Source organism: Bactrocera neohumeralis, chromosome 2 (genome assembly GCF_024586455.1).
Source record: "Bactrocera neohumeralis isolate Rockhampton chromosome 2, APGP_CSIRO_Bneo_wtdbg2-racon-allhic-juicebox.fasta_v2, whole genome shotgun sequence".
NCBI classification, from domain to species: Eukaryota; Metazoa; Arthropoda; class Insecta; order Diptera; family Tephritidae; genus Bactrocera; species Bactrocera neohumeralis.
In genome coordinates, this window is record NC_065919.1 from 36,384,118 (window position 1) to 36,663,170 (window position 279,053).

General features: G+C 36.5%; 2 protein-coding genes and 1 pseudogene across 7 annotated transcripts in view; 1 reads left to right on the forward strand and 2 right to left on the reverse strand.

Moving 5' to 3' along the window:
• LOC126757543 (eclosion hormone) overlaps positions 1 to 7,422 on the reverse strand; it is a 76,677-nt gene extending 69,255 nt beyond the window's left edge. Inside the window, exon 1 of the mRNA XM_050471531.1 lies at positions 7,135 to 7,422. The gene's annotated coding sequence lies outside the window, so the exon portion shown is untranslated. The remainder of the gene's footprint in view (positions 1 to 7,134) is intronic.
• A 68,651-nt stretch (positions 7,423 to 76,073) lies between these two features.
• LOC126757388 (cell adhesion molecule Dscam2) lies at positions 76,074 to 243,456 on the reverse strand. Of its 6 annotated transcripts, none has more exons than XM_050471273.1 (34): positions 242,561 to 243,456; positions 219,735 to 219,915; positions 208,865 to 209,114; positions 180,973 to 181,115; positions 173,148 to 173,309; positions 162,978 to 163,127; positions 162,595 to 162,715; positions 149,936 to 150,053; positions 149,333 to 149,556; positions 131,473 to 131,600; positions 131,280 to 131,380; positions 130,392 to 130,596; positions 117,464 to 117,595; positions 116,844 to 116,993; positions 114,475 to 114,620; positions 113,995 to 114,130; positions 109,534 to 109,653; positions 108,749 to 108,901; positions 108,149 to 108,671; positions 107,790 to 108,000; positions 105,637 to 105,892; positions 104,855 to 104,998; positions 103,141 to 103,449; positions 98,888 to 99,043; positions 97,553 to 97,732; positions 96,531 to 96,905; positions 96,130 to 96,255; positions 86,805 to 87,120; positions 85,315 to 85,478; positions 84,911 to 85,171; positions 84,569 to 84,835; positions 84,277 to 84,505; positions 80,772 to 81,011; positions 76,074 to 78,536 (listed from the first exon to the last, which is right to left on the reverse strand). In XM_050471273.1, the coding sequence occupies exons 2-34, from the start codon at positions 219,769 to 219,771 to the stop codon at positions 78,485 to 78,487; spliced, it is 6,285 nt and encodes a 2,094-aa protein (XP_050327230.1). In that variant the 5' UTR covers positions 219,772 to 219,915; positions 242,561 to 243,456; the 3' UTR covers positions 76,074 to 78,484. The 6 variants fall into 6 exon arrangements, with proteins under 6 accessions (XP_050327230.1, XP_050327240.1, XP_050327220.1 ...); XM_050471283.1 differs by having other exon boundaries at positions 84,608 to 84,835; positions 242,097 to 243,456; XM_050471263.1 differs by having other exon boundaries at positions 242,097 to 243,456.
• On the forward strand, positions 189,015 to 189,176 carry LOC126751841 (small nucleolar RNA U3; annotated as a pseudogene).
• Positions 243,457 to 279,053: the final 35,597 nt, after the last annotated feature.

Genomic DNA, 279,053 nt, shown 5'->3' on the forward strand with positions numbered 1-279,053 from the left:
AGTAAAACGTTACTTGGTCAATAGGTTGGACATACAGCTAGAACACCCGCTCATTTGTCGGAACGACCGATATCGGATTACTATAGCATATTGCTGTCATATCATCTGAATTGGAATCAAGTGCTTGTATGGAAATTTTTTTTATTTGTCCAATTCAACGGTGAAATCTACGAAGAAATTGTTCAGATCGAGTTAGTACAGCGTATAGCAGGGTATTATAGCTTCAGTAGAAACGAAGTTAACGTTTTTTCGTGTTTAATGCGTTATTTACTACCCTACAATATGGTATGAGTTTCTATGTATTTGAGTTTAGCTTGAGCGTGGAATGATGTCTCACGGATGCAGTGAAACACAAGGGGAAATGCGATATTGATTTCATTTATATTTGCCGCAGTTTAGGCATTTTTCTTTTAACTCAACTTTTTGCCACTTTGTATGACTTTCCTTCGTTCTTCATTATTTATCTAAATATGTACGTGCATTTTTGCTTGCTTGCTGATTTTATACCCAATACATTATGTATACTCAGCTGGTTGTGAGCCAGCCAACGCCAAAACGTAATAAGGCTAATGTAAATCGTGCAGGCTTGCAGATGCCTGTGCTTTAGCATTTTTATATCCACAACTAAAGCGCTACCAGCAAAGTTGTCGTTTGTATGTACCTGGCGCTCACCCGGTAGGAGTTTGCGAAATATGATTTTCAGAGAGAACGTATTTCTGTTAAATAAAATAATTCAATCCCCTGAGATCTTCGTACTGCAGCAAATGTGACAGAAATTTCTTGATTCCTTGTGAATAAAATGCTCAGGAAGTTACTATTTTACAGCTAATCTAGAGTGCGAAGATTGCGGAGAAATACATCCACGTGCTAGCTGCTGAGCTATGCAGTGCTTCATGCCTGTTGGATACGTACTACCGTTACCGAGGTTGAGCGTTGTTGTTGTGCTTGACTAAAATCGGTAAACTAGCATGAGCCATACAGGCCCTCTATGATATATGTTTCCGTGTTTTTTTATGCAAGCTTGTTTTCCGCTCCGAATGTCTGTCGTGTGCCGTTGACATTGCAATATCTGCTGCTAAACCAAGCACAACGACATCAATAAATCACCCAATAATGCGATGCCAATGCTACTCGCCCAGCGCCATCGTAATGTTCACTGGATTACCCGCATCTATCTGCACTATGTTGGTATATAATAAACATACATATGTGTATGTTCGTAGAACTGTAGACATCCCAGACTAGTTTTTAGTGCGCTGATAAATGGTGTTAAAGTGGGTACATATGTTGGGTACATATACATGTATGTATATGTGTACATGTGGATGTAAGTAACTAAGTATATGTCAGACTTTAAACACTCTGCTTCATAAAACTGTCACATACTTGTATTTAAGGACAAAGTTGGCCTTAATATTGCACTGCCAAGTTTTTACTCATTGCAGTAATCGCATAAACCAATAATCATATTCAGCTTAGTAGTTCATTTTGCTTTTATTACGAAATATATTCATAAGTATATGAATATTTAGAAATTACTTTCTCGTTCGAATAAGGCTACTTTACATTTATTGATAATGTAATAATGAAGGGGACTAAATTATCTCGCATCTATTCAGCCTTTCCTGATAAATAATCGAAGGTCAACATTTTTTTCTTCCAATGAAAACTAGACTACATTTTTTTTTTGTTTTTTTACCTTTTCCGCTAAAAGTTTCTTTTACCATATACTTGTAAAATATCGTATAAATATATATACATAGTAAGGTCGCAACTAAGGTCATACTAAACTCATGAATGGCACATATTTTAAATTTTAACAATATTAAGTCGATGTGTCTGGATTCCAAATATGTGCTACTCGGAGTTCCAAGGCTCACATATATTACTTCAATTTGAACGCGAATACTTCGCAGACCCACGGAACTAGAACAATAACTTTTTACATGGACTATAATTAAGTTACAAAGGATACTCTACAAGAAAATAACAGTCGGTAAAAAAATAACCGTGCTTCTGCAACACAATTAATCTTTTCATTGCCATCATTCAGACTAACATAAGTCAGGAATTAGCCAACTTGTAGCTGACTAATTTTTATTGACTTTCCTGTTGCTATAGTCCGAAACGAAAGAGCCACAAAGAACGGGTTTTGCTGGAGTGTTAAATTGGACGAAAATAACGAAAAGGTTGTAGGTTTTTACTTATAGGTCGAATAATGATAATCATTGTTTGGCGAAAAGGTTGACAGTAAAACCTATTGAGAACATGCTGTGAAAAATTCAGACCGAAATTCATAGTATTTGATAAGTTGCAGCTCATAGTCGCGACGTGTCGTAAGCGACTGTCTACCAGGCACCATGACACTTAAAACTTTAAACGCATTTTTCTCGAATCATCATTTTCTGAAACTGTCATGGCCCTAAAAAAAAAGTATTCAACCGATTGCTTTAAAATTTACATATGTTCTTCTACTCATTTATAGTTATCGTCCCTACCAGAATTGCTTATTTTCGAAAATATTTTCATATTTTTTTTTAAACGATTTTTAACGAAAAAAAAAGATTTTCGTGACTTTTTTTTGAAGTTCGACATTTTTTTTTTAAGAAATTTATTATATTTGGTAGGAACGATAGCCGCAGAACTACTGAATAATAATCCATTAGATTTTTTTATTTCAGACAACATGAACAGCCGCTATCACCATGACCAGTGAACTACTTTTTTGTTGGGGACTACTTTGATTTAAAAAATAAAAATATTAAAAATGTAAAAAATGAAATTTTTTTTTTTGTACATTTCAAAATACAAATAAAAATATATTAAAAAATTAAAATGATTGAATTTTGTTGTCGCATAAAAAAAAATTTCCTAAAAAGTGGTAAAATGTATGCGTTCACATGAGAGTACCCCCTTAAGAAATCGTAAAATGAGAAACTGTTTGTTTTGTTTTTCTTTTCATTGAACTCCTTTGAGGCTTCGCTCAAAGTGCTCTTTTTGATTTTGCAGGGGTACAGTCAGGCTTTATATGTATATTCAGTTATTGAGTTATGAAAACAAGTGAGGAAAAGCTAAGTTAGGGTGTATCCGAAAAAAGAGGCCTTAGGTGATAACTGTTTGTCGAGAGCAAGTCTTTTTGATTGGTAAAAATTATTCAAGGAATTGGTGCTTTCGAATCGACGATTAATCAGAGATCTTACTGGAATTTTTGGAATATCAGAAGGAACTGACGATAAGTTTTTGATTTATGCTTACGACTTGGAAACAGATGATGAGTCGGCCGAATATCGTGGCAAAAATGAGCCGAGCCGAAAAAAACCACGTCCAAAAATCTATGTTATGTTGACAGTTTTCTTCGATTATCGAAATGTGGTGCACTCCGAATTCCTTCCTACCGGCCAAACAACTCAACAAGGAATGCTATTTTAGTGTTACGCGTCGTTTGCGCGAAGCTACTCGTAAAAAGACGACGGAAATATGGGCCGATTCTTATTTAGCAAACGATGAGTCGATTGAAGACATTAAACGTGAATCGCTAGGAATACTGAGGGTTATTCCGTTATTGACTTTAACAACTGTTGCGAGGAAAAAATACGTTGGAAAAAGTGTATTAGGCCAAGGAGCATTACGTTAATGGGGAGGATATATATTTTAAAGAATAAATTAAGAACTTGAAATTGTGAACAAAGTGCTACAATTTTTTGCTACATATTACTAATATACAATATACAAATAAAATATTCCCTGAGATTCCCCATTATATGGAGGATAGGTCAAGGTTTCGCCCATTTTTTTTATCCATTTTAGGCACAAAGACACACACTTTTATGAGTAATATACGCTCTCTCTTTTTCATTGAGATAACTCACACGTTGGCCGATATATGCGGTATAAGGTCGCTTGGAAGTAGTCTCGTAAATCGTTGCATTAGGTACATGGGAGCTACAGGAAGTACTGAACTGCTTTGACCCATTTTTGACACATAGACATACCATTGTCAGAAAAGGATTAGCGCTAAGTTTTAATTATCTCACACATTAATCGATATTTGTGGGAAAAAGCCAAATGTATTGGGGTCCACATATTCGGTATCTAGGCGCTTGAGCAATTTTTCGTCATAAGATGGCAAACTTTAAATTATACGTGCAAAGTTTTATCCCGTTATATTAATTTTATCTTGATTTATACACTGGAGAGTGGAACACTTAGATGGAAATTAAATTTCGAGCTGTGACATGTGAGCGGAATGTTATATACCAAATTTGGTGTGATTTTGTCTAAAAGTGGGCAAGACCACACCCATCGGCCATTTTTACTCCGGCTTCTGTAAAGCTCTCTCTTATTATCACTGAGGTATCAGTTATTGATTAAGCGGACTTTAAGTTGTTTTTAACAGTAGAGTTATAAAGGGAGTGCACGAGTCTGTCTTCCAACTTCATCTATTTGTATAGTGTCAGTGTGGAGTGCTTAAAGGATTTGTTCTGAATGAATTTGGTTATTGTAGCGTAAGTGGTTTAGGACATGTGTATATTAAACCAATGAGGGGACGGGGACAATTCCACTTTTTTTTAGCCTACAGGTGCCTTTAATTACTGTGATCTTCTGTGCCAATCACATTAATTTAATTTAGGGCTTAGTTAAGGTCGATAAGTTTTCGATTATAGGCATTAGTGGTCCGATAAAGTCCATCTACTTACGATCTCGTACTTACTTTTTGTCAAGGAACATGTGTACCAAGTTTCATTGGGAATCGCAATTTTTACTCAAGTTACAGCTTGCACGGAAGGACAAGTTGAAAGAGTATAAAAAGAACGTGCTGTTTCACCAAGGTAATGCTTCGTGTTACAATTCAGTGAAAATGACGGCAAAAATCTATAAATTGAGTTTCGAATTTTTTTCGTATCCACCATATTCTCTAGATCTGCCCCCGGCGACTATTTCCTGTTATCTTGAATGATGTCGTGATCGCCGAAACTGAGGCTTACAAGGTGCGTTCCAAAGTAAACAGGACTTTAAAAAAAATAGAACATTGTTTTTTCGGCAAAATCAATCTATTTTATTCAAAATAGTCTCCTTCTGCTTCAATACAGCTTTTTTCACAGTCCAAAAGCAAGTCGAACGAGTGTTTTAGCTCGTTGGCCGGTATACCGCCAATATGCCGGTGCAAGCCTTTTGAATGGCCTCTACGTCTGCATAACGTTTTCCTTTCATGGGCAAATGCATTTTTCCGAAAAGGAAGAAGTCGCACGGTGCCATATCAGGTGAATACGGGGAGTGGTTAATGGTTAAAATGTGATTTTTGGTCAAATAATCGGTCTCAATCGATGTCCTTCGAAACTTGGATTCTCAGCAATTTTTGGTCGTCAGTCAATTTGTGCGGAACAAACAGCACCTACCTTACCAAAATGTTTAGTCAAAATGCGATAAATCAATGTTTTGGAAATGTTCAATTCCATTTCCATTCAATGATAATTTTGGCTGATTTTTGATTAATCCACGCACAGTTTCGATGAAATTTCCGGTGATCTCTAATTTTGATTAGCCCACATGTTGATCGCCATTTATGTCCTCACGACCACTTTGAAAACGTTGAAACCACTCGTGCACTCTGCTACGGGATAGGCAATCATCGCCATAAACTTGTTTAATCAATTGAAACGTTTCGGAAAAAGTTTTATCAATTTTAAAACAAAACTTAATGTTGGCTCTTTGATCGAAGCTCATTTTCGCATCGGTAACACAAACATACTGACACTTAAAACGCAATAACTTCACTTCGAATCAATGAAATGTCATGAGCTTCTCACTGCACAATCGATAAAGATAACAGATTCTAACGCACTAGTCGACAAATAGATGGAGCCACCAGGGGGCGCTAGATTCAAAAAGTCCTGTTTACTTTGGAACACACCTTGTATTTCGAAGAAAACGACAAACCGTACTGCAAAAGTGGTATCTAAAAATTGGAGTTGTAATCAGTGTATCAGTGTATGTTGCATAAAAAAACGAATATTGGCAAAAAGTTGAAATATAAACAAATATGCGGAGTAAAGTCAGCTGGACGTTTCAAAATTGTGAATATCAGTTATATGGGGGCCAAGACAAGTTTTCCTCGTTTTTATCAATAACTAGCATTTTGGCCGACATATGTGATATAAAATCAATTGGAAGTTCGAAAATCTTTATATTAGGACTAAGGGAAATATTGAGCAGATTCAACACATTTTGGACATAAGACTATGTTATTATCAAAGTAACATTTTCCCCGAATTTCATTAATAAATCTCACAAATTGACTGACATTTTCAGCAACACGCACTGAAACACACAGTTATAGTCGGATTTCGGAAATTTTTGGACGAGAGATGAAATAACTTAGGAGTACTATTTGTGTAAAGGTTTATTCAGATACATTGATTTTTAAACTGAAAAGTATTGGAACCAGTTAAGATTTTATGAGAAAAAAATACTTTGCGGTGTTCATCACAACTCGGCTGGAATACCCGATTAACTAAAGTTTTAAATAAGTCTTGCGCTTAGTCTTTTCCGACCAACTGGCGTTTACTTTTCCCAGCGAACCTTTGGCTGTTCGAGTTTATTAAATGAGGTATGTGAGGTTTTGAGTACATTCACATGTATACCTATATTTATTTATGTCATGGAAATCAGCCGAAAATGCATTCGAGTATTGATTTCAATACGGATTTGGTTTTAGAGGCGCTTCATGCTGGTTCTGGATGCAACATACAAATCGCGACCGCGTTAGCAATATTCAACTCGTTTGTAGCACCCTAAATACATACTACACCCTAAATGTATACTATACATATATACGGCAGCCTCGTTTGGCGAAATGAAGCATATGCACGCCACAATGTCAGTTACTTAAAACGGTTTTTATATAAAGTGGTAACATTTGTGATTTTCCTCCTTACGTTTTTTCTCTCTCTTTTTTTACAGTTCGCTAGAAGAGCGAGCGAAAGCAAAAAAGTGCCAGAGTAAAAACGAAAATTTAAAATAAAAATATAAAAAATGTAAAAATAAATGCATAAAAATAAATGCTTTTCATACAGATGAGCCTTTGCACGTAAATATGTATATATGCATATGCAAACATACTTTATATAAACATACTTATCTATACTATGACCATCTGTGCTTGCGAATATTTTTACGCAATTTGCTGCAGCGCATTTTTCATAAAATCCTCACTTCCGTTCGCTACAATTCACTGCTGCGATGCGGTTGCTTGCTTTATCGTGTGTGTTGCACGCTCTGCTTGTGGACTTGGCGCTCTAAATACTTTTCAATTGCATATTATTTATTGTGACTTTTTTGTAGAGCGATTTTTATTTAAAACGTTTCATTTTTTTTTTAACACTCACACCAATTTTCCTGAGTCACCATTTTTATATCTTTGCGTTTTTGCGTAATCTTTTTATTTTCCTATTAGGTTAATGCATATCGAGCTAGATTAAATGAAAAAGCTTGCAATACTGTTGCTCTAGGTTGTTGCCGTTGTAGTGCATCAATTCATCAGCGCAAACGGAAGCTAATCATTTCGCGGTAACGCGCTTGGCTACGGAAAATGCACAGACAACATCGAACTTTTCGTAACTTTTCACTCGCTCAGCAAACTGCAAACGTCGTTGTGTGCGTGGTTGCCATTCGTGTGTTCGTCAAGAGATTTTAGTCTTCGTTTAATTCATACATATGATAAAATGGCATGATATACTATACATGTATATCCGTTTTCTCAATTTGTATTTATTGAATTGAAGATTTGCTGCTACCAAATAAAATGTTACTACTAAATAAATATAAAGTAAAATATTTGTGAAAAAATATGTGTGAGTGGTAACCCTGAATCTATGTAGAAGTATTTATGTTTGAATTAGTGACTTTTGCTGCAGTCGTCTGGGACAACCTGTTGTGAGACGTCGGAGGAAGCTTTGCTCCCGACGACTCATAGGTTGCGAACATTGTCGACGTTTAAACACGCTCACAACCTGAAAAAAAAATTTTCTAAATGCGATTTTAATGTAATCATTGACGTTAGTATCCGTCTGACGCCTGCCGACATTGGCGGGGATCTGTTGGCGTTTTGTTGCGTTTGCTATTAGCGCATAAGTTGTTCTGTGGTAAAGTGCAACGCATTTTCGTTCGGTGATAAGCGCGTGCAAAAATCATTTTAAAATCTTTTAGCATTCTTCTTTTTGAGAGTTTTTCTGCATATACATACATATGTAGATTTCAGCTAATATTTCCATTACCGTTGATTTGATTTATTGAGCAAATCCGCATCAAAGCAAAGTTTTTCAACATATCGCTGATTTGCGCCCACGCCCCGACGGAAGAGAAGGCAAAGTGACCAAAGATGCCCCTGCCACGATGTCAAAATCGTGCTTGGCGACTTCAACTACAGGGTGGGCAAGGAAGGTATCCTAGGTACAACAGTCGGTAAATTTAGCTTCCACGAGGAAACATCACTAAATGGGTTGAGGCTGATCGACTTCGCCAGGGCTCGAAATATGGTAATCTGTGGTACTAGATTCCAGCATAGAAAAATTCACCAAGCTATCTGGCTGTCTCCGGATCGAAAAGCCACCAACCAGACCGATCATGTTTTGATAGACGGAAGGCACGTCTCCAGTGTTTTAGAATTGCGTACGCTCCGAGACTCTAACATCTACTTGGACTACCTCTGTGCAGTAAGCGCACGTCAACAAACACAAGGACGATTCGGCATCGGAAAGCTGCAATGACAACAGACAGCCGAACGATCGGTATAAAGGAACTGTGGGACGGAATTTCAAGATCCTTACATACAGCTGCAAACGAAACCATTCGTTTTTGGGAAATGAAAAAGAACAATTGGTACAATGAGGAGTGCCGTGTCGCAGCGTAGAGAAAGCAGATTGTTACAATCGACCACAAAGCGTGCGGGATGGGATAGATACCGAGAGTTAAAGAGGGAAGCGAGATGCATTTGCGTGCGTGAGAACGAAGAACTTGACATGCTGGCCGACAGGGGTAATGGTCGAAAATTCTACGAAAAGATGCGGCGACTAGCAAAAGGTTTCAAGACCGGGGCATACTATAGTAGAACCACCAGAGGTGATCTAGTGACTGATGCCCAGAAAATACTAGCTTTTTTGTAAAATATGGTCAGACGAAAGCATTCCCAACGATTGGAATTTAAGTGTGCTCTGCTCAATCCACAAACCGTGGGATAAGTCTCCTCAACATCGCATATAAGATCCTATCGAACGTATTGTGTGAAAGATTAAAGCCCACCGTTAACAAACTGATTGGACCTTATAAGTGTAGCTTTAGGCCTGGAAAATCAACACCTGACCAGATATTCACCATGCGGCAAATCTTGGAAAAGATCCGTAAAAAGAGAATCGACACGCACCACCTCTTCGTCGAACTCAAAGCTCCTTTTGATAGCACGAAAAGGAGCTGCCTTTATGCCGCGATGTCTGAGTTTGGTATCCCCGCAATTTCTGCTTTCTCTAGAATGGATAAGGCAGTGAAGCAAATGGTGAGGTGGTGAACGAGGGCAAGACGAAATATCTCCTGTCATCAAACAAACAGTCATCGCACTCGCGACTGGACACCCACGTCACTATTGACAGTCATAACTTTGAACTCGTAGATAATCTTTATCTATAAAAATCACGTGTCACGTTGTTTGTCCGCGATGGATGCCTAAACTACTGAACCGATTTCTAATTTGATTGCACACCATTGGCAATTTAATCCAACTTGAGAGACAGGATAGCTTACTTCTCAATTTATAATCGCAATATTATATTATTGCAAATTATTTGTATATTATTTGTTTATTAATTTATAGTCATCATTATTTGTTAGCTCCAAAAGATTCTAACAGATGGCGGTAATTATTGATTGGATCCAGTAAGTATTCAACAGATGGCGCTTTTATTTCGATTACTTTGACGGAGGGGTAAAAAAACGAATTTCCGTATAAATGGGATATGTGCGGATAGGGAAGCTTCTCCGGAGGTGGAATATGCAAAAATAGTGTAAAAATAACTTGTATTTGTTTTAAATATTCCCTATTAAAAATTCAAAAATGTTTCACTAAATTTTTTTACATTTTTCATTGGTATATTTAAATATACACTCTAAACATCGAAATAAGTTCACATTTCACCTTTATTTTGTAATATTTTACCTAAATTTATTAATTTAAAAATCACTTAATTATGAGGAAAACGAGCATTGCCACATCTTAAACACCAAATATGTAGGATTCTTAACGATTTTTCTTTATTTGTTTTTTGTGTGATTCTTTTTTCTATATTAACTATAATAAAAATTACTTTCCAACATTTTTCATGGTATAATTGAGTTGTGAATACTTTTTCAATATACATATGTATGTACATGTATAATATGTGATTTATATTTAATAAACACAAATAAGTAAAAATCTGTGATAATATTGTAAAATTTATATCATATCGGGTTGACCGAAGTACTTTCGCGTAGTACTCCTTTTTGAGTTCTCGTTAATAAAATGGTTAAATATTGGTATATCTGACAGCGATTTCCATTTTTTTTGACTATACGTTGTTTTGTGTTTTAGGTGGCAATATATATAATATTTTATAATATTATTATATTTATATTTAGTATTACTTAATATTATATAATGTCATTGTATCAGTATATAATATTACTTATTTGTTTATTAAATTTAAATATTGTAAATACTACTAGTCTTAAATTTCTCGGTTTAATATTTGATAAGAGACTTACGTTTAAGGAACATTGTACAAATCTTCGTAAGCAACTAGTTTCTAGGCTTAATACAATTAAGTGTCTATCATCAAAACACTGTTTAATTCACATTTCTTCTCTCATCAATATTACAAGAGTTTAATTTTATCTAAGATTGATTATGGTCTCCCTATCTACGGCAATGGTGCCAAAAGCAACACAAAGCAAATCTTTGCACCATATCATGCAGCTGTTAGAAGAAGTATTCGGGCATTCCCAACATCCCCAATAAAGTTCACATTAACGGAAGCCGGACTCCCATCCATCGAGGAAAGAGTTATACATACATACTTCGCAGAAGCTTATTCCAAAACTTCTATTATGCATTAACAAGCTCTTATATGGTATAGTAAAAGCCAAATTGACCGACGATATAAACTCCAATACTTCTTCCACTATTTCTAAATGCATTAAATTAGCTAAGGATCTAGGTATTACAACTACACCAGAGGAAAAATTTATTTCTTTTGCCCCATCATCGCTACTCAAAGAATCTTCGTTCGAGTTACATCTTCAAAAACATTAAAGCTGGACACCTGCCCAATTACAGCTCAGTATACACCGCAGAGGCAGCAGCCATCTATAATGCGCTATCCCTGGTACAAAACTCTAACTTAAAAACATTAATATACATATGTATACTGATAGCAAATCTACAATCTCAGCTCTCCTAAATGCATCCAATAAATCCTTCCTCATTGCTCAAATTAGAAACATACTAATTGGGAACACAAACATATAAATTATGTGGATCCCTGGACACGCCGGTATTACCGGAAATGAATGAGCCGATCAAAACGTCAAACTGGCGGCAAAACAACCATTGATTGATATCGACTACATCGAAAAAAATAATATAATTCATTTAATTACTTCAAAACAAAAAGCCGTAAAAGTTAATGCCTGGAAGAATGTGCAACACCACTACGCCATCTGCAACCAAGAGGTGAAAAACCTGCTTATCCACCATCAGGCCGTTGCCAAGATATAAAAGCCTTTGTTCGCCTTCGTCTTGGTCATACGTCATTAAAGCATTCCCATTTATTAAATGGAAACCGTATTTCAACCTGCCTATATTGTAACTCGTCGTCCGTGACCATAACACATCTACTAGATGAATGCCCCTTCTTCAACTCAGCAAGAACCAGTATCTTTCAGAATAATAAAGATCTTGATTTATTAAAAATAACATCTATTGTAAACATCACTAAAATATCTGAATTCCTTGTACAAAATTAAAGAAATATATTTAAGCTATCCTTCCTTTTTATATTTATTTTTAACATATAATTTTAGTTCATAAAAACATATTGCTTGTAAATAATTTTTAAATGGAAGGTTTCATCTTTATTATTTAAGTCGTTTATAATTTAAACCGTGAGCTGAAGGCCTCTGTAGCTAGTGCTCCTTATGTATAATGTATAATAATAATTGTATTATTATTTTACAAATAATAAATAAATAAAATAAATTTGAAAAAAATATCCATAAGCATGCATAGAGGAATTTTAGCGAAAAAGAGGAATTTCGGCGAATTGCCTTGTTATCATATGGCATCGCTCCATTTCGTCGTAATTCTTAGCATATAAGTGTTGTTTATTACGAGTGTAAAATGTAATTTTTAAAATAAAGATTTCTAGGTAAAAAACGTGAAAAGTGCAAAATATGGATTTATTTAAATGATTATGGTTTAATTTAATTAATTTGAAGTGAAAAATGTGCGTAGAGTGTGTATAACGTGGTGAAATAGCTTGTTGAAATTTTCGAATTTTGGGAATTTTTGAACTTAAAAGTCGAATATCTCGTGAACTAAGCGTTTGCGGTACCTATAACCCTGTCATCAGGAGGACACAGTTATATTATTAAATTTGCTATGCATCAAATCACAATGTTACAAACTAAATTTGGTTATCGAGCTATTTATTTCCTGCTTGCTTTTCATGTTATTGATTTATTTATTAATGATAGTTAATCGATTTACAAAAATTTATTTACCAATTTGCAGATAATTTAAAGGTGATTAATAATTCTATTTTCAAAAATTAATTAATATACCACTGTGATCAAATTAAAAGGGGAATTTTGTCCATTTCATTTCCTTCAAAGTACTCCCCTCTCGCTGCAATACACTTATGCCAACGAATTTTCGAGTCATCCATGCACTTGGAAAAATCCTCCGTCGTGATGGTCATCAGAGGCTTCTTCGATTCAGCTTTTATATCCTCAATTGAGTCAAAACGGTGTCCTCGGAGTGGTCAAGTGAATTTGCTGAGTAGCCAGAAGTTACGCGAAGGTAAATCAGGCGGATGCGGTGATTGCGGCGTGATATTAGTTGAAAATGTAGCGAAATGATCACGAATAACATACATAATACAGTATGAGATGGTGCATTATCGCACTTCTTTGTTCAATAAATTCAGACATAGTAAAAATCGAAGAATTCAAGACGCATATCTATTTTAACGTGAAATTTAGCATAGATGTCACTAACAGTAGTACCAACTTACCGATTCGAAAAACACGCGAAGTATAAATTAAAAATTCCCCTTTCAATTTGATCACAGTAGTAGGTATATATGTATGAAAAAAATTATAAAAGCTTCCCAAAATTTTTAATAATTGTGCAAATATTTTTATTTTCATTATTTTTATTCAACTTTTTTTAAAAATTATTTTGTACTGCTCATTTCAATGTGTTATAATAGCATATTTTTGAGTTTTTTTTAAATATTTAAACGTTGAAATTATTATTCTAAGTCGAATGCCAGCGAAAAAATGTAACCTCAACAACGCGCGAAGCAAAGAGGCTCAACGCAAGAGCATTAAACTGCCAGATAATTTATGCACTGTTCTTGAGGAAAAAAATGAATTGATTCAGAGTATTTTTCCGAATATACAGAGTAATTACTTGAATCATAATTGGCTCAGTGGTTTAGATTTGGAAAATCGATGTTTTTCCCATGGGTAACTATATGTTGCATGTTCACGTGTAGGAAAACCGTCGAATCTATGTATTTGTGTTAGCTAAATACGGATTAACCAAAAATATTGTGCCCCAATTAGCGCTAAATTAAATTGAGATTAAAAGTATTAATAATTAAAAATATTGAGTATTATTCTTAAAGATTTAAAACTACTTGTTAGAAATTTAAATAAACAAAATATTTTTAGATTAATTCTTTTGTATTAACTCTTGCCAAATTCAATAGTATGGAAATTTTGTTCAATCATATTAAAAGTACTTCCCTTTCAAATTCCAATACAGTGGATCCTTATACTACCTTTAACGTTTCCGTCTTCGTTCCTACATAGTAATTACATTGTATTAAGGGTTAACTGTTCCCCGTGAAGAGTTTACTACAATGTAATATAACAAAAGATTTAGCCACAGCAACGCGTGACCGGGTCTGCTAGTATATGTATTAGAGTGATTGAAAAAAAATTATTTTTTTTCGTTTGGTACTCGGAAAAATAAGTTCTTGCCACCTCTAAGAAAGCCTCTCCAAACATGAGTTTTTAATTGTAACGGAAAAGTCCTTCTACATACAGTTTTCTATTTTTTCTTATTATCAGATAGAAAAATTTATATCTCGCTTCCAACTACTTGAAAAAATATCTTGTTCCTGAGATTTTGTAGGAAATTGAATGCACTACAAAAAAGTCTATTATGATTTTTTCGTAAGCCCAAACGTTTAAAAGATATTAACAGTTAAAGTTTGATTATTTTTGGGAAAATTTTTATTTCTTATGAATTTTATAACTCAATGAAGAACAAGTAAGGAAGGGCTAAGTTCGGGTGTCACCGAACATTTTATACTCTGGCATGATAAAGTGATAATCGAGATTTCATTATCCGTCATTTACATATTTTTTTATTTTGCTGTAAAATTAAATAGATTAGTAGTTCCTGACATATGGTTTTTGGTCCATGAGTGGGCGACGCCACGCCCATTTTAAATTTTTTAAAAAAGCCTAGGTGCAGCTTCCTTCTGCCATTTCTTCCGTAAAATTTAGTGTTTCTGATGTTTTTTGTTAGTCGGTTAACGCACTTTTAGTGATTTTCAACATAACCTTTGTATGGGAGGTGGGCGTGGTTATTATCCGATTTCTTCCATTTTTGAACTGTATGTGGAAATGCCTGAAGGAAACGACTCTATAGAGTTTGGTTGACATAGCAATAGTAGTTTCCGAGATATGTACAAAAAACTTAGTAGGGGCGGGGCCACCCCACTTTTCCAAAAAAATTACGTCCAAATATGCCCCTCCCTAATGCGATCCTTTGTGCCAAATTTCACTTTAATTCGTGATTTATGGCTTAGTTATGACACTTTATAGGTTTTCGGTTTTCGCCATTTTGTGGGCGTGGCAGTGGGCCGATTTTGCCCATCTTCGAACTTAACCTTCTTATGGAGAGAGAGAAGAAATACGTGTACCAAGTTTCATAATGATATCTCAATTTTTACTCAAGTTACAGCTTTCACAGACGGACGGACAGACAGACATCCGGATTTCAACTCTACTCGTCACCCTGATCACTTTGGTATATATAACCCTATATCTGACTCTTTTAGGACTTACAAACAACCGTTATGTGAACAAAACTATAATACTCTCCTTAGCAACTTTGTTGCGAGAGTATAAAAACAGCGGCTGGGGAGTTTTGCTTTGGCTTGACTCATTCTTGACTGAATGATGTCCACAAACTGCCAGAAAGATAAGAAAATGTTTTAGCTTTAGAGGGGCAATACTTAGAATTACATATATTAAGTACAAGCTTTTCTTAAATGGCAAGTTGTGATTAAAAAAGAAATACCAAATAGTATAATATATGTATATAGTAGACGTAATATATTAGGCAATCTGTAAAGTTTAATAATAAAACTCAAATATAGAGCAGATCTGGTAAGAATATGCTTTAATGCCAAAAATGGATTAAATCAAGTCAAATATAACCCTAGTCCCAATATACCCAATACAAGCATTTCGAATGCTCGTTTCACTTTATACTTTTTATCACTTTTGATTAAGTTTGTGTCAAACATGTAAATTTCATTTGATGGTGATTTTAATTTCAAAAACCTAGTACACAAAGCAAAGTGTAGTAATGAAATTTAGTTATTTAATAACATATACAGGGGTGTTGTGGAATCCAAGACAGAATTGCTTAGCTGTCAGAATTGCAAACCAATTCTGATTTTCAAAGGTGTCACAGAATCTGATTGGATTTTCGTCTTTTCGAACATACGCAAAACCAATATTCGAAACAGCTGTTTACTAATGTGACAAAACTTGCAAATGAATACTTTTGGAAGCAATCCTATTAAACTTTTTAATGAGTTCCGAATTAAAGAAAGATTTTAAAAGACAACATTTATAGAATGAATATAGACGCATTTGGGTGTTAAAATACGTTTAATACGTTTTGTAAATCTTCTTTAAGGGGGGAATTTTGTTTTGCTTAAATCTCTTTAAAAATTACCTAAGAATATGCCCCCAATGTTACAGATGGGAATTTGAAATATTGTCGAAGCTAGAAGGGAAATAGTGACCGAGCACTGGTAGATATGTATGTATATACATACATACATATATGAGCGCTTGAGCAGAAAGCGAAAACTTTGACGCGCAATTTCTCGGTTTTCATTCTTACGATTTTTTGAATTGGCGGTCAAGATAGAAAAAACTAAACGTATGGAATTGGGGCAAAGTTTATTATCTTTGGAATTAAATTATCTTCTATTTAAACAAAAAAAGCTAAGAAAAGTTAAGTTTTAACATACATACATATGTAAATTTTTTGTGGTCAAAACCCTCTTGTTTCTTCAAATTTTAAAATTTTTTAGAATTTTACACTTATTTTTTGAAAATTTCCTAGTTTAACTTGAACAAAGTTATTAACAAATATGAATCTCTTTGAATTTTTTGTTTCCGATAGAAATTGCGACCTGCATACTGCCCGCCGTCCGATAAATGCACATGCGAGATGCATTGGACAATTGCTTCCCTAAGGCAGAATATCAAAGAATTCGTTTCCCAAAAATTTTCGGAAATTTCGCTTTAATCAATTATCTCTTTCCCTCCCAAAAAAAATCGATTTTTAAGCCTCTAAAGCAGGCTCCGCCTTAAATATCCGCATTTTTTTTAAAAACTCAATAATTAAGACATTTTGTTTTTTATTCTTATGTTTTCTCCTATAGAAATAAAGATAAATTAATTCGTAACAATAAAATAACATCAAGTTAAGAAACTTACATTTCAAATCTGTGTGCGATTATCTTCTTGCTTTGTTTCTGACAGCAAAACCGATAAAATTGGTTTCCGTGACACCCAAAACCGATACGAATTCTGTTTCGAATATCAAACCAATAATGTCTGAATTCATGGCACCTACTGCTTTTTTTGATCGGTTTCAATTCTGATTCTGACAACTATAAGATTCCACAACACGCCTGATAATATAAGTTAATAAGACTGCATTTACGATTTTAAGCAGTTCATAAGCATCATAAGTGACCGAATAGATTACATAAATTCTGTACAATGTCATAATTTTATAAGTAATTCAAAACATTATTATAACCAGAATCTGATCGGTGATCTTATATTATGACTTTAATTTATACTTGTACTGAGAACTGTAATTGGTACTTATATATGTCGCAACCGATATTAGCACTTAAGGCCGATTACAAAGGAACCTATTCAGCATTTCGGCAATGTGTCATCGTTCAAAGCCATTGTCAACCACTGACACCCAATTTGAAATCGTCGGGTAGCCAGTGGATATTATTTGTTTTATTGTCGGTTAATTCAAAATTCATGTCATCGGCACAACTGTGACCACTGGTATGCATTCAGGCTGCAGCCCTCAGTCTTCAAGTATAGCTGCGCTTGTATGCTTCCAATGTACATAAGTATATGGAGTATTCAAACATTTCCAAGCTAAATTGCTCATTGATATCCCTTACACATACATATTTCAATGAGGTTAATTGTGCCTTTATGCACTTGTGGGCATATATTATACGTACTATATACGCATACATGCGTGTTATTTGTATGTGCTTATTTGCACAACAAATGAATGCCAACTGCAGCTTTCAAATTTATTGCCGTATGCCACAACAGCATTGTTCTACAAGTAATCCTACAAATGTATGCATTTCAAATTACTTCAATAGATTTCGTAAGAATTATTAGATACATATGGTTATGTACATATACGTGGCTTCTTAATACCATCTTGGAATTTTAATTGCCATTACATAAATAAATTAGTGCATTATATGTGAGTGTGTAAGCATCATTCGACAGGCATTTACTTCGGAATTAGAGAACAAAAACAAATTTTAATCATCGAAAATCGCTTAATTGTTTTTCAAAATATTCTCCATTAAGATTTATATACCTTTGTATGCGTTTTCGAAACACTTTTGCCACTTTGATTGAGGAATCTCCAAAACATGCGTTCTGAACGCACAAACCGCCTCTTCAGTTGTCGAAAAACGTTTATCTCTTAGTTTACTTTTTACGAAAGGGAATACAAAGAAGTCAGAATTCATAATATTTCACGATGCCATAGATGTGTTTCGAAGCTTTGACAAATTGCGCGAACAATTGTGCGCGATCAAATTTTTTACAGCCAATGGTTTACACTAGAGAACTGCAACGAGTAATAAAATTTTGTTGATAATCGGGTATTGATCCGTTACTCTGTCTGATTCTGTCAATTCGATTAATGTACACGAATCGAACCGTTTGTCTTCAAATCAGCGACAGAGAACAACTTTGAATTTCTAGCGATTAGCTTATAAGTACCTGATTTGTTTATGAACTTAAGCAGCAAATACCCGAAATGATGCATACTCTTGCTTCAATGATTGAAATGATCGACAGCGGACGGGTTGTATATCATCCCCTAAACACTTATTTACTCGTGCACTTCTGTTCTATTTCAAATGCATATGTATGTATGTAAATCGAAAATTTGTAACATGCCCACATTTTCATTATGTCACATATTGTTGTTGTTTGCTGTACTCGTAGATTCACTCGTAGTTTATCCGCAGTTTCACATCGATTCAAATAATCGTCGCAACGCTATGAACTGACATGATACGATTTGAACCCAAGCCAGCCGAAGAACAGATTGTTCGTGTTGCATTAAATCAGTTGACGCTGGCGGGTACTCGAATTGATCAACAATGTTGTCTATGATGAATTGAATTGATATGATTGTGTTTTTGGCACGAATGTTAGTTCTGATTTAATCGTACTTGTTGCAGCTCTCTGGTTCACACGCAATGTACGCTAGTCCCACTAATGCTTATAGTTGCCTCTGCCTCACGATAAGTCACATGAAGATCTGGCAATATCAGGTGGAGCACAGCATTAATAGTTTCAGGATCCAAAAATGATTGTGAACAACCTTCACGAAATTCGTCTTGGGTGAGCTACGACCTCTATTGAATTCACTATACCATCAATAAACACTAGTCCTGGATGGAGCTTCATCGCCAAAAGCCGAATTAAGTTCAACGATGCACTTTTGCTGAATGATTTCACGACAAAAGTTGTAAAAAAATGTTTCTTTCTTTGCCGTATGCATATTTCAAGTTATTATAAACAACATAGATCTTCCTCTTCCTCTGTTTCCCCCGGCGGGTACAGCGTCAAATACTTTCAGAGCTGGAGTGTTTTCGTCCATTCGGACAACATGACCTAGCCAGCGTAGCGGCTGTCTTCTAATTCGCTGAAATATGTCAATGCCGTCATATATCTTATACAGCTCATCGTTCCATCGAATGCGATATTCGCCGTGGCCAACGCGCAAACGGCTCGGAGAGGTCCTTCCCGATTCTGACGGAGCTTTTCGTGTTGCTCAACGTCAGTTTACACAGCCGTATTAGTTTTGCGGGGATACCAAATTCAGACATCGCGGCATAAAGGCAGCTCCTTTTCGTGCTGTCGAAAGCAGCTTTGAAATCGACGAAGAGGTGGTGTGTGTCGATTCTTCTTTCACGGGTCTTTTCCAAGATTTGGCGCATGGTGAATATCTGGTCGGTTGCTGATTTTCCAGGTCTAAAGCCACACTGATAAGGTCCAATCAGTTTGATGACGGTGGGCTTTCATCTTTCACACAATACGCTCGATAGAACCTTATATGCGATGTTGAGGAGGCTAATCCCACGGTAGTTGGCGCAGATTGTGGGGTCACCTTTTTTATGGATTGGGAATAGCACACTTAAATTCCAATCGTTGGGCATGCTTTCGTCCGACCACATTTTGCAAAGAAACTGATGCATGCTTCTTATCAGTTCTTCGCCGCCCTGTTTGAATAGCTCTGCCGGCAATCCGTCGGCCCCTGCCGCTTTGTTGTTCTTCAGGCGGGCAATTGCTATTCGAACTTCTTCATGGTCGGGTAATGGAACGTTTGCTCTATCGTCATCGATTGGGGAATCGGGTTCGACTTCTCCTGGTGTTGTGCGTTCACTGCCATTCAGCAGGCTGGAGAAGTGTTCCCTCCATAATCTAAGTATGCTCTGGGCATCGGTGACTAGATCACCTTTGGGGGTTCTACAAGAGTATGCTCCGGTCTTGAAACCTTCTGCAAGCCGCCGCATTTTTTCGTAGAATTTTCAAGCATTACCCCTGTCGGCCAGCGTATCAAGCTCTTCGTACTCACGCATTTCGGCCTCCTTCTTTTTCTGTCTGCAAATGCGTCTCGCTTCCCTCTTCAACTCTTGGTATCTATCCCATCCCGCACGTGATGTGGTCGATCGTAACGTTGCGAGGTAGGCAGCCTGTCTTCTCTCCGCTGCGAGACGGCACTCCTCGTCGTACCAGCTGTTCTTTTGCACTTTTCGAAAACCAATGGTTTCGGATGCAGCTGTACGTAAGGAGTTTGAAATGCCGTCCCACAGTTCCCTTATACCGAGTTGTTGACGAGTGCTCTCAGAGAGCAGGAGTGCAAGCCGAGTAGAAAATCGTTCGGCTGTCTGTTGTGATTGCAGCTTCTTGAAGTCGAAGCTTCCTTGTGTTTGTTGGCGTGCGTTTTTTGCTGCACCGAGGCGGGTGCGAATCTTAGCTGCAAAAAGATAGTGGTCCGAGTCGATGTTAGGACCTCGGAGCGCACGCACATCTAAAACACGTTGAGTCGTGTCTTCCGTCTATCACAACATGATCGATCTGGTTGTTAGTTTTTCGATCCGGAGACTGCCACAGACAAATTTACCACCAATATTATGGCGGAAAGCTAAACTTGAGTTGATTGCTGAAATCGAATTTTGCTTTTCAAACATTGGTACTCTATTGTCTCTATCCGTAGAAGAAGTGCTGGTTTAAAAAACATGGTGCAAAATTTCTATCGACAGGATAATCCTCATAGGCCCAGTTGTTGTGGCGATGGTGATGACTTTGCCAACTTAAACATCTAACGGCAGGTCATAGCAAGCTTTAAAAATATTTTCTGCGGGCACAAAATCAATGAGTAGTTTCGAATTGTCATGTAGGCTTCTCCATTTGGTCAAACCGTATAACGGTACACACTGTAATTGGCGGAAGAAGCTCCGCTTTTACATTCCCTTATGCATTTACTTACTAAATACATACACACATATGGCAAATATGAAAACGTAGCAAACGTGAATGTGTATTTTAAAATATCATTACGTGTTGCATAAGCAAATTGTTGAGTATACCACATTTTTTTAAGTTTTTTCGTAGCCTTTAATTATAGTACTTCGCCTTTCTTATGAGTCATATCTGTTTTACATATATACATATGTACATACATATTACTCGTAAAATCGCCTTGTAAACATATACAAGTATTATGCAAATTAGTTGAACTAATTGCTAACTTTGTGGTTTATCTTTGTAATTCAACGCGTGACAGGTAAACTCACACACACTTACAAAACTACACGAATTGCTTTGAGAGGCTTTACAAATCCGCAATGACTGTCACTCGCAAAGGAAACCGCACTTTCTAATTATAAACGATCAATTATATATACCATACATATCGTCAGCTATCATGCAAAATAACATATCATCATTTTTCATAAGTTGAGAGTCGAAGGGAAAATCTTTATAAATTAGAAACTACTCATATGGAAATGAAATTTGAAATTTGGTTAGAACTTGGCTATATGTGATAGCAGGAACTTAAGATTTTTTTGCTATATATAGTAAGTATCTAATATTATGAAGAGTACTGTAATCAACAAAAAACTTTATTTCGAAATTTTGATGATACTTTGTTTTGCGTTTTAGGTGACGATATCTGCTTTAAGCTTACACAATGTGATTAATTAGAAAATGGAAAATTTAAATATTTCTATATTTAGTTGCTACATAGTTGGTGCTGTTATTGATTGTAAGCCTATTCGTGATTCAAATTACTGAGTGTATTTTAAAGAGTACGAGGGGATTAGAGAACAAAAACAAATATTTGTCATCGAAAATTGCTTTACTGTTTTTTTTATTAAGATCTTTTGTTTGAACCAGTTGTCGAGGACTTTTGCCACTTAGACTGAGGAATCTTCAAAACATGCGTCCTGAACGCATTAACCGCCTTCTTCAGGTGTCGAAAAACGTTTTCCTTTTAGTTTAGTTTTTTCGTACGGGAATAAAAGTTCAAGTCAAGATCGGAGAAAGAACTAATTTTGAACGGCCTTCAGGAAATTCGTCTTGGAGGGATCTACGACTTTGGTCCTTGATGGAACTGAAACGCAAAAAATTTAATTAAGTTGGTCGATGCACTGTACTGAGTTAATCCAGGTCGAAAATGTTCGTGATTTAATTTCATTTCTTTGATAATTTTTAAAGTTACTGTAATCAAAGCACATTGCGCTTGTATGCCAGAATGTTCTGACTATATTACGATGAAGTTGTCAGTTGCCAAATTGCAATACCAGGATATTAAACATTAGAAAGCGTTTCGAATGTAAGGCCGGAGAACCTATTGAAATTTGTGTGAAGCGCTAATATCCTGAACAATGACTACTTCTCAAGAACTACATAACAACGCTCTATCTGGCATCGAAACGGACTAAAAATTATCTATGCGCGTCTCACGAACCTACCAGACTAACCGCTCATTTTTAGGCTCTGGTATAAGTAATTTTGCACCATAAATAGTACTGAAAGGGTAAGATAATCTTTCTTCTTTTAATAAATCCCATATGCAAAAAAATAGTAAGTCCACTATCTGCGCGAAGAAGTTGAATAAAGCACCTTCTAAACCTTTTTTTTGTCTTAAATATGCGAATACCAAATGTAAGTGCAAATGCGTGTACAATTGCCGCGAACCTGAATGCAACCCTAACATAATTATACCAAAACTAAAAGCACCAAACTAGAGCAGGCACCTAAAGGAATTAGCGGGCACTGATGCATCATTAATGTGGAATTACAAAGAGAAATCCTGGTCTGCAGCACAATCGAGAATTATAATAAGCCATCGCTTTAGGCGCTCAAGATTCTAGTTATATAATTATATACATTAGGGCAAACCTAAATGAAATATTATAGTATAAGGTTTTCTAAGTTCTACAATTAATTCTGAAGGAAATATCTTCAACGTCAGTGTATCAGTTATATAAAAAAGAAGTTAATTATTAATTTTACTGAAGTTATTTTTAATTTCTTACGTATTTATTGAAATGAAATTTAAAATTTAACATAAGAACTTTACTTTACTTGAAAATATTTCTTTACTTTGCTATCTTATATGTTACAACAAAACTGTGCTACAGGATTAGCAAGCGGTGCTCCTTAAGTAACTCCAACATTTTAAGCGGTAACCGTGTTTTTTTCTGCTGAGAATTAATATGTTTTCATATAAATTACATTATTTAGAGGAGAGACATGGTGCATTATCGTGGTACAGGAACCAATAGTGGACGAATAGCTTGACGCAATTGAGGCATAACATTGAAATGATGCAATGAACTTAAGTGTATTTATATAATATACTTGTATATGTTCTTACGGGTAACAAAAGTTTGGTACCAAAACTAATGAAATTGGGTTTGTTATGGTTCATTTCTAACCAGAATTTAGCGTAGAGTTCGAATATAAACTTTACTATGCTGTCACTATGCGGTACCATTTTCGCAAATTTCGTTGCGATCAAATTTTTCCGCCTTAAGACAGATGCGTTCTCAGGGATTTTAAACATACATATTAAATTATGAATAATATTAATAATTACTTGTACTGAGAACAACTGCACTGAAAATTGACAATGTTCTCCGATATGCAAACGCAGATGCCTTCACTGTTGTTTTTGTCATTGCCACAATCGGTAATAAGCAGCTTTGCGACCAGAATTGTACGTGACTTCGGAGCAAGAAGAGTTTTCTAGTTGGCTGCTCGCGAACAATCCGAACGCAATTAAATTACTCAGCATTGCCGCTGAGCTGCGCTCGATTAAATAGACTTGATTGTCGTTTGGGTCACAGCCTTCACTTATGTATGTACATATGTACACTGAACATACAATATTTACAATATGTAAAGAAGTTTATGAGAAAATACTCCTTTTCGATACTAATTAAATAATGATAGACGTTTGTTTTCATTTTGTTGATGGCAGCACATTGAAGAGTTTTCGCTATTGTTGGCTAACTGATTAACCCGTGCTAATCGCATGTGTTAATGAGTTTATTTCTTTTCAAGTGTTTATCAGCAGCACCTTTGTAGACGGGTACTCACCATGGAATCCATTCACTCGAACTGTGTTGATTTCGCCCGTTAGTCTCTAAGTCTGCAAGTAGTCATCAATCATCGATGATGAAGGTTGTTGACACGTTTGCACACTAACGAACAAACTGATTCATGTGGCTGAAAGTATCCGTGTAACTGGAAATCTCCATGAAGCTACTGTGAGTTCAAAGTTAACTCGCTTGTCGGAACAGTGTCACTCAACGCTCACATGCTGCTCTCTTCTCATCTGTGTATAAGTGACAAAGCTAAAGTGATTTTCTGCTGGTGTTTACCAGTTCGCAGCATGTCATCTTTCGCTTTATTAGCAATGAAATGCAGCCACAACAAAAGCAAGAACAACTTTCTTGTGTGGCAAAGTGATTTAAACATTTCACTTCCTATGGCATTTTGAATGAAGTTAGCGAAACGTTATCGCGTTCTTCCATCTCGCTTCATCCCCGTTTGCGCACGATTCCGGTGAAAGCGTCAGAAACAATATGTAATTTTAAAGTTAGGAGAAGAAAGTGGCTCAGAGCGTTAATGTCAGTTTTCGATTGATCATTGGCATATTTGAAGTGCAGACGGGCTGCATATGTTACATATGTATATACAGGGAAGGACATCGTTTATATCGGCATGCATTCATTAAAAGCATTTAACAAATAATTCTAAGTGTGTGTTTTCCAAATTGTTTATAAAATCTGTGATATAAATTTTTTATACATACATATGTATATGGATGTGTGCATACATAAAACTAGGATAGCTGATCTACGTTTTAAACTAACTAATGTTCATATGGCAACCAAAAAAAACTTGTACGAGAGATATTTTGACCGTAAAGAATGTGATCTATTACGCTATTTCAGATTTTAAGCTGCAACCAAGATTAACCTTTTGAAAATCTCATCTATTTGTCGTTTGTTTTATAAAAATTATAAACATAAACTCATTTTGATGTTAACAATTACGAAGAATTATAATACATACTATATCATCTTTGAACAGCAAATAAATTATACTTTACGTTGGCAACACCTTCAGCCATGGCACATAAATAGCACACTTGGTCATCAAATAAATAGCATTTATTTGTTCCATAAGTTTATCACTTACGGATTCAAAGAGGCATGGGTTTTATTTTAAAAACGATTCACTTTCTAATTACTAAAACATTAAAATAATAAAGATTATATTATCGTTAAAAAAAGACGTAAACATCGGTATCCTATATGACAGCTGGGACACATAAATAGCACAATCTGAAAAGGGTTAAAAAAAAGACACAAATTTATAAAAATTATTGAAAAATTACACAATATTGCTTACTTCGTTAGTATATTATACTATATCCACTATTTTTATTCACCCATTCACATCTTCGTTGCACGCTCTCCACCAACTTTTGAATACCAAGCCACCTCAATTCCAGCCCATAAATTTTCAAAATTTTTGAATTTTTTGCTTGCTATTTTGGTCTTGATCATTCCATAAATTTTGTATTGGATTCAGCTCCGGGCTTTTTGCCGGCCAATCCAATACTCATTGTCGCGCCAATGCGTTACTACCTTTGCGGTGTGCTTTGGATCATTGCCTTGCATAAATGTCCACTTTACGGGCATATATTCAAAAACAAATAGCTCCATTTTATTTTTCAGTATATCCAAATACTTTGCTTTAAGGTTTTTTTTATACCTAGGGTTAAGGGCCTATTTATCTTGATTTCGTCGTTCCAAAGCACGTTCCTCCAAAATTGTGCTGGTTTGATTCTGTGGGCCTTTGCAAATGTCGTTCGAATTTTGATGTGGCGTTTTGACAATAGTGGTTCCTTCATGCTAACTCGTCCAAAAAGTTGAGCTTCGTTGAGACGTCTTCCTAAAAGCTTTCTAGACACGTCCACACCATATTCATAATTAATTTCGATCATAAAATCTCCGGGTGACTTAAAATGATCGGCTTTGCTCTTCCGTACGATGGTTTTGTCAACACTAATATCGGTTTTACATGGTCTTGGTTTTCTTGGTATCTTTTTGTTGACACATGATGGGTCTTTTTTTGTTGCATAAAGAGCATTATATACCAGTTTTTGAGAATATGGGATTATTTCAGCAATTTCGGCAGGACCTTTCCCTTTTTTGCTCATATCGCACATAAGCGCTCTGTTGTACAATGTGATAAAAGTAAAGCTGCATCGTTCCCTAAGTCCAGACTTCAATCCCATTCAACACTCGTGAATCCATTCAAAAACGAAGTTATGAGCGAGTTAATTTTTACCAGAAGTAAAAATGAGTCAAAAGAATATACATATTTTGAGCTGCGAAATGTGTACTCTTTATTTATGCTCTTAAGACTAACTTATTACATGGTTCTTACTTCTATTTATACTAACTATGTTTACTTATTACTAGTTGATAGTTTGTTAAGATACAGATTATTGTTTACATTTGTTTAGGTTTGTTAATATGCATATATATTGTGTGTTTCGATACATTTGCCTTCTTTTAAGATAAGGTTGTTGTGGTATTCACACTCAATGTTGTTTTGATACTTGTTTGTTTTGGGTTGTTTGTTGTAGTGATAGTGATTTCAATTGTTCCAACTCAAGGTTGTTTTGATGCATTCTCTTTACTGAAACAAAAGGTTGTTTCGTTGTTTGTTACTATTATAAGGAATACGTTCCTTAACTAGCGCACAAAGCGAATAGCAAACAAGTAAGGAAGGACGAAATAAGGGAGTAACCAAATATTTTATACTCCTGCAACTTACAAGAATGAAAGTCAGGTAAGTACCTTCATGTGCAAAATGTCACCAGAGGATTGGAATCCATAACATACTGTATAACAACTTTATATATACTATTAACATGCCACATACTAAAAGGATGTTTCCTAGATTTCACTAAGGTACCTGACATACCATCACCAATGGAGGAAAGCCACTAGGATGTTTGTGTTAGGGGGCTAGGTCAAGTTTTCGCCCAATTTTATTCTTTTAGATACAAAAATACACTGCTATATTTTTATAATGTTATGCTTCCGCCACTTGCAAACTCTGCAACAAAGTTTTATTAAAGCAAACCCATTTTTAATTTACACATTTTTATAAAGGATGCCAAGAATGGCGCTGGTACGTCAGAATCTTCGGATGACTGTGAAACAGAACATTCGCTTGATATTTGGAGCCACCATAAACATTTAGACCACCAAAATATGATATGATCAGGGAAATCCACCGTTGAAAAGATATTTGCTAAGCTGGAAACAGGCAAAATGAGCAATGTAGGTGCCTTGAAAGTTCATAATCCAACAAAAAGAACGAATAACTGATTCTGAGAAGTGTTTAAGTGCTCTCTAATCGGAATAAAGCCGAAATTTTTCGTCAGTGATAGAAATATAGCTCCATCATTTCCCACTGGAGTCCAATCGACAGTCATTCTAGTGGACTGCACATGATGAACCGGTTCTCAGGCGTAGAAAAACGAAAAAGGCGGCTGGAAAGGTTACCACATCAGTCTTTTGGGATGCACGTGGTATAATAAATACTCAGCGACTTATTACTGAGCCAGTTATATTCTATTTCACTGCGTATTTTTGCAGTTCTTTTCTTCTATTTCAAATATTTAGCAATTGTATTATTTTTGACAATACTCTGTTTAAAATTGTACGCATATATTCAAATGATTCCTACAAACATGAATTTTGAACAAATGCTTATGATTTGAAATATAATTTTTGTATTTATGAGTTGTATTAAACTTTGACAGAAAGAGATAAAAGGTATCCTATGTCCTTACCCTGGCTCTAAGCTACTTCCCCACCAATTTTCAGCCAAATCGGTTCAGCCGTTCTTGAGTTATAAATGGTGTAAACAACAACTTTCTTTTATATACTATATATAGATTAGAGCAACGGAAGTTCAAGTGAAAATGTATCTTAGATCAGCTGTTGAAAAGTGTTTTTCCGGAGTTGTGTAAACAGGTTCTAAATATTTACCCATTGTGGCCACTTCAGTTCCGAGTAAACGATTGTTTTCTAATGCCGGAGCAACTATCACAGAGCAGAGAAACCGCTTGACAGGGAAAAGTCCTTCCAAGTTGTTGTTATACTCTCGCAACAAAGTTGCTAAGGAGAGTATTATATGTAGTTTTGTTCACATAACGGTTGTTTGTAAGTCCTAAAACTAAAAGAGTCAGATATAGGGTCATATATACCAAAGTGATCAGGGTGACGAGTAGAGTTGAAATCCGGATGTCTGTCTGTCCGTCCGTCTGTCCGTCCGTCTGTCCGTCCGTCCGTCTGTCTGTCCGTCCGCCTGTCCGTCCGTCCGTTCGTCCGTGCAAGCTGTAACTTGAGTAAAAAATGAGATATCATGATGAAACTTGGTACACGTATTCCTTGGCTCCATAAGAAGGTTAAGTTGGAAGATGGGCAAAATCGGCCCACTGCCACGCCCACAAAATGGCGGAAAACGAAAACCTATAAAGTGTCATAACTAAGTCATAAATAAAGGTATTAAAGTGAAATTTGGCACAAAGGATCGCATTAGGGAGGGGCATATTTAGACGTAATTTTTTTGGAAAAGTGGGCATGGCCCCGCCCCCTACTAAGTTTTTTGTACATATCTCAGAAACTACTATAGCTATGTCAACCAAACTCTACAGAGTCGTTTCCTTCAGGCATTTCCATATATATTTCCACGCCCACCTCCCATACAAAGGTTATGTTGAAAATCACTAAAAGTGCGTTAACCGACTAACAAAAAACGTCAGAAACACTAAATTTTACGGAAGAAATGGCAGAAGGAAGCTGCACCCAGGCTTTTTTAAAAATTGAAAATGGGCGTGGCGTCGCCCACTTATGGACCAAAAACCATATCTCAGGAACTACTAGACCGATTTCAATGAAATTCGGTATATAATATTTTCTTAACACCCTGATGACATGTACGAAATATGGGTGAAATCGGTTTACAACCACGCCTTCTTCCAATATAACGCTATTTTGAATTCCATCTGATGCCTTCTCTGTATAATATATACATTATGAACCAATGATGATAACGGAATAAAACTTTACATAAATACGGTATTTGAAAAATATGTAAATGACGTATAATGAAATCTCGATTATCACTTTATCATGCGAGAGTATAAAATGTTCGGTGACACCCAAACTTAGCCCTTCCTTACTTGTTTTTAAAATCGTTTTTAAATAAATAATGTTTTGTGTGTTCAAAAACCATTTATACCTATTATTTATTTAGAAAAGGTTTTAACAGATAGCTAATAAAATATATCAATAGAGGCGTACTAACTGTTGCAATTCATTTATTTATGCTTTTCAAACTAGTTTCTTATGCTCATTATTAATGTATAAAGTTTAAAAATATATCGATGTTGCGATACATCGAAGTTTCAATGGTCTTTTGATGCTTTGATTTTGAAAAAACATCGAAATATCGAACCATCGATGTTTCACTTTACGATATTTGCATCCCCAAATGTCACACACCAAATTTGTTTGAAATCGGTCAGGCGGGTCACGATATATGCGTTTCACCTAAAAGTGGGCGGTGCCACGCCCATCGTCCAATTGTCCGCACATTGGAGCATTTACCCTCAAAAACCGGACAAAATTGAAAATTACAAACTTCAGCGATGCTACTCAAAATTGATTGTTTTGGTACCAAATAACCGTTCTACAATGAACCGATTAAATGAATGACCTTCAGCGCCCTATATTGTCACACAATTAGTCGGAACCTAGCCTTCGTTAAGTACGCACATCCTTATTCACGATACTCTCAGTGCTCTCGATATCGCAAGTGCTTTTTGTGTTGCTTGAAGTGAATTCTGGAAAATATTTTTTTTTATGGATTCTGGACAACATGGTATGTATCTAATATTAATAATGTAAATATCAATTTTGTTTTTTCGGGAAAATAATTAACCATCAAAAAAATTAAAAAAAAGAAATTTGTGTTTTTGTTATAGTGTAGGGAGAGGTCGACCTATAAATTATTTGTTTTACTAAACTACAAGGTTTCTGCTTAATAATGGGTTGTCAAAAAAGTCTTGCGGTATTTTTATTGAATTTTTTTTTTTATTGAAATTGAAATAAATTTTTGATGACTCATGCCCAGCTCTTGACCGATGCTACGGTTGCTACTATACCGGTCTCTTTCGACCAATTCAGCGATTTTATCGCAATTTTCGACGACCGGCCTTCCTGAGCGTGGCGCATCTTCGACCACCTCTACAGCAGAACGAAAACGTTGAAACCATCGTTGTGCGGTGGAAATGGAAACTGTATCGGGTCCATAAGCTGCACAAATTTTATTGGCGGCTTGAGATGCATTTTTGCCTTTATCGTAGTAATACTGTAATGCCGTATTTTCTCTTTATTTTGCTCCATGTTTGCGACGCTATAACTCACGAACGACTTAAAAGAAACGACAATCAATCAAACACGTGTTAGCGCGTGAAATGAGCTTTCCAAAAAGGTATGGCATGACCCGATGCGACGAATAAAACTAGAACTACGCGCTTTCAGCGCCAACTAGCGAAAATACAGCAAGACTTTTTTGTCAACCTAATATATAAGCTTAAACATTTACTCCATCTTTCCCCCCCTTTAAAAATGCGCGTTGAATTAGGTTGGTCACTTGCATAAAATGAGTACTGCTTTATTTATTTTTTTTTAATTAAATACTGAAATCCTGCTAAATTATTCTAGACGGGTGGTATACGTATATAGATAGTATTAGGGGGCTCTATCGGAGCCGGTGTGAAAATTAGAAAATGGGCGTGGCACCGCCCACTTTTTGGTGAAATCCCTTATCTCGGGACGCGACAGACCGATTTCGACTAAATTTAGTCTGTAATATTCTTTTAATATTGAATGTGAAAATGAGAGAAATCGGACTACAATCACAACTACTTCCAATGTTACACAATTTAAAATTCCTTTTGATTCTTCCACTTTCCAGTACACAAATTAAGAAGTAATTGATAAAACGGAATAAAATTTTGCGGTCATAATTCCCTTTTGATCAAAAATTGTTCAAATCCAACCAAAAATGTTCAAGTCCATGGGTAGGTATCGAATATCTGGACCCATGTACGTATAGTTGACTTTTGATCGAAAATATCGGTCATTATGTGGGATATGCAATAGAAATTCAGACAGAATCTGAATATCGAAATGGGTTGAATCGGGCCAATATTTCCCTCAGCCCCCATAAACATAATATAAAAATTTTCGAACTTATAGGTGACTTTATGCTGGATATATCCGCCAATATTTGGGCCAACTCAATGAAAATTGCAGTGTATTTTCGCGCCTAAAATAAATACAATGGGCGAAAACTTGACCCTTCCCCCATATAACTATTACCAAGATTTTCGAACATCCACTTGACCATGCTCCATATGATTGGTGATGTACATGAGGTACCTTAATGAAACCCAGGAACATATTTTGAGTATGTGGCATGTTAGTAGAATATGGGATGAGCAAAAATATATTATATAAAATCTGGTCGAACTACCCCCTACACAAATATGTATATTCAATATAAAATGTTCGGTTTCACCCGAAATTAGCCCTTCCTTACTCGTTTTATTTTAATATATTGCCTTACTATATTCAATCATGCATTTTTATTTATTTTCATTCATAAAATCACTTTAAATAATTTTGTCCGGTTTTTGAGACCAAATGCTCCTATGTGCACCGACTCGATTAAACCTTCTCGTACCATCTCGGAAGTAAAAGTTAATATCTCTGGCATATTTAGTTATTGATTTATTGCGCTTTCAGTGTTTTACATTAAACATGTTAAAGGGCGACCCACTTTTCCAAAGTTTTCCCACGTGACCCTTGTTATTGCGATCGCCTGTGCCAAATTTCAGTTTTATAAAATTTATTTAGTGCTTAGTTATGGCATTTTTTAGGTTTTCGGTTAACGACGTTTTGTGGGTGTGACAGTGGTTCGATTACGCCCATCCACGAACCCGTAATTTAATTTGTACTAGGAAACCGGCATACTAAGTTTAATCAAGATATCTAAATTTTTACTCAAGTTATAGCTTGCACAGACAAACAGACGGTAATCCGGACTTCCACTTTTCTCGCTTTAGGTGATACGTACAATCGTTAGGTCGAATAAAACCATTATACTTTGTAGCAGCAGGCTGTACTCGTAGAAGTATAAAAATCATAAGAATATCATATAAATAATTTATTTGGAAATAAATCATTTTCGTAAAAGAAGAATTAATTATGAATTGTATTAATAAGAATTTATGAAGCAAACCAAAGGAAATTCTTTGTAATTTTTTTTTATTTCTTACGTCCGACGTCCGTTCATGGAGACAATCTTATTAATTTTATGTGGTATTTTTGGCTCTGTGCATTAGCTTGTAAGAATGAAACTATTATTTGTGTATATTATATATATATATATGAAATAAATAAAGTAATTTTACAAACTTGTTTTGTATTTTATTGAAATAAAAAAATGTAAAGAAAGCAAGCCAAACTGCTGCCCTAAAATTTTTGCACTCTAGGCAATTGCCTAACTTTTCCCATATGGACGGACTCCCTTTATAACAAATAGAATGACAACTCGCGACTAAATGATTGTTTCGGTTCAGTGAATTTTTTTCTTGATTATTCCGATACTTGAGAATTTTTTTTGTATTCACTTACATTTTTTACCTTTTCCCTTCAAGTAGAAGTGGCTAAAAGCGAAACTGGATGAAGTAAAAGAAGGCTACATTTGGCAAAAACCTCAGCAAAACAACGAGGGAATAGTAAATACCATACATTACAGGATATTGACTACTTACAGGTATAGGCATTCGTTTTATATTTCATTGTTCTGTGGGAAATTAGGAGAGATTTCACAGTTGAAAATTCAAATTACCAAATCGATAAATGAAATGGTTTTATAATAATATAAGAAACGCGATCAGAACCAGACAACAAAGGATTTATTCCTAAGCCATTGATTTAACAATGAAAATTCTTAAAATGCTCGAAACTACTATTAGGTCTACAACTTTGCTTCCGCCGTTTTCCAATATATGTATGTATGTCTTTAGGGTCAAACACTGGTCGATTAAATCGTTTTATATCGATCTTGAACATTTGTGTCAACACTAACTCAACAAAATATTTGTGGAGATCTGTTTGCATCCAAAACTTATTCTCAACTGAAAATGTCACTTTTTGAGCGAACTCTCGACATTTGCGGGAAATTTTGCTTTTCTTTTTTAATTCCAAGAAAAGTGCGGCTGTGGCTCATGGAATGTTTTCGGATTCGTACGGTGAGGCTGTCCTAAGTGAAAGGACATATCGCGAATGGTTTTAACGTTTTAAGAATGGTGATTATGAAGTCGAAGACCGGCAGGGTGGCGGAAGGGAGAAGATTTTCGAAGATGCTGAATTGGAAGCATTACTCGACCAAGATGTGTTTCAAGCCCAAGAGGAATTGGCCGAATCGTTGCAAGAGACACAGCAAGCCGTATCAAAATGCCTCAAAGCCATGGGGATGATACAGAAACATGGAAACTGGGTTCCTTACGACTTGAAACCAAGAGATGTCGAACGTCGCTTCTTTGCATGTGAACAGCTGCTTCAAAGGCACAACCGAAAGGGATTTTTAAATCGCATTGTAACTGGCGGCGAAAAATGGATCCACTACGATAATCCTAAGGGAAGAAAGTCATGGGGAAAGCCTGGACATGCCTCCACGTCGACGGCAAAACCGAACATTCACGGCGCCAAGGTCATGCTCTGCATTTGGTGGAAGCCAAGTGAAACCATCACAGGAGATTGATACCGAACGCAATTGATGTGTTTGAGCCGAGCACTAAAAGAAAAACGGCCACAGTACGAGGAAAGACAGGGTAAAGTCATTCTCCAGCATGACAATGCTCGGCCTCACGTCGCAAAGGTGATCAAAAAATATTTGGAGACGCTGAAATGGGAGATCTTACCCCACCCGCTGTATTCTCCAGACGTTGCGCCATCTGACTACGACTTGTTCCGATCAATGGAAATGACTCGAAAGATGAGGAGTTCTTTCTTCATGGAATACGCATGCTGCCAGAAACATGGTCAAAAGTAGCAGCTAGTGACGGCCAATATTTTTAATAATATTTTTGTAACCGTTTATATACAATAAAGCCTTAAATTTAAAAAAAAGCGGAAGCAAGTAGGAGACCTAATAGTTAGATGAAAATTCTTTTACGCTCAATATCCGATTAGATACAAAATCTTATATCAGAAATATCAACAAGAAAATATCTTATCAATAAGCTTATTCACCTAACGGGTGTTTGTAACATTTGAAAGTAATCAAAATAGATATAGCGTTGCATACATATACTAAGTAATCAGGATAACGAGACGAGTTGAATTTCGAATGTATGTCGTTCCTCTGTCTTTACTTGAGTACAAACTGAGAAATCTTGTTGAAGCCTTTATTGCATATGGGCGGAATCGGATAACTGCCATGCCAACAAAATGCTTTTAAGCGAAAACCTTTAAAATGCTCTTGAATTTGGTGCGTAACATTATTCAAATATTTGTATGTGACACTGAAAAAATAGTCGAAATTGGACTACAACGTCGCTTTTTAATTATATATGATTTTTTAACTTTAAATTATACATATATAGATAAGCTTTGGCCAAATTGTCTTTAAAGTATACCATGTTCTAGCTAAGAACGATTGCAATCGGACCATACATTTTCAAGCCCCAAGTACCGAATATGTGGACTTAATAAATGGATAAGATCAGTTCCATAGCCACCATACGAGTTTCCATACTATACAGATTTCAGGCTTTTCAGTTGACTTTAAACAGTTCAGCCGCTTGCTGAATAAGAATGAAACGGTCTAGGTCACAACACTTAATGATCACTCGAATGGAAACTGCGCATCCAGTTACTTTTCCTTCTTTTGCCAATATTTCAAATTTCGTGCGATTGATTTATGTTTATGTAAGATATGTATGTTATATCTATTTGAATTAGTTAGTTTGATTTTAATATAAGTATCTATGTCATGAACAAAAATGTAATAATGAAACTAATTGAGTCTGCGACCTGTAATAGAAGAGAATAAGATACCAAACATGGTTGAAATCCAAGCGGTTTTGTAATGTAAAGTTCTGCAACACTTGAAAGTATTTCATCGCCTTTGATCCTTGCGCAAGTATAAAATGTTCCATTACACCCGAACTTAGCCCATTTATATTATTATTTACGTATCCATTGGCTTTTTAATTCAAAACGCCTCACTGTGAAGTCTTATTGCTTTTTGCGAGTCGACAAAAAAATAAATTTTCCCTTTAAAATAGAAAATAATTTTCATATTTCGTCGTTATTAGTCTGAGCCATCGCCACAATCGACTTAAACGAGTATTTCACCTGCAAAAAATATGACAAGTCTAGAATGTGTCTGCGATTATTCGCTAAGAAACGCATGACTAATGGCTCTTTTGCCCCTCTTATTTGGAACGAACTCTTCCCTTTTGTTCAATTAGGACATAATATGAGACTAATTGTAGCTTTTTGTACCCGAAATACTCAAAAAAGTCTTAACTCTATTTGTCACGAAATCATATACATACATACATTATGTTATTGCGGCTAGTTTAGATTAAATATTAATGTTACATTTTCAGTTGATGTGGTACACCAAATTAAATATTTAAAAAACTAATCAAAGTATATTTCTAAACTTACAATATTTGTTTGTTAGTGATACCTGATTTTATTCTAAAAATAATCCATTCCCACCCAATAGTGAACCATAGAGAGTGCTTCCTGTGTATTCTCTTTAGAGAGTACTCTCACATTATTTCTAGATCTATATGCCTTTCAGCCGTATATAGTACATATGTAGATCTGTGCATTTGAATGTGCATACGAGTAAGTATACTTACGTATACAAATAAGAAGGGTATAGATCCGGGACGAAAAAGCTGACCCCTAGAAAATACACACAGTTTATTCACATTGCGCAAGGATATGAATTTCCGTTTTCTGCTTAAGTGCTTTTATTGTTTATTGCCTGGCAGAATTTCGGTGAATTGCGGCAATTTATCCGAAGGGGCCTGCCCACAAAAGCACAAACTAATAAATAGATATTTGTATATATTTATTTATGTGAATGTATCTAACTGCATCTTTCAGATAGTACCCAGCTCTGAAAGTTCTTTATTTCGGTTTAGTAAAATAGGATATTCACTGTTATTGCCGTTTTGTTTTAGACTAAAGCACCCGTATTTGTATATATGTATGCAGAGGTTTAGGTTTAGTTATTCATTTGCCATTCGTAGGAATACCTTGTTGACATAGGGGCTTATAAGTGAATGCTTTCATTCCACTTATGTTAGTTGTTATTGTTTTCTCAAATGGATTGTTAAAAAACCATGGCGTAGCTATCTGAATCTTTTATGCCGATTCTGACGGTGACCCATGGAGAATATTTGTTTGTAGTTTTCAAATGTGTACATACATATGTATATGTTGAGTGAAATACATTCGTATGGTTGTGTTACATTTCCTCTGTTTTATTGCTTGCCTTTCTCATTTCCGGTTTGCAATTCGATGCTGTTGGGAGTGCGACTCTGCCCCTTTGACGTTGAACTAGATATTGGTTTGAAGCGTTTTGTCACTCAACAATTTTTGACTTCCTCTGAAATTTGGCAAATGGAAAGCGACTGACAAGTGCTAAAAATTAAATTTGTTCTCTTGATGGTGTCGTCACGGTTGTTGCACTTTACATCTGCAGTGCAGCTAACAAATTGTCATATTATTATAAAGTTGAGCTACTTTTAAACCGCTGATAGTTTTGCAAATTATGTTTTGCCATGTGATTTTGTAAGTTTATTGCATCATTCTAATATGTCATGATACCATATATAAACAATCTTCAAGTTAAATAATTGGTTGAATTAAGTAACCTGAAAAATGAGAAAATATCTTTAGCTGAAATTTTGACCGCTCAGTTTGAATGGCAGCAATATATTAAATAATACGGCTGTGTAACCTGATGCTGAGCCTAACCAAAAGCTCGGTCAGGATCGGAAAGGACCCCTCCGAGCCGTTCGATACCAAACGAAGTTTCAGACAAGGCGACTCCTTTTCGTGTGACTTCTTCAATTTGCTCTTGGAGAAAATAATTCGAGCTGCATAACTAAATAGGGAAGGTACAATCTTCTATAAGAGTGTACAACTGCTGGCGTACGTCGATGACATATCATTGGCCTCAACATCCGCGGCGTTAGTTCTGCTTTCATGCTGGATAAGGCAGCAAAGCAAATGGGTTCTTCTGTCATCAAACAAACAGTGATTGCACTCGCGACTAGGCTCCCACGTCACTGCTGATAGTCATACCCTCGAAGTCATATATAATTTCGTCTATCTTGGAACACTATCAATAATGTCAGCCTCGAAATCCAACGTAGAATAACTGTTGTCAACAGGTGGCAATTCAGAAGTAAAGTCCTCTTTCGACGAACAAAAACTAAACTCTATGTGTCACTCATTATTCACGTCCTGCTATATGGTGCAGAGGCATGGACGATGACAACATCTGATGAGTCCACCTTTCGAGTTTTTCGAAGTAAAGGTTCTGCTAAAGATTTATGGTCTTTGCGCATTGCCCACAGCGAATACCGCATTCAATGGAGCTAGGAGCTGTATGAGATATACGACGACATTGACATAGTTCAGCGAATTAAAAGACAACGGCTACGCTGGCTAGGTCATTTCGTCCGAATGGACGAAAACACTTCAGCTCTGAAAGTTTTCGACGCAGTACCCGTCGGGGGAAGCAGAGGAAAAGGAAGATCTCCACTCCGTTGGAAAGACCAGGTAGAGAAGGACCTGGCTTCGCTTGGAATATCCAATTGGCGCCACATAGCAAAAAGGAGAAACGACTGGCTCGCTGTTGGCGGCTGTAATCGCGTAAGCGGTTTCTACGCCAGTAAACAAGAATTGATCAAAACTCCAGGTATCGAATATACTTATGGACCTTAGTTTATTTTGCGAGCTTTTTCAATTCTAATCTGATAATAATTTGTTCGTGTGCCAAAATTTGGTTGAATCGGATCAATAAGTTTCTTAGTCCCCGTGTACCCGCTGCTTTGTGTTCTTCAGGCGAGTAATTGCTATTCGAATTTCTTCATGATCGGGCAATGGAACGTCTGCTCCATCGTCATCAATTAGGGAATCGGGTTCGTCTTCTCCTAGCGTTATATTTTCACTGCCATTCAGCAGACTCGAGAAGTGTTCCCTCTACAAGAGTATGCTCCGGTCTCGAAACCTTTTGTTAGTCGCCGCATCTTTTCGTAGAATTTTCGACCATTAGCCCTGTCGGCAAGCTTGTCAAGCTCTTCATACTCAACCATCATCTCGCTTCCCTCTTCAACTCTCGGTATCTATCCTATCACGTAACTGTTGTGGTCGATTGTAACGTTGCGATGTAGTCAGTCTATTTGCTTTTGCAGTTATATGTAGATTAATTTTGGTCATAAGTTAGCACACTTCAAGGGCAATATTCGCGCAAAGTTAGACCCGATACATTTATTGGTGCTTCATTTCAATACTGGAAAGTGAAAAAAACTTATTGGATTTAAAATTTTTCAATATGTAGTAATGAACTAGGCATATTAGCTCAAATGGACATTTTAAGGCGGAAAATATTGGACTCTGCCAGGAATACATACAAAGCTACGTGAGAAAGATGTAATATCTGATTGATTGATCAATTCTCAACCGAAGAAGTAATAAAAGAAATGTTATAATAAGTTAATAATTTTTCTTTATAAAGTGTAAATCATACTGGCAGGAAATTTGCAAAAGTTGGGTTAGTAAATATTAAACACTTGCATATCAATATCATATAAAATGCAATAATTTCCTCTTTGAAATAAAATAAATACTTTCCATCGTCTATTCACATATCTATAATTTTTCCAATAAAAAAAACATTAATAACGTAAATTAAGATTATATCGTATGTATATAAGATCGGGTATTGTTGGCTGCTCCGTACATCTGTCTGTCGGTGCAAGCTTTAAGTTGAGTAAAAATTAAGGTATCTTGATGTAACTTTGTCCAGATATTCCTTGTCCCCATAAAAAAATGGGCGTAATCATACGACTGTCACGTCTACAAAGCGTCAATAATCGAAAATCCGTCAATTGCTACATCTAAGCCGCAAATTATGCTCTAAGATACAAAATTGTAATTTGGTACAACGAATAGTATTAAGGAGATGCAGCTGTGGTTTTGATAATCTTTAAAACGTGTGCGAGGCACCTCCCTCTAATAGGTTTAATGTACATATATCCCAAACCATTCAAGCTACATCCCAAAATATTCACAGGACAAATTCGTCGGACACCTCTTACGGCAGTGTGAAAATTGGTGAAATCGGTTGATAATCTCTCCCACTCCCCATATAATGGTTATGTTAAGAAACACTAAAAGTTTAAGAAACCAATTATCAATTATATTTAACGCCCAGCCTATATAAATTTGACAGTTGTTGAAACATTAGTTTGTGAATTACATACATATATCATTTTGAGTGAAGCATTTGTTATTATGAAAAAATGGAGTAATTTTAAGTAATGATGATGTTAGCTTGACGACGAGTTTTTGAACAATAGTGGAATAAGCACCGAATACGATAACCGCAGTAGACTTTCTATTGAGGCTGTTAGTGGACTACACACGATGAAACCGGTCCAAAACGTTGAAAACGCAACAGTTGGCTGGTAAGGTTATGGTGTCTGTATTTTGGGAAGCGCATGGAATAATTTTATTGACTACCTTGAATATGCGGTATAAAGCCACCCGCAAGTTCGAAAATCTTTATATTATGTACCAGGGGGCTATGGAAAGTATTGACCCGTTTCAAGTCATTTGAATACCACAGACATTCTACTATCAGAAAAGAATTCTCGCCAAATTTCAATTACATATCTCACATTTTTGCCCCTATTTTCTGTTAAAAGTCAACGATAGCTACAGGGGTAAGCATAATCGATACCCAGGGGCACAGTTTTTATTGGATTTGGATAATTTTTATACTCTCGCAACAATGTTGCTAACGAGAGTATTATAGTTTTGTTCTCATAACGGTTGTTTGTAAGTCCTAAAACTAAAAGAGTCAGATATAGGGTTATATATACCAAAGTGATCAGGGCGGCGAGTAGAGTCGAAATCCGGATGTCTGTCTGTCCGTCCGTCCGTCTGTCCGTCCGTCTTTCCGTCTTTCCGTGCAAGCTGTAACTTGAGTAAAAATTGAGATATCATGATGAAACTTGGTACACGTATTCCTTGGCTCCATAAGAAGGTTAAGTTCGAAGATGGGCAAAATCGGCACACTGCCACGCCCACAAAATGGCGGAAACCGAAAACCTATAAAGTGTCATAACTAAGCCATAAATAAAGATATTAAAGTGAAATTTGGCACAAAGGATCGCATTAGGGAGGGTCATATTTGGACGCAATTGTTTTGGAAAATCGGATTATAACCACGCCCACCTCCCATACAAAGGTTATGTTGAAAATCACTAAAAGTGCGTTAACCGACTCATAAAAAACGTCAGAAACACTAAATTTTACGGAAGAAGTGGCAGAAGGAAGCTGCACCCAGGCTTTTTTTAAAAATTGAAAATGGGCGTGGCGCCGCCCACTTATGGACCAAGAATCATATCTCAGGAACTACTAGACCGATTTCAATGAAATTTGGTATATAATATTTTCTTAACACCCTGATGACATGTACGAAATATGGGTGAAATCGGTTCACAACCACGCCTTCTTCCAATATAAAGCTATTTTGAATTCCATCTGTTGCCTTCTCTGTATAATACGAGTATAAACATTAGGAACCAATGATGATAGCGGAATAAAACTTTACAAAAATACGGTATTTGAAAAATATTTAAATGACGGATAATGAAATCTCGATTATCACTTTATCATGCGAGAGTATAAAATATTCGGTGACACCCGAACTTAGCCCTTCCTTACTTGTTAGTTATAAGATGGCACACTTCTAAGGCATTATCCATGCAAAGTTTTATCCTGTTATATTATAACGAGTGGCGCAAAAGTCAGTAGAAGATCTGAAGATGCTATAAATTTTGCAATTGACCTCTAATGTCAGTTCTGTTTTGACTTTTTTGTAATAAACACGTGCGAAATACACGTAAATTAACAATGATACGCTACACTGCGTGTCACAACCGATATGCTGAATGTTGCATTTCCCGAGCGCCTAATCTCCCGTTTTGGCGACTTGCACTGGGCAGCAAGATCGCCTGATTTGACCGCTCCAGACTTCTTTTTGTGGGGCTTTTTGAAGTTGCGGGTTTATGCCACCAAGCCTCAGACTCTTGCAGCTCTTAAAGACAATATCCGTCAAGGTGATGGAAAATGCCATAAAAAGGGCTCAAATGACAATCAACTGCGGCGGCGGCCATTTACATGATATCATATTCTCGACCTGATGTAAAAAAATTTAAAAGACCAAATAAAAGTAATCCAAAAGCAGAATCAAAGTTTTCCATTTTTTAAAAAAGTTTTTCATTTTCCAAAAAACATCGGAAGATAATTTTTGCGCCACCTGTTATTAACTGCTTCTTGATTTGTAGACTGGAAAATGAAAGAATCAAATAGATCTTAAAATTGAGTTATACGGAAAATAGGTGTGATTGTAGTTTGGTTTCGCCAACTTGTACACTGTGACGTAGGAATATTAAAATAATGTCGTGTTCTTTAAACAATTTTATTATATTGGACGCTCTTTAAATGATTACGCACTCGTTTTACTTTGTCCACATATTGGCCGCATATATTGCTGCCACTCTATTTTATTTATAATGTTGCCAGAATATAAAATTTACATATTTATAAAGCTGCCACAGTTCGACCATCCAGCCTTGTAATCGTCACGATTACGCTTTCATTAGACAGACTATTGTTTAACCAAGGTTTCATATTTGCTACTTCCCATATTCCTTCATATGGAATTCGGCTAAGTTGAACCTAAGTAAATACCTGTCATTAGGAAGTATGCTGCAAACTCTAGAGGGACCTTTGAACATGGGGGCAATCTTTTTACATACACCTGGAGTACTTATATAATTTTTTACCAAAACATAATCTCTTTCCATATACTTTCTTCGCGTCCGGTGTTTATCTTTCAATTTATTATAATTTTGAGACTGTGAAATATTTTCTTCTGCCTTATCCCTAATTTCTGCTAAGTTACGTTAATTTTTGTTCAAAACATTTTCTCTTAGTCTTTCTCTAAGAAAGTCAACGACAATTCCCCTTTGTGAAACTCCGAAAAGTAGTTCGCTTGGAGTTGTACCTATGAGTATACTACGTTGCATCTTATTGTTTATAGCATACTACATATAAGTATGTCCGGTAAAATATTGTCTAAGCTAAAATTAGAGCCAGCGCTGGTTAGTTTTGCTACCATTGGTGCAAGACTACGATTAAATTAAATTTTCTAAAAAATTTTCACTTCAACACTTCAGGCAGTTTGAAATATATTGTTTAATTTTTTCCTTCATTTTGGAAACCAATATTTTATTATAACACTGAAAACTTTGTCACTTCCCATATGACCCATTTCATCGTGATACTTTCACAATAAATGTTCTTCCATTTCAATTGGTATATATTAGGTCTACAACTTTGCTTCCGCCGTTTTCCAATAGATGTCGATTGTAGGTCGATTAAATCGATTAAACCGTTTTGTATCGATCTTGGAGATTTGTGTCAACATTAACTCAATATAAAATATTTGTAGAGATCTGTTTTCATCCCAAACTTATTGTCAACTGAAAATGTCACTTTTTGAGCCGAATTCTCGATATTTGCGGGAAATTTTGCTTTTCTTTTTTAATTTCAAGAAAAGTGCGGCTGAGGCTCATCGAATGCTTTTGGATACCTACGGTGAGGCTGTCCTAAGTGAAAGAACATGTCGCGAATGGTTTCAATGTTTTAAGAATGGTGATTATGAAGTCGAAGACCGGCATGGTGGTGGAAGGGAGAAGATTTTCGAAGATGCTGAATTTGAAGCATTACTCGACTAAGATGCGTTTCAAACCCAAGAAGAATTGGCTGAATCGTTGCAAGTGACACAGCAAGCCGTATCAAAATGCCTCAAAGCAATGGGGACGATTCAGAAACATGGAAACTGGGTTCCTTACGACTTGAAACCAAGAGATGTCGAACGTCGCTTCTTTGCATGTGAACAGCTGCTTCAAAGGCACAACCGAAAGGGATTTTTACATCGCATTGTAACTGGTGGCGAAAAATGGGTCCACTACGATAATCCTAAGCGAAGAAAGTCATGGGGAAAGCCTGGACATGCCTCCACGTCGACGGCAAAACCGAACATTCACGGCGCCAAGGTCATGCTCTGCATTTGGTGGGACCAGCTGGGGCGATATATTATTCTCCAGACGTTGCGCCATCTGACTACCACTTGTTCCGATCGATGGCATACGGTCTAGCTATCGAGCACTTCAGTTCTTATGAAGAAGTCAAAAATTGGATTGATACTTGGATCGACTCGAAAGATGAGGAGTTCTTTCGTCACGGAATACGCGTGCTGCCAGAAAGATGGAATAGTAGCTAGCGACGGCCAATATTTTAAAAAACATTTTTGTAACCGTTTTTATATGTACAATAAAGCCTTAAATTTACAAAAAAAAACAGCGGAAGCAAAGTTGTAGACCAATAAAGTGGTATATTTTGCCCGTTTTTTCTATAAAAAAATCCATTACGCATTTCAAAATCACCACTTTCCCTATTTTCCAACTCTCCCCGGATTCCAATAATTTTCCTATCCCGTTTTTCACAAATTTACAGATTTTGCTCAAACGAGTTTTCTTCAAGAACTAGGATGTGATTAAGTGCGTCTGTTTCTATTACGATGTTCGAGAACATATTGAAAATTTTGCAATTCTTCTTATTTAAAGTTAGTGTGGGTCCATAAATAATTGCAACTGTTTCCAGCTCAAAGCTGTGGTATTTAGATTAGGGCTTGTCGTCGCTCTTTTTATACCCTGGACAGGGTATATTAGGTTTGTCACGAAGTTTGTAACACCCAGAAGGAATCGTCGGAGACCCTATTAAGTATATATATAAATGATCAGTATGTCGAGCTGAGTCGATTTAGCCATGTCCGTCTGTCTGTCCGTCTTTCTGTCTGTCTGTATATATACGAACTAGTCCCTCGTTTTTTATACTCTCGCAACAAAGTTGCTATGGAGAGTATTATAGTTTTGTTCACATAACGGTTGTTTGTAAGTCCTAAAACTAAAAGAGTCAGATATAGGGTTATATATACCAAAGTGATCAGGGTGACAAGTAGAGTTGAAATCCGGATGTCTGTCTGTCCGTCCGCCCGTGCAAGCTGTAACTTGAGTGTAAAAATTGAGATATCATGATGAAACTTGGTACACCTATTTCTTGGCTCCATAAGAAGGTTAAGTTCGAAGATGGGCAAAATCGGCCCACTGCCACGCCCACAAAATGGCGGAAACCGAAAACCTATAAAGGTCATAACTAAGCCATAAATAAAGATATTAAAGGTGAAATTTGGCACAAAGGATCGCATTAGGGAGGGGCATATTCGGACGTAATTTTTTTGGAAAAGTGGGCGTGGCCCCGCCCCCTACTAAGTTTTTTGTAGATATCTCGGAAACTACTATAGCTATGTCAACCAAATTTATAGAGCCATTTCCTTCAGGCATTTCCACGTAAAGTTCAAAAATGGAAGAAATCGGATAATAACCTCGCCCACCTCTCATACAATACATACAAAGGTTATGTTGAAAATCACTAAAAGTGCGTTAACCGACTAACAAAAAACGTCAGAAACATTAAATTTTACGGAAGAAATGGCAGAAGGAAGCTGCACCCAGGCTTTTTTTTAAAAATTGAAAATGGGCGTGGCGTCGCCCACTTATGGACCAAAAACCATATCTCGGGAACTACTACACCGATTTCAATGAAATTCTGTATATAATATTTTCTTAACACCCTGATGATATGTACAAAATATGGGTGAAATCGGTTCACAACCACGCCTTCTTCCAATATAACGCTATTTCGAATTCCATCTGATGCCTTCTCTGTATAATATATGTATACATTAGGAACCAATGATGATAGCGGAATAAAACTTTGCACAAATACGGTATTTGAAAAATATGTAAATGACGGATAACGAAATCTCGATTATCACTTTATCATGCGAGAGTATAAAATTTTCGGTGACACCCGAACTTAGCCATTCCTTACTTGTTAAGATATCGTTTTGAAATTTTGCAAACGTCATTTTCTCTTCAAGAAGCTGCTCATTTGTCGGAACGGCCGATATCGGACCACTATAAGATATAGCTGCCATACAAACCGAACGATCGGAATCAAATGCTTGTATGGATAACTTTCACATTTGACAAGATATATTCACGAAATTTGGTATAGATTATTTTCTAAGGCAGCAATGTAATCTCCGAAGAAATTGTTCAGAGCGATTAACTATAGCATATAGCTGCCATACAAACTGAACGATCGGAACCAAGTTCTTGTATGGACAACTTTCACATTTGACAAGATATATTCACGAAATTTGGTATATATTATTTTCTAAGGCAACAATGTAATCTCTAAAAAGCTATAGCACATAGCTTCCATACAAACTGAACACATAGTTACTAACAGAAATGCACCTGTGAAGGGTATTTAACTTCGGTGCAACCGAAGTTAACGTTTTTTCTTGATTTGCAATAATATTACACCAAATCCCTGAGAGCTGGCATCTCAATGCAGCTCCGTATCATCCTTTTGGTCGTAAATCGCTAAGATAGGAGACCCAATTAATTTATTTTTAAGTTTTTCAAAACGCTATAACTCGTCTTCTCCAAATGTAAATTTAAAGTTTTTTTATAAGTTTGTATAGATGCTGAGCTTCTCGTGAAAAATCCTTAACGAATCTTCTTTAGTTTGAGCACAAGCCCAAAAAACTATGTACAGCTTTTGTGGTGCTGAGTATAGGAAAGTTCACCATTGATTCTATATTCTTTTCATCCGGTCGAATACCTTTACTCGAAATGTTTTATCCTAAATATCGTATTTCTGACTCAATACAATGGCATTTATCTAATCTCAATTCTAATTTGTTTTGTACTAATTTATCAAAAACTTCCTGCAAAATGTCTAAATGCTGTCTTTCATTATTTGTAGCTATCAAGATAGTATCATTTAACAAATAGCAATTTTCTCTGCTCGAATCAGATCATCGAAAACATTGCTAACAAACCGTTGAAAGGGCATTTTTTCAGACCGAAAGGCATTTTCAAAAACTCGTACTGCCCCATTCGTGTTACAAAAGAAGTGTATTAGTCGATTCTTCAACCATGTCTACATGATAGAACGCACTCTTTAGATCCAATAACGAAAAAATACGTTTTTTTTTGCTAGTCTATCTAGCAGAATTTGCTAAATGCCCGACGGAGTTACAATTGTAGCATCTCATGACTCCCGCTGCCTGTTGTCCATTACTCGACTGCACATGTTGATTATCTGTCATTTTCTTTAGAATATACCGTGGCAATTGAATATTTCGAAATGCTTCTAACAATTCATATTTGTTATGAAATCTTTGCATTTTAGCTTGCCAACGTAAAGTGTTATCCGGAATACCTCCAATTTGATATTCAACCAGTTCATCTTCTCCAATTAGAATTTAATTTGCCAGAATCAACTTTTCATGGAAATATTCTCGAAACGATTCGGTAGTCAACCACTGCTTGGTTTCAAACTTTTTCTTTAGCATCTAATTCCTTGTTTTTTCTTCAAAGCGCATTCCCATTGACAACTTATCAATAGGCATTGAAATAAAATCACCTCGAGAATGCAACCACAATTTAGCGCATTGCCTCTTAATTTATTTGCAATTAGTGCTCTTATGTTGTTATCATCAAGTTGGTAAACACTTTGAATATTTTATAGTTGTGCTGGCCATAGTTTAAAGCATTCACCACTATTAGAAAAGTTCATGTTCATTGTCCCATTTAGTCTCTGGCGTATTTAGTTACTGACTTTTAGAAGTTTTTAAGAGTACAGTGAAACGTGAACGAGGTTATCACCCGATTGTTTGATTGTTACACTGTCGGTAGTGGTTCTTATAGCATTATTATTCTTGGGCGAGTTTGCGAATTGCAGTAGCTCAAAAAATGAAAAAAAAAATGGCTGTGTCACCACCCTCTAGTAGGTTTAGTGTATATACATACATATATGTATTCTAAGCCTTTATTGCTGCAATTCGCTTAGGATAAATCTCTACCGACAGTGTGAAAATGGATGACATCGAATGATAATCCCACCCGCTACCCATGTAACGTTACTGTTAAAACCATTTAATTTATTTCCAAGATGGTAAGAGTGAGCTTAAACTTGGATGATGGACATAGCACCGTTCTCATTTAGTTGAAGTCCCATACCTCAGGAATTAATCAATCAATTTCAACTAAATTTAAAACATAAGGCGCAATTGGACTACAACCACGTCTGCTTCTCATATAACACAATTTTAAATTAAGCATCTGTGAATATACTACATTCTGAAGAAACTTTTCATAAATACTGCGATTAAGCTATGCCAACTCGGGTCTGAAAAGTATCATATCGACTCATGACGGGGACTCATGTGCGCATTTTGCAAAAAATGTTGGTCAGTCTATAAGGTATGTTATCGAAATATGGAAAAAATTTATCTTTGATAAGAGTATATTCTTATGTATATCAAAAATAGGTCGAATCGAATACTTCCATTAGCCCTCATAAATCTAATATAAAGATTTTCGCACTTTCAGTGTATCTCTGTCTATAGTATTTGTCTATGTATAACTAACAAATTGTATGTATTACAGTGTAGGTAGGGGTGTTTATAGAATTTGTTCTGAACGATCTTGGTACATTAAACTTATCAGAGGGCAGGACCACTTTTGCCTTCAGGTGCCCATTACTGCCAAATTGAAATTTTATAACTTAATTTAGTGGTTAGTTAAGGCACTTTATAAGTTTTGGAGGCGTGGCAGTTGTCCGATTACATCATCTACGAACTCGTCCTATCGTGTATCATTACGATATCTCAATTTAAAACCACAACTTGTATAGACTGATATATGGACGGAAGGTGAACAAAACTATTACACTTTGTAGCAACATGGTACAAGAGTATAACAAAAGAAAATATTGTTTCAATCAACATTTACAAACCTTTTCAGCTGCCACTGAAATAAGTATTTTGCTCATCGATTATCATTTTGCGTTTCGTTAAACTATATGAAAAGCTAAATTGAGCAGAAATAAATCGAAACGTGCGTTAAAGCGACCTCATCAGCAAGTAGTTTTTTATGTGAGGTACATAGTACATCTGCAAGTTTATATTTAGAAATTAAAATATCAACAAAATAATATCCTACTATCAGATGGTGGATGTGAGTGTGTAGACAAGGGACAACAAAAGGGATGAAAGGAAAATATCCATCACAATTCGTTTAACAAACTTCAGAACACTTCAAATAAGTAATGCTTCACCCACGACTGAATAACAAATTGTGGCTGGAGTGGGTCTGACTGCTTGGTTATTTTGGCTTAAATTCCGCTATGTACGAAGCAAAGTGGTCGTGTATCGTTGCTGCCTGCGCTTAGTTCACGTTTCACCAAATATTACTGCTAATGAAGCATATAATGCAGTTCCACGCAACTCATGGAACATCTAGACTATGATGTGAAAGAGAGCACAGTCTATACACACCTCCGTTGTATACTATACTATACAAATATTAGGTAAGCACACTTAAGTTTGGTGCTAATCCACGAACTAATTTCATTTTATTGCTGCCACACTTAGTGGGCTTCCCCTTTCAAAAGCTGTTTGCTTTGTTCGACCCCAAATTGTCATGACTACTTCTGATACATTTCTTTTATGTTCCGTGGATTTGTGTGTTTATGTTTGTATGGATATTGTATTTGTATTGTTTTAGTATAGTGTAAAGTGAGTGTGCTTGCGCATTATTGTTGTTGTGTTAATGGTTTTCGGTTACCATTGGGTTGTTCGACAGTCGATATCCTTCAGGTCGATTAGACGTAAAAGTTTATTTTGCATTTTTAATTAACCAAACGACACTTCGAGGGTAAGATTAAATCGCATTGCAATCGTTATTTTTTAGGGTTCAAGACTTAACACTAAGAGTCGGAAAGGTAACACAAAACAATTACTAAAGTAAAAGTAATTAAGAGTATTTGGGGTAACGCAAATAAATCTAAATTAAAATAAAGGGAAAAAGATTAAATATATTTACTAAAGTATCTAAAGATTTATTTTATGAAAAATTCTGAAGTATTGAAGGGTTAAACCATCGTTACAACATATACAGCTAAATATTTCATACTTTCACCGAAGACAAAATTTCAGGTGTTTGTAAAATTATGTATTAAATTAGGAAAAATATTAACTTCGGCTGCAACTATAATACCACACAGTTACCTTTTTAGCAACAATAGCGGGTTTTCCATAGGGACGCTACAAAAGTATACCGATGTGGATAGCAATCGACGCTATATTTTTTCCGCTCTTTTGACATTTCTCTTCAGTGAGGTTTGCCATTTCATCACGGAAAGATATACCAATTAATCACGAGTCGAAATTGTTAAAATTTTCTACCAAAATTCGGAGTGAGAGGCCTCAACTTTAAGAGCGCTACGTCCAATTAATGGTCGCCATAATCGTCGTGTAAGATCAACAATTGAGCGTCTAGTCAAAAAATTTTAATACAAAGACAAAAAATGGTTTCCGTGACAGTAAGACAAAGAAGTGCCGTAGTGTCGAGAATACGCTGCCGCTAACGCATCGAGAATCGAGTTTTCTCGTAAAATAATCGAGTTTTCGCAATCGATCTTCACTAGTCAAAGTTGATTAAGAATCGATTCCTGACATTCGACTTTACTATTAATTAACTTAATTGGTATATAAAATTTATGCCACAATTATTATAGAGTAGTCCAAAAATATGTATTCTTATTTTCCCAGAATTACATTTTTAAAGAAAGGATCTTTCTAATTTGTAAAAAAAATTAGTATGTTATGATAACAAATGCCCACATACAGATTTGGTAATGGCAATAACAATACGTTTGACAGTTAGTATTCTATAAATTCTATCCTGTCGAGATGCCCCGTAAGTGACTAGTTTCAAGTTATACATACTACATACGAACACAAGAAAACTCGCGATTCTTAACTCTTAACGATAAATTTATTGAAATGGCGCCTAGCGCTGTATGGATTTACTTTAAAAAAATAAACAACGGGTCGAATGTCCAGTGTCACCAATGTGGAAATCAATTAAAATATAATAATAGTACGTCTGGCTTAATCAAACATTTCGAAAAATCACATAAACGGAAAATGTAAGGTTTTCTTAAACTGACAATTAGCTTATTGTTCTTTTACTTATTTTAAATTTATTTAAAAACTTATTTTATTAAAATTGTTTAAACAACTTGAATTATTAAAAAAAAAAATTTAAATGAAATGTAATGTTCTTATTTATAAACAAAACAATATAATTGTTTTTAACTATTTTTCTGTTTTATTTAATCGATTTGAATTATTCATTCAATTTATGCCTTGTGATTTAATAAATATATTTTTGGCCTGTTAATTTAAAATAGTTTAGAATCGAAAGAATCGATTCTTGCCCCCGAATAATCGATTCTTAGAATCGAAAAATATAGAAAAATAGTCAGAATCGAGAATCGATTCTGTAACGAATCTTGCCATTACTAATCAAGCGTTGGTCATCTCAGTGACGTCGTTAACTATTTCCCTTTGACGTCAAGTCCATAGTTCATATTATGAACAAGCCAGCGAACAGATGATGAATTCGTACGAGAATCGAACATGAAATTGCAGCAGTATTGGCCGATTTATGCTTGAAAACCGTCGAAAATTGGATTGAGAGTCTGGACTTCTGTAAGCGTGCCCATGGTGGCCATGTAAGAGAAATCGAGTCCCATTCATATTAGCATCGAATATACTTTCACAGGAATAAAGAACTTCATCGATATCCCAAACTTTTGATATTCCAATATTTGTATATTAGGTATATATGTACATAGTATATGTAGGGGCTGCTATTCATTTAATTTTGTTTAAATATTCTACATGTTTGCCGATATTAATGTGTTTCATGTACAAAGTTTTAATGCGAAGTCTTCGTTGATGGTCTATTTATCTTTTGTACAACATGTAAAATGAAATAATCGGAATAAATTAAATATTGGGTTACATAAGATTTAGATGTGTTGTCCGATTGTGTAGATGTGGCTGTAGCCCGATTTCGATTTAAATAGATCGAAAAGTTTTTGCGATAAACAAGTTTTCTTACAAGGTGCCACGCCCATTGTGAAATTTTTATAGTGGTTCATATGCACACCTTCTGATATTTATTTTTAAACGGTTTTTATACCTTTAGTAGTTTGGAAGATATTGTTTGTGTTTAGGCTTTCTTCCATTTTCACACTGCATCAAGGAATATCGGATATAAATGTTTTATTAAGCAAATATATTAAATGTATTAGTGAACGGACTACACCAAACCCCCGTATAACAGTCATGTGAACAAATTTTGGTAATACTTTTGTTGATTTTGATTCAGACACAAAATGTCAGTCAGTAGAAATGATCCGGTTTTTCCGTTGCTTGCACGGACAGACGAATAGATGTACGGATACACAGTTCAACTCCTTTTGTCATCCTGTCGGTTTTAATTCGAATAACTGTAGGTTTATTTCGATTAGTTTTAGGTGTTACGCGTAACTGTTAGGCGAATAAAACTTTTATACTCCGTGCAATACATATATTAGAAGAGTGGAAGAATCAGATATCTAATCAAATGTAATAAAATCAATTGTAATCAATAATCAATCTGTATTTGATAAACATTTTTCAGTTACAATGCATCTTAACAATTACATTTAATATTTGCAATGTATTTTAAAACTTAAAACTTTATATATTAAATTATTTTTATTTTCATTTGTATCCATACTTAATGAAAGTGTGCGTACTTGTTGGTGAATAGGTTTGACTCCGACCAAAGAGCAAGTAAACGACATATGCTTTTAACGCTTTCAACTTTAAATTGCACATTTAAGCATTTCCTCATTTTAAGTTGGAAATAATTTCATTAGCCATCAAAAGAAAGAGTTTTCGAGGACAACTCCCTACTTTATAGTGAGCACTTTAGGAAAGTAGCCTACGAGTGCAGGAGTCAGTAGTAAAGTTGAATATTCGTGAGAGAGCCTTTGCTAAATAAATGCAAATGGAAAACTGGGAAACTGCACTCAGACACTCAGCGCTTTGTAACAGTCAACAATTGCCTTTTGAGTTGTTGAAAATTTGAATTGTTGAATTGCTCGAATTGAAACCACTTGACTGCATTTTCAGAGCTTTGCCACGGAACCGCCTTCGGCAGCATGCCGCATATAGCCTATCCCATGACTGTACTTGTAATATTATGGAACGTGCGGCGGCAACTCCAACAGGACGCTAGCTGCAACATTGTCTACCGTCACGAAGTCCTTTTGTTTATTTGCACTTCAAAACCAACACACCGCCACTCCACAAACGGGTTTGTTAACGCACCCGCAAAGGCAGATGAGGGAAGGCATTGCGAATAAAGCAAATAATAATTAAAATAAACGAGATAATTAAAAGCTCCCCTGTGGTTAAGTTGTGCGAAAGAAAGATTGCTGGTGACGGGCGTCGGGCGTCGGGCGTTGGCGTCGACTCCAATGTGTCTACGGAGTTTGATTGTGGTGTGGTTTTCCCAGATTCTGATGATTCTCTGGTAAGCTATACAATACGGTTAAGGAAAAGATGTATTCAATATAAATATTTAGTTGCACGATATTATATATTAACATAGGTAATATTTTAAATTATTTCAGTTTCAAACACACGGTTTGAATACTCTTAAAGGGTGAAAATAAATTAACGAAATGTGTGTCTTTAGTTCAGCAATGCTCCCCATTCATTCATTTTTTCACTTAGCACTAAGTTCCCAATGTACATTATGTTAGGTTATACAAGCCAGCTGTTACTGGTCCATAGTAATGCCAGATGAAGGTTCAGTTTAGTTTGAGGTGAAGTATTCGTTATATAGGAAGTCAACGCTTTTTGCGAACTTTAAGAGCGACTTGGTATCTACGTTTCGTCTAGTTTCTTGAACTCCGAAAGTAGTGCTGGACCAGGCATAGGACGTGCTCCAGCGTCTTCCTCATGTCAACTTCTCTAAACTTTATATTTCGCTCGCATGTGATGCTAGTAGGTTGCTGAGTTTGTGAGGCCAACAGCCTGTCAGCCCTTTCGGAAACTTCGTTGTATTTCCTTTTTAATGACTTTCGTATTTGCTGTACTTGATCGGTATCCAGACGGGTAGCACTTTTAGCAATCCCATTAGCAGTTTGGATTCCTGGAACTCTCTTGTGGTCTGGAACCCAGTATAAATGCAGCCGCTTTCCGGCAGGCGCTACATTTATTGCTTCATTGCTTCTAAGGACATTCTCTTAGAAATGCCATGTGAGATTATTGCCTTAATTGCTGCCTGGCTATCGACATACATATTTTGCCTGGAAGATACTACAGTTGAAGGATCACCAAGTGTGTCGCAGGCTTCTGCGCCATCTACCCACTTTTAGTATGACTTGGAACCTTATCTCTCAAATAAAGCGTAGGCTTATAGACCTTTGCCCGATGGTCCTTGTAGAGAGTTCATCTAATGCAGCCAATCGTACAGCTGATTTTGCCGCAGAGCTTTCCACTGTAATGACAATTGGTGATATGTTTAATAACTTTTCTAGTGCCGCCGTTGGAGTGGTTCTTAGCCCTTCCATCTTGCAAAGAACCGCGAGTCGCAAGTTCATACGTTTCGTTAAGATATATGTAGGGACGTACTCTACGCAATCTCTTACATGTTGGAGATCTTTACCGTCTTTATACCCTGGAAAATGTGTGTTGGCCAGGTCTACCAGCGATTTTTTACTGCATCCAATAGATTCTCTACATTTCTTTGTAGTAGCCTAGGGGTTGTCGAGTGCGTAGATAGAAATTTCCTAAACTTAACTATAGTTGCCTTTTCCAACTTACCGCAATAGCTCTTCCACGACTCTCTCTTGGCTTTACTAATTTCTTTTTGTAATCTTTAAGTACATCTTTATATTCCTCCCAGCAGAACTCTTCATCGTCTAGCCTGGCTTGTGTGAAGAGTTCCTTGACACTATCCCTAAGTGATCCGAGCTCAAATGTGGCCTTGATCCACACTTTGCACGTATTGGAGGGCACGCGATGTTATACGATTTTTTGAGAACGTTAGTGAGTGTGACTGTCCAGTCCTCTATTTCAGAGATTGAGTCATATTTTTCTTGTCCACTTAAATTTCCTATCACTATCTTTCTATATAGATCCCAGATATTCGTAGGATTGAGAATTCTACTATATGGTCAGAAAACGAAGCAAATCCCAATCCTCGACCGTGATTATTTTTCTAATATGCATTGTTATATCAATAACTTTCTTCAAGGTAGGGCAAATATGTTTTGATTCCTCCCTTGGTTAGGTATTAGGTTATCTTATTTGTCATTATAAAGTTAAGTAAGAGTCATCTCTTGCTTTGTTATCTTCGCTATTCCTTACTGTATGGTGCGCATTTGCGGAGTCTTACTGTTGGCGCTTCACCATCATGAGGCATGCAACAGGATGCAAGAAGTATCATTCATGCCATCTTTTATAGCTGTTACAGTCAGGTCATCTGAAGAGAAGTCGGCGACTTGAGTCTAAATACCATATTTCCCGAGTTTATCCATAGTTCCTGAACTAAAGCCGCATCGTAGCCGATTTTCTCTAAGTCGAGGTGCAGCTTTGCGTTTATGCAGATTTAGTTGAAGAACCATCATTGGTTTGTTCGGGCTTCATGGTGTCGGATTGAGGTTCCGGTTTCGGTGAGCTTTAATGTGGCTTCTAGGATCTCTTCTAGATCCCTTTCCACATCTCACTCCTCAAGCGTGTTTTCGCTTTTGTCGGCTGGGTTGCACTTCTTAAGACGAAAGTACACGCTACCTACGCTAAGCGTTCGTAAAGTATATGTTCGCACGACTTGTTTATTAGGGAAATGTAGTTTTGGCAGCCGGGTTTCCATCTAGTCGTCAAGCAGTTTTATCTCTACCGTTTTCCATTTTTTCTCTGTGCTCTGTCTGGGCTCTTTAACGCCGACAAAGCACCTCTACGTTGAAAAGCGGCTTTCGCAGTAGCACTACTGTGAATTAATTCCTTCACAGCAATCACTGTGCCCGCTGGTGGAAGCAGACACTTCTCCCACTGGGGTTTCGGCTGATATACCTTATCTTCCTTTAAAGTATATTAATATAAAATATTTTTTATGAAAATTGGAATGCGGAAAGGTTTTCCAAAAGTAATTAGCAAAGTATTGACCATATACATTATGGTTCGATGAATTTTATTCAATTTTAAGAATATTAGCACATCTGTCATGACGAACTTCAACAATTTTTGCAGGCTACGTAGCCTGACGACACTTTGCTACAAAACTAAAAAATAGTTTTTAAAGTAGTTATGTATCCCGTTAATATACTTATAATTTGAATCTGTGTTCGTACATACATAAATCATATGACACTTGGCACTCGGACCATACCTTTGCTATTTGTTGTGCTCTATACTTTTACACGTATGTATGTACATAACGCTATATAAAGTCGGAATATTTTTTGACCTTTGGAGATTGATATTTTTTCTTGCTAAACACATTAAACGAGCACAAGCAAAGTAGCCGCAATTCTCAACAGCCGCTGCGTAGTTATATGTATGCACGACACTTCGTTTGTGGCTATTAGGAAGTTTTTTGTTGTTTGTTCACAGACAATTGCTTCTGTTTCCACTTGAATCAATTTTCATTGTCGCCATTGTGCGAACGAGAAACTACTTCCATACAAAGTGCGCATCCAGCATCCGCTATGAAGGTGTGACATACGAGTCTATGTATATGTGTGCGAAGGCGATGAGCTTTTATGTTGATGAGCAAACAAAATGAAACTAGAAATACGCACGAGAACTAAAAAAATGAAATTAAAACAGACGGTAGGCCAGAAGACGGAAAGAAATTCCGAGGCAAACGCATAAAAGTCCGCATCAATAACGAAAGTAGAATATCGGGCAGGCAATCAAATCAACCCACTAGTACAAGGCAATAAAACAGAAAGAAACCTGATGCTTTGCAGTTTTCTTTACTCGGGGTTTACAATCGTGGCCGATGGTAGGCGAAATGAAAAAAGAATGGAAGTGATAAACAGAAAGTGATTGGTGGCAGAGGGCTGCACACTACTAAATGGCCGACAGTAATGTAAATGCAACGCAAAGAATTAATAGGAGACAATTTACTTAGAGTGGCAAGAAGTATTGCAGAGACAACAGTCGAAGCCGCGCAGAATGCACAATAAATTGCCTTATGCTTGCTGAAGTAAAGTGCCGGTCTGAACGATGACCGGCAGGTGGAGGCAACTGACTCCCGAGTACCTACAGTGTAAAATGAGGTTAGCACAATTCTATTCCACACCAATCGATTCAATTCGTTTCGAAGCCATTCAATTGAATTAATTTCGATAAAAGAAATTTGATGCGCTGAAACGTCATTAAATGCGTTGAAATAAAAAAATGGAAGACATTGTTAAATGTGAATTCTCGATAAAAATAAATGCAATAAATAGGGGTAAGTGTTTGCCGAGTGGGGTCATCAAAGTATTTGATTTACAGTTAAAAACGTTTGACTGGTGCGATGTTATATATCGTCCTGCTTTATATCAAAGAGGAATAAACAAAAAAGAGCGTATACGTCTACATAAAGACGGCGTTTAAAATCGAACAACGAGTACTTTCTAGTCTAAAACTCCAATATCAAGCATAAATTCTGGTCCCATTGAAGACCGTTAAGACGTATCACACAAAGTCAAAAATGTCAAAATTGAAAGGGCTTGAAAAACACTAATGCTATTCTCTCTAGTCAAAAATTAGGTGTGTGTTCAGGTGAACGACTCGAGTGCAGGAGACTTTCCATCGAGTCTCAGTTTCAATTTCTTGCCCGTACACGAAGGTTTCAATACTATTTTTTTTGCAACATATTAATATACCCTGTTCATGGTATAAGAAGCCCTATAACCCTTGGTTTCCGTATCTTAATTCTTTTGAGATGTTTCAAAAATTTGTAGTTAAACTTGCCGTTACACTAGTTACAAGATGGTTGTATATAAAATCAATTAATTTTATTAAGATAAGCTGAAATGGACTTGTAAGATGTAATAATTGCTTGTAACATCTAAAACTATTCGATACACAATTATATATATATATATATATTCTATATATACAAATTATCAGGATGACAAGACGAGTTCAATTCCTGGTGATTTTCTGTTTATCCGTCTGTCTATGAAAGCGATAACTTGAGCAAAATTGATATATTTTGATGAAACTGGATCCATGTGTTCCTTGGCACCCAAGGTTATGTTGAAAACTAACTTAAAACTGCCATAACTGACTTAATGCATCAATCATATCAATTGCACTCCCCCCATAGTACAAAAAGATTTCATTTGACTGATTGCTAAAATTGGACTTTCAGATAATCATATCTCAAGATCTGCTCAACAAATGCTTACCAAATTTGGTTGATAATATTATCCCATGAGCGAAAACGGACCACCTCCTTTAACACAGAGTTTTGAATTCCATCTCGTTCTCTCAATTTACAGTACATAAGTATTGTTATTATAATTGACAAGTTAAATTTAAATTATCCCCGAAAATATTGAAGAAAATATATAAATTAGCTCATATGTATGTTTGCCATTAATACACTAGAAATGATGGCAGTTTTTTTTATTCTTGAAATCATTTATATTGAAATCATATATTCTTATACATAGGTCTGTGATAGTGTGTGACTCGAACAAGAAGACTTTCCAGTAGTCACGGTTAGGTCTGTCAATTCGCAATTGGATTCCTTGGTACTATTATACAACCGTACCTAAAATTTTAATGAATGAATGTACATACATATGTATTACTGATTGTTGCAACATATGGTTGCATTTCCTACAATTTTGACGCTTACTCGCCCACAACATTTCAGCATCCGATATCCTTTTCGCCATTCTTAGCTACGCAAAAGCACTTAATTTGAGTGAGTCGCATGTGAATTGCACTTTTAGTCTCCGCTGTTACTTACCCATCCTTGCAGTGGCCCATAACCATATATTTGATGCACTCCTGTAATATACATATGTATGTATACTCATGCTACGAGCCCACACATGTACATGTACATATGCTGGGAATATAAAATGAACTTCTAGATATTTTCATTGCCACCCTGCTGCTTCGCAGCTACTTCGCTGATGGCATCCAAAGACAGTACGTTTCGTGGTGCCTGCCACAAAGTAGCAAGTATTAACTCTATACAGCTGTTTGATAGATATGTTAAACAGTTAACCCTCCATTTACTTGTCGGAACATCATTATTCTAAGGCATTGAAAATTCACGATATGATATTGATATTGATTAGTGTCCCTTTAATATCGATATTTTCAGCGTATTAATGATATGTATGTATACCGCACACTAAATAAAAAAGAGTCACAACTCGGAAAATGGAAAGTGTTCAGAAGGAACAAAAATCAGTTTCTTTAAAATTCGTGAAGTTTTACAGAGAAATTAAGAGAAATTTTTGAGATAAGGCATCAAATTATATTGTAATAATCTTATTTATTTTATCACAAGTAACATATTGCCTTTTCGAGGCAAACGACGCAATTAACACAAAAGTAGTCCTAACGTTGATTTTCCAGTTACAGATATTCATGGCTGTGATATTTTTTGGCAGGCAGACACATTTTTAAAATGTTTGAGTTGTGACTCATTTGTATTTAGTATGCTTGTGGTATAGTGATGTGCGAAGCCACACGTTAGCTAATACTAGATACTAACTCAAAAATTTCTCCTAGACTGAAGCGGGTCATAACTGTAGTATAATATAATAATTATACCCTGAACAGGGTATATTAAGTTTGTCACGAAGTTTGAAACACCCAGAAGGAATCGTCAGAGACCCTATAAAGTATATATATAAATGATCAGTATGTTGAGCTGAGTCGTTTTAGCCATGTCCGTCTGTCTGTCTGTCCGTCTGTCCGTCCGTCTGTCTGTATATATACGAACTAGTCCTTCAGTTTTTAAGATATCGTTTTGAAATTTTGCAAACATCATTTTCTCTTCAAGAAGCTGCTCATTTGTCGGAACGGCCGATATCGGACCACTATAGCATATAGCTGCCATACAAACTGAACGATCGGAATCAAATGCTTGTAAGGAAAACATTCACATTTTACAAGATATATTCACGAAATTTGGTATATGTTATTTTCTAAGGCAACAATGTAATCTCCGAAGAAATTGTTCAGATCGGATTACTATAGCATATAGCTTCCATACAAACTGAACACATAGTTACTAAAAGAAATGCACCTGTGAAGGGTATATTAGCTTCGGTGCAGCCGATGTTAACGTTTTTTCTTGTTGTGATTAAGTTAGTTATATTTTAAGGTAATCTTTTCATAAATCAATAAAAGTATTTTATTGCTGTGAAAAATATGTGTGTTCAATTCGTACACGATTTGTTTTTTAAAACATATGATATGATATTGTATTCTATATAATATTATAAAAAAAAGAGAAGCTAACTTCAGTTGCACTGAAGCAATAATACCCTCCACAAGTACAAAAGATTCCTTACAAGAACTTTGTTCGGCCAGTTTGTATGGCAGCTATATGCTATAGTGATTCGAACAGAACAACTTATGAGGATATTGCACCATTTCCTTTGGAAAAAAACACACATAACAAATTTTGTGAAGATATCTCGTCAAATGAAAAGCTTTCCATACAAGCACTCGACTCCGATCGTTCCCTTTATATACCACTATGTTTAGTGGTCGTAATCCGTTCTGAAAAACGAGCAGCTTTTGGTATACAAAAGTATGGTGCAATATTTCTGACGATACCTAAATAACTGAGGGACTTGTTCTCATATATGCAGATAGTCGGACAGGCGGATCACATAAACATTTACTTGATAAAAATTAAATTTAATTTATCGCTTCAATATTGAGGTTATAAGAAAGAATTGTATAGATCTTTTCGTTACCTACAAGATTGCCAAATAACTTTTTTCTTTATGACACTTAACATCTTTGCAGATGATATAGATCGTTATATACATACGTCCGTCCACGCAAGCTGTAACTTGAGTAAAAATTGAGATATCTTGGTAAACTTGGTAAACGCGTTCCCTGTCAAAAAAGAAATACATTCATATGTAATAAATGAGTACTAAATTATGATATAAAGCTCTAACTTGGCGCAGGGGATCATAGTAGCAAGGATCACCGCCTCTGCCCTCTAATAAGTTTGATGTTCACATCTCTTAATCCAGTAAAACTACAACAACCACTACGGCCACGTCTACTCCTCATACAAAAAATTTTAAATTCCATTTCAATCTTTCACTTTCCAGGAGACAAATCAAGAATTAATTATTATATCAGGATAAAACTTTGCACGAAGAGTCACGAATTGTGACTAAAAATTGCTGAAATCGAACCACAACTGTTCGAATAAGTGAACTCCAGTTCCTAAAGTTGATTTTTTACCGAAAATATTAGTCACTGTGTGAGCTATATAATTGAAATTCAGGGCTAATCCTTTGGCTAATCTGACGATGGGATGTCTGGGTGTCAAAAATGGGTTGAATGGGATTAATTCTTCTCTTCGCTCCCATATACCAAATACAACGATTTCCGAACTTCCGGGTTACTTAATTCCGCACATATCGGCCAACATGAGAGTTGTCTTAATAAATGTGAGAGAGTGTGGTTTTCTTATAACGGTGGATATTTGTGCTTAGAACGAATAACACTGGGTAAAAGCTCGCCCTAAACCAAATATAACTAACAATACTTCCCTGGCTTTGATTTTTGCAAGTTGCAAGAATATAAAATGTTCATTTACATCCGAACTTAGCCCTACCTTACTTGTTTTAATAATTTTCAAGGGCTTCTGGACTAGTCAATTAGGTTTAGCACTTCGAGTTTTAATTTAATTAAAAGAAAACAAGTACGGAAGGGCTAACCGAATATTTTATACTCTTGCAACTTGCAAAAATCAAAGCCAGGGAAATACTTTAAGGTACATATATAGTAAAGTTGGCGGGATGTTCGAAAATCCTGATATTAGTTATACAGGGGCTAGGCCAAGTTTTCGCTCAAATTTATCCATTTTAGGCATAAAGATACACTGTTATGAGTAAAATGCGATCTTTTATTTTTATTGGGATAACTCACATATTTGCCGATATATCCAGCATAAAGTCACGTGGGAGTTGGAAAATCTTATCGGAATTTTAGGTCAAAAAAGTGGAAATAATTACTGAAATTATTCCGTTATATTAATTACTTCTTGATTTGAGAATTGTGATTTTGTGGACGGACGGACAGACAGACAGTTAACCGGATTTAAACTTTTCTCGTCACCCTTATCATTTATATATAATATATGTAACCTCATATATGTATATCTCGATTAGTTTTATGTGATATGAACAACCGTTAGGTGAACAAAACTATAAACTCTGTAGCAACTGGTTGCAAGAGTATAGCATTTGATGCTCCATTTAGATGAAAATCAGTGTAAATAAATTAAGAAATAAATTATTTTTATAATGATTAATAATTTTAACCACCACCCTGTAGCCAATTTTTCAATGAGGATAGAACTTTGAAAATAACTTATAAAATTTTCTCAAAAAACCATGTTTGATAAGCAATAATAGATGAATCAGGGTTAAGCATTGGAATAGTGAGTTTAGCACATATGCATTACAATTATGGGTTTGCTCAGTTCTCTTGGTTGTGCAATGTAAGCTTTCTCCACGCCCGTGAACGTATGAACATACTTATGTATGTACGTTTCATGTGTGTGTGTGTGTAATTACTTATGAGCGCGAGCGCTTCAAATACGTTTGAATTGCTGGCAAGTTTATATGCATCCTATTAAAGTACACACAAACACAGTTACAAAAGTTGAGACATACATATGTACATGCATACATGGATGCAAAGCGTGCGTGCGCTCCGCTATTGTTCCTGCGGATGATGCCGATCTTGGGCATTCTGCTTGCCACAGCGTCTGACTCGCATTGTGGTGGTTGAAGCTTCATGACAAAAGTGTTTTACGGCGGTTGCGGTTTGTCTTTCATACGCTCTCCACCTCCAGGATCTGTGTGTGGGTGTGTATATTTCGTTATCATTAATACGATTTTTTGTTTTGCGGCAACTGCGGTTGAGTGATGAACAACAGAAGCGAACCAACTAAGCTGGTGCAGCGCAGATGACACAGCCCCTAATGTGCACTGGGCGTTCGCCTGCAATTTAGATAATAATTTTAATATTTTAATGAAGTGTTTATGATGCAATTTCAAAGTTAAGTGTTGCTGTCGTCGCAACGGAACGAGATGTTGTGCGTGTGTGTACGTATGTATATCTACAGTCGTCGGATCTGATCATAATTTCATTTCAATTTGCTAAATGAGCTAAAGCTCTTATAAGAATGAATATATGTAGGTATAGGTATTCATAATTTACAGATTTAAGTATACCCTGCAGTCAATTCAACCAGTTTTACCAAACGACTTTACAACTTGTCAGCGGATTGTCTTTTTCTCATATAACGGTATTTTGTGTGTTGATGTCATACGGATAGTCAACTGTCAGATTTCAGTCAAATATACAACCAGACAAAACTCTGTATCTATGGTCTTGTGCAATTAAATCTTAAAGTCTAATTATAATAACTATTTTGTTCAGGTGTTCGGTGTTCGGCATACCAAGCTCACTTTTTATACAAGATTTCCAAAAAGTTCCATAAGTCGGTTCTCCATAATTCAGGAAACTGCTATTACCGTTTCTTACATAACAGTCCCTTCACTACAGGGTTTGACAAACATTTGTTGCTTTCATAACGGTATGGGAATAAGTTGCGCATTCTTTTCAACGAAATTAATTTAAAATTTCAATTTGCAACGTTTCGTCGTGATAACGGATTGCTTTAATGGTTGTCACTTTTCCAATTAAATGCTGTCATTGATTCTTTTGAATGGATAATGGGCGAAAATGCGCTGGATAATCAGAGTAATGGAGTTCATTATCATCTAAAGCACTTTTGTATGTATTTATAAATAAATACAAATATATTTAATTTCGTTGTTGGTAATGTGAATGAGAATAATTTCACTTGTAAATAATTATGTTTCATAAAAAAATATTCATTGTGGCATTTGTCGGCTACATTCAAGAGATTTATAAACATAATTATTTACAAGTGCCATCAGTGAATAAACTTTGTCGCAACAATCTCAGCACTCAGCTCTTTTAAGTGGATTCTAATTTTTAATGAGTAATGATGCCGATGTGGAAAGCTTTTCTGTAGCTTCATTAAAAGTTTAGAAATTTTTTTTTATTAGTAATAGGTGTAAATTCGGCTGACTGTCTGTCCGCACGCTTGCGCAAGCTTTAACTTGAGCGAAAAATAAGATATCTTACTGGAACTATGAACCGCTGTTTTTTAGGCACCATTGAACATGCCCACAAAACTCCATTAATCGCCCACCTATTAAGTGCCATAACCAAGCCGCAATTTAGGATACAGTATTGTATCTGGTATACATATATATCTGGTACAACAAATCGCATTAATGAGGGACACCTCAGTATATATATCTCAAGGCATTCAAGCTATATCACCCGAACTTGCGCAAAACAAAACCGTTTGACACCGCTTACTACAGTGTAATTAGGTGAATTCGGAGAATAATCCCGCCCACTTTCCATAAAACGGTTTTGTTAAAAACTCCTCCCATTAAACGCAAATTCTGAGATAACTTTTTCCTGATATCGATATGCTCGTATGACGAAAATGGGGTCAATACTTCCCCCATATACTTAACAGAAAAATTGTCGAACTTCCGGTGCACTTTATGCCACATAAAAGTATATCGGCCAACTTGCTAGTTCTTATAATGAATTCGGGAGAGCTTATTTATATAAAAACAGTGTATTATATAAAATCAGGCCCTCTTATAACTGGTATTCACGATTTTTACCTAACTACATATATATTATGTACATATTTAAAAAATTGCTTGAAAAAAACTGAGCAATACCAAAAGTTAATACACTCAGGAATTTTTTTTTCCCAACACCTTAAGGTATTTCTCCGGCTGTGATTCTTGCACAAGAATTCAAGAGTATAAAGTGTTCGATTACACCAGAACTTAGCCTTTCCTTGTTTCTATATAATATTGAATTAATTTGGGACTTTTATTTAACAATCCAACGCGCTTACTCAGAGTAGTTTATAGTAGTAGTAGCAGACGATTTATGATACAGCTTGCTCCTGAATCTAAATGAAACTGTTCCAGAATTTTTCTAAACTTTATATATGAAATATATTGATTTCCGATTATTTCGTTGAATTTCTTCTTATATTCCCAATATACTTTAAGCTGCCATTAGTTTTGTAAGTTCAGGCCGTTATAAAATGAACTGTAATAGGGTATATTCTCAAGCAAAGTTAATTTAATAATAAAATTTATTATAAAAAAATTAATAATGCACTTATTGGAGAAGTGATGTACAAAATTTTATTCGAAATGAGCCACGGCTTGATTCAACATTTTTAGAGACACTAATATTTGTGGGGTATTCGCCAGACCATGTTCTCCAACTAACTCTGACAAAATACTGTAGCGCAATGGATAGAAATCTGGCCATACGATGGTCAATCATCTGCATCGATGAAACTGTCGCATAATCCTACAATGCTCTCCGTCGAAGAGACTATTATTCAACTGCTTCCCACGCCTTTTAAAACATCTCGCTGGCAACTTTTGCAAAGTTTTAAGTGATTACAGGAAACTTCCAACCTAATAATTACAGAATCTGCATAGTGGCGACGTTGAATTCTTGGAATAACATTTTTTCCGTTTTTGGAAGTTTGTGTGTGAATTCTATTGTTTCGCTAATTAAATACTTTTATGGCCGTTGAGGGTGTGCCAGTGAAGAAGCCGCTTCCATCTCTTGAGCGTAACTTGATTTTTTTTATAAAATTTGATTTTATTACTCAACTATGGAATCCGGCCACGCGTTGCTGTGGTATACATTTTAACCTATTATTCATATAATAACTATTCTTTACAGTGAAAATATTATTTACGAATAAAGGCAAAAACATTTCTGTCGATATAAGAATCCATGTTTGTACTTGAGGTTTAATTTTGAATATGTTCACACAAATAAATTTCATTGGAAAAATAATTAATTTAAGGCTGCTTTTTCAATGTCCGGTTACCAGCGTTTCTGTCCAGTTAATAGAGTTGTCCGCGTAATAGGGCATCCATTTAAAAGAGCTTTCACTGTATTCTTTATTCAAGAATTGTTTTAACTATCCTATCTTTAAATTGGTTCGAACTGGACACAGTGTGCTAAATTTTACTAAAATCGGTTCAGAAGTTTAGGAGTCCATCATGGACAAACAACGTGGCACGTACTTTTTATATATAAAGATTATAGTTGAGGGCGTCACAACGATTGAAGCTATCGAACAAATTTTCAAAACTATTTTTATAACCTTAAGCTTCCAAATAAGCCTTAGTTTCTGCGATTACTTGTTCATTGTTAATAATGCATCGAGAATTCTCTAGAGGTCTGAGAACAAGAAGTAGTCACTGGGGGCCAGATCTGGTGCATAAGGTGGACGGGGAAGCAATTCGAAGCACAATTCATGAAATGTTAACATCGTATTCATTGATTTGTGAGATGGTGCGTTGTCTTGATGATACAGTACTTTTTTCTTCTTCAAGTAGGGCCGTTTCTTTCTTTAAATGCTTCGATAACGCAATGTGATAATCGCTGTTAATAGTTTTCCCCTTTTGTAGATAGTTGATGACTATTTTAGCATGTGCATCCCAAAATAGTACTGATGCCACAACCTTGCCAGCTTTGGGGTCGATTCATCAGTCCACTAGGCTGACTGCCAATATCTTTTGGTATCTTTACAGTCTCAGCTTTCTCAAACAACTACATTTTACTGGATTCCGAAATATTATTTTGGGGACTTTTTTATGTTTTCGACGCTAACAGTCTCTTTAGGTCATTGCCTTCGTCCTCAGTGCCCATTTTGCATCGTCCAAACTCAGCAAACCAATTTTTTGATTAATAATTTCCCTGGCGCAGAGCCCAAAAAATTATTTTCGATGCAAACATTAACTGCAACAGTATTTTTCTTCCCAAAATGCATGGCTTAATTAACACACCAAATTCCTGTTGATCCATTTTTTTTACAATAACTCAAGTTGCTTCACCAAAAATACTTACAGTGAAAGACTAAAAATCATGCAGATTTAATATAATTAATAACAATACTAAATACCATCTATACATCAGCCTACGAACTTTTCAGCCCACCTGTTATTTTATAAAGGTTTCCAACACCCAAAAATATTTCCCAGTAGTTGATCTTTGAAAATTGTGAGAGTACAAAGTGTTGGTAAGACCCGATTTTATCACTTCCTTATTTTATCTTAAATTAGATATTTTTACCCCAATGTTGCAGATCACTTAAAGTCCATTCAAACCTATGCTTTTATTGTTTTAAGGGGTCGATAGGGTAATCTGGCCCGTTTTTTTGACATTTTTTTCATAGAAATTTTTATTCTACAATAGGACTTTTTCACATATCATGAGGTATATCGTGGAGTGTATAAATAATTTTTTTTTGGAATTTTTTGATGACATCTGTCGGAGAAATGGCTGTGTGAATGAAATGCGTTTTTTCACTGGCTGACACGATTTCTCATGCTTGGATCATCTGAAACACAAAAACCCAATTTATTCTTAAAAAGTATGTGAATGGATATCGTCCCTACTAAATAGAATCTTGAAAAAATTTTGATCAATAAAAAAGTAATTAACGTTTTTTTTTAATTTTTCCCCATGTTTTTTTACATAAATTTTGTCATAACATTCTCAATAACATATAAAAATTATAGGCGCGATAGCGGGGCGTTTTGAGTACATTAAAAAAACTAAGCAAATCGGTTGAGTAGTTCGACCGGAAACATGTCCGCCATTTTAAAAAAGTATGTTTTGAGAAAAACGCGTTTAAAGTTTGAGGTGTGCACTCCGAGCGCTCCGAACGTCGAGCGGTATTATTATTTTTGGGCCTTTTTCGAAACCTTCCAATGGTAAAGTGGGTTTCTACATTAATTCTAAGGGTATAAGGGAAGAGAAAATGCAAAAAGATAAAACAATTTTTGAAAAAAGATTACCCTATCTCATAAATTTCTGTTCGTTAGTTTGCACGGTGTCTTGAAATGTTTCAGTGTAAATATTATCTCACCTACCCGATCTAGCCAAGTGTCAAAGTAAGATAGAGGTTTATGTTCTCAACATCCAATAGAATTAGTGTTGTACATATATTTATTTCTATGGGAAAGAAGAATTGAATAATGATAGTAAATTATGAAAGCAATTACTTGACACTAACTAAACTGAATGTAATTTGTACTGTTTTATTTCTCATTTATTGTGTATTACTTAGGATGTAAACTCTGATGACTATACAAATTACGATTTGCAGAGCTGCTTTCAGAAAATCCATCGATAACTCCGTTACTGTCCAGCTCTTAAATCTACTACTGATATTGCTAGTGTATCTACAAACACGAATACACCATATACATATGTACACATTGGGTTCTTGAGGATATAAATGTGGTACTTAAGTAGACACGAGTACATACATATTTGCATTATGACCTCAATAAAATCGAAATTATTGAGTGCATATTCAACCGTTAGCTCCCGCCGCCTGGCCTTTGGTAATTCAATCAGTTCTTCAGTGAACTCAAACGTTTACACAATTGCATTGTTGACAGTCTCTAGCCATAGGCTGATTGAAATGCCGATGCCTATAGCATAAGCAAACATTGCATATCTGTATCCCCTGTTATCAGCACTTGAATTTAGATTGCGGGTGTATGCAACCCGTCAACCACTACAGCTGACCTCGTTAATGGTATATACATACATATGTACGTATGTACAAGAGAGTATATTATCAAATGTAGCCGGTGTATGAGTGGTTTCGCTTATGTTTGTGTTTGCTTATGAATTGAGTAAGCATTGCCGAATAAGCGCAATTGTACCCGAAGTCCTTTCATCTCACAAGCCGCTCGTCAGCGCGACAAGTAAAAGTCAACATAAATTCCAAAGAACACACCGACACACTGACGCACCGACATACCGCCAACGTCATCATCATTGTAATCGGTGCAGTCATTATCATCTTCATTGCTATCATTATTTACCTATCATCCGCTAGGTCAGCGTAACTTTGCGGACATTTATCACTCGCTCGAAATCGCGTCATTCGTATCATGCGAAATACATACTTGCGCTTGCCGAACAATTTCAGAGTTAGAGTTTGCTGATTCTGCTAAATTTTGTTAAGAAAGTGGGCCACCTTTTCACCCACTTACATGGAACATAGTAAGAATCGTTTAAGGCTGCAAAGGGCGGAGTAACTTCTTTTGATCTACTTTATAGTCCATGAATAAAACTAATCAGGTAAATCGTTTATATTTTGTCCCTGCCCTGATCTCCAACCCTTTAGTTCGACGGACGACAAAACTAAGCAAAAAGCAACAACTTTTCACAAAGCCACACAATATTAGCCAAATTTAATAACCCACTGGATGTTTTATACTTTCGCAACATGTTGCTACATTATACAAAAGTTTTGTTCACTTAACGGTTGTTTGTATCACCTAAAACTAATCCAGATAGATATAAGGTTATATATATATGTACATGAAGTTAAACCAAGTAAACATGCTACGAAGAAGTCCTTGGCACTGAAAATGGGCCACTCTCATATAACGCTTATGTTGAAAAAGTTTATTGATCTTAATGAAAAATAATTTGTAATACAATAAAGCGATTTTCGATCATTAGTATTTCTGTTTGTTCTTTAATCCCGAAATATAAAATGCAACCCTCGTATTATATGTACACACAAGTATATTAGTTTTTGCGGTTGGTATAAAACTTGTGACTGAGGCTTCGGCCATCCCATTCCATTTCTAGAGGGACAATCAATTTAAGCTTTGGTAAATTATTTTCTGACCTTTAAATTTTGTACTAAGGGAATCATCTGGTGAACAACAGTTCCACAACAAGCACGCAAACCTAAATTTGTTTTTATTGCCTTGTTTGGTTGGTAGAAATTACGTGATATTTGTCGTCTTTTCTTTAAGCATGGTTCACTTGAAATATTTTGCACCATTTGATATATATCACTTTTCCTAATACTTATTATTGTTTCATTAAAAATTATCTGATTATTATAATTTTAAATATTTATTACGACTAACAATGTGACACTTGGACTAACTAAATATTACAAAAAATATTCCAAATTTAAAATTGTTAAAAGTAGAAGAGAAAACAATTTGTTGATTTATCATAAGAAAGTATAATATAACCCAATAAAATGTATGTGTAAAAATTTTTTATACTCTCGCAACAATGTTGCTAACGAGAGTATTATAGTTTTGTTCACATAACGGTTGTTTGTAAGTCCTAAAACTAAAAGAGTCAGATATAGGGTTATATATACGAAAGTGATCAGGGTGACGAGTAGAGTTTAAATCCGGATGTCTGTCTGCCCGTCCGTCTGTCCGTCCGCCCGTGCAAGCTGTAACTTGAGTAAAAATTGAGATATCATGATGAAACTTGGTACACGTATTCCTTGGCTCCATAAGAAGGTTAAGTTCGAAGATGGGCCAAATCGACCCACTGCCACGCCCACAAAATGGCGGAAACCGAAAACCTATAAAGTGTCATAACTAAGCCATAAATAAAGATATTAAAGTGAAATTTGGCACAAAGGATCGCATTAGGAAGGGGCATATTTGGACCCAATTGTTTTGGAAAAGTGGGCGTGGCCCCGCCCCCTACTAAGTTTTTTGTACATATCTCGGAAACTACTATAGCTATGTCAACCAAACTCTACAGAGCCGTTTTTTAAGGCATTTCCATATACAGTTCAAAAATGGAAGAAATCGGATAATAACCACGCCCACCTCCCATACAAAGGTTATGTTGAAATTCACTAAAAGTGCGTTAACCGACTCATAAAAAACGTCAGAAACACTAAATTTTACGGAAGAAGTGGCAGAAGGAAGCTGCATCCAGGCTTTTTTTAAAAATTGAAAATGGGCGTGGCGCCGCCCACTTATGGACCAAGAACCATATCTCAGGAACTACTAGACCGATTTCAATGAAATTCGGTATATAATGTTTTCTTAACACCCTGATGACATGTACGAAATATGGGTGAAATCGGTTCACAACCACGCCTTCTTCCAATATAACGCTATTTTGAATTCCATCTGATGCCTTCTCTGTATAATACGAGTATAAACATTAGGAACCAATGATGATAGCGGAATAAAACTTTACAAAAATACGGTATTTGAAAAATATTTAAATGACGAATAATGAAATCTCGATTATCACTTTACCATGCGAGAGTATAAAATGTTCGGTGACACCCGAACTTAGCCCTTCCTTACTTGTTTATTGCTGAATTCTTTGCTTTAGGAAAAACGAACTACGGAGTTACTTATTTGAAGCTCTTTTTGTCATTCTTTTTTCCATCTCTAATGATTTAACTTCAAAAGTCATCAGCAAACCTTTCAATCATACACCAGCTTCACTTTGCATCTAGGCAAATGGAGCAGTTCACTCGATTTCCATCGATCCAACTGTTTATACAAGCAGAAAGCAGGGGTGTTGTTAGTAACCCACTCCTCCTCACCGAAGCCATTAACGTGCTGTTACCGAATGATTTAAAAGCACAGCGTACATTTGTTTCCGCAGCGTAGCAAATCGCCGCAACTCCTATTCGCTTGTGACCAATTTGTTCGATTTCTGCTAGAGTTGGAGGGAATTTTGCGTACATAATTCACACATCTACTAGTAGGTACGTGTGTTCCCTTGCAGCATTAAGCCTGAAATATGTGCTCAATTCAATTTTCTCTCTTACCTGTAGCTCCTTAAAAACTACTGCTCATTGATTCTACTGCCGGTGTGCATCGACAGGTTGGCCGCAGATATGTAAAATTTTTGGGCCAAAATCCAAAATCGATAGTTTCAACTGTAATGATGATAACCGCGTTGTCAAGAGCGGGAAAAACAATATGACATCAAGTGAAATCACAACCGATGAAAATAGTTTCAAAAGCAGGGTACCGTAAGAAAGTTATGGGTTGTGCTAAACGTTCAAGACCTCGGCTTCACTCATTATTAACTCTTAAAAGATAGTATTCCTCTTACCTGTGTACCAAATTTTATTTTGAGATCTAATACATCGAAAGATCATAGTTAGGCACTAGAACCACGGCATTTGACTAAGCATGAAAAGCATTTGTGAAAGAAACTGGAAGGAAAGGCGAAAACAGCAACCACAGACGAATCAATTAAGTTTACATCCAAAGTCGTTTCAAATATCGGTGAGCGCTCTAAAGTAAAAGTAAAAGTTTTGCATATAGGGAGCAACGCCATAAATCGAACTATTGTACAGTTACAAGAAAAGAGGCGCATGAAAAGCATGCAAAGACTTGAATTTGCTATAATTGCTAAGGTCTGCCTAAAATGGCATTATACTACATCAATACAACAACAAATTTTGCACAAATGAGCGAATGAACAAAGCATGTGAACGTGCATAATTGCAGGCTATGCTGCCTGACATTATATTCATATACTATACATACTTACTGTACATATTTACGATGTACAAATGCGCAGTTGCCTTCTTACATGTGATCTCGTGCGTATTCGCCTGAATGTATGCTTCATTATTATCGCTTCGAATGCATTGACCACAAACGCCTCTGGTCATTTCACATGGTCTACGCTACGTTCAAAATGGGTCGAATGCACTATTTACTCACTTCCTGCTGTCTGCCTCAGCTGCCCATGTTGTTCACGTGACACTGGCCTGTTGGTTTTGTGTTCGATCGCCTAAAATGCGGCAAATGCTTGCGTCCCAGGAAAATGAATGCAAATGTGCTCTGATGCATGCGGATGCAACGCCCCTGATGCACACACTCACATGATATGTTAATGTACACCCGTGTGCTGTTGGCATCCCCATTTGCCGGGGCTTAGGCGCAGTGCTGCATTACGCAAATCTGCCAAATGGAAATGCAGAAATAAGAAACATATTTCAAAACTACAATTCCCTTCGACATTTTGCTGAAAATCATAAAACGGCAAATGTGTACTTATATTTACTCGTACATATTTATAGCGAGTCATGCCAAGCGAGAAGAGAGCGTTGCTAATCTATGGAAATTTCGGCATTAAAGCACATAGTGCAGGCTACTTTTCTCTGTAAATATATGTATGTTTGTCACTGTTGTTTGCATTTGCAATATCTAAAATGTCGAATTCGCTACATTTGAAAATACAAGTATGTATTATACACCCTGATGTACTCAGATATATTCAACTCAAAGTACAATCACGGAGCAATGGTCTTCTATAATTAATTTCGAAATAATGGTCAGAGAGATAATTGAGCGAATTCTAAGAACACAAAGAAGAATATGTTTATATAATGGATACACCATCCATAGAAGAGCATGAAAGGCAATTTCGAATTGCTTATAACTGAATACAGGGGTACGGAATAGGAATACAATTTTTTATAATTTAGGGGATATACTACACTTATCGACCATTTGTTGAAAATAATAATGCTGCCCTAGATATGAGTTTGGTTGATATACATATATAGGTTATAAATCTCACGGAGAAAACGGAAGCATTATTTATTCCATTCCAGTCCACTGAACTTCAATTAATCATAAGGTGTTGCATCCTTTTCCAAGTTGTCAGCTATATCGTGATAGGTATACATATGTGGTGGTGAAGATAATTAGGAAGGCGAGTTCACCGCTGGAGAACAGTCCACCGCCTTAGAATTATTAACGAAGTAAGAAAACTGTTTTACTGTCTTTACTTTAGTTTGATAGCAAGTTTCCTGTTCTTTTAAAAAAATTTTTAATCACGTCAAGTATATTTTGGACTTGGCGACATCACTGCGCATGCATTATTATATTTTGCTCTGGTTCTAGCATCACAACCCTTGTAGCCAATTAGTATTCAGAGAAAGGACTTACAATTTGTTCCTTTATGTTCTTGTAGAACCGATTCGTTTACCTCGATTTAACGATCCAATGGTTACGGTTTCATGGCGTTAATAACCTTGAATTTGTAGCGATAGACGATTTTTCAATATGCGAAGGCCATTCCCAAACATTGGAGATCTAAGCAACACAATTGACAATTTTCTTTAGTAGTCCAAGTGAAATTATTCGTGGATTCACTATAAATCACCCTAACACAACCTACCCTAACGTATGATTGTTTACGGCAGTAGACTTTTAGTGAGAAGTGAATACAGATATCACATATTTAGCTAGCTTGCCTTACTTTACATTCTTAGTTTGAAACATAGTATGATCTCCTATCCTATCCTCTCCTTGACGACATTTCTTAACAAACGAAATATTTTCCATATGTTCTCAATAGCCATATATTTATTGTTATGTATTGTTAAAGAAATTACTTAATAACTCAGGCTTCTGAGGGTCTTCGGTGTAATAATATGTATATTTATGATCTTGTCCAATGGCTTGTCAATAAAATAATATAATAGCTATAAGAATTGGGAAGCGAATTCATAAAATTATGGCTTCCTTAGTAAGGAAATATTTATGCCACACCCTTTTAGCACATACGTGTATACATACAAAGCGTTTGATAGATAGTAAATACCTGATTTTCATGCATGGTATTGTACAGTTTACCTGTATAAACACACAAAAATTTGTGAATTCTCGCAATATTATTGACATTTGCTTTCCTCATTCCTTCCGTTTGCTATTTTCGACCGAGAGAATCGATGCAATGATAAAACGGTTTTTACAATTTTTCTTACGGAAATTGTTAATTAAACTTTGTTTGCTTTGCAGAAAAATAATTATATGTTAGAATGTCGTATGCTTGCGCAGTGAGACATTTTATTGAGTAGTAAACAGTTTACTTTAATATAAACCTATTGAAAGAAGGTGCAGTTACTAACTGTTACTCATATTTTTTTTTTAATATAAAATCCGAATCGCTTATAGATTTACTTTCTTTTTATAACAAAACCAACCTGATAAACTCAATTAAAATATATTTGATACAAACCCAACTAAATAGTATACGAAATATTTGGAAGCTAGGGCAATTATCGGACCTATTTCAAACAATATAGGCAGTATACTATAGTGCAATCAATTTCCGTTCACCTAATTTTGCTAAGATAGCTTACATATTATTCAGGTTCAAGCCAACCGGAATTTTGGAATTCCTATATATGATACACACATTTTCTGTAAAAAGTCAGTCATAGGCACACAGCTCTACAAATTCGATCTCTTGGGGGCTTGATGAGCCATTTGTAGACGAAAAAGCAATTGATGCTTAGAGTGCATACATCAAGCTAAAGAACCTAAAGGAAATGAAAATTAAGAAGTTGGCGTGGTTGCATTTCAATTTTGGCCATTTTCACACTGTAACATAACGTAAAGAAGTCAATGTTGTGTGTAGTTGTAATTGTCGAGTCGTTCCTGAAATATAAAATTTCATCTAAAAGTGGGCTATGCAACACCCAATATCAAATTTTACATCGACTTCCATTCTGGTTGTGAAATTTAATGCTTATAACGTATTAATTTAATGATTTATCGTGCATTTAGCAATTTGGGCGGAGGAAGCGGTCATCATCAGATTTCATCTAGTTTCATACCATCTGGTGAGGTATCGAAAATTTAGTGAGCAAAATTCTTATACTTTGTTACGAGAATATAATAGACCTTGGTAACTATTAAACGGGAAGAATATTTCTTGGCTTTTTTGTTACAAACACCTTTACAATAGCTTACAGAATATCTTTCGCTGTTTTAATATTTATGGACCAGATATCTTGTGTATATACATATTTGCAGGGAAATCCTCTGTGTTGTACTTAACTAAACTTACCTCTTTCATCCTGACTTCTAATCAGAGATTCGATCTCCATTTCCTTGTTTTAAAATTATTAGGCAACATTAGTTATTAGAAATTCAATAAATTGTTAGTTTATATATCTGAAATAGTTTGGAGTTACTCATAGTTACAGTTAAATACGTTTCATTAATATTATAACTTCATATTTATTATTATTGCCTATGATATCATACAATTTTGCTTGTGATTATCTAATATGTATTGAAATGTAATAATATTTTTTGTCATTCTATACTATAATTAAATTATATTTGTAAATTCAGTTTATCATTTTTTATTTGTAATACTTATTTTGCTACACTTATATATTTGTAATTACGTACATAAATGCATATCGATATAGAATTACTTAGCTGAAACTTATTACAGTTTGCACCGAATTGTTTAAGCTCTAACTAATTCAAAGTAAATAGCATTATTTAAGGAAATAGTAAGTTAAAGATTCAGTCATTTAAAGGGCGCTCAAGATATATATACATAGTATTGACTGCCTCTAGAGATCTATTTACCCGAAACTAAAAATATTAATCAAAAGCAAGGATCATTCAATAAAATTGATAATGCTTAGTATGTTACAAAACAAATTTTCATCTGAGAAAGTTTCCCGTTCTATGTTTCTTTCGAAGTAGAAAACAATACCTACTGGTGAGTATGTACTCTGTAAGAGTAATTGAGTAAGAAAATATCCCAAACGAATATTTTTAGGATATAATTGAAGATTTTGAATGGAAGGCTTGGAAACAATTAGTCTACTTTTGTAGCCTCGCGTATAATATAAGCTTCTTTGTAAGACAGACCATCGTCACATTTTCCTTAGCTTGGAATTTTTTTGTAGTGATCGGACCGAATAAAATAAAGATGTAAACGTTTTTAAACCATTTTATGTTATAAGAAATACACCTGTGAAGGGTATTAATGCTTCGGTGCATCCGAAGTCAACAGTTTTACTTGTTTTATTAAATGTTAATCATCAGTATAAGGAAATTTGAGATATCATTACGTTTAATTAATTCCAACATGCAACCGGGCGTAAGCCCCTTTCAACTAACTTTGATTTAATGTGCAGTTGAAAAGCTCGAACCCCGCACTTATGTAACTAATGTGCACAGGTATAAATGCACGCTTGACCTGCAACAACAGTGTAATCGTACAAGTCCATAAAAGTGTAAATCAGAAACACATTTCGTAAATACTCGTATAAAACTTATATTATATTCGGAGCAAAATTAGTGCATTCGTATAAATTAATTAATTTTGCATTTTTCTTGTAAAGTGTTGCTATGCGTGTGTGTTCATATTGTTTTTATTTGTTTTGCCCAATTCAATGAGTACACCACGCAATGCAGACCTACACATGTATGTATGCATATACATCCTATACCTTGCAGGCCCACGCACCTTGTCAATGAATAGATTTTCACCACTTCACACTATCAAAAATTTAGCAGCATAAACCCGGAAGCCAACACAACAGCGTTTGTTCAACATATTGGGCTTTAAATTTGATAACAATATTTTATCCTGGAAAAGGTAGCATTTTCGAAACTCTTTCCACTTTCTAACCATTTGTATAAAAGAGATAATGAACGCGAATACTCGTACCTTGAATAGTCCTAACTATTGACCATCTCGCACCACATTCATTCTTAGCCCCGAGTAACGATAGGCATGTGTCTGTTGAGTGGCGACATCTATACTTAATCAGTAACAGAACTAAATTCTGCGACTGCTTTTAAAATGTGTAATTTAAGGCAATCTACGCTAATATAATTAATTTATTCAGAAGAAAATTGTGTTAATTTGTGTGTGTGAAAAAAAGCCTGGAATAATTAACTCCAGTTTTTAGAGCCCATTTTAAAAGTTCCGCAAAGTTTTTCCCTACATCTGGCAGCAATAGGAAAGTTATAAAGCTTTAATTTTCTACCATAGAAAAGAATATTATATTGCTATTCCCAACGAAAATTTCTGGAGTAACAATAATAACTTCCTATCGAACGGAGTCTTTACTGTGTAAGTAAATTTAATAAGTGGGCTTCAAGTTTCTCTAAGTCCATCCGCGTGCATTAAAATATTACCGGTTAAAGGGAGCTATTGTGTTGTCCTGCAGGGATGATTGAATGCAATTCATTTACATACTTAACTACTTATCTGTGAGTGGAAATATGTAGCGCTCTGCGAGCTCATGATGGTAAATAAAATCAATTTGCCACATTTAGTTTAGTTGCAATTGTTACTTGGTATGAGTCCTTGTTTGTGAGGGTTTATAAATGCATTTGTTGCCTTTGAGAGTTGATCGTTTGTTGATTTGTTGTAGTCAGTTCGCTTTATTTCCCAGCGTGTGATTATGTAAAATGCAATAGTTACTTTGTTTAGGCGCTCACTAGCTCGGCAGTGTACTTATATAAATGCGTTTGCATATGTGTATGTGCATGTGAATACCTTCCAATAAACATTAAACATGTATGGTATATTCCTGGCGCTCCTGCTCCTTTTTCTCGTGATATCTGTAATGGACCAATAATTTGTTTTCAATATTTCTTTGTTCATTGGATCTGCTTTTTGTTTTAAGCATAACGACAAGTTATAAAATCTTAAATCTATTTAAAAATTTGACAAAGTCAAGCAAGTAATTGAGCTATTTTGGTTACTTTTTAGTAGGCAGGCATATCTTTTCTTTTTAAGTGTGTTTGAACGCAGGAATTTATTAAAGCATTAGACAATAGGTTCGAGTTTAGATATATGTATATATGTCATTCAGCTGTCTTCTACTTCCTTCTTTAGGAATATCAAAATCTTTATGGATGTTTTCATTACGTATGTGCCATGAAGAACACGTGATTGCTCTAGGCATTTTCGATTGGAACCTTTGTATTATATAAATTTTAGTTGCACCGGCGCCACAGTTGGAAGCCATGCATTCAAATCGGCTTAATGACCGCATTGTATAAAAGCACTTTGTTGTCTAGGCTAAGTTAAGAGTTTTTATTTAAAATTCAATTTAAATTTGCACCTCTTATCTTCATGCAAGTTTGTTTTACTAGATTTATGTTTTCTCCACGTAATCGTTTGCTTGGGTTACTAAAGTCTTGTTCATTTTTACTCGGGACCATTTTTGGTCTCAGCACACATGTAACATTCTTACACTTTTGTTCATTTACATTTATACATATGTACGTCAGGTGGCTAGCCAATCTTCGTCAGAACTTAAGTGCTCCGCTCAGATTCTTGATGCTATAATGTTGCATTTGTTACGGTTCACTAAAGATGTGTCATCCACAAAAGTTGAAGTCAATACATGATTAGCTGTTGAGTGAGCCATTTATCTGACTTTCTCGTCTTGCACGCCTTTTTCAATTTACAAGCCTTTGCTGTTAAGACAGCCGCGTTATTTATCAAATCATTGAGACCATTGACCTATAAAAGACCTGATTTCATTAATGCTTTGATTTATGTGGACCTGGAAGCACTTAAACACGAGTGTAAACATGCTTTATGGCAGGTGGTAGTTTTGGGTTAAAACCTTCATCTTTACGTTGCTAACATTCATTTTCCACAAGGACTGCAATAGCGAATTTTTAACAGTATTATTTTGAGGAATGCCACATATTCCGTGAAATAGTAACGATTATTGGAGAGCCGTTATAGCCTAAAGACACATGCATTTTAATGTATTTAACTTATACCTTGGTACATATTTCTAGGCGACGATGTTTAGAAAGAAAGTATTATATGGTCAGGAAGATTTTAATGCTTAACGGGGCATCTCGACAGGATAAAATCTATGTCTTGCTAACTGTATTGCCGTGCCTATTGCCTGTGGACACTCCACATTGCTTATAGCTTACAATATATCGCAAACTAATTCGTATGCCATATATCGTAGGCTATAAGCTGTCACTTCAGCAGTTTGACAGCGCAGTTTTCATTTCTATGAAAATTTCGAAGAGGCAACATATCTCATTTGCACATATGCCGACGGCATTTTCATTTCGCTAATATGAAAATTAGAAGAGCGAGTATCGAGACGGTTGTGTTATATTATAAAAATACAGTACTTTTTCAAAATAACATTTTTTCAAAAAATTAATATTTAGTATAATAATGTTAATTTACAGAAAAATTATGCAAATTGGGTTGGGAATAAGTGAAATGTTAAATTTAATAAACTTATACTAGCAAAAATCAAAATATCATTGCTCATTTTAAATTTATTATTTTAATTGGTATATAAAATGTATGCCACAATTATTACATAGTAGTCCAGAAATATGAATTCTTATTTTTCCCAGAAATATACATTTGTAAAAAAAGGATCTTTATCCTTTTTTTATTTTCCACATAAAAGATTTAAACAGTTCAAGGGCTCAAAACATGCGCTACATCAGCTACCTACCCAAATGCTACATTGGCAAATGATAAAATAAATTTTTCAAGAGCTCAAAGCATGCGCTACATCAGCTCGAACCTACCTACCCTACGCTTTTGCGCAAATGATTATCTTATGATAACAAATGCCCACATACAGATTTGGCAATGGCAATAGCAATAGATTTGACAGTTAGCAAGACATAGATTTTATCCTGTCGAGATGCCCCGTAATGGTGTATTATGGCTTAAAATTCCTCTTAACACACATATTCCTCTCACGTACAGACGAAAATTGCGGAATAGCGCACATACATACATACATATCAATTTATGAACAGGCATTTAAAGTGAATTGCATAATTCATTCTTACCTTGCTAGCAGTGAAGTCAATTCCTCTCGATCCATCTTGGCCAATTGTCCGTCGGTGTTTTCCATAACACGTTGCACTTCCAAGTCCAATGCACGTTGCTCACGGTCGCACTCAGCTTCGCTGAATTCACGCGAATCAGTAAAACCCGACGGTGGACGAAAACCCAGATCGCCCGCAGCCACAGCGGCTATGGTGGCCGCCAAGGAGGTACCCATATCCGAGTTAACCTCACTGTCTACACTATGGAAAGCGGTGGAAAAACACGAAACGTATAAACAAACATTTTAAAATCAAATACAGCAATATTATAAAAACTTTGATTACCGTACTACATAAGTATTTCTAAATAATGTGTGATACGTAGGTTGCCTTTTATATTTCGAGAAAATTTAATCATCGAAAACGCTTTATTGTTTTTTAAATATTCTCCATTAACCTTTTCATATATACTTTTCTTACTCTGATTGAGGTATCAGTTCAGTTGTCGAAAAGCGTTGACCTCTTAGTTTATTTTTTACGAACGGGAATACAAAGAAATCACGATTCACCATATTTCAAAATGCCATAAACGTGTTTCGGAGCACCGTTATCGTATTTTGTTACCATTTCCCTCGACTAATCGACACGACCCTTTTAATAGTGATTGACTAATTGTTTGGGATCCAGCGCGAACAATTTTTTTTTTTTTCTGTCAAATGTTAATGCAATACTGAATATATGCTAGTCCCACTAATGTCTATAGTTATCTCTATCTCACGATGGGTTACATGACGACCTTGTTCTATTCGCTTGCCACACATCAATGGATTTTGGAACAACAACAGATTTTGGAAATTCTTCCCGAAATTCGTCTTGGAATGATAACGATATGCAATGTTCCTTGATGGAGCTTCATCGGAAGACATAATTGAAATTAAGTTTATCTATGAACTCTTGAAAAGTTATCAAGCATCGAAAGTTGTAAAAAATAATAGCACGAAAACCCTACCATTTTAATTCCATTTTTTTGATCGAGAATAATATTTTAAGTTACTCTAAACAATACAAATAGCGCTGGCATACCAAAACATTCTGAGTATGCATATCATCAAAAATGTCAAACTATACGATAAAATCTAGTGTCGCCAAATCCCGAGATACTATATAAAAATCAACCTATGTATAAAATAAGATTCAAGGAGCGGCTAGTTGTCATTCTCATTGTTGAGCAGCAGTTTATTTAAAATACAATAGGTAAATAGTAACTTGAAGAAAGATGTGAAATAAAAACAAATAAGGAAGGTCTAAGATAGGAAAAAATTGAAAGAGTATGAAATGTTCGAACATTTCTTTGCGAAATCCGGTATATTTTCGGTTATTCACGTTCCATATATTTATTTTAGAGTGAACATAACAAATGGTATAATTAAGCCGAAGAAATTAAATTTCATGTATTATTGTGCTCATGAAGAAATCATCAACCGGAGGAGCGGAAACCAATTTACTAGGAATATGAGATTTAATATAAGGTCTAGATCAATTCCGTTTATATTCACACATTTTCGGCCTTAACTTAAATAGCTAGTTTCGTTTTTGTTAAAAAAATTACGTCTAAAATCAATACTAAAGTTATCGAGATGAATTCGTACAAAACAATATGCGGATAAAGACTTTAAATCAATTATACAAAAGTAATTTATAGAAAACAAATATAAAGGATTACAACAAATTTTTTTAAAGCGATAAAAGTAATTTCTTGGAGGGATTGCACCACAAGTGCTACCCGTCTGTTTCAGCATCTACTGTGCCCAAAAACTAAGGTGACATTTGAATTTAAACTGCACCCTCTCCTTCTCCTTCGACGCGATTTGGAGAATTATTTTTTTTTTAGGTTGGTAGTACTGTCAGTCACACTTATGTCAAATTTCATGTCAAAATATTCATTAGTGTTTGAGATACGTGTCGTTTTGTGAGCTGCTAAAAGTGAGTTTTTCGTTTTTTGCGATGTCGAAATTTGTTGAGCAAAGAATTTGCATTAAATTTTGTTTACAGAATCAATTTTCTGCTGCGGATACGTTGAGGATGGTGCAGAAAGCCTTTGGTGATGAGGCTATGTCTAAAAAAAATGTTTACAAGTGGTATAGTGAGTTCCCAGCCGGCCGTGAACGTGTCGAAGACGAAGAGCGTCCAGGGCGACCATCAACCTCAACCGACGAAGCTCACGTTCAACAAATCAAAGATTTGGTGTTGAAAAACCGTCGATTAACAATTAGAGACCTTGCTGATGAAGTTGGCATATCGAAAGGCTCAGACAATACCATTTTGAAGGATATTTTGGGCCGCAAGCGCGTCAAATCTCGACTGGTACCGAAAACATTGAATTTTTTGGAAAAAAGGGGTCGCGTTAAAGTGTGTGAAACGATGCTTTCCGATTACCAGGGTGTCATGAAACGCATTATAACTGGTGATGAGACTTGGATCTATGGTCAAGGTCATGTTGACTGTTTTCTTCGATTATCGTGGTGTTGTGCATTATGAATTCCTTCCAACCGGTCAAACAGTCAACAAGGAATATTATTTGAACGTTATGCGTCGTTTGCGTAACGCTATCCACCTAAAAAGGCCGGAATTGTGGAAAGACAATTCTTGGTTTTTACACCACCATAATGCACCATCCCATACTGCCCTCGCAATTCGTGATCATTTCGCCAAAAACTCAACCCATATCGTTCCGCAACCACCGTATTCACCTGATCTGGCGCCGTGCGGGCGCCGTGCGACTTCTGGCTGTTCACCAAGCTCAAAAGACCGCTCCGGGGACACCGTTTTTATACGATAGAGGAGATTCAAGCCGCAGCGAAGACGGAACTGAAGGCCACCCCGGAAAGTGACTCCAACCAGTGTTTCGAAGATTGGAAAATCCGTTGGCATAAGTGCATTGCATCGGGAGGGGATTACTTTGAAGGGGACGAAATTGATTTGGAAGAATAAATAAAGAATTTTTAAAATAAATATGTACAATGTCACCTTATTTTTTGGGCACAGTATACTGTAAAGTGAAATATTAAGACGGAATTTATAATTTAGTTACTATATCACACTGTGTACCCTGTTTTGCGTCTTTATACGAACTAAATGAAATTAATATCACAAGTGTTGGTTTAAACTTTCATGTAATACTGTAACTTCAATTGCCATTTTCAACCAGATAGATTTTATCACAAAATTTCTTTACACAACTGTACGTATGTAAGCTTATGATGATATGGATAAGTCTAAGTCTCTATTGGTTACATTCAATGGATTTCTACAATTAAAGTATTCAAATTAAAAGTGTACAAAACTTAAGCAACAAATTACTTTAAAGATATAAGCCGTAAGTTCATTAGAAATAATCGTACAAGAGTGGTTTTACGGGTGTAAAAATTTCTTTTCATTACTTTAGTTTCGCTTGTGTATTTTATTCTCTCTCTTTAATTTAAATCAATTTTTTTGGTTGTGTTTGGGGTTTAGGTACCTGAACTACCTGTTGTTACTTCCAGGGCATATTCTCCGGTCCAGCGTTTGATGCTCTTTTGTTTGCTGTTGTAATTGTAGCTGTTGTTGTTGTTTCCTACTACGATGTCCGCGTTTGTCACTCTCTCCACTCCCAGTTCCACCTCCAGCAATTCCTGCCCCCCGTCCACTTATTCGTCGTTCCACCGGTGAGCCCTGTTCATTGTTGGATTCCGTGCTTGAGTCTGGTCGAAACATATCTGCAAAAGTGTATAAATAGCGAGCGACAGGCTTATTAGCATGCGCGGCCCGCCCATACGCACCTGCAGCTGGGCGCCCATCGCTGCTGCGCGTCGACTTACAAGGAACTCTATATGTTGGCATATTGGAAAACTCAGTGCTGGGACTTATACTCATATCTGACTCCGATTCACAGTGTGCACCAGCTCCTACTCCACCAGGACCTCCTACAACTCCACTACCGCTACCACCTCCACCACCGCTACTGCTGCTGGCGCGTCCGCTCTTCTTCGAATGCCCCGATTGTGACCCAGCCACCATGGTCATCGATTTGCTAAGTGTAGACTCATCTAAAAAGTTGGTTGAATAATATACAGAACATACCAAAACGAAGAAATGTGTTGATATGGACTACAGTAGTTTACCGTCCGTATTGAAGTAGCGCTGTTTGTGCCAACTAGACTTCGACTTCACATGACCGAATCCGGCGCTGGTCGGTATCAAAGGATAAGCAGTAGCATTGAGATTATCGCCCTCTGGATGTCCGAAAGTCTTAAACTGCATAGTGTAATCCATTGGGGAGGCAGAAACACCACCACGAGGTGGTGTTTTCGAAGAGCCTGCACCCGCACCCGTTCGCCCACCATTCACGCTGAATGTAGCATAGGGTGAAATCTCGTACATTTCTATATTAAACACCGACAAAAAAATGAAGAAGTTATTTAATTACTACCTTTCGTCTACTCGTCGGAAAAGATTTGCTTTGTTAGTGTTCATCATACACATTGACCGCCAAATCATCTTTTCGGAATCTCGCTACTCGACTCACCTGATTCGTTTCCTTTATCTACAGTTTTCACTGGAGAAGCGCTGTACACCTGCTGATTACGTCGATTGTCGCGGTCTTCTTTGTAATCACCGGGCAGTGTACGCGACTCGTAGCCATCGGCCATGGGGCCGCACAGAGTGCGACGATGCTTAATTGTTAAAGCACTGTGACAGGGCAACGCGGCAAAGGAAGCATGTAAACGGAATACATAGTTGGACAACAGAAAAAAATGTGAGAATTAGGTAGGTAAAGAGAAACAATGATAAGGAATTGTTCGAGAGAATGTCGAGTGTGTGTCTCGAGTGCAATAAAGTGCAAATGAAATACGTGATTTCACCGTTGTGTCAATTAAATTGTTTTGCTCACTGTGTGTCAGCTTAGAAAAACTTTTGGTCTATTAACACGCAATTTTCACTGATTACAAATGTGTCGGATCGCGTAAGTAAAGTAACAATAACTTCTTATGTACATTTTCTTTTTACTCGAAAGTTTGAATTAATATAGACAAGAAACTAGTTTAGTGCTTAGTTAATACTATTGCGATCAAATTGAAAGGTTAATTTTGTTAATTTCATCTGCTTCAACGTAATACCCTCCCGCTGCAATACACTTATGCCAACGAATTTTCGAGTCATCTATGCACTTGAAAAGTCCTCCGTCGTGATGGTCATCAGAGCCTTCTCCTTCTTTTATATCCTCAATTGAGTCAAAATGTGAATTTGCTGAATAGCCAGAAGTTGCACAAAGGTAAATCAGGCGTAAGCGGTGGTTGCGGCACGATATTAGTTGAAAATGTGGCAAAATGATCGCGAATAACCAATGCAGTATGAGATGGTGCATTATCGCACTTCTTTGTTCTGTAAATTCATACATAGGAAAAATCGAAGTATTCGCTTTTAGAGCCTCACAAAACAGCAGTACTACCAACCCACAGAAAAAAAATTTGCGATTCGAGAAACACGCGAAGTGTAAATTAAAAATTCACCTTTCAATTTGATCACAGTACTATGTATGTACATACATACATATATCAAATATCTCGGCTGTTAAGAATCATTACTATCTGGAATTAAACATATTTCGGCGAACATTTTGGTTTAATTTCGCTGCAATTTCCAATTGATTTAATAGCGCACATTAATATGGTTACAGATTGTATTACCATATTCGAGGTAGTCGATAAAATTAATTCCAACATATAGAGGCTAAGTCGAGTTTCTTTTCCTTTGCGAAATGGGTACAGAAAAGTATGATTCTTGTATTTGCTTAGTGTCAGATTGCACTTTGAAAGCCGAATACGATTGCCCTTTTGATCACGTGAAAACGCGATGTGTTTTATGCATTCAATGATGAACCTTTGGCAATACTAAAAGTGTGAGCATGTAGTTCGGCAAACTCGCAGCCACACTCTTTCACATTGCACCTCGATACATCACTTTTATTGCACTCTTCCGTTATTTTGTGTTTTACTTTTAATTTGTTATACTTACATGGTAATAATGGCCACGGTGATGATGACGATGACGATCAATGTTGAAAACCAATCACCGTTGGTGGGATTTGTAGCATTTATCAGATTGTTCATCAAATCGTTTTCCGATGGGAAAACCTGTGGCGGTGGTATTGTCACCCCATCCAGATTGGTTGTTGCAAAATGATAATGTTCAGTGGTTTTACCAGCATCATTTGTGGCCGAGACGCGCAGTTGATACCACTTGGCTGGCAGGAAATCGCAAAATATTAAATTTTCGCGATTCTCTTCGGCATTCGAGATGTCGGATGTGACGACCGTCCAACGGATGTCCCCTGTGTACAAATTTTAAATGGAAATGTTGATTGCTTGCGGCGCAGCACAAAGCGCTAGGGTTGACATTAAGGTTGCATAGCACATATTACATACACAGATACAAGCGCATCGCCGCATTGATGCAATGCGCCAAAAGTAGTGGTACGTGCTTATACATAGGTGCAAATAAGTGCTTATATACGAATATAAAGCACGTCATAACTGTGTAAGTATGACAGTTATGTAGTGCGATTTCTAAACACATTTGCTGCTACAGCTTTAAATACAATTCAATAGCAAATATAGTTTGCAATGCTCTCGCTTAGGCTGATGAAAGTACATTTACTCTATTCTATGCATGTGTGTGTCATCTATCTGCAACATCCCTCTAATGTCGTGAAACTAGTCAGGAAATATACCAGTTTGCATATAATACTACTTGAATAACGTGGAACTAGTCTGGCTTTTATATATTATAGGACAATTGATAAATAAATGTATGTTAATAAACAGTTTTTACTGTAGTGTGACAAAGCTATTACTTTTTAAAACAAAACAAAGCAGCTTTGATTCATAAGATATGTACGTTAGTACTTATCCATCTCCGACTTACTCTGACGTTGATGACGAAATGGAATTCAGTTGACTAACAAGACGACCTTGCTGTATACACTAGTCGTAAAGTGGTTTATAACTATTTGGATTGGCTATAGGGACTGCAACTGTTCCTCCACACTGACAACCCAATAATGAGGCTGATTGAATTACATGGGAGTTGCATTTCCTCGCGGTTCGCAACGCCAGAATATGAAAAATGACTGTCATTTATTGATTGGCATCAATTTTGCTAATTCTGCAATTTATGAGCTTCGCATTTACTTCTATGACTAATATCACTATGTCATGAAACCCGCTTTGTTACAACAATAAAACAATATTTTTTAGAATATTAAAAAAATGTACTAATGCTATAATTTTTCATGATACGAAATATATTATATATTAATGCCGAAAACTGGAGTCTTTGAGTGATGGAGGGTCCTAGAAAAGACCACACTTGCAAGGAAGTTCGAGAGCATTCAACGTGCGGCGCTCATCAGCATATACCAACCGGCACTTACCATTTTGGATATAGTGCTCATAGAAATACCGGAGGGTGTATGGTCGCGAAAGTCGCTATCAGACTCAAAGAATCTGGGTTCCTAAATGAACACCTATCTGTACATTCGAAAATCCTGACACGCTTTGAATTTATACCGGAGTATCATTTTTATCATGGAGTCACCAAACCAATCTCTGGGTGTCAAAGCTTTGGAGAAGGTTGGGGAGGGGTATATTGTCAGGAACTCTCTACCAATCTCAGTTTAAGACTTCCTGACTGTTGAACAGTTTTTCAAGCGGATATCGCTGTCATTAACCACTTCGGTACGAGCGTCGACTATAGTCGACGGCCACAGATAACAGCTGAGCGTCGACTAGCCAGGAATATTTTCTTATCGCTACAGTTGCGTAGTGTTCGCTCGCATAATTCTAGTTTCGTTAAATCCATCGATCAACACGTTCCGTGACGTTTTTATTATCTCATCACAGATCTATCGACGAACGTGGCCGATAGGCGCCGTGCCGAAGTGGTTAACTTAGCGGAAGATCTACTGCTCCGGTCTGCAGCCCCCTTCAGAGAAGTAATTATCCACTCTGCTGGTAGGGCGGCGAAACTGTTCTTGGGCTGGGCTACCATCACAAAATTTTTTTGGACCAATATCGATCGTAGGCAACTTTACCAAGCAAACTCAAATTAAATTCAGAAGCTCAGAAGCGTATCATGCATCACATCCGAATAATTGTACACGCTTTGGAGCTATCATTATAATAAGAAGCAATATAAAAGACCACGAAGAAACTCGCATATCTACAGAAGAAATTCAAGCATAACGTTAACGAGAGGTATCGACAACAAGTTGTCCCTTACAGCAGTTCTCAGTAGCCCAAAAAATTAAATAAAATGCGATATGTATCTAGAACTGATCAATCGCCAAAAAAACCGTGACCACCCTCCCTCCCACTTTTTAATGAAATCCCATATCTCCAGACACAAAAGACCAATTTCGACTAAATTTAGTACATAGCATTATTTTCATATTCCTATGCCACAGTGCGAAAATGGGTGAAATCGGACTACAAGCACGCCTCCTTCTCATATAACACAATTTTAAAGTCCATTTGATTCTTTCACTTTTCAGTTTACAAATCAAGAAGCAATTAATATAACGGGATACTGGGAAGTCTTAACCCGATTCAACACATTTTACATACGCAGAGAGAAAGCTGATACCGGTATATCAGTTTGGCTTTTGAGAAAATCACTCCTCGAATCAAACTCGAGTTATTGAAAATGGTTTTGAAAAAAAAAAGTTTGCTCGACCGTCTTCATCAACGGTTCTAAAGCTTTTGATAAAGTTACGAAGATATGTACTCTAATTTAAACGAAATAAAAGATGGTGTTCATCATGGTAGCGTGTTAGGACTCATCCTGCACATACTCTTTACGTGCGATCTAACATACAATGACAATTGTACAGATATTATTCCAAGATTGCAACAACAACAAAACAACAAAATATTTGAACAGACATACCATATCCCAATACTGCCAAATACCTTGACTCTCGTCACAAAACTAAGAAAAGAAAAAAAGAAGAATTAGAAATAAAATTCAGAAATTGGGTAGAAACTCTACCCTATCCAGGCGGCCGGACGGACGTACCGACAGACCGTAACTTTTCCGTTATACTGATAACTTTTCTATATATAACTCTATCTATTTCGATTAGTCTTTTAAGTTATACAAACAACCGTTAGGTGAAAAAAATAATTTTACACTGCAACGACATGATGCGAGGGTATAAAATACGCTTATATACACACTGAATATTGAAACTACAGCAGCTACAGCAAATACACCTACATACATATGTGTGTAATACCAATATTTGTCTCTATTCATAAGTACGTCTGGATATGGATATAAACAGCGTAAGCGCAGACTTGCCCACATGCATTCAATGTTTTAAGTAAAACCTGTCACATTGCGTACACATGCATACTAATATATATTTACATACTTCAATACACCCATTAATGGCAAATCTAATTTTGTATAGGGATTGTGTGATTTTAAATAGAAAATGGATGTTCAATAAACTCTGAAACCGCAACCGCAACTACGAAGCCCGAAATTTTCCGAAGCGGTCTAGCCCATCAACGCATTATTTTTATACTCTTGCAACATGTTGCTATATAGTATAATAGTTTTATAATAGTTTAGTTTAGGTTACTGTGTAGCTGTCCGTCGGTTCGTCTGTGCAAGCTGTAACTTGAGTAAAAATTGAGATATCGTAATGAAACTTCGTACGTGTGTTCATTGTAAAGCAAGAACGAGTTCGTAGATAGGCCGGATCACCGCCACACCCTCAAAACTCCTAGAACTATAATTTGGCAAAAGATCGTAGTGGAAAGGAGTACCTGCGGGCTATACATTTTGAAAAAGTGAGTGTGACCCCGCCCTCTAATAGGTTTAATGTACATATCTTCTAAACTACTTAAGCCAAAATAACCAAACTTACTCAAGATAAATCCTATAAGAACCCGTACCAATGGTGCATGAATGAATAAATGAATTCGGATAATAACCAAGCTCACTCCCCATATAACGGTACTGTTAATAACTATCAAAAGCGTAATGAGACAATAACCAAAAACTCCAGAAACATTAAATTTTACCACCGAGACGGTATTAGACAGGTTTATTAGAGCCACTATCAAAATTGAACAAACGGCGTGGCACCGCCCTTTTAGCATGAAATACCGTAATACCCGAATCCGGTACATGATATTATTTCCATATGCCTACGTCAAAGTGTGAAAATGAGCGAAATCGAACTTCAACCATGTCTACTTCGTCTATAACACAATTTTAAATTCCTTTTGATTTTTTCAAAGAAGTTAATTTAAAGAATAGTGCCTTTGAAGTATATTATTCCATCTTATGACCAAAAATGGTCCAAATGGAACCAAAACTGTTTAAGCACCGAATATGCAGACCACCTACCTACATATGTACATATACTACTGTGCCCAAAAAATAAGGTGACATTTTTTTTAGGTTGTTAGTACTGTCAGTCTTCTTCTTCTTCTTAATTGGCGTAGACACCGCTAACGCGATTAAGTATAGCCGAGTTAACAACAGCGCGCCAGTCGCTTCTTCTTTTCGCTACGTGGCGCCAATTGGATATTCCAAGCGAAGCCAGGTCCTTCTCCACTTGGTCCTGCCAACGGAGTGGAGGTCTTCCTCTTCATCTGCCTCCCCGGTTTTGTGAGCTGCGAAATTTGTTGAGCAAAGAATTTGCATTAAATTTTGTTTACGGAATCAATTTTCTGCTTCGGATACGTTGAGGATGGTGCAGAAAGCCTTTGGTGATGAGGATATGTCTAAAAAATGTATACAAGTGGTATAGTGAGTTCGAATGTCAAAAATGGGTTGAATCAGAACAATACTTCCTTTAGCCCTCATATACCTAATATAAAGATTTTCGAACTAGCGAGTGACTTCATTCGGCATATATCGGCCGAATTTATTTATCTTTATAAAACTGAGTGAGCGTGTTTTGCTCATAACACTGTATCTTTGTACCTAATATTATAATTAAGCTAATATTAGAACTTTCAGTCGGTTGACTCTACTCCACATGACTGGTAATTACAATATATGTGTGGAGCCTTCATGAGACCTTGGGAGCATTTTATTAGCTTGTGGCCTTTTAATTAACATAGACAAAATCAAGACTCCCCCATATTCCTATCTTCTAACTTTCGTCAAAATTAACTGAACGTAGAATATTGTGTATTTTTAGTTTAATTCCAAAAATATGTTAAGTTGTCCATGAATTATCCGTATTCCATATACAAGTATGTAGTACTACATATAATTATTTCTGTTACTCTAACAAACGTTATGTCAAATATGGCGATCACTGTATGAGTATAACTCATAACGCTTGGATCCTAGTCCTATGGTTGACCCTTTGCAACATAAGGTATATCACTAGCTTTTCTCCTGGCATGTTGCAGTTACATCCGAACATAGTGCTTCCTTACTTGTTTTATTGTAATTTGGATGTATTCAGCGTCGTATACTATCGAAAGCTGATGACAAAAATATTCAATTACAAAATTCTGCGAACAAAGCCGTGCACACGCAAACCGCAATTGCGTGGTGATTCTGCAATAAATGCAAACACAGTCATACACATTAGTAAATACGAATTCTTGCATATTACCCAATATGAATATTACAAAAAGTACTTAGCGAGCAAGCCTGGGTGTAGAGCAGGTTCGCCTACTGGATAATGCTGAATGACCTGCGTCCTCCACGGCCTTTTACACTCCTAAGGGTTCTTTAACCCTTGCCTGGCCAGAACTTTGTTATGGACTATTACTTGGATTGGTTTGAAAAAAGGGCTAGTAGCCGAAGTATTCTGTCAAATGAGTCTGCAGGGGTGACACCATGTAGGTATGGCTAATGGGTTAATATCAAGGCTCCCTCCGTCCCGTTAGAACTCTGGTGCTCTCAGTGGGGACCCTAACAACATGAATAGTAACGGCAAAAAAACATTTAAAACAGATGAGGGAAAGGGTAGGTCGGAACTGACCTAAAATGGCATTCTTTCGGGTAGGACGCCATCACACGAGGCGACGAAACCGTTCCCGAAAAGGGTGTTGGCAAAACCAGAGGAACATGGCTTCCCGCCATGAAACCAAATGCTAAGTGCGCCGTCAGCTAGAAAGCTGAAGTTACACCGTCGGCTGGCAGCCGATATTTTGGAGCATTATGGTGGCACTCAACAGTTCGGTATAGCTGCAATTTCTGGTATAGAGAAGACTGCAATTTCCGTTATTTCTATTAAGGTAGTCAGGAGAAACCCTGGGCCACTACCTAGGTGCGTGAGTGCCGGAGGGCACCACGTTTGCACGTCAGTGTTTGCACTGTCGGATGGGAGAAGTTTAGAAGGGGCCAAGGCTCGAAACGGTGGCCAAATTGGATCTTCCGATGCGGGTCATGCATATCTGGATTTCAGCTGAACTCTTCACCGCCGAACAGAGCCATATCGGAAAGCGCTAATTCTCCTAAACATAAAGTCGCACTTTCCTTACGTTAGAGTCCAAAATGATGATTGACTATATATTCTCGGATGCGGTGAACACTGTGAACTGATTATCAGTTGATGGATTCGTATTCCGTCTCGAGCGTTTGCTCAAAGGGAATCGGTTCGGTAAAGACGATGGTGTGAAACCTGCTCTGCTAGAGAAGAGTGTAGAGAGTTTATCTATGGCTAAGAAGAAACGGTACCTCTGGGTTAGAGACAAAGAGCCACAAGCTCCTGACGGCAAGTCATATATGTACATTATTAGAAACGAACTTAAACCCAATTTCAGCAACGAGGATGCCGTCACTACTAGACTAACAGACAGTACCGGAGAACTCTGGCTTGTGTGTGGCAGAGATTAAGCGCAGAAGAGTCGGTGTGACAATCGAAAAAATTATCGGTACGGATGCCAAATCTAGGTTTTCAGCTCTGTGTGTAGGACTACTCTTAAAAGATCTTGTCCTCTGTCAGAAAAAAAATGAGAAACCTATTTGGTGGACATCGAGACTAAGGGAGATCAGATCTTCCAGCAAATTACTCTTCAGCAAACCCGTACGAGTGGCTCTTGCGTTGATTGGGCGCTATATAAGACAGGACTGGCTGTATACAAGACAGAGTTAAAGAAAACTAAGAGAGCCTCGTGGAGAGCTTTTCGTAGGAGTTTGGTGGGCTGCCACAAGTCTACACGCTTTCGCGTTCTAGGGAAAAGTCACACTGGGATATTTGAGAAATGCGGATAGTGGTTGTACCGCGAGAAGCGAGCAGCAGGGTACTAATTTTCCTTTGAACCATTCCGCTGATGCGCGAAGTGCCTCTGGGGGAGCTTCAAAAGAGCTGTACAGCTTTCATTTACTTGAAACATGAAGATTATTTTATTAAATATAGTAGTTTTTAAACACTTCAATATCATATTACAAATTTCAAATATATCTTGTAATATTAAATGCTACTAAATTGAAAAAAACACGTTACATACATACACCATCTACATACAATTCTTCCACGCTTCCAATGGCTTTTGACTTTTGCTTCTTCCCCCAATGGCACTGCCAGTGATCAAGTTCACCTTCGAGCTTCAAAAGTCGCACGACGTCCAAAGGGAATTTCTTTGGTTTTCAAAGAACATACTTTTTCTGGAAGCAATAAACTCAGTTGAAATCCATCCAATACTTCTCTAGAAAAGCGCGTCTTCAAATCTTCGCCAATTGTATCCAACAGAGGAATGTACACTGAGACAAGGTAGTATTCTTCGCTAGGACTCACGCAGATATTTTCGTGTACTGTTTGGCGACCGCAGATTATTGGTTTTTCATCGACAACTTTCAGTTTTGCCTTCATTTTTTTCGTGTCTTTTGTCTTCGATTTCGGAATATTACAAGCAGCGTCTACCCTTGACAGGTCGATCGATTCTTTCTGAAGGATCACGCTGGGTGAATGAGTTAGAGATAGAATACCACTTAAGCCAAACCCCAGCATCGTTGCTTCTCCTGGTGTTTTCTTTTTTTTCCAGTTACTAATTCTTCTGTGTTGGAAAACTTAAAGGATAAACCGCGTAAAATGTATCATAGATGGAGCTGAATGCAGCAATTTTTGGTCATGGTGGCGCACACTAAAGACATTATTCGTGCAAAGTTTTATCCCGTTAAATTAATTTCTTCTTGATTTGTGTACAGGAAACTGAATGAATCAAGTGGAATTTAAAATTGTGCAATATAGGAAGTAGGCGTGGTTGTTGTCCGATTTCGTCCATTTTCCCAACGTGGCATAGGAATATAAAAAGAATGCCACGTATGCCCCCACGTGCCGTTATATGGGGAGTGAGCGGGGTTACCTTCTGATTTCATCCATTTTCACACTGTCTGTAGAAGTTCTCATAAGATTTGTACTCAGCTCATTCGGTTGTTGTAGCCTGAGTGGTTTAGGAAAAACATATGTACATTAAAGGGCGGGGCCACAGGTGCCTCTTGCTACTGTGATCTTCCATACCAAATTACAGTTTTATATCTTAATTTGGTTCTTAGTTAAGACACTTTATTTGTTTTCGGTTAATGACGATCTGCGAGCATGGCAGTGGCCCCTTTACGCCCATCCAAGAACTCGAATTTTTTTTGTACTAAGGAGCCTTCGTACCGAGTTTCATCGAGATATCTCAATTTTTGCTTAAGTTACAGCTTGCACGGACGGAGAGACGGACGGACAGACAGACAGTCAACCACATTTAAACTTTTCTCGTCATCCTGATCATACATATTTATATATATAACCCGATCCGATAAATCTGTCTCGATCAGTTTTATGTGATACGTAGAACCGTTATCTGCATTGGCATCTTGCGTTCTAGCATCGCTTTGAAAATGCCGAGAATAAGTATATATTGTGAATTATACCCCAGCGAAAGCGGACTGCAAAATTTGTTCGATTTTTTCCTTCAGTTCAGTTTGGTCAATTCCAGTTCCTGTCGTGGTATAGTAAGCTATCTCGGCAATGGTTAATAGACACCACGAAGCTGCGATTAGACGCCAAGATTATATTGAAGAAGCTGTAGATATATGAAGCCTTTGGTTGCAGGATTACGATATTGTGCTACAACGAAGCCAGCTAGGGGATTACTCTTAAAATAGTGTACTAAAAGCTGTGGTATAGGCGTACCGTGTTTTTCTGTAAAGTGTTTCCCACAAAAAATGAAATACTGAAAGCTATATTCTCACCTCAAAAAACTCTCGTTTTTCAAAATTTTAATGATCTGCTTTTCATATTTGATGCATGTGCTTACATATGTATGCAATATATACTTGCGACAGTTTCTCATTTCAGTAAATTACTTACCAAGCGGTCGGTGCTCAATGGAGAAGTGATGTATGGGACAGCCACCATTGTTCCACGTTGATAGTTTCAAATTCACACAAGATGCATTAGTGGCAATCAGTTCATTCCCGTTCGGCGCCTGTGAGGCTGTATTCAATAGAATATTTAACAAATTTTATGTTAATGTTGAACTGTAGCTAAAATATATTGACTAAAATACATACATACATATAAGTACAGTTATAAAGTCAACTTTTGCTCTATAGAAACTTTTTTGTAACAGAATTTTTGGCAGGATTAAGTATATAACTTTACGTATGCGTTTTGAAGTATTTACCACATTTTAACTCCAGCTTCGCACTATTTCTGTCTACCTTCTCTTTGATTTATGGCATAAACACAAACTGCTTGAATTTGCTTACCTTTGCCCTTGGTCCAGACGTTAATTTCCTCGCTGGATATTCCGTCGCCGACAATATTATGCGCCGACATCTTGATGATATACTGATTGCCACATTTCAAACCCGTAATCGTATAAGCGTTATTCTCTGGCATCAACTCGGTCTGTGCCCATGTCTCTCCTGTGATGCGGTGCGAGATGGTATAGCCTTGCAAAGGGGCACCACCGTCGTCCGGCGGATCCCAGCTGACACGTATGCTATCAGCTGACGCATATTGCACAATGATTTGGGGGGCGACGGGTGGTTTCATGGCAATCACTTGATACTGAATCTCATCGCTTCCGAACAGATTATTCGCCGTACAAGTGTAATTTCCGGACAAACTGCTCTCCACGCCTGTTCACCAGTACCGTTGGCGATTGCCATTGCCCATTCAATTCACACATCCAACGTGTGGGTGTGTGCGATTGTCGAAATTTTCAATATGTAACGTCATTTGTTTGAATATTTTTGTTGGTGTATTTTCGAAAGCCGTTGTGTTGTGGTTGTAACATGCAACGAAAAATAAATTAAAATAGAAAAGGTTGCAAATATGTGCAGCTACATGGAAAATTGCATTTTTATTTCACAGATAATTGGAATTCAACCCGGCATTTCTCAGCTGAGTGGCCGTGTCTGCTTGACTAACCAAAAATATGCAAAAGAGTGTCGTTTGGCCGCCGAAGTGTCCAGGCGGCGTAAACAGGCGGAAGTAACCGCATTGTGCGAATAATATATTAATTTGAGGACCGTTGATGGAAATTGGATTTTAATTTACCTAACTGAAAGGCTATCAGATTTGAATATTGCAGAAAACCATTTACTTAGACCAAACACCAAATAGCGAACGTCTTCATAAAACAAAAGTTAACACGCTGCGGTTGCAATTTGCTAGAACCACCAAGGAAAAAATATCCAAGCAATTATCGATGACGTATAAGTAACCATGGCGAAAGTTTGGGCAAATAATTTTACTAATTTTCAATTAATAATATCATACTTACGGTGTATTTTTAAATTTCCTTCGTTAGTCACCTCATAGAAGGGGCTGAATGTGACAGGTCGGTCTCTGGTCAACCATCTCGCTCGTGGCGTCGGATTTCCCACAGCCAAACATTCCAAAATCAAGGCAGTGCCGACAGCTTTGCGAACTAGTTGGCCAAAAGAAGCGATCCGAGCAGGGGCTGTAAGAGTACTGATTGTTTTCAACTTTTCTTAGAAATAATTTTGAAGCGCAGAGTGCAACCTTTCCGGCTTCTTAAAAATGTAGTGAGAATTTATGTAAAAGCACTGCTATGTAAAGTACTTAGTTTATGATAAAATATCCCAATAAGGGTTTATACATTCATTTCTTAATACTTATGTTTAAATGGTTCTGTGGGAATCTTTGCCAGTAATAATTTAACTAAAGATATCTGAACAAATCCCAATAATTTTATTTACATATATTGTATTTAGGTTCCTTTGAGTAGTTTTAACTTTTACTTCAGCAAAAAACCTTCTACAAATATAAATTATATAAAGCAATAATTTAAATTATCTTCGAACATAGAGAACTTATTATTGAAGTGATGTGAAACTATTCTATTCCATTCAGATTAAATTGGAAAATAGTTAGTGTGCTTCTGAACCTTCATTTTAAGGTAGATTTTCTGTACCAAGTTGCAACACATTATGAAGGCAGTGGAGAGCTCCCAAATTATGTACAGCTTTTTAAAGGCGAAAGTGCTCAGTTTAAGATTAATTACTTTATGTATAAACTAAGGATGAAATCTAATTATTATTTGAAGTTAGAGCAACCATCTTTAAATCGTTGACATAAAGGCTTTTAGTAGAAAAGTGGAAAAAGTATTCATAACTGCGGTATATCGATGAAGATCGAAAACACTTAAAACGTTTAACTTTCTTATTAATGTCCATCTGTGGCAAATAAATCATCCCTGGGTGCATGCGAAAATTATGTGTTGGGTAGTTGCGAAATTTTAAATTCAAATTGATTTCGCATACTTGCCATTTAATTAAACTAAAGAGAAACCAAAAGCATAACCACATACAAAAAAGTAGTGTAACTCAGCCCTTAGTAGCTTTTAAATAAAATTTACAATAATCAATAATCGAGAACCAATTAAAGCTATTACTTTCATTTCAATCGGTTCGTTTTACAATGAACACCTCAATGCAATAATATTTTAAACCTGCTGTTAATTTAATTTTCTATAGGATCGAAAATTAACGTTGTTGTTGTTATGGATGCCGCTTTACTGCATTAACGTGCTTACAGAGCCATCAATCAGAGGACTGGTGGTCCGCCACACACACATACACTCTGACAAACTTACCACGCGTATTTGTGGTCTGCGCAACCACAGATGTTGGTTCGCCCTCTCCAACGGATGTTGAGGCAGAAACCCAGAATTCGTACATTTGGTTTTCTGCCAGGCCGCGTGCTTCATAGGTCACCGGATAACCATTTTCATCGACGCGCACCATATGTGCTGTTTAATTGGAGAGACAAGAAGGCGACGAAAGAGTCCAAAGATCCAGTAACAACCGCAATAGAGTAAGGCCACAACAAAAAGTCATATAATGCGTGAAAATTTTCCAATTTTATAAAGTCAGTAAGAAAAGAAATCAAAAAAAATTTTATCAATTTTATGATATTATATAATAAAGTCATACAATTAGTCACAATAATTTAAAATATGTTTAAATAGAATAATGTAATAAAGTTATTGACGTAAACGGTTTTTAACTGCGCAACAAAATTTAAAGATAACAAGTAAGGAAGGGCTAAGTTCGGGTGTCACCGAACATTTTCTACTCTCGCATGATAAAGTGATAATCGAGATTTCAATATCCGTCATTTACATATTTTTCAAATACCGTATTTGTGTAAAGTTTTATGCCGATCATTGGTTCCTAGTGTATATATTATACAGAGAAGGCATCAGATGGAATTCAAAATAGCGTTATATTGGAAGAAGGCATATTTCGTATATGTCATCAGGGTGTTAAGAAAATGTTATATACCGAATTTCATTGAAATCGGTCTAGTAGTTCCTGAGAGATGGTTTTTGGTCCATAACTGGGCGACGCCACGTCCATTTTCAATTTTTAAAAAAAGCCTGGGTGCACCTTCTTTCTGCCATTTCTTCCGTAAAATTTAGTGTTTCTGACGTTTTTTGTTAGCCGGTTAACGCACTTTTAGTGATTTTCAACATATCATTTGTATGGGAGGTGGGCGTGGTTATTATCCGATTTCTTCCATTTTTGAACTGTATATGAAAATGCCTGAAGGAAACGACTCTATAGAGTTTGGTTGACATAGCTATAGCAGTTTCCGAGATATGTACAAAAAACTTAGTAGGGGGCGGGGCTACGCCCACTTTTCCAAAAAAATTAGGTCCGAATATGCCCCTCCCTAATGCGATCCTTTGTGCCAAATTTCACTTTAATATCTTTATTTATGGCTTAGTTAAGACACTTTATAGGTTTTCGGTTTCCGGCATTTTGTGGGCGTGGCAGTAGGCCGATTTTTCCCATCTTCGAACTTAACCTTCTTAAATACGTGTATCAAGTTTCATCATGATATCTCAATTTTTACTCAAGTTACAGCTTGCACGGACGGACGGACAGACGGACATCCGGATTTCAACTCTACTCGTCACTCTGATCACTTTGGTATATATAACCCTATATCTGACTCTTTTAGTTTTAGGACTTACAAACAACCGTTATGTGAACAAAACTATAATACATACTCTCCTTAGCAACTTTGTTGCGAGAGTATAAAAATATATAAATGGTAAAAAATGTTACATATTGGGAGTTAGGATGCACTGCATTCCATGGCCGATGAAGTCACAGGTATGCCCCTCTCCCCCAAATTGTTAAATGTATGATCTAATTATTTCTAATCTAATGAAATCAGTTCAGACGTTTAGCTCTTCTTGATTTTGTTCGACAGCTAATAGCCTTGACAGACAGCAGCGTTAATCCGGATTAACTGCGCACTTTATCAGATCCAAATTCGTAGGGGACAGACGGCAGCTATGCGAGTTTAGAACTCTCGTAAACAGCTGATTGTCATTTTTATAATATTTTCATTAAAAGTGGATAGAAGATAAACATTAGGGGTATTCTCTTGCTCTTGCAAAACCCCTACACGGTGCAAGAATTGCATATATTTCCTCTTGGTGCACCGGCACAACAACAAAATTACGCAGAAAATTATTTGCAATGGCTGTAAAATATGTCAGACCAAAACCCATGTAAATTTGCGTGCAATGTCACGCAAAAATATAATTGCAACACTGTTTTAGCTGTCATTTTACTTAAAGACATATTACGTCGTTAAATTGTTGAGGAAGGTAAGTTTTAAATAGATTTTATAATTTCTATTTAAATTATAAAAATTTGTTAAAGTTTTTTCTGTTAAAAATGTATGCAGAAGGTGCGCCAATTCACAATAGCCATACATAATAGTCATTCACAATAAATTGACCTAATCAGTCGTTTATATATCACTAGATTCTGCAATGGGTGCTCTCGTGCCCTTGTATATTTCAGTATAGTATTTTTGCAATCTGCAATCTTGCAAGAGCAAGCGAATACCCCTATTGTGGTTGTTAGCCGCCCAAAGTTACACAGCTGTTACTGTTGTTGACACAGAAATCCATTTTGCGTTCGTTCTTCACACGGTGAACATGTGCGAGAGGTAAGCGCAAAATTTCTTCGAAATTATTTCTAATGTAGCACTTTTATCGATTTCTTTGTATTTCCTTAGTAATTTATTCCAACTTTTATTTTTCTCAATTTTATTTTTATATTTATCACTTTTCCTTTGCCAAATTGCCAATAAAATTTTTACAAGATCAATAAATTCTGATACGAAATCTTTATTAAGGGGGGAGCTTGCTTTAGAAGCTTCAAAAAATTGATTTTTTTTCTTAAATCTCTTTAAAAATTATCTAACAATATTTCCCCAAACTATAGATTGGAATTCGAAATAATGTCGAAGCTAGAAGGGAAATAGTGACCGAGCGTCTAAGATATACATATAGTGTATATACATATGTATGTGCGCTTGGTCAAAAAGCGAAAACTTTGAAGCGCGATTTCTCGGTTTTACGTTTTTACGATTATTCTTAATTGGCGGGCAGGATAGAAAAAAAACTAAACATCGTATGGAATTAGGGCAAAGTTTATTATCATTGGCATAAAATTATCTTCTATTTAAACTAAAAAAATTAAGAAAAGTTAAGTTTTAACATATTTTTAAACAACATAAAGTAAAATGTTTTGAATCAAAAACCACTATTTATTCAATTTTTAAAAAAATTGTAAAATTTTATTATTTTTTTGGAATTTACTTAGTTTAACTAGAAGATAAATTATTAAAAAATATGAATCTCTTTGAATTTTTTGTTTCCGATAGAAATTGCGACCTGCATCCTGCCCGCCGTCCGAAAATGCACATGCGAGATGCATCGAGCAATTGCTTCCCAAAGGCAGAATATCAAAGATTTCGTATCCAAAAAAATTGTGAAAGAGGCTCAAATATGTAACTATAGAGCCTAGAAATTTCGCTTGAATCAATTATTTCTTTCCCTCCCAAAAAAATCCTCAAAAAAATCGATTTTTTGAAGCCTCGAAAGCAGGCTCTCCCCTTAACACTTGCCATTGTCCGCGATCTTAACTGTTCGGCGACACGAGAGAAATGAGATTTTGTGCGCACACAACGCCAAACACGACACACATGTGCGCGCACCGATCGTAAAAAATCAAACAAACAAAGCCCATACACGAGTAAACCGCATGCGCACACATACCGATCGAACGCACTTGTGTGTCGTGTATGGGCACTTTTAGCAAAATCAGATTTAATATCAAGAATTATTGGTCCATCGGTCCATTTATTGTGCCGTTACCATGCAGATTTTTATTAGATCCAGAAGAATATCTTTATTAAAATAAGTGGACACATGAGCAATCTCATAGTTTAAATGAGGACAAATCGTACCTAATTTAACCAATAACAGAAAGCTCGTTCAACAAAAATAATTGATCTACACCTTAAGTAATAGCACTTGTTTTTCTTGACCAAACTGCAAAGATACTTTTTATTTAGAAATTTGGCTTTCAAAATGAAATAAAATGCATATAATAATTATATAATATAATGAGATAATGGATACAAAAAAAAAGATACGAAACGAGTGGGAACAATGATCAATGGATCCGGACCAACTCCGAAAGAGAGTATTCTCAAATTGGAAACCACACCTATAAAAAAAACCTGTTATATATAATATATAAAAGGTCCATTGACCTTATAAAAATCCTAAACCAACTTAATCCCAATTTCCATTATTGAACTTAACAAAACTGACCGATTAGGGAAGCAACTACGAACGTGTCAAACCGATTTTCGCCGGTAAGACGCAAATTTTCTATCTTCAGGATAGGGCAGAATAAATGCAAAATTTGTTATAAAAATAAAACTATTAAATGATGAAAATTGTTCAGAAGAAAACTAATACAATTATCTATTAACTAAGAACATTTAATTTGACCTAGCTTTTGCACTCACATTTCGCTTGTCCTTTACGCCCAGCCTCGCGCGAATAAACTGTATAATGCGAAATTATTCCATTTCGATTTTTTGGCGGCAACCACGAAATCAATATTGAATCGGCCGTTAATGCGGCTGCTTTTATAGACGCTGGAGCGTCCGGCACATCGTCCTCTGTTTGGCAATATAACGGTTGACTGGACAACCCGTCACCGGTCGCTGTATAAGCCAATACACGCAGGGAGTAATTAGTCGCCTTATGAAGAGTGTGCAAATAAGTCTCCAGATTGGAGGTACGCTTCACCTCTAGTTTTGCGGGGAAGTCAACTGAAAATATAAAATCAACAAGTAAGGAAGGTGTTTGCAAAACTTTACGAATATAATGAAAAATCTTGCGAAAGATTTCAACTGAAAATATTCGAAGAAACCGAATGAGTTACAATAAAAGTTATATTTATGTAATATAAAATCAAAAAAGTGGCTAAGCATTAACTTTTGCCACTTCCCAAATATATTCGAGAATTGTAATACGCACATATACATACATATATAGAGAGTAGTACTTAGGTACGCGATTTCATAAAATTTTGTCTATTTGACTATTAACAGAAAAAGATGGTCTCTGAAATAGTTGGAGGCGAGATATGAAGTTCTGATACTAAGAAAAAAGGGAAAACCGTTAGGCGTTACCGGTGCAATAAAGAGCACATACTTAGAGAGCCTTTCTTAGAGTTGCCAATTAACCAATTTTTTAAATCATAAACATCCTTTTTTTTACCAGACCCTATTATTTATGGTATCTGGGGCTTGCAAAGTTATAGTTCGACTTTGACAATTTTGAGGCCTCAGATGGTGTTGTCCCTATAAATTCATTGATACTTGATTCGTATGTTGTAAAGTGAAATAAACAGGATGGCTTTAGAATAGTTGAAATTGAAGGACTAGCTCCTGAGGTATAGAATTTCACTTGCAATACTGAGCACTCCATGCCAATTCACCGGCTCGCTCCTATGGAACTCTTTCGTGATATCTTAGTTGTAAAATTTAAATTTGTCTCTGTCGTATTTAGGTAGTGAGTTATCGCACTTTATGTTCATATTCATATTAAGAGTACGCGAGGTTATCATATAATTAATTACGAGAAAATTAGGAAAAGGTATTATTTCAACAGCAAAGTTGTTGTGAAAAAAGTATAACTTCAAATAGAAATAGTCATGGAAATTCACAGTTAAGTTTTTCTTTTTTTGTTGTGTTCATAACAGTATCAAATTAATTTTAATTGTTTGCATATTTGCAAAATTCAAATGGAATAATTTCAATAAAGCACAATAATTATCTGTATGGAGAGGTACATTGTAGCTCAAATTAATTAATATTTATATGATATAACTATAACGTTAGCACAAAAAGGAGTGAGACAACCACTAATGGCAGATAACAAAGATATAATATCAAGTCTGTTTATCGTACCAAATCAATCGTGCTATTACATAACAATTTCATTCCAAAGATAAACTTGTAGATAAAATAAAACTACACATTGATGACAGGATAGAGCATTATCCCGCTTCCACTTTAAAGTCACTACTATCTACCACATATTAACACCATCCATAGGGAAGTCGCAGAAGGGCGATGACGCTACATCCTTTTCCTACTTACAATCCCGTTAAAATGGCAGGGGCATATGGCAATGTGTGAGTGTGATGTACATGTTGTTGTTCGAACTCACTTTGATTCACAATTGGCCGATATAAAATTTTATAGCCTTGGATTATTCCACCATGAAATTGCAACGGCGGCTCTAGCCAGGATATCTTCAGACTTTGCGACGACAATGCGGTACAGTTGACATGCTGCGGAGGCGCTTCAGGCACTGTAAAGAGAAACCACATATAACCAAAAACAAAATGTTTCACTGTAATAGTTTAATATACAAAAACATAATCATAGAAACCGGTTATCTGTGCCGCAGTTTGAATTAAAATTATGGTCTATATTTAGTCACTTAAAATTTCAAGGTGATCAAAGCAAATGACAACAGAAATGAGTAAATTGTGCTAAGTAGCCACTTTAGGCAGGAGTTTCTCCTTTAGTGCTGTGTCAGCACACGCGGCAATCACATACATACTTGTATATGGTGAACATGCAGAATTCCAAGATGGAGAACTCTAATGATAATGAATGAACCTTAAACGGTTCTCAAGCGTGATATAATATTAACTACAGGTATAAGAACAAAATCCAAAGGATCGCAATAGAAATCATAAAGTTCGATCGAGTTTAGGAAGCGCTTCGTTAAAATATATGATTACAATTTCGAGTAGTTGTAACTAGTTCCTCTACGCTTGATTTGCCTTACAGAGAATTAGAGAAGCGAACATTGACCGACATTTACTCACACACTACTACAAATTGCAGACACAAAGTACTTATACCAACAGCACTTTTATGTAAGTGCCACAGGAACAAAAGCTCTTAAAAACAACATTCAACACCTATAAAATTACTCACCACCCTCGGCTGTCGTTCCGAAAATGGCGGCACTCCAGGGTCCCGAACCAAAGCTGTTGAGTGCACGCACAGTCACCGCGTACCTGGTGTATTTGCGCAAGCCGCGAATGGTTGCCTTTGTGGTGGCCCAACCACTTACAATCACCGACTTGAGTGAATTATTGACAACGCTAATGTAGTTGATGTTCTGTTTTTCTTCGCTGCAGTTAACGGTATAGCCGATGAGTTCACCATTCCAAGATTCTCGTGATGGTATCTGCAAAGACGTAAAAAAATAAGAATGAGAAGACAAGGCGTTATTTCAAGTAAGTGGAATGAAGTATGTGCATACATTTGTATGAATGAGTGGAAAATTGTTGTTTTTGCGCCCACAAAGAACACACGTTTGCGAGTGCTTGCTGTATATACTTGTATATAGATATACTATAACTGTTTATTTATAGTATGTTATGCCAAGAGAATGCGGTGCCCTCGAGAAATTGACGTCAGAACTGGTAGTCGCTCAAACTACTAGCCACACTTACATACATACCACAAGCTGCTATGTGGTGTGGTACGAAGTATTTTCACGAACATACAATACTTGTATAAATCAGGTACCATTATAGTCATTAAATTACTAATTTTGAGGGAAAAGGTGTAGATGTAAATAAAGATTTGACGAGGTTGGTCGCATGCTCATGAAAATAATTGTATTTTGTTTACTACAGCAATTAGTTGAATGTTGGCTATTGGCAAAACCCAGCGGCGGATCCAAAGTACAATTCTGGGGGGGGCAGTGCCGTTCAATCTTTTCTGGATCATCGTTGTTCTGAGCCAAGTCTTGATTCGGCGCAAAGAAGAAAAGAAAAAAGTTCAGCGCTCGTATTTATGGCTGGCAAAGTGGTGAGGCTTTCTAAGGCAAAAAGCACTTGTGTTCTCGTAGTCATTTTCATTTTCCATGGTTGTTGAAATATAGATTATCCCAAAACATCTAATTAGGCATTCAATGAGTACAGTTAAATCCTTTTTTTCCAAATTTACCTTAAATTTTGGTAACAGCTGACTCAAATTGAAATTTTCAAGAACTTCATCGGAAAACCGCGTTTTTAAATCTTGCATGCAGAAATCCTGTAAAAGTCTTCACAGCTTTGAAATGGGTGATTGTTTCGATGACTTGACGACCACATGTTCCTGGTTTTTCCACTAAAACATCTAATTTTTCAACCATCTGTGTACCATTTGAAAAAATTTCATTAAGGTGATGATCAGCAAGCATTCTTCGCGTGTTCAGTGTTGCAACCAATGTTGTTATGACGTTTGATGCTTTTTTTCTGTAAGTTGGTAGTACTATTAGTGACATCTATGCTAAATTTCACGAAAAAATATTAAATAGTATTTGAGATACGCGTCGTTTTGTGAGGCTCTAAAAGTGGATTCCTCGACTTTTACTATGTTTAAATTTATTGAACAGAGGAACTGCGATAATGCACCATCTCATTCTGCATTGGTTATTCGCGATCATTTTGCCACATTTTCAACTAATATCGTGCCGCAACCACCGCATTCGCTTGATTTAGCTTCGTGTAACTTCTGGCTATTCAGCAAATTCACATTACCACTCCAAAGACACCGTTTTGACTCAATTGAGGATATAGTAAAAGCTGAATCGAAGAAGGCTCTGGTGGCCATCACGAGTGCTATGATGACTGGAAAATTCGTTGGCATAAGTGTTTTGTAGTGGGAGGGGATTACTTTGAAGGAAATGAAATGGACAAAATTCATCTTTCAATTTGATCACAGTAGTATTTCTTTATAAATGTTTGTACATATGTGGCTCGAATTTGCTTATGGGAGGGGGAGGGAGAGGGAGAGTAAGGTTTTAAAGGCAAAAAAATAAAAATATATTTGTGTTTTTTTTTGCGGCGACATGAGTAATATAATTTTATTAAATTTAATGACATATTATTGTAAATTATCGCTTTGAATTTGATAAAGTCACAAAACGGAAAGTAAGTAATTATTATAACCAAAATCAACCCTACATTTGATACCAAATGGAAAAATCTTGGATCTTAATGGAAATGCGATCTGTCATAAAATATGAACTTTTAAATTATATAGCCACCTGATAGTGTTAGAAGAAATTCTGCAAGAAGTATATTATCACTAACCTGCCATGTCACAATCAGTTCACTTTCACCGCCGGTCTGCACCTGCACATTTGAGGGCGCTTCGGTTGGAGCCTCTTCCTGCGTTTTCAGCACAATAGGATCGGTGAATGGACTCCGCTCGATTTCGTTGATTGCCTGCATACGAATGAGAAAAGTAGTTGCCGGTGTCAAGCCTGCCACAATGGCACTTTCCCGCAAATCGCTGTCATAGCTGTCAATACAAAGCAACAACAATAACGATGAAAACCATATCTACCATCAAGAGTGTACTGTGATAAACAAATATAGCATGCAGCGATTGAAGGCATATATAAGTGCGGTAAATGCTGCACACATTCAAAGACTGAATATCAACGAACCTCCGGCTAATACTTGTCGACGGCAGAGTGACATTGATGATGTTTGGACCACTCCAGTCTCCACCCGCCATGCCAAGCGCAGCATGTGATTGCAAATACTTCAACGGCTGATATTGTACGAGATAGCTGAGCACTGGCGAATTGCCATCGAATGGGCGCCGCCACGACAGCTTTACGGTACGTGAGCCCACCTCAAAGACTTCCAGCACAGATGGAGTGTCAGGACGTTCTTGAACAGCCAAGAAGATGACGAGCTCAGTGCGTCCGTAAGGATTTTCGGCAACGCAACGATAAATGCCCGAATCGTGACGATCCGAACGGGCAATGGTCAGCTGTGAGTCGACGCCCTTGTCCGTTTTCATTTCCGCAATGCTAAAACGGAAATTGTTCAGATCAATGCGGCCATTGTTGTGTGTCCACGAAATCGCGATGGGCTCGTCGCCTTTCGCCTGGCAGTCGAGACTAACGGGGTCATTGCGTCGTGATGATACATTTCGTGCTGCTTGTTCGAAGCGGGCGGGTTCTAAAATAAACACGACCAAAATAAGGCAAATGCTTGGTAAATAATTTGCTTTTAAACCCGCGTGAAAGTTCGCTCACCATTCACATTGATGCGTATAATTTTTTTGAGACCGACGCCAATATCGTTTGCTGCGTGACACATGTAGTAGCCCTCATCAATGTCCGTGGCTAGATTAAGCACAAGCGAGTTGTTGTGCATGTTGAGCGGCTTAAAGTCTTGTGACAATTTGCCTGCAAAAAAAAAAAAATTAAATGGACTTTTACTGCGATACTCAATACATTTGGATGTAACTTTGTAAATTATCTGGTGCTAAATCTTGCTGTCTTGCTCATTTCATGCATTCTAAATTTGAGCAAACAGTACCAGCTGCTCAGCGTATAATTACCCATCAATGCTAAAATGGCTTAATTAATATACCAGCATTCCTGACATTAATTTATTTGCTTTTCTTAACATTTTTGTATTTTTCCCTCTAATTTACGTTGAATTTTGTCTGTGGCTCTATCTCTTTATGTGCTTTGCAGAATCGGCAACCACGCAAAAATTAGCTCAACCCTAATTTAACTTGCGAACCCAAAGTCGTCGTCTATAAAACTTTAATGAACTCGCATATCAGGATTAAGTTTACTGCCGTCGCGCTCACTCCTTTTACTTGTGCTGAGCAGTTTCATTCGATTTTTTCACCGAACCTGGCAACCGATTTACAGCAGACAGCCGTTAGAGACTTACAACAGTGCGAGCTGCATTCGCATAACGGTTGTTACATACATATATTCAACTACTACTTTTGCAAATCTCTCATGCTGTAGCTTTTTCTTATCCCTTTTATAGAGTATAGTATTTACTTCTGTGCACTACTCACCCTGCCCTTTGAACCAGGTAATAGTTGGAATCGGATATCCTTCCGCCTCGCAATTTATCGATATTGTATTGCCAAGCATTATGGCCGTATCCATTGGCTCCAGTGCCCAGCGTGGCGCAACTAAACAAACGCGCTCCCGGACGAACGGACCCACGCACACATTCACGTGTGCACAAGCAGCGGAAATCAGCGTGCGCGTCGGAAATGCGATAACGAACATGGCGAGTTATGTGTTGTTGGATGTGATGAGCAGCATCGTTATTATGGAAGCAGGAAAGTAGCAAATATCCCAAGTAGAAAAACAAATAACAAAATTAACAGCAACATCTATGTGGATAAAGGAGGCTAAAGGTTGCTTGCTCTATGTCGCTTAAGAGCTTTTCTATGGAAGATACGTGGACCAGAAAACTTTTACCACCGGATAGAGGAATTTCAAGTTCAATTAACGAAAAACCGAATGCGATTTATTTCAGTGAAATGGGGTTGTGAGGACTTTTACTTACATATACATATTTAAACACATAAAAAAATAAAAATATTCAAAACAGAAAAGGAAACTAAATGGGGGTTTAATTGAAGAATTTAAGTGCCATCCTTTTTATTAAGGTACTGTTTCTGTAAATTCTTTCTTTGGCGAGGATCTGCTCGATGGATAGAATTTATTAGAGTTATTCTAAACGGCACTAACAATCACTGTAATCTGGTATACCTTACTATACATATATTAATAATATTATTTTAATCGGGCAACTTAGAAATTTAATCGAAATTAAAATGTGTTAAGTAAGTAGAGAAGGTAACAGGCTTGGGGAAAAACTTTAAAGAATGCCTTATGACTAACAAGTTTTTTCAAAAACCGGGCGATTAAAAAATCAAAGATGGTACATATGCGTTACTTCAGAATCACTTTCTTTTAGCGAAAAGTTTAAATTTATTTTACTTTGGCCAAAACTCAAATGAGATTTGTTTTTATAATGATGCGGAATTGGGGGGTTGCAGGCCTTCCTCTTTTCTTGTATAATAAATGTCAACGTTCTTTGGGATATAGTGTATACATGAGTCAAAAAATATATATAATGGTTATATGTAAGTTGTTTATTAATTTTAACTTATTACCGTATCCAATATTATAAATTTTTGTTAAGATATCTTACATGTTTACCGATATATAGAATGTGTAATGCTACTGACGTATTTATTTATCACCGGATTTTGTCCATTTTCAATTACCAATGGACTTACAGCTGCAACTGAACCATTGGTTTTCGGAAAAAGCAAAAGAACAGCTGGTACGACGAGGAGGCCGTGTTGCAGCGTAGAGAAAACAGGCTGCCTACCTCGCAACGTTACGTTCGACCACAACACGTGCGGGATGGGATAGATACCGAGAGTTGAAAATGGAAGCGAGGCGTATTTGCAGACAGAAAAAGAAAGAGGCCGAAATGCGTGAGTATGAAGAGCTTGATAAGCCGGCCGACAGGGGTAATGCTCGAAAATTCTACGAAAAATGCGGCGGCTTACAGAAGGTTTCAAGACCGGAGCATACTCTTGTAGAACCCCCAAAGGTGATCTAGTCACCGATGACCAAAGCATACATAAATTATGGAGGGAACACTTCTCCAGCCTGCTTAATGGCAGTGAACGCACAACACCAGAAGAAGTCGAACCCGATTCCCCAATCGATGACGATGGAGCAGACGTTCAATTGCCCGACCATGAAGAAGTTCGAATAGCAATTACCCGTCTGAAGAACAACAAAACAACGGGGGCCGATGATTGCCGGCCGAGCTATTCAAACACGGCGGCGAAGAACTGATAAGGAGCATGCGTCAGCTTCTTTGTAAAATATGGTCGGACGAAAGCATGCCCAACGATTGGAATTTAAGTGTGCTCTGCCCAATCCATTAAAAGGGAAACCCCACAATCTGCGCCAACTACCGTGGGATAAGCCTCCTCAACATCGCGTATAAGGTTCTATCGAGCGTATTGTGTGAAAGATTAAAGCCCATCGTCAAAAAACTGATGTAATTCACCATGCGCTACTGACGTTGAGCAACACCAAAAGCTCCGTCAGGATAGGGAAGGACCACTCCGAGCCGTTCGATACTAAACGAGGTTTCAGACAAGGCGACTTTCTATCGTGCGACTTCTGCAATCTGCTGCTGAAGAAAATAATTCGAGCTGCAGAATTTAATCGAGCAGATACAATTTTTTATAAGAGTGTACAGCTGCTGGCGTATGCCGATGGTATTGATATCATAAAAAGGTGTAATCGCATATTATTGTCCTAACTATCAATCGCAGCAGATAACATAGTGGTGAGGGTGGAACAGTAAGGAGGTAACTTCTTTCTGGTGTCAACGCACAAAGGTAAGACTGACAGAGGAAAACAGCAGATATCCCGTATATGGTGCGATACCAACACGAGACATACCATATGGCTATACACAGACACAAACCCTAGGGGTGAGTAGCTATCGCAATATGTATATCTGATATAGTCATCTAAGACATATATATATATATATATTGGGAGGAAGTCTTGGATCTAACACTATCTATAGAATCAGATAGTTTGGTGGTCGATGACTGGAGGGTGTCCGAGAAGCCATCTACATATGTCGGATCACTTCTGTATACTCTTCAGAATTGGCGAGAAATCCAATACTCTCCTCCGATATCAAAACTCCAGGAAAGCAGGATGGGGTAAATTTTCTATGATAGCAATAAAAAGCTTAGAAGCAAGTAGGTTTAAAAATAGAATCAGTAATCCTTAAGAACAATGCGTAGATGGAGAGGTGGGTAAAAAAGGAAGTCCCCTCCTTGGTGGAACGGAGACCTTAAAAGCCATAGAACCCAATTGAGATAAGTGTTTGATGAGAGATATACTACCAACCTCTGGCATCCATATAAAGATATCTTGAAGCTAAAAAGCAGTTAGGTAAGCAGTGGCAGAGTCATGGCAGTTTTTCTGCAAATCGATAGAAAGATGCAAAGAATCAACTAGACAGAGTAAGACACTGTCTAAGGAATACTTCAATACATATGTACATCTTGCCTAAACACGATGGTGCGAATGATTTTATATCTATTAGCCTTGCTACATAGGCATAGATGAAAAGGTGTGCAGATGGGCACAACCGATATTTATGAACAGAATGATTACAGAATCAAATGGTTCAATCATGCAAATGCCTCAATTTAATCTTCCTTTACCCGGTGGTACAACAATTTTTCTGTCCCCAACAGCTAAATATTTGGGGTTGAATATCGATACCAAACTGCATTGCAAAATAATACTTAGCATGTACTGGGGCCTTAATACAAATATAGTTATGTGAATGTATATGGCCGTCATCAGGTCAATCCTAATATTAGTCATGCCCGACTGATGTGCTCAATATATTCTGCTTCAGGTGTCCATAAACGCCTTTACACGGAAAGTAGCAGCAAGCTCTGATATAAGAATGAGGGATTGTGGTGCGTAGTTAACAATTGCAGAAAGGCTTTAAGCTCACTGGCAGGTCAACTCCACTTGTCCTTAATTTGGTTTCTCGGCCACAAGAACATTTTTGATAACAAAAATGCAGACGAGTTGGCCAAACTAGGAGCCTCTTTAGATGAATTCGAGGCGGAGTTAATATCATGTCCACTGGAAGCGATTAAAATAGAGCTTTATACTCATTTCGAACAAATAGCTCAGTGGAGATGGAAACCAATAATCAACTGCCAGATAGGGAAGCAGATATGGCACAAGTATGAAAATACTAGAACAAAGAACTTAGACACCCTATTGGAGATCACGCGCTAAAAATGGGTCAACCTATAACAATATTTGCCGCAGCTTCAAGCTAGAAGTGAATAAGGAAGCAGTTTTCCACTTTCTATGTGACTACTCAGATCTAATTAAAACTAGACATAGAATACTTGGAACACATCAAGTACCTTGAATGGATTTATACGTAACATTTTAAAATAACTTTAATAACTTCAATTACATGGTTTCTGAAAACTATTATAATTTTATTTTGGTTTATTTATTTGCTGTTCTAAATTGTTTTTAGGAAATTTTAGATATAAATTATAAATGTGGTGAAATTCTCCAAAGTATGATAAATAAAATATACTTTTTGTAGTAACGCTTATTCCGATACTAGTTTCACATCTTTTTAGGAGATTAGTGCTTGCTTTTTAATAACTGTAATGAAGATAGTTAATTGTTACGAAAATTCTGTAAAGGTTCAATAAAAAAAGAAATATGAAAGGCCATAATTTTACAAGGTTCTGATTACGCTTATTATCTTTTTTGTGTTGACAACGCCAAATGTATAATGTAACATGTTTTAATCGGAACCAAAATACGATTACAGAAACGTATTGGGCCCAATAAAGGACAATTTGATATCAAAGGTTAAGTAACTTTTAATTTAATCCGTAGCCATTGGTAGTTCAGTTACTTACCTCGCACTTGTAATTCGGCAGTGTAGTTCACCTTGGCTGCCGCATTGCTCGCATAGCAGGTATATCTACCGCTATGCTTTGCGCTGATATCCTTGAACACCAAAAGCGAATAGAATTCCTCCTTTTTCTCCGTAATCTGCGAGTTTGTAGAACAAAAATAACACACGAGAAATATAAAACGAAATTGAAACGTCAAGTGAATGAAGTCTTTTTTTCTTCTTAATTTAACGCTAAAAACAACTTTGACGCTTTGCTTCGAAAGTGTTGTAAGACGCGCACCCTCAGGATACCAAAAGTAAGTGTATTTTTGTTTCTCTGCCATGTAGTAAATAAGTTTTAACTAACTCTTTTCAACTTACTGCAGTCACACTGAAACTTCTAGTTTTATTCTTTTCTTTTTTGCTACTTGTGTGGTCGACCATATGTTTGAGTATGCATTTGCTTTCAGAATCCCATGGAGTTTTGGGTTGATCAACTCACCTGCAAACTTGTCGGTATGGACATGTCATCCTTCTTCCAACTGAAATAGATTGGCATATCACCAGATGAAACGGCGCAAGTTATCTGCGCGCGTCCTCCCTCTTGCAGATTCTTGGGAAACTTGAATGCTTCAATCACTGGTGGGCCTGTAGAGAAGAAAGCACAGTAAAATGGCAATCAAAAAGTTATTTTGGCACAGAATAATTGCGGGGAAATTTGTAGGACAAAAATTCAATGATATTTAACATTGGACTTGCAAGATTACCTTCAGGTTGCATTTTGGGGGAAAACAGACCTCGAAGTCGGAATAAAAATAATAAACCTGGAGTAAAAAGCTCAATTATGACTCCTGACTGCTAATGTTTTAAGTATTTACATAAGCAATGACTTACTCAAAACATAATACGCAACGTGATACTTTTCTTTATACTTAATTAATGGTTGCCTGTGCCATTTGAAATTAATAGAGATAGCTATAGACGTGGTCTTAACGAAACTGTTAGTGTACAATTAAACTGTATATTTTCGCGCCTCTCTTTGATATTTGTCGAACATATAGGTAAGCAGGTGAGATATTTCAATGATATTAGGTGAATATCGCAATACTTGCTGATAAAGTTAATGAAATTCATATAACTAATATGGTAGATATTTCCGTTTTCCGAGTTAATTGTAATTTATTCACATTTTATATTCTCGCATCGCTTTGGGAATCTCAGTTTTGCAAATGATATTATTCAGTGGGTATTCCACCGCCCACTACTACGTGAAATAACATACAAGTATGTAAGCAACAACTCAATCAATTCTAACCAAATACGAAACTTGCTTCTCCTAACTCTATAGTATATGTAGAATAAAAAGATTTAAAACATCCGGTTGACTTTTTAGTACAACTACCGATTAACTTAATGGATATCGACTATAACTATATCAATCTACAGTCGGGAGCGTAGGTTCGAAGATGAACGAATCGTAACTGAAGTTGAAGCGGTAATAGCATTGTTTGAGAGGTGTTTGATGAAGATGTTTCAGATTAATCTCCAGCGCACAAAAGGGATCTTGGCCAAGGAAAAACACGAAGCCGACGTTGGACTAAAATCGTCATCACTGACAGAGACAGACATTTTTTGAACTACCTTCTATGACCTCACCCCAGGTGTACCTCAACGTGATATCCAAATGAACGAACAGATGCAGCTAAAGTGTTTTTATACATCAGATGGTATAAATTCTTAGAAGACCCTCTCCCATCATTGGGAGGCTATCGTCTTCCATCTGCTGGTAGAATGAATTTACTCTGATAAAAAGTTTTCACGGATGCTAAACATTTAAGGTAGGAGGGCAGGGATGTGAGCATTCACTCTGAGCCGAATGCTCAGAGTTCACGAGTAGTCGAACGGCTTTACCAGCGTTGAGCTCACTATGTGCTCAAAAATAGTCAAGGAGTCTACGTCCTCTCCAAAATGAATGTTTGATTCTGAGCAATTTTTGATCGTCAGTCAATTTGAGCGGAACAACCCATGCACACACCTTTCGTAAGCCCAAAATGCGATAAATCGATGTTTTGGAGATGTTTGACGGAATTTCGATGGAATTTCCGGTGATCACGGATTTTGATTGGCACACATGTTGATCGTCATTTAAGTCCTCCTGACCACTTTGAAAACGTTGAAACCACTCGTACGCTCTGCTACGGGAAAGGCAATCAACGTCATAAACTTTTTTTATCAATTGAAACGTTTCGGTAAAAGTTCTACCAATTTTAAAACCAAATTTAATGTTGGCTCTTCGTTCGAAGCTTATTTTCGCACCGATAACACAAACATACTGACACTTAAAACGCAATAACTTAACTTCCAATCAATAAAATGTCATGAAACTCTCACTGGACAATCGATAAAGATAGCAGACATACAAATGACGCTACCAGGGGTCGCTAGATTCAAAAAGTCCTGTTTACTTTGGAATGCACCTTGTATGTCAGTATTGGTCAGTGAAGAATAAAGGATGTATATCGGAGAGGTATGTGCATAGATGTCCGAGGAACTCGACGTTCTACAAAAATTTCTGCAAACTTTTTTCTCCAACAATTCGCTGGTATTAGTCAAAACCAGACAAAAAGTTTACAGGGGACAAAAGAATCTCGGTCTAAAAATTCGAAAATCGTTACTTCAATAGTTTTCATTTTCAAATTTTCTACAAAGTTATTTTTATTGAAATTTTTTGTCATACTTTTTAAGGTACGATGTCGATATCACATATGCGAGTTCTCTTTAAACTCCATTAACAACCAGGAGCAGATAAATACTAATTACATAATATACTTTAACTTTCCATTATATCTCTCTTTAGTTCTCTCTACTTACTGTTTACATTTAGTTGCATATCGCGGCGAGCCTCCTCGCCTGCCCGACTCCTTACAATGCATGTGTACATGCCCTGATCACGGGTCGGTTCGACATCCTTGATGACAAGATAGCCGCCCTGCTGCACCGGTGACAGCAAGTAGTGTGAGTCTGCAAATAGAAAATTCACTACAATAAAGTACCGGTAAAACAGAAAAGCATATGTGTGTGTGCACTTAAACGGTAACGGTAAGTGCTAAGCTGGAGCTGCCAAACAAAGTGGAGTGAAAAAATGAAAATATCTAAAGCGCTCGTAAAGTTATGGCAGTTTCACATTGGAAACTGCATTTGCTCACAAAGTCCTGAACAAACAGACAGCAGTATTGAAAACAAAAGTCCGGAGGAACGATGTGTTGGACCAACAAAGGCAAAAATGAGATTGCGAAAGCGTTAATGCGTTATTGCACTGCTTTAACACTTCGCGCTGTCACCTCTCTTGGCGTTTTTACTCTTTGTCACTACACTTTGTTAGTTGCTCTGCTGCATTTGATGTAGCAACACTATAACTGTACAATGTGTATATATCTACTATATGGATGTTGAACATGAAAACGTGCACGTTCGACGACAATTTGTCTTACTTGATGTCAATTCCTGATGTCCTTTCTCCCATCTAATTTGCTCGATTGGATAACCGGAAAATGGACAATGAACAATTATATCTTCGCCGGCGACAGCTTTTATGGGACCAATAGCGCGTACATATGGCGGACCTGTAAGAAAAGAAACGAGAAAGAAAGATTTTAATTAAGTGTTTTGCAGAATATTAAATATATTAAAATTTTTCAACACAAAAATTCTGTCAATGATAAACAAATTATACGACTGAATAATAATCTACATATAAACAAGTAAGGAAGGGCTATATTCCGATGTAACTGGACATTTTATACTCTTGCAACTTGCAAAGATCAAACTCCACTAAATACTAAGACATAGTTGTTGGCAAAATTTTATATTAAACATGCATATTGGCCAACAAAGGGTCAATTGGTAGTTCGAAAATCTTTATACTAAGTATATGGGGGCCAAGAGAAGTATTGTCCGAATTTAAACCATTTTTGGCTCACAGACACATTATTATCAAGAAACGATTATCCCAGAATTTCAAACTTATATTTCACACATTGGCCGATATTTTCTGTCAAAAGTCAACTATGGGTACTCGGGTCCGCATATACGGTAACTAGGGACTTCAACAATTTTGTTCAATGTGGACAAATTCAAAGGCACTATTCGTGCAAAATTTTACGGGAAACTGAAAGAATGAAAAGGAATTTAAAATTGTGTTATAGGGGAAGAACGTTTTGTTGTAGTCCGGTTTCCTCCATTCTCACGCTGAAGCATAGCTTAAACGGTTTGAGAGATATATACATTAAACCTTTAGGCCGCGAGTCACGCCCACTTTTCTAAAACTTCAAAATTTCAAAAAAAAAACCAGACAGCCACGCGAATTTTAACTAATCTTGTCATCCTGATCATTTATATATACATATGTATACATAAACTCTATATAACTATCTCAATTATTTTTAGATGATACATGCAACTGCTGGGTGAACAAAACTGTTATACTCTATAGCAACATGTTGCAAGAGTAACAAATATGTAGGTATATATACACATATTTCTATACATAACAATTTATTAAAAATTCCAAAAATAATAATAAAACAATTAAATCCAAATGGGAAATTTATAATTTTTTCTAGTGACAAATATTTGTATCAATAACTTTCAAAATTGACCCTCACGCTCAATCTTTTGAAAACGACAATAACGTTTTCTCCTTTATTCGTAAATAATATATTTTTACTGGTTTGAATAGTTTACTAAAATATTATTCAATGCATATCATAGCCACAGCAACGCGTGCCCCGATCAGTATATACATAAGTATATGGTTGTATTACAGATGAACTTTCATAACTTGAAGTTTTTTTGTGGATTATGGTCATTCGAGTTAGGGAAGTGTACATGAATGGACCGTCCACGCCTATAAGCTTCCGTTATGCGATAAATATTGCATATTAATTTCTAGATTCTCCAGAGAATAATAAAAATTCACCATCACTCTCCAGTGAGACTACAATACCTAAATGATTCGAGTTTTAGATACATCTCTACTTGTGTATGTATGAGGCAATACTTGGTTCACCACGGTTATTTTTCAGACATTTTAAAGGTGCGATGCTAAAATGTGTACACCGTGCACGAAATTATAAATTAGATTTTAGCTTAGAGGAATCCCTTGTCAAAGATATATTAAAGTTCTCTCTTAAAAACACTCAAAATGTCCTTTTTGAAATTTCTTATTATGAAATTTGGACATGTGCTATAATTACAAATCTTTTGCGCCAAAAATATCGTACTAAATATAGTATATTTCATTGATAACACAGTAATAATTCCTTCAACCAGCATATTGTCTTCCAGGACATAAGCTTTGTAGAGATAACATTTGATTGCATTTCCACCAACCAACAAAGCAAGTGCTGGCTAGAAACGTCAAGTTTACTTAACGCAACAACCGTCGGTTGTCGTCCAACATTTGTTTAGTGGCATAAATTTAGGCGCAAGACATTTCATTAGATTACATTCATTGCTAGAATGCGCATATCAATAATTTATGTATGACTCCATGTGTCCCCAGCAGATAAGCAAACACGCTAAACTTACACAAACACACACATGCAAGTGCAAATGCAATGCAAATAATGCGAAATTCGCAATTAGTTTACTTAAATTGTTACACACATTCGCATAAGCTCACACACACACACTATGACGCTCGGTTAGTTTGTTTGCTATTTAGCACATACGCATAACTACATACTTCTGTATATGGACATGTACTAACTCATGCACAATAAAGCTAAAACCATAATATCATTCAGCAGGAATAAATTATGAACGCCACCAATACACACACACACACATACAATCACTTTTGTCATAAAATATGCATTTTCTGTTCTATGTATTTGCTCAAAGCCGCAGTTGCCAGGAGATGTGCATTATCTACTTAACCACACACCCACGCACTCTCACGCATGAGAAATAATGGCTTGTACATAAACAATTGTTTCCCGCTTGGTCCGGCAAATAATGAGCTTTGCACTAATATAAAACACATGCATAAGTATGCGTGAGTGTGCTATGTGCGTTTGGTGGTCGTTGTTGTTATCGTCATAATGTTCACTTCACTTCACAGCGTCAAAGTGGTGAATTGGGCGAAGTTAATCATTATCTTATTAATGCATTGCCACGTTTTTAATTATCGCAAATTTGTGTTGTGATGAAAATTAGATTGACTAAAAGGATTTGAAGTCCGATTATAAGGGAAATTAATTAATCATAGTGTGAAAAAAGTATAATTCCCCAAATTGGATAAATCAGTTGGCTGACGCCATTATTAAATTTCAATTGAGTTAGTTCAAATTTAAGGGATCTTATCTGTTTTGATTGGAGATTTTAGCCCTTTGTAAATATGTACAGTGCAGTGCCAGTACAGTACAAAAGTATTCGATAAATATATTTTTTAGTAGAATTAACCCAAAACAGAACAGTTTTTGGTTAGCAGAATTTTATTGTGGAAACTTGAAAAATGTGAGAAAATCCGCCCCATAAATTAATCAAAGTCCGTTCAGTATGCTGGAATACAGCAAAGAATTGTACGAAGGATGCTTAGAGCTGCTGGCTATAATAGTCGAACTCCACGAATTATGACGATTATAAATTCGCATCAGCTGAAATCATATTGAAAACGTCTTTAAATGAGTGATATATATGTGCTATTAACTCAACCGAAGAGGCTAACTTTAATGTGAAAAAAGTCAATCAGAGGATCGAAATGCTTTATATAGCGATATCACCACCAGTTTCACCAAAACCACATACCACAGACTAGTAAAATGCTTAAGGGGTTTCATGAAGTCTCCTCAAAATTATATGGAGTAATAATTCGCACTATTTTATTAAGATAATTCTTCTATTGGACGCTATATGCGATATAAAGTCCAATCCATTTTTCGCACATGCTGTTATCAGAAAGGATTATCTCCAAGTTTCAGTTATATATCTCACACATTAACCGATATTTTCGGTAAAATGAAAAGAATTTCCCTACATTAATTTGGCTATTGTAGCTTAAGTGGTGTGGGGGAGATACAGCTGTGTTCACGAAAATAGTAGTGCCGGTGACTACTAACTATTTAACAGTCAAATCACATGATAAGAACAATATTCGATCAAAAAGTTATAAAAAACATAATTTTTAATTAATGTATGATATATTTACGGTTTTATCTACTAAAAATTTTTTTTATTACATACAGTTATTAAATTAAAATAAAATTGAAAAATTATGCTGTTCAAGAAAATATTAGTGGCTATTAAAAAAGGCGAAAAATCTAAGAATATGAAAGAAACAGTAAATATTTCATATTTAATATGTTTCCTAAGGTCTAATATTTTGTTGTAAATCCGTTAGGATGGCATCCACGTAGGATGGAATCAATAAGCTCCCTACAACGCTGCACAGAGACTTGAGTCCATACCTCCTTAAACACTTGTCAAAGCTTTGTGCTTCGTGATGGTTTTGCTGTTGCTACGCATCCTTTGACATCGCCCCATAAGTTTTCGATCGGGTTTAGGTCCGGAGATTGTGCTGGCCATGGTATCACGTAGATGTTTTCAGATGCAAACCACTGATTAGCTAGTTTGCTCGTATGTTTAGGATCATTATCCTGCTGAAATGTCCATTTTAAGGACATTTTCCAACTAGTATACGGTAGCATTACATCTTTCAATTTATTAATGCACACTGCTTGGTCAATAATGCCAGTGATCAAAGAGTTTGGACCATCGCCAGCATATGAGAAACAAGCCCACACCATAGTGTTTAGCTCAACATACTTTAGTGTCTTTGTGGTGTACCTTGGGTGGTATTCAGTGTTTGGGAGACAACGAACACACTGCTTGGAGCCTATACCACCAAACAAAACAATTTTGATCTCATCCGTAAATACAATATTGTGCCACTTTTCGGCGGGCCGATACATATGGTCTTTCGAAACTTTTTATTCTTGCAATTGACGTGCTTCTTCGTCAAAAGAGGTACTTTTCTCGAACTCCTTGCATGTAAATTAGCTTCCATTAGCCTTCGGCTAACTGTGACAGCACTGACCATTAGATTCAATTCAGTTTTAATTATTTTTGACAACGCCGAAGGCTTCGCTTTGCTGTATCGCAAAACTCGTCGGTCCTCTAGAAATGAAGTCTTGTGCTTACCACCACGAGTTTCCGACTTAATAGTATGATGAATAGCATTAAATATCATCGGAGCAGTGCAACCAATCATGTCTTCGATTTCTTTATATGTCTTGGCTTCATCTCTTAACTTAACTATTAACTCTCGCTTTTTGATTGAGCAATGCTTTTTTTCAACCGACTAAACAAGAAAAAAAGAGCGATTTTAATAAATTTATATCACACAATTACTATATTATTTTAATACACTTACTGATGTCAGTTAAAATTAAAAAAAAAAAAAAATTTTAATTTTTTCAACTATTCCCGTCAAGCACTACTATTTTAATGAACAAGAGACTTTTGGTGCAAATATTGAAATATACCATAAAGAAAGCAACGTAAAATAAAAATAACGGCATTTTGGTGTTTTTTATTAACAATATTCTGTTTTACGAAAGTATTGTAGAAATGTTCAATTTGCAAGATAGAACATGTCAGAAATAAGATTAGAGTGTTGTGTGCTGTCGCACTACTATTTTCGTGAACACAACTGTATGTACATTAAACCCTTTATACAGCAGGACCAAGCGCATTTTTTCAAAAAATTTTGACCATATGTGTTCCATTTTACCGCAAATCCCTCTGCCAAACCACAGTTCTACATATATCTTAATTTTGTGCTTAGTTAAGGCACTTTATAGATTTTCGATTAATGGCGTTTTGTGGGCGTGACAAAATTATAAAAATAATTAAAGCATGAAAATCCCAGAAAAAAAGTATTCATACAGAATTTAAACATTTCGTTGGGAACAAGTTTTTTATTTTTAAATCTTGGTATTCTACCTAACATTTAAGTGATTTAGCTCAGGTTCAGAAAGACAAGCGTATACTAAACACTAATGATTATTTAGATGTGGCATTTGGCACAGTTGATCCAAAAAAATATATTTTTACAAATAGGTTTTCAAGCGAAATTTTATTAAAAAGTCTTATTATTTTTAGATGCCAGTCTCGAAAAACTTGTGCCTTCTGTTTGAGATCGTTGTCTTCTGGAAAATTTAATGTATTCAAATATATTTAGCGGTACATAGCTCCCTCTATAAAAACCGACCTTTCATTTATAGATGAAACCATGGGACCTAATAACATAACTCTGCCGCCTCCATATTTGATCTATAGTTCTTTACGTCTTTACTCTCGTCGGTAAAAAGCACTCGTTTCCAAAAATCTACTACTTTTGCTAAATCACAAAATCGAAACGTATGTGTAGACTTCTTCCCATGATTATATGTATGTTTGAAAGCAAACACCATGTAACCGTGGAAGAGAATTTAGAATGCCTTCTATTAAAATTCAAAATGATACCGTTACTCTTTGCTTGAATATCATTGAACATGCTTACTTATCAGCAAAGCCGAAATTCTACTAAATATAAATATCTATTTATATATTAATAAACATACATACATACATATGTATGTACATAAACATACTCATGCATTTACATGCAATGCGCATCCAATAAAAATGCAGAGGGACACAAGTCATACATTTACAGAAGAGATAACATTAAACACACACACACACATGTATTAAATTGTTCATTTAAAATTAACCCCATATCAAGCAGCATAAACAATATGCTGCAATACATGCAAACATATACACATATATGTACATATATTAAGTTATTTAAGATAGTTTTAAAAATTATATATAAGCAACGAAAATACCAAATAAAAATCAGAATGAATAAATTCTCACTCAAACAAAGACGTTTCATTTCCCCCCACCAGTGGTAAGGAATGACAAATTCTTTTTTGAGGTCAATGTTCGATGATACAAATCAAACACTCATAAAAGAGTCATAACTAAATGTTTATTATCAGACCTTCCACAGTATTATTTCAACTTAAGTCCAACAAAAAACAAACAAACTATATGCTGAATTTTCTAGATAAACCGATTATTGGTATGGAATTATCAGTCAAACCAAACTAGAACTAGAACTTCGAAATTTTTAGGATTTTTTTTCTGATTAAACGACATCAACACGCTACTACTTGTAGCATAATGAGTGTTTCAAGATATTTCATCTGAACATTCCAAAAAACAGAAATCATGAAAATTGAGTCGCAAGTAATTCAAATAGACACAGCTCACACGATACTCCCATACGTACATATATTTATCTACAAAGATATTCCCGTGCATGACACACCCAATTCACTATTTACTTATGAAAGGAACAAAACTCACATGAGGACATAAGGCATCTGTGCATTGGCATATTAGTAAATAAAATCGATTTCGTCGTCACAACTCGGCAATGCTTCGCTTATTTTACCTCATTTGCCGCATGAATGCAAACTCTAAATGTGTTCACATCCGAGATTCCACTTTTTATAAGCGACCGTCTGCGGTGACTGTGTAGCTATAATGTATTGGCATGGAGTATCAAAATCAGATGGTTATGTACAGAATCGAACAGTCAGTCAGGTATCTCTTCGCACTGCTGCGCATGTATAAGTTTGCACTTGATTGGCACAAGCAGTAGTTTGTTGATAGACTCACTCGTAGGACAACTATGTATATTTTATCATCTATCTATATATCTGGATATAACTGTGGGTATGAGTGTTTGCTCAGTGGAAATGCTCAAATTAGTCCAGCAACAACCGACTCTGTTTGTTTCTTGTTGACAATGACTGCAATAAATTCGGTTATTCATTCCTTTATATGCTCGTTATTGCTCTGGTATAGCATTGGGCATGAGCGCGCAAAAGCATGAGGCCAAATAAGGGTTTCATAAACTATAAATATTAACATATAAATGTCATTGTATTGGTTGCAAAATATTTATAATGCTTATCAAGCCGAATGTGTACGTGTGCATAAGGAAGTACTGCCGCTGTATAAATTTAGTTCACAGACTAAAAGAGGTGTTGTTAATCAAATAAATTGCAGAATTTCTCTGTTCAAAGAAATGGCAAAATGCCATACCTTTATTCAATTTCGAGCTTTCCTTTCTACCCTCCTTTACTTGGAGTTAGTATTTGGCTGCGCAGCTCTTTCTATTCAACACTGGATATTTATATACGTAGGTATATTTAGGATATTTCTGACACTGACGGCTCTTTCAACGTCACTTCAGAGATGTTCTATTAGGTCAAGTCTTGACTGGATGATATCGAAACATTGATAGAGTTTTCGTTCTCAAATTTCTTCGTTAACTCCATAGCGTGCTTTGAGTCTTTATCCTCATTTGGTACATGAAAAAGCTTCTCAATAAATCCATTATTCATTCTTAGGCGGCTGATAAAATATAGGATATCTATCTTTATTGGAGAAGTAAATTAAAATGGAAGAAAATGAAAATTCAGTAAAAAATTTTCCATATACGCAATTAATTTTAACGCTAGGAACATACAAGGTGCGTTCTAAAGTAAACAGAACTTATTTATTATTTTTTCATTTGTTGATATGTACATTTTTTAATGGACAATATTTTCTTCTCTGGAGAAACTCATTCCCTTCATTTATGGAGATGTATTTTAACAAAATGAAGAACTGTAACTTATAGCATTTTGGAAACAATTGACCAACTGGAACACCACTTCAGAACAGTAGTTTTAGACATTGAGTTATCCAAAGGAAACCACCTGAAAGTTATGCATTGAAGTAATATGGTTGAACTATGGATCTGTGGAAATAGCTTCGATTCCAAATCAAGTTCCAAAAAACTTTAAGTTTACTCAAGTATATATAATTATTCAATTTCCGCTACGCTTAGAGCGTTGCATCCAAAAGTTATTTTACGATTATGTTATCTATTTCATAATATATGAAAACAGCTTGCCCTAATGTAAACCTCTAGGCATATACCATAAACAAACGAAAGCCGACTGAAACTTATTGGCTTATTAAAGTAGAAATTAATTTATGATCTATGCGCTGTGTGCTGAAAAAGCACATCTTCATATTGCTTCATATACATATGTATCTAAGTACATGCAATCGTTTCTGAATGCATATTAATACACCCATATGTATGTATGTGTATGAAGAGATCCACATGCACCAAAGCACAAATTTAATACCCACACAAAATTTTCCATTAAATTGTTGTTGTTTATTTCGGAATTTCGCTAACTCAACAATCTTTTGCCCAATATCTGGCTCTATGAATAGAACATATCTGCACGAAATCTTTCAACAACCAATTTCCATGCCAATACCGTCTTGATATAAGTCCACATATACATACTATACATACACATACATACATCAGTATGTGTGCTTCGATCCGTGAGTGTATTAATGAAGTGGAGTGTTTGTTGAAAGCTCGCCGCTTGTCGAATATTGTTGTTCTCCGGCATTTTTATGACATTCTATTTCGTTTTCGTGTAGACTTGGGCCGTACAATATTTCCAATCAATGTTCGCTAGTACATATTCTGACAAAAAACACAAAAGCAATATCAACGACAGCAGCAATAATCTGGGGCTGTAAAACCAAAGCAGCAATAGTTGATAAAAAAAGGTCAGTCCATAACCGAGCGCCAAATAAATATGCATGTGTTATGCCATAAGTATAATGGGATGTGGGGAGGATAAACGGAATTTAGCGCTAGAGAAAGGGCAAGGTTGAGGATGAAGTTTCGTGAACACATATAAATATGTAAGTGGCATCGGAAAAGTAGTGCCCTCATTAGAGTTCTGAAAGTGTCTGCAATAAGCAGAACTACTGATGCAAGGACGTAGTAATGCATAAGTATATATGTACATATGTGAGTAAAAAGTATACTCAGCAACTGGGTTGACTACAGCGCACTCGCTCCACAAGCTGATGTCTCGAAAAGCAGGATATAAAAGAGATATGGCGATAGCGTTGCAGCTACTGAGTTATCATTACCGCCATTATCGTCATGCCCTTTCGCTCTCCTATCAAAGCTCCGATTTTGTTCAGTGTCACTTTATTGTTGCCGTTGCCACCGATGCTCCCTGGCCCTATATCATCATTAGCCGTTTTTCAAAGCCCGAGCTGATAACAATGACAGCATCACAATGCGGCAACCGCAGCCACGCTCGACACAGTACAATCGACGGAGACGGGACTGGAAAAAATCTTCAAATTTTGTATGTGCATGTGATGGGTGTGTTCAGAAACTGTAGCAATAAAGTTTGAATGGGTGTGGCTCGAGGGCAGAGAATGGTAATAGCGAGCAAATAGCTTAGTATTTCCCCTTTGTTGTGCTCGCCGGCACAATTGATAATGAGGAAGCGGAGGAAATTGATTTTCTGTTGCACTTGAAATTGTTTTCTTGCCGCCGAGTTCCTTTATTCAATTTTTATTTCATTTCACGAAGGCAATAGGAGCAAGCTAACCACAGAATGTGAACTCCATAATTACATACACACATAGCTATATGAGCCGTCTATATACATACGTGTAGGTAAACGTTGCTATTTTAATGATTTAACTTTAAATGAATTAAGAACTTAAATTTCGTCATTTTATAAAGCAAATTTTAGTGAAACTTAGACAAAAACGTAACAGAAAAGAGATGCCAGTAATCAGCAGTTTCGTTGTTCGGAAATTTATCGAAATATTTTAGTTGTTCATTTAACGGTTGCTTGTATCATCTGAAACTAAATGAAATGAGTTAAACTATCTGTCCGTCGGTGCGTCTACCTCTGCAACCTTGATACGTTCAAAACTTGAACACGTGTTCCTTGATGAAATCGGGAACACAGTATGTAGATGGAGCATTGCCACGCCATAAAAACAGTAAACGAAAACGTATAAACTAACAAACTAAGCGCCAAATTAAGATTTAAAGCCTTTAAGAAAGTAGGCATCATCTCACCTTTAACAAGTGTAATGTATATATTTCACAAAGATCTAAAGCTTTGTACATCAACCACTCGCCATATAATGGTTATTTTTAAAGCTAAACAGGTGACAAAATTGGAAAATGTGCGCAGAAAGGAAACTAGTATGCTCTCTCGCAAAAAGTTACGGTCATACAATGGTAATGAGGTGTCCGAATACTCTCCTATCTCAACTCACCCTAATGACTTTCTTGTTGCTTTTACATGTAAGTTTTTTTACAAGAGAGCAGCGCCTATCGAGCTGAAAATTTCATTTTTTTATTACTCTGAAAAAGGGAAGGAGGAAATCGTCTAAATTGTTTGCCGTTAAAAATTAAAAATCCAATTTAGTAAATATGTATGTATAATTAAAAAAAAACTGCATGAAGCATGCATTCTAAAGCACTTCAAACTAAAAATTAAAAAATTATTCTTAATAAACATTCAGTAATATTGACTCCACTCCGTTGGAAGGACCAGGTGGAGAAGGACCTGGCTATGCTTTGAATATCCAATTGGCGCCACGTAGCGAAAAGAAGAAACCACTGGCACGCTGTTGTTAACTCGGCGTAAGCGTTGTCTACGCCAATTAAGAAGAAGAAAAATATTGACCGGAGAATGCTTGCTTTATAGTGAGAAAAGTTTGATCTGCTCGACATACGAAAAATATGATGCAAAGCATGGAAAGTTGAAGCTTTTGCCTGCAGAGTTTGGTTGTGAATTTTAATTGAGTTATCATTATACCCATTTTCACAGCATATAAAGAAGATCCAAAAAACTTTCTTTTGGTTGAGGTAGCTTCAGCGGCTTGGAATATACATATGTAAATTAAACCATTTTGATAAGCGGGGCTACGCCCACTTTTAAAAAGTTTCAGCCAACAGGTGCTCCTTGTTCCACGATCCCCTGTAACAAACTGCAGTTTTATACCTTAATTTAATGCTTAATTATGACATTATATAGGTTTTCGTTTAATGGCGTCTTGTGGGCGTGGCAGTAAACCGATTACGCCCATCTGCAATACCCACCTATTGGGTGCCAAGGAATATATGTAACCATATGTCTCAATTTTTACTCAAGTTATCGCTTTTACAGAGAGAAATTACATACATACCATACGTAGATTGCCTCTTGGATTTGGCAACACTAGTGTCGCAATCTGAAAACTCACAATTTTATCGAAAAGTTTGACATTTTTGAAACTTGAAATGTTTTGACTAAGATACGGTATTGTTATTGTTTAAAGTAACTTAAAATATTCTTCTCGACCAAAAAATGGAAATAAAGCGCCAAAATTTCTTCCCGATTATATTTTACAACTTTCGGCGTGGATTAACTTATAAATGAACTTAATTCAATTTTTGGCGAAGAAGCTCCATCAGGGACCAGTGGTTATCGATGGTATAGTGAATTCAAACGAAGTCGTAGATCACGCCAATACGAGTTTCGGGAACGTCGTCCAAAATCAATTGTTATTCCGGAACATGCGTGATGCTGTGCGCAAGCTAATAGAGCAAAATCGCCTAGTGACCTATCGTGAGATTAAGACATGAACCAAAAAAAAATTTTTCAATGTAAATTTTGGATAGAATGATCCACATTCATAGTATATGTATATAAAAATCTGTACCACTGTGTGCCGCGGCAATTGAAAGCTTGAAACATTCTGTGGGCACCATTTAAACTATTAGCAAGTTCGCTTTTCTAAATCTCTTCAATTTAGTACCCGATTCTTATCCTATCAACTTTATTTTCTCAAATCTCTAAAGCTCTATATCAAGTTTGTATTATTCTGAATCTTTCCAATTTTCACTCAAAATTTTCGATCATAACCTTAAACATAACTCTTAAATAGTATAGAGAATAGTATATCCTGATCGATTGTTAATCGTAATTGCAATGTTTTCAGGTGGCAAAGGAGTGTAAACACTATACTCCAAGGTAAAATATATAAATATACTATAAACTATGTATACTATAAAGTAAAATAAAACGAAAATCAACTTGTTTCGATTTCGGTTAATTAAACAACGGTGGAAAAAAACAAAGGTCAGAATTTTGCTGTTAAAGAAATGGCAATGTTTGAAATAGTTTTCGTTCAACTGGTTGCAAAATGCAATTATTTAAACTCTTAAATTCATTGCTTTTACTATAACTATATATGTATGTATGTATGTATGTATATTTAAAACTCACTTACAGTAAAGTATCAACAATTAAATACATTAATGTATGTATGTACTATATACATATATATTTAGGATGTATACCTTCCTGTCTTGAAATAATAAACAATTCTTATGGATAAAATTTATTCACACATTAGCCTATGGGTAAAAGCAGTAAATGACTGTATGTATAAACAGTAATGTATTGCACTCACCATAAACATTCAATCTCGCCGAGTGCTCTACACTGCCCATCGAATTGGTGGCGCTGCACTTGTAAAGTCCGCCATCGTCTGGACGCACATGCGAAATATTCAAGTGACTGATCACATCGCCAGACATATCGACGAACTGACCGATGGCGAAGCGATGATGCAGCGAAACATCCATTATCGGCTGGGAGTCCAACAGCCAGGCAAACTGCAAAACAATAACAAAAACGACTATAATAATCACTTAGCCAAGCAACAGCATAAGATTTTGCACCATAGTCTACATACACGGTTTGCCCGAAAAGTAATAGGACTTATTATCTCTCCGAGCACCTGGAGAGTCAGTCAGTGGAGCAGAGGTACGCGATTAAATTCTGTGTGAAACTAAGTTGCACCACGACCACGCCTCGGCTCACATCGACTTTCTTGTAAACAGCTACCTAACCAAGGCCGGCACCCGCTTCCTCAGCCGCCCCACAGCCCAGATGTGGTCCCGGACTTTTTTGTTTCCTTGCCTGAAAAGGCTGATGAAAGGCAAGCATTTTTAGGCGACAGAGGGGATCCAAGCAGCATGCACCTCTTCTCTCGAGGCAATTCCGGAGAATGCCTTCGGTGACGCCTTCAATGCTTGGAAATCGCGCTAGATCGTCACAGAAAGAGCCTATTTTGAAAGTTTTTAAAGAATTTTAACGATTCAATACATGTTTTTAAATCGACTCAGTCCTATTACTTTCCGGACAAACCCTGTACGTAGGTACATATATGTATGTACTATGTCTGTGGGCCTGCCTATGTGTTATCGCATTTAAATTGCAGCAGCAACATGCCACTGAAACTTGCAACATTTATAGGAGAAATATAAAGCTTGAGCGTGGCGAACGATATACTTACTTGTGGTGGCGGCGAACCGCTAGCCGAGCACTTAAGCGATATTAATGGCCCCGGCCGCACATTTTGCTCAATAAAGGTGTAAATCAGTTCAGGCACGGTATCTACAAGAAAAACGGAAAAATTCACTTGAAATATTTGGACCTTATGAATTATTAATTTGTTAAGCGAGATGTTATCACACATTTGTACTTACCACCCAACTTCAATTCGGCCATAGCTTGGGCGCTTGCTCTGCTATTCTCCACCAAGCACTGATAGACACCTCGATCTCTACGACCCACTTTATGTACCATCAGCGAGGTCTTCGTAAGAAACCGTATGCTGTAGATGACAAATAAAAATGTGGACATTAGCCGAAGTATTCATACACAATATTATAACTGTACATATTTTCATACTAGATTTGCACAATACAAGTATATGACACACCCCTAATTACGAAACCCTAAACTCGTGAGTATACTTACATACATATGTGGCAAGTGCATAGAAAATGATGTTAACTGCATATGTATGAGTGAGGGATAATGGAACGTCGCATGTGCTTGGATTTACATAACTGCATATAAATTGGTTCACACATTTACACATACATACATATGTATACCCGTTCGTGAGAATGAACGGGTTTATCTGCACGTGGGATATGCAACATATTGTTTGCATTGTACAAAAAAAGTTACCCCACAGGCACATTGTATGGAAATATGTGTGCGATTCCTGTAGGAACCTTCTGGTCGAGAAATGCGGAGCTTAAAGTGCCCATACACGGCACACAAGTGCGTTCGATCGGTATGTGTGCGCATGCGATTTACTCGTGTATGGGCTTGTGCGCGTACCGATCCATGTTCGCAAAAATGTTTGATTTTTTACGATCGGTGCGCGCACATGTGTGTCGTGTATGGCGTTGTGAGCGCACAAAATCTCATTTCTCTCTTGTCGCCGAACAGTGAAGATCGCGGACAATGGCAAGTGTTAAGGGGAGAGCCTGCTTTCGAGGCTTCAAAAAATCGATTTCTTTGAGGATTTTTTTGGGAGGGAAAGAAATAATTGATTCAAGCGAAATTTCTAGGCTTTATAGCTATATATTTGATCGTTCACAATTTTTTTGGATACGAAATCTTTGATATTCTGACTTTGGGAAGCAATTGCCCCATTGCATTTTGCATGTGCATTTTCCGGCCGGCGGGCAGGATGCAGGTCGCAATTTCTATCGGAAACAAAAAATTCAAAGAGATTCATATTTTTTAACAATTTATCTTCTAGTTAAACTAATAAAATTAAAAAAAAAAATGTAAAATTTTACATTTTTTTTTTAATTTAAAAAAGTGGTTTTTGACAAAAAAAAATTTATTTTATGTTGTTTAAAAGTATGTTCAAGTTTTTAGTTTAAATAGAAGATAATTTTATGTCGAAGATAATTTTGCCCCAATTCCAAATTTGCCCGCCAATTAAGAATAATCGTAAAAATGAAAAACCGAGAAATCGCGCTTCAAAGTTTTCGCTTTTCGCCCAAGCGCTCATACATATGTATGTATTATATACATATATGTATGTTAGACGCTCGGTCACTATTTCCCTTCTAGCTTCGATAATATTTCGAATTCACATCTATAACTTTGGCATATTCTTAGATAATTTTTAAAGAGATTTAAGCAAAAAAAAAATCGATTGTTTAAAGCTTCTAAAAATTTCGTATCAGAAGTTATTGATCTTATAAAAAATGAAGTGGCAATTTGGCAAACGAAAAGTGATAAATATAAAAATAAAATTCAGAAAAATAAAAGTTGGAAAAACTTATTATAGAAATACAGTGTAATACTTTTATAATGGACTCGCTTAAGATGGAAGCTCTGTTATTATGTACCTCTTTGTCAAGTCCCAGTTCAAACATATGTATGTAAAAAACTCGGTTAAAATAGAGTCGGTTATAATGGACTCCGGTTATAATAGACAATAAAATCGGATTTTGTCCATTATAACCGAAGGTTTCAAAATCAAATTTCAAAACAAAGTTGGCAATCAGTTGGCAATAAGCAAAATTTTGTACTTCCCCGAATTCGATCAAGAGACACAATCAGTCTCTGCAGCAGAAAATGTTCATTTTTTCTTGGAAATAAGTCAAAGAAGGCAAACAACTTCTGCGGTGGGCTGAAAGCTATAATCGAAATTGAAGGAGGAACTTCCCAAGCTGACATTTGCTTGAACAAAAACCTAAAAAAACAGACTGTTCCGAACATATGGATTAATCGGGAAAAAATTAATAATGATTGGAAAGTCAACGACAAGAGAAAAAAATAAGATTTGCGACACATCCTCAAGTTGATGAATTACTGTTTAAATGGTTTCAGCAGAAAAGGGCCAATAATTTTCCAGTAAGTGGTCCAATGCTAATGATGAAAGCCAATGAATTCGGAGAAGCTGTCGGTTCCGGATGGCTAGACAGATTTAAAAAGAGGCATAATATTTGCTTCGGCAAAATTTGTGGGGAATCGGCTTCTGTGGACCAAAGTGTTACAAAAGAGTGGCTATTACAAACCTGGCCTACAATAAGTAACAACTATTCCATGGACAACATTTTTAACGTGGACGAAACGGGAATTTTCTATAAGATGCTGCCTGACAAAACACATAAGATCAAAGGTGAAACATACAGTGGTGGAAAAATGTCTAAAGAAGAATAACTGCCGTGATTTGTGCTAATGCATCGGGCACGGTAAAACGAAAATTATTGGTTATTGGTAAGTTTTAAATACAATTTAATACAATCCGCTGTTTCTGCACAATGCCTGCTTTCAGGAAAATATAACAACCCCAGATGCTTTAAAAACGTTAAAACGTTGCCGGTAGATTATTGTGCTAACAACAAATCCTGGATGACTTCTCAGACCTTTACTGACTATTTAAAGAAATGGGATTGTGAACTTATAAAAGCCAAGACTAAAATTTTGCTATTAGTAGATAATTGCCCTGCTCATCCTCAAGTTCATCTTCACAACATTAAACCACATTTTCTTCCGCCTAATACTACATCGGTTCTTCAGCCTATGGATCAAGGCGTCATTAATAGCTTGAAACAATCTTATAGAAAGCAGCTTCTGATGAAAATTATGGACCTTCTTGAAGAAGCAAACCCGACAAAAGCTGTGAGTCTTTTAGATGCTGTCAATATGTTAAGTGTTGTATGGGAAAGTGTCTCTAAGGAAACCATAAGAAACTGTTTTCGACATGCTGGTCTGGTAAAAGACTTCCTGATGGATTAGATTTCGCCCCGGAGGACGATGAACCTTTAAGCAAAATTATCGAAATTAATAACGTAGTGGTTTTAAGCAAGTTTGATGAATATTCAAGGATTGATGAGAATATTATAGCCACAGAAGAACACTCAGACAATGACTTAATTCAAGACTTTCTGCATGAGCTGCTTGAAGAAGACTCCGATGATGAAAATTTAGCACAGCCCGAAACTATAATAAAAATAGAAGACGCTACGAATTATTCTAGGAAACTGAAGCTATATTTTCAACAAAAAGAGAATAGTTCAGATGCAATCAATTTGCTCAATAAACTCGAAATCAAACCACAAAGAGATTTTGCCAATAAGGCATTCACCCAAAAGAAAATCACTGACTTTTTTCAAAAGACTTAATTAATCTTATTATTTTCTTAATTTTGTATTTTTATTCATAAACTTTATTGCTTTAATAAAAAAACACATTGAATTTACTTTTTGAGTTAAAAATTTTATATTCTGATTAGATGGACACTCGGTTATAGTGGACAATTTGACATGGTCCCGTGGAGTCCATTATAACCGGATTACACTGTACAAAGAAATAGATAAAAGTGCTATATTAGAAATAAATTCGAAGAAATGTTCCGCTTGCCTGTCGTACATGTTAACTCTGTGAAGAACGAACGCAAAATGGACTTGTGTGTCGTGTATGGGCTCTATTAACGATGCACAACCTTTCAAGATCAGTATTAAACTAGAAAAAAAGTTAACTTCGCCTGCACCGAAACTAATATACCCTTCACAAGTGCATTTCTTTTAGTAACTATGTGTTTAAGTAAATCTAAAGACGTAACCGGCCAGTGGTTTTCATCCAAAGGAAAACATTTTACTAGTTCTTTTTAGCCAGGTTGTTGCTAGAAAAATTAAGGTTATTTAATAAAGAAAATGGATCTTTTAGACGTTTCTTTTTATAAGATTAAAGCGATATCTTGGGCAATAATCCATGCTAAATTTCGTGAACATTTTCTGTCACATAAAAACTTATTTTTTTGATTTTTCAGTTTCTATGACAGGTTTTGCTATCCGACCTGCAAAATTTCTTCAATTATTGTAGCGTTGCCTTAGAGAATAATCAACGATGCAAGCATTTGACTCCGATCGTTCAGTTTGTACGGAAGCTGTATGCTATAGTAATCCATCGTGAACAATTTCTTCGGATTACATTGTTGCCTTAGAAAATAATCTATACTAAATTTCGTGAATATATCTTGTCAAATGCAAAAGTTTTCTATACCAGCACTAAATTCCGATCGTTCAGATTGTATAGCAGCTATATGCTATAGTAAGTCGATCTGAACAATTTCTTCGTATATTACATTATTATCTTATAAAATAACCTGTGCCAACTTTTGTGAAGATACATTGTCAAATGTGAAAGCTTTCCACTTGATTCCGATCGTTCAGTTTGTATGGCAGTTATATGTTATAGTGGTCCGATATCTGCAGTTCCGACAAATGAGCAGCTTCTTAAAGAGAAAGTGACGTTTGCAAAATTTCAAAACGATATCTTAAAAACTGAGGAACTAGTTCGTATATATACAGAGAGACGGACAGACAGACGGACATGGCTAAATCGACTCAGGTCAACAAATACATAAAATATAGAATATATATCTTGTTGTGCGAGCAATGTAATCATCAGGGCATGGACTACATTTTCGATTAGATTAATGTGTGGACCTATTGCTGGTCGATTCAATAAGGGAAGATTTCTCGACTCCACATATAACATCGTTTATTTTAAAACACTCATAAGAGCATTCTGCCGAAGTATTAGCTCCCCGCCATGAAACTCTTCTGCAAATAGTATTGTTCAAGATTTACCATAAGTTCTTTAGAATGCAGGCCTGTATATAAGTAGTAAGGACACAAACCAATACCAGTTAGCTGACTGCTGAATGCTGGGGTCGAATCGTTACATCCGTGCACGGATCGGCAAACATACGAAAGAAAATTACGTGATACGTCAATCGTATGCAGTGATTGTCATTATGACATACGATAGCAAACGGATCGTAATGTATTTTCAATACACAATAGTTTTTAAATTCCACATTGCTTTGGATCGTATTTTTAGGTCACAACAGATGTGGAACTGTCAAAACTTTCGCGAAATTTTCAATAAACTAAAAAAAGCTAATTAAATATCCAACTTTGTTTTTTTTATTTGAGCTCAAGTGAAAGTGATGGGGATAAAAAAATAGTGCGGAGATAGCTAAAAGAGATTGTAGCAATAGCGTAGGTATAAAAAAAAAAACAAATTATGAATCCTTATTAACAAAATTTTCTTTGTATATTATTGTTGAACGAAGCATTTGAATCTTAAAAAGACGGTGGAGAATTTTAGGATATGGCAAGAGAAAAAGGTATCACCACACAAAAGTGGAAGATTTACTAACGTTTGTGAGGCATTACATAAAATCTGCATAAAACTTACATTAAGTTACGACCCTCAAAATTACGATTCTTATCACTCACAAGAAATGGGCCCCGGGGTAACGAACCGCCTCACCGCAATCGTTTGGTCGATAAGAGACCAAATAATGTATACTTTAATAAATTTAATTCAAATACGTACATATATGTATGTCCTTTACCTTGTAAATAATTTTATTTTTAATGTCAACTAAAATACAAACATTTTTTTCACATAAATAATTTTTTTTTTTTAATTTTTAATTCATTGGTTTCTTATATGATTTCTTTATTACTACAAATTATAAAAAACATAAAATTTAAAAAAATTTGCTCACATTTCCATAAATTTGTCTATTACGATTGGTAATTTGCGTTCGAATGACAATTCGAACGAACGGATACGTTTATATACTCGTTCACGTTTGTCATCATGCCATCTATATAAGCGCTACGATCACGTATGTCATAATACGAAATACAGACTTTTACGTGACAAGTGATACGTTCACGGATGTAACGATTCGACCCCTGAATGATCAGCATAATTGTGTCCTCCTTTTATCCTTGTACATGTAGACTAGTACCTTCACTCTAACATAGCGAATATAAATGTAAATGTATAATGTGCATTATGTGGCGTGATGCTGCAAACTTAATCAATGGAGATTTAAAGAGCAATTCAATAAAACAGCGGCGTATTTCGTAATAGACCGCTGTATGATCGATACTTTTTTAACTGGCGGAAATTAATACAACTTTTGTATAAATACATATAATTTCACTTTCAAGGAGATTCATTTCAATTTGCGAATCTATCAATCCCGGTATACCTGAATAATATTTCCCGAAATTGTAATGCCAAAACGTATATCTATATATATAAAATTAAGTGGCAAAACTTCCTGTTCGCATACTCCTCCTAGACGGATTGTCCGATTTCAATGAAATTTTCAGGAGTGATTGGGGTCTGTTTGGAGGGTGCACATAAGAAATTTAATGTGTGTATCATTGCACGTTTTGCAAAAATTGCAAAAAAAAAAAAAAAATTCTCATGAAATAATGTTTTGCCTGCAAGATTGGCAGACCTGTCAAATGCCTTTTACTAATAAACAGAATCAACTTGCGGATGTTTACAATTAGTAAAAAACATTGACGCTGATCGTTTTTGCCTGTCATTCATTCAAAAACAATGTTTCAAAATTGTGTGAATTTTTCTAAGATTTCAACGTGATTAACATTCTGCGTACAACACAAAGCAAGTGAGTATGGTTGTTGTTTCGTATGTGATGCCATGCGGTTCAATTGTCGCTTGAAAATGCGCGGTGTGTGTAAAAAAAAGTGTTTCAAAATTGTGTGTTTTTTCCAGATTTGATTCAATCGATTTGCTACATTTATTCGAACCGATTTTGTGTTTTTCTGCTGACCGTGCAACACACACAAAGCAAGTGAGTATTGTTATTGTTTCGTAAGTGCTTACATGCGGTTTGCAAATACACTGTTGGTGGGTCTTATTGCATACGCGTGTGTGGGTATAATTCATAGTTTAAGATGTAGTTTTAGGATAATTTTTCAATTTTTATTTATGAACTTCAAATATGCATACTCTAGAAAATGCCTCGACTATGCCAACGTAATACGGTTGGCAGGCATACGAGTGATTCACGTCGAATGTTAATATCAAGAAGAAATCAAAGCGAAGAGCAACGCGCTCAAGTGAATGCCCGAGGTAGAGCGGTGTACAGGGAACGGCGTGCACAGATTAGAGCTGAATTCGCCGACAATCAACGGCCAAATTACCGTCAAGGCCGAGTTCCGCTCCGCCTTCGCGATCAAATGGAACATGTTGGCTTTCACTACGATCCTGACTGCGACTACAGCCTGCATGGTGCCATTGGAGCAATGGATATTATTTGTACGCATTGCAATGCAGCGAAGTTTCGAGGAGAAACAGCTGGCATGTGCTGCTCCAGTGGCAAAGTGAAACTGCCTGCATTGGAACCGCCACCAGAACCATTACATTCCTTGCTCACTGGGGAATCGCCGACGTCTAAGCATTTCTTGCAGAACATACAAGCATACAATTCATGCTTTCAAATGACTTCTTTTGGTGCCACAAAGATCATTAGAGATTCATTTATGCCGACGTTCAAGGTGATTACTTTGCATGGAATTTCCAGTGAAACATTTGACATTTTTATTCTACAGATTCAGGGACAAATATACCATCGAGCAGGCTCGCTCATACCATTTGCCGACGCCGACTATCAATTTTTGCAAATATATTTCATCGGTAATGAAAATGACCAACTAAATCAACGATGTAACATTGCAACCGGCACAAGGCGAGAAATCGTACTAAATTTGCAAAGATTTCTCAATGAACACAATGAATTGATTCGAAAATCGAATTCAAAATCGCATTGGACCGCATGCCGTCTGATAACCATCGAATCGTCATCAGAGCAGACAAAATGCCGATGGGGCAGCATGCCAGACGATTCAACGCACCAACAATCGATGAGGTGGCAATTGTCATTGTTGGCGAACAGTTTGAATCGCGAGATATTGTACTGCACCGTAGAAACGAACAACTTCAGCGTGTTTCCGAGCTACACCATAGTTATGATGTATTACAGTATCCGATATTATTCTGGAGAGGTGATGACGGCTATCACATCAATATGCGATTGATAAATCCAACTACTGGTAAAAAGTACAATTTCTGAGAAGAAATGTTACTTACGATTCAATATTTTGTGTATTGTTCATTTATAGGCCAAGAAACATCGAAAAAACTCAGTGCGATAAACTTCTATTCATGCAGAATAATGATTCGTCTGCAAGAAGACAACTACATCCTGAAATGTCGCAAGCTTTTCAATCAGTATTTGGTTGACATGTATGCGAAGATCGAGACAGAACGTCTCAACTTTATTCGATTTAACCAAGCGAAATTGCGTTCTGAAGAGTACATCCATTTGAGAGATGCCGTAATGAATGATGCAAATGTGAATAGCATTGGACGTCTAACAATATCGCCAGCCACATACATCGGCATATGCACGAGTATGCGCAAGATGCGATGTCGTATGTGCGCCATTACGGCAGACCGGATCTGTTCATAACGTTCACGTGCAATCCGAAGTGGAATGACATCAAATGCCATTTGTTCCACGGTCAATCAACAACTGATCGTCACGACTTAACAGCACGTGTATTCAGGGAAAAGCAAAAAGCAATGATGGATTTAATTGTGAAACTTCGTGTTTTTGGAGAAGTTAGATGCTGGATGTACTCGATCGAATGGCAGAAAAGAGGATTGCCGCATGCACACATCTTGATTTGGTTAGTTCGAAAAATATGACCAGATCAGATTGATAAAGTCACCTCAGCGGAAATTCCAGATGAAGAAATCGACCCACAATTGTTCGACGTTGTAACAAAAAACATGATCCACGGCCCTTGCGGCGTTATTAATCCAACGGCACCATGCATGATTGACAATAAGTGTTCAAAGCGCTATCCTAGAGCTTTAGTTGATGATACAACCACTGGAAATGACGGATATCCATTATATCGGCGTCGATCCGCTGAAGATGGCGGTAATTCAACGGTCATAAAAGTTCGGAATCAAGACGTTGATGTTGATAATCGTTGGGTCGTGCCGTATTCACCATTGTTGTCAAAAATTTTCGAAGCGCACATCAATGTAGAATATTGCAACTCTGTCAAATCGATCAAATACATCTGCAAATACGTAAATAAGGGAAGTGATATGGCAGTTTTCGGAGTTGCTGATTATCAGAGCATCGATGAAATTCAGCAATACCAAATGGGCCGTTATATAAGCAGCAACGAAGCGGTATGGCGCATTTTATCGTTCCCAATACACGACCGGCAACCCGTTGTTCTTCATTTGGCAGTTCATCTCGAAAATGGTCAACGCGTTTATTTCGCTGCAGACAATGTACAACAGAGCGCAGCACGACCACCGGGGACAACACTAACTACCTTTTTCGAGTTGTGTGAAAACGATGAATTTGCAAGAACATTGCTATATTCCGAAATACCACAATATTTCACTTGGAATCCATCATCGAAAACATTTCAACGACGAAAGTGTTGACGGTTATCCAAATGTCCGTAAAACCGATGCCATAGGACGCATTTACACCATCCATCCGAACAACGCAGAATGTTTCTATTTGCGTCTGCTATTAGTCAACGTGCGCGGACCAAGATCATTTGATGATTTGAAAACTTTTGACGGTCAGTTGTGTGCGACGTATCGTGAAGCATGTCAGCGATTGCATTTGTTAGAAGATGATATGCATTGGGACACCGCACTTCATGACGCATCACTCACATCTCATTCAAAACAAATACGCGTACTATTCGCCATAATAATATCTACATGCCTTCCGTCAAATCCGCAAGAACTGTGGAATAAGTACAAAGACTGCATGACCGAGGACTTATTAATTTTGGCGCGTAATCGAGCATCGGACGCAGACTTGCAACATACATTACAAATGTATAATGATGCTTTGATATTGGCTGAAGATCTGTGCCTTACAATTGCGAATAAGGCATTAGCGCAACTTGGCATAACTGCGCCCAATCGTTCAGCGATTGATGTGCTTGACCATGAGCTTTAACGTGAACAACAATACGATTGCAATGAATTGCGCGCTTTCATACAAACTAACATTAACAAATTGAATATTCAGCAGAAAAATGCTTATGATAAGATTATACGAGCGGTTGACAATAACGCCGGTGGATTCTACTTTCTGGATGCGCCCGGTGGTACAGGGAAAACGTTTCTGATATCTTTGATTCTTGCTAATATACGGTCACAGCAAAAAATTGCGCTGGCAATTGCTTCGTCAGGCATCGCTGCTACTCTACTTGATGGCGGCCGAACAGCACATTCTGCGTTGAAATTACCATTGAACATTCAAGTCGTTGAAATACCAACGTGCAACATATCGAGGAATTCAGCAATGGCAAAAGTTTTGCGAGGAGCTGGAATAGTTCTATGGGATGAGTGCCCAATGGCTAACAAAAAGTCATTAGAAGCATTCAATAGAACAATGCAAGATTTACGACAAAAGCAACAACTTTTTGGCGGAGCATTAGTCTTATTATCCGGCGATTTTCGGCAAACTTTGCCAGTCATTCCTCGATCAACTCCTGCCGACGAAATAAACGCATGTTTAAAATCGTCAGTTTTGTGGAGACATGTTCAAAGACTGCCTCTTACCATCAACATGCGAGTCCAATTGCAAAATGATCGATCCGCAGCGTTGTTTTCGAAACAGTTGTTGGACATTGGCGAAGGCAAAATGCCAATCGATGATACCGGTTTGATCACATTGCCGAACATCTTTTGTACACTTTAACAATCGAAAGAAGAATTGATTGAAAGTGTATTTCCGAATATTGTTCAACACTATCAACGCCACGATTATTTAGTGAATGCGCAATATTGGCACCGAAAAATGTACACGTCAACGAAATCAATTTTGCCATTCAAGAAAAACTGCCAGGAGAAGCTACAACATATACATCGATTGATAGCGTTTTGAATCAAGATGAAGTATCGTTTGGCCCTGAAAGTCGGTTCACCCATTATACTTCTACGAAATCTGAAGCCACCGACTTTGTAATGGTACAAGACTTTCAGTCAAAAAATTGTGGCCAAATTTGATTGAAGCAACAATACTAAATGGCAAGGCAGCAGGTGAAGTTGTACTCTTACCACGCATTCGCATGATTCATGCAGTTCCCAGTACGTCTTGCATTTGCGATGACCATCAACAAATCGCAAGGGCAAACGTTTCAAGTGTGCGGCGTCAATTTGGAAGAACCGTGCTTCTCCCACGGCCAATTGTTCGTCGCATGCTCGAGAGTGGGAACACCAAGGTCCTTATTCATTTATTCATTTACCAAAAATGTTGTATACCAATATGTTTTATAAATGTTTTATAAATAAGTAACAGCTTTACTACAATAAATAAAACACAAAGTAAAAACAATTAAGAGTTTTAATCGATTTAGATGTAGCGAAGCGCACAGGGTAACAGCTAGTTTCTCATAAAAGTCAAATTAGCAATTGATGTACACACACAGAGATCTTATTTAAATTGTAGCTTCTTCCTGCAAATCTGTTGAACCGATCGACTTAATTTGGCCGCAGCTCATTGATTTTGACGTCAGCAGTGCCCGAATATGCCGCTTAGTGATCGCATTCATTTTTTCAACTGCCCCTTTGGGGTGATTAAAAAGTATTTTTCGCGATTTCTTAAATTTTTTCAAATTATATTTCGGTGACGCTTGAGTGGTTTTGTTATTTTGTCAACTTTACACCACCATTTAGCCCTTGTCACAATCTGAGTCGTCTCTTTAGGCCTTAAGTCGGCTGATATTTTGTACTTTTTGTATTACTTTTTGTATAGAGATCATTGACGTGTTAAACACAAAATGTAAATGAAGAACGAATGACTTTGTCGTCTTTAAAAGCCCAAAGAGAATATTTGTATGTATGTAAGTACAAGTATAAAGAGATCACGAACCATACTATTTGTATATAACATACTACAAGTATATGCACCATATACATATGTACATACTCAAATATTAATACCGCTATAAGAATAACTGGTTTAAGCAAAACCAATTTTACGGGAATCAAAAAGTTATCGAAATCGAACATTTTCAAAACCCCAAATATGTCAACCTAAACTGTGAAGTCTGGTATTCAAATTCGGAGAGAATATTTTCGTGATAACATCAGGTCCTTGTCACAAAAATTGGTAAAATCGGATAAATTATTCCCTAAGGCTCCAAATGCTTCATATAAAGATAACCGAACTTCCGGTTGAAATTATATCTTATATGTAAGTATATTAGTCAAACTTATGAGGAATCTTAATTGGTTCCCAGTTTGAGTGTTAGATGTTGATAGATAAAAACTATTTTTTTTTGGTTGTCACTTAATTTATGTGCAAAAAGCACAGGGGTTTCCTTTACCGAAATTTTCAGTTAAAATTCTTCATCGGTCATTATTCAGTCTTTATGTATACCTTATAAGACTGATAATGAATAAAACAAGCGATCTAAAACCGATAAAAGCGATAAAAAAACCGAAAATTTTAAAGCCTTTGATATTCTAGAAATCTTTCACAAGGAGAGACATCATTTCAGCGTATCGTTGTTTTTCCAGTGATATAAAATAGCATTATTCTTCTAGGACCAAATCGTGTAAACCACGTAGAACTTGAAAACGACTCATACAATCATCACCATTAACTTATTTTTATTAATTTGTATGCCTCCGCGAATTTTCTTTTAAGTTAACAACATTTTTTATTTGCTCTTTGTTCCTTTTTGTTCCAAAGCATTTGCTAGCTTTTTCTTTTATTGAAATATGCAAGTAGTACTACTGAAACATAAGTACTCCCTGAAAGGAACCAGAAATTGGTTTAAATTTATTAAACATTTTCACTACACCCTTTAAAAGAAAACTCTTGTTCTTTCTCCCAACTTCATTCTAGTAAAAGTCGCCAAACCAATAGTTCGGAAATTATTATTTATTTGATTAGCATAATCACAAAGAGGTGCAGAGTTTCCATATCAGCATGCATGTTTCCCACGTTTTATTTGCCAACTTGGCAAAATGCCGATATCTGTTGAGCTTGTAAATAAATGGAAGCCGTTTCATATGTACATATACGTAACTAAAAGCGAATATTGGCAATGGGTCACTGCGAATAACAATATTCAAGATAATCAGGGGTGTTGTGGAATCTGATAGTTGTCGGAATCAGAATTGAAACCGATCAAAAAAGCAGTAGGTGTCATGAATTCAGACATTATTGGTTTGATATTCGAAACAGAATTCGTATCGGTTTTGGGTGTCACGGAAACCAATTTTATCGGTTTTGCTGTCAGAAACAAAGCAAGAAGATAGTCGCACACTGATTTGAAATGTAAGTGATTTATCTTTATTTCTATGGAAGAAAACATATGAATAAAGTATGAAATGTTTTAATTATTGAGTTTTGGAAAAATGCGGATATTTAAGGGGGAGCCGCTTTAGAGGCTTGATGTTCTTTTTTTTTTGGGAGGGAAAGAAATAATTGATTAAAGCGAAATTTTTAGGGTTTATAGTTCTATATTTAAGCATTACCCGAAATTTTTTTGGATACGAATTCTTTGATATTCTGCCTTAGGGAAGCAATTGCCCGATGCATCTCGCGTGTGCATTTGTCGGACGGCGGAAAGTATGCAGGCCGCAATTTAAGTTGGAAACAAAAAATTTAAAGAGATTCATATTTGTCAATAACTTATGTTCAAGTTAAACTAGGAAAATTTCTAAAAATAAAATTCTAAATTTTTTTAAAAAGTGGTTTTTGACCAAAAAAATTTTACTTTATGTTGCTTAAATATATGTCCAAACTTAAATTTTGTTAATTTTTTTAGTTTAAATAGAAGATAATTTAATGCCAAAGATAATAAATTTTGCCCCAATTCCATACGTTTAGTTTTTTTCAATCCTGCCCGCCAATTAAGAAAAATCGTAAAAATGAAAAACCGAGTCAAAGTTTTCGCTTTCTGCCCAAGCGCTCATATATCGCTCGGTCTTTATTTCCCTTCTAGCTTCATCAATATTTCTAATTCCCATCTATAAATGTTATCTCTTAAAATCTTTCTTTAATTCGGAACTTTAATAGGATTGCCTCCAAATGTATTCATTTGCAAGTTTTGTCACATTAGTAAACAGCTGGTTCGAATATTGGTTTTGCGTATGTTCGAAAAGACGACAGTCCAATCAGATTCTGTGACACCATTGATAATCAGAATTGGTTTGCAATTCTGACAGCTAAGCAATTCTGTCTTGGATTCCACAACACCCCTGAATATGTTGAATTCAAAAATTCAATGGAGCCTATACTCGTACATTATTTCCTTTACAGAGGTTAAGGAGCTTATTTTCTGAATCCAAAATCAATACTATGTTTATGTTAAAATATTGAAAACAATGCTTACATTTAAAATAATTTTTATTCCTTGAACAGGATATATTAATTTTCTCCTCAAGCAGGAGACGTCGGAGATCCTATAAAGTAGTTGATGCGTTCAGAAAGACTGTTTTAGAGATGCCTCAATCAGAGTGATTTCGCTCTCTAATCCCGAAATATAGTATAAGGGCAATTGTCGTAGAGCTGACAATTATGGCGAGCCGATCACTCATATGATGTACATAACATGTCTCTATAAATGCCCATGTTACATTCTCATATACATACATTGATAAATTTAAACATAATATATGTAGGAACTTATTTGAAAGAACAAGAACAAAAGGAGACTGCTTCCATCTAGACACAATGGAATTTAAGAGACTTCACCAAGGCCCGTAAACTGAAAGCAAGATGGGAGACTATATTTGGAGGTTATTAAGCGAAACTTCTACGGAACATGAGAGGAAAATGAAATTGGTAATTTTTAAACATTTGAAGTCTATTTTTAAATGTCTATTCTAAGAATAAAAGGATGACCAGTTTTTATTTATGTATATGTAAAATTTTTGTGTATTTATATTGAGTCGATTTTTTCCATTTTACATAAAAGCAAATTCAGAAATATTTTGACACAAAAATAAGCCATTTAAATTGTCCGATCGACAAAGATCTTTTTATGCCTTTAAAGTTACAAAAATTGCACCTTTGAATGGTATTAGGGTATTATAGCTTTGGTGTATCCAAGTAAGAACATACTCGCAAGTACATGTATTAGAGTGTTTGTTACCAATCAACCAATATTAATTACCCTTAATCACTTCAAATAGAACTTTCTGTAGGTCTCTCATTATCCATATTTTTATGTAGGGTACACGTAAATGCACTAAAAGTACATCCAATGAAAGGTAAATATAGTCTAATGATTAAAAATACAGGATCTACCCTGCCAGAGGGAGACTTTTATTTACATTCGAAAGATTAAAACAAGAAGAGCTTGCCTCCACTTGGCCTTTCAAATTTGTTTCAATTTATGATATAGAGAAATGACTGGAGAACTTTAATGATATTTAATGATCAATTGTAGTGTAATAAAAGTGCAAATTTACGAAAATTACATTTCGATTGCTTGTAGAGTTAACAAAACCGCTCTAATTTATCGCTTACAAAATTACAAGGTAACTTCAGATCAATACTTTATTGTTGATAGCGGCAGAGCGAGAAACCAGCAGTGACGGATAGTCGTAGTAGTACACTAGTGGCATGATTAAATTCCTCTAATTGCAGTTTAGCATTTAGTATTCCTGTAGCGGTAAAAGTGGCGTGGTCATTTTTGCCGAAATATATGCTGCGTACCTGCGCAGTCCATCGCACTGTGTAGTTAAAGTTTTGATTTTTGTAACTTACTCAATCGGCTGCTAACAAAACACATTGACAAACCTATTGAATTGCTTATGCTTACGCCTCACTAACGCTGTAACAAACTTCACTTTATTTATTTTTTCTTCTATATAAATAATTGCATATTTTCAAATCCGTTGTTATGCCTCAACAGACGTTTATTAGCATGCGCATCACTGTAGTTCCTTTCAATTCAGCTATTAGCAATTTTATTTTATTTCATTCCGTTTGTTTGGCTTGTGGAATAGTAGCACTTCTGTCTCACAGCCATGCAAATCAAATTCATGACCGCAAACAAACGAACCGACCAATTAGTGAATATTCTGGTTTTAATGCACGCAAACATGTTGCTTAAGGGTTTTCATGTTTTCTTCATCCAACAGTTGTTTGTTGCATCTTCGATAATAGATTATCCTACTAGGGAGTAAGGTTGTATATGAACATGCCTGTACTTAGGCCTAAAGTGATCCAAGTGTGTTTCTGTAGACACTGCAGCTTAAGACTCAAATAGGAGGACTATTCCATTCCTAACTTTTTAAAGATATGCATATATTTTTGAAAAAATTCAATTCAACGAATAGTTGATTTTCATATTTGGAATGATTTACTGATTGAGTTCAAGTACGTTCAATCGAAAAGAAATTGAACCAGAATTAAACACTTACGCCACGCTTGATATGTAATAACCGGCCTCTATAAATATACTAACACCGACTTCCAGTCCCCACCCTGAAAATAAGAATCTACGTTTTCAAGCGTCAGTCTACATACATACAGCATAAAAATTGTTTCTGGAAATACTATACACGACTTGCATTTATTAATTGGCAATAACATTTAAAATTCGGTTCCGACCGCTTTTTCCGCTTCCCTATTTATTTTATATTCGGATTGTGTCTATTAAGGGACAATGTTATTTTTCGATATACCGAAATCCCGACGAACAAAACAAAAAGCTGCAATCCATAGCTCTACAAATTCTCTCATATTCACGTGTTATTATTGCAGCTAGTGCAGTTTGTTACACACAAACCACTCGATAACTGCAGCAAACTTTCGATGTGAGTTTTGAGGAAATATTTCTAAAATTTGTGTGAAAAATTGTTGAAGTGCTGGAAATCATGTAAAAACCCTAAACTGGTTCTAGTAGTTATAAGCATACATATTGGGTAGTCGAAAATATTTCTGATCAAACATCAACTTATTATTTTATATTTATACTAATAAATGTACCATTTCGATTGACCACTTTTTGCCATTTTTCACTAGAGACATTATTCCATCAGTGTAAAACTTTCATCAGTGCTAATCGAAATTTCGAAATTTCCACAACGGAAGCGAGCGAACCATTGTTGTGCTACACGAACTGATATCCGTACAGCATCGTCTCCGTAAATTTCACAAATTTCATTGGTGGCTTGCGTGGCATATACAAAAAATTCAAAATATAACGAATTTCATCATTATTTTCACTCGTTTTTGAATATTTAGCTGTAACTTTTTTTCAACTTCCCCGAAATCTCACCCTTCCAGCAATATATGGTATGACACAACGTAATTGGAAGCACTGGAGATATACGACTGCAACGATATCTATTGACTAAATACGATAAGACTTTTTCGATTACCCAATACATAGTTACATATTTACGTATTTAGATTTAAGATTACATTAAACAATTTCAGTTGGTTTGCTAATTGGATATTAGATATTATAGTTTTAACACCAATTAATAAGCTGTATTTGACTGAACCAACTACCCACATCGACCTGAATTTAAGCTGTCGAACTACCGATTCGTAGGCATGCAGCCGGTGCTCTCAGATATGGAAACAGGATATATGTATGTATGTACGTACAAATGTTCTCGCATTTATCTAAGCTTTAATTCGCATTTCAAACATTCACTTACTTCTCTCTTCCCGTGCTAAGCGCATTGTTGCCCTGTAGAGGTATTCCATTGTGCAACCACTCGACGCCATCGATCGCTGAACCCGTGGTCGAACAGTTGAAAATTGCCATTCCGCCCGAATTGACAATTTGCACTTGCGGCAGAATATGCACCGACACATATGAGTTAACCAGCAGACGGATTTCGATGCGCTGCTCGCCGAACTGATTCGCTGCCTGGCACACCTAGACAAAAAAAAGACGCAAAAAATGAAAGTAAAGAGAGTTGTTTCCATATATGGGTAGGAAAACATAGAAAATGTTGTAAAATAAGCTCTCGCGTTGAATGGCAACATGCCACTTTAAATTGACAATTTCCGTAGCAAATTACACAGTTTTCCACAAGTTGGCGTTAATGAGATTCCTAACTCGATTTCCACTGCAAAGTGTTGGTGCGTCGTTTGAGACCCACTGTAAGGTACACGTTTGAGAGACTCTCGACTTCCACATCAATTGAGTTGTTTTCAAAAGTTCTCGCTTTTATGCTCCCATAACTCATTTTCTCTAGCTCGGTGTAGAGGAGCCCCATTTCTTAAGTTGAAGGCGCTTTGCAGCGCTCACTTACCCATTTGCCGGCATCCCGTTCGTCAGCATTTTTGATAAGCAACAGCGTGCGTGACAGTATCACACGCTGCGAAGATGGAATTGGGTACAATGCTGATGAATCCGAAACACGATACCATCTGCAAGTAGAAAATCACAAAAGTACCAGACGTTAGTAAAGTGCCATAGAAGTAAGTAAAAGAACGAAATAAGAGTAAAAAATGACCTTCGAATGATTGCTTCAAAATATAATTTTACGGGCTGTGCTTGCGTGCGTGTGTATGGAAAAGTAGAAAACTGCAGAAAGTAACTTGGCAAATATCCATATTACCCTGAGCGTGCGTGCAGCACCTGTGTGCGCCCCTGCATACGAATATAAAAAACCAGGTGTATGTGCTGTGGTGTCTGCACGACTGCAACCATGACAATGAATTATTTGCCTCATTGTCAGCCGAACAGTTGCTCCTCAGACGGATGCGTACAAAAATACCCACATGCACACGTTATCTGTTTTCACTGCCACTGGCAGTCTATCTCCCGTGAGCAATTCGTTTAGCCGAGTTAATATGCATTTATTTGTATGTTTCCTCTTCCTCTTTATACTCTCGCAACATGTTGCTACAAAGAATAATAGTTTTGTTCACCTAACCGTTGTTTGTACCACTTAAAACAAATATTTTGATGCAAAGTGGTAAAGATATGTGGTTAGCAGTTGAGCTCTTTGTTAGACCTATAAAACGCCATTAATCGAAAACCTTAAAGTGCCATAACTAAACTTCGCAATGAGATACAAAGCTGTAATTAGGTGCAACGAATCGCATTAAAGAGGGCATCTGCGGTTAAAAAAGTGGGGAGCCCCATCTCCTAATAGGTTAATGTGCATATCTCCAAAAATATTAATTTATTTGAAAATATACGAAATAATATTCGAGTATGTGATAAAATGTTCGGTTACATCCGAACTTGGTTTTGCCTTACTTATTTTATTTTGTTGTCACCTTACCTTACTCAGTTTGTGTGTGGAAGAGTGGTTTATATCATTGCCATTTTTATAGTGATTTATTATAAAAAATTTACAACTCGCAATATATCTGCATGTAAACTATTGTACATCATTATGTAAATTAAATGTTAAATGTTTTCGAATATGCCTTTTCGAATGCCTGAAATAATATAGAAATTTGCATATTGGCTTCGTTCTGCTTAAGCGTGTTCAGTCTTTTCTTTTGAAGAATGTACATCTAAGGTATTTCTAAAGGCCGTATTCTTAATGTCTCGTTAGTGGTCCTTTGTCAGTTAAGCTCTGGTTAACCTTGCCGAAAAAAAGAGCTTACATCAACCAGAATTGAACTGATAGATGGCTGCTAACCACACATTAAAAAATCGGTCCTAAGTGTTGTATATTAACCGTTATCTAAAAAAAAACACTTAACGAACCTTGAAGAAAAAGAGCCTCCTCGTTATCATGTTCTTCACAAATTTCATTTCTATAAAATTAATTATTGACTTAAAAGTTATTTAGAGCTATACATTATTGTAATCTTCAAAAAAAACGATTCTAACCAATCAGACTCACTCCTTATAAGTTTAATGCCTCCTTTGCGTATATCAAAATTTTAAATTTCTCAAAGCACTTCTGCAGATTGGAGAAATCGGACCATAATTTTCAAGTCCCTAGATACAGAAGATTTTTTACCGAAAATATTGGGTAGTCGAGAAAGACTTTTCGTAATTTGCCAATAGATGATGTCGCAGTCGTATATCTCCAGTGCTACCAATCGCATTGTGTCACGCCTTCTAGTGTTGGAAAGGGGAGATTTAAAGCTTCATTTAACCAAAAAAAAAATTAAATTTAGGAAAGTTGAAAAAAGTTACAGCTGTTCAAAAATGAGTGAAAGTAATGAAGAAATTCGGTATATTTTGAAATTTTTGTATGTGCCACGCAAGCCACCGATGAAATTTGTGAAGTGTACTGAGACGATGCTGTATCAGTTCGTGTAGCACAACAATGGTTCGCTCGCTTCCGTTCTGGAAATTTCGATTAACACTGATGAAAGTTTTACACTGATGGAATAATGTCGCTATCGGAAAAATGGCCAAAAGTAGTCGACCAAAATGGTACATATTTGTTTATCTATTTATTAGTATAAATATAAATAAACATATGTTAAAAGTTTATTGGAAATACGAAAAGACTTTGTCGACTACCCAATATATGTAAATTAATCTGTATTATAAAAATGTGTCCTTGTATCAAAAATATGTAGATAAAATCAAAGGTCAATACTTCCCTACCGATATACAAACTTTCGCACTTGACTTTATACCGTATATATCGGTTAAAATGTAAAGTATCTAGTTGAAACTCAAAAAGTATTTTTTCAGTCAATAGCATATCGTATTGCCAAAAAAGTCGTGTAAAGACTACCTTTAACCCCACAACAACTACTAATAGCTCTTCAAGTCGTTGTTTCTTTACTCGCTTCTGTTCTCTTGACAAAAAAAATCCATGTAAAAGCAACAACAAATTTATCGAGTTCGTGCAAGAGAGTGTGCGAATACATCATTAAGGTGGTATAGCCGCTATCTTCAATGTTATTATACCAAGTTTTGTTTTGCATAATTTACTATTATGAATGGTTCAAATAACAAATGAAAATACAATTGTATTATATTCTCCTATTTTTAAAACTTAGGGTTGCAGTAAAAAGTCATTCAAAAATCTTTATATTAAGCATGTGGAGGCTAAGGGAGGTATTGGTCCGATTCAACCCATTTTTGACACACAGACATACCATTATAAGAGAAGTATTATCCCTTAAATTCAGTTATATATATCACACAGTGACCGACATTCTCGATCCAAAGTCAACTTCAGGTACCGGGGTATAAATATTCGGTACCTAGAAGCTTGGTGTCATGTGTAGTAGTCGGTCTTTGACCAAGTATCCTCTGGGTAGCCTAAGAACATTCGTTTGAAGGCGAACTAAAGTGAAAAGACGAAACATCCCCTCCGCAGGGTTCTGCGCTGGGTTTGGGACCCGCATTGTAAAAAATGCATCCAATGAAACATAACAATCAGCCTCGGGTGAGAAACATTCCTTTTAATGACGACCATGGCAAACAAATTAAGGATTACGGTTTGAGGGCATGCACCTGGAATGTCCGGTCGCTTAATTGGGAAGGTGCCGCTGCCCAGCTGGTTGATGTCCTCGTGAAAATAAAGGCTGACATCACCGCAGTCCACCAAATTCGATGTACGAAACAAGGACAGAGACGAATAGGTCCTTGTGACATTTACTACAGTGGCCATATAAAGGAGCGCAAGTTTGGTGTTGGATTCGTGGTAGTAGAGAGACTACGTCGCCGAGTACTGTCATCCACTCAGGTGTATGAACATCTAGCCACAATACGCATCAAACCGATGTGACCAAAGATGCCTTCTATGAGCGCTTGGAGCGCACTTATATCAAAATTGGTTGGACCGCAACAATATCAAAATCTCGCTTGGCGACTTTAACGCCAGGATGGACAAACAAGGTATTTTTGGCACTACGGTTGGTAAATTCAGCCTCCATGATGAAACATCCCCAAATGGGTTGAGGCTGATCGACTTCGCCAGGGCCCGAAATATGGTTATCTGTAGTGCTAGAGGAAAACCATCAACCGGATCGATCATGTTGTCATAGACGGAAGAAACGTCTCCAGTGTTTTAGATGTGCGTACGCTCCGAGGTACTAACATTGACTCGGACCACTATCTTGTTGCAGCAAAGATTCGCATCTGCCTCTGTGCAGCAAGAAACGCACGTCAACAAACACAAGGAAGGTTCGACGTCGAGAAGCTGCAATTACAACAGACAACAGAACCATTTTCTACTCGACTTGCACTCCTGCCCTCTGAGAGCACTCATCGACAACTCGGGAATAAGGGATCTGTGGAACGGCATTTCAAATTCCTTACGTACAGCTGCAACCGAAACAATTGGTTTCCGGAAAATGCAAAAGAACAGCTGGTACTTTGAGGAGCGTCGTGTCGCGGCGGAGAGAAAACAGACTGCCCACTTCGCAACGTTACGATCGACCACAACACGTGCAGAATGCGATAGATACCGAGAGTTGAAAAGGGCAACGAGACGCATTTGCAGACAGAAAAAGAAAGAGGCCGAAATGAATGAGTATAAAGAGTTTGACAAGCTGGCCGACAGAGGTAATGCTCGAAAAATTTACGAAAAAATGCGGCGACTAACAGAAGGTTTCAAGCCACGAGCATACTCTTGTAGAACCCCCAAAGGTGATCTAGCGACCGATGCCTAGAGCATACTAAAATTATGGAGGGAATAGTTCTCCCGCTTGCTGAATGGCAGTGAACGTACAACGCCAGGAGAAGGTGAACTCGATTTCCCAATCGATGACGATGGAGCAGACGCTCCATTGCCCGACCATGAAGAAGTTCGAATAACAATTACCCGTCTGAAGAATAATAAAGCGGCGGGGGCCGATGAATTTATGGCCGAGCTATTCAAACACGGCGGCGAAGAACTGAAAAGGATCATGCATCAGCGTCTTTGTAAAATATAGTCGGAAGAAAGCATGTCCAATGATTAGAATTTAAGTGTGCTCTGCACAATCCACAAAAAAGGACACCCCACAATTTGCGCCAACTACCGTGGCACAAGTCTCCCAAACTTGGCGTATAAGGATCTATTGAGCGTATTGTGTGAAAGATTAAAGCACACCGTCAACAAACTGATTGGATCTTACCAGTGTGACTTTAGAACTGGAAGATCGACAACCGATCAGAGAAGATATTCACCATGCACCAATTCTTGGAAGGTACAGTCCTTTATAAGAAATTACAACTGCTGGCGTACGCCGATGATATTGATATAAGTGGCCTCAACACCAGCGCCGTTAGTTCTGCTTTCTCCAGACTGGGCAAGGAAGCAAAGCATAAGGGTCTGGCAATGAACGAGGGCAAGACGAAATATCTCCTGTCATCAGACAAACAGTCGTCACTCATTATTCCCGTCCTGCTAAATGGTGCAGAGGCATGGACAATGACAACAACTTATGTCGACCTTACGAGTTTTCGAGAGAAAATTCTGCGAAAGATTTAGGGTCCTTTGCGCATTGGCCACGGCGAATATCGTATTCGATGGAACGATGAGCTGTATGAGATATATGACGCCATTGACATTGTTCAGCGAATTAAAAGACAGCGGCCACGCTGGCTAGGTCATGTTGTCCGAATGGACGATAACACTCCAGCTCTGAAAGTATTCGACGCAGTACCCGCCGGGGAAGCAGAGGAAGAGTAAGACCTCCACTCCGTTGGAAGGACCAAGTGGAGAAGGACCTGGCTTCGCTTGTTATATCCAATTGGCGCCACGTAGCGAAAAGAAGAAACGACTGGCGCGCTGTTGTTAACTCTACTATAATCGCGTAAGCGGTGTCTAAGCCAATAAAGAGAAGTACGTGCACATATGTATATACATAGGTATCTAGAAAAGCTGCGCCGTGTGTGTGCGTTGTATAGTTATTATTTAACGATTTGCTTCTTACCATAATTTGAGGAAAATAGAAAAACTAATAAATACATTCCCACGGATTAGGAGGTCCACAATGCCTTATAAGTATCAAAGCAATAATGAAGGGCAAAGTTCGGCTGCAACTAATATTTTATACTAATGCTATTTGCAAGGTACCAAGCCGAGGAGATACTTACAGTTATTGTCATAATTTTATAATACAAAACTTTCCACAATTATTCAACATGTATGTATATTCGAAGAAAATGAATGAATTATAATCAATTATACATAAGTCACAGGCTCACTTAGTTTCAACAATACAATTTGCTTTGTTTCCGAAATATTCAATTTTCCCGAGTAAACTGTAGTTTATACTATACGTACATTATATACATTTTTTAATTGAAATTGTTTATTATTTACTTAGCGCCTAGGGTTTTTATTACCTTGATTTCATCCATTTTAGGCGCAAGAACACTTTCTTATAAGCGACGCTCTTTAAGATACTTCACATGTGGATCGGTATATACCGTATAAAGTCAACTGGAAGTTCGAAAATACTATATTTCTATTAAGTAGATCGGAGCTAGAAGAAGTATTGAACTGATGTTTACGATTTATGGCATCACAAAATACTATTTTTTTATGATCCGATTTCGGCAACTTTCAAACGATAGATGTAATAACTTAAATACAATTTTATTGTGCAAAGTTTAATTTCGATAATGTCATTAGCTCCCGATTTATAAACTGTAAAGTAAATGAATCATAAGAAATTTAAAGTTGTGATATTGGCGGCAAATTGTGAATCAGGCATAGCTGTAGAGCGATTTCGTCAATTTATTCAACATTATATAAGAAAGTCAAAATATTGTAAAGCACCATTTCGTTGAAATTAGTTAAGTGCTCCTCAGATATACGATTTCACTTTTTTTCAGCGCTTATTTTTAAATTTTAAGTGTAATTTAAGGCTACAAAGTTTTATTTTTCTGACATAATTATTTAGCGAGTTATTACATTTTTCAACATAATCGTTATATGGGAAGTGAGGAAAGGCTAAGTTCGAGTGCAACCGACAATTTTATACTCTTGCAATTTGCAAAAATCAAAGCCAGGGAAATACTTGAAGGAGTAAAACCAATCACATAGAGTAAAGTCAGCAGGATGTTCGAAAATCCAGATATTAGTTATATATGGGCTATGCCAAGTTTTCGCTCAAAGTTATCTCTTTTAGGCACAAAAATAAACTGTTCTGAATAAAACACACTATATCATTTTCATTGGTATAATTCAAATATTGGCCGATATATGCGATACAAAGTCACCCGAAAGTTCGAAAATCTGTATATTAAGTATATGAAGGCTAAGGGAAGTATTGCTTCGATTCAACCCATTTTTGACACACAGACAAACCATTATAAGAGGAGGATTATCCCTTAATTTCAGTTATATATATCACACATTGACCTACATTTTCGATCAAAAGTCAACTATATGTACCGGAGTCTAAACATTCGGTACCTAGGGCTTGAACAGTTTTTATTTGGTTTAAAAATTGTTTGGTCATAAGGTGGCATACACTTAAGATATTATTCTTGCAAAGTTATCACGTTATATTAATTGCTTCATGATTTGTGTACTGGAAACTGAACGAACTTAAAATTGTGCGATATGGGAAGTAGGCGTGGTTGTGGTCCAATTTCATCGATTTTCAAAGTGTAATATAAGAATGCAAAAGAAATGCTACGTACAAAATATTGACGAAATCGATTGGTCACGACCTGAGATATGAGATTTCACCAAAAAGTGGGCGGTACCACGCCCATCGTCCAATTTTCCTAACAGCTTCAATAACGCTCTCTCATCCCATCTCGGTGGTAAAATTTAATGTTTCTGGCGTATTTAGTTATTACTTTATCATGCTTTTAGTAGTTTTTAACAGTACCATTATAAGAAGATCCTCCGATTTCATAAATTTACACCCCGTCGGTAGAAGTTCTTATAAGACTTGCACACAGCAAATTTGGTTGTTAGCTTAAATGGCTTAAGAGATATATGCATTAAACTTGTTTAAGGGCGGGGCCACGCCCACTTTTTCAAAAAAATTTTCCCACAGGTGCCCTTGACTTCTGCGATCCCCTGTGTCAAATATGAGTTTTATATCTTAATTTAGTGCTTAGTTATGGCAATTTATAGGTTTTCGGTTAATGGCGATTTGTGGGCGTGGCATTACGCCCATCTACGAACTCGAACTACTTCTTTTGTACCAAGAAACCTGCACACCAGGTTTCATCAAGATATCTCCATTTTTACTCAAATTACAGCTTACACGGACGGTCGGACGGACGGAAGGACAAACAGACAGTCAATCGGATTTCAACTTTTCTCGTAATCCTGATAATTTATATATACATACATATATAACCGTATATCTATCTCGATTAGTTTTATGTGATACGTACAACCGTTAGGTGAACAAAACTATAATACTCTTTAGCAACTGTTTGCAAGAGTCTAAAATCGCTCCACATCGCAACTATTCGTGGGCTTTTGCCATTATACTCGTATGGTGCTCGTTATTTGTCGAATTTCTGAAAATGTCGAGCGTTCATTTTCCTTACATAATGCCCAAGTGTCAACAAGACAAAGAACTACTCGAAGTTATGAAAATATTGCTGCCATTCAGGCAATTTATATTTTCTGAAGACCGCAATTTGCCGATTCCAAGACGTTATCAAGAATTGGCGCTGTCTCAAACCACAACCTAACAGATTTTGAGAAAAGATTTGAACTTGCATCCGTATTAAATTGTTCTCACTAAATTGACAGTTTGGTGTGGATTTTGGTCCAGTGGAATTATGGGTCCGCACTTCTTTCGAAATGAAGCTGGTGGCACCGTTACTGTTAGTGGAGAGTGGTATAGATCGATTATAACCAACTTCTTATTGCCGTAATTAGAAGAAGTTTATCTGGTCAACATCTGGTTCCAATAAGACGGGGCTACGTGCTATAACCTTAAATGAGAACTATTGCGAGAAAGGTTTAAAGATTCGATTGTTGAAGTTGTGATTTAACACCAGTAGACAACAACTTGTGGGATCATTGGCCTTTAGCAATAAACCAGACTATTCGAGCTTTAGAAATTTATATTGAAAGTGCTATTCATGACGTACAACTTGATTTAGTGACAAAAGTACTCGAAAATTGGGTTCACCGCATTCGTTCCTGCAAAAGAAGTCGTGGAGGTCATTTAATATGTCACTCTAAATAAAAAAAAAATTAAATTTCTTCAACAATTAGTTTATTTTTTTTTTAAGAAATTATATCACTCTTATAGGAAAACCTATGATAGACCTATGAACAAGTTGTTGTCAAAATATTATACCTGTATTACTAGTTTTTGCAAAAAAATTCAACATTAATTATTGGTCGAATTATTGGTGAAATCGTAAATGAATAGCAATCAAATTGGGATTCTTATGAATTTATATGTATATTATTTAGTTTCATTAATATGTTTTAATCGCGCCAACGAATATTATTTAACGATGATTTTATCGTTAAATGAGAACTATGCTAAACTCAACCAAAGTCTAAATTATATTACATTGAGTTCAAGTGGGAAACGTCAACCAGAGAATGAAAATTCTTTAATTAGTAATAGGAAATTTAGACCAAGTCCAATTCCATTCATATCCACTTGCCGACTTTATTACATTAAAAAGTCGCAAAGTCAGGTGGAAAGTCGCAAATCATTATATATGCTATATTGGGCAATAGAAAAAGGGACGGGCTGATTTCTCTAACTTTTGACATTGCCCAGGTATATTCAAGTGTATATTTTCAAGCAATTTATAAACTCATACACTGACCGATATATTGAGTTTAGGGTCTTTTAGAATAAAGAAATCATTGAACTATACTATGTGCAATATTATACGTTCAGTTAATTTTGTTAAGATATCTTATACAAACTTGTATATTGACCGATTTTTGCAGTTTAAATCCAACCGAAAGTTTGAAAATTTATGTTATGAATAACATACGAGATATAGGGGTACTATGGACCGCTATTATGTATTTTTGCCATCACCAGTTATAATTAACAGAAAAAGCTGTTCTCACAGTTTACCTGAGGTACCTTAACCTTACATACCATCGCCGCAATAATGGAAACGGATAATCGAAAACCCTGATATTGGTTACATGAGGAATAGGTCAAATTTTCACCCGATTTTATTCATATTAGACACAAAGACGCACCGTTCTAGGAAACCACGCTCACTCGATTTAATTAACGTAATTTGCATATTGGCTTATATTCGCAAGAAAAAGTTAGCCGGAAGTTCGCATGTTTTTATATTTGGTATATGGTAGGGTTAATAATTCCCTTAATCCGATTCAACCCATTTTTGACGCACGAACATATTATTATGAGATAAGGATTTACAGACATACCTATTTGCGATAAATAGTTCGCAACAGGAACCTGGGTGCATATATTCGGTACCTGGGGGCTTGATTTTTGGGCATAAGCTAGTACACTTCCTAAATAGTACTTGCACAAAGTTTTACCCGGATACTTGTACATTCATTGGTGCACAGTTTGTGTTCTCGGAAGTGAAAGATTCAGACAAAATTTAAAATTGTGTTATATGAGAATAGGCGTGGATCTAGTCCGGAATTTCTGTTGATCATTTAAATATATATAACCCTTTTAGGTGATACAAACAACGGTTAGGTGAACAAAACTATTATACTCTGTAACAACATGTTGCAAGAGTATAACAAACATACACATGCGCTTTTTATGATATCAACCACACACCACTGTTTTCGGGTTCTCTACTGCGGTAAAGTAACGTGAGGAAACATATGATTTTCTAGTTATTGGTATGTGGATGTGTGAGTCTTCACTTTAGCCCAATTGACTTAACATTCAGTTGCGCTGCGCACGTGCTGAAAATGTTGAATAGGAAAATACTTTGGCTTTGCTGGCGTACCTTTTGCATAAAGTAAATCTGTTGCAGATTAAGCTTAAGCAGCATTTATTGATTTCCAAATTCGTTGGATGTCGCATATCCATAAGTATGTGAAGGTTAAATAACGAGCATTTGCGGTAAAAATAGGTGATTTTGCACAAATCTTCTACCTCAGGTTAAGAAATTGAGATTAAATTGTGGAATATGTTGCGCAGTGTATACAAATTATGTTCAGGAATCGATTGTTTGTAACTCGTTAAGTTTATCCATATACACATGCATATACTTATATATGGCTACATATATGTATATTATACAGATCTGAGTGATCAGGATGAAGATACGAGGTTATTTCCAATTCCCTGACTGCTCTGTTTGCAAGATGGAAGTTAAAACGTTTTATACCATGCCTGTCGGATAATAGTGAGTTTTCCTTAGGAAATTAATTAAGAATTATATATATTTATAAGTTTCACAACTCGGATTCATTCAAGTAGCTGGAGTATTATAATATTCAGCTGCGCTCGAAAACCAGGTTCCTTACTTATTTTTATTTGACGGACATCTTTCTTCCAAATAAATGTTGGCTGAAACAAAAAAATTTCATTTATTGCTCTATATAGGCAAGAATGTGAGTTTTAAATATACTGACATTTGAATTTAATTCTTCCGTAGAAGGAACAATTTCATGGCCACATTTAAGCCGAACAACCAATTGATATCAATAAGCAAAACACTGCTAGGCAAACAATCTTTTATGGCACCATCAATCTGCGCCCAAAATGGTTTCGAAGTAAGCAAATATTTTTTTTATAATTAATAATAAGCTGCTGACCACAAAATAATAGCGTTGCCGCAAACAAGTGAGTTGAGTCCATGTGGCTAGCTGCACTGTCGGCACGGGCAACCTTTATTCAACGGAGAATACTATCATCATTAACTTAAGCTAGTTGCCTCCCATTATGCATGTAAGAATATGTGGGTCTTTATGGTATTTTATTAGTCCCATTCATGACCTGTACGTGTGCAGATCCCTTACGAGCTAAGCTATGACGGGTTAGCAAATATAATAAACTAAACGTTACTTGCTTTTGCCCAAATGACACTTTGGTGGTGGCGAGTTCATTATTTCTTTTTGGCGAACGAATTTCAAATATGTATGTATGTATTAAAAGCACCTAAAGAAGTACGAGTAAATATACACATTTAAGGCCACATTTAGACATAAAACATTTACTATGTAACTAGAGAGAAAATAAAATTCTATTAATGCCTCTAGCTAAAGATTCGTTACCATAAAACACATACAGGCCAATCGGCCACCATTGCTTAATCAGCAGACATCCTAAATATAATATTATTCATTCTTCATAGGAAATACATATTAAAAAAAAGCAAATTTCCAAAATTTTGAAATCGCTTTAATAGTTTTTACTGAAAACTCGATTTAAAAATATTTGTATAATAATTACTTATTATTTATAAATAGATAAGGTGTATATAATAATGATATTAGAAATTCATTGTAATTCAATTGAAAATAGATAATACTAATCCACACAACTTACGTCAGTCGATATACTACATATGTATTTAATAGTCTTAAAAATAGTCTTAAAAATCAATAATGATTTTGAGAATAGAATAGATTCAAAATCGTTTTCATCGCAATACATATTATATTATTCATATATATTAATTATTATTTCATCATAGTGCGTTAGAATTCATTGAAATCGATTACCTGAAAGCCAAACAATATGGAATAAATGGATGAATTGTTCGATGAGTGACTACTGTTCTCATATAGTATATTTATAGTTTCGTTGCTCAGGTTAATAATTGACAATAATATAATAATGTATCGATAATTATATGAGCTAAAATTAAAAGAAACAAGACAAAACGTTGACTTCGGCTGGACCGAAGCTATAATAAATACCCTTGACTGGGGCTATCATAAAAGAGTATAAAAAGACCTTTAGGTTATGTTATATTGGGCGGATCTCAACAATTTCTTATGAGAAAGCAAGAAAAAAATGTATGCCAAAATTCATTTTCATATTTCCGGCGTCCGTTTTTAGCGTTAAATACGACATAAAACTGTTCATTACAACACCAAATAATTAAACAAATATCCAAATAATCTCTTTTATGCTGACTTACGTAAATATAGGAAAAGGATTTCCCTGGATGTTGCACGGCAAATGGACATCACTACCACGTTCCACATGTACTTCCATTACTGGCTTCTGAGTCGTGCGAGGTGCAAGATTTTTGCTTAGCTCTGCAAATCACAACAAAAATTGCTCAAAATATATTTAACTCTCTTCCAAGTTAAAATTATAGCAAATTGTTCTCAAACATTTAAATAGGAATGAAAGGGTTTGATATTATTGGATCGAAGTAATTTAGACCGAAGCTGCCAATTTTGTCAGCCATAGAATAAATATATAAATTATATATATTAAATATTATATATATGTATGGAGATATATTTAACTTTGTTAGTCGGTTAGACACAAAATTTCATTCGTGTAACTGCATACCTTTCACCTGCAACATTATAGCATCACTGCGCTGCTTTTCCCCATTCAGTGTGTTTGTGACCAGGCAAGAGAACTTCACCAAGCTGTCCTCTGTGCGCACCGAGCGTATATAGAGGTCTCCATATGACGAGAGTACCACATAACGTCCAGCTGCATCAATAGATTAATCAGAAGGTTAGTGCTTAGATAAACTTGTTATTTTCAGTGCTGTTATGATTTTTATATAACAACACACTACACGTCAAACACTAAACAAAAACTAATAAACTAATAAGAACAAGTAAATAAATAATATTTCGGCCTTTTCAAGGCTTATGTGAAATTCTTATTTATACGTTAGTACATATATCTTAATAGAAAAAGCTCGACAAAGTTAAAACACAACACAGCACACTTATTAAGTGATCATCCAAACTTTTTCTCACCATTTCCATAGTAGGACTTTTATTATGTTTCAAAATGGGCGTTCGTCACGATAATAGCATTTCATTACCGTTAAATTTATGACAAACGCGCTCCCTTAAGGTCAGAAAATAATCTCTGGGCCCAGAAAGGAGGAATACCATGAACGCTTAAGCAAATTATACACTCGTGGCCACGCAAAGCTTACCACTGTAGGTAGGAGTGGTAGGTAGGAGTGCAGCCCTATCGGGCTCAATTAGCACTTGATGTGCCATTTTGATTTCTTAAATATTTTTAGGTCTTTTTGGTTCGTTCGTGATTTTCTTCAATTTTGTTTCTTAGTTATTAGTAAGCTGAAGTAAACTTTATTATATGGTCTAATTATAGTTTTTAATTTATTACTTTTAATACATAAAACACAAACTAGCTTTTCTGTGTTTGTACAAAATCGGTAGATTTTATTGTTTTTAAAGTAATAAAGTGACTGAGTGAGTAAAGTTTCAATTAAATTAAAAATATCAGTTTTTCATCGGATGTCTCTTACGTTTCTTAACTTCCAAATGATTTTATCTTTAGCTGATTGTGTTGTGTTTGAAATGTTTAATATTTTTGATAAATAACACGTCATTAACTTCTTTCTAAATAAAAAAATATTCAATACCGCAAAAAGTACTATTATAGAATGTTGTCCAGTACGCACAAAACTTGAAAATTTTAAGTGGCATGGTTTGCGTGGCCACTTGTGTATGTTCGATTGTATTGATTTTACATAATCAAGTTACAGTATGTTTTGTGCGTTTACCGTATTGAATATTTTTGGTTCATATAGTCTGTCCGTAGTTGAAAATGTAACATCTATTTATCATATAGATGACAATGGAATAGATTTTCCATTGCCCGACTACGATAAGGGTCGATTAGCAATTACCCGCCTGAAGAACAAGAAAGCGGCAGGGGCCAATAGATTGCCGGCCAAGCTATTCAAATGCGGCAGCGAATAACTGACAAGGTGCATGTAGCAGCTTCTTTGCAAGGTATGGTGGGACTAAAGCATGCCTGACGATTGTGGGACAATAGCTAATAACTCCTTTCACCAACCAAACAGTCAGCGCATTCGCTACTTGGCTAGCTCGTCGCTGTTGTCAGTCACAACTTTAAAGTTGTAGATAATTTCTTCTATCTTGGAATCAGCATCAACACCAACAACAATATTAGCCTTGAAATTCAACGCAGAATCACTCTTGTCAAGAGGCGCTACTTTAGACCGAGTAAGCAATTTAAAAGTAAAGTCCTCTCTCGATGAACAAAGACCAAACTCTATAATATGTAACACTGCTACATAGTGCAAAGTGTAAGTTAATAACACCAGTGATATGTATGTACTATGTACATATCTATTATCTATGTATGTAAGTATATAAATAAAAATGAATCGTCAAAATGTATGTACGCGCATAACTCAATAACGCCTGGACCAATTTGGCCAATTCTTTTTCTTAAATGTTCGTTGAAGTTCAAAGATGGTTTTTACGGCGAGAAAAATTCGAATAATTTCCGGAAAACCCCTAAAAACAGCCTTTTTCTTTTTCCCATACAAACGTTACAATAAAAATGAATGTTTGTTTGTTAGTAACACTAAGAGAACGGTTGAACCAATCTTGAAATTGAAAGGTTGTTTGTTGTGGATCGGGAAAGGTTTAGAAACAGAATACCTTATACTTTTATTGAGGAGAAGTCGGATAATTGGACAATTCCAAAAAGTAACATTTTCCATACACATTTTTTCAATTTCTGTTTGTTTTGTTTTTCAATATTTTGATTTGTAAATTATTTGAATTGTTCAATTGCGGTCGCTTGCTTTTTTATTCCGGCTATCCAAAGGAAAAATTATTGAAAATTATTCAGTGAAAACATTATGTGTGCTTCACACAAAGTAATCTATTACAGATTGAAATTTGTTAAGAAGCCAAGAAGAGGTCGCGCTAATATTGGTCGGCGTTCTTTTTGCCATCAACGTATGGCAGCCCAAGAAAAGGCAAGAAGTACTTCCAAAATGCGATGACATACGTGCGGAATTATTGATCGCGGTCAATCAGCTAGCGATGGTAACGATATCACAGCACGACTTATTAAACAATAGCTGCGATGTTTGATGGTCTTTATCTTGAAGCAACCTATGGTATATGGTGCTGTTAGATGCTGAATGTATTCTGTTGAGTAGCAAAAAAGAGGTTTGCCGCACGCACACATTCTTCTTTGGATGGTGGATGGTGGTTACACCAGATCAAACCGAAGAACTCATTTCTGCGGAAATTCCTGATTCAGAGATAGATCCAGAATTATACGAAGTGGTGAGAACCAATATGGTTCATGGACCTTGCGAACCTTACAATCCCACTTTGGTTTGTATGTCTGACAATAAATGCACGAAACACTACTCATGTGCTTTTCTTTCGGAAACGGAAATGGGAAATGATGGATATTCACTGTATCGGCGTCGCTCACCAGACGACAATGGCAGAATATTTAGTATTTAGAGGCGTGAATATCGACGTTAACAACACATCGAAGTTGACAACACATGGATCGTACCATATTCGCCACTTTTGTCTAATTCACATTCAAAACTCATGTCAATGTTGAATATTGCAGATTGGTGAAATCGATCAAATACGTTTGCAAGTACGTCACCAAAGAAAGCAACATAGCGGTTATTGGCCTTGAACGATATGAGATCAGTAGTATCAAATGGGTCGATATGTGAACTGCAATAAAGCGCTTTGTAGGATATTTACTTTTGCAATTCATGAAAGTTTTCCGACTGTTGTGCGTCTCGTGGTTCAACTTCATTTAAGTCATTGCGTATTGTGAATGGTACAGTGTGCAACTTTTTGAGAAGCATGCCAACAGTTGCATTTGCTGGAATATGAAAATCACTAGAAACAGACGAAAGACAATGCGATAGTTACTTCGTATGCTACTGAAATTCGCATACTTTTCTCGAAGGTCATTTTGACATATCAGCCTTCAAATTCGCGTTAATTATGGGATACGAAAAAATGACATTGCCGACGACATTTTACATTGTATTCGCTAAGAATTGGAAATGGGAAAATTTCGGTTGATACTTCCAGTGGTTTGATATCAATTTCACCTCCCTTTTGTCAATTCACTTCAACGGAAGATGAATTCATCACGAATGTTTATCCGAACATTGGTCAAATTATCGTAACTGCAATTGTTGCCAAAAATACCGATGTTAACGATGTTATTCTTAAACTGGAAGATTCAAAGTCAAATTCCGGGAGGTTTGCGCTCATATAAATCGATCGATTGTCTTGACAAGGAAGACGAAACCGTAAATTATCCAGTGGAATTTCCAAATTCTTTGGAGAGGCTTGGTATGCCGCAGCATCATTTGCGTTTCAAAGTTGGATCTGTCATTATTATGTTTCACAATCTTCATGCGCCGAAACTGTGTAATGTAACCCGACTGATTATGACGCAGTTATCGAATACAAGGGACAGCCATTTCAGCTCAAACGTATTCAATTTCCAGGGAAAACTGGCTTTGCGTTGACAATCAACAGAACACAAGGAAATCGGCAAATGCTATGTTTTTTCACAGCCAGATACGTGTTGACGAGTTGGAAACCCATCTTCTCTGTATATTTACGCACCAGAACAGAAATCAAAAAATTATGTTTATTAAATTGCGCTACATTAAAAAAAATGTAGAAAAATCGAAAATAAATCCTTTTCGACATAATACCATTTCAACTTTTTTTCATTTCAAAACACATAATTTCACGCAGGACAACGGCTGCGGGGTCATCTAGTTTGTCATAAATATGTAACATGACACTTATGGTGTCCGTCTTAAGTAGATTGGATATGTAGGTTTTAGAATGTAAGATGAAACATTGTATTTTGCTAATACGGTCCGCCTTAAGTGGTCCCAAGATGCAATTCATAGATTGTAAGATGAACCTTTCCACTTATGACCTTGGTCTATCTTAAGTGAATTGTAGATATACTTCTTAGAATGTAAGATTAATATCGGTATCTAGACTTAAGCAAAATATTGTATTTAAGAAAACGAAATAAAGAAAAGAAAAGAAAAATTGCTCACGAAAACTTAACCCAGTTATTAATTTGTACATATGTGATCTGGTCTACGAAAAGGGAGCTAACGTGCGAAAACTAGTTTTCTGGGAAACAGCTGTTAAAAATAAACAACTCGTTTCGTCAGTTTCTCGTTATCTCATTAATTGTTCTCCTTTCCAGAGGCTTCAAGGACGTCCAGTAAGTGTCGTTTTTGGTCGGAATATTATTATAGTTCATCGTGTAAGTTGCTAGAGTGGAACATTTAAATACCGCGCAGCTGCTGTTGTCTTGTGTTCATTCGTCTCTCTTTCCGGATGTCAGTTGTACATCTATCACAATCTTCGCAGCGTAGTTTCGGATATATCTAAAGTAGATATTGTGGCTCCATTGCCGAAAGATTTGCCATCGAAGAAACGGAAGGCAAAAACTAGTGAAGATGTTCTCAAACCAGACGAGGAACCAGGTCCATCTTCCTCAGGATCAACACGTAAAAAGATCTCAAGGAAAACGACAACAAAGAAAAATACATAAACTACTCAGCATTATTATTTTTGGCGCATAATACGTTTTTCTAGTGTATAATCATGTCTTTATAGCTTATAATTCAATGTATTTTGTTCATTACAAAAAAATTATATTTTTTCGTATTTTTACTCTTCTTTCTCTACATTTTTAGGAAACTTTCAAACAAGTTATGACTTTTTGGATTCTATCACGTGAAAAAGCATCTCATCTTCCATCCGAATCAACTAAAAAGTGAAAATTGATTTTTTGACACCTAAGCCCCCTTTCCGTAGACCAGGTCACATATAATGAAATCATCTGATGAGTCGGACTTAGGAGCGTTCGACAAAAGGTTTTGCGGAAGATTTTTTGTTTTTTGAAGAATACGGCATTTTTGAATGGCAATCATTTTTGACGGGAAAGTGTTGAAATATTTGTGTAATAAACATTTTAACCTACTTTTTATTGATGACATTGGTTTTGTCACCTACTATTTACTTACTGCAATGATTTTCATATTTAAACTGTTGCCATTCACACTGACCTTCAATTGGGGAAAATGAATATTGATTACCCAATGGAATATGCGTTTTAAGATAAATCGTTTAAGCTAAAATCCGCTCCAATGAATTTCATTATTTAATCATTTCAAAGAATGCACGTTTATATCGTAGAACAGCATCGGTAGGTGAAACCAGGACATTACCAGCAAAAAATAATAAATGCAGACCAGACATCAAGCCAGGGGACTGTGCGTCGAAGTACGCATATACAGTATATGTGAGTATGTTAAAGAGTAGCCGACTACGCATTTTCACATGGAAAAAAGATTTCCCAATAAATGTCAACTGCAATGCATTTCCGCCTCACTACACCAAAAAACAGGGACAATGTATTGATCACCAGCCCATCCCATAGGCACCAAGAGTCATCACTGCAACATACTTACGTATAAATTCGACGTACCAGTAAGAACTCTGAATCGACAAGTCTTAACAACAACAGTAGAAAGGCAAAATAGTATGGCAGTATTCGAGGAGACACAGTGCAATGCGAAAGTGCAGCGCTAAATATAACAAACAGAAAAGCCAAAGGTGTGGGTGTGTTGCAGTTCATCCGGAAGGGTTTCGAGCATACATTTTGCACAGCGGATAAACAAGCGAACAGCGCTGTACATTGTTTGAGTTTGACGCCGAAATGAGGTAAACATGCAATTTATTATTTAAATATATTACATACATATATTACATATATTGTATACTAGTTTTATGTACTACAAATTATTGAAGTTAGAAGTTGCGGGGTTATCATGCGATTTCGGCGATTTCACGAAGTCGTAGGAGGTGTCGAAAAAATTCCTTTGATATTGCTTCAGCTGTTTTGGAGATATATAATATATTGTACGTTAAACCTACTAATTGGCGGGGCGAAAATTACTTTTTACATGTTCTCAAAGCACATACATATGCGTTCACCCAATACGTTTTGGTGTACCAATTTATACAATTTTTGGTGTCTAAATTTGTGGTTTAGTTATGGCTTTTTATAGGTTTTCGATAAATGGAGTTTTGTGGTCGTGGCAGTTTTTAGATTCCGCCCATCTACAATACAGCACTTCTCATGTAGCCAAGGAACAAGTATACAAAGTTTAATCAAGATATCTTACATTCTGCTGAAGTAACAGCTTGCACGGACGGAGAGACAGACATACAGACACTCGAGTTTCAACTTGTCTACCATTCCGGATTTCCTGCCATGCGCTGTGAACCCGGCAACAACAACAACAACTATGTAGCAACTTGTTGCACGAGTATAAAAATTAATTTGTATTGAAATCAAAGATGTCTCTGATTTTCTCCAATTGAGAAATTGACTACTCAGAAATAGGCCTCAAGAAGGGAAGTCGAAACAATTATCCTTATATAAAATTATTTCAAACTATTCTAATTGAATAGGTATTTTAACAGCATTATACCATCGCGGATTCTAGAGTGTATCTTTTGTTTGTTCTCTTTTCGAGTTTTCCGATTCCCATAAACAGTTATTCATGGCAATCGCATGTTCACACCGCGATCGCATTGTTATCTTTTTCAGATCATATGATCAACGATTTATATTATTTCATGAAAATGTATTACGTTTTACAGTGTCAAAATCCACTCATCTTACGATTTTTATAGTTTGCTAATTGATGTAGAAGAACAACAAAGCAGCGGGGCCAATGGATTGGCGGCCGAGCTATTCAAACACGGCGGCGAAGAATTGATAAGGAGCATGCATCAGTTTCTTTGCAACATATGGTCGGACGAAAGCATGCCCAACGATTGGAATTTAAGTGTGCTATGCCCAATCCATAAAAAAGGAGACCCCACAATCTGCGCCAACTACCGTGGGATTAGCCTCCTCAACACCGCATATAAGGTTCTATCGAGCGTATTGTGTGAAAGATTAAAGCCCACCGTCAACAAACTGATTGGACCTTATCAGTGGGCTTAGACCTGGCAAATCAACAACACCAGATATTCACCATGCGCCAAATCTTGGAAAAGACCCGTGAAAGGAGAATCGAGCACACCATCTCTTCGTCGATTTCAAAGATGCTTTCGACAGCACGAAAAGGAGCTGCCTTTATGCCGCGATGTCTGAATTTGGTATCACCGCAAAACTAATACGGCTGTGTAAACGGACGTTGAGCAAGACCAAAAGCACCATCAGGATCGGGAAGGACCTCTCCGAGCCGTTCGATACCAAACGAGGTTTCAGACCAGGCGACTCCCTATCGTGCGACTTCTTTAATCTGCTGCTGAAGAAAATAATTCGAGCTGCAGAACTTAATCGAGCAGGTACAATCTTTTGTAAGAGTGTACAGCTGCTGGCGATTGCCGATGATATTGGCGGCCTCAACACCCGCGCCGTTAGTTCTGCTTTCTCCAGACTGGACAAGACGAAATATCTCCAGTCGTCGCACTCGCGACTTGGCTCTCACGTCACTGTTGACAGTCATAATTTTGAAGTCGTAGATAATTTCATCTATCTTGGAACCAGTATAAACACCACCAACAAATTACTGAGTAGGCAATTGAGAAGTTCTCTCTCGACGAACAAAAGCAGAGGCTTGGACGATGACAACAACTGATGGGTCGACGTTGCGAATTTTCGAGAGAAAAGTTCTACGAAAGATTTATGGTCCTTTGCGCATTAACCACGGCGAATATCGTATTCGATGGAATGATGACATTAACATAGACATAGTTGAGCAAATTAAGAGATAGCGGCTACGCTGGCTAGGTCATGTTGTTCGAATGGACGAAAACACTCCAGCTCTGAAAGTGTTCGACGCAGTACCCGCCTGGGGAAGCATAGAAAGAGGAAGACCTCCACACCCTTGGAAGGACCAGGTGGAGAAGGATCTGGCTTCGCTTGGATAATCCAATTGGCGCCACGTTGAGAAAAGAAGTAACGACTGGCGCGCTGTTGTTAAATCGGCTATAATCGCATAAGCGATGTCTACGCCAGTAAAGAAGAAGAAGAAGAGTTGATGTAGATTTAACTAAAATAAAATTATAGCAAACAAAAAATTTATTCTGTAATTTGTTTATAAGTACATGTAAGTGCTCTACATTTGACTTCCATAGTCCTTTGTTCCATCATTTAATTTAATTAAAAACCTTTTTTTAAGATTTTAACAAAAACGTGTAGAACAAACGATTTGAGTACGACAGCTAATTAGAAACGAAAATGTTTTATATGCAAAAAGATACTACTATTAAAAAATTGTTTATTTTCAGGTGGTATGTTGTTACTTAACCCTTTTACTTTAATACGGCTTCACATCGATTGCGAATGGACGTTATAAGACTCTGACAGCGCACCACTAGTGTTGCTTGCCATGCCGTCTTAATTTCATCAAAAAGGACATCTATATTTGTGATATTTTTGAAACCTACAGCTTTTTTGACATCAACCCAGATGTGTTCTCTTCAGGACCTCAAAACATTCATGGAATTTTCGACAAAAAACGTTTGTGTCAATTTTTCCGTATGCTTTGGATTGTTATTTTGTTGGAATTTTCTTATACCAGGCAAATTCCTTCTTAGTCCATGACAGAATGACATTTTTTAGGATGTCGACGTATTTCTCCTTTTTGTAAATTACATCAATCGTATGGAGCGGACCTATACCTTTTCAGGATAAAAATTCCCACATCATGATTGATCCTCCACCATGCTTCACTACGCGTGAAACATAGCGAGGATAAAATTCTTGATAGATGCGACCAAACGCCGTGAAACTGTTTTCTTGGATATTTGGACATTATATTCGTCTTCAGTTTTACGTAGAATGTCAGTGGAACTCATTTTTGGGTCTCTTCGGCGATGGTAGTAATTCAGCGGTCTATTTCTGTTGAAGTTTTTTGGGTTTTTTCTTTGCGTGTAACATTGGAAATGGTTTTAAAATTCTGTATATGCTTAAGGACATTGAAAATAAATTTTTTGATCTGATTAAAAATTTCTTTGTGCTTCTTTCCAGACTGACGAAGGTTAAAAATGTAACCAGTAGGGCAGGTGTACCGCTGCAGCCTTTTCTCATTAAAAAAACTTGAATAAAACATTTCAATGTATTTTAAACCACATCTTTGAAACACATCCTTACCAGAAACCAATAGCATTATTAATAAAAATTAATACCTTGAGGAATTTTTATTCTTTAAAGAACTGTTTCTAATTAGCTTTCGCACTTAATTCACCTTCTATATCGTAACGCATTTACCATTTGGGTAAAAATCAACAGAACTTCAATTGAGCGAATTTAGTAGTACATAGAGTAACACAAACAATGAAAGGTTTTTAGGAATATAAATAACGGTATACCAAAACATTTAATCATTATACTCATCGGCACCTTACAAAAGGGAGCGTTTCTATCTATAGTTAGCTGTCAACAGCTGTATGTAGCTAAAAACGTAACTGTGCCAACTGTGACGAATACATTAAGGGTAAACTGTACAAAAAAATGTCAACACCAAAAATGCAAAAGAAAAACTGATACCAAGGAAAACCTTTACATATACATAGTACATAAGTATGTTCATAAACAAACCATATGTACATAAAAACGCCAGTGTGTATTCAGGATTGTACCCGATGTAGTACTCACCAACATCTGATAGATCGGGCAGTAGTATCTCCTCGCCGCGATGCCAGCTGGACACCTTAACATACGGCCGCACATAGTCCGGAATAGCGCACTTGATCAACGCTGAATTTCCCAAATAGACTTCGGTATTTTCCACGTGCACATGAAACTGGCGGCGAACAACTGCAAAAAAGAAAATGAGAATTCAACAACAACCGAAAGAATGTAAAAAACTACTGTTGGAATTGTGAATGGCTATATAATTGCTCCTCTACATGTACATACATATGTGTATTTGCTCATGGAAGTAAATACATATGTGTGCGTTTAGTAGGCACTCAAGTGTGGTTGCGAGTCTGGTCTCTGTTGTGAATGAGCGAATATAAATTCACACGGTTGAAAAAAGTTCAACATAAAATACAAAATGTGACAGTTGTACAATATTTGCATAGATAACTGTAAGCTTGTTTTTAGGTTTTACACTCACATCACCTTGGATACAGTATAAATGCTTTGTTCAACTGGCAACATAGAACGCGAGCATAACGCTTGAAATACATACATGTTCAGATATTCGGCAAGCAGATCTGCACAATTATCTGCAGCTAGATTGCGTGTTGAGTTAATCCACGTCGAAAATTGTCAAAAATAATTATACAAGTATATTCGCGATTGGCCGAGATGAATATTTTAAGCTACTATAGGCAACACGAATACCGTTCCTTTGTCAAAACGTTCTTAAGGTTTGACATTTTGATGTTATATACATATACTCAATATAACATCAAAATGTCAAACCTTAAGATAAAATATTAAATACAGCCTACGTTTAAGGCCCTGTACCAAGCCATCATTTAGCTTATTGGATCATATACCTAACTAATATGAACTTTGTATATTTTGCAGTACTCTCTAACCAAAACGATGCATACTTTTCGTGGGTGAAAGTGCCCATACTCGAGCACACAAGTGCGTTCGATCGGTATGTGTGCGCTTGCGGTTTATCGTGTATGGGCTTGTTCGCGTACCGATCCATGTTCTCCCACCACGAATCCCTATAGTAAATTCCACAAAAACCTACTCGTCTCTGTCCTTGTCCCGTCCATCGCATTTCTTAGACGGCGGTGATGTCAGCCTTTATTTTCGCGAGGACATCAACCAGCTGGGCAGCGGCACCTTCCCAATTAAGGGTCCGGACATTCCAGGTGCATGCCCTTATATCGTAGACCTTTTTTCGTTTGCCATGGTCGTCATCAAAAGGGGGTCTCTCTACCGAGGCAGTTGGTAATGGATGTTTCGCCTTCTCACTTTAGCTCGCCTTCAAACGGATGTTCTTAGGCTACCCAGAGGATACTTGGTCAAAGACCGGAAGTTGTGAGCTGCTTAAATCATATGTAAAAGAATCGTTTCTGGCCACTCCCGAGTGAATGGCGATCAGTAAACTTTCCTCACTTGCGTGAACTTCTACACATGACTCCATCCTCCGATGATGTTCAATTCCATTTACATAAATTTCAATGATGATTTCGGCTGATTTTTGATGAATTCACGCACAGTTTCAATGGAATTTCCGGTGATCACTGATTTTGATTAGCCCACATGTTGATCGCCATTTATGTCCTCACGACCACTTTGAAAACGTTGAAACCACTCGTGCACTCTGCTACGGGATAGGCAATCATCGCCATAAACTTGTTTCATCAATTGAAACGTTTCGGTAAAAGTTTTACCAATTTTAGAACAAAATTAAATGTTGGCTCTTTGTTTGAAGCTCATTTTCGCACCGTTAACACAAACATACTGACACTTAAAACGCAATAACTTCACTTCCAATTGATGAATTGTCATGAAATTCTCACTGGACAATCGATAAAAATAGCAAATTCTAACGCATCAGTCGACATATAGATGGCGCCATGAGCTGGCGCTAGATTCAAATAGTTCTGTTTACTTTGGAACCCACCTTATATTAAAAATCTGCGAAATCGATAATATGTAAGGGGTTTTATATAGTGAAGTTGAATGCAAATGTCAAAACATTTTATCTTATGACTTAATATACTGCCAAGTGTCTTCAGAATATTTTCAGTATTGTTTACAAACCAAGAAAAATCTGGTAGGAGTAATAATTTCTCTTGGTTCTTGGTTCTAATTCAAACTGAGCACCGAAACCAATTTTTCCAGTGTAGGTTAACAACTTTTCCAAATAGCAAATAACACAAATGTTCGACCGCCTGAGCGTTGTAATGTTCGAGGCCGGTTGCATATATAAACGTGACGGTAGGAGTCAGACTATGAAACCCCAAGTATAAATATTGAATGAGCTTTTAAGGGAATAATATAGGATCGGTTGGCACGCTGCCCCTTTGCAGCTGCCGCTAACCGTCGCTCATCAGCACACAAATGGCTGCTCGCAATGTTTTAAATACGTAAACAGTATTATTTTTACTCCCGAATTCTTTGCTTTACACTTTTTCATTTCATGCCTTACCAAGTCTACTTTTTGCTTTCGCGACCAGTGGAAGTCAAACAAATAAAGTATCAGCAGATATTTCGCCAGTAAATTAAAATTGACGTAGGAAAAACGCAAAAGCAAAAAAGTGCTGAGGTAAATAAAAACAAATTTGTGCATATACGGGCTTATCGGCAGAGTATCACGGCATTTACGAATATTTACGAGAAATCCAAAAATAGATGAAAAACTGACTGTCACACTGGAAATATTTTATCGCTCTTAACTGTTGCTATTTCATTTTTTCACGCATTGATGTGGCACATAAAGTGCATGACAAATGAACGCGAATGGCTATGCAAGTGCAATCAACTTGTTGGCGTAGGTGTGTATATGTGTACAGTAATTTCTGACATATTTGTATCGAGCATTATGTATTTGTAATTTGAGCTCAACGCCTTTTCGTGATAATAGTGTCAACACTGGCAAAGTAACCTCATTCTTATCAGCAGCTGCTGTGTTGCGCGAGAAAATCTTGATTAATTTCGCCTACAGGTATGCTGTGGTGAAATGATTACTTTGCACGCTGCTTTGATGTCAACTTGTTTGCTAACTACGAGTGAGCGGAAAATGTTGACTACAAAAGCGGACTTAGCAGCCAAGCAACCAAGCAACCACCAAACAATATCACGGGAAACACGCTAACGTTTGGATAAATACGAAAATCAATCACGAAGCACAAGCATATGCATTAGGGTGTACGTTAAGTCTAAGTTGATTTTTTTTTCAACACCCGCTGAAGCTTAAGTTTTTGTTAAAAAGGATCAATCGAAAGTAATCTTCTTAATTTCAATTTAAACCGCACCGAATTAATTTTACTTTTCTCATATTTTCATAAACCCATAATTAAAACAAGTAAAAAAGGGCTAAGTTCGGGTGAACCGAACATTTTTTACTTTTGGAAATTGAAAGTCCAAGAAATTCCTTCCGGAAAATATTTACCAAATTTAATCCATTCTTGCCAGTAACACATAATATGTATTAACGTGCATGCTAAACAATGTTCTCTAGGTTTCTTTAAGGTACTTGAAGTAAAGTCAGCCAGATGTTCGAAAATTTTGATATTAGTTGCATAGAGGCTAGATCAAATTATCGCTCAATGTTATTTGTTTCAGCCACAAATACAATTTTATGTGTAAACCACGATTTCTTATTTTCATTAAGATAACTCACATATTAGCTGATATATAGGGCTCAGGGAAGTATTGTCCCGTTTCAGCCGATTTTTCATACACATAGGTACTATACCGGAGAGGACTTTCTCTGAATTTTTGTTGTATATCCCATACATTGATCGATATTTTTGGTCAAAAGTCAATTATAGATACAGGCCACATATGTCTGTCCACAGTCCACATTTCCGGTATTTGGGGGGCTTGAACAGTTTTGATTGGAGTTGAACAATTTTTGGTCATAAGATAGCATGCATTAAAGTAAAATTATTAGTGCAAAGCTTTGTCTCGTTATACATATCATTTGCTTCTTCATAGTTCTTCATGAGAAGTAGGCGTGGTTGTAGTTCGATTTCGCTCATTTTAGCACTGTGACATAACAATGTAGTTCTTCATTTTTACTACGAGAAGTTCTTGAGGCGTAATTTTTAACAGTACCGTTGTAGTTCGATTTTCGCTCATTTTTTAGCATATATATGTATCTGTGACATAACAATGTAGAAGCATTCGTATTTAATCGAAATCGGTCGGGTATCGAGATATGTGCTGGCTTATTTCTGTAGACTTTAGACTTGACGTAGCCCCACAAAAAATAGTCTAAAGGCGTTAAATCGCATGATCTTGGTGGCCAACGTACGGGTCCATTTCTTGAGATGAATTGCTCACCCTCAAAATGGCCATAGAATCATCGTCAAATTTTTACTACGGTGTGTAAAATTTTATATCTACATACTATATGACATAATTAGTTCTTGATTTATCGCGCTTTTAGTAATTTTTAACAGTACCTTTGTATGAGGAGTGAACGGTGTCGATTTTCGTCTCGTCATCCTGATCATTTATACATATATATGTATATATATAACCCTAAATCTATCTCGCTTAGTTTTAGTTGTAGCAACCGGTTGCATGAATATAAAAATGTGTGCGCAATTAAAGTTTTGCATCAAATATATTCAACATTCTTACAGTACCGTGTCAATACACAACACAAAAAGTAGAAGTCACTTGTATTATCAAATAACGAACACCCTAACGTACATATGAACATCATCCTCTAATCTTTACCTCACACCAATTGAGAAGGGCAAGACTTGTTAGAGAAGGACAACAATTTATCCGAAAGAAAGAAGCACTCATACCATATGTAAGCAAGTAAGTTGGTGTCGTTTGATTTTCATTAAGATATGTGTTCTAAGCATTATTACTATTTATGCAGACGCGAGTTCACCGACAATAACGTTATAAATTTATTTAGTTGTAATAAATGTAGCTTATTACAATGACAATAAGTTATATTATAGGTCATACTTAGACTCATTTCGTGTTTTACTACATTTTACTTCATGTGTTAAATGTTTATTAAAATTTAACCAAAGCGGATCTTTGGATTAATAAATTGGCGAGGCCTCTTATTGGTTTGATGTACATATCTCCTAATCCACGTAAGCTACAATAACCAAATTCGATCGATTCGAAATATGCTTCAACAGCTATTATATGACCTCTTCATTTGATGAAAAACGCTTGCCAAGCATACATTTTTTGAGTTTTGGAAGCAAATGGAAGTCGCTGAGGGCCAAATCTAGTGAATACGGTGGATGCTTGAACAATTCGACCTTTAATTCATGGATTTTAGCCATTGTCGAAATGCTCTTATGACACGGTGCATTGTCCTGATGAAAAAGGATTGTTTCTTCTGCAAACCGGGTCTTTTTTTCACGAATTTTTTCCTTCAACTGTTCCACTTTTCCAAAAGGTTGCAATAATATTTAGAATTAATTGTTTTACCACTTTGCAAGTAATCCGCAAACGAAATTCCTCTTGCACTGCCTAATGAGACGTGTGGAGCCTCTACTAAATCTCTCTTAGTAACTCGACGATTTTACAAAACCATATCCTGTATTTTAACTATGATTTCTGGTGTTGATGCGCTTTTTGGACGTCCTTCACGTGAATCGTTTTCAAGCCTTGTACGACCACGTTTAAATTCAGCAACCCATCTTTCTACTGTTCAAATTGTTGGTGAACAATCATTATAAACTTTTAACATTCGTTCGTGAATTTCTTTTGGTGCTAAACCTTTCAAAAATAAGAATTTTATCACTGCACGAAATTCTAATTTTTCCATTGTAAGGAAATACTGTTAAACGGCGACACTAAGTGGCTTGTAAACAAAGAATGAACTGACGGATTGAAATGACACTTCACATACATATGTTCATATGAAGGGTTTACCAGCAAAGCAAAAAAAAATTGGCTGGTATCAACGCCCTCTCCTATCGAACGACAAAACTTATTGAACAACCTGGTCATGGACTTAAAGTATGCCACCCTATAACCAAAAACGGTCCAAATCCAACCAAAACTGTTTAATCCCGTAGGTGCCTAATATTTGTATCCCCATACCCACAGTTGCCACAAAAATCGGTTAAAGTGTGACATACATAATTGAAATCCAGGGATAATCGTTTCCCGGCAACGGTATGTCTGTATATCAAAAACGGGTTGAATCGGATCAATAAATCTTAGCCCTAGTATAAAGGTTCCGGGTGACTTCAATCCATATCATTGGTATGAGGGGTACCTTAATGAGACCTTGGGAAACTTAATAAATTTTCTTATGTCAAACATATTGCTCAGTGCATGAGGTATACGCCCTTCTCGGCTTCGCTCGGGTATTCAACAATCATTTCAAAAGTTATAATTTTGTACACATTCTCCCACACATTCTCTCTCGTTTTTGCAAGGGGTCATTAAAAATGAGTAAAATGTAAGAAATTCGAACATGAAAGTATACTTTTATACTCTTTCAACCAGTTGCTACAGAGTATTATGGTGTTGTTCACCTCACAATTGGACGTATCACCTAAAACTAATCGAGATAGATACACGGTTATATATATAAATTACCAGGCTGACAAGAAAAGTTGAAATCCGGGTGACTGTCTATCTGTCCGTCCGTCCGTGCAAGCTGTAACTTGAGTAAAAATTGATATATCTTAATGAAACTTGGTATGTGGGTTCCATGGAAAAAAAGTTCGAATTCGTAGATGGGCGTAATCGGACCACTGCCACGCCCACAAATCGCAATTAACCGGAAACATATAAATTACCATAACTAAGCACTAAATAAAGATATAAAACTATAATTTAAAACAGAGGATCGCAGTAGTAAGGAACATCTGTGGTCAAATTTTTTAGAAAAAGTGGGAGAGGCTCCGCCCTCTAACCAGTTTAATGTACATATCTCGTAAACCGTTTAATCTACAAAAACAAAATTTGCTGAGTACAAATCTTACAAGAACTTCTAATGACAGTGTGAAGCTGGATGACGGGATAAAGCTTTGCACGAATAATGTGTTTAGCTTGTGCCATCTTGTGACCAAAAATTGTTCAAATGCAATATAAACTGTTCAAGCCTAGAGGGACCCACCCGGTACCTATAGTTGACTTTTGATCGAAAATATCGGTCAATATAAAATTGAAATTAAGAGATACTCCTTCTCTTATAATGATTTGTCTGTATATCGTCAAAACTGGGCATCGGACCAATACTTCTCTTGTTATACCTAATATAGAAATTTTCGAACTTCGGAGTGACTTTGTACCGCATATGTCGGCCAATATGTGAGTTATCCCAATGAAAATAAGAGAGCGTGTTTTATTCATAACAGTATATCTTTGTGCCCAAATGGAAGCCCTGTATAACTAATAGGGTTTATAGGGATACATTTAAAATACTGAAGCTCAAAACACCGACACATTACCGACAAAACAAGAAAAGGTGGCGCTGTGCTTCGGTAGAAATAAATGCGGACAAGATAAAATATTTTTCACATTTGACGGTGTTTTAAGTGTATCCCATAAAATATACTATTTTCTTCGGCTCTAATGTTAATGTGTGTTTAATGTTCTGAAATTTACTCAAAAATGTAACTAAATTTTTATATAAATATTATTTAAAGTTTGCAGCCTTGTCAGTTCCGTCCTGTCCGTCTCTGACAATGCACTCTCTCTTCCTTTACAAACTACAAAACCTATTTAGTAAAAAGCAGAATTTTCTATATGCACTTACATATTCTTGTACACATACATATACATATACTATACATATACAAAAATGCGAGTTGCATATTTTGTGGAACGTTCTTGTACTCACCTGCTTGGAGCTGCACGTTCCGGCTCAACACAGTGCCAGCTTCGTTGGCTGCTCGACAGCGGTATATCGTCTCGTGCACGTCGGTGCGATAGTATTGCGCCAAAAACGGTGGAAAATATAATGTGCCATTGCCAGTAATTTTTCTGCAAGACACCAACAATAACATTGGTAAAAGAATTAAAATGTTGTAAATTTGTGTTTATTTTTTGTATTTGTAACGGAAAGAGTATGCGGATATGCTGGTAAAAGTGGTAACATTAAGTGCCAGGAAATGTCCTTATTACCGTTGTTAACATTTGTACTCGAACGCAGATTATATAATATTTGATAATTTAGCGTTTTTTTTAGAATGTTCACTTGAAATCATAACTAATTTTGTATCAGGAAAAATTCGATACTTGTGCTGGTAAAAAAAATCAGTGCTTTCAATTTTCAGGAAAGTCTTGGCTTTTTTGTATTCTATCATTGGTATCGAATTGCTTCTTGATAAGAGCGAAATAGGTGACGGCCTACATTGATATGGGAGGAAATTGTAAAGCTGAAAATAAATTTTAAGTATTTCTGTCTTTTAAAAGAAAATTGGTAGGAGCTGCTGTCTTCTTGCGGTTTACTGCAGGTTGGTTAAGTCACACGAGGGCTTGGCGAACGCTAGCAAACTACTTGATTTGCCGTAAACTTATATCCCGAGGCAAATTATAAGTAAATTTGTATTCATGTGGTAATATCTCAATTGTGTTAAAGTCTCAACAATTCTTAGAAGAAGACAACATTAAATCACTTCACCTTCATGGAATTAGAGCCAAAACATTAGAAGCTAAATGAAGATACCTCATTAACCTGGAGTCCCCAGACAACCTTGGTGACAGTGTTTTGTATTGTCATCGAAGTTTACGAATGAAACCTCAACTGGTAAAAATTGTTTGTATGTGAATATTAACGGTCAGAATTAATCTTTATCAAAGAAAACGTTTCAACTTAGATTTTGATTATATTACTTTGACTGCTATATTCATATAAAAAGAAGAGCGATCCACTTTTGGAATATTTCTGGAAAAGAGAGCTAAGTTGAAAACAAGCTAGCAAGGTTAAATTCGGGTATAATCGAGCACAATGATAATTGATATTTTATTACTTGATATTATAGATTTAAACTCACTTAGTTCCACCAGCAAAATATACTGGCATGTCCGGGATATGTATAATAAAATCCTAATTAGAACTGGAGAAGCGTGTTTGTAGTCTGTTTCGACAGTCCCGATCATTTATAATTACATATAAATGGTTCTATATAAAAAAATTAAGTAGTATTAATGTAGCAATATGTGACAGAAATATAGCAATAAATGATATTTACTAAATTTAAGTATCATCACACACTGCTAGAATATTCAATGTAAATGTTTGATAACACAGCTGTTGACAGCTAATTAGAAACGCTCCCTTTTTTGTAGGTGGCTGATGAGTATAATGATAAAAAATTTTAATATACCGTTATTTATATTCCTAAAAGTCTTGTATTGTTCGTGTTACTCTATTTACTACTAAATTCACTCTGTTTTGTAGTTGTGTTGTTAAAGTTCTTTTATTTTTTTCCCAAATAGTAAATGTGTTACGATATAGAAGGTGAATTAAGTGCGACAGCTAATTAGAAACAGCTGTTTAAAGACTTAAAATTCCTTCAGGTGCTATTTTTATTAATAATATTATTGATTTCTGATAAGGATGTGTTTCTGAGTTGTGATTTAAAATATATTAAAATGGATTATTCAAATTTTTTAATGAGTAAAAGCTGCAGCTGTACACCCGCCCTACGTAATTACATTTTTGACTTTCGTCAGTCTGGAACGGCGTTCGAATCAGGTCAAATGCTCAAAAGAAAGAAAGCCCTTAAGCATATACAGAATTTTAAAACTATTTTCAATATTGTATGCAAAGAAAAAACCCGAAAAGCTTCAACAGAAATATAAAAATAAAAATTCAAGACAATTATAATGTCCAGATGTCCATGTAAACAATTGCTCGGAGCGATGTAACCAAAATAAATTGCATAGATACTGATGGTCGAAGGTATGTTTGCCGATCAATGTATCAAGAATTTGAGCCTTGCTATTCTCCACGCGTAGTGAAGCATGGTGGAGGATCAGTCATGGTGTGGGAATTGTTTTCCTTGAATGGGGTAGGTCCGCTCCATATGATTGATGGAATTTTAAATAAGGAGAAATACGTCGACATCCTAAAAAATGTCATTCTGCCATGGACTAAGGACAATTTGCCTGTTATATGGAAATTCCAACAAAATAACAATCCAAAGCATACGGCAAAGTCAGCACAAAAGTTTTTTGTTGAAAATTCCATGAACGTTTTGGAGTGGCCTGAAAAGAACACATCTGGATTAATGTCAAAAAAGCTGTAGGTATCACAAATATGGCTGTCCTTTTTGATGAATTTGGGACGGTATGGCAGGCAACACTAGTGGTGCGCTGTCAGAGTCTTATATCCTCAATTCGCAGTGGATGTGAAGCAGTGTTAAAGTAGAAGGGTTAAGCAACAAAATACTAACTGAAAGTAGGCAATATTTTTAATAGCAGTATTTTTTGCTGATAAAAAATTTTCGTTTCTAATTAGTTGTCGCACTCAAATCGTTGATTCCACAGGTTTTTATTAAAATCTTCAAAAAAAAAAAACAGATTTGTAATTATAACCTTTACTGTTGGAGTTTAAGTTTAACGTAAGTTTCAATAAAATGAGTGAAAAAACGGTAACAATAAGTGATTTATTCGAAAATAATTTCATTTACTTCAAAATAAGTAGCGTTTTTAATTTTCTGTCAACAGCTGTACATATATACAATACGTCTATATGGCATCAACGTAAATGAACTTTTATTTGCGCAGTCTACAAAAAGACATTTATTTTACTAACTGACACAAACAACTTCACTCTAATTTTAAATGCTTTTACGCTACATTTATCTCCGGCAAAATCATGTAAATAATACTCACTTTTTCATATTTCACAATAAAGCAATTTACTAAACCATTTTATATTAGGCTATACACGAATTTCCGCGAAAGAATTAATTCTGGATATATTCCGGCTTTCATATTGCAAGAGCGGCTTATCTGCGTTAGACAACTGACGAGTGTTTTGAATAAATTAATTTTGAGAAACCTGCGTTTTAATCATTTTATTATAAACAAAATTTTTTTTTATCTTGTCTGAATTTCGAGCTTTGAATTTTAAATTTGTTCTGTTATTTTGCTGTAGATCCCTTAACGCATATTGTAGCAGAGTCAAATGCAACTAATATGTCCTACAGTAAATTAAATAAAATAAAACAAGTAAGGACAAGTTCGGGTGCAACTGAACATTTTATACAACTTGCAAGAATCAAAGCCTGGGAAATACTCGAAGGTGCAAAACCAATCATAAGAGAGTAAAGTCAGCCGGATGTTCGAAAATCCTGATATTAGTTACATATATCTATTTTAGGCACAAAGATACACTGTTATGAATATGTTAAAACACGCTTTTTTATTATCATTGAGATAATTCACATATTGGCCGATATATGCGGTAGAAAGTAACTCGGAAGTTCGAAAATCTTTATATTAAGTATATGTGGGCTAAGGGAAGTATTGGTCCGATTCAACCCATTTTTGACGACGTTCAGACAAAACCATTATAAGAGAAGGAGTATCTCTTAATTTCAGTTATATATATGAAGCATTGACCGACATTTTCGATCAAAAGTCAACTACAGGTACCGGAGTCTAAATAACTAAAGTCTAAGGAGTAGGGCACCTTTTGACCAAAAATTGTCCATATCAAATCAAAACTGTTCAAGACCCTAGGGACTGAATAAGGCAATTATTACTGTAAAATTTTATTCCTTTATATTAATTACTTCTTAATATGTGTCCTGGAAAGTGAAAAAATCAAATGTAATTTTAAATTGTGTTATATGAGAAGTAGACGTGGTCTGATTAGTCTGATTTTGCCTATTTTCACTATGTAACAGATATGTTAAAAAAAATTATACGCACTAAATGTAGTCTAAATCGGTTGGTCGGATCCCGAGATATGGCATTAAAAAAGTAGGCGGTGCCCATCGTCCAATTTTCACCATTGTAAAGGAGGACTAGAGAAAGTATCAGCTGATGCGATGTAAACAAAGGCACAGCTGAGAGGTGCCCATGTGGAAACGTCAAAGGAAGTCCGGGGTTGAGTTTCTATTGGCATCCAAGATGGCCAACTTTTAACCGGAAAATGGTTGCATTGTCTTATTTTCTTAAAATTTCTGGTAAAGTTGTCCCAAAAATATTGGTTATACATATACTATAAAACTTTAATAAGAAAATCGTTTTATTTTAATATATACTCTTAAAGAAGAGGACATTATGAGCTAGTACATGAGAAATTAAGTTTCTTATTTATGCCTTTTTTACCTGTGGTAAGTTAATAAATGTTCACCACAGAAAAGTGTTAGGAGCAAATAAGCAACCATTCCAAATAGTGGGGTCCAAAATATACTTATTCAGAGCCAAATTTATATTTTTGCAAGACAATTTGTTTGTATTTATTTAGTTATTTTAATCTGCAAGCATATGTATGGGGATACACTTAAAATACTGAAGCTCAAGATGCCGACCCATCAAAATTTCGACAATATTCAAATATCTTGTCCGTTTTGCTATTGAGCATGGCGAAATAGTGCTGCGTTAGCTAATTTAAACTACTTTTAATGAAAAAAACATATTTACTCTATTTATGCTATGAAGATATTGCAAATTCAAAAAATTATTTCCTTAAGAAGCATATTTGTTTAAAATCTTAGTTTGCCCTTCACGAGGTGACAAGTGTAAATGAAAAATCACTACACCACAAACAACACACCATGGCTGCTTTTCTAGACAAAGAGGGTGTTTCAATAACATGGAAGTAAACGCTATAATTAATTCTCTGGCACATAGTGGCATAGATGACACTGTGTGCAGATGGATACTATCGATGCTTGAGAATAGGAAGATTATAGCTTCAAACGGCGCTGCAACACAAACAAGTTATGTGAGTAGAAGGACGCCTCAAGGGGGGGTCCTCTCTCCGCTTCAATGGGTTGTAACGCTGAACGAAATACTACTCCAACTCAACGGTGGAGGAGTGAAAGCAGTGCGTATGTGACGATATAATGTTGTTGGTATCAGGCATGTTTCCTTCAACAGTCAGCGAGATTATGGAAAGAGCACTTCGAAGGTTAAACCTATAGGCTAAGAACAATGGACTAGGAGTTAACCCGAACAAAACAGAACTGATGCTATTCACAAGCAGAACCAAAATCCCTCAGTTTCTACTTCCGGTACTAAACGGAACGACACTCACTCTATCCCCCATAGCTAAGTACTTGGGGGTGGAGATTCACACCAAACTGTCCTGGAAATAAATAAAGAAAAAAGAATAAATAAAGCATACATGGCCTACTATACTTGTAAGAGAATCGTCAGCAAGAATTGTGGCCTCAAACCAAGTATAGTCATGTGGATGTATACGGCGGTCATAAGACCTATACTTACATATGGAGCTTTGGTATGTTGGCCAGCGCTAAACAAACAATACGACATTAAAAAATTAAATGAAATACAAAGAGGAGCATGTGCGGGGGTTACTGGTGCAATCAGGTCATGTCCGACTGATGCGCTCAATGTGGTCCTGCATCAACTACCCATGGATATTTTTATTCACAAAACAGCAGCTATTACGGCGATAAGAATAAAAAAATTGGGTGGTTGGAAACAGCAGAACTACGGACAAGGTGTAATCCTAAAGAAGCTCACCATTAATAAATCAGACTACATTCCCCCCAAGCTAGATTTCAATAGACACTTCCAGGTGAGGATACCATCTAGACGAGAATGGAGAAGAGGTTCAATAGGAGAGGAGGATACCATCTCAGTCTATAACGACGGGTCCAAAATTGACTACGGAGTAGGCACGGGGGTATTCCCCGCTGATCTAGGCATATCTCTCTCTATTCGTCTACCGAACTCGGCTAGCATCTTCCAAGCAGAAGTACTAAGCATAGAAAAAGCCTGCGAAGTTTTATTAGAAAACCACGAGAATATACATAAGCCAACTATATTTACGGATAGCCAGGCAGCGCTCCTGGCCTTGTCTTCACCCATGACAAATTCCAGTATAGTACACAACTGCAAGAGAGCACTAAGCTCAATAAAAGACAAGCTCCAACTAGACTTGAACTGGGTTCCCGGCCACAGGAACATTTTCGGTAACGAAAAAGCAGACGAGTTGGCGGAGCTGATACCAAGCCCGCTAGGATCGATTAAAGGAGAGATCAATAGACAATTTCAACAAGTTGCAAATAACAGGTGGAGAAGCATTACAAAATGCGTCTTAACAAAACAATTATGGCTAACATATGACAGGAAAAGAACCAACGACTTATTAATTAGGTCAAGAAAAAGTATCTACAGAGTAACAGCTACCACAATAGGGCACTGGCCATTTGGGGAACATGCGGCCAAAATAGGTATGCCCTACAACGACATCTGCCGAGGCTGCGGAGTAGCAGGGAACAAGGAAACAATTTTCCTTTTTCTACTTTCTCTGTGAATGCCCAGCTCTAGCACATATCCGACATAAAACACTTGGAATCCATCAAGCACCAAACCTTGAATAGATTTCCAATAAAAGCATATCAGACATAAGTAGTTTGATCGAAACCTCAAAATGGAAGGTGAAACGTAATAGCAGATACAGGAGGTTCTACGAATAGTGTATCAAAATGGCACATCAAGTGCTAATTGAGCCCGATAGATAACAGGGCTGCACTCCTACCTACCTACCTAGTTTAGAACTAAAAAATAATATCGTAATTTTTTATGTAAAGAGTTGTTCATAAAGTATATATATATTTTCATCGCTAAATGCTGAAAAACTGACTAAATCGCTCAGAGCAAACAAATTGATACTTATATTCCTACACTAACACTCCAGTTAGGAACGGGTAGGATTCCTGATCGCCGGCTTATAGCTACATTTTGACATATAATGTATGTAGTTTGTGATTAAAGAAATTTATACTTATGTAAAGTATAGGAAATATGGGTATTACAATTATCTCTTGGTTTATCTTACAATGAAAAATTATTTATTACTGTTTAAAAGAATTATTATGATATGTAATACCAAATGTTGCTGCAAATGTTATTTCCTCATATCCATTCATTATAAAATATAAATTTCAATTTGTTCATGAATAAGTAATTAAAATTTTTGATAACAGCATTAAATTTCATTCTATAACCAAAATTGAAAATACATAGTATAGTACTATAAAATATAAATAATTATTATAGAATTTTCGTTTTACGCAACCCGTTTTGATCTCTCGCCACCCTTATTCACCAAAAGTGGCCATGATGTTTTCATTGTGAACGTACACTTGGGGGGTAGATTAAGTAGTGTGAATGGTCACACCCTTGTACCATGATTTTCACACCAGCTTGCGATAGATTCAGGTTGCGCAACCTTGCTCAATATGAATCTACGCAACCTTGTCTGCGAAGATGTTCGAGCAGCAAGCGAAGCAGTGACAATCGGCGATCGCTTGTTCGTTTCTTTCGGCACAGCTCGGCTTTTCTACCAACAACACAATGTTGCCATGCTTATGCTGTTGTTGTTTTTGTAGAACAATGTTTCAATTTTTGGTTGGTGACATATTCAATTTAAAATAAATTCTGTTGGGATTCGAACCTGCGTGCTCGTCGTCACTTTACCTCTAACACCACCATTGACACTTGAATTGCGTTGTCCTAATTATGGTTTGGTTATGCATGAAAGAAATACACAATGGATCGCCGATTGTTACCTCTTTCCTTGCTGCTGCTGCGCATATGTATGTTTGTATGCTTGTTCATTATTGAAGTTATACTCCTTTTTCTTTCCTTTGTCTTTCATTTCTGCGAGTTCTCAACTATTTTTTGTGCCCTTTTATTGAAATACCCTGCGTTGGCCGTTGAAAAATTAAGGCTATACCTTACAGGATTATTTCTGTAGTTAGTCTTCATTTACATTTTTTGGAAATCGACCCGCGATGACGAGGTATATCGTTTTATCTGACAGCGTGAGGTTTAAGAAGTTCATTTCTAATTTTGTCTTGTGGCATATTAGAAATAGTGATGGGCGATGTTGAGACTTTTAAGGAACACTGCTACTTGTGACTGTGACTTTGTAGTAGCAGTGATTTTAAACTGTGACTGTGACTGAAATAAAAATTGTAATAGACATAGGCCAATAAAGTAGAACAAAATTGTTTCCTTTTTTCATTTAGGTACAATGTACATATTTATTAGAATAAACAGAAATTAACATAGTAAATTCATTTTTAGAAAATCACCAAATACAAAGTATATACATAAAAGATAAAATTAAATAGTGTTAAAAATATTTACATTAAATGGAAAAGAAGGCCAAAATATTATGTTTGTAAATATTTTCCATTTGTATTCAAAAACAACAATATTTCAGTATTCCTTTCGCTTAATCTTGACCGACGATCACATACAATTTGCCCCGCTTTGGAAAAAACTCTCGCAAGGAACGGAGGAGGCTAAAACACATAAATACTTTTTGGCTAATTCTGCCATTTTAGGGTATCTGTATTTATTTTCAAGCCACCAATGAAATGGGTCGCAACTACGGGAAACCAGGCCATCTTCCAAATAGCGCTGAATTTCAATAATGGCTTTTGCTTCTACGCTACCATGTGGTTTATGTTCATTAGCGTATTTATCGAAAGAACTCCATATTGATACTGATTTTTCAACATTTTCTTCTGTTCTTTCAGTCTGAAATTCTATTTCTTCCCATTGCATTTCTATTAGAAAACGTTTTGTAAGTTTTTTTTGTGTTATGAGCTGCTGATTCATCAGTCAACGCCACTAATTTGAACCGGGGGTCTAGAAAAGTAGCTACCGTAAGTGTATTACTGTGTTGTAAACAGCTAAAACGTTCCCTAATTCCATTTAAAAAAATTTCAATCACTTTTTGTATAGTGTTTGAAAATGTTTCAGTTCGCAAGTGTCTATACACATCTAATAGACCATTTGCGATTGGTATTACCAGCGAACCTGTGCAATATGTTTCACCACTAATGCTTACTGTGGCATCTCTAAATGGTTTACAAATTTTGCACAAAGCAGCAACAGTCGCCCACTCGTCGTTGGTTAATATAGGTAAATTTTTGTTTATAATTACCAAAGTACATTTCACCGCTTCCTCCAACTCCGAAAAACGCTCCAACATTGCCAGTGTGGAGTTCCACCTCGTTTCAACTTGTTGAATTAATTTTAGAGGTTCTTTACCGCTGTTGCGCTGGTAATTTTCAAACGCTTCATTCGCTGAAGTACTTTTCTTGAAGTGAGCAACTATTATTTTAACTTTATCAGTTACTTGTTCTACTTCAGGAATGCGTAATCCTTCTTTTACAATTAAATTAATTGTGTGAGCCATACAACCAAAATGCTTCCAACCTAACTTATTAATTATAGCACTTTTTATGTTACTAGCATTATCCGACACAGCTAGCAATATTTTATCGTTAATTTTCCAATCACTTACGATTTGTTGTATCGCCTCACTTAAGTTTTCAGCTGTATGATTTTGCCTCAGTTGGGATGACGATAAAAGCACTGACGTTAGTTCAAAATTGTCGGACACATAATGTGCAGTTACAGCAATGAAACTAGACGTGTTCCGCGATGTCCAACAATCAGTGGTGATACAAAACTTTTCCCCGCTCCTAATCATTTTTCGCACCTTATGTTTACATTCCTCATACAATGCAGGAATCATTGATTTTGAAATCACATGTCTGCTAGGAATGTCATAAGATGGATTTAGGGCTGTTACAAATTCCCGAAAACCTTTGTCCTCAACTATAGAGAAAGGTTGCAAATCCACCGTAAAGAGCTGCAATAACTTGCTTGTTATTTCACTTTTTGGTTTTAGCCGCGCGACATTTAAAATCTTGGTTTGTGTTAAAGGCTTTGGTAATGCAGTCGAAGTTGATGGAATATCGTCTTCAAAAGTAACAGGCGTATTTTGCGGCGCTGGCGTAATTTCCGTCTGCAAAAATATTTTCACAATACCAATTTGATAATAACTTCAAAATTAGATTACCATTTCCAATCGAACAGTAGGATGCCTCCGTTCCATATGTTTTTTTAAATTTGATGTTGACGTTTTATATGATATTTTGCATTTACAAATATCACATTTTGCGAAAACAGCATCCACTTCTTTAAAAAATTGCCACACATAACTCGTTTTTGTTCTTTTTGACACAGACATCTTTAATTTTTATTAAATATAAGCAAACTGATTTGTAACCGTTTCGTACAAAAATTAATGTACATGATCCGTTATTTTTTAAGACGCACATTTTTAAAGTCACAATAAATATATTCTCTGAAGGGGTTTTTCAATATAAGGATACTAAATAGAAACTATTTAAATTAAACGAAAACATACTTTTTAAAATATTTCGTTACTTATAAAATACTTTTTATAAGTTTTTTTTTAAATTACTATATAAATTGATGCAATTTTAAGATTAAAAGTTTTATAATTGGCTTTACTACAGCATTGAGGTTTCTGTAATCAATTGTACATAAATATTACCCGTTTAAAGATAAATTAACTTTTTATATGTTAACCAATTTATACTTATCTGAAATTAAAGAAAATTCATGGCTTTAATGAATTTGAATTCATCACAGTCGCATATTTTTATATTCCATGGTGAATGCTATTTTGTCACAGTCGCAATTTTTCATGTGATACTGTGACTGCTACTTTGTCACAGTCGCAATTTTTAATATTCCACGGTGAATGCTACTTTGTCACAGTCGCAATTTTTCACATGATACTGTAACTGCTACTTTGTCACAGTCGCAATTTTTCATATGATACTGTGACTGCTACTTTGTTCATTAATTCCTGTCACTGCTACTTTAGGAAACTTGTCACAGCTGTGACCAGTGATTTTTAAGTAGCAGTGACAAAGTCACAGGTACTCAAATATTTGCCATCTCTAATTAGAAATGATGTTTCTTCGAAAATCGTTCGCTTACAACGGATAAAACGACTTCTGAGTGGTTATTTTAATGAATAAATTCCTATTGGTTGAAATGCTCTGCGTTGGCCGTTGAAAAGTTAAGACTATACTTCTCAGGATCATTCATTTCTTCAAAGAAGTTAGACCTTTAGAAATATGCATATTTGCATTATTTCGTTGTCATTTCCATATTCGTAGCAATAGAATTTCTATGGTATAAGAAAAGTAATGGCCGCCGATTGTCGCCCCTTGCCGCTGTAGCAGCTTCGCCTACAAACATGCGTAAATATGTATGTATGTATACGCATGATCGTGAATACATATCGACGCAGATTTTTGCGAGAAGCACCAGAAAATTGTGCAATTTATGATTTTTAGCTTTTGCCATCGTCGCGAAAAGACGACTTGTTGGCAAAGGCATGCTCGGGGAGATAATAAATTATAATAAATTTATAAAATGTGATTTAAGTTTTCTAGTTTTCTTTCATAAAAAATGATATGCATTTCTTGGAATATCACTAAGAAGTATAACTTCATCCGCGCGTAGGGACTCCAGGCACCTTTTTTTTGCACACAGGATCACTGAGATCCCCTGTGCCAAATTACAATTTTTATACTCTCGCAACAAAATTGCTAAGGAGAGTATTATAGTTTTGTTCACATAACGGTTGTTTGTAAGTCCTTAAACTAAAACAGTCAGATATAGGGTTATATATACCAAAGTGATCAGGGTGACAAGTAGAGTTGAAATCCGGATATCTGTCTGTCCGTCCGTCCGTCTGTCCGTCCGTCCGTGCAAGCTGTAACTTGAGTAAAAATTGATATATCATGATGAAACTTGATACAAGTATTTCTTGCCTCCATAAGACGGGTAAGTTCGAAGATGGGCAAAATCGGCCTACTGCCACGCCCACAAAATGGCGAAAACCGAAAACCTATAAAGTGTCATAACTAAGCCATAAATAAAGATATTAAAGTGAAATTTGGCACAAAGGATCGCATTAGCGAGGGGCACATTTGGTCGTAATTTTTTTGGAAAAGTGGGCGAAATGGCAGAAGGAAGCTGCACCCAGGCTTTTTTTTTAAATTGAAAATGGGCGTGGCGTCGCCCACTTATGGACCAAAAACCATATCTCAGGAACTACTTTACCGATTTCAATGAAATTCGGTATATAATATTTTCTTAACACCCTAATGACATGTACGAAATATGGGTGAAATCAGTTCACAACCACGCCTTCTTCCAATATAACGCTATTTTGAATTCCATCTGATGCCTTCTCTGTATAATATATACATTAGGAACCAATGATGATAGCGAATAAAACTTTACACAAATACGGTATTTGAAAAATATGTAAATGACAGATAATTAAATGTCGACTATCACTTTATCATGCGAGAGTATGAAATGTTTGGTGACACCCGAACTTAGCGCTTCTTTACTTGTATATCTTAATTTAGTGTTTCGTTATGGCACTTTATATGTTTTCGGTGAATGGCGATTTGTGGTCCGATTATGCCCATCTACGAACTTGAAATCTTTTTTGTACTAAGGAATTTGCACACCAAGTTTCATCAAGATATCTCAAATTTTACTCAAAATTTAAACTTTTCTCGTCATCGTATAAAACATATAACCATATGACCATATATCTATCTCGATTAGGTTTAGGTGATACGCACAACCGTTATGTGAGCAAAACTATAATACTCTGTAGCAACTGGTTGCAAGACTATGAAAATTGTTCAGCTTCTTTTAGACTGAGCATGGAGCCTTTCAACAAGGAGGAGAATTGCTTTGCCCTCATTTAGAGATGTGATTAACAATCAGAGATTTTACTGGCATCGTCGGAATATCGGATCAGGAAAAATCGTGTTGAAAGATCATTGGTGCCTAAGAAAAATGAAAGCACGATACCAAGATGTCATGAAACGCATTATTATTGCGATGAGTCTTGGAATTCATTTGGCCGAATATCATCGCAAAGGAGAACCGAAACCGAAATAACCATGTCGTTATTTTGACAGTTTTCTTCGCTTAGCAAGGTTTGCTGCACTGCGAATTCCGACCGGCGAAACTGTCAACTCATATTTAATGTTATTCGCCGTTTGTGACAATGCACTGTCGCATACTGCATTGTTTCTTCGTGAATTTTCGCCAATATCTTTCCACACCCGCCGTATTCGCCTGATTTAGCTCCGTGTGAGTTCTGGCTATTTCGGAAATTTACTTTAGTAACTGTATCGAGGATTAGAAAAACCGTTGGCAAAAATGTATATCGGCCAAGGGGAATTAATTTGAGGTATATATATTTTAAAGAATAAATAAAGAATTTGAAAATTCTGAACAAAGTATTACTATTTTTTCCTCTTGCTACTAGTTATTTTACTACTTTCGCTATTTCGTTTGTGAGGCGGCATTCCCCATAAAACTACTCAAAGTTTAACCGATACGTTTGGCAAAAAATCATTTTCCCGATGAATTCATTGGAGCTTGATTTGTATACTGTAAGTGATTTGATTGGAATTTAAAATTGTGTTATATTGTATTGTTTTATACGCATATATGTACGTGAAATGCTATGCATTAAATTTGGGTGAAACCGATCAATCAGTTCAAAAATTTTTAGTTAATGAGTTATCGCACCCTTAGCTGTTTTCATTATAACCGTTCTGTGAAGAATGAACATGGATATAATCTTTCCATAGGGTATTAAAAAATTCTAAACATGCTAATTTCGCTTTGAACTTTCTTTGTTTTAATTAGTTCACGTTTTCGAGAGGGCGCTGTATGTGTGCATTTTTTCCAATTCGAATGATGCGTAATGAGCGTATTACACAATCCAGTCTTCTGCACCAAATATACTCTAATGTTTCTAGATGAAACTGAAATTCGAAGTGTAAGTGTATAATCCTCAGCAAGGCCTTTACAAAGCTAAATAAAATAAATTACTGTTCAGTGGAGTATTTTTACTTTCAACGTTCAATGCCTACATTACTCCACATCCATAAGCGAAATCTCAAACTCATTTGCAACTATCTTCGTCAAAAGCTGTCAAAAACACTTTCGAACACAGACATTACCACTGAACCTATGTGTATAGCGTTTATCAACACGTTCCCTCTTATTCTCCTCCCTATCTCTTTAGTCAGCTTCAGTTTGAATCAGACAGCCGACATATACATTTGTGACGTTTTAATGTTCTTAATAGTCATGACAGCATAAATCATTTAACCCCGCCACACACTTCAAATCATCCACTCGACATTTCAACTACACATTTTTACTCCAGCGAAGAGCACGCATGAGTCGCTAATAGTCAAACCCACGCTTTCAGATTTCATACGTTCTGGGGAGTGTGTAAGTAACAATCCACGTGTATATGTACGTAACTGCGCTGCATATCAACCCGTTCTCCCGCGGTCTGCCGGGCTTCAGACTCAGCCCCATTCATGCAACCGGTTCATTGTTCTGTATTGTCGGTTATTCATGTTTTCTGTCAAATGAATGTAGCATTTTCTTTTCTCGCCGGCAATATTTTCTTTTTTCTTTCTCCTTTTCAAATTTGTTCTTATTCTTTATAAGAAAACTAAGCAGTCCGTTTTATAACTGCGCGTCGAGTGTGAATTTATGTGTGTATGTGCAGTCTGTGTGCATCTTTGACTTTTTATCGCATTTTTTGTGTCATACCGCAATATCAAAACCTCAACATTGATTTTGACAAGTTTCCCTGCACTCGTTCTCTCCTCACCACTCACCCCTCCGCTGGCCTTTACTTTTTATATATGATTTCTAAGCGCACATGCTCAACACATTCACGTTGCAAATCTCGGTTCCTACAACTACATAGCAGCAGTTCTTTTATGGCAAAAAACTCCTTAGCTTTTAGAGTTTATTTGTGTTGCAATGCGGCGAGCAAAGTAGCGATGACTGTATGGTATCCATCTATCCTTTGGAAAGGATCGCTTAAGATTTCAAACTTTTGTGTGAATCACGCACGCAGAAGAAGGACTTTTCCGTGTTCTGCTTTTATCTACGGGTATATATGTTTGAATATAGAGTAGTTTTTTATTTCTTTGTCAACTTTTTTATTTAAAAATTTGCGCACTGAAATTTTACCGTTTTTGAATAGACATACATACTTACGTATGTTTGAAAATATGGATTTTTTCTTAAAGTCTTCGTAGCTTAAAAGAAGCGTGGTTTGTTTGGTACACTCCGCTTTATGTTCGCAGATACACAAGGAAGCTTATCAAAGTAAAAAAATATCTGTTCCGCCATATTAAAGGTTATTACAATTTAATTTCAGACTAATTTATTAAAAGAAATATTATATGTATGTATGTATATGTACGTGAAGATTTACAATTGGAAATCCTTTAAAATCCCACAGTCTATATTTCTATGCCATATAATTTCAGAAGTTCAGAAACGAAAGATAAAATGGCATACATCAAAGGAAAAATAATTTATTCCGATGCGGTCAGGAATAAGAAAGAGAGGCCATTGTTGAATTTTTAATGGCTAAAAACTTTTTATCTGAATTTCCAGAAAATCCACATGTCCTATTGAAAAAAGTTATAAGGCAATAGCTTTCGTGTATAGACTTGTTAACCTCATTATTTATGTGAAAATTTTAAATAAACAGGAACGGGAAGAGTTATGTACATAGCGATAATCTAAGCCAGCTCAAAATAAATCTAAATAAATAAAATTACATCCTCCTAAGATTGGATTTATATAGTTACTTCCAGGAGAAAATAGCCTCAGAGGTGAACGGTTAAGAAGAGATAGGGGAGGAGGATAATATCTCAATCTACTCTGAATGGTCCAAAATAGACTGCGGAGTTGAGACGGGGATATACTCCGTGGATCTTGTTATATATCTCTCTATCCATCTACCAAAGTCAGCTAGCATCTTCCAAACGGGAGTACTAGATATAGAGATTGCCTGGTAGTTCTACTGAATAATTTTGGGAAGATACAGAAGGTTAGCTTATACACAGACATTGCTAGCCTTATCGTCGCCAAAGGTTATATCTAGCATAGTCAACAAATCTGCAAGGAACATTCAAGAGGGAGCTCAAAACACAAATTTGAACAAATAGTTCAGAGCAGATGGATATCTACTATCATGAGCGAAATTTATGTCGTCCCCTTCAAAGGGGGATTACCCCTTAGCCCCAATCCACTTATGCTAACGTTTTTCAATCCTCGAAACCGATGTTTAAGTTAATTTTTCGGATTCGGCTCACCTTTGCCACGATATTCGGCTGATTGATCACCTGCTTCCGGGTCGTAAGCATGGATCTAAGACTTATCGCCAGTAATAATACGTTTCATGACATCCTGTTAGTCGGAAAGCATTGTGTCACAGCATTGTGTAGAAAAAATTTAGTGACTTTGGAAGTAATAGTGTTTTCAAAAGGGTTTTCACTGATCCTTCCGATATTTCAACGATGCCAATAAGATCTATGACTGTTAGCCGTCAATTTTTAAGCACAAATTCATTTATTATACCCTGAACAGGGTATATTAAGTTTGTCACGATGTTTGTAACACCCAGAAAGAAGCGTCGGAGACCTTATAAAGTATATATATAAATGATCAGTATGTTGAGCTGAGTCGATTTAGCCATGTCCGTCTGTCTGTCTGTCCGTCTGTCCGTTTGTCCGTCCGTCTGTCTGTATATATTCGAACTAGTCCCTTAGTTTTTAAGATATCGTTTTGAAATTTTGCAAACGTCATTTTCTCTTCAAGAAGCTGCTTATTTGTCGGAACGGCTGATATCAGACTACTACAACATATAGCTGCCATATAAACTGAACGATCGGAATCAAGATCTTGTATGGAAAACTTTCACATTTGACAATGTATCTTCACCAAATTTAGTACAGATTATTTTCTAAGGCAACAATGTAATCTCCGAAGAAATTGGTCAGATCGGTTTACTATAGCATATAGCTACCATACAAACTGAACACATAATTACTAAAAGAAATGCACCTGTGAAGGGTATATTAGCTTCGGCGCCGCCGAAGTTAACATTTTTTCTTGTTTTATTGACGTGTCGATCAACAGTTGCAGTCATACTAACCTAGAAGACAACGAATGGGTTTTCGCCCGAAATTTAAATTAATTTAATCTTACTATATTTTGCCCACAGTAGTATAACCAAATGTAAGATAGCGAAGCCGATATGGTTACAATATGACAAGAGAAAATAGGACTTATTAAAAATGTAGGTCGAGGAAAAGTATTTAGAGACAGCTACCTTAACGTGGCATTGGGCATTTGGATAACATGCGATGAAAGTGGAATGCCATATAAAAACACTTTTCGCAGCTGCAAACTCGAGGTGCTTAAGGAGAAGTTTCCACACTTCCTCTATGAGTGCACAGCTCTATCACAAACCCGACATACCACTCTTGGAGTTCATCAGGTACCAACTCTTCAATGCCTATCCACAAAGTATATAACGGAGATAAGTAGTTCCGCAAATGTTTGCAATTGATCCTCTAACGACTCCAAGGGCCCAATTCTATACATGTTTATTTTCGTTATTCTACCAGACTTTATGCCAAATATGTATATCGATTTAAGGCGTTTAAGTTGTACAATATGTAAGATACTTCAAGGAAATTTAATGGTAATTTTTTCTTAAAAATAATGTGATTTAATAAATTTGAATGAAAATAGTCTAGACCTTGTTTCTCAAGTTCCCGTGGTGCTCTTATATCCATTATATAGAATTTATTTTGGTTTATATCTCATATACCCCATTTAAGGCTGAATTTAATATAAATACCTCGAAAATGAAACAAAATGTAGTAAATGTGGAACTGGGTGAATCTACCATCCATAATATACACATGTGTGTAAGAGTACGTAATGTAATAACATACCAAATTTGATAGTATACTTTTAGGGTTTTCGTCTAATAATTAAAGTTGAGTTGTTTCGCAGTATTTATTAATATAAATTTCAGCACATCTGAAAGTATTCCCCCGTCGTTGATCCTTGCAAATTGAGGAAATATAAAATGTTCGGTTACAACCGATCTTAGTTCTTCCTTAAATGGTTCAATTTTCCAAAAGTGTGTTTTATACTATTGGCGTGGTTTTAGAACGTTTTGCAAAACAACATACATTTAATAGATTTTATGGAAAATTATTTTCCATAGACCCTCAGACCATATGTCAGTCTGTTACAAAAGGAAAGTTATAGTGGTTGTTTAAACAAAACTTTATGTTAGGGATTGATTCCAGATACATATACATATGTATTTATACTTTTATAAATTTCAGTTTAAGTAATTTTTAATAATAATATTTTTCAAAAGAAATTTAAATTTAATTGCCGCAAACTTCTAGCATTAGATGCAACAGATACCCATATGTGTATATTAGTCTGGGCCAAAAAAAAGGTTTAAATTTTCTTTAGATACCGTAAAAATATCCTTCCATAACAATCAAAATCATAAGACCATTCCTTTTGCAGCATTATTTTGAGAAGAAATATAAACAAAATTTTTATTTACGTTTTGAGGTTTGAATTTGACCTCGAATAATTTTGTGACAGTGGAGTAAAATAGAAATCATATCTAAAGATCGGTATATTTCCTACAAGATCAAGTTATCATTTTCACTATCCAAACCAAATAAGAAAATATTGCGATATTAATTATTTGGGAAATCAGAATGCGGCAAATATATTAATATTATGGGCTCAAATTTTGGCAGAACTTTTGCAGCAAGTTGCTACAGAGTATAACAGTTTTGTTCACCTTACGGTTGTATGTATCACCTAAAACTATGTGAGATAGATATAGAGTTATATATACTTATATGTATGTGGCAACGCCGTATTCACCGCTTATAAGCAACCCTTTGTTAGGTTTACAACACTATCCTTTAGCAACCCTGTACTACCTTTTTCAGTCTAGCCGTAAGCAACCCGTTTTCCAGAATCCTATCATTCTTCCCTTTTTTCTACAAACCGTCATACCGATCGGACGCGTTCACGGACAACCTTTCACCTTGTTAAGTATTATTTAAGTATTTCTAAATAAACTTTAAATAAACTGGAATTAAACTATAAACATCCAAAACTGGTGACCCCGAACAAGTGAAACGAATCTACAAATGGAACAACAAGGAGAAAGCACCGCACAGACATCTCCGCCCGTGAGCGTTCGACCGGCAGCGCAGGCGAATCAACCTCAAGGCATTCTGGCCAGATCAGCAATCGAAGTGCATCAGCCCGATCTCCACGTGGATGCAGCAATGGTTCCTCGCATTAGCCCGCCTAATATGAACGACACCAACATCGAGTCTTATTTTTTGTCACTGGAATTCTGGTTCGCTGCTACAGGTGTGACCCACGACGCACGAAAATACAATCTGGTCATGGCACAAGTTCCACCAAGCAAGCTAATGGAGCTGAAGGCCATAATCGACTCTACTCCCTCAATAAATCGTTACGACTACATCAAGTCCAAACTTATAGCTCAATTCGCAGATAGCCAACAACGACGCGTACAACGTGTTCTTCCCGATATGCCATTAGGCGACTTAAAACCAAGTCAACTGTTCAACGAAATGCGCCGGGTGGCCGGCACAGCACTTTGCGAGACAGTAATAATCGACCTCTGGGCCTCGCGTCTACCACCTCACGCTCAAGCTGCTGTGATCGCATCAAAGGGTGACGTAGCAGATAAAGTTGCTATTGCAGACGCCATCGCGGACTCCATGAATTTTCGACAAATTAATATGGTAGGTAACCAAGCACCGGCAACAGGCACCTCCACGCAAACTAACAATGAGTCAACCACGCTAGAGGAATTAAAGAAGGAGATCGCGCAACTGACGAGGCAAATCGAATCCATAAAAACGCACCGATCGCGAAGCCGTAGCCGAAGCCGACCGAGACAAGAACGAAATACACGCCAGGATTGCGCACAGCCAAACGAATTATGCTGGTATCACCATAAATTTGGGGCCAACGCTCGAACTTGTAGGAAACCCTGCTCTTATAATAACAGGCAAAAGAGCGAATGACTATCCGAAACGAAAACTGCAGCGCCTATCGGTAACGGAACTCCTGCAGTCACACACCGCTTGAAACTTTTCGACGGACTTTCTCAATGCAACTTTTTAATAGACACCGGGGCAGACGCATCGGTAATTCCCAGAACCACTCGAAACAACAACATGAAGCCATCAACTGTTAAACTGTTTGCGGCAAACGGCACTCCAATTACCGTATATGGCGAAGTGCTTCTTAAAATAAATTTAGGCTTAAGACGAGAATTCCTTTGGAACTTCCTCATCGCCGACGTTACGAGCGGAATTATTGGAGCCGATTTTATAAGTCACTATGGACTGTTGGTTGACTTAAAAAAGAAACGATTAGTCGACAACCTAACTTCAATGACATCGCCTGGAAAGCTCGTAAGTAACAATAAATTATCAATAAAAACATTCGACACGTCATGCTCAAAGAGTTTAGCAATTTAACACGCGTGGCACAACCCGGAAACCCAGCCGTATCCTCAGTCGTCCATCACATCGAAACTCGCGGACCACCTCTATCTGCACGACCAAGACGCCTTTCACCAGATAAATTGGCAGCGGCTAAAGCAGAATTCGAAAGTTTAATCAAATTGGGCATCTGTCGCCCATCGAACAGCAGTTGGGCCAGCCCTCTTCACATGGTAATGAAAGCAGACGGTACCTGGCGACCATGTGGAGATTTCAGGGCACTCAACAGTGTAACAGTTCCAGACCGATATCCAATTCCGTACCTACAGGACTTCACCTGTAATTTAAATGGTAAGACGATCTTTTCAAAGATCGATCTGCAAAAAGCCTTTCATCAAGTTCCCGTAAATCCAGAGGATGTTCCGAAAACAGCTATTACTACGCCTTTCGGCCTCTTCGAATTTATCTTTATGCCTTTCGGTCTTCGCAACGCAGCGCAGACACTACAAAGACTCGTACACGATGTCCTACGAGGACTAGATTTCGTATTTCCATACATGGATGACATCTGTGTAGCATCATCATCCATAGACGAACATCTATCTCACCTCCGTCAACTCTTCGAGCGCCTACAAAAACATAACCTAAGACTAAACGCTACAAAGTCAATCTTTGGAAAGTCCGAAATCACATTCTTAGGACACACCGTCTCAGCAGAAGGAATACGACCTCTAAAACAACGCGTACAAGTTATCAAAGATCTTGACAAACCAACTACAGTCAATGGTCTCAAACGATTCTTGGCCACAATAAATTTTTACAGACGTTTCATCCCACATGCAATCGAAGCGCAAATACCTCTTTTAGCCATGTGTCCCGGAAACAAAAAGAACGATCGCTCTAAGCTCCACTGGACGGAAATTACGACTGCAGCTTTCGAAGAATGTAAAACCCAGCTTTCGAATGCATCTCTTTTAGCACACCCCTCGAAGAACGCCGAGTTGTCATTATGGGTCGATGCTTCGGATAAAGCTGCAGGAGCTGTCTTACACCAGGTACGTTACAGCACTTATGACAGAGAACTTACAGCAATATTCATGTCCGTTCGTCATTTTAAATACATGCTGGAAGGACGCATCTGTCACATTTACAGCGATCACAAACCACTAATTTACGCATTTCAGAAGAATCCTGAAAAGTGCTCCAACCGACAAGCTCGCCAGCTTGATTACATTTCCCAGATAACTACAGACATTCGCCACGTGGAAGGGAAAGAGAATGTAACAGCTGACATGCTCTCCAGAATTGCGCAAATCCAAACAACCAGTATAGACTACAACAAACTTGCCGAAGACCAAGAAGTCGATCAAGAACTCAAGCTTCTACTCCAAAACAACGTTAACTCATCGCTTCAGTTAAAATTATTCACAATACCCGGATGCGATAAACAAATAGTTTGCGACGCATCGACCGGAAACATAAGACCATTCATCACAAAGAAGTTCCGCTCTGAAGTGTTACGAGCTACCCATGGGTTATGCCACCCAGGTACTCGCGCTACAGCCAGACTACTGACAAGCAGATTTGTTTGGCCTGGAATTCAAAAAGACAGTATTGCATTCGCAAGAGCATGCGAACAATGCCAAAAGGCAAAAATCACTCGACACACATTTACGCCTCTCAAACGCTACGAGTCCGGAGACTCGCGATTCGACCACATTAATATCGTCGTCGTAGGACCATTTCCCTTACATGCAGGTAACCGTTATTGCCTAACAATCATCGAACGCTTTTCGAGATGGCCAGAAGCTATTCCTATACCCGATATGACAGCACCAACTATCGCAAAAGCTCTAATCGCCAACTGGATCGCAAGATTTGGAGTTCCAGCTGTCATTACATCAGATCGTGGACGTCAATTTACATCTACCTTATTTGCAGAGCTAACAACATCGCTTGGCATAAAACATCTGAAGACAACACCATATCACCCACAAGCAAACGGTATAGTAGAAAGATGGCACCGAACGTTGAAAGCTGCAATTTTATGCATTAACTCCGAACGTTGGACCGACTTTCTACCAACAATACTCTTGGGCCTACGAACCGTCTACAAACAAGACTTGGGAGCGTCACCGGCAGAGTTAATCTACGGTACAACGCTGCGAATTCCTTTAGAATTTTTCGTACACGACAACCGAATTAAAACACAGTCAGAATTCGTTACTCAACTCCGAGACTTAATGAACACCATCAGACCATCCGCTACATCATGGCACAGTCCAAGGAAAGTATTTGTACATCCCGACCTTGCGACGTGCGAAAACGTTTTCGTCAGAAATGATTCAGTGCGCCCATCACTTTCAAAACCATACGAAGAACCTTATAAAGTTTTATCACGAGAGGAAAAGTATTACAGAATCGAAATAAAAGGAAAACCAGAAAATATTTCTATAGACCGATTAAAGCCAGCATTTCTACCGAATGAAGATTTATCGCCACAAACTCACGGATCCTTATCAACTGGAGCAGAACGCCGACGAGTATCTTTCGTTACACTTTAGCCACGATCTTAACCGTTCACCCAGTCTGGAGGGGGATACTGTGGCAACGCCGTATTCACCGCTTATAAGCAACCCTTTGTTAGGTTTACAACACTATCCTTTAGCAACCCTGTACTACCTTTTTCAGTCTAGCCGTAAGCAACCCGTTTTCCAGAATCCTATCATTCTTCCCTTTTTTCTACAAACCGTCATACCGATCGGACGCGTTCACGGACCACCTTTCACCTTGTTAAGTATTATTTAAGTATTTCTAAATAAACTTTAAATAAACTGGAATTAAACTATAAACATCCAAATGTATATAAGTATATAAAAAAGACTAGTTGAAATCCGGATGACTGTCTGTCTGTCTTTCCGTTCGTCCGTCCGTGTGATCGTGACTATCTTGTTGGAACTTAGTACACATGTTCCTTGACTAAAGAGTAAGGCGGAGTTCGTAAGGCATAATCAGACCACCGTAACGCACACAAAAGTTTTCATTCAATGGCGTTTTGTGGCCGTGGCTCCGCCCTATAATAGGTTTAATGAACATACATATCTCTCAAACCACTCAAGCTAGAAAAACCTAATTCGCTCAAGATAAATCCTATTGGAACGTCTATAGACAGTGATTATAATCCCGCTCACTCCCCATATAACGGTACTCTTAAAAACTACTAAAAGCGCGATAAATCAATAACTAAATGCTCCGGAGGCATTAAATTTCACCCCGAGATGGCATTAGACAGTTTTATAAGAGACAATTGCCGTGGCATCGCCCACTTTTAGTGGAAATCACATATTATATATTAAATTATAAATTCCTTTTGATTCTATCACTTGCTAGTACACAAATCAATTAATATGAAAAGATAAAACATTGCACATATAGTGCCTTTAGAGTATGCCACCTTATGACCATAATATATACTATGATAATTGCATGTCTCTGCGTCAAAAACTTCCGGGTGACTTTTTACGGCATATATCAGCCAATATGAGAGTTATCGTATTTTACTCATAACGGTGTATCGTTGTGCTTAAAATGAAAAGAATTGGGCGAAACCTTGACATAGCCCTCATATAATATAATATCAGGATTTTCGAACATCTGGCTGACTTTACTCGATATGACTGGGGATTGTATGTGGGGAATCTTGATGAAACTTTGGGAGCATTTTACATACTATCTTTTAACTGAATGTAGTATTGGTAAAACACAGATAAAATCGGGTCAATACCATCTCCATATACCTAATATACATAAGTTCTTCAAACTAACGTCTAAAAAAATTGAATGTATAACATTGGATATACTATAGTTTAATATCAAAAATATCATAAATTGGTCTATGAATAACTCAAATTCCATACATATAATTATTTTCGTTACTCTAACAAATCTTATGCCGAATTTGTCGGTCAGTGAATCGGTTATACAGAATATACTTACAAGTATGTATATGAAATAATAGGTTGTCAAAAAAGTCTTGCGGTATTTTCGCTAGTTGGCGCTGAAAGCGCGTAGTTCTAGTTCGGGTCATGCTATACCTTTTTGAAAGCTCATTTCACGCGCTAACACGTGTTTGATTGATTGTCGTTTCTTTTAAGTCGTTCGTGAGTTATAGCGTCGCAAACATGGAGCAAAATAAAGAGAAAATACGGCATATTTTACAGTACTACTACGATAAAGGCAAAAATGCATCTCAATCCGCCAATAAAATTTGTGCAGTTTATGGACCCGATACAGTTTCCATTTCCACCGCACAACGATGGTTTCAACGTTTTCGTTCTGGTGTAGAGGTGGTCAAAGATGCGCCGCGCTCCGGAAGGCCTGTCGTCGAAAATTGCGATAAGATCGCCGAATTGGTCGAAAGAGACCGGCATAGTAGCAGCCGTAGCATCGGTCAAGAGCTGGGCATGAGTTATCAAAAATTCATTTCAATTTCAATAAAAAAAAAATTCAATAAAAATACCGCAAGACTTTATGCCTGGCAAGTTTCAAGAGTATAAAATGTTCGGTTGCACTCAAACTTAACCCTTCCTTACTTGTGTTCATTAGTTTGGATGATATTTTCACGGTATATAAGGAAACAATTCAAAATGTTTTTATGAACCAACCTAATGTATATAGTAAATATATTTAGAGGCAATGCGAATGTAGGCACTGATGTTAAAATATATTTAAAGTGGCAAAACAAAGAAACCACATTGTTATTGAGGCAATAGTCTGACCACCAGCACGTTCATGCCAACAACCACACACACAATGTAAACAACTAATACAAATATATGAATAAGCATATTTATACGCCCAACATATGCATGGAATGTTCGACAAGGAGGAGACAAAGTGTCTTCCAACTGCTAACAACAACAAGAGGAAGTGCAAGGTGGGGAGAGGGAGTCATTGAAAGTTTTAAAGGGGACCAGAAAAGTGACGGCAGAAGTGGCAATAGCCACTGTTGCAAACCTAATGACAACAAAATCGTGTTTACACAATAAAAATTATGCAAAGCGCACTTGTGGCAGGTTAAGCATAAAACTTGTTGCGTGCTGCTCACAGGCCAAAGTAAGTATGTATGCACTCGCATACATAAACATATTTAAAACTAATGCTACTGTGGTTACGGCAAAAAGTTTGGTACAACAGCAAAGGCGATAAAGCAACGAGACGGCAATGTGGCTGCGTGGCTACCGGCAGTTGTTGCAACTTGTTGGCCGCCAAGCACCAGTAGTAGGAGTATCAACCAAACGGCATGTGGTGAAATGCGTTGAGAACAACCGCAAAACACTATTCACATACACCGCTGTACTAGCTAACAACTGTACTATTGAAGTGTCGCAATCGCACCACAAAAAATAACAACAACAATTCTAAATATGACTATGACTATTACCGCTTTGTTGCAGCAATTGGAGCCCAAGCAACACCAACTTGCAACAAGCTCCAACTGTAAAGGTGTATATATATATTAATGATTGTGTGTATGGAAACAGGGTCTTTTAAAAGGAATTTTAATTGTGTTTATAAGGAGGTTAAATGTTTTACAGATCTATGTATTTATGGATCTAAGTTGGACTAAATCAGTCTTCAATATGAGTTTTATTCTTCAGAAGCTTTATGCAATGTATAGAGTTCATTTGCAAGTGGTCGTGGTTTTTGTTAAAAATTCTGTTCCAATTCCTGCGTCCATATTAAAATCCCCGATTATTGGACGGGATTACTATATTATTTTACCTAACTTCGCACTATTGAATTCAATGCAATTTAAATAGTCCTGTTAATAAAGCCTAACATGGTTAAAAAGAGGATCCACAAAAAATAAGGCAAATGCTAGTATCAACGGTTCAAACTATGTATATACGAGGGCTGCTATATATATTCTGGCCTAGGGCAACACCAAGTGTTGCCAGGTGCAATCTGACATTTCCATTGGAAAGTTTGACATTTTTTAGCATAACATCTCTCAGAACGTTTTGTCATTTAATCGTGAATTGTTTTATTTACAGGGAATTAAAAAATTCATCTCGGCCAAAAAATGGATTAACTCGTGAACATTTTTGTGCGATCATTTTTCACAACTTTCGATGTGGATTATCACGACAAGAGTGCATCGATGAACTAAAATCTTTGTATGGCTATGAAGCACCATCCTATAGCACTGTGAAAAACTGGTACAATGAATTCCATCGTGACCGACGCTCGCTCAAAGACGAATTCCGTGAAGGTCGTCCAAAAACAGCCGTTGTGCCAGAAAACATCGATGCCGTACGTGAACTGATAATGCAAGACCGTCATGTAACATACCTTCAGATAGAGGCATGCCGATGCATTTCTCCCACCAGCATACATTCGATATTGCATGAACACCTGGCCGTAAAAAAGGTTTGTTCTCGTTGGATCCCGCACAATTTGACAATCGCTCAAAAAAAGGCTCGTGTGGATTGGTGTAAAGAAATGCTGAAAAAATACGATCGCGGTGCTTCAAAAGACGTTTATAAGATCGTCACAGGTGACGAATCATGGATTTATGTGAAAGGAGAGACCAACTCGAAATTATTCACATACATATATATGTATATGTAGATTTATCCTAACGATGGACCTTTTAAAGATACCTACATATAGTATGCACAAGGGTGAAAGAAGTTATTACTAGTATTTACAACCGCCAGCACCTTTGTACCCATGTCTGTGTGTTGTTATGCAGTTTGCCAAAGTGGCAACAAAGTTTTCCAAGGCTAATTAAAAACCATACATAAGCTCTACCAATAAATAGCATCCGTAACGTTATCACCAACTGCAACAGTATCATTTGATATATTTTAATTATGAAACAAAGGGCACAGGGACCAAGTGACGACAGCAAAACAAAAAAATGAAAAGTACTACAACATACAAAGCAGGCTAATACTCGCATAAAGTTGAAGCATTGAAGTTTACAAGGATTCTTTAACCACTTTGATGACAGCACTTGCCACAAACTTTGCAGTAACCCAAAAACAAAAACCCCCTTACACTTCTAAACACATTTTGACAGAAAGGGCTTCTCTTGCGTCCATCCTAACGCACTGAGGAAATGAATTGCCGTTGCCTGTTCCCTAACTCTCAATTGCTTTACACTCTCACCAGCGCTTTACTTTAATTTAAGGAAGCCGCAACAATGTGATCCTTAATCGAGTTAATCCGCTCTTGAACCATAGAAATCCTCTTTTTCTAACTAACCTGAGTCCGGGCACCTGCGTCGCCATCGTGCCATCCTTTAGCACCCACGATACTACCGGCGGCGGATTACCATGCGCCGTGCAGCTGATCTGAGTGCCAGTGTCATTGCTGAAGAGCAGACGCGCCGGCGGTTCCTGTATGAAAGTGGGCACACGTAAGCCGCTTGTGGCTTTGGCGACTGGTGGCGTCGGCAGCATGACCATTAGTACTGCCAACAATGGTAGCAACACCGAAGACCTGGGCGTGGTACCTGGAATAAAACAAAACTATTACAACAACTGCGATGGATAAGCGTGTAGACATGTGAATAAGTTGCACATAATCTTATATACATATGCAATTTTGTGACAAATCAAAGGCGCAGACTCTACATTGTCGCCATTAAAATTAAATTTTTTACTTTTATAATTAGAACAATCATTGTGATTATTAGATTAATAGAAAGTAAACAAATTAACTTATTAAAAATATGTAAGGGAGGCCTAAATTTGGGTGCAACCGAACAGTTTATACTCTTTAATACCTTAAGATGTAAAACGTTAACCAGAGGATCGGAATCCAAGCAATAATATAACTCATAAACTTATCGACATGTTCGATATAAGGTTTGTTAGAAAAACGAAAATTATTTTACGTATGTAGTATATGGGAGTTGGAAGTATCAACCCGAATTTATCCACATTACCAATAATAAATGCTATTTACATGCTTCTTCTTCTTAATTGGCGTAGACACCGCTTACGCGATTATAGCCGAGTTAACAACAGCGCGCCAGTCGTTCTTCTTTTCGCTACGTGGCGCCAATTGGATATTCCAAGCGTAGCCAGGTCCTTCTCCACTTGGTCCTTCCAACGGAGTGGAGGTCTTCCTCTTCCTCTGCTTCCCCGGCGGGTACTGCGTCGAATACTTTCAGAGCTGGAGTGTTTCGTCCATCCGGACAACATGACCTAGCCAGCGTAGCCGCTGTCTTTTAATTCGCCGAATTATGTCAATGTCGTCGTATATCTCGTACAGCTCATCGTTCCATCGAATTCGATATTCGCCGTGGCCAATGCGCAAAGGACTATAAATCTTTCGCAGAACTTTTCTCTCGAAAACTCGTAACGTCGACTCATCGGTTGTTGTCATCGTCCAAGCCTCTGCACCATATAGCAGGACGGGGATTATGAGCGACTTATAGAGTTTGGCTTTTTTTCGTCGAGAGAGGACTTTACTTTTCATTTGCCTACTCAGTCCGAAGTAGCACCTGTTGGCAAGAGCAATCCTGCGTTGGATTTCCAGGCTGACATTGTTGGTGGTGTTAATACTGGTTCCTAAATAGACGAAATTATCTACAACTTCAAAGTTACGACTGTCAACAGTGACGTGAGAGCCAAGCCGCGAGTGCGACGACTGTTTGTTTGATGACAGGAAATATTTCGTCTTGCCCTCGTTCACTGCCAGACCCATTTTCTGTGCTTCCTTGTCCAGCCTGGAGAAAGCAGAACTAACGGTGCGGGTGTTGAGGCCGATGACATCAATATCATCGGCATACGCCAGCAACTGTACACTCTTATAGAAGATGGTACCTTCTCTATTTAGTTCTGCAGCTCGAACTATTTTCTCCAGAAGCAGGTTGAAGAAGTCGCACGATAGGAGTCGCCTTGTCTGAAACCTCGATTGGTATCGAACGGCTCTGAGAGGTCCTTCCCGATCCTGACGGAGCTTTTCGTGTTGCTCAAGTCAGTTTACACAGCCGTATTAGTTTTGCGGGGATCCCAAATTCAGACATCGCGGCATAAAGGCAGCTCCTTTTCATGCTGTCGAAAGCAGCTTTAAAATCGACGAAGAGGTGGTGTGTGTCGATTCTCCTTTCACGGGTCTTTTCCAAGATTTGGCGCATGGTGAATATCTGGTCGGTTGTTGATTTTCCAGGTCTGAAGCCACACTGATAAGGTCCAATCAGTTTGTTGACGGTGGGCTTTAATCTTTCACACAATACGCTCGATATAACCTTATATGCGATGTTGAGGAGGCTAATCCCACGGTAGTTGGTGCAGACTGTGGGGTCTCCTTTTTTATGGATTGGGCATAACACACTTAAATTTCAATCGTTGGGCATGCATTCGTCCGACCATATTTTACAAAGAAGCTGATGCATGGTCCTTATCAGTTCTTCGCCGCCCTGTTTGAATAGCTCGGCCGGCAATCCGGGTAATTGCTATTCGAACTTCTTCAGGGTCGGGCAATGGAATGTCTGCTCCATCGTCATCGATTGGGGAATCGGGTTCGCCTTCTCCTGGCGTTCTACTTTCACTGCCATTCAGCATGCCGGAGAAGTGTTCCCTCCATAATTTAAGTATGCTCTGGGCATCGGTGACTAGATCACCTTTGGGGGGTATGCTCTGGTTTTGAAACCTTCTGTAAGCCGCCGCAGTTTTTCGAAGAATTTTCGAGCATTACCCCTGTCGGCCAGCTTATCAAGCTCTTCGTACTCACGCATTTCGGCCTCTTTATTTTTCTGTCTGCAGATGCGTCTCGCTTCCCTCTTCGAACTCTCGGTATCTATCCCATCCCGCGAGTGTTGTGGTCGATCGTAACGTTGCGAGGTAGGCAGTCTGTTTTCTTTCCGCTGCGACACGTCACTCCTCGTCGTACCAGCTGTTCTTTTACACTTTCCGAAAACTAATAGTTTCGGTTGCAGCTGTACGTAAGGAGTTTGAAATGCCGTCCCACAGTTCCCTTATACCGAGTTGTTGACGAGTGCTCTCAGAGAGCAGGAGTGCAAGCCGAGTAGTAAATCGTTCAGCTGTCTGTTGTGATTGCAGCTTTTCGACGTCGAACCTTCCTTGTGTTTTTTGACGTGCGTTTTTTGCTGCACAGAGGCGGGTGCGAATCTTGGCTGCAACAAGATAGTGGTCCGAGTCGATGTTAGGACCTCGGAGCGTATGCACGTCTAGAACACTGGAGACGTGTCTTCCGTCTACGACAACATGATCGATCTGGTTGGTGGTTTTTCGATCCGGAGACAGCCAGGTAGCTTGATGAATCTTTTTATGCTGGAATCTAGTACTACAGATAACCATATTTCGGGCCCCGGCGAAGTCAATCAGCCTCAACCCATTTGGGGATGTTTCGTCGTGGAGGCTGAATTTACCGACCGTAGCGCCAAAGATACCTTCTTTGCCCACCCTGGCATTAAAGTCGCCAAGCACGATTTTGACATCGTGGCGGGGGCAGCTCTCATAAGCCGGAGTGAATAATAAAATGGAGTAAGAACACTTGGGTATTATTTGTATGTTTGTTATATGTTATCCATTTTAGGCACTAAGATACACTGTTATCAGTAAAACATATCTCTCATTTTCACTAATGTAGATCAAATATTGAGCGAGTGTACTAAGTATATGGGCGCTAAGGAAAGTATTGATGCACTTCAACCCATTTTTGACACATAGACATACCATTGTCAGGAAAGCATTATCTATGAATTTCAATAATACAAGTATATCCAACATTGACCGATATTTGCGGTATAAATACATAAATATAATATAGCTTTAATAATTCTATTCTTACAATGTTTTATTTTTATACTCTCGCAACAAAGTTGCTAAGGAGAGTATTATAGTTTTGTTCACATAACGGTTGTTTGTAAGTCCTAAAACTAAAAGAGTCAGATATAGGGTTATATATACCAAAGTGATCAGGGCGACGAGTAGAGTCGAAATCCGGATGTCTGTCTGTCCGTCCGTCCGTCTGTCCGTCCGTCCGTCCGTCCGTCCGTGCAAGCTGTAACTTGAGTAAAAATTGAGATATCATGATGGAACTTGGTACACGTATTCCTTGGCTCCATAAGAAGGTTAAAAGATGGGCAAAATCACTGCCACGCCCACAAAATGGCGGAAATCGAAAACCTATAAAGTGTCATAACGAAGCCATAAATAAAGATATTAATGTGAAATTTGGCACAAAGGATCGCATTAGGGAGGGACATATTTGGAAGTAATTTTTTTTTGGAAAAGTGGGCGTGGCCCCGCCCCCTACTAAGTTTTTTGTGCATATCTCGGAAACTATTATAGCTATGTCAACCAAACTCTACAGAGTCGTTTTCTTCAGGTATTTCCATATGCAGTTCAAAAATGGAAGAAATCGGATAATAACCACGCCCACCTCCCATACAAAGGTTATGTTGAAAATCACTAAAAGTGCGTTAACGGACTAACAAAAAACGTCAGAAACACTAAATTTTACGGAAGAAGTGGCAGAAGGAAGCTGCACCCAGGCTTTTTTTAAAAATTGAAAATGGGCGTGGCGCCGCCCACTTATGGACCAAGAACCATATCTCAGGAGCTACTAGACCGATTTCAATGAAATTCGGTATATAATATTTCTTAACACCCTGATGACATGTACGAAATATGGCTGAAATCGGTTCACAACCACGCCTTCTTCCAATATAAAGCTATTTTGAATTCCATCTGATGCTTTCTTTGTATAATACGAGTATAAACATTAGGAAAACTTTACAAAAATACGGTATTTGAAAAATATGTAAATGACGTATTATGAAATCTCTATTATCACTTTACCATGCGAGAGTATAAAATGTTCGGTGACACCCGAACTTAGCTTACCTTCCTTACTTGTTTAAATACTGATTCGTTCTTGATTTGTACACTGGAAAGGAAAGATTCAGATGGAATTTAAACATGTGTTTCTATATATGGTTAACGTGGTTGTAGACCGATTTCGCCCATTTTCACACTGTTACATAGGAATGTGAGAAGAATTTCTGTTGCCACCTTGTGTGTTCACCCATTTTTACAGTGTCGGTAGGGGCGTTTATGGAATTAGTTCTGAGCTAATTTAGACAAATAGGTTTTCGTGTTTTGTGGTCGTGGCAATTGGCCATCTGTAATACCAACCGTCCTACGATGCCGAAAAGGCGTTAGCTTATTTTTTAATATACATACATAGCTTCATATCGGCGAAAAATGGACACAATTATTTATTTATTGTGTGACCGACAATGTTTTGTCAAGCTTTTTTACTTGAATGAAAAGTGAGGCCTTATTGTCACAATTTTCACGTCAAATTTTTCGATGTTCAATTTCCTATAGGTTCTCTGTAGGATATATGTAGATCCACAACAAGTCACCTGAACACCTCAATCATGTCACCAACCATTGTTTTACACAAATATACGCGAGTTAGCGGTCGTCGTAGTGTTGATAAATACATTTTAAAGTCTTTTATTATTCAGCTTGCAGCAGCATAATATTCTGAAGAATATTTTTATACAGAGGTAAACCTGTCAATTATACCATTGCAATGATGAATTGCTCCTATTTCATGACCTGAGTTACAACCCCATACCAATAAACTGCTTCCATTGAGTTTCACCGCGCCTATAGTATAATGTGGCGTTAGCCCTTCGGCTGGCGTACCAGCTTCAATCTGTCTGAACCTTGTCTATTGAATTTCGATTCGTCGGAAAGAAGAAAGAATCACAATTTTTTAATCGTCCAATTTATGTGCATCTGCGCAAACTCCATTCGAGCCGGTTTGTTCTTTTAAGAAATTTACGGTTTTTTCGCACTCTTGTAGCATGAAAAAGTGTATGGATCTCAGTGATATATTGAACCGTAAATGCCTTGCAATGAATGTTGCAGATGTAAAAGGGTTGTCTTTTATTGCCCGATTGACTGTCTTATTATCTTGCTAGGTTGTTTTCCGCGGCCTGCACCTGTATGCACTGTAACTTAAGAACCTAATGTGCAAAATCGGCTTAGTGTTCGGGAAACAATAATAAGATTTATTTCAAACCTTTTTTTACAATAGTCATAACCGATTCTTCCTTCTTAAAATTATAATTAACATTTTTTTCTAAAATGAGCAGAATTCTTATATTGAGCCATTGAAACACTTTTCACTTTAGTGTATGTGACATATCTCAATGAAAATAGGAAATGCAAAAGAACACGGCGAAGATGAAGAGTGCCGTGTCGCAGTGTTGGTTTTGCATTCTCCAGACTGGATTAGGAAGCGAAGCAAATGGGCCTGGTAGTGAACGAGGGCAGGACGAAATATCTCCTGTCATCGAACAAACAGTTGTCGTACTCGCGACTGGACACCCACGTCGCAGATCGAAGCAATAGTTCAGGAAGAATTAGACAGCATTGACGCTGGTAGAAAGCAGATGGCTACCTCCACTTCGTTGGAAAGACCAGGTGGAGAAGGACCTGGGCGCCAAGCAGTGAAAAGCGGTGTCTACGACAATAAAAAAGAAGTTACTGGGATTTAATCGAAAAGATTTTTATAAAAATCAAATACACCGCATTTACTTAAATTTTAATGTTTCTCACGTAACTTGTTACTGAGTTATCGTACTAGCAGTGGTTGTTAACATTGGTCACGTGAGCCATAAAAGTTTGGCGTCGTTAATTTCGAGAAATGGCCCAGTTAAACGGACGCCAAGGTCATGCGATTTAACGCCTCGATATTATTTTCGCTTAAGATATGTTAAGTCAAAAGCTTATGCCAATCACTCTGCAATGCTCAAGGAGCTCGAATACCATATTTAGAACAATATAGCTGAAATTCCGCATTAGATCATCGAAAATTAGCATAAACGAATAGAGATATGCAAACAAGGCCATGACAAAAATTTGTATGACATTTTGATCAATCAAAAATCATAAAATTATTTGCATAAAAAACAGATCCCACTTTGACCAAAATGGACTTTTTTATTTCATATTAACTTCACGTCGTTCTTATTAATGACGTTATATATCGATCATACCATCCAAAATTGACATTCTAAACATTGTTTTAGTTCTTTGAGGCAAAATATAGGACACGTGTTTTTTATTTCGGCTCAATATGAAACATTTTGGAGTTATGAATTTCCAAAATTTCAACTTTTTAAAAAAGTACCATTAACCATTGATGATTAAGAAAAATGGTATTTAGTTATAGAAATAGCTATCCGGCTTATTTTTTAAATTTTTTTCTTAGCTTTTCAATAAGATATGCGTTGTATATTTTCGACTTTTTTATAAAAAAAGGGTATCCTCTTATAAAAAAATATTTTTTTTTTCAAAATTAAAACTATTTGTATTCATTTTGTGTAATTAAATGTTTAAATTTTGTTTTTTTTTTTTTAATTCATAACCCTTTACAAACGGTGTCATATTTAATTATAAAACTTTCTACAAAATTTAGTATGATTAATTATTTAAGGCTATTTTTTCTACATATCTTCAAATCTTTACTTTTATATATTATGTATTTGCACCGTTAAAATACATTATATCAACGAAGAGCCATATTCGCTCGAGAGTATGCTTAAGCAGAAGGCTTGATCTGGGTTCCCGGTCACAAGAACATTTTCGGTAACGAAAAAACAGACGAGTTGGCAAAAGCTGGAGCTTTCCTTAATGAATCCTAGGCGAAGCTAGGATCGATCAAAAGAGAGATCAATGGACAATTTCAACAAGTTGCAAATAACAGATGAAAAAACATTACAAAACGCATCATAACAAAACAATTATGGCCAACATATGACAGGAAAAGAACCAACGACTTATTAAATAGGTCAAGGAAAAGTATCTACAGAGTAACAGCTACCACAACAGGGTACTGGCCATTTGGGGAACATGCGGCCAAAATGGGTATCGACTACAACAACATCTGCCGAGGCTACGGAATAGCAGGGAACAAGGATACAATTTTCCACTTTCTCGGTGAATCAGATCCGACACAAAACACTTGGAATCCATCAAGCACCAGACCTTGATTGGATTTCTACTAAAAACATATCAGACATAAGTAGTTTCATCGAAACCTCAAAATGGTTTGAGAGAGAAGGTGAAACGTGATAGCAGATACAGAAGGTTCTACGAATAGTGCATCAAAATGGCACATCAAGTGCTAATTGAGCCTGATAGACAACAGGGCTGCACTCTTACCTACCTACCTACCTATGCTTAAGTAACGTCCTCATATTTTCGTAAATAGTCTAAAAAAGGAGGCGAAGTAAAATTATTATAGAATTTCCATTGACAAGTGGCAACTGCAAATTATGTATGAACTGCTACGAGTTTTGTAAATTTAAGCAATTATTTTCCACTTTATTTCAGAAACCGCATTTATAATTTGTTGTACTTGGAAGCTCCCGTTGTTATATTTTCGGTAATGCCTATTTTGCATTGTGCCACAGCCATGCATTCCATTCCACATAAGGCCGCTACTCAAGTACGAGTTAACACAAAACTTAGTGCCACTTCAAGTTTGACTCAAGTACCCTGTGTACTGATAGGCAAACGCATGACTGAAACATGTGCAACCCCACAGACAGACGATATCAGCTTGCATTTCCTCGAGCAGCTGTCTGCAGATAATGCATGCGGCAGCCACAAAAATTTCGCAATCCTTGTTTTTGCTGTTTCCCTTCGCCCACGCGCCTGTCTTTTTCCCATTGGGAAGAGCTTATATGGTGGGATATGTATATGTGAATTGTTTGGGGGTCTCCGTAATATGAAATTGAGCTCAAGTTGTTATTAACGTCAACAAGTGTGTTGTGAAACCGCCGTTACAACAACAGGCTTGATAGGCAGATGCACGTTGCCTGACATGGATAAATATATTTGGAGCTAATTCAAACGAACTCACATGCATAAAATGCACGTATGTATTTTTTTGTAAATGTACGAGCTTTAAATCTAGTATTTCTTGAATGGAATCCAACTAGTTCGAACATGACCAGACTTATACCAATTCTAAAGGGATTAAATACAGATTTTTTACGTCTATCTTTTTCTGTATTTACTTTAATATACTTGCATATTGTATTTAAACCGGTAAACTCCTTCAGGTGCTGCCAAAACTTTATATTAAGTATCGACTTTAATATCGACCCGATTTTATCTATTTCTGCCAATATCACATAGTACTACTCGTATTAACATTCCACACACAAAAAATGTTCCCTTGGTTTCATAAAGTACCTCACATACTATACAATTACCAATCATATGGAGTAAAGTCAGCCGAATGATCGAAAATCCTGATACTATTAATTATATAGGGTCTAGGTTCAGTTTTTGCTCATTTTAGCTATTTTAGGCACAAAGATACACTGTTATGTGAAAAATATGCTCTTACGCTGTCTCATTTTCATTAAATTAACTCAGATTTTGGCTGATATATGTATACGATATAAGGTAACCCAGGAGTTCGAAAATCTTTATATTAAGTATATGGGGGCTAGAAGAAGTATTGGTTCGATTCAACCCATTTGTAACGCAAAAAAACTACTATCAGATGAGAATTTAATTTATCTCATTACATTAACTCCTTCTTTATTTGTTCTTGTCATACCATCATCTCGGTTGTAAAATTTAAAGTCTCTGGCGTATTTAGTTATTGATATATTATAGTTTTTAACAGTACCGTTATATGGGGAGTAGTGGTGCATTTTTCTCATAACAGTGTACCTTTGTGCCTAAAATAGCTAAAATGAGCAAAAACTGGACCTTGGTGATGATATGTGAGGTACCTCAATGAATCTCAGGAAGCATTTTATTAGTATGTGGCATGTTAATAGTATTTGGTATTGAGCAAAATTAAATAAAATCTGGTTTATACTACCCCCTAATCCCATATACCGCATATGTATAAAGATTTTCATTTTTCTAACAAACTTTATGTTGAACATGTCAGTCAGTGTATAAGTTGTATATATATAGTTATATAGTATATATATATATAGTGGGTTTGTCCGGAAAGTAAGAGGATAGATAGATTTTCTTCCGCCGCGACTGTACTTCAGAGCGTGCGCGCACTACTGGATTCGGTAGAGGGCATTCCTAGCTAACAAACGAGCGGTTGTCTCCGAGCACCTGGAGAATCAGGACAAACATTTTCGAGCGACGTGTTTTTATAAGTGGTGCAAGCCGCAAATGCAGCGTTCGTTAGAGCAGAAGTACGCGATAAACTCGGTAAATCTGCGATAGAGACGTTTGATATGAGCAAGCACGCTCGGTGGCACCAAGCCTTTTTGGAGGGCCGGAAAGAAGTCGCTGATGAAGACCGTGCTGGGAGACCTGTGACTTCGACAAACACCGACAATGTGACTCGTGTGCGCAAAGTTTTGAACTCAGGCCGTCGACTAAGTATTCGTTTAATTGTCCTGATGTTAAATTTATCAAAATCTGTGGTGCAAGGCATTGTGACGGAGCACTTGAACATGCGCAAGGTGTGCGCGAAGATGGTCCCAAAAGTTGAACATGTGTGAAAGTGACCCCCAATTTTTGAATAACGTACTCACAGGTGACGAGTTATGAATCCTTGAGTATGAACCCGAGACAAGGAGGCAATCTTCCGAGTGACACACGCCATTTTGAGATGACAGAGGGAATCTAAGCAGCATGACATCGGCTCTCAAGGCTATTCCGGAGAATACCTTCCGTGACGCCTTCAATGTTGGGAAATCGCGCTGGATCGACGCAGAAGGAGCCTATTGTGAAAGTTTTTAAAGAATTGTAACGATTGGTTCAATACATTTTTTTAATTCGACTCAGTCCCATTACTTTCCGGACAAACCGTGTATAAATAAAATTGCTGAATTCTGATCAGTTTTGCACCTTTAGGTATTTCCTTGGCTTCGATTCTTGCAAGTTACAAAAGTAAAAAAAAATTTAAGGTTGCACCAGAACTTAACCCCTCAAAACAAGCATGTTAAACTATTTATAAAGTCGCTTAAATCAGTTCTTTTCACTGATGGGTGTGCGTAATAAGGAACAAGAGTACTTCATCTGCACACTTATATATCATCTTTATTACTCGTATAGCATATTATATATTTTCTTGACATCTAACTTACTTTTTGTCTTATATACTGTTTGCAGCAGCACGCCCATCCTTGTTCATATGAATGTGTTCGCCTCCTTTAATTTTCTGTTTGTCTACAGCGGTTAGAACTCAGACCGTTCTTTGGTTAACTTTCGTCTTTTATTGCAGTTTTGCTTTCAATTATATGGCATTTTCTGTAATTTCGTAGAGTGCTGAAAAAATACAAATTTGCATTTGATTGTCATATGACTTTTGTTGTTAGAAAATACAATATATAAATACAAAAATCTATATGCATATACAGTATGATAAGTACATATTTTTAAAAATTACTGCTGTTCCCAAATTTATAAGTGGGAAGTTTATGTAGACTTTATGTAATGTTTATTATCCTAATCAATTTCTTTCAGTGCCCTAAAGTATAGGAGGACTTCATGCTCCTTGTTCTATTGTAATACTTACACTCTTTTACAGTAGTTTTATGTTAGATCGATTTTGGATTATCCGAAAATTCTGGTGTTCAGAATGTTGGAAAAGGCCTCAGAATGTTGGTGATAATTTTTTGCCGCCAGCAAGTGATTTTGATTAATATAAATTATTCAAAGAAAGTCCGACTGATAGTTAACATGTCAATAAAATAAAGGAATTGGCGCTTGAGGATCGACGATTAAGAAGCAGATATCTTATTGGCATCGTTTGAATATCGAAAGGATCAGTGAAAACATTTGGACCTAAGAAAAGTGAAACCTCTATTGGTTCCAAAGTCACTAAATTTTTTCGAAAAAAGCGTTGCGTTAACGTTGTGAAACAATTCTTTGAAGCGTATTATAACTCACGATGAGTCTTTGATCTATGTTTACAACCCAGAAACAGACGATCAATCAGCCGAATAACGTGGCAAAGGTGAGCCGAAGCCAGAAAAAAAGTGACGTGCCGTGCCAAAAAAATTAAGGTTTTTTCGATTATTGAGATGTGGTCTACTCCGAATTTCTTCCGACCGGCCAAACTGTCAACAAAAAAAAAACTAATTTAGTGTTATGCGTCGTTTTCGCGAAGCTATTCGTAAAAAAGGACGGAATTAAGGATGACAACTCTTGGTTTTTGTACCACGACATTACACCATCGCATACTGCATTGATTCTTCGTGAGTTTTTCGCCAAATTTTCAATCAATATCGTGCCGCAACCATCGTGTTTATTTTATTTAGCTTTGAGTGACTTCTGGCTATTCAGCAAACTCAAACGACCGATCCGGGGAAACCGTTTTGAGTGAATTAAAGACATTAAACATGACTCGCGTGAGGCCACTCCAAAAATTGACTTTAACAACTGTGTAGAAGACTGGAAAAAACGTTAGCTATTTTTTAGCCGTAGTAGTTTTTCTACATTTTCTGCAAATTTAATTAAGACTTTGAAAAATTGATATATCATTCCTAACTTGGAAACGGATTAAATTATTGAGTTCATTTTCATAAAATAACTTTAGAGAGTAAGTTCCACTGTCCCATTCACTTTCATTGGCAGACAATATCGACATCTGAGCCTTCGGCGACATCATTGTTTCTGAGTTGTCTAAATAAATTATTTATGGAACGAATGCGAGATTTTCGTTAAGTAAAACCCTTTGCAGACTGTACGTGGTGATATCTCCAAATTTGAGTTTTATTAGCAGTTTGAAAACTGTCGCATACTTTTGCACCCATTTTCGGTAAGGACTCTGAGAGTTGAGATCAAGTGATGTTTGTATGCGTGAAATAGGTGCGCATAACCCTAATCATGACTGGAAAAATAAATTTTATATCCAACAAGCACAATCATAAAAGAGGGCACAATCAATACGTTCATCAAGAAATTCATCGTAATCAGGGCATTTGAAAATATCAAAGTTATCCAGGGGAGCAAAATTATTTGTGTCATTTTCTGAGTAAATTAACAAACCGAAGTAACTTCTAGACTACTGTTGGAATTGAAATAACAACCCGATATTTGTTGGGAAAATTTGACTTATGATAAATATTTTTTTGTGTACTTTGAAATGAATTTCATAGCAAATTTATTTTTTATTGGAAAATAGTAAGCCATCGGGGGTGTGGGATGTACAAATGTTGTTAAAGTTGCATAAATTAAAGCTCGCCACTACAACATTTTTTATTACATACCATCTATGAAAATTCTATAAAGCCTTACTTAAAAAGGCGAATATATCGAGAAGTATTAATGATGATGAGCGTTATTGACCTCGGACCTTTTTTGTAGCAAATAAAATTCCCTACAAGTTTGTGATGAACAAGAGCTATCGTCATTTACGAGATATACAAATATACAAAAAAATGCGAATTTCATGGCAAAATCAGGTTTAAATCCTCGTACTACCTCGCCGGTGTGAGTTACGATTTTGTTACACTGGGCACTTTTTTAGAGTGAACAATTCTGAGAAATATGCGTCCAAAGTCAAAGCGAAGTCATAAAATACCTCTGATCCAGGAAACTCAATAAGTTTTGTCGTTCGAATAATGCGTAGCCACACAAAGAGCAGAAAAATCCGCTACACAGGTTGTGCACATATCCACACAATCGAAAAGAGTTGAGCATCAATTGAATCTGCTTTAAATAAAAACAGTGTCTACGAAGGCCATAAGAGAGAACGAAACAGCGAAAGCAATAACAATGTATGTACATAGGTATTTGTAACAACAGCAACACTAACGATTGTTAGAAAAATACGAGCTCATTAAAATTTACGCAAATAAACAGCCGAGTGAGATATAGTGTGATTATAGGCGCACTACAACTGGATGCGTGTAGGTGGATGAAGAGCAGGCGCCTTTTGTTACGTACACATGTCCTCTGTGAAAAATCGCTAAAGGCGAAATTTCAACAAAAGCTCAAAATGTAAACAATTAAACACATACACACATAGTATGTACTTAAACAAAAGCATAGATTGAATGAATTCATGTGACTTTTGATGGACGTGAACTTTCCGGTCCGAAAGGACGACAGATTTACAACACAAAGGCTAAATGGGTATCACGATTGCGCACTAAGTTACAAACACGCATTCTTACAAAAGCACAAAAATGAATAAATAAAATCTCACTGGAAATACGTGTCGTTACCTATGTATATGTACCACATGTATCTATTAGAACGGGTTCGTTTGTAGGGGGCGAATTATGTACTTAAAAGGGTGTTAATAGAAATACCGCTTCTTCAAAACCAGCTTTAGTCCCACGGTTTCACAGGTAATGTTGCTCAAAATAATCCGTAGAACATTTTTTCATAGCGAGCTAAAAAAAAATCTACCCGCTCTAATACTCGTATGTACATATTTGTATTTATGTAACTCTAGCGGGTGTCATGATAATATTTCCTTTGCCGCTTTTAAAATATGAAAAGAACGCTTTCAAGTTGAATAAATGTGCTAAGTGTTATTGTGAGCAAAAACTCGCATCGTTATTCGACGATGACGCAAATCTTACGTATTCTGTAAATAACTGAAAAAACATGTTTACAAAATAAACGAAAAAGCAGTTCACCGTGTTTTAACGCAAAAAGGGAGGATAGGGAGATGAGGAGTTACTAATCGCATCATACGTTATACTTAACACTAGGCACTAGGCACAACTCCAATTTTATAACGATCAATTTTTATACATAGAATATAAAGGCAGTCTGATAAATGAGTTCAAAGTTGATCTAATGGAAAGTCGACCATTTTTAAATCGACCCATGTAACCCATTGATTCTCCGAGCACATTTTCTTTAACTACAAGTAGACTCTATTTTTAATACTTGTTTAATTTCGTTGGCCAATAGGCACAGCTGCACGTTTATTGCCAAAATTAATTAGTAGTTTTAAACTTTACTTAAATCTATGCATAAACAACCTCCATTCTACAGCTTTGTACTTTGAGAGCTTCAGTTTCAATAAAAGACCATCAATGCTGTTACAATAAGCTATATAAATTGTGAGCTAAAAATTTTTCAGAAATTATTTTCCCGACCACAATATAATTTATCTCTTTAAGTTTAGATGTTGGTATCACAGATCGTTCTTTTGAAAGGTTAAGGTCTCTAATCATTTCACTTAAAATATCTTGGGGAAATATTGGAAACGCTTTTAACATTTAACAGAAAACAAATCTGATAGATCTAAAAGAACTTGAATAAAAATAGATTGCACGTCATCTGAAAACGGAGGAGATATTTTAGCAGACGGTTAGAATACATACATTTTTCAGGTTATTGTCAATCCATACAAATAGTGGAGCGCCGAAACGTTTATGCCTCGGAATCCAGGGCCAGTCAATGAATCTTTACAAAACTTTGGAAATGTGTTTTTATTAGTATATAGAAAAATGTTAAAAAAATATTTTGTGCGTTCTCAATTTTTAATTATTATTATAAATATTTATTAATTTTTTGGAGTTTTCTTTAATTTATAATAGTTTAAAATTATATTTAAAAAAAGAGCTATTACAAACTTGATCTTAGTTCTTAAGGGACTGCAGGTATAAAAATAAAGGTCGAGGAGGGGAATAGAGGGGACAAAAGCAGCTGTTTAGTGTTGTTAATGCGGGCCCTAACAGAATAGTACACGTGGCAACATGCTAGGCTTAATACGTAGCTGTTGTTGTTCGCTCCGAAAAAAAATTATTTCTAATTATTGTTTATTTAAAATTAATATATACATACATTATTGTGGAGTGAGCGCGATAAAAATTAATAACTGAACATTACTGAGTTTTACAAAGTTTGAAAATAGTGGCATAGATAGTAAGTATTTGTTCTTTATTTATATTAGATGATTTTCAAACAATAGTGAATACTCAATCGTATATTTTATAATAGATCGATTTTGAAAGTTAGAATGTAATAGTCAAATTTAATAATATACATCATTAATTATGACACAAAGGTTAGTTATTAATATTAGTAATATTTGTTGTTACAGCCTCGTATAAAAATGGGAGAACCATCGAATAGTGATAAAATAAGTAATGATTGCCTCATTTGTGACAAAATCGGATGTAGTTCTGAATTAATCTCCGAACTAGGAGATATTATAAAAGTTACTAGAGGAATATCAACTGAAAGCTGCTTCTGCAGAAGGAGCGGATGGACTTTCTCAGTAGTTAAATACTTGCGAATTTGTCTACGTGCATTCAGTATGCAGACAAAAATATATCAATAAAGGGTGTATTCATTCTTATTTAAAAAAAAAACACCACACCAGCATGCTCTCCACCTAAAACAAAAAAACTTCGAGCGGCTACTTCAATTGATTTTGATTGGAAATGTAGATGCTTTTTATGTGAAAAAACAGCGGATGAAATGAAGGAAAAAAGAAAATCCAAATCGTCAAGACAACAAATCAGCTACGTAACTACTTCTGATTTCAAGAAAACGATATGAAATTTAATAAGTGAAGAGAGAAGTGAATATTGTCGCACTATCCATAAAAGAATTGTAGGCGTGTTAGATTTAGCAGCTCAGGAAACTTAGTATCACGCGGATTGTTATATGCGTTTAAAAAATACCGCAAAACAGACCCAAAGAGAGAAAAAAATTCATCCAATCACAACACAAGTAGATGCAGCAAAGGAGCAGATTTTCAAATATATGATATTGAAGAAAACGATGACTGTCAGTTTTCACTGGCAGAATTAAAAAGTATTGTAACAATTGACCATATTCCTGACGATAAAACAATAAAAATGAGGTTAACGAATCATTATGAGGATAATATTGTATTCTCCAGTACATTTGGATCCAATACAATAATATGTTTTAAAAAACAATAATACGAAAAAAAAATCGAGATCGGCCAATTTTTTGTTTTTTTTAACTTTTTTATTTGCGGTTTTAATAATGCAGTCAAACACTTGTTATACGGATTCATTGACTGTCCCTGGGTTCCGAGATTTTACTATGTTTATGCCTTACGCCGCTCCACTGCTGCTTCAAGATTTTGAATTCACCCAACATCTTGCGAGCATAGAATTAGCGGCACCAAAGCAAATAGTTTTGTATACCCTGTTAAGCTTGGGGAAATAGGATTTTTAATTTATTTATACCTTATTTTAAGCTTTTGTCCATTAAAACATAGTATTTAAAGATTTTTACCACGACGTCACATAATTAATGTGTGAATATTTTATCTTCCTTTTTATAATTAAAAGAGCAGAATCTGACCAAGATGACTTCTTTGCAGAATACCTGCGGAGATATCAATTCAATCCGTTGCATTCTCTTTCTGAAATAAAAAGGTATTTAATTAAAATGTAAGGGCTGAAAGGGAATGAAGTCTGTGAACATTTGAAACATAGCTCACAAATTCAAGTAATCTTGTACTGAGAAAGAGTTATCTAAGAAGTCGTCGAAGAGAAGAAGTTATTTGACTAGTGATAGTTTGTGCAACGAATTTAGGTGTGGTCGATTTCTATATGTACAATTCCTTAGATATATGAAAAAATTACCCAAATCGAAGAATTTACAAAGGAATACCACCTAGTTAGGATAAGAAGTCAAGAGCTTGCTTAAAGGCAAATAGACATCTCGATTCTTTTTCCCCAAAAATAGTTACTGTAATGTAATTGAACAGAGCCCAATGCCATCAGCATAATTTCTGGATATTTTGTAAAGTAATTTTACTTAAAAACTTAAGCAAACATAAAATTTTAAAGCTTCATAGCGATCAGAAATCCGACGTTAACGGATAATTAAGTACTGTAAGTTTTAATCAACTTCAAACATACTTAAAATTAACAGGTAAGGAAGGGCTAAGTTCGGGTGCAACCGAATATTTTACACTCTTGCAATTTGCAAGAATTAAAGCCAAGGAAATACCTAAAGGTGTAAAGCGTCTAACAGAGGAATCTAAGGACTTTTAGAGATACATACACATACTTTATATAACTCATACACTGACTGACATATTCGGCATAAAGTTACTAAAAAAAGGAAATATTGGATTTTATCTCTTTTACACAATATCACATACTACTAATAGTCCACATACTAAAAATGCAATCATATAGAGTAAAGTCAGGGGGATGTTCGTAAATTTTGATATAAGTTATATGGGACTACGTCAAGTATACGCTCATATGTATATATTTTAAAACATAAAGAAACATTATTATTCTCTCTTATACGGTACAAAGTCATCGGTAGTTCGAAAATCTTTATATTATAAGAAGTATTGGCCTGATTCAACCAATTTTTGACATACAGACAAACTATTGAAAGAAAAGGATTATCTCTGAATATCAATTATATACCTCACACATTGGCCGATATTTTCAATCAAAAGTCAACTATAGGTACTGTGGTCCAAATACTCGTTACCTAGGGGCTTGAAGAGTTATGATTGGATTTGAAAATTTTTTGTTCATAAGGTGGCATATTTAGTTATTGACTTATTACGCTTTTAGTAGTTTTAAACAGCAGCGTTATATGGGGAGTGAACGGGGGTTTCATCCGTTTTCATATACCGTCTTATGATATTTCCGCTTTGGTTGTTGTAGCTTTAATAGATTAGGAGATATGTACATTAAACTTATTAGAGGGCATGGCCACACACACTTTTCCAAAATTTTTTGCCCACATCTGCCCCTTACTACTGCGATCCTCTGTTTTAAATTATAGTTTTATATCTTAATTTAGTGCATAGTTATGGTACTTTATACGCTTTCGGTTAATGGCGATTTATGGGCGTGGCACTTGTCCGATTACGCCCATCTACGAACCTGGAATTTTTTTTGTACCCCGAAACCCGCATACCAAGTTTTATCAATATCCAAATTAATATGTTATTAACAGCAGAGCCATTGGTAATTTGAACACTGGTAGCTTTGAGTGTGTAATACAGTTTTGTGTGCATTAATCCCACAAAATAATTTTAGAATTCCATCAAAAATAATTGTTTTGCGGAGCTAATCCAACGTGAAACTGAAAACTACTTTTCCTCAGGCGAGTATTAAATACGTTTAACTCAAACAGTAACACCATAGCGATTGCCTCGACAGTTCAGCACCTACACACCTACCCACACCACAAATAACTGAACCACAAAAACTTTTCAACTCTAAGTACACTTATTCAACATCAACAGTCACACCAACATACACATGCATAAAGTTGGACGTGCGGCAACAGTCAGCACGCCCACCATGCGCCAAAGTGCATGCAACTCCATTGAAATATGCTTAGATACAAATGTATATACATATTTAGGCACTTAAATGCTACCCATGTACACGTGTATGTGACGAAGCATTAAGAAAAGCAGTGTTGGTAACTCTTTGCATTCAAGTTAATACTACACACATACTTGGGCGCATGCACCTGAGTAAAAGCACTTCCACACACCCATTGGCACGGCGGCTTTATCATTGTACGTGTCGGACGCACGCCGCACCAAGCACAATGGAGCAAGTGCTGCTCTAAGTACACTTCAAGCTCTGCGCAGCCATGGCGCTATATGGGATTAATCGAGTATGTTGCTTGTAGTAGTGTCTGAATGCGGCGTGTGGCGTGTGGCAGTTACTCAGTTTACTCGTAATGGATTCTTTTGGGAGGCTCCGCCATTCGGCCGCATATTGCATTCTATTCTCTAAACCGCATACGACGCCCACAACGCTTATAATCCCAACCGCAGAAGTAATGCGAACACACATACATACATATTTATTCATACGCATATTGCATCAGAGAGTGAGCGTGTGTATTCTTTTTGAATCAGCATACTGAAGGTGTTAAGAATGAGTTGAGCCGAGTTGTTGAATCATTTCAATTAACATTACCTTTTTTGTTAAATTGCTAAGCGCATACTCCATTATAACTATTTTAATGGCTGCCACTGGTTAGTGTTGGTGGCTTACGGTCAAGGAAATGACGAAATACATGGATCCCACTTATTTTATTCAACATATATTTTATTTTAAAGAAAACGTATGTGCGTTCAGAACACATTGTTTTAATATGTAAAATAGAAACGTCTGGAAGTAAATTATGTGCCTCTAATGTTTCCTACTTGGATGTGATGAATGTGGTATAAATTTGTATATATGGTATATGGTATATGGTATTAACAGTGCCAGGATATGTGTGGGACCCCTTTTTTGCGGTCATAATTATATACACATCAAAAATTATTCCATAATTTATTTTAACACGGTTATAACTGTGAATTTTTTCCTATAGTAGTTGGATGATCTCATTCCTTAAGGAGGCTTCTTTTCTTTGGGCATGTTTCCACAAATTTCTTAGCGTTCTAGTCGATATCATCTAATTCCATGCGTATTAGCTCAACTATAAAACTAAGTCGCTGGTAAACCAACTCGTAAGCGGAAATATAATTTTCAAGTGCACTAATCAATTCACCAATAACTGTAAGAAAAGCTTCCACACCAAGCTAAGAGATTGCAAGTTAATTGTTCTTAAGACTTCACCAATATCCGCTCTTTGGTGCGATCTGTGGATTATTTTGAACATGTTACGTTCAAAATCAATATTGGCCCACAAAAATTTCATTAAGATGTCTGACATTTTGACTGATATATGTATTTATGTGTATAAACTATACATGTACTCTACAAAAGAAAGGGACGCCCCAATATTCAGAATAGTGGACTGCTTTGAAATGTATACTATAATATTTGTTCAAAATAGAACTCGGACTATCAAAAATACAATATTATCACGTGAAACGTTAACAAATCTTTATTATCACCTTAGAAATTCTGTTTGAAGCCAATTGAAACATGCCAACGCTTCACAAAATTTTTCATACACTTGTTATAAGCTTCCCTGTCGAAGCGTTGTCGTTTATAGTTCGACGATTTTTGGTTTTTCGGTTTCTGCTCATTTTTGGATCATATTCATAAACCAAGGTGTCATAACCAATAATGATGCGTTTCATGAATGTCATACCTAAAACATTAATTAAAATGTGTTGAGTCTATGGATAAGAGTTGTTAGGATACTCTGTTTTCTCTCTGATGAGAAAACAACGATTTTCAAGTCTTGTTTTTTTATCTTTTTCGATGGTACCGTCATCAGAGTTCTCTACCCTCATAAACAGGTGTGAATTGGCAACTCGCAAGAGGCAAGATTTTGATAACTTCACGATCTTCACTGAACTTTGTGCATCTCAAATACTTGTGTTCCTGATAAAGCAGACTTCCCAAAACACTTCCGCCTCACTTTCATCGATTCCTTTACGGTAAATCCATTGAAACACCAAATTTCAAGCAAATTTGTTGTTAATTTTTGTAATTTTGTGATGGTAAAACTCGCCTGGAAACCCTTTCTCCTTGTAAACAAACATATGGCAAACTCACACCAATTGACACGTGGAGCTCAAACTTCCCACGAACATAAAAATGGTTGCACCGCAAAACAAATTATCGAACCATTTTAAATGAACCAGTCCAAGTCAAATTTGAACAGATGGTACTTACTTTTGACATCGAATCGGAAATAGATTTTTATACTGTTACAATGTGTTGAGACATAGAGTGTTCACCTAACGGATGTTTGTTACACCTTAATCAAATGGAGATAGTTATACTAATAGATTCGGCAATGCGTTTCTGTGGCTTGCATCTTCATTTCCTGTATCTCCCACTGGAGCATAGACCTATTTCATAAGTACATTAAATACTATCATAATAAACTATTCAAAAGAGGGAAATATGGTTTGATGATGTGAGCAAAATTTCATTGAAGTCTCTTCAGTAGTTTAGAAAACATGTTATTTATATATACATATATATACATTATAAAGCTATACAAATATTTAGGCTCTCTAAAGAAGTTAACACACCCACAAATTATCCAAAAATGTTATTACTTGGCTAAACGTGGTCCCCATTGAGCTGCTGTAATGGTTTAATGGAGATTCTCCTGTGAAGGCGTACACTATTCACTTTTATGAAAAAGAGGTTAAAATTGAGGTAAAACAGTACCAACAGGTTGTTTTGGAAGGCATGTAAAGCGGATCTTCGATTATCTTTATTTCCGTCCCGGAATTAGAACACATGGCCAGTCGAATACTCCACAGAAATTTAGAGAGTTTCTATAAACATTTGGTTTGAACGGCGTCGTCAACAGCAATAGTAACTTGGTTGGGAGCTTCTGTGAAAGCAGAGTGTTTGAACTACAAATGTACTTCTTGACGGATATTAGGATTATCAAATAGAGCATTGCTGATCTGCTTCACGTCTTCTAAGTCATCCAGCTTATCCAGCAAGTTAACTTTATTAAAAAATGTGTTATAGTTTTACGTATATAACGGCCTGATCTTCTAACAGAACTTCCGGCTGGACTAAGTAGTCACCGAATCAATTTATGACTATCCTCAGTATAACATTAACTTGATCTCATGATAAATATTTATCTCTTTATATTGCAGCTGTCGAGCTTAATATCTGAAATATTTTTATCTTAAGGGTTAAGACAAAGTATTAACAAAAGGAAAATGTCCTCTTTAACGTTTTGAAACTTACTGGTTTTCTGAAACCATTCCACATTTTACAATCAATATTTGACTATGTACTTTTGCTTTATAAAACGACATATTTGTCGCCCACTCAACTAACACCTTTTAAGCACTTTCAATGCACATTTGTCCTCAACAAAAATAAAAAGTAAACAATAAGCAAGCGACAACAAAAACAACAACATAACAATAACGCCGAAAGGCCCTAAACAATGTAACAAAGGGTGTCATTTCCGCCTGCAACAGTAAAGTGCACCTAATGCCAATAGCTCTGCTACCACCACTAACCTGAACATCCCTTCGTTCATCATCTTAGTAATTTCAGTCGTCAGTACTTCGCTTCAACACCTTCCAACGGCCGACCTGTTGGCCTATGTGTACCTATCGAGCGAAAGGCTAGTGCGATTCACGTCAAACAGCAACCATCACAGCGTCCATAACATGCTCAGTTTTTTCTACTTCTTCTTCTTCTAAGTACCCCCTTGTTTTCCTCGCCTATATTCCTTTTGTGGGCCACTGTTTACACAACAGCACCTTCAGCAGCGGCTAACAAGCGCTCATTCATCATTCATTGAGGCTCACGCCCGGCAGTTCGCTGTTAAATGGCAAGAGTTTTTACACTAGTGAGCGAAATAATTGCAATTGCAACCGAAGTTTCAGCATGCGAACAATGCCGGCTTTGGTCACAGCGCTGAAAGGCATTTCAAAAGGACCTAATAATATTTGCCAGGATTTATGCACAAATACATTGCGAACATTATTAACTGCTCGAGCTATCCGCACCACGAGCTTGAAAGCAACGTCCCATTAATGTCGAACGTGACGTGAAATGGTCTGGTTGACGTGGCTAGCAAATCAAAAGGCCACAGCGGAGAGGGCAGCAACAGCGAGCCGGAGTGTTGTGTAAATAATACGTAAAACTTTGTAGCCAACATTGTTGGTGAACGAGGCGAAGAGGCTGGAGAATAAGAAATACATAAATACAAAATCTAAAATACACAAAAATACAAATGCACACAAACCGGAAGACAGCAGCAGCAAGCGGTCGGAACGAATGCTGCCATAAAAAAATGTTTTTAGCATTTGAGTTGAGGCTTTGAGTGGAAAAGTCCAAAGAATACAAACTAATATACTAACTTGAAGTACGGTTGGGGCTCAAACACCATCAAAATATTAGGTGTAAAAGCAAACATTTTAACCCTTTTCTAAACGAAAATACATATAACATAATATGCACACACTAATTGGTTTACTTAAATGATGGGTTTATAACCAGATTCCTTCTAATAAAATTTAAAAAAAATATAATTCACAGAAGATATTTTGGTCAAATCAAGTAGGAACTGAAAATTTCGCTAAATCACCGATTTTGAAAATAAGTACTACATTGGGTGAGGGACCAGACACATAGTCGGTGACATAAATATTTTGTCAAAATTCACTTTTTTTTAAATGTTATTGAAGGTTGAAGTTTAGAGCTTGATAAAATTGTAAACTTATTTTTTCATAAACTACTGCAGATAAATCGATTAAATTTTGTGAACTAAAAGAATAATGTTGGTGATATATTATATTATAGGTTAAGTAAGGTTAATTTAGTAGGCCAATAACCCACGCATAGACCAGTTTGGTTTTTTGCGATACCAGATGGAGTTCAGTCTGTGGCCTCACTATCGATACTTCCACCAGTGGATCTTACCATGGGAACCCCAGATGCTTGTAGCATAGTCTTGCGAACGCGGGACAAGTAGACAAGAGATGCTCCATTGTTTCCCTGGAGCCTTACTCTAGACATTTCCTGTAGCCCCATCCTGCGGGCGTGTGTTGGCACCGTGACCAGTTAGTATTCCTGTCATGTTCCGACAGTCTCTTCTATTAAGTGTCAACAGGAATTTTGTATAGTTCCAGATAGCTCGTTCCATCGGGTTTTGATTTTCTTTACCCTGCTTCTGTCAAAATCGTCGTATAGACAAAACATTGCTTTCCCAATGTTGATCACGTTTTCGGATGTTAACCGTCCACCATACTTGGTAATCTCGTTCACAATTTCAGTGCTGTCGATGCCTTAGTGGCCTGCCACCCAGTAGAAGTGAAATTGCTTACTTCTGGCAACACTTTCCAGTGCTATCATGCTTACCAAGACACTTCTTGCCGATATGCGATATGCGATATGCGGTTACTGGTTCAATTGCTGCTTGGCTGTCTACGTAGACGTTGACTCGGGAATTGCCTGTAGGTGCATTAGAGACCAGCTCCGTAGCTTTCGCAATAGCAAAGGCCTCAGCGTGAAATATACTGCAGTGGTCCGGCAACTTAAAAGGTAGCCTGATGCCTAAATCTGGACAGTATACTCTCGTACCAACTCCATCATCCATTTTCGAGTCATCCGTATAGATTTTTTCATACATTTTTGTTAAGCATTTATAACTTTTCATGGGTTCTTTACGTTAAAAAATATTGCAAAGTATGATACAAAACGCGGTAAACATTCCCCTTTTTTGGCACTCTTTGCAATTTTTTATAGCGTGAAGAACGAATACAAATTATGAATTGTTTAACTGTAAAATGTATGAAAAATATTGGGTAGTCTAAAAAGCCTTTTCGTATTTCTAATCAAGTTTCTATTAGATCTACAACTTTTCTTCCGCCGTTTTCCAATAGATGTCTCTAGGGTCAAGCACTGGTCGATTAAATCCATTAAATCGTTTTATATCGATCTTGGACATTTGTGTCAACACTAACCCAACAAAATATTTGTAGAGATCTGTTTGCATCCCAAACTTATTGTCAACTGAAAATGTCACTTTTTGAGCCGAATTCTCGACATTTGCGGGAAAATTTTGCTTTTCTTTTTTAAATCCAAGAAAGTGCGGCTGAGGCTCATCGAATGCTTTCGGATACGTACGGTGAGGCTGTCCTAAGTGAAAGAACATGTCGCGAATGGTTTCAACGTTTTAAGAATGGTGATTATGAAGTCAAAGACCGGCATGGTGGTGGAAGGGAGAAGATTTTCGAAGATGCTGAATTGGAAGCATTACTCGACCAAGATGCGTTTCAAACCCAAGAAGAATTGGCTGAATCGTTGCAAGTGACACAGCAAGCCGTATCAAAATGCCTCAAAGCAATGGGGACGATTCAGAAACATGGAAACTGGGTTCCTTACATGTTACATGTTGCATGTGAACAGCTACTTCAAAGGCACAACCGAAAGGGATTTTTAATCGCATTGTAACTGGCGGCGAAAAATGGATCCACTACGATAATCCTAAGGGAAGAAAGTCATGGGGAAAGCCTGGACATGCCTCCACGTCGACGGCAAAACCGAACATTCACGGCGCTAAGGTCATGCTCTGCATTTGGTGGGACCGGCTGGGGGTAATATATTATGAGCTGCTAAAGCCAAGTGAAACCATCACATGAGATCGATACCGAACGCAATTGATGCGTTTGAGCCGAGCACTAAAAGAAAAACGGCCACGTCGCAAAAGTGGTCAAAAAATATTTGGAGACGCTGAAATGTGACATCTTACCCCACCCGCCGTATTCTCCAGACGTTGCGCCATCTGACTACCACTTGTTCCGATCGATGCACACGGTCTAGCTAATGAGCACTTCAGTTCTTATGAAGAAGTCAAAAATTGGATTGATACTTGGATCGACTCGAGAGATGAGGAGTTCTTTCGTCACGGAATACGCATGCTACCAGAAAGATGGTCAAAAGTAGTAGCGTTTTTATACAATAAAGCCTTAAATTTACAAAAAAAGAGACATTATTCCAGCAATATTAAACTTTTTTGGTTACTCGGCGAAAAACTGCGAGAAGTAATTTTCACAGGCTTCTCTTGAAGCCAATATTATTCCATTAAAGGAGTTCTACGTTGACCGAAACAAATGATAGTCCGATAGTGCAAGGTCAGGGCTATGTGGAGGATACATCAAAACTCCGCGGCCAAGCTCTCCCAGCTTTTGCCGAGTCATCTAAAATGTGTGTGGTCTATGTCCTGATGGAAGACGAAACCCTTTCTGTTGATCAGTTCTGGCCTCTTTTTCGATTGGTTGCTTTAATCTCATCAGTTGTTGACAGTAAAATGTAGAATCAATCATTCGGCCAGGCTGGAGCAGCTCATAGTGAATGATTCCTTTCCAATCCCACCAAACAGTCAGCATAACTTTTCGATGCGTCAATCTTGGTCTTGCGACCATTTGTTGAGCTTCACCACGCTTGGACCATGATCTTTTTCGCACATTATTGTGGTATTTGATGCACCTTTTGTCTCCTGTTACCATTCGCTTCAAAAGTGGTTCGATTTCATTTCATTTTAGCAAAGAATCGCAGATGTTTATTGGGTACATTAAATTTTTCACAATTCATATACATAGTTTCCAAACATCGAGCTTCTTTTTGTATCCTTAGCCTTTTTTAAAAAGATCGAAACCGTTTGATGATGACTGTTAAGTTCCTTAGCGATGTCATAGCTGCTTATGTGACGATCCTGGTCAATCTTTTCCATAATTTCATCGACTTTTTCAACTATAGGTCGACCAGAGCAAGGTGCTACTTTCATATCAAAATTTCCAGAACAGAAGCGAGTGAACAATTGTTGTGTTACATCCGACCGACAGCATCGTCTCCGTAAACTTCACAAATTTCATTGGTGGCTTGCGTGGCATTCTTCCCTTACTATACAAAAATTTCAAGATGTAGCGAATTTCGTTATTATTTTCACTCATTTTTGAACAGCCGTGATAAAACATTATTCTTTAAGTTCACAAAATTTCATCGATTTATCTGCAGTAGTTCATGAGAAAATAATTTTTCAATTTTATCAAGCTCTAAACTTCATCCAAAAATAACATTAACAAAAAAAATATTTTTGACGAAATATTATATCACCGGGCACTTGTCTGGTCCCTCACCAATGAAGTACTTATTTTCAAAATCGGTGATTTAGCTTGACGAGACGTCATTAAGTGAAAAACGAAAGACGTGGCCGATGTCTAAGCGGTTTAAAATTCATATCTCACAAATCGCTTAATATAGTATATTTAAGTGAACCAAACTTGCGGAGAAAAAATATTCATACCGTCTGCTCACAGCGTGAAAAATCGATAAAATCAGATGAAAAACACGCTCATTCTCAGTATTAAAGTTATGTTAAAATCAATCAAAATACCGTTAACTCACTACCTTTAATAAAAAGTTTGATTGAAAATGATAGCTCTGTGCGAGCACTAGTAAAACACGAAGTAGGCTAACTAAGCACTTAAGATATAGAACTATAATTATATAATTATAATGTCCCGGCCCTCTAATAAGTTTAATGTAGATATCTCTTAAATCACTTGATGTGAAACAACCAAATTCACCAATATTATGAAAGCACCTACCGACAGTGTGAAAATGGTTGGATTCCCCATATAACGGGACTGTTAAAAACTCCTTAAGGCACGATAAATCTATAACTAAATACGGCCAAAACATTAAATTTTATAAATTTTACCCGCAAGATGATATTATAGTTAATGAAGCCGGGTTCAAAATTTGGCAATGGGTACCGGCCAGTTTTAGGTGTCATATCTTGAGACCAGCCGGACCGAGCACCAAATTTGGTATTAAGCATTTATCTGACGTTTTAATGTTACAATGGAAAAATAGACGAAATCGGACTACAGCCACAGCTACCTCCCATATAATACAATTTTAAGCTCCATCTGATTCTTTCCTTTCTGGTGTACAAATCAAGAAGCAATTAATATAACGGGGTACAACTTTGCACGAATAATGCCCTTAAAGTAACCACCCTGTGGCCAAAAATTGTACAAATCCAACTAAAACTGTTCAAAGCCCCTAGATACCGAATATTTGGACTACAGTGCATATAGTTGACTTTTTACCGAAAATAATGATCAACGTGACAGTATTATGTTTGTGTGCTACAATTTGAAAGGAGTCAATACTTCTCCGCCGTAGGCCTGATATAAAAATTTTCGAACTTCCCGTTGAATTTGTACCACATGCATCGGCCAATATGTGAGTATCTTAATAAAATCGAGAGAGCGTGTTTTCTTATACCATAACTGTGCATATTTTTGCTTGGAATGATTAAAATCGGGTGAAAACTCGCCTTAGAACCTATATAACTAACACGGCTTATGTACCTGAGGTACTTCCCTGGCTTTAATCCTTGCAAGTTGCAAGAGTATGAAATTTGCGGTTATACCTAAACTTAGCTCTTGCATACTAATTTTCCTTTAAAATGAGGCAATGTCAAAAATGCATAGAATCGTACTAATATTAATATACAACTTTTAAACTTATATACCGTATATATTGATCAATACTTAAGATATCTTAGCAAAATCTCTTCGTTTTAATATCGTAATTTTTAGTATATGACCTATTATATAAGTTCATAAGGTTCCAATTTGATTATTATCCATTCACGAATAGTCCAAATAATTAATATTGAAATCTTTCGCAATATTTTGAAACCATGTTTTACTAACCTCTGATCTGCTTCTCAACTAGAGTGACGAATTCAAAAATCATAGATTTATAATACTTATTTAGGTTTATAGGCGCTAACCCAATTTTGTTCATTTCAACACAAGGATACCCTCTTTGCAAAAATATAAAAAATTAAAAAAATATCGGTCTATCTGGATATTTTCTGTAAAAAGTCAGCCATGGGCACTCACGTCCATATCTTCGGTATTTAAGGCGCTTGATCCGAGAAGACGAACCTGAAGGCACTATTTGTGCAAAGATCTGTTGTGATAACTTCATTCATTATTAATTTATTTACAGTGAAATGCAAGAATCAGAACCGTTATATGGTTTTTATCCGATTTTACCCATTTTCACAGCGTCTAAGGAGGTAGCGAAAGGATTCTCTCTCAGCAATAATGTTAATAGAACTTTAGAGATTTGCGAGATACGTGTTTTAAACCTATAAGAGTACGGGGCCGTGCCCACTTTTTAAAAATATTCAGCCCTCTGGTATCGTTTACTACTGCGATCTCCTTTTGTGTCTTATGTATTTGTTAGCTTCCTTATAGCATTTTATAAGATTTCAGTTAATAGCGAACAGTATACATATCTCTCTGGACTAGTTTTAGGTGTTACAAAAAATTGTTAGGCCAAAGAAACTGATATTCTTTGTAGCACATGCTCCGAAAGTATAAAAATTATATAGAAGAGGTGAATAAAAAAATCAATTTCTTCAAAAAGTGTTAGAACTACATTGCGAGTATTCAGAATGTCGAATATTCAGAAAATGGTCGTCAAAACCTGTGGTAATTTTTTTCTCAAATCCTGTATTCCATTTTAGAATTATGATGATCTCACATTTATGTATTTGTTAAGCAAAGCTCGGCCATGCAACAGTTAGGAAGCGTGTTAAAAACATATTTTAATTTACGCTATTTATGCCAGAAAATTATTTAATAATTTCAGAAATCACAAATCATTTGCTGGAATTAGCTTGTTATCTCTGCTACATTGCCAAGGCAGACCACCGAAACTAGCCATTGTTAAAAAAGAAAACGTCGACAAACGTGAAGAATACGCAAATGCAACAAAACTTGGCACTAACTGTGATTCTATTGTTTTTGGCAAATTGCCAAAGCAATTTATCTGCTTTGAAACAAAACCCACTCGCTGGAATGAACGTAGACTAGCTAGAGCAAACCAGTAAACACACACTCAATCATTCAATAACGCACGACAAGCAAGCTCGCCAGTAGCGGAGCCAGTGCCGGATTAGCCACATAGCAAGAGTAGCAAATGCTATGGGCCCCGCGCTCCAACTTACCGTAATTCAAAAAATATCAATTTAGATGGAGCGTAAAATATCCTTGCATGCTTTAAACGCGAAGCGCTTAGGCTATGCTTCACTTCCACCTTCCACCTGAAAATCTAAAACTCGATTTCATCACGTTAAATCGTAAAAAAAAGTAGGCATTTTACGAACTTCTTAACTTCAATGTTCTAATGTTTAATTATAAATATTATAATCGATATATTTAGACTAGTATCTATACTAGGTGCGTTTCTACCCTTCAAGCGTCCAGATTTTCATTTTTTTATTAATCTCCACTAATTTGTGTATCATATTTTCATAAAATAAAATAAAAAGAAAATCATTATCGAATATCGCTCGATTTTTTATGCTTCAAAGGAAAATAAGTATAATTATTAAATTTTACAATATTTTTATTAAAAATAATTGTTTAGCGATATTCTTGTGACCTTCCATATTATAAAAAAACATTATTTTATATCATAAAGCACAGTAATTAAAATGTTCTATCTAGTTATTTCTTTTTCCAAGCGGACGCTGACCTCTTAACAGGGCAAGCAATTTTAGTTCAGCCCAGCCTTAAGAGCAAGGTGTTTCAGAGTCTCAAGTAAAAAGGCGGGTAATTTGAAAATGAACTATTCATATTATAAACAAAAACTTATTCCATTAAAAACTACACATTTTATGTGTTCGTCGACATGTAATTTCGTTGAATATTTTTGCTATATAATAAGAGCTTAAGGTATGCACATTTGGATATTATGGATTTTAAACTATTTTTAAATTACCAAGGTAGGTATAGGTATAATACTTACAACGAAGAACGTTGACATTGCTTCGAGTACTGTTAGCGCTGTGTGCAATTCATTCAATTATCTTTTTTAAAACACAATAGAAGAGTTTTTGTATGTATAAAGGCAAAAATATCAACGAGAATAACTTCACTTAAGGTAAGATATTTTACTTTTCTTCGATTTCATTGAAAACCTCTATACATTTTTTTCCGCTGCTACCTATCGATAGGGTCATCTTACGAACGCACTTAATGATTCTACTTCAAATATTCCGATTTTGAAACTGTTATTGGACACTAGGTGGTCAGCCCGAGCTGATGCTACGAAGGCATTTTTATGTGGTTTTATCACTTTTAAGCAAGTATTGATAGCCATTTTCAATAACTTGGATCAAAAAGCGGAGTGCCGTAATAAAGCTTACGGACTACTTTCAACGATGAATAAGTTAGAAACGAGAATAAGGCAATTACGTGGAACGGAATCCTAGAACGCTTGCAAGTGACTAGTGCTTCGCTGCAGTCGTCTGATCAAGACCTTAATACGGGATACGCCCTTTATGAATCAGTATATGGCTACGTCCAAGCAATGCGATCCACTTTTGCAGATATTGAGGCAAGACCCAAAGATCTGACCTACAGTGTGGTATTCTTCACTGTAGGTCAGATCTTTGGCTTTTGGCAACAGACATCACGACGAATCAAGCGAAGTACAAAGTACGACCATTTCAGCGGCTCTACTACACTCGACGACTTTGTTGAAAATTAAACACCTGGACAACGTTTCGAATTTGAGGTGTTTATTCTCATTATTGATAATGTACTGTCTGCTTTAACTAAACGTATGAAAGCATATCATAAAATTACTAGTGTTTTTGAAGTATTTCGACAGCTAAAATCTCCTACAACAGAAAAGATTTTGGAAAAATCCTCTAGTATGGTACGTGCTTACGAAGATGATTTAGAGAACAGCCTAGGCGGCGAATTAGTGCAGTTCGCAGAGCTGCTGAAAACTGATGTGACCACTGTTATTGACAGCAAGAAACAGGAGCCTCTGGAACAGCAATATTATAAACTTTTATTAAATAATTCTTTAGAATCGTGTTTCCCAAACTTAGAAATTGCTTTGCGAATTTACTTATCTCTCATGATCACTAACTGCAGTGGCGAACGTTCTTTTTCAACATTAAAACGTATTAAAAATGAATTAAGGAACACGATGGGCAAAGAACGTCTTAATCATCCCACTTTGTTGAATATAGAGCATGACTTGCTTAAAGAAGTCGATATTAATACTTTCAATAAATCTCTAATCTTGCCCATAATAAATCCAGAAAACTTTTTTGTAACAATTTTGTTTTATTTAATACCCTAAACTTGAGAACCTATAGCAAACAAAGGGCCCCTTGACAGAATTTGCTACAGGCCCCGCGCTAGTTTAATCCGGCACTGAACGGAGCAGACAGAACTCAAAACCTGCCAGATTGTTGCTCGGTGGATCCCGTTGTCTATTGAGTTGTCGCATACGCGACGCCGCAGACAAACAAAACGCCGAGCGGATACGACACAAATTGGAAATGCATATGCCAGCATTGGCGGAGCTTGCGCCGATATCTGCGTGAATATTGTAAAATAAATATAACGACGTTTATGTGTACTTGTGTGGTAGCGTGCATGGCTTGGGACGAGCTGCACGCTATCTTCACTCGAGTCTTTTTTATGCTTTGCCGCGCCCTCTGATGACTGATTGCGAACTTTTGCCAAAAATCGCTGACAACGGAGCCAGCGTTTAGAGAAAAAATCAAAAAATAATACATGCATATATACACACATGTTGTTGTAGGTAACTACTTTTGCACTGCATGCAGAGCAATGAAGTTATAACTTGCCTTTGCACACATATATTTTGATATTCGGTCTTAAATACCTAGGAAAGTTAACCTATTAGAGGCGTCTGCCACAAATTGTTGCTGCTCGTATTGCTGCAAGCTCTAGTGAGGCTATTTTTTTTATTTCAGTTTGGATTTCGTTCAACCGCCATCCAAACGAGAATTCTAGCGAATTTTCATAAACATCTTTTTTTGCCTTCATTATTATTTGCGTTTCCCTTGTTGCTATTCTATCGCAATTTGATAATCGCCCAGCACATTTTTCACCAGCAATTCAATTTGCTCCCATCGCTGGTGCAAAGGCAACGCAACTTTGCACTCAATAAATTTTCATGGCAGTCTATTAAAAAATCCTTTTCGCTTTCAAACAATGTGCATTTTCTCTCCACAGCAAGCATCCTTACCATTAGTTGTTGTCCAGCATAATTGTTGCGCAAGTGGCTAGTACCGAAAAGGTGTTGGATGGCAAGGGAGTTAATCGTGCGACTTTTATTATTATTACAGCCAACTTTTTACGTGCTTCACATCCCCTGCTTAGTTAGATTTCCTCGTCGCAAGCCGTAATTCCATTTTCACTTTTATACACAATTTTTTCCAACCATGTTCACCTAGTAGGAATTCTCAATTTTTGATGGTTCAACCTTCCGTTATTTTAATTTGGCTTTCTCATTACTTTGCATACACAACTCAATGTTCAAATTCCATTGTATTCTTAAATACTTTACTAGCTATCCGCTTTATAGTAGCTGCTAGGAACCTTTTGCTCACTGAGCCCTTGTGCAAACTGAGGCGGAAAATTTTCAGCCTTTTATTCAATTTTGGGTATTTTTATTTTACTATGTATACATTTATTCATTTATTTTATTACCGTTGTTCGCTCAAAAGCACACTTGCATCTAACCTTGGCAACAAACACTTCACCGTTGCTCACTGCGCTATCCGTTACAATTTAGCTACATTTTTCGCTTTAGTTACGTTCGTATATGAATTTTTTATAAGCCCATTTGTGGGCGAAAACACTCTCGAAAATGGGGCTGTTGACGAGAATACCAAAATACGGCACTGAAAGCAACTTGATTTACGATACGTTCCGACCGCGCACTGCTCTGCTGCATTTAAACCGTCCGCACCGACACGTACCGCGCGCGCACACCGTTAACTTCAATTCAGCACTACTTCCACTACACGGCTCTAAAACAATGTGGCATAGCACTAGGCGCTACGCAGCATATGCGTGGTGTCAATACTGCTTAGAGACGCGCGTAGTGTGACGCACTAAAACTCACTTAAATGAAACTTTTCGCCCGCATCTTTACATTACGGTACACAAAAGCCATACGCAGCGGTGTGAGTATGTCAATTTTATGTAAATGCAAATCCTTTTACACACACGACACGACTAACGCACACCCACACTACCTAAGCATTAACCGACCATCAGCATCAACATTGCCAGCTCCACCAATATTAATGCAATTTATTCTCAAATAGTCACAAATCCGAAAGCCCAAAAAGACCACAAACACACGCGTGCACAACGTTACGGTAGTATTAGTGACAACTGAGGTGGTGTGGGAACGGATGTTGTTGTTCAACACTGATACACACTATGTGTGTGCTTTAAGCCAAATCAAATCACTAATAACACACAGTGGTCCCCACTTAGTACAACCTACTATATGTCTGCTTCACCTCTATTTTTGGCCTTCTTCTATCTCTCTAGTTTCTATTTGTTTCGCTATTATCCGCTAAGTGCGTCCAAACTGTTCGAAATGCCGGCTATGACTGACTTCTAAAATCGCTTTCACAGCTTTGTATCATCTTCATTGCCCGTTTACCAAGCACAATGCTACGGGCTGAGACTGCGGCAGCGACTGCGACGGCGGCGGCAACGTTGTTGTTCAGTGCATTTCGTTGATATTAGCATCCATGCTTGCCATCATAGTTCACTACAACGTTCCGTGCTGTTATTATTGTTACTGGCTTTGTTTTTGTCAACGCTTGCTTTGCTATTCTCGGCAATCAGCTGTTAGCTTCGCTGTTGCTGCCTCCGGTGTCTCTGTCTTTGTTACTCTTTTCTCATTGGCAACTGTTGCAAGCCGAGGATCCGCCGCTGCATACTTACAGCATTACTAAACACCTTATGCCACGCACCACCCACATCGGCCCCTCGTTATTTGTACTGCGCTCTTACCCAGTGTGCTACTTTTTCTCTTAACTCAACTATGCACTCTCTTTAATATCTGTCTGACTGTCGTTTTTCTCGTTTTTTGCTTAGTCGTTTATGTTGATTTGCTCGCGTGCGCAAACACACAATATCACGAGTGCTCTTGTTGATTTGTTTCTAGTGTGCTAATAGGCGCAAGGCCCACAGCTGAGCGGAGACACTTGCTAGTGTGTGTGGGCTACTAATAGAATTTTCATATAAAAAATGCACACATCCGCAAATATAGCTTACTGAGGTCGCGAACAGGAAAGCGAGGGGCGTGGTTGAAATTTTAATCGGTTAGAAAGGTTTAAAGTTGTAGATAAGAAAATATCTGTAATTTTGTATCAACAACCGTTTTCAAATATCCTCAAAATTTTTGTGAAAAATTAAAATCATAAATTTTCTGGGGTTTTTCCTTTCGATTTCGTGAATTTTTATAAGTGAAAGTCCGCGATTGAATATTTCGAACTTCCTTGAACGTAATAAGGTATATTTTCAACTATGTTTTAAGATTTTTTTCAGTTTTAATTTGAAGTCGATCGGTCAATTTCTGGTTGAGTTATGACGCCAGCAATTTTGAAAAATGTCGTTTAAAGTTTCACTTATGTATATATAGTATGTTTGCACCTCCGAGCGGTCGCTCTTTAGAACGCTGCCATCCAAAAACCATTCAAGATACGACCTTCACGATTTCACAGGATATTTATGGAAATATAAGCTATCGAAGAAGTAAATAAAAAAAATTTTTTTTTTTTAAGTGTCACACTGGTATAGCCCCTTAATATATTTTCTATAACAATATTTTCCCTTTAATGTATATTTACCTTTTAGTGTCCCAAATACACTGTATTTATATACTCTTGCAACTAGTTGCTACAGAGTATTATAGTATAGTTCACCTAACGGTTGTACGTATCACCTTAAACTAATCGAGATAGATATAGGGTTATATGTATATAAATGATCAGGGTGACTAGAAAAGTCGAAATCCGGTTGACTGTCTGTCTTGTGTTCCTTAGCACAAAAAAATTTCGAGCAAATCGCCATTAACCGAAAACACATAAAGTGCCATAACTACGCACTTCATTGAGATATAAAACTGTAATTTGGCACAGAGGATTGCATTTGCAAAGGGCAACTGCAGGAAAATTTTTTTGAAAAAAGAGGGCCCAACCCTGTGACAAGTTTAATGTAAATATCTCCTAAACCGCTTAAGCTAAATCTACCAAATCTTGTAAGAACTTCTACCGACAAAGCGAAAATGGGTGAAATCGGATAATAACGCCGCTCATTCCCCATGTAACGCTACTGTTAAAAACTACCCAAAGCGATTAATAAATAACTAAATATACCAGATACATAACATTTTATGGTATGAGAGACTTCTATCGAAGCCATTGTGAAAACAGGACGACGGGCGTGGCACCGCCCGCTTTTTGGTGTCTCATATCTCGCGACCTGAACCGGTACCTATAGTTGACTTTTGATCTAAAAAATGTCTGATATATAGGTTGCCAAAAAAGTCTTGCGGTATTTTCGCTAGTTGGCGCTGAAAGCGTGTAGTTCTAGTTTTATTCGTCGCATCGGGTCATGCTATACCTTTTTGAAAAGCTCATTTCACGCGCTAACACGTGTTTGATTGATTGTCGTTTCTTTTAAGTCGTTCGTGAGTTATAGCGTCGCAAACATGGAGCAAAATAAAGTGAAAATACGGCATATTTTACAGTACTACTACGATAAAGGCCAAAATGCATCTCAAGCCGCCAATAAAATTTGTGCAGTTTATGGACCCGATACAGTTTCCATTTCCACCGCACAACGATGGTTTCAACGTTTTCGTTCTGGTGTAGAGGTGGTCAAAGATGCGCCGCGCTCCGGAAGGCCTGTTGTCGAAAATTGCGATAAAATCGCTGAATTGGTCGAAAGAGACCGGCATAGTAGCAACCGTAGCATCGGCCAAGAGCTGGGCATGAGTCATCAAAAATTCATTTCAATTTCAATAAAAAAAAAAATTCAATACAAATACCACAAGACTTTTTTGACAACCCATTATATAACTGAAATTAAGGATTCTGTCCTTCTCTTATAATGGTATGTCTGTGTGTCAAAAATGGATTGAATCGAACCATTACTTCCCTTAGCAGCCAGATACTTAATATAAAGATTTTTGAACTGCCAGGTGCCTTTGTACCGCATATATCGGCCAATATGTGAGTTATCTCAATGAAAATAAGAGAGCGTATTTTATTCATAACAGTGTATCTTTGTGCCTAAAATAGATAAATTTAAGAGAAAGCTAGACCCAGCCCCTATATAACTAATATCAGGATTTTTTAATCTATATGATTGGTTTTACATCTTAAAGTATTTGATTCTTGCAAGTTGCAAGAGTATAAAATGTGCGGTTGCACCGGAGCTTAGCCCTTGCTTACTTGTTTTGTATTAAATATAAAGGAGGAAATCTTATTTCGACATAAGCTTCAAAGAACAAAGCCCGGATATTACTTTTCGAATTTAAATTGCATATTTAAAATTGTGGTTGTAGTCCGATTTCGCTTATTTTCACACTGTATGTATTGTAAGAATATCAGGTTAATAACAAAAATATAAGGAGATAGATATAGAGTTATATACGTGTGGATCTTAGTTTATATAGCAGTTAGTATGCGCCTGAGTCAAACTGAGTGAAATCGGCTCACTACTTACATTAGCCCCATTTGTGTTAAGATTTCAGAACTTTCGTTCTACTTCATTACGTAAATACCTGCCAACATAATCGGAATCAAGTGTTTGTATGGAAAACGTTTTCATTTGACGAAATATCTTCAAGAAATTTGTTATGGGTTGTTGTCTAAGGCAATAATGTGATTTTGGGAGAAATTTTTCAGATCAGATTACTATAGCCGAAAAGACTTTTTCGACTACCCAATATCATGAGAACTCCTATAGACATTGTGAAAACTCTCCACATATAGTAACGGTACTGTTAAAAACTACTAGAAACGCGATAAATCAATAACTAAATACGCCAGAGACATTAAAATTATGCCTGTGTTTTTATGGGAAAGGCTTAAAGGACCGGGGTCAAAATTTAACATTGGGTGCGACGCCGCCCTTCCTTAGGTAAAATCATATAAATTTAGTACATAACATTCTTTCGACATATTTATGCTACAGCGTAAAAATGAGTGGAATTGGACTACACTCACGCCTACTTCGCATATGAGTCAATTTTAAATTTCATTTAGTTCTTTCCTTATCTAGTATACAAATTAAAAAGCAATTAATATAACGAGATAAAAATTTTAACAAAAAGTGCCTTTGAAGTATGTCATCTTATGACCAAAAATTGTCCAAATCGAACAAAACCTATTCAAGCTTCAAGGGGCCGCATATGTGGACCCCAGACATAGACAAGTTCCCCAGTGCCTACAGTTGACCATTTAAAGAAAATATCGGTCAATGTAAGAGATAAATAATTGAAATTTGGAGAGAATCTGTTCCTGATAATAATATACCCGTGTGTTGCAAATGAGTTGAATCACATACATACATATATCGGCCAATATGTGAGTTGTCTTAATAAAATCGAGAGAGCGTGTTTTTGTAATAACGGTGCATATTTGTGCTTACATTAAATAGAATCGGGTAAAAATTTTCCCTAGAGCCTATATAACTAACAAGCCTTGCATATGTACATGCATGACTTTAATTCTCGGAAGTTGCAAGAGTATTTAATGTTTGGTTACACCGGAACTTAGGTCTTCCTTACTTATTTTATTTTTTTGTTTACTTTGTCCTCATTTGGTCACCTCTCAAAAGATAAATTTATGAAACACAAGATAAATTAATTAAAAAGTAACTCGTTTAAAACGGCCTCTGCACAAAAGATGTATCAATAAAATATAAAAAAAATATCAAGAGCAAAATGAAATAATTAAATGAACAATGAACTAATTACTCCAGCGATATTTAGTTTTGTTTGATAACCACCTGTGAATGCCAGACAAGTGATGCATAAAAAATATGTATGTATGTATGAATGCACGCCGCGATTTTTCCTCTGGGATGCAACTGCCCAGTTCACCGACAGCAACATATTTGCGTATGTAGAACTCAAATTGCGAGCGAGAGCATCGACTTTTGCACCGCGATTTTATATACATATCACGTATTTATATATTTGCTTAGTTACAAAAAAATCATTTCATAACAAAAACAAATACGCAAATAAAACGCGAACCGCACGGAGTCGAACGGCGAGTGCTGTGCAAACAAAGCGCGCCAAAATCAACAGACGGAAAATGAATGAGATGGATACACACAGACGCACACGCAGGCATGCACAGACAGACGGAGAGACGCTGCTGCGTAAAGAATAATAATTCTATCGCTACTTTCGGCGTGAACCTGCGATCATCAAATACTTCTTGTTCTCACTTTTCACATTTGCATACTCATTTGCAATCGCATTCGCATTCGTTTTCGCATTTACATTTAGCGCGCTTATCCGCCGCGCTTCGGTTTCCCTCCTGCGCTAGTGCGCTTCCATTTTTACGCGCTTCCGCCAAATTTGTTTACTTCCTTTGGTAAAGCGGCAAAACACGTGGCCACGCAGCGCACATGCACACACATACCGCATATTCATAAAACACATAAATATATACTCCAAAACTTATGTGATTGCAAACATACAAACAAACGAGCCACTATAAAATACCCACAGAGCGCTCTCTTCGTTGTCGCTCTTTAACGCCTGCGCAGCTCTCGCGCGGTGTGCTCTTAAATACCATTTGGATATCGTGCAATCCCCCTAATCGTTATCAAGTAAACAACGACGATAGCAACAGCCAGATGATGACGCAGCGTCAGCTGTGGCAGCATCAGCCTTAGCAGCAGCGATGGCGGCAACCAAACGATTTTGACTTTTGAACAATCCCTGACCTATGCCACTACAAACTCAACTGTATATGGCTTGCAACTAACGAATGAGCCAAATTGACATAACAAACTCGGCATGCACATGAATATGCATGTGTGTGTGCGTGATATGTATGTATGTTAGAGGTAGGCAAGTGTAGAACTGACTTGACGACAAACTCCCACAAACTTCCGGTCAAAAGGAGTCTCGTGCGCCATCTCCCTTTCTGCTGTACTTCCGTGACCCACACAGTTTTCCAACCCACACATCAACTGATTAGTGATGTAACGTCCCACTCGATGAGGCCAACAATAAATCTAAACAATACATCCTTGTTTGGTACGCACGTAGATAATACATAACATTTTGGAAAAGGGTGGATCAAGAATACAAAATATCTGACAGTTGATTTAACTTGATTGTCTTTTGGCTTAAGTTTCAAAGATAAAAGGCATACTCTTACTGTTATAAGACTTTTTAGTTAAGACTCATAAAACATTACAGTCATACATATATAAAACAATTAAGAAACAGGCGACTTTAATACAGTTATACACTATTTTTGTGGATTTATAAATATGGCTTCATTTTACTTTCTTTTTATTTCTTCTTACATTACACAAATTGAGAGGTAAGATACTATAATGAACTGGCACCACCAGAATGTTTTTTATAGTTCCCGGTATTGAGTCGAAAGAACTTTGATTAATAAGTAAAAGTCCTTTGTTGCAAAAGTAGAAGACCCTCCATTCTCAAGAAAATTTCTCTTTTAATTTATAAATGTTCAACTTTATGTTGAAGCAGAGGCTTCTTTTTTCCAAAAGAGCGTTCCACCATCAGTTTTTATTCAATATAAAACTAAAGCATTCGCCAGCCAACATGCAAAAGCGCTTTTAAACAAGGCAAAGGTGTAAGAACCAAACTAGAACTTTTCTAAATGTGCGAATTCTACACAATGTAATCAGCTACTAACTTCATACTACACTTGAGAATACTTTTCAGAAGGCTCATAGCGTACTTCAAATACAGTTCCATAGACCCAAGAATTAGCCATCTCAGTGTGTTATCCGCTATTTGCTCTGTAAATACTATACATTTTTAGGAATCTTATAAATAAGTATAATGATTTGTCTTTCATTCTGTTAGTAACTAGAATAGATACAGAGGTAAGCATTCCGGAAGAAGGAATTTCAACCAATCTCATCTCAATTTTAGCACCCAGTATTTCAGCATGTTGCAGCATGTTGCAGCAAAGCAAGCACACATACCGAATACATCATTCGAATGCATATGAGAAAAGGAGTTTCCTGATAACTCCAGATATTCGCTAGCATATACATATGTACAATGACATAGTTGTGTTGGTGTGTGTTTTCTGATGTTGACGTACGCTTTCACATAAAGTGCATTTAATTTTTCCTTCACCTTACTCTTTTGTCAGCTGCATCGCTTCATAATATATTTACGCAATTTTCTTCTAAACGAAAATCTGTTTTAAATATAAATGCATACAAAGCGAAAATCTACTCAGGGGCATCCCTTCGAAAACTCAGACAGAGATGAACACCCACATTTGAAATTTAGCATCTATATACTATTATATGTAGACGAAATGTTATATACGTATAAGTTATATATACATACATATAGAATTGTAGTTGATCTGAATGTATTTTCTTAATGCCGAGCATAGTTAGAAATGCGTGTGGTCAGTATTCACGAGTACATCCGGTTTGTGTGTACTTTTGAGTGCGTATCCACACATCTGCCCGAGCTCCCGACAACCACTTACATGTACGACTCGTATATGTTACATATTTGCATGAGTTCTCAGTTGAACTTACCCAACAAAAGCTACTTTTCATTTCTGTTTAAAAATAGCCGATCTAACTAGATATATATATAAATATTTCAAAGAAATCTTGCAGTTTTTTCACATTTTATCATTTATCTCCCAAACAGAATAAATTTGAAACCGTTCGTGTGCATAGTCAGAACTGGTTTCACCGAAAACCCATGTGAGACCTTCTTTTTAAGAGACCAGACTATAAAGAAACTTAACCCTTTATAGCATCATGTGACAGATATGTTACAAACCCTTTTAGAGGGTACAAAACATAGGAAATTTAATTTTTCCCTTTTTAGTATGGAGCAGCACTGTCACACTCCGTATTTTTCAATTTTAAAATTCTCTGGTTTTTATGTATTGGCATTACTTATAAAACGGTACTTTCTTTTTCGCTGTGGTAAAGTTAGTGAATGCACGTGCTTGCAATTACCGAAAAGATAAAAATAAGAAAATTTTCAGTGTTTTAATAAAATATTTAGTGGAAAAGTCCAGGTAAGTTCACTATTATGTTTAATTTCTATAATATAATACGAAAAATGTTCACTAATACAATATATAGTGAAGTTTAGGTTTGTACCATTTCTGTAACATTGAGTAATACGGGTCACTAAAAATTTGTTTGTGTTGATTTCTTATATACTTCACCAGAATGGCGTCTCGTAACTTTATCTGCTGATAAAATTCTTGAAGAGTTGATGAATTATGAAAGTAGTGAAGATGGGTTCGAAACTGACGATAATAGCGTTACAGATCCCGATTTTGATCCTGAGGGCGATATAAGTTCAGACTTTGAACTCGATTGTGAGCAAAATGACGCTCTTTTGGAAAACGAAAGGGAAGATATTGACGTTCGCTTAGAGGAATCAGCCATGCCTACAAATGCCACTCAGAAAGGATCGTCACATCGCCTTAAACCAAAAATGAATGTAGTCTGGAAGAAAAAGAATATTGAACTAAACGAACATCAAATACGTTTCACTGAAAAGGAAGAACTGCCTGCTGATATTTTGGATTTGGAAACACCCAACATTTTCCTAAAAATATTTCCTCTTGAATTAATCAAAGATATTGCGCAACAAACTAACCTATACATAAGGGAAAAGGATCCCAACAATAGTTTCCATGTATCCGAAATCGACGTTCAACAATTTATTGGGATAACATATTATTATGTCTTTGGTGCACCTCCCGAGAGTGACGAAACATTGGAATAACGAAATCGGTACACCTTTCATAAAAGAAACAATGGCAGCGCATAAGTTTGAAAAATTGAGACAATGTATTCACTTTAATGACAATTCTAAGATGCTTTCTCGTGATCATCCCCAAGCTAATAGAATTTTTAAAATTCGACCAATATGTATTGGCAAAACTAAACGAAACTTGCAAAAAATTCCGCTACAAAGTCAGCTATGTGTAGATGAGCAAATTTGCTCCACCAAAGCTCGACATAACCTAAAACGATATAACCCTAAAAAGCCGAAAAAATGGGGATTTAAAATATTTGTACTTTGCGACACTAACGGATTCGCGTATAGTTTTGAAATGGAATCTGGAACTGAAAATATTTTGAAACCCGGAGAACCAGATTTAGGTGCTGCTTCAAATGTTGTCATGAGACTGGCCAGAAATATTCCAAAGAACCAAAACTATAAACTTTATTTCGACAACTATTTCACGTCATTGTCACTTATAGAATACTTGGCCAAGGAAGGAATTCTTAGTTTAGGAAGAATACGAGCGAAATAGGATACCTGACTGTAAACTGCCAACAGATAAGGATATTTCGAAAAAGAGCCGTGGTCACAGCGTAGAATATGTTGGAAATGTGCAAGGAATAGATATAGCCACCGTTGTCTGGAAAGACAACAAAAGTGTAACTCTTGCTTCTAATTTCGCTGGTGAGCTACCGAAGTCCACAGTACGCCGCTATGATAAGGCAAACAAAAGGTACATAGATATTGAAAGACCTTATATTGTAGCCGAGTACAACCGGCACATGGGTGGGGTTGATCTCATTGACAGCATCATGGGCCGCTATAAGATATTGCTAAGAAGCAAGCAATGGCACGTTCGTCTATTCTATCACTTTTTAGACCTTGCAATGTCTAATGCTTGGCTCTTATACAAAAGAGCTCATAAAGAAAAATAATTAGAGGGCAATCAGTTGTCATCTGCTGATTTTCGTTTAGAAGTTGCCACGGTGTTGTGCAAATTGGGTACAAAGTCCACTATGAAACGAAGAGGAATCGAAGCGGAGATACAATCTAAAAAGCATAAGGGCCCAGCCCAACATGTTCCTCCTATGGCAGTTAGGCAAGATCAAGTTGGACACTGGCCGGTATGGGCAGAAAAACGAATTCGTTGCAAGCGGCCAGGATGTGTTGGAGTATCACAAACGGTATGTGAAAAATGTGGTGTGGCTTTATGCTTCAACAAGCAAAACAACTGCTTCAAAGAATTTCACACTTCTTAAAAACATGTAAATATTCACAAAATACAAATACGAGGGCTGCTATATATATTCTGGCCTAGGGCAACACTAAGTGTTGCCAGGTGCAATCTGACATTTCCATTGGAAAGTTTGACATTTTTTAGCATAACATCACTCAGAACGTTTTGTCATTTAATCGTGAATTGTTTTATTTTCAGGGAATTAAAAAATTCATTTCGGTCAAGAAATGGAATTAACTCGTGAACATTTTTGTGCGATCATTTTTCACAACTTTCGACGTGGATTATCACGACAAGAGTGCATCGATGAACTAAAATCTTTGTATGGCTATGAAGCACCATCCTATAGCACTGTGAAAAACTGGTACAATGAATTCCATCGTGACCGACGCTCGCTCAAAGACGAATTCCGTGAAGGTCGTCCAAAAACAGCCGTTGTGCCAGAAAACATCGATGCCGTACGTGAACTGATAATACAAGACCGTCATGTAACATACCTTCAGTTAGAGGCATCCTATGCATTTCTCCCACCAGCATACATTCGATATTGCATGAACACCTGGCCGTAAAAAAGGTTTGTTCTCGTTGGATCCCGCACAATTTGACAATCGCTCAAAAAAAGGCTCGTGTGGATTGGTGTAAAGAAATGCTGAAAAATACGATCGCTGTGCTTCAAAAGACGAATCATGGATCTATGCGTATGAACCCGAAACAAAAAAAAAATAAAAAAAATAAAAAAAATTAAAAAAAAAAAAAAAAAAAAAAAAATTTTCGTTGATAAATATGCCTATTTACATTATTAGGCCAGAAATATATATAGCAACCTACGTATTAATTATTATTTAATGAGCTTAGAGACGTTGTTACATAACGTGACATATCTGTCACATACCCTTTTTTGTTGTTTTTCCCCCAAATAAAAAAAAAAATTGTTTAAACTATAAAACACGTATTTCATTTCTATCCGAAATCTATTAGAAACGATACAGTTTTTCCGTTTTCACTTAGTTGAGTTATAAAGGGTTAAGTCCCAAGTTCCTTATAATCTGTCTCCGTTTGGCTCTGATCTCTTGAATATTTTCAAGATGACCAGCTAATTCGTTGCTATAATGAGGAACTTAATTCTGACCATAGGGCATTCAAAGTAGTGTCGCTGATCTCTATTAAATTGCGCAATCACGGCTGTTATCAACACATAAGCTCTCCCAAAATTATTATACTCTCGCAACAAAGTTGCTAAGGAGAGTATTATAGTTTTGTTCACATAACGGTTGTTTGTAAGTCCTAAAACTAAAAGAGTCAGATATAGGGTTATGTATACCAAAGTGATCAGGGTGACAAGTAGAGTTGAAATCCGGATGTCTGTCTGTCCGTCCGTCCGTGCAAGCTGTAACTTGAGTAAAAATTGAGATATCATGATGAAACTTGGTACTCGTATTCCTTGGCTCCATAAGAAGGTTAAGTTCAAAGATGGGCAAAATCGGCCTACTGCCACGCCCACAAAATGGCGAAACCGAAAACCTATAAAGTGTCATAACTAAGCCATAAATAAAGATATTAAAGTGAAATTTGGCATAAAGGATCGCATTAGGAAGGGGCATATTTGGACGTATTTTTTTTGAAAAATTGGGCGTGGCCCTGCCCCCTACTAAGTTTTTTGTACATATCTCGGAAACTACTATAGCTTTGTCAACCAAACTCTATAGAGTCGTTTCCTTCAGGCATTTCATATACAGTTCAAAAATGGATAATCGGATAATAACCACGCCCACCTCCCATACAAAGGTTATGTTCAAAATCACTAAAAGTGCGATAACCGACTAACAAAAAACGTCAGAAACACTAAATTTTACGGAAGAAGTGGCAGAAGGAAGCTGCACCCAGGCTTTTTTTAAAAATTGAAAATGGGCGTGGCGCCGCCCACTTATGGACCAAGAACCATATCTCAGGAGCTACTAGACCGATTTCAATGAAATTCGGTATATAATATTTTCTTAACACCCTGATAACATGTACGAAATATGGGTGAAATCAGTTCACAACCACGCCTTCTTCCAATATAAAGCTATTTTGAATTCCATCTGATGCCTTCTCTGTATAATATATACATTAGGAATCAATGATGATAGCGGAATAAACTTTACACAAATACGGTATTTGAAAAATATGTAAATGGCGGATAGTGAAATCTCGATTATCACTTTATCATGAGAGAGTATAAAATGTTCGGTGACACCCGAACTTAGCCCTTCCTTACTTGTTTTTTAAAAAAGTCGATGTAAATTAGTACCTGGATTTTACAACAACAAAACACTGTAACGAGCAAAAGTAGCTAAGTTGTGGTTATAAAATGACCACATTGTTCAATAAGTTTTGTCCCAAATTTTGTTTTGTTTTGTTGGTACACTCTTCATATGAACAGATGTGAAGTTTCATTTCAATCTGTCAATTCATTCTTTGTTTTTACAATGGAAAAATTAGAATATCGTATAATAAAAAAAATCTTATTTTTGGAAAGTGTAGCACCAAAAGAAATCCACGAACGAACACCTTAAATCATAGCCAAAATATAGGATATGGGTTTGGAAGATCGTCGAGTTACTGAGAGAGATTTTGTAGAGGCTCCACACATCTCATTAGGCAGTGGTGAAGCACTATTGTAACCTTTTGGAACAGTGGAACAATTGAAGGAAAAAATTCTTGAAAAAACCCGGTTTGCAGAAGAAAAAATCAGGACAATGCACCGTGTCATAAGAGCATTTCGACAATGGCTAAAATCCATGAATTAAAGGTCGAATTGTTCGAGCATCCACCGTATCCACCAGATTTGGCCCTCAGCGACTTCCATTCGTTTCCAGATAAACAATTTATGCGGTGGTGGTTATGAAGAGGTCATAACGGCTGTAGAAGCGTATTGTGCAGACCTTTCGGATTCTAACTTCAGGAATGGGATCAACAGATTGAAGGAACGTTGGAGCCAGTTTATTAATGTTCATTGAGATTATACGAGATTATATTGTACTTTGAGTCATAAAATTATGTTTTTCTTATCAAACGACAAAACTTATTGAACAACTTGGGATTAAATGATGTAATTGAAATTATAGAAAATAAGCCAGAATTTCGAGTCGAACTTCTCTGGCAAATGGAGTACAAATATTTTAATTCTCAGCAGCGTCGATCTGTATTTTTGTTAGGAGCGTAACTGGAACCGTGAATATGCAGTTCTGTACCAAAATTAGTTTCAACGCCAGTCACCCACGCGGTGTTACTTCGTAGCCTATACATCATTTGCATAAGTTCAATTTGGGTAAGCAATGTAAACGCCCCTAAACACAACATATATGTTACATATGATTACGTAAAATTAGATTCTTTTTCCAATTTCAAACATTAAAGATGCAATTAGGACATGAGGCTTGATCTGCCATGCTCGTGGAATACAATTCGGTATGATTTATTGTTCAAAAATGATATTCATTAGTAACTTTATTGAGAAAATACATAGGTCCAATATGTACTGTATATATACATACATACATACATATACCCATTAATTTTAACATCTTCATACCTCATATCCCAATATATTTTTTGGTGCTTGAGTTGTGTACGAAAAATCATGTAGAATTTAAAATTGTGTTATATGGGAAAGAGGCGTGGTTGTGGTCAGATATCGCAGATACTATGGTATTTAACAAAAGGTGCTACGCTTACTGTGCGATTTTGATACCGGCTCTTATCCCTTTCATGCGATTTAGGGTTTAAAATTTAATGCTTCTTATTCATGTTTCTATTGAATTATCACACCTTTGTTAGTTTTCAATACAGCCGTTATATGGGGAGTGAGAGTGGTTTTTATCCGACTTAATTTTGGCATTGTCATATAACAAATATTTATCCTAAGCAAATTTGGTCGATTTATATCTAACGGCTTGGGAGATATGCACCATTTAAGGGAATCGTTGTATAAAATAATAGTTTTTATCATATTGTAGAGCTTAATTATGGCTTTTAATAAGTTGAGGGAACACTTCTCCAGCCTGCAGAACAGCATAAAACATATCATCTAGAGATGGCGAGATGGAATAGATGTTCTATTGCCCGACTATGAAGAGGTTCGAACAGCAATTACCCGACTGAAGAACAACAAAGCAGGAAGGGCCGATGAATTACCGGCCGAGCTACTCATATAAGGCGCCGAAGAACTCATAAGTTGCATGCCGCAGCTTCTTTGCAAGATATGATCGGATGAAAGCATAAACGACGATTGGAACACAAAGCCTCCTTATTATCGCATATAAGGTTTCGAGCGTAGTGTTTGAACGATTGAAGCCCACCGTCAACAAACTGATTGGACCTTATCAGTGCGGCTTTAGACGTACAAAATTTACTATCGACCAGATTTTCACTAAGCTCTAAATCGTGAAAAAAACCGTGAAAGGAAGAACGACAGACACCACCCCTTCGTTGATTTTAAAGCCGCCTTCGACGGCACGAAAAGGAACTTCCTTTATGCCGCTTTGTCAGAACTTGGTATCCCCCCAGAACTAAAATGGCTATGTAAGGTTACGTTGACCGACACCCAAATGTTGTTTGTTGTTGAAAAATGATGTTTTCGTCTATCATGGAACCAGCATTAACATCAACAACCATATCGGCCTTGAAATCCAACGCAGAATCACTTTTGCCATCAGGCTGCGCTGGCTAGGTCATGTTGTCCGGATGGAAGAGAATACTCCAGCTTCGAAGATTTCGATGTAGTATCCGCTGGTGGAGCCAGAGGAAATTGAAGACCTCCACTCCGTTGAAGAAATCAGGAGGTGAAAGACGAAAAAGAAGAAAAGACTGGCGCACTGCTGTTAACTCGGCTATAACCTCGTAAGCTGTGCTAAGCCAGTAAAGAAGAAGAATAATACGTTTTCAGACAGAGACATTTTGTGTGATTGGCAAACTTCTGATTACGCCCATCTTCAATGCAAACCTCCCTAGGATGCCAAGGAAATATGTAGTAAATTTCATCAAGGATCCTCAACTTTTCCTTAAGCTTTGGCTTGCAGTGACCCAGATTTTAACTCGTCTCGTCATCCTAGTCGCTTATATATGGTATATACAAGTATAATTCATATACATATATCTCGATTATTTTTAGGTGAGACAAACAACCGTCTGCAAGAATTAAGAATAAAGATCAAGATTAAGATTTATGTCAACAAATGTGGTTATTATTCAAAATTTTGTGTTCATAGGTGCCTTTTCCTACTGCGATCCCCTGTGCCAAATTACAGTTTTTATACTCTCGCAACAAAGTTGCTAAGGAGAGTACTCGCATTATAGTTTTGTTCACATAACGGTTGTTGTTAAGTCCTAAAACTAAAAGAGTCAGATATAGCGTTATATATACCAAAGTGATCAGGGTGACGAGTAGAGTTGAAATCCGGATGTCTGTCTGTCCGTCCGTGCAAGCTGTAACTTGAGTAAAAATTGAGAAATCATGATGAAACTTGGTACAGGTATTTCTTGGCTCCATAAGAAGGTTAAGTTCGAAGATGGGCAAAATCGGCCTTGCCACGCCCACAAAATGGCGAAAACCGAAAACCTATAAAGTATATTAAAGTGAAATTTGGCGCAAAGGATCGCACTAGGGTGGGGCATATTTGCACGTATTTTTTTTAGAAAAGTGGGCGCGGCCCGCCCCCTACCAAGTTTTTTGTACATATCTCGGAAACTACTATAGCTATGTCAACCAAACTATATAGAGTCGTTTCCTTCAGGCATTTTCATATACAGTTCAAAAATGGAAGAAATCGGATAATAACCACGCCCACCTCCCTTACAAAGGTTATGTTGAAAATCACTAAAAGTGCGTTAACCGACCAACAAAAAACGTCAGAAACACTAAATTTTACCTCGCCTCGCCCACTTATGGACCAAAAACCATATCTCAGGAACTACTAGACCGATTTCAATAAAATTCGGTATATAATATTTTTTTAACACCCTGATGACATGTAGGAAATAAATAAAACTTTACACAAATACGGTATTTGAAAAATATGTAAATGACGGATAATGAAATCTCGATTATCACTTTATCATGCGAGAGTATAAGATGTTCGGCGACACCCGAACTTAGCCCTTCCTTACTTATTTATCTTAATTTAGTTCTCTGTTATGGCACTTTATATGTTTTCGGTTAATGACGATTTGTAGGCGTGGTAGTGGTCTGATTACGCTCGATTACGTACTCGTAATTTTCTTCGCACGGGGTTTCCCGCATACCAAGTTTTATTAAAATATCTCAATTTTTATTCAAGTTAAAGCTTACACAGACGGACAGCGAGGAAGACAGTCACCCGGATTTCAACTTTTCTCGTCATCCTGATCATTTATGTGTATAACCCTATACCTATCTCGTAGTTTTAGGTCATACATACAACCGTTGGGTGAACAAAAATATTATACACTATAGCAACTCGTTGCCAGAGTATAACAAGCATTTGAAATCGTTTTTACGGCTTGACACTGCGGATTTTCAACTTTCTGTATTCGAAAAATTCTAATTTCTATATAATGTTAACGAAACAAGTTTTATTATATTTAAAATTATGATTTCCATATTTATTTTCATTATTCATGCCTAATATTGACAATCTATAACACATTTATGTAGAATGTAATACAAGTAACTTGCATAACATTGGCCGCAATCCCGGAACGGAAAACTTAAAATATCAACAGCATTCACGAGCATTCGACGTTGTCAGTAAAGCTCATCTTGGCTCTGATAGCCAACCTTGCGTGCACAGACACATACCTGTACAAATATTACAGTTAATGGTTGCCCATCATAGCCACGGTCGGCAGTTTTCAGTTGCCGCAGCTGATGTTTTCATAGCCATGAACTTGGCCATTATTATTTTTACCAACAAATGAATTTGCCACACATCATTGCCTGTCTCACTATGCGCAAGCAATATGCGGATACGAATATACCTATATCTGCACATCTCGCACACCAGCCGCGTAGCTATGTGCTTAGCAGATGGGTAGGTGGGACCATTTATGCGCTGCTTTAAAATGAATTACAAAATTATAATAATTTTCTGCCCCAACGCTAAATCCAACGCTGACGTTGGCACATCTTTGCGGCAATTTCTTGTTTACGCTCCTTACATATCTATACACAAGTGCACACACTACTGAAGCAAACCGAATTGCCACAATGAAAAAGCGACTATCGGTGTGCTCATAAGTCTTTAGACGAGGCAGTAAAGCAGCAGGCCGCAAATAACGAGTGAGTAAATTATGGAGTAATGAGGTTGCCGCTTGGGGTGGATAACAACAATACTAAAACGTTTCGCCGTGGTTGAGCTAAGAAAGCCAGTGATGATAATGATGAATATCACGACTGCCATGCTGATGCGGCCATTGCGGCAGTTTTCAACCTGTGTGCGTCAGCGTACAAGCCAGCTGTTAGTACCGTTAATACACATTCAACTGGTATTTTGCAGCCGCTTGTGATCACACGTTTGCTGTAGTTGTTTTAATTGTATTATTATGTGTGTGTATACAAATCTAACAGCTTCACGTTTATGGGGTTACCTTATTTAGCGAAACCCATACTTTGGCATATAATAATTTACAACTTATAAATGCTGCAACATTTTTATGAGTTCATAAATTTTCCCCAATGAAATAAAGCTCAAAACAGGTTATGCAACAGGCGTAATTGAAACGGAAATTGTGGAGAATGGAAATGATAATCACACCATATTACTTGGAATATGGAATCTTTGTTAATTATTTGTTATGAATAGTGAAAAGATCGCACTAAATCGAATCCCATCTCTATAAATGCTATTCAAGATTTTCTTTAGAATGCAGTCCAACGCATAATTAGTGATTGCTGAATGGTCAGCAAAATTGTGTCAACCTTTAGCATTGTGTTTGTAGACTAGTAGTTTCGGCTTACGATATGTAAACTATACGCGTATATGTATGTACATATGACGTGATGCTGGATTATTTAAGGAGGAATTCAATAAAGAAGCGGTGTTTCTCGTGATGGACTCTTGTACGATCAACGCAACCTTTTCCACTTGGCGGAAATTTATACGACTTTTGTATATAAACCAAATATCAATAATAGGGAAAGAAATACATATAAAGTAAGAAAATCCAAAGCCGCAAATATTTGAAACCAATCAGTTATCTGCCCAGAAGTCCTTAGAATTTTCTTGATTTGATTTTCAAAATACTAAATTTCACCCGGCCTTTGCACCATTATCACCAACCACTTACTAAATTAAACTACTCAACAAATCTGAAGGAAAAGTTCGCGACTGATGTGCTAAGGGGTCTTTGAGGTATTTGAGGTGTTCTGATTACGAATTTGAGTTCCAAGGGGTTCCATCTCATACAGTATATACTCTGGCAACCACTCAGCAACTGGTATTATAGTTTATAATCGATTATATATACGGTTATATATATATATATACATACATAAATGATCAGGGTGACGAGAAACGTTTAAATCCGGTTTACTGTCTTTCTGTCAGTCCGTCCGTGAAAGATATAACTTGAGTAAAAATTAAGATATTTTGATGAAACTTGGTACGCAGGTTTCCTATACCAAAAAAAATTACGAGTTCACAGATGAGCGTAGTCGGACCACTGCCACGCCCGTAAATCCCCATTAACCGAAAACATACATATATATAAGTGACATCACTAAGCACTAATTTAAACTCTAATTTGGCTCAGGAGATCACCGTAGCCAGGGGAACCTGTGGCAAACAAATTTTTAAAAGTGGGCATGGCCCCGCCCTCTCATAAGTTTAATTTATATATCTCGTAAACCACTAAAGCTACAACAATCAGCACGAATACACGCTAGTGTGAAAACGGTTGAAATCGGATGAAAACCCGCTCACTCCGCATACAACGGTACTGTTCAAAACTACTAAAAGCACAATAAATCGATAACTAAATGCGCCAGAAACATAAAAATTTGCCGCCGGGATGGTATGGCAATGCTTTATAGAGACCGTGGTAAAAATTAGACGATGGACGTGGCGCCGACCACTTCTTGGTGAAATCCCATATCTCGGAACCCGACTGACCGATTTCGATAAAAAGCATGGCATTCTTTTTATATTCCTATGTCACGCCGTGAAAATGCGCGCAATCGGACTATAACCACGCTTACTTTCCATATAGCACAATTTTAAATTCCACTTGATTCTTTAACTTTCCAATACAGAAATCAAGAAGCAATTAATATAATAGAATTAAACTTTGCACGAATAATGCCCTAAGTGTATGCCAATTTATGACAAAAAATTGTTCAAATTTAACTAAAACTGTTCAAGGCCCTATGTACCGAATATGTGGAATCGAGTACGTATAGTTGACTTTTGTTCGAAAACATCGGTCAATGTGTGAGATATGCAATAGAAATTCAGGTAGAATCCTTCTCCTACAGTAGTAATTCTGTGTATCCAAAATGCGTGGAATCGGGTCTATACTTCCCAGAGCTCCCATATATTTAATATAAAGATTTTCGAACTTCCTGGTGACTTTGTACCGCATATATCGGCCAATATGTGAGTAAGCTCATTGAAAATTTGAGAACGTATTTGACTTATAATAGTTTATTATACCATATTACCATATGACCATTACCATGATTTTTGAACATCCGGTTTATTTTGTATAATGACTACGTATAGTGATTTTGCTTTTCTAACAAATCTTATGCCGATTATATACGTAGGTCAGTGTATAAGTTATATATGGTACACATACACAAAATTCCTTAGATCCCGATTCTCTGGTTGACGTTTAACATCGTAAGGCTTTGAATACAGCAAGTTTCAAGAGTATAAAATGTTGCATCCGAAGTTAGTTAGCCCTTTCTTACTTGTTTAAAATAGCTTCGAGCGAACGACGCTTAACACTCAAATTGCATTTTTGTGGACAGTTTGGCCGGTCGGAAGGAATTCGGATTGCACGATATATGGCCACTTGATCACCTACTTCCGGGTCGTAAGGATAGACCCAAGACCGGTAATAATACGATTCATGACATTCTGGTAAGCCGGAAAGCATTGTTTCTTAGGGGAATATGATCTTTCAAAATAGTTTTCGCTGAACCTTCCGATATTCCAGCGATGTCAGTAAGATCTTTGACTTCTAATCGTCGATTCTTAACCACAAATACCTTTATTTTATTGAAGTGTTGACCATCCGTTGATGTTGATGGCCGTACTGGACATGGTTCATCGTCAACGAGTGTCAACGCGTTCTCGACGCTTTTTTATACCCTGAACAGGGTATATTAAGTTTGTCACGAAGTTTGTAACACCCAGAAGGAAGCGTCGGAGACCTTATAAAGTGTTGAGCTGAGTCGATTTAGCCATGTCCGTTTTTCTGTCTGTCCGTCCGTCTGTCTGTATATATACGAACTAGTCTCTCAGTTTTTAAGATATCGTTTTGAAATTTTGCAAACGTCATTTTCTCTTCAAGAAGCTGCTCATTTGCCGGAACTGCCGATATCGGACCACTATAACATATAGCTGCCATACAAACTGAATGATCGGAATCAAATGCTTGCATTGGAAACTTCCTCATTTGACGATATATATACACGAAATTTTGTATAGATTATTTGCTAAGGCAACAATGTAATCTGCGAAAAAATTGTTCAGATCGGATTATTATAGCATATAGCTTCCATACAAACTGAACACATAGAGAAATGGACCTAAGAAGGGTATATTAGCTTCGGAGCAGCCGAAGTTAACGTTTTTTCTTGTTGAATAATTTGTACCAATCACAAACCCTTCTTCAGCAAACAATTGTCACCGAAGGGTTATTTTTAAGATAAATAATATTTTGAATATACTAAATTGTTCAGATCGATTATTAGTGAAGTAAAGTTAACGTTTAAAGTATATAGCTGCCATACAAAATTGAACGATCGGAATAACTGTTTCCTTAATTATGATAGAAAACTCCAATATGTCATGAACTTTGATGAATTGTGTATGCTCCCATTTGACGATAAATATATCGGGTTACGAAATTTTCATGCATTAGTATTTGACAGATCACGTGGGATTTCAGACATGGTGTCAAAGAAAGATGCAGCAATTTCAATGAATCTTACTAACGAAAAATCATGTTCCAAAATCAGTGTCGGTTAACGTCCGATTTATGGTCTACATAATGGACCAAGTGAGCAAACTTAATGATCGGAATCAAATGCTTACATTATTGGACAAAACCAACCACACGAATTCAGTGCGTACATTTGACGATATATATACACGAAATTTCGATTCGTCGCCGTTCGCAGAATTGGGTTTGTGTTATTCGACCACATGGAAGATTTTACGCAAAGATCTTGGTGTAAAACCGTATATACAGCTCGTGCAAGAACTGAAAACGATCTGCCACAACGTCGAATTTTCAGTGAATGGGCCCTAGAAAAGTTGGCAGAAAATCCGCGTTTTTATCGACAAATTTTGTTCAGCGATGAGGCTCATTTCTGGTTGAGCTTCCAAATAAGCAAACTTTGGGGTGAACACATTCAAGAAATGGACCTAAGAAGGTTTGGTATATTTGTACGCTTGGAATCATTGCAGCCGAACGTTAACGTTTTTTTTCGTTGAATAATTTGTACCAATCACAAACCCTTGCTTGCAGCAAACAATTGTCACCGAAGGCCTTTTCCAATTTAAGAAAAATAATATTTTGAGTAAAACTGAAACTCCAAATAGATTATTTTAAAGTATAAGAAGTGACCAAAAAATTGTAATTGAGTCGTAAGGTCTTCTATTTATGATATAACTGTTTCCTTAATTATGATAGAAAACTCCAATATGTCATGAACTAGGAAAATTGATGAATTGTGTATGCTCCCAAAAATACGATAAATATAGTTTGAATACAAATCAGAGGAAAAAGCAAATCGAATCTTACATCCATACCTTGTCTGTATAAACCGTATGAACAGTTGTCCGTCCCCTGTCTTATTTGAAATAAAATCATCTCCATCCCTCTGGTTGTATTTAAAAAAACACGGAGGTGCATCTAAATATAATTAATCGAGAATATTTCGCTTATCGTAAAGAAGTTTGGCTAATAGCGAGTAACGATTTCGTTTCCAATATCTATTATAATAGCCCCATTCAGATAAAGAAATTGCGAGAGTACGAGTATCTAATGTTAGACTATGTCCAAACTTTACTTGCTCACTTAAATGAAATACGTGCAGTAGCTTTAAAAAAATATCCTATATTATATACTTAATCACTCTATAAATTATCAAGATTTCTTAGTGGAATTTCTATAACTTTAACTCACTCCAAACGTACAATTAAAGCTGTTGAGGGGATATCACACACAAATTCAATTTCTAAAGTTATGTTTTTTATCTTATTTACTTCGCATTTCAGGCTATTTTACGAGTATTTTAAGCCGAAAACTTTGCTGACTTTGAAACTGAAACGATACCATCAGCAAAAGTTCAGTGGCATGATGCAAACCCCAAAGGTGAGTTGCTTATGGAAAGTAAGGTGAACTGCAACTGAATGTAAAGTGTCCGTATCACTAGTCTGCCGCTGGGCCTCCCTTGGCCTACGATAGCTTAATACAATGAAAGGAGACGACAAAAAGTAACGAAGAGGACCATCATTAATAACTTTAGCCCGTAATAATTTGAGAAGAGGGAATGGTTAGCTAGTCTTATTAAGAAAATAATGAAGTGTTTATTCGGCCACAGACTGACATTAGATTGCTCGCAATTTCTATACATTAAAGGATTGTGAAATATAGTATGTCAATTACTCGGCCAAAATTTATTACAAAAATGTTGCGTATAAAATTAATGCTCGTTATTGAACGACATTGTCAACCGATTAACTTCGACATCATTTAGCTTACGCCATAGCCAACAATCCCACATTCTTACTTTCAAACTGAACGATTATCTAAAAAATCAAATAAAACAAGCAAGGAGGGGCTAAGTTTGGGTGTAACCGAACATTTTATACTCTTACAACTTGCAAGAATCTAAGACCGAAAAGTTCCTTCAGGAAAATATGGAAGCCGGGAGTTGTATTGACCGCGTTTTATCTATTTTGCCAGTTACACATACCGTTAACAAGTCTCACACTACAAAAATGTTCCTTGGGGGCTCATGGAAGTATTGACCCGATTCAACCCATTTCTAATGCACAGAGATTATATCATCAGGGGAGGATTTCTTCTGAATTTTAATTGTATACCCCATATATTGACCGATATTTTCAGTCAAAAGGTCACTATATATACTGGAGTCCACATTTCCGGTATTTTGGGGCTTGAACAATTTTGGTTGGATTTGGGCAATTTGTGGTCACAAGGTGGCATACTTTAAAGAAATTATTATTGCAAAGTTTAATCCCGTTATATCAATTGCTTCTTGATTTGTGTACTGGATGTGAAAGAATCAAGTGGAATTTACAATTGTGCTATATGAGAAGTAGGCGTGTTTGAAGTGCGATTTCGCTCATTTTGACACTGGGATATATGTGAGAAAATGTCAAAATTTAATCGAAATCGGTCATTCGGATCCCGCGATATATGATTTTATCCAAAAGTGGATGGCGCCACACTCCTATATAGCCCTATCTCTTTCGTATTTAGTTATTGATTTATCGCACTTTTAGTAGTTTTTAACAGTACCGTTATATGGGAAGTGGACGAGATTGTCTTGCGATTTCAACCATTCTTACTGTGTTGGTAGAATGCTTAAGTGATTATCCTGAGTGAAGTTGGCTAAGCAGCTTTAGTGGTTTAAGAGATATGTTCTCTCGTTATTTCTCCGTTCACCGTTATTTCTCGTTATCTCATTAATTTTGACACCTAAGCCCCCTTTCCGTAGACCAGGTCACATATAAAGAAAGTAATGTTCATATCAGAATACATACATAAGAACACATATTTAGCAGCTTACGAACAATAAAGATTAAACGTGTTAAAGAGCGAGGGAACTGGAGGTTGCATCTGGTTTCACAAATTGAATGGAATTGCAAATCAAGCTTTTAGATTGCTATATTTACAGGGTTTGTCCGGAATCTTATAGGGCTGTTTTTCTTCCGCCGTGACTGTACTTCGGAGCGTGGGCGAGTTAGTTTTTACATGAAGTAAAAAAAAGTCAAATAACATATTTTTGATCTGCTCCAAAATATGTACTCTTTATTAATACTTTAATACGCGATTTTCTCAAAACACACTTTTCTAAACTGGCGGACATGATTCTGGTCGAACTATTCAACCGATTTGCTTAATTTTTAACAATGACAATGTTATCACAAAATTTATGTAAAAAAAATATGGGGAAAAATAAAAAAAATAAAACGTTAATTACTTTTTTATTTATCAACATTTTTTTATGATTCTAGTAGGGACGATAACCATTCACATGAGAAATCGTGTCCGCCAGTGACAAAACGCATCTCATTCACCCAGCTATTTCTCGGACAGATGTCATCAAAAAATTCCAAAAAAATTTGTTTATACACTCCACGATATACCTCATGATATGTGAAAAAAGTTCTATTGTAGAATACAAATTTCTATAAAAAAAGGTCAAAAAAAACAGGCCAAATTACCCTACTGACCCCTTAAAGTGCCAGGTGTGCACTCCGAGCTATCTGAACATCGAGCGGTATTATTATGGGGCCTTTTTCGAAACCTTCAAATGGTAAAGTGGGGTTCTACATTAATTCTAAGGGTATAAGAGAACAGAAAATCCAAAAAAAATTTTGAAAAAAGATTATCCTACTGACCCCTTAAGACTAACTTATTGCATTGTTTTTACTTCTATTATACTAACTAGTATGTTTACTTATTACTAGTTGATAGATTGTTTGGATACAGATGTATATTATTTTACATTAGTTGTTTAGGTTTGTTTGCTGGAATGATAGCCCAACTCAAGGTTGTTTTGATACATTTTATTTAATGTTGTTTTGATATATTCTGTTGTTATCATAAGGGATACGTTCCTTAACTCGCGCACAGACTGTATTCTGTAGAGGGCGTTCCTAGCTAACGAACAAACTTCTGGTCAGTTTTCTCCGAGCACCTGGAATCAGGCAAACATTTTCGCGCAACGTGTTTCTGCGAGTGGTGCAAGCCGAAAATGCAGCGTTCCTTAGAGCAGAGGTACGCGAATAAATTATGTGTAAAACTCGGTAAATCTGCGACAGAGACGTTTGATATGATCCAAGCAGGCTTGCTGCTTTAGCAAGAAATGGTGTGTTTCGTTGGCACCAGACATTTTGTGAGGGCTGGGAAGAGGTCGCTGATGAATGAGCAAATCCGAAGTGAAAACGATGCTCATTATCTTTTTTGACATCAAAGGCATCGTCCATCATGAATTTGTTCCTCCTGGACAAACCGTCAACGCCAAGTTTTACGTGGAAGTCTTCAAGAGGTTCAAATGAAGGGTCAATCGCAACCGATTGGATGTTGCACCACGACAACGCCCCGGCTCACACCGACTTTCTTGTGAACAGCTACCTAACCAAGGCCGGCATTCCAACGCTTCCGCAGCCGCCCTACAGCCTAGATGTGGACTTTTTTATTTCATTGCCTGAAAAGGCAGATGAAAGGCAAGCATTTTGAGTCAACAGAGGGGAACCAAGCAGCGTGCACCTCGGCTGTCAAGGCTATTCCGGAGAATGCCTTCCGTGACGCCTTCAATACTTGGAAAACACGCTGGCAGCGCTGCACCGACGCAGAAGGAGCCTATTTTCAAAGTTTTTAAAGAATTGTAACGATTGGCTTAATAAATTTTTTAAATCGATTCACTTCTATTACTTTCTGGACAAACCCTGTAGTAATTGTATTTGCATTGATATGTCTTTCGATTTCCTTCGGTTTTGAAATTAATTTGAATACAATACACAACCTCATATCTTTACAATTTAAAATTTACAAACAACTGTTATGTCAACAACACATTTGCACTCTGACCATCAAGTTGCAATTGTATATTACTTCTCTAGAGGATAATCACATTGTGCCGACTTTCTGGTGACCATCAAGTTGAGTGGCAAAGAGTAGCACATGAAGAAGCGTAAGATGAGGAAGTGCAACTTTTGGCGGAAATAAGTGACAAAACGGAGCTCAGGGGAAACACTTATATCCAACACAACTTTTTTTCCTAATATAGTTCTGCTTACTTTGCATTTCCTGTTAGCGATCTTCTAGCATGAAGTTAAAAGTTGAATGAAAAAGTGAATCCATGTGACGAGTTCAAGCCACAGACGAAATTATCGGGTTTTCCAATAGGAGTGATATGATTTCTAAGTGTCGTTTCGGAAAGAACACCGCTTACAAATTATTAAATTTTGTTATCAAAATAATAATAAATAATTAGGAAAATCATCGTCTCCGATGAGGCTCACTTTTATCTGAGTACTGCGGTAAATAAATAAAACTATCGATTATGGTGCGAAGAAAATCCACAAATTATTCGGTTTTGGTCTGGTGGAATCATGTATTGATGATAACAAACTTTTTAAGGCCGTAATTGGAAGAAGTTGATCTTGACAACACCTGGTTCCAGCCAGACAGTGCTAAGTGAGACACAGCACGTGCAACCACCACATTATTGCGAAAATAGCTTGTAGATTCGATAATTTCAAGAAATTGTGACAATAGTTGGCCTCCAAGAAGTTGTGATTAACACCATTAGAAAACTTCTTGTGGGGTTATTTGAAGTCATTGGTCTATAACAATAAACCAGACTCTTTTCAAGCTTTACAATTCAATATGAACGCGTTATTCATTTCATACGACTTGATTTAGTGGAAAACGTAATCGCAGATTGGGTTTATCGAATGATGTTATATTCAAAACATACTTTTATCAACTGCACTTCACTCTATACGAAAAAGATTTTAATTTTCTTTAACTTATAATTGACTTTTTATTGAAAATGTCACTCAATATTTGATATATGTGTATAACTGAAATTAAGGGATAGCCCCCATGTACTTAATATAAAGATTTTCGAACTTCCAGGTGACTTTGTACCGCATATATCAACCAATGTTTTATTGATATCAGTGTATCTTTGTGCCTAAAATAGATAAATTTGAGCGAAAACTTGGCCTAGCCCCTATATAACTAATATCTGGATTTTCGAACATCCGGTTGACTTTACTCTCTTATGATTGGTTTTGTAAGAGTATACAATGTTCGGTTGCACCTGAACTTACTGCTTCCTTACTTGCTTTTTTTTTTGTTTAAAGAAATCAAATCACTTTTATTGAAAAACCCTGTATACGACATAGATGTGGACACAATCGGCACGTCTACGTATAAAACACGTGTAGTGGCGTAGTGAACCATCTAAACTTTTATCACGTTACTCGCATAAGGATACTAACAGAATCGGTCACGACGCGTAAAATAAACAACTTCACACCCGCGGCACTGCATATCTTCGAGAAAGGTTAAGCGAAGTTAAGCGGACAGTACTATACATATAGAGTTTTAGCTCATAAAAATTTGAGACCTCACTGGTAAGCACTTCGAAGTGACTAGGACAACGTAACAAAATGAGAAACTGAAAATGAAAGCAAAATGGGAAAAGCTCGAGGAAAAAAGGACGTGACGCGCGAGCTATGAAAATTGAAATGAAATTGACTTTGCCGTTGACGCGATAAAAGTAAATTAACATAAATTTAATTTTTTTATCTACTTATTCCATTTCTTTTTTCTTCCGTTGTTTCCCGCACAACGCAGTTTATTCACATAAAGCAGGTTAAACACGAAACATTTCTTTTGCCGCAGAAAAAGTTCTAGATTAGCGTAATTTAAGTATCACTACGTGGTAGTCGCGCGGTCGAATGAGAAGGATGGATAAGTACCATATTAGGTCACGAATCAGAACGAAAGAAAAATCAATTACATTTTCTACTGCGTTCACCTTGCTACGGTGAATAGACCTAGTCTTGCTATAAATTCTGTTCCACAGTTTACTATGCATACAGCGAGATACATATGTACATTTCCAGATAAAAGTGCTGTTATTTTTATTATAATTTGTATGTAGTGCTTACTTATACATAATAATAATTTCAGTGTTTGCTTCCACTTGTTAACAATGGAGTGGGGAAGTAAAGCAAATTATATTGTAGTGATTACTTTACATATGTAAGTATGTGTGCAAGTGAAGTTTAAAATAAAATAAATAAAATTTTAATCCATTGGACTACAACCTTTGGCCTGAACTTGTAACAGAACTTATGACAGGACTATGTATGATCGCGTTGCTTTTCGGCATGCAATTAGAACATGAAAGACTAGATTACTTAAGTTTGTTGTGCTAAAAATATTTGATTGGAAAAGTGTTAACTAGCATTTAATGTAAATAATTAGACTTTAATTAGACTTCTGAGTAGCTCCATCACTGATTACAATACAGTGAACAACTGCTTATAACGTGGTATATAACAAAGCTCTGTCGTTAAATATAACGTGAGCGCTAAGCTATTCATAAAGCATGTTCGCTTTGAACCCTAGCTGTTGGCCGAGGTATTTCGTTACGTGAGTAAGCAGGGGTGACACTCTGGAGATATCACTGGCGGGATAATTCCAAGGCTGAGTTCGTCCCGTGCTCGGCAGAAGATACTTGGTCAAGGACCGGAAGTCGTGCGCTGCTTGAGCCATATGTAAAAGAATCGTTTCCGACCACTCCCGAGTGAATGGCGATCAGAGAACTTTCCTCACTTGCGTGAATTTCTACACATGACTTCCTCCTCCAAAAAACTATTGGGTAGAAAATAAGCATACCCTCGAAACGTGAGATGAACACAGTATATTCGTATTGTTCACTGAACGGCTGTTTTTAACCCTTTGGAATCATTAAGGTTGGTATTTGCTTTATACAGAAATCCAAAATATCCGAACGACCGTATAAACTTATTTTGTGTTGTCTGTCTGTTTATCTCTCCATCCGCGGGTGCTGGGAACACTTGACAATAACACACTCAAACAAGTAATGAAGAGTGCAACCAAACATTTCACACTCTTTCAACTTGCAATAATCAAAGCCAGGGGCATACCTTAACATGCACCTAAATATATAACTAATACACTGACCGGCATATTCGGCATAAGGTTGAGGTTTGTTAGAAAACGAAAATCTTTACATGTATATATGTAAGTTAACAAAATAAATATTTTGTAATACAGTGTACTGTACCATGCAAGCTTAAGAATGCTCAGGAATGCAGGTACAAAATTTGGCAAACGCATCACGCCACTTTACCGCTGCCCACTACAAGAACGCCAAACTAAAATTACGGATTTTTGTGACGCTACTAGCACGCCACTCACAATATGCGTCGCTGGCGGCGCTTAGAGTATTAAGTTGGTGATAGTATAAGCTTAGATTTAAGTTTCACTTTTAATTCGGCTGTTCACTAAGTCGGTTGGACATTGCTCCAATAACTTAAAAATTAAAATTAAATAAGTAAATTGTACAGTGGTGACAAAACGCTTAAATTGTGAATAAAATTAAAGTTAAAAGAAGTTAACTGGCGCCCTAGGAATTGGAGAACCACACATACAGCCGAAGGAGCCTGCAGTGGAATTTTTTCAATCATCCTTCTAGCCGAATTAATCGTCCATCTGATCTCTTACTTATTCATGAGGAGGAGAAGCGTGCGAGAAATTGGCCATCGGGGGAAACTTAGTAATAACGAAACGGATTAAACGGTACATTTCTTCCAGTCATGCACTTTTTAATGTAAGATGTAAGTTTTCAGAATTACAGTTTTGACTTTGAATTATCTAATTCAATTAATTAAGTGAAAAGTGTTAAAAAATAAAATTTATCTTTTATCAATTACGAAAAATTTGAATAAATTGTTCATTTCACAAAAAAGTGTATGCGGAAAATCTTAGTTAAACACAAAAAAATTAATGTAATAAAAATGAAAAATGAGGTAAAAGTAAGTTATTACTAAGAATTCAAAAAGAAGAAGGGGAAAAATTTCCTATTCCTATATACCGTTTTCTAAACAAAAAAAAATTATCTTTTACCAATAGCGAAAAATTTGAATAAGTTGTTCATTTCACAAAAAAGTGTATGTAAAAGTGTATTCTTCGTTGAACATAAAAAAATAATAAAGTAAAAATGAAAAATGAGTTAAAAGTTAGTTACAGTAGACGCTCGGAAATTAGAACCACTTTGTTTTTGGGGTTGTTCTAATTTCCGAAATGTTCTAATTTCTGGACCGTTTCCAAAAACTATATAAAAACATTTCTTTTTTTATTTATTTTCTTATTTTATTTAAAAACATAACAATTCATTCCATTACATAACAATTATTAAAAAAAACAACTTAAAATTTCAGAAATTAATTACAAATTTAGGATAAGGGCACAGTTCAAAATTAATTTTTGTTTGACAGTCAGTAATATTTGTTTGTTTTTTCGGTTTCTTTAAATCCGATATAAGAATATCGTTACGGAGGGTCAAAAGATTGGCCATGTGCTTACTGGTAAGCAATTCACTCTTGTTGCACCACTTTATTAAATTGTTAACGCTTCCAATAGCTAAAGCATTTGAAATAACTGGTGAGTCTTCACTGCTATCAGAAAACTCATCACCGCTACTTAGGTCATAACCATTTCCGTCTTCAAACTCATCTTCATTCCATTTCTCGGTGTCATCAATACACATAAAACTGTTTGGATCAATTTCTGCTAAAAGAGTTTGATTTATTTGGAGAGCTTCAATGCAGTCCTCATTTTTGTTAAGGAACTGTGCTAGTGGCACATCATCATCGCTGTCGTATTGGTCAGAGTACCAATTTAACAACTTTGACCAAGAATTCCTCATCACTGTTTGCGTTATCTCATCCTAAGCTTGTTTCAGAAATATTATTGCCTTTCAGATGGAATGGGATTTCAACAGACTATTCAGTGCTCCACCTTCAGCTATTACTTCAGCAAGTAACTTACTTCTGAAAACAAGTTTTGTTAACTTCATGGTATTTTGATCCATTGGTTGCACAACTGCTGTAACATTTGGCGGCAAGAAATATGCAACTGTGGATTATTAAAACCTTTGAAGCTCCTGGGATATTTGGCTTTTTCAATAACTAAGGGCACTCAACATTTGAATCAAGTAAAATTGAAATTCGTTCTTTTTGAATTTTGTATCCAGGCGCACTTTTTTCACAAACAGAGACATATGTTTTATCTGGTAGGCAACGATAAAATAATTCGGTTTCGTCCACATTATATAATTGCGACTCCATTAACCCCATCTCAGTGACTTTTGAATTTTTATTTTTATCGGGGTATTCTTCAATAAAAATTTGTATAGCTTTTTCCTTTAATATTGTTCCTGTCAATGTACACTTCCTTTCGCGTTGTTTTAAAAACCACTCATAAAGACGACTTTCCATTTTCGGATATTCGGCACTATGCATAGTTTTATTTGATGCTTCCTGATAAGTGTTGGAAACAGCATTTAATATAGATGATCTATTTGACTTGATATAGCTGATGCCAGATTTGCTCACATTGAAATCTAGCGCTAGACGATTCCCTTGAACTCCTTTGTCCAGCTTTTCCAATATATTTCCTTTGGTTTCCAAAGATAAAGTGGTTTTTTACGTTTATTTGACATTTTTAGTAAGTTATTTTTAGTTTTCGGTAGAGTCTAGCAAAATATGTCCACGCGTATCAAATTTCTTATACGAATGACAAAAACATCAAAAATATGGCAAAACAAAAACTAAAAAGGAATTAAATATATAACTTCGGGATTCCCCTTTCTATTTTACCTTTGTTCAGTAAAATAAAAACCAAGAATGGGAATTCCCTTGTGTTTAAAATTAAAAAAACTCCAATGCATTAAAAACTCTGGTTCTAATTTCTGGATGTTTTAATTTCTGAGAGTTCTAATTTGTGAGCGTCTACTAAAAATTCCAAAAAAGGGGAAAAAAGTTCCTATTCTATACCGTTTTCTAAAAAAACAAAAAAGCAATTCTCATTTTTTGACACAACTTACACATGCAAAAATATGTATATATTATATATGAATACTTATTAGTAAAAAATTATTAGTAAAAATAAAAAAAAGTTCTGATCCTACCACTTATATAGATTTATTAAGAAATATGTATTTAGATTCAATATAAAATAAAAGCAAATTTAGGTAACGAACTATAATAAAATTCTATAAAATAATCCTCATAATAAAATAAAATACAATTATAAATTAAAATTATAATATTATGTTGAAAATCAATATAAAATAACACCACACAAAAAGGACTTCTAGTCCTCATAATAAAATTCAAACTAAATATCTCTGCGATTCATCTCCTTCGGTGGGACCTTCCAGAGATCGGATATAATTCGAAATCAATACAATAATAACCATTTTAGAGGCTTATATAGCTATAACTAAAAATACTTAAAAAGGCCGTGATTCACCACCTTCGGGGGGACCCTCCGGTTTTTATAATAAATACCAATTAACCTAAAACAAAAAAAAAATTAATAAAATAAAAACATATAATCAAAAAAATAATCAAAATGACTAACCCAAACAACCTTATTCGTCCACCAATAATTATTATAATAAATATCCCATACGTATCCTCTCCTGCTAACACACCAATTATAGAGCAAGTAAACGCAACACCAGAATTAGAAGCTCTGATTAGAAGAATAGTGAGAAATGCCTCACCGAGGACATTAGACAAACTAAACATAACGATTTCCCGAAAATCCAATCGAATATAGCTCTTGGAAGAAGAGCGTTGATAGAATTTTAAAGTGGTATGAACCTATCAGAGGAACAGCTAAATATTTTGGTATTATAAATTCTATAAGAAATAAAATAATGGGAACTGAATTTGGAGTCGTATAATACTCCACTAAACTGGAACAGCATTTCAAGTTGTTTGACTCTGCATTATGCAGATAAGCGAGATCTCGGCACACTTGAGCACCAAATGATTACTCTCGTGCAGGGCAACAAAACGGTGAACGTCCTAGTAGGCACATACCGTGATAAGGCTTTAGATACTTTTATTAGAGGTCTTAAAGGTGACCTACCGCGATTATTGGGAATGAAAGAACCAGTAGTCCTACCTCAGGCTTTATATCTATGTACAAAATTAGAGAATCAAAACTTTAGGTCTCAGTATGCCAGACATACTAGTAACATTGGAAAAGGGCTAAGCACAAGCTCTCCACCACTTTTCACCTATAGTGGACACTCCAACACATTTAACCAATATCGAGATTGTACTCAACCATTTCGCTCACCACAAATACCTCAAAGGGTATTCCAACCGAATAGACCTGCTAAATTTCTTCCACATAGACCAACTGCCCCAAAACCACCGCAACCGGATATAGATCCAAGTCTAAAAACAGCTAATGTTAACTATGCGAACAGACCTATTGCTCCTAAATACGCAGGGAAAATACCAGCAAGTGGATTTTCCAATAATCAAAATCCACCAAAACTACAAACAAATTTTCACATCAATAATTCAAAAATCGAAAACGAACAAGATAATTACGAACAGACATTAATTCAATACACGAACAAAACAAAATTTATAAATGAGACATATCCTAATGAATCTGAAGACTTTACAGGCATACATTTTTTTAGACTAAGCAATTCATCACCACCATATTTCGAGTGCAAAACAACTAGCGATGAATTGCTCAAATTCCTTATCGATACGGGCTCGAGCAGGAATTACATACAACCAAAACATGTTCAAAATCCCATTCCTAATAAAAACATATTTCACGTAAATTCAATAACAGATAATGTTAAGATAACTCACCATACAATGGTAAATTTATTAAAACAAAACGATTACAATGTAAAATTCTTTTTATTGCCACCTTTAAAATCCTTCGACGGAATATTAGGGAATGATAGCCTAAAAGAACTCTCCGCCATCATTCATACGAAAGAAAATTGTATGACTATTTGCAATAACTATAAAACCAAAATAAAACAACAATCTGCATCAGAACAGAACACATGACTGAGCAAGAAAACTTCATATCGAAAATTTAATAAGACAATACTCAACTTTATTTGCTGAACCAAACGAAAAGCTTACGTTCACAACCATCGTAAAAGGTAAAATTAGAACTACAACCGAAAGGCCAATATATTCGGCATATTATCCATATCCTATTTCCTTGAAAGATGAAGTTGAAAAACAAATACAGGAACTTCTTGATATTAACATAATTCGACCTTCGCGATCTCCTTATAACTCTCAGGAAAGAAAAAATATCGACTCGTTACCGTCACCATTCCTAATCGTTAACCTATACCCGACATCAGCAACGTACTTTCTGAACTAGGAAAAAGTAAATTATTTTCCGTAATAGACCTTAAAAGTGGATTTCACCAAGTACCTCCAAAAAAGAACGATATAGAAACGGCTTTCTCCGTAAGACACGGAAAATAGGAATTCACAAGACTACTTCGGTCTCAAAAATGCACCATCAATTTTTCAACGTGCCCTCGACGATATTTTAGGCACATAGGGAAAATATGCTACGTATACATTGACGACATAATCATATTTAGTGAAGATACCGAATCCCATTTCCAAAATATTGAAACTATATTTCGAACTTTACAAAACGCTAATATGAAGGTTCAAATCGACAAATGTGCATTCTTGAAAACAGAAGTCGAATTCCTTGGTTTTGTTGTATCCCAAAATGGTATACGAACCAACCCAAAAAAAGTAGAGGCAATTAAAAACTTTCCTTGTCCAAGAACCATAAAAGACTTCAGGTCATTTCTGGGACTGTCCCGTTTCTATCGTCGTTTCATAAAAGATTACGCCAAATTGACGAAACCCTTGATATCCCTTTTAAGGGGGGAGGAAGGACATATATCCAAAAGACTTTCTAGTAGAAAATACATTAACCTCTCTGAAGAAGCCATCGATGCATTCCAACAAGTAAAAAATTCTCTATTGTCAGAAGACATTATGCTATCTTATCCTGATTATAATAAGGAATTTCACTTAACGACGGACGCATCAAAATACGCTATTGGCGCAGTATTAACACAGGAAAATAGACCCATTATATTCATTTCGAGAACTTGTAGTAAAACAGGGGAAGCATATGCCACTAACGAGAGAGAAAAGCTAGCTATTATTTGGGCTCTGAAATTCCTTCGAAACTAACTGTCCGGGACTGCCAAAGTAAAGATCTTTACAGACCATCAGCCATTAACATACGCCTTATCTAAATAACAAAAATTCTAATTCTAAAATGAAGCGATGGAAATCAATTTTAGAAGAATACCATTACGAACTACAGTACAAACCCGGAACTATGAATAAAGTTGCAGATGCTTTATCTCGTCCCCCTCGCAATTCACATATCAACTCTATGACGTTGACCCAAAACAGCGACGAAAGCTCCTCACAGAATTTAATACCATTTGCCAATGTACCACTTAACGTATTCAAAAACCAAATCATTCTCAATGTAGAAAATAATCCTGACTATAAGTTTGAAATTCCATTCCCAACCTATCATCGTCACACAGTAACTGACGTAACTTTCAACGAAGAAAAATTAGCCAATATCCTGAAATCATATTTGAACCCATCGGTCACTAATGGCCTCATGAAAGACGAACGAACACTAACTATCGTTTCAACAGATGCAAAATACTGATCACTAGAAAATTAGTAAGAGATTTAACAAATTCAGCCGATCAAAATAAAGAAATTATTAATGAACACAATCGTGCCCACCGAAATAGCGAAGAAAACAAGTTGCAAATTCTAGAAAAGTTTTATTTCTCACAAATGAGCGCCAAGATT

Coding starts and splice junctions, on each gene's coding strand:
- LOC126757388 (XM_050471273.1), bottom strand. CDS start 219,771: ATGGGCGTGCTGCTGCAAACAGTATATAAGACAAAAA. Junction 104,999..105,636: donor CGGAACGACAGCCGAGGGTG/GTGAGTAATTTT, acceptor TTCTCTTTACAG/TGCCTGAAGCGCCTCCGCAG. Junction 85,479..86,804: donor ACCGTGGCCATTATTACCAT/GTAAGTATAACA, acceptor GCCCTGTCACAG/TGCTTTAACAATTAAGCATC.